General features: G+C 51.8%; 11 protein-coding genes, 2 long non-coding RNA genes, 3 other non-coding genes and 1 pseudogene across 31 annotated transcripts; 7 read left to right on the forward strand and 10 right to left on the reverse strand.

Annotated features, from left to right (window-relative positions):
* Positions 1-9,484: 9,484 nt before the first annotated feature.
* Positions 9,485-24,995, reverse strand: SYT3 (synaptotagmin 3). Of its 4 annotated transcripts, none has more exons than XM_030821155.1 (11): positions 24,916-24,995; positions 24,155-24,292; positions 22,393-22,555; positions 19,917-20,442; positions 17,390-17,777; positions 16,864-17,082; positions 13,222-13,342; positions 12,873-13,044; positions 12,642-12,774; positions 10,190-10,258; positions 9,485-9,985 (listed from the first exon to the last, which is right to left on the reverse strand). In XM_030821155.1, exons 3-10 carry the CDS (start codon positions 22,538-22,540, stop codon positions 10,193-10,195), a joined length of 1,773 nt encoding a protein of 590 aa, XP_030677015.1. In that variant the 5' UTR covers positions 22,541-22,555; positions 24,155-24,292; positions 24,916-24,995; the 3' UTR covers positions 9,485-9,985; positions 10,190-10,192. The 4 variants fall into 4 exon arrangements, with proteins under 4 accessions (XP_030677015.1, XP_030677016.1, XP_030677014.1 ...); XM_030821156.1 differs by having other exon boundaries at positions 22,393-22,923; positions 24,916-24,965; XM_030821154.1 differs by having other exon boundaries at positions 22,393-23,969; positions 24,916-24,954.
* Positions 24,996-41,911: 16,916 nt separating this feature from the next.
* Positions 41,912-46,244, forward strand: C10H19orf81 (chromosome 10 C19orf81 homolog). The gene is made up of 4 exons (XM_030821157.1): positions 41,912-42,182; positions 42,286-42,406; positions 44,009-44,148; positions 44,934-46,244. Exons 1-4 carry the CDS (start codon positions 42,061-42,063, stop codon positions 45,127-45,129), a joined length of 579 nt encoding a protein of 192 aa, XP_030677017.1. The 5' UTR covers positions 41,912-42,060; the 3' UTR covers positions 45,130-46,244.
* SHANK1 (SH3 and multiple ankyrin repeat domains 1) lies at positions 45,249-106,521 on the reverse strand. Of its 5 annotated transcripts, none has more exons than XM_030821151.1 (26): positions 106,125-106,498; positions 103,385-103,682; positions 102,995-103,198; positions 102,378-102,449; positions 100,904-101,012; positions 100,520-100,671; positions 98,669-98,836; positions 98,093-98,209; positions 90,912-90,989; positions 90,599-90,665; positions 89,984-90,314; positions 88,945-89,138; positions 84,429-84,542; positions 84,175-84,250; positions 83,682-83,708; positions 75,785-75,867; positions 75,432-75,556; positions 74,503-74,638; positions 74,162-74,242; positions 73,597-73,620; positions 73,310-73,378; positions 72,808-72,926; positions 57,990-58,086; positions 54,841-55,249; positions 52,159-54,771; positions 45,250-48,658 (listed from the first exon to the last, which is right to left on the reverse strand). In XM_030821151.1, exons 2-26 carry the CDS (start codon positions 103,637-103,639, stop codon positions 47,941-47,943), a joined length of 6,438 nt encoding a protein of 2,145 aa, XP_030677011.1. In that variant the 5' UTR covers positions 103,640-103,682; positions 106,125-106,498; the 3' UTR covers positions 45,250-47,940. The 5 variants fall into 5 exon arrangements, with proteins under 5 accessions (XP_030677009.1, XP_030677011.1, XP_030677008.1 ...); XM_030821152.1 differs by adding an exon at positions 49,070-49,146 and having other exon boundaries at positions 48,310-48,658; positions 52,159-55,249; positions 106,125-106,499; XM_030821148.1 differs by having other exon boundaries at positions 52,159-55,249.
* A 3,444-nt stretch (positions 106,522-109,965) lies between these two features.
* Positions 109,966-112,432, forward strand: CLEC11A (C-type lectin domain containing 11A). Its single transcript, XM_003269810.4, has 4 exons — positions 109,966-110,389; positions 110,622-110,808; positions 111,129-111,320; positions 111,742-112,432. The coding sequence occupies exons 1-4, from the start codon at positions 110,243-110,245 to the stop codon at positions 112,185-112,187; spliced, it is 972 nt and encodes a 323-aa protein (XP_003269858.2). The 5' UTR covers positions 109,966-110,242; the 3' UTR covers positions 112,188-112,432.
* Positions 112,433-114,851: 2,419 nt separating this feature from the next.
* Positions 114,852-149,322, forward strand: LOC115837035 (annotated as a pseudogene).
* Positions 149,323-161,865: 12,543 nt separating this feature from the next.
* On the forward strand, positions 161,866-163,069 carry LOC115837074 (probable G-protein coupled receptor 32). Its single transcript, XM_030821894.1, is given in 2 exon segments — positions 161,866-163,031; positions 163,034-163,069. Coding segments are annotated over 2 exon segments (1,071 nt in total). The 5' UTR covers positions 161,866-161,996.
* Positions 163,070-167,481: 4,412 nt separating this feature from the next.
* Positions 167,482-182,785, reverse strand: LOC115836981. The gene is made up of 4 exons (XR_004032033.1): positions 182,665-182,785; positions 182,514-182,573; positions 182,317-182,397; positions 167,482-167,820 (listed from the first exon to the last, which is right to left on the reverse strand). It is a non-coding gene; the product is annotated as an uncharacterized LOC115836981 (long non-coding RNA).
* Positions 182,786-187,143: 4,358 nt separating this feature from the next.
* ACP4 (acid phosphatase 4) lies at positions 187,144-192,040 on the forward strand. The gene is made up of 11 exons (XM_030821158.1): positions 187,144-187,254; positions 187,323-187,427; positions 187,503-187,589; positions 188,377-188,523; positions 188,789-188,887; positions 188,960-189,055; positions 190,407-190,539; positions 190,612-190,694; positions 191,188-191,312; positions 191,517-191,695; positions 191,774-192,040. Exons 1-11 carry the CDS (start codon positions 187,144-187,146, stop codon positions 191,887-191,889), a joined length of 1,281 nt encoding a protein of 426 aa, XP_030677018.1. The 3' UTR covers positions 191,890-192,040.
* A 2,046-nt stretch (positions 192,041-194,086) lies between these two features.
* Positions 194,087-201,010, reverse strand: C10H19orf48 (chromosome 10 C19orf48 homolog). Of its 2 annotated transcripts, none has more exons than XM_030821160.1 (4): positions 200,728-201,010; positions 198,324-198,364; positions 195,692-195,755; positions 194,087-195,353 (listed from the first exon to the last, which is right to left on the reverse strand). In XM_030821160.1, exon 4 carries the CDS (start codon positions 194,884-194,886, stop codon positions 194,488-194,490), a length of 399 nt encoding a protein of 132 aa, XP_030677020.1. In that variant the 5' UTR covers positions 194,887-195,353; positions 195,692-195,755; positions 198,324-198,364; positions 200,728-201,010; the 3' UTR covers positions 194,087-194,487. The 2 variants fall into 2 exon arrangements, with proteins under 2 accessions (XP_030677020.1, XP_030677021.1); XM_030821161.1 differs by lacking the exon at positions 200,728-201,010 and adding an exon at positions 199,692-199,944.
* Positions 195,428-195,518, reverse strand: LOC115837148. Its single transcript, XR_004032180.1, has one exon. It is a non-coding gene; the product is annotated as a small nucleolar RNA SNORD88 (small nucleolar RNA).
* On the reverse strand, positions 195,840-195,930 carry LOC115837147. Its single transcript, XR_004032179.1, has one exon. It is a non-coding gene; the product is annotated as a small nucleolar RNA SNORD88 (small nucleolar RNA).
* Positions 198,435-198,525, reverse strand: LOC115837146. Its single transcript, XR_004032178.1, has one exon. It is a non-coding gene; the product is annotated as a small nucleolar RNA SNORD88 (small nucleolar RNA).
* Positions 201,011-214,054: 13,044 nt separating the features above from the next.
* LOC115836982 lies at positions 214,055-216,028 on the forward strand. The gene is made up of 3 exons (XR_004032034.1): positions 214,055-214,623; positions 215,007-215,136; positions 215,326-216,028. It is a non-coding gene; the product is annotated as an uncharacterized LOC115836982 (long non-coding RNA).
* Positions 216,029-216,309: 281 nt separating this feature from the next.
* Positions 216,310-221,158, reverse strand: KLK1 (kallikrein 1). Its single transcript, XM_030821162.1, has 5 exons — positions 221,080-221,158; positions 219,098-219,257; positions 217,430-217,716; positions 217,056-217,192; positions 216,310-216,506 (listed from the first exon to the last, which is right to left on the reverse strand). The coding sequence occupies exons 1-5, from the start codon at positions 221,123-221,125 to the stop codon at positions 216,351-216,353; spliced, it is 786 nt and encodes a 261-aa protein (XP_030677022.1). The 5' UTR covers positions 221,126-221,158; the 3' UTR covers positions 216,310-216,350.
* Positions 221,159-222,653: 1,495 nt separating this feature from the next.
* Positions 222,654-228,961, reverse strand: KLK15 (kallikrein related peptidase 15). 3 transcript variants are annotated; one of them, XM_030821895.1, is made up of 5 exons: positions 228,894-228,961; positions 225,062-225,212; positions 224,284-224,567; positions 224,027-224,163; positions 222,654-223,310 (listed from the first exon to the last, which is right to left on the reverse strand). In XM_030821895.1, exons 1-5 carry the CDS (start codon positions 228,934-228,936, stop codon positions 223,158-223,160), a joined length of 768 nt encoding a protein of 255 aa, XP_030677755.1. In that variant the 5' UTR covers positions 228,937-228,961; the 3' UTR covers positions 222,654-223,157. The 3 variants fall into 3 exon arrangements, with proteins under 3 accessions (XP_030677755.1, XP_003269860.1, XP_030677756.1); XM_003269812.2 differs by having other exon boundaries at positions 225,062-225,215; XM_030821896.1 differs by lacking the exon at positions 224,027-224,163.
* Positions 228,962-244,865: 15,904 nt separating this feature from the next.
* On the forward strand, positions 244,866-250,129 carry LOC100585512 (prostate-specific antigen). 5 transcript variants are annotated; one of them, XM_012509996.2, is made up of 5 exons: positions 244,866-244,946; positions 246,183-246,342; positions 247,956-248,242; positions 248,416-248,552; positions 249,945-250,129. In XM_012509996.2, the coding sequence occupies exons 1-5, from the start codon at positions 244,901-244,903 to the stop codon at positions 250,098-250,100; spliced, it is 786 nt and encodes a 261-aa protein (XP_012365450.1). In that variant the 5' UTR covers positions 244,866-244,900; the 3' UTR covers positions 250,101-250,129. The 5 variants fall into 5 exon arrangements, with proteins under 5 accessions (XP_012365450.1, XP_012365449.1, XP_012365448.1 ...); XM_012509995.2 differs by having other exon boundaries at positions 244,901-244,946; positions 248,085-248,242; positions 249,945-250,100; XM_012509994.2 differs by lacking the exon at positions 249,945-250,129 and adding an exon at positions 249,498-249,584 and having other exon boundaries at positions 244,901-244,946.
* A 1,884-nt stretch (positions 250,130-252,013) lies between these two features.
* On the reverse strand, positions 252,014-276,376 carry KLK4 (kallikrein related peptidase 4). Of its 2 annotated transcripts, XM_030821166.1 has the most exons (7): positions 276,316-276,376; positions 274,895-275,057; positions 274,199-274,449; positions 273,979-274,115; positions 273,128-273,271; positions 257,503-257,658; positions 252,014-252,602 (listed from the first exon to the last, which is right to left on the reverse strand). In XM_030821166.1, exons 1-6 carry the CDS (start codon positions 276,374-276,376, stop codon positions 257,650-257,652), a joined length of 765 nt encoding a protein of 254 aa, XP_030677026.1. In that variant the 3' UTR covers positions 252,014-252,602; positions 257,503-257,649. The 2 variants fall into 2 exon arrangements, with proteins under 2 accessions (XP_030677026.1, XP_030677025.1); XM_030821165.1 differs by lacking the exons at positions 252,014-252,602; positions 257,503-257,658 and having other exon boundaries at positions 273,020-273,271.
* Positions 276,377-279,156: the final 2,780 nt, after the last annotated feature.

The following is a 279,156-nucleotide window of genomic DNA, read 5'->3' on the forward strand; positions in this document are numbered from 1 at the left end:
GCCTGGATACCAGCTTTTTGTCTGATAGGTGTTTTGAAAAGATTTTCTCACAATCTATAGCTTCTCTTTTTATTCTCTTAAACATCTGATTTTCCTATCACTCCTCCCCATGCAAAATGTGCATTTTTTGACTGGATCTTGCCAGGGATCTCAGAGTGAGCACAAGAGTCAGACCTGGCCAATCTGAGTGCTTCATGACCTTGGTTATCATGTGCAGTAGTTTGGATGTATGTCCCATCCAATTTTTTTTTTTTTTTTGAGACAGAGTTTTGCTTTGTCACCCAGGCTGGAGTGCAGTTGCACAATCTTGGCTCAGTGCAAACTCCACCTCCTGGGTTCAAGTGACCCTTCTGCCTCTGCCTCCTGAGTAGCTGGGATTACAGGCACATGCCACACCCGGCTAATTTTTGTATTTTTAGGAGAGATGGGGTTTCCCCGTGTTGGCCAGGCTGCCTTCTAAATTTCATTGTTGAAATTTGATCCCCAATGTTGGAGATGGGGTCCTAATGAGAGGTGTTTGGGTCACAGGGGTGGACCCCTCACAAATAGATTAATGACCCCCTGGGAGTGTGGGTGAGTGAGTTCTTCCTCCATTAGTTCCCATGAGAGCTGGTTGTTAAAGAGAGGCTGACACCTGCCTCTCTTGCGTCCTCTATTGTCACGTGATCCCTGCTTTCTTTCTCCTTCCACCAAGAGTGGAAGCAGCTTGAGGCTTTTTCTGTATGCCCAATCTTCCAGCCAGCAGAATCATAAGCCAAATACACCTTTTTCTCTTTATAAATTACCCAGACTTGTGGATCACTTTAGGTCAGGAGTTCGAGACCAGCCTGGCTAACATGGTGAAACCTGTCTCTACTAAAAATACAAAAAATTAGCCAGGTGTGGTGGCGGGCACCTGTCATACCAGCCACACTGGAGGCAGGAGAATCACTTGTACCTGGGAAGCGGACATTGTAGTGAGCCAAGATTGTGCCACTGCACTCCAGCCTGGGTGACAGAGCAAGACCCTGTCTCAAAAAAAAATAAATAAAATAAAATAAAATAAAAATTACCCAGCGTCAGGTTTTCCTTTATAGCAAGACAACATGGACTAAGACACATGCTTGCTATAGAAATGGACACGTGACCCAAGTTGGGCCAATGAGAGCTAACCTTGAGCCTTTGTATCACCATTCAGGAAGGCAGTACCCCTTTTCTGCTAGGTTGTTAAAATGATAAGCTAAGTTGTTAAAATGATAGTATGGAAGCTTCGAGCTGCTGTGGGCCCTGTTTGTCACCATGAGGGAAGAGATTCTGCCTGAGAGGGAAGTCAAGATACAGAAAAGTAAAGCCCAGATGGGAAATGAGCTGTATTGCTAAAGATTCATTTTGGTGCCTGGATCCAGTTATGCCTGAAGCTAGTTATATAGCTCGGTTCTATAAGTCAACAAATTCCCTTTGTCAAAAGCAAAAAAAGCCAGAGTACTTTCCAGAGAGCAAGGCTTATTATAATAAAAATTAAAGCAGCATACTCTTGCAAGGAAAAACAAACAGTCCAAAAGAACAAGATGGAAAAATCAGGAAAATTTCACACATATACGGTAACTTGGTTTATGACAAAAGCAACATTTCAGTGCAGTGAGAAGCAAAAGATGATCTTTTTGAATAAATAGGGCTGAGCCAGTTGATAGCCATATGACCTCTACCTCACACCATACACAAAAATTGATTCCAGATATGTTGTAGATCTAAATGTTAAAGCTTAAACAATAAAACTTCTAGAAGAAAATATCATAGAGTATCTTCAGAACCTTCAGGGTAAGAAAATATTTCTTTTATTTACTTGTTTGTGTTAATAGAGATAGGGTCTCGCTATGTTGCCCAGGCTGGTCTCGAACTCCTAGGCTCATGTGATCCTCCCTCCTCAGCCTCCCAAAGTGCTAGGATTACAGGCATGAGCCATTTTGCCTGGCCAGAAAATATTTCTTAAACCAGAAACAAAGAAGCCTTAACTATAAAGGAAAATGTTGATAAATTGGACTATATTAAAATAGAAACTGATCTTCATCAAAAAATACCATTAAGAGAATGAAAAGACAAGCCAGAGAGTGGGAGAAGAATATGTATTCTAACAAAAGACTCACGTGAAAAATAAAGAAAGAACTCCTACTAACCTGTTTTTTAAAAAAGGCAGAAAAACCAGTCAAAAAACGGACAAATGGTGCGAATTGACATTTCACAAAGTAGCATATTTATATGGCCAATAAATATTTGAAACAGTGTTAAATTTTTTTTTTCCTTTTTTTTTTTTGAGACAGGGTCTCGCTCTGTTGCCCAGGCTGGAGTGCAGTGGTGTGATCTTGGCTCACTGCAAGCTCTGCCTTCGGGTTCACGCCATTCTCCTGCCTCAGCCTCCTGAGTAGCTGGGACTACAGATGCCCGCCACCACGCCCGGCTAATTTTTTGTATTTGTAGTAGAGACGGGGTTTCACCGTGATCTCGATCTCCTGACCTCGTGATCCACCCGCCTCGGCCCCCCAAAGTGCTTGGATTACAGGCATGAGCCACCGCGCCTGGCCCAAAACGGTGTTAAATTTCTTTAGGCATTGGGCTAAAGGTAAATTAAAACCATAATAAAACACGGCTACACTCCCACCAGAATTGCTAAAATTGAAAGGACTAACAATACCAAATGTTGGCGAGTAACTGAAATTCTCACAGACTGCTGGCGGGTGTATACATGGAGAAAATTAGTTTGAAAACCTGGTCGGCAGGGTCTATTAAGGATGAACATGAAGCTGAGAATGGTGGCTCATGCCTGTAATTCCAACACTTTGGGAGGTGGCAGATCACTTGAGGTCAAGACCAGCCTGGCCACCCCCATCTCAAAAAAAAAAAAAAAAAAAAAAAAAGATGAACATGCACACACCATGCATACACCCTGGGACCCAGCAATTACACTTCTAGGTATATACCCAACAGAAATACAGAAATGCCTACATATGTTCACCAAAATTCAATGTATATAGCAGTACTATAAGTGATCATGCCAAATCAGAAGGCACCTAAATGTCAATCAACAGTGGAATGGATACATAGATTATTATGTATTCCCATAACACACTTTTTTTTTTTTTGAGACAAGATTGCCCTCTGTCACCCAGGCTGGAGTGCAGTGGTGTGATCTCAGCTCACTGCAATTTCTGCTTCCCAAGCTCAAGCCATCCTCCCACCTCAGCTTCCCAAGTGGCTGAGACGACAGGCACGCACCACCACACCCCACTAATTTTTGTGTTTTTTTTTGTAGAGACGGGGTCTTGCTATGTTGCTCAGGCTGGTCTTGAACTCCTGTGCTCAAGCTATCTGCTTGCCTCACCCTCCTAAAGTGCTAGGATTATAGGCGTGAGCCACCGTGCCTGGCTCATAACACACTCTTATACAGCAATGACAATGAACAACCTCCAACAATCAGCAGCTACATGGACAAATCTCATAGATGTATGATGAATAAAAGAATTCAGGCCAGGCGCAATGGCTCACGCCTGTAATTCCAGCACTTTGGGAGGCCAAGGCAGGCAGATCACGAGGTCAAGAAATAGAAACCAGCCTGGCCAACATGGTGAAACCCCGTCTCTACTAAAAATACAAAAAATTAGCTGGGTGTGGTAGTGCGCACCTGTAATCCCAGCTACTCAGGAGGCTGAGGCAGGAGAATCGTTTGAACCTGGGAGGCGAAGGTTGCAGTGAGCTGAGATCATGCCACTGCACTCCAGCCTGGTGACAGAGCGACTCTCCATCTCAAAAAAACAAACAAACAAAAAGAATTCCAACACACAAGTCTCTATGCTTGTAGGATTCCAAGCAGATTAAAATCAAAAACAAGGCAAACTGACTTATGGTGTCAGACATCAGGGTAGTAGTTACCTTTGAGGTGAAGAAGTGACTGACAAGGGGCCGGGCGCGGTGGCTCACGCCTGTAATCCCAGCACTTTGGGAGGCTGAGGCGGGCGGATCACGAGGTCAGGAGATTGAGACCATCCTGGCTAACATGGTGAAACCCCATCTCTACTAAAAATACAAAAAAATTAGCCAGGCATGGTGGCAGGCGCCTGTAGTCCCAGCTACTCGGGAGGCTGAGTCAGGAGAATGGCATGAACCCAGGAGGCAGAGCTTGCAGTGAGCCCAGATCGCGCCACTGCACTCCCACCTGGGTGACACAGCGAGACTCTGTCTCAAAAAAAAAAAAAAAAAAAAAAAAATTAGAAGAAGTGACTGACAAGGAGCATGAGGGGTTTGGAGAGCTGGTAGTGTTCTAGTTCCTGACCCAGGGCTGGTTGCCCATGGTTACATGGGTGTGCTCAGTCTGTCAAGTGATCCATACTTACTGGATATTTGTGAGTTTCTTTGTGAGTATGTTGTACTTCAATAATTTTTTTTTTGAAACTGGGTCTCTGTTGTCCAGACTGGACTGCAGTGGCTCAGCCATGGCTCACTGCAGCCTTGACCTCCCGGGCTCAAGCGATCCTCCCACCTTAGCCTCTTGAGTAGCTGGGGCTACAAGTGCACACCATGGCACTTGGCTATTTATATATATATATTTTTAAAGAGATGGAGTCTTGCTATGTTGCCAAGGCTGGGTCTCGACCTCCTGGGCTCTAGTGATCCTCGCATCTCAGTCTCTCAAAGTGCTGGGATTACAGGGATGGGCCACCGAGCTCGGCAATAATTTTTTAAAAGGCCAATTTTTTGTCTCTTGAAAGTGGAGGAGTCTTGGCAGGTCCAGCAAATGGCATATACTATTTTGTTTCTCTTCCCTCTCCTTTCAAGTGAGAATTGTGATTGTTTTCCTGTTTTTCCTCCACTGTTATACACAGGGGTGGATTGCTGAGGGGGCTACAATTTCATTTAACTTAATTTTTTTTTTAGATGGAGTCTCGCTCTGTCACTAGGCTGGAGTGCAGTGGCACAATCTCAGCTGACTGCAACCTCCGCCTCCCAGGTTCAGGTGATTCTTCTGCCTCAGCCTCCCGAGTAGCTGGGATTATAGGTGTGCGCCACCATGCCGGGCTAATTTTTGTACTTTTAGTAGAGACGGGGTTTCACCATGTTGGCCAGGCTGGTCTTGAACTCCTGACCTCAGGTGATCCACTTGCCTTGGCCTCCCAAGGTGCTGGGATTACAGGTGTGAGCCACCGTGCCCAGCCTTAATATTAATTTTCAGGATCAAGAGAGACTCCATGTGCCCTTGATGAAAGGAATAGCCAATATCCAGAAATCTTGGTCTGAGGATTGGATGTGGCTTTGTGATCCCTCCCTTTGCAGAAGGGGTGAATGCTTCTGCAGTTGCACTAGAGATAGTTATATTATGTTAGGTGGGAGTATTAGTTTTAGCCAACTTTATCAAGATATAATTTTTGTACAAGAAAATGTATCAATATTTCAAAAAGATATTTGCAACCCACTTTCATAGCAGCATTATTTACAATACCCAAAAGGCGAAGGAGGCAACCTAGCTGTTCATCAACAAATAAATGGATCGACAAAACGTGGTATATACACATATTGGATTTTTTTTTTTGAGATGGAGTCTCGCTCTGCCACCCAGGCTGGAGTGCAGTGGTGTGATTTTGGCTCACTGCAACCTCTGCCTCCAGGGTTTAAGTGATTCTCCTGCCTCAGCCTCCCGAGTAGCTGGGACTACAGGCGCCTGCCACCACGCCCAGCTAATTTTTTGTAGTTTAGTAGAGATGGGGTTTCACCATGTTGGCCGGGATGGTCTCGATCTCCTGACCTCGTGATCCACCTGCCTCTTCCTCCCAAAGTGCTGGGATTACAGGTGTGAGCCACCATGCCTGGCCCATAATGGAAAATTATTTAACCTTAAAAAGGAAGGAAATGCTAACACATGCTACAACATGGGTGAAGCCTGAGGACATTCATGCTAAGTGAAACAATCCCATCACAAAGAGACAGATGCTGTATGATTCCACTTACATGAGGTACCTAGAGTAGTCAAATTCATAGGGAATTTCCCAGAGAGTGGAACGTGCTTCCCAGGGGCTGGGAAGAGAAGGGAGTGGGAGTTGCTTGATGGGAACAGTTTCAATTCTACAAGAGGAAAGAGTGGAGATGAGTAGGGGTGATGATTGCACAACAATGCAACTGTACACTTAAAATTGGCTAAGTCCTGGGGAAGTGGCTCATGCCTGTAATCTCAGCTACTCTGGAAGCTGAGGCAGGAGAATCGCTTGAACCGGGGAAGCGGAGGTTGCAGTGAGCCAAGATCATGCCATTGCACTCCAGCCTGGGCGTTGCAGCGAGACTCCGTCTCAAAAAAAAAAAAAAAAAAATTGGCTAAGATGGTGAAGTTTGTGTTATGTGTATTTTGCAACAATGTACAAGAATTTAAATGAACCAATTTTAAGCGCAATGAATTTTGACAAATGTATTCAGTTGTGTGATCACTTCCATCATCCGGAAAGGTTCCCTGTGTCCACTAGTAATCAATCTCTCCATAACCACTGCCACTGCCCCCAGTAAACCACTATCCATTTTCTGCCCCTGCGTATTAGCCTTTTCTTTTCTCTTTTCTTTTCTCTTCTCTTCTCTTCTTTTACTCTCTCACCCAGGCTGGAGTTCAGTGGCGTGATCTCGGCTCACTGCAACCTCCGCCTCCTGGGTTCAAGCCATTCTCCTGCCTCAGCCTCCCAAGTAGCTGAGATTACAGGCACTCGCTACCACACCCGGTGAATTTTTGTATTTTTAGTAGAGATGGGGTTTCACAATGTTGGCCAGGTTGGTCTTGAACTTCTGACCTCGTGATCCACCTGCCTCGGCCTCCCAAAGTGCTGGGATTACAGGGTGAGCCACCGTGCCTGGCCTCCTTCTTTCTTTTCTTTCTTTCTTTCTTTCTTTCTTTCTTTCTTTCTTTCTTTCTTTCTTTCTTTCTCTTTCTTTCTTTCTCTCTCTTTCTTTTTTTTTTTTTTTTCTTCTTTCTTTCTTTCTTTCTTTCTTTCTTTTTCTTTCCTTTCCTTTCCTTTCTTTTTTTTTTTTTTGAGTTGGAGTCTCACTCTGTTGCCCAGGCCGGAGTGCAGTGGCGTGATCAGCTCACTGCAACCTCTGCCTCCCGATTCTCCTACCTCAGCCTCCCAAGTAGCTGGGATTACAGGTGCCAGGCTGGTTTTGAACTCCTGATCTCAAGTAATCCGCCCACCTCGGCCTCCCAAAGTACTAGGATTACAGGCGTGAGCCACCATGCCCGGCCCATATTAGTGTTTTCTTTCTACAATTTCACAAAACTGGAATCCTACAGTATATACCCTTGTATCTGACTTATATCACACGGCATCATGTTTTTGAGATGCAGGGCAGCGGTGCCATCACAGCTCACTGCAGCGTCAAACTCCTGGGCTCAAGTGATCCTCCTGCCTCAGCCGCCAGAGCAGCTGGGACTACAGGTGAGCACCATCATGCCTGGATAATTTTTAAATTATTATTATTATTACTATTATTTGTAGAGACAGGGTCTTGCTATGCTGCCCAGGCTGGTCTCGAACTCCTGAGCTCAAGCAATACTCCCACCTCGACCTCCAAAGTAGCTGGAACTACAAGTGAACATCACCATGCCCGGCCAATTTTTTTTTTTTTTTTTAAGAGAATCTCACTGTGTTACCTGGTCTCAAACTCCTGGGCTTGAGCGATCCTCCTGCCTCAGCCTCCCAAAGCGCTGGGATTTACAGGCATGAGCCACTGTGCCTGGTGGTTACTACCACATTGACTTCAGACTTCTGGCCTCCGGAGCTGTGAGAGAATAAATTTCTGTTGTTTTCAGCTAGGTTATTGTAACTTGTTACATCAGCCCTAGCAAACTGACACAGTGATTAGACTAATTTTTGCAGTGGCAGTTTTTGAAATGTTGTGTCCCGGAATGTAGATGTGAATTAGTGTGAAGTAGCTGAGGTTAGAATGTAGTAGACAACTACTACTTTGAGGGACTGTCCCTTGCCCATTGCCGTGTGATTCATTTGGAACTGTCAGTCAAGGGACCCCTACACACTGGCTTCCAGGAGATGAATTCATTCCTCCAGCAAAAAGGGATGAGGCCCTGAGCGGCTTTGGACCAATCCCAGGCAAGATGGGCAGGGGAGGAGGAGGAGTCAGCAAAGGCAGGAGGCGGGCCCAAGAGTCGGCTCCAAACTGGACCCAATGATTGGCCCGGGGTGTCTCCGAGGTCTGAGCTGGACCAATCAGAATCCTGTTCCTGAATGACACAGCAGCTGAGAGCCAGCTGATTCTCACATTGTTTCCTCTGAAGTTATCTGCTCTGAAGGCAATTACAACAAGTCCTGTTAATTTCTTGCAATGGCAGCAGATCCTGTTAATTTCCTACCCAACAATAGTTCCCCTCCCCGTGCTTCCTCTAGGCAAAGCCCACACCCCACCATGGGGAGTGGAAATGACAGATGTTCACTACCCAGACCGGTTTGCAACTCGGGGTAGCCACACAGCTGGGTTCTGGCAAGAGAGAAATAAGGAGAATTATTCTGGGGAGGAAAAAGGGAACACAGAAGGGGAGGCCCCGGTCTACACTGCCTGATTTAGATGCCAGTGTGAGAGAACATGATGCCGCTATAGACAGTTTGTACTCAGGAGGGGAACGAACACCAATCTCAGAGATGCCAACCAGAGCCTAATGTTGTTGAGTAGCTGAACCAACCCTGGGGCTGTCTTTGAAAAATCTGATATGCAAACATGCAAAAAAACTTTCTCTTTCAGTTGGGAAGGTTTTTGTTTGTTTGTTTGTTTATTTTTTCAGCCAAAGGTATCATAACAGATACAGCATTATACACCTGGAGCTCCAAGTGGCCATCTCACTGCCACTGCAAACACCTACCTGAGAGAGAAGTCAATAGCCAGGCGCGGTGGCTCACGCCTGTAATCCCAGCGCTTTGGGAGGCCAAGGCGGGCAGATCACAGGAGTTCGAGACCAGCCTGGCCAACATGGTGAAACCCCGTCTCTACTAAAAATACAAAAATGAGCCAGGCGTGGTGGCAAGCGGCTGTAATCCCAGCTACTCAGGAGGCTGAGGCAGGAGAATCGCTTGAAACCAGGAGGTTGCAGTGAGCTGAGATCACACCACTGCATTCCAGCCTGGGCAACAAGAGTGAAACTGCATCCAAAACAAAAAAAGAAAAAGAAAAAGAGGAAAGCAGAAGTGACAGTGAAAGTGAAAGAGTCCCTTGAACACCTGGATCTAACCATGCCTGAAGTCCCTCTGTGTTCATAGCCTTTCCATGGACAGAGGTCTTTCAATCCTGTTTATGGCTTTGGTTGAATTTCGTGTTCTGTACTCACGATGATCCTGACTAACACCATTTTTATAAACTGAGGCTCAGAGAGATCATTAAGTTGCCCAGTCATTGAAAGAAACACAAATTTGTCTGCTTGCAGAGCCAGCATGTTCCAATCCAGTTTCCCAGTCTCAGAGAGGACAGGAGGCCCAGGTGGAGTGAGACCCACGGAGTGTGTTTATTCTGGCGTTGATAGCAGCAGCGGTGGGGGGACCGGCCGGACGCGGGGTGTGGCGAACAGAAGGGGTGGACACAGGTGTGTGTGTGTCTGAAAGGACAGAGAGGATTGGCCCATTGATTCACGGCGAGAACAAGGGTCGGGACACCGAGTCTTGGACAAACAGCAAAGAGACAGAGACAGACAGAGGGTTTTGGGGGGCAGGGGTCCCCCAAACATGCATGGCCCCTCGCCTCAAGGGGGAGCCCCAGGAAAGAAAAGACAGACACAGTGGAGGCTGAATGCCCCCCACCCTGAAAGAAGGAGCTGGGCCGGCCTCCTCTCATCCTCTCGCTTCCAGGGGTAGGAAGCCTAGGGCCAGGGCTGCCCTGCACCAGCAGCTCGGACATTATGGCTTCAAGGAGATGAATTCACGGTCCGGGCAGGAAAGGATGGGGTCCTGAGGGAGCCTGGTCCGATCCCGGGCCTAGGCCAGACCTGCACGATGGAGCAGGAAAGGAGGGGTCAGCAATGGCAGAGAACTGTGTCATGACCTCCTGTAGCTCCATCACCACCCAGAGACTCAGGAGTCCCAGGCCCAGCCCCTCCTCCCTCAGACCCAGGAGTCCAGGCCCCAGCCCCTCCTCCCTCAGACCCAGGCATCTCCACCCCCAGCCCCTTCCCTGTGGCCAGGCTCCTTACCCCTCACTCGGAGTTCTCTTTCTCTGATAGTCCTTTGCTGCCTTTTGTGAAGCTGGTCAAAGTCTTTTCCTAAAGGAGAAAGTCCAGAAGGTTCAGGAGTGAGGGACAGAGAGTTGAAACAGATGCTAATCATGAACAGGAGAAGATGTCAGTCCTGTTTCATTATTTAGGATGCGCTTTCTCACTTGGCCCTGAAGTGATGGACAGATGGTATTACAATTCCATTCTACAGATGGGGAAATGGAGGCACAAAAAAGAGGAGTCTCTGCAAATGCGAGGAGAGATGAGGCTGTAGGGATGAGTGGGGCAGGTCCTGCATGGCATCAGAGGGGCTGAGACTCTGTCCTGGGGCCACTGGGGAGCCACGGGAGGGCTGTGAGCAAGGAAGGGGAGGGGAAGCTCTGGGTGTAGAAGGATCTTCTGGGGCCACAGGGAGCACGAGGGGCTGAAATTCATGGGCAGTGTCAGGACTCGGCCTAGGCTCTGTGCTGCCAGCGTTGCCCAACATGGGCAGTGGCTCACCAGAAACTCTGGGGAAGGTCTGGGATGAATTAATGAATGGATGAATGAGTGAATGACAGAAGGAGGGAGGAGCCTCCATCCTATCCACCTTAGCGGAGTCCCTGTCTTTTCCAATCTCAAATCCGAGTTCTGTGCCCAGCTGCTGGGTCCCTCATGATCACTGGAAAAAAGCCCACAGCAGGGCCAGACTAAATCTGGTGATGTGGTGAACGTTTCACCCAGTACTAAATGTAACTGTGTGCCCCAAATGCAGCAATCAAGACAAAGAATATTTAATGCAATATTGGCCAGGTGCGGTGGTTCACGCCTGTAATCCCAGCACTTTGGGAGCCCAAGGTGGGTGGATCACTTGAGGTCGGAAGTTTGAGACCAGCCTGGCCAACATAGCGAAACCCTGTCTCTACAAAAAAAAAAAAAAAAAATTAGCAGGGCGAGGTGGCACACGGCTATAGTCCCAGCTACTTGGGAGGCTGAAGCAGGAGAATCACTTGAACTCAGGGAGGGGGAGGCTGCAGTGAGCCAAGACTGCAACACTGCACTCCAGCCTGGGTGACAGAGTGCGACTCTGTCTCAATAATAACAATAATAATAATAATGCAATATTTTTAAAAAATCAAAATTAATGCAGAAAAATCAATGATGAACAAAATATCAAATTTTTTAAAAAGGCCAGTCTCATGCCACATCAGACTGCTATTTCAAAGGAAATGTATGTGCCCCCATATACTTGCTTTTTTTTTTTTTTTTTTTAAGGAGAGGGGTTCTTGCTCCATTGCCCAGGCTGGAGTGTGGTGGTGAGATCATAGCTCACTGCAGTAACAAACTCCTGGGCTCAAGGGATCCTCCTGCCTCAGCCTCCTGAGTAGCTGGGACTACAAGCACACACCACCATGCCTAGCTAATTCCTAAATTATTTTTGTAGAGACAGGCTCTCCCCATGTTGCCCAGGCTAGTCTTAAACTCCCAGGCTCAAGTGATCCACCTGCCTTGGCCTCCCAAAGCCTGTGCTGGGATTACAGGCATGAGCCACTGTGCCCTGCCCAAGTTTTTATATATTTTTTCTAAATTTATTTTTCCCAGAGTGCTAAACTAGTTGAAAAATACTGAAAAATGAAGTAAGTGTGTTGAAATTCACAACATTATTTTACATTTAAATTTTTCGTATATACCCTAGACAGAATTTGAATAATTTGACTTTCTTGGCTTTTAATGGAGGCAAATCTATCAATAACACTTTCTAAATCTACTTCTTTGCTCCTCTTGTTTTCTATTGAGAGAATGGCCATGTTCGATTACTTCTGATCAAGTGATGATCTTAAATGACTTTTTTTTTTTTTTTGAGACAGAGTCTTGCTCTGTCACCCCAGCTGGAGTGCAATGGCGCCATCTTGACTCACCGCAACCTCTGCCTCCCAGGTTCAAGCAATTCTCCTGCCTCAGCCTCCCAAGTAGCTGGGATTACAGGCATGTGCCACCACGCCCAGCTAATTTTGTATTTTTAGTAGAGACAGGGTTTCTCCATGTTGGTCAGGCTGGTCTCGAACTCCTGACCTCAGGTGATCCGCCCACCTCAGCCTCCCAAAGTGCTGGGATTACAGGCGTGAGCCACCGCGCGCGGCCCCCTCTATTTTCAACTTAGCCTCATGGGTAACAACAGCAGCGACCACTTACAGAACGTTTAACTCAGCACATCTCACCTCTATCCTAACAGAAGATGCTGTCAACAGTCCCATTTCCTAGTGGGTAAACTGAGGCACAGAGCCCTTGGGTAACTGGCTCTAAGCCGCACAGCTAAAGTTGGCACAGCAGGGATTGAAACCTAGGACGCCTGGCTCTGCGGCTCATAAACATGCAGGGCGTTCGTTGCATGGATGAAGGGGCCGAGGGTGCACAAGTGCTTGTCAGGGGTCGGTGTGGGACCCCTACTCACCTCCACTAGCTGATGCCAGTGCTCCACGGGCTTGCGGGGGTTGGCCAGCATCTCTGCCCAGTGCTCGCGGCCGTGCGGGTCGGCAGCGTCGGGGCCCACGCGGCACACGCCGATCACCTCATTGTGCCCGATGCTGGGGGTTGGGGTCGGTGAGGACCGTGGAGGGCGGTGGGAGGGCCTGTCCCCACCCCAGCCCTCCTGCCTGACCCCCGCCCGGGCCGCGCCCCTCACCAGTCGTAGTCCACCACGGCGATGCTGAGCCCCACGTTCTCCACGCTCTCGGGGGCCACATCGAACACCAGCGCCTCGTTATACGTGGGGTTCAGCGTGTTCTTCTTGATGGAGGTTTTCCGCTTCTTCAGACGCCGCCCCTCGCTGATCAGAGAGGCCTTCACGTAGGGGTCTGGGAACAGCAACGAAGTAAGGAACAGAGAGTCCCTCCCTCAGACCTAGGGGTCCAGGACCCCAGGCCCCCAGCCCCTCCTCCCTCAGACCCAGGAGTCCAGGACCCCAGCCCCTCCTCCCTCAGACCCAGGAGTCCAGATCCCCAGCCCTCCTCCCTCAGACCCAGGACCCTCACCTGAGAAGCCAGTGAGGTCCATCGCTTTGAGGTTAGAGGCTTTGATGATGGTCACGGTGAGGCGCCCGGCCGTGGGGAGGTAGCAGAGTGAGAAGTTGAGCTCCCCAAGATCTGCCTTTTCCTGCAGTTGGGGCAATGGTCAGCGATATCTTGCCTCAGCCCCTCTTCAACTCTCCCTGATTTTCTCTCCCATCTGAGCCTCCCGCTTTCCACCCTGACATCCAGGGCTCAGGCTTCCCATCCACTTAACAATCTGACTCTGAGCCAAGGCCTAGTAACTCCCTGGCCACAGCTGCCCATGACCGTCAAAGCCTATTTGTTCTGCAGGAAAGATTGGAAGAAGCATGAGTGAGGGGAGAGAGGGAGGAGGGGAGAGAGAGAGAGAAGGTGAGAGAGAGAAAACACAAAGAAAAATAGACTGAGACAGAAGCCAAAACACTGAGGGATGCAGCTGGAAAGACAGACCCACAGGCAAAGTTCTAAAGTCAGAGGGACAGAGGCCCAGAACAGACAGAGACAGAGACCCAGAGAGAGGGAGACAGAGACCCAGAGACAGAGGAGGACAGAGGCCCAGAGAGAGAGGAGACAGAGACCCAGAGAGAGAGGAGGACAGAGACCCAGAGAGAGAGGAGGACAGAGACCCAGAGAGAGAGAGGAGACAGAGACCCAGAGAGAGAGGAGGACAGAGACCCAGAAAGAGAGGAGACAGAGACCCAGAGAGAGAGGAGGACAGACCCAGAGAGAGAGGAGACAAGAGACCCAGAGAGAGAGAGAGGGACAGAGACCCAGAGACAGAGAGATAGAGACCCAGAGAGAGGGGGACAGAGACCCAGAGAGAGGGGACAGAGACCCAGAGAGAGGGAGGACAGAGGCCCAGAGAGAGAGGAGGACAGAGACGCAGAGAGAGAGGGGGACAGAGGCCCAGAGAGAGAGGGGGACAGAGGCCCAGAGAGAGAGGGGGACAGAGGCCCAGAGAGAGAGGGGGACAGAGACCCAGAGAGAGAGGGGGACAGAGTCCCAGAGAGGGGGACAGAGACCCAGAGAGGAGGACAGAGACCCAGAGAGAGAGAGATAGAGACCCAGAGAGAGACAGAAGCCCAGAGACAGGGGGTACAGAGACCCAGAGAGAGAAAGAGAGAGAGAGATATAGAGAGACTCAGAGAGAGACAGAGGCCCAGAGAGAGAGATGGCCAGAGGCAGTGGCTTGGGGGTGCATAAAGACCCAGAGAGAGTGATAGTTACCTAGAATTAGAGTGGAAGGGCAGAGACCAGAGAGTGAGAGAGAAACCTAGACTCAGACACCCTACTGCCTGCACCACGAGAGAGAGAGAGAGAGAGAGAGAGAGGCTGACTCAGATAGAGTGGGACAAAGACCAAGCAGACACACACACACAAACCAGCCTGAGAGAGGGCAGGAGATTCATCAACCTCCACCGAAGTTTCCAGGACCGCCCCAACCTTGACACACAGGCTGGAGCCACGCTGGAGCTAGCTGGGAGCTTTGACCAACCTGGCCTAGCCCTGCAGCCTCCCAACTGTGCCCACCCAGGGCCCTGGACTCCCTACTCGCTCCCCTCAGGGCATCTGGCCGGGCGCCCCCTCTGCCAGAACACTCTTCCCTCTATCTCCTCCTTGGCCTTTGAGACTCCCCTCGTTCCACAAGCTCCCAGATCCCCCACAGCCCTGCAGAGGCTCCTCCTGTGCCTCCCCATAACCCTGGCCCCTGACACAAGGCCCGACCGCCTGGACCTGGAGCTGCCGAGGGCTGCCTGGGGTCCCCAGGCCCTGCTCCTGAAAAAACAGTGGTTGAAGAAATGAATGAAGGCTGGGTGCAGTGGCTGATGCCTGTAATCCCAGCACTTTGGGAGGCTGAGGCGGGCGGATAACCTGAGCTCAGGAGTTCGAGACCAGCCTGGCCAACATGACGAAACCCCGTCTCTACTAAAAGTACAAAAATTAGCCGGGCGTGGTGCCGGGAGCCTGTAATCCAAGCTACTTGGGTGACTGAAGCACGAGAATCACAATCACTTGAACCTGGGAGGTGGAGGTTGCAGTGAGCTGAGACTGCGCCACTGTACTCCAGCCTCGGTGACAGAGAGAGACTCTGTCTCAAAAAAAAAGAAAAAAAAAAGAGAGAAAGAGAGAGAATGTACGAATCAGTGGAATGAGTGAGGAAAACCTCGAGTGATGATGATGGACAGAGAAAATGAGAAGGGTGAGCACAACAATGAGGCCAGATGGATACAGAGAGAAGGCCCTGGCATGGGGCTGCCATGGGCGATGACTGGGAGTAGGAGCTGGTGGAACACACAGGGGCCCTGGGACCTTGGAACTGGGCACTTCAATCTCAAAGGCTGGGCTTGAGGGGCCAAGCAGGCAGGCTGGGGAGAGCCCCATGAAGAAGCCTGCAGGAAGAGCTATAGGCACCCAGCTCAACTGGACATCTGTCATTGAACAGATGGGGAAACTAAGGCTCAGAGAAGGGAAGGATCTTGAGGAGGTCTAGTCCTCTCCTGATATGAAGGCCGCCCTCCCCACAACACACACACAGCTACCCCAGATTGGCAGAGAACTGGAATGTTGGATAATCCACAGATTAGATTGGAGCGGGGGCGCTGTAGAGTTGAGGATCTGAGATTTGGTGGGGCAGAAGGGCTCTGGACACACACACAACAAGTACCTAAGAATGGGGCTGGGGAGGGATTGGGGGTACAGGGAGAATGACATACCAGAGGGCAGGGGTCGTAAGGAATAAGGAAGAAGCCACTGGGCCCTATAATCTGCATGCTGGGAGACTAGAGGAGTGTCTGCGTATTGGGGATCCCAGGATTGCTGAGGCCTGGGAGATCAGGCTATCAGCATTCGGGCAGGGACTATGAAAAAACAGAGGGTCAGAATATGAAAGAGTTCCAACGTCAGGGTTTGGGAAAATTCAGAAGTTCAGAGATTAGAGAGGGATTGGGGCTTCTGGAAGTCCAGACATTGGAAAGTCAGGAAGTTGGAAGGTAAGAAGTCTGGGGTGAGAGGGGAGAAGTCATGGGGTTGAGGCAGGAAGGCATCTAATGGCAAAGGGGGTGAGAGGTTGAAAAATTGGATCCAGGCCTGATGCTAACATTTGGCGATGTTGAGGAGAGGAAAGGTGTCCATTGTATCATTATCTGTTCTTTTTTTTTTTTTTTTTTTTTTTTTGAGACGGAGTTTCGCTCTTGTTGCTTAGGCTGGAGTGCAATGGCATGATCTCTGCTCACCACAACCTCCACTTTCTGGTTCAAGTGATTCTCCTGCCTCAGCCTCCCGAGTAGCTGGGATTACAGGCATGTGCCACCACGCCCGGCTAATTTTTGTATTTTTAGTAGAGATGGGGTTTCTCCATGTTGGCCAGGCTGGTCTCAAACTCCCAACCTCAAGTGATTGCCCACCTTGGCCTCCCAAAGTGCTGGGATTATAGGCGTGAGCCACTGCACCCAGCCCATTGTCTATTCTTGCCTGTAAGTTTGCAGTCTTCCCCAGTGTGATACATTTTAACAGAAAAACGTGGGGACAAGAAGTGAGGAAGTTATGAACTCTGAGGGCAGGGGGCTTGCAACCCGGGGGCATCTCAGGGCCCTGGGAAGGGGAAGGTCAGGGGAGAGGGCCACTGACCGAGCCGCCCTCCACGATGTCCCTCCAGAGCGGGCGGTCAGGGGGCTGCTCGGCCAGCTCCAGGAGGTTGTCCAGCACCACCTGGCCGATGAGGTCGTGCCGCGAGAAGCGGTCAAAGTCATAGACGCTGAAGTGCAGTTTGCGTTGGGCCAGCTCGGCCAGGGGCACCGAGAATTGAAACGTCTCATTGAAGACAGGGTTCAGGGTCTTCCTGTGCACCTGGTGATGGTGGGCGATAGGAGACAGACACCGTGCCCATAAGCCCCTCCTCCACAGGATCCAGGAGTCCAGGCCCCCAGCCCCTCCTCCCTCAGACCCAGGAGTCCAGACCCCCAGCCCCTCCTCCCTCAGACCCAGGAGTCCAGGTCCCCAGCCCCTCCTCCCTCAGAGCCAGGAATCCAGGCCCCCAGCCCCTCCTCCATCAGACCCAGGAGTCCAGGACAAGCCCCTCCTCCCTCAGACCCAGGAGTCCAGGCCCCTAGCTCCCTCTCTGTGGGACCCCAGTGTCCAGCCCGCTGCTCCGGACCTTGGTCTGAAACTTTTTCTTGCGGTCAGGCAGCAGGTAGATCTTGACGTAGGGGTCTGAGAAGCCGTTGGAGTCCTTGGCGGGGAGGTCCAGGGCCTGCAGGATCCTCACCACCAGCTGGTCTGAGCCATAGAGGTACCTCAGGGCGAAGCTGATGCGGCCACAGGGTGCCCCTGTGCCTGCCTCTCCAGAGCCTGGGCCCCCACCGCTCCGCCGGCCACCAGGGCCAGTCCCCTGGTACAGCTCTGGCTTAATTTGCCCAATGAGTTTGGCTTTTTCCTCGCCGCCAGGCAGGGGTAAGGGCAGGGCAGGTGGCCGCTCCTCACTGCTGGGGTCCGGCTGGGAGGTCAGAGTCTGCTGGGTGAGGGGTCGGGGCAGGGCTGGGTACCTGTAGGGGGTGGGGGGAGACCAAGGTGAGGTCAGTGGCTCTGATCTTTGACTGCATGCAGAGACCTGGGAGACTCCTCCCTGCCTTTCCCTCCATCCCCCAGCCAGGTGGCCACAAATCCCCTCCTTTGCTCACTGTGTGAGCTTGAGGAAGCCACTGTGCTCTCTGAGCCTCAGTTTCCCCATTGGTATCTGGGGGCATTCCTTCCCTCCCTCCCTCCCTCCCTTCTTTCCTTCCTTCCTTCCTTCTTTCCTTCTTTTTTGAGACGGAGTTTTGCTCTTGTCGCCCAGGCTGGAGTGCAAAGGCGCGATCTCGGCCCACTGCAATGTCTGCCTCCCAGGTTCAAGCGATCATCCTGCCTCAGCCTCCCGAGTAGCTGGGATGACAGATGCGCACCACCATACCCGGCTAATTTTTATATTTTTAGCAGAGATGGGGTTTCACCATGTTGGTCAGGCTGGTCTTAAACTCCTGACCTCAGATGATCTGCCTGCCTCGGCCTCCCAAAGTGCTGGGATTACAGGCGTGAGCCACCACACCCAGCCTCATTCTCTCCATTTCAAAGCTAGCTCCAGCCCAGACCTGTGCATGCACCAGCTTCCAGTAACCTCCTTTGGACCTCAAGCTGGTGACCCAGGATGCTTCTCCATGGACCCCTGGTGCCCCACATAACACAGATCTTCTTTGAACCCTCTTCTGCCCTTCTGTTAATCTCCCTGGCCATCTCTCTATCCCCACTGTCCTGGTCACAGCTCAGGCCTTGCCCTCTCCTGGACTCTCAGCCTCCAGTGTCTCCCTCCAGCCCACCCCCATATGGCCCCAGAGGGTTCCTTCTACAATCAGAGCTGAGCCTGCCCCTCCCTTGCTCACGGCCCTCCCATGGCTCCTCAGTGCCCTCAGGACAAAGTCCCAGACCCTCAGGCGGGCACTCAAAGCCCCATGTGGTCTAGTGTCCATAGCCACATCTCTGGAGTTTTCTTTTTTCTTTTCTTTTTCTTCTTTCTTTCTCTCTCTCTCTCTTTCTTTCTTTCTTTTTTTTTTTTTTGATGGAGTCTCGCTCTGCTGCCCAGGCTGGAGTACAGTGGTGCAATCTTGGCTCCCGGGTTCAAGAGATTCTCCTGTCTCAGCCTCCTGAGTAGCTGGGATTACAGACACACACCACCATGCCCGACTATTTTTTTTTTTTTTTGTATTTTTAGTAGAGATGGGGTTTCACCATATTGGCCAGGCTGGTCTCGAACTCCTGACCTCAAGTGATCTGCCCACCTTGGCCTCCCAAAGTGCTGGGATTACAGGCATGAGCCACTGTGTCCAGCCTGAAGTTTTCTTTTTTTCAAACTTATTCTCATGCCTTGGTGACTAAGGCTTGGTGCCCTGGCTGTCCCCTTGGTGTGGGCTGTCCTCACAATGCACTAGGATCTCGTTCTCCTCTTGTCTTTGCCTGGGCCGCTCCTTTCACCTGGAATGCCCAGGTCACAGCCCTGCCTCTTTGCCTTCCTAACTCTCCCTCAGCCTGCGGGTCTCAGCTGAGACAGCTCAACCCCCAGGAAGCTCCCACCCTTCTCCCAGCTGCGGTTCCCTGAGCCGCTTTCCTGTCTCACCAACCTGGCTACACCAGGACAGCCAGTCTGGGGGCCGCCTCCCCTGTGCTGTGAGTGACAGGAGGGCAGAGTCTGGTGTTTTCCTAACACCCCTCTCAGGCCTAGTTTATATTAGTGCTCAATATACATTTACATGTATATTGAGGAATAATGAATGAAGGAACTCCAGGTCCCACTACCAATCCTGGCTTAGGGAGAAAGGGGGTGAACTGCCTTGTGCCACAGGGGACTTGGGGATCCAACCTCATTCTCCTCTACTTTCCTGTCCTAAGTCCTGCCCCCAGTCTCCTCCCTCTGGACCCAGGAATTCAGGCCCCCAGTCCCCTACTCCTTCTGGTCCAAGGGGTCTAGACCCCACAGCCCCAACCTCCCTCAGATCCAGGAGTCTAGGGCCCCAGACTCCTCTTTCCCTAAGATCCAGGAGTCAATACCCCGATTCCCCTCCAAATCCCAAACTCATAAGAGCCATAGATAGGAAACAGACACAGAGGAGGAGCAGAAGTTCAGAGTGGACCCCCAACCCAGTATCCTCTCTCACCTGGTGGTGGGTGCCAGGCTTGTGACCTGCTGATGTGACTGGGCACTGGGTAAACTCCCACCACTGGGGGGCAGCAGGAGCAACCCCGAGCCTGCTCCCCCTTCAGAGGGCAGCTCAGGGGATGTTTGGCTCGGTTTGACCCCAGCGGCCACTGCTGCTGCTGCAGCCTCTGGATATGAGTCCATGTCCAAGTAGGAGGGCTCAGGGGTGTCAGAACCCCCCAGGCTGCCTGGCTCCAGCAGCTCAGCAAAGGGTGGATGGTGGGCGGCATGGGCATGGTGGTGTGGGCCGCCCAGCAGAGGATGGCCACCCAGGCCAGCCCCCAGGTGGTGCCCGCCGCCGCCTACCAGGCCTGCCAGCCCGACACCAGGGCCTAGGTCTTTGCGCAGGGGGCCACCGCCCACTGCTGAGCCTCCCTTGTCCCGCCAGGGCACCCAGCACAACTTCCAGGACACGAAGAGAGAGACACCCAGAAGGACAATGCCACAGAATGTCACGATGACCGACAGCAGGCTCACGGAGATGTCTGGAGAGAACAAGGACAGAGGTAGGGGTCAGGATGGGGTCACAGTACATCCTCCCTCTGCTGTCCCCAAAGAGTTAACCCTTCATATTTGCCATGCAATTGTCCATGCAATTGCAAGTGCCAGGCACTTTACATGTATTACTTAATTTATGTTCTACAACTCTACAAGGTTAAGTATTGTATTTTTTTAGAGATGGAATCTCTGTTACTCAGGCTGGAGTGCAGTGGCATAATCACAGCTCACTGCACCCTCAAACTCCTGGGCTCAAGCAATCCTCTTACCTCAGCCTCCCAAGAAGCTGGAACTACAGGTATGTGCTATCACACCTGGCTAACTTTTAAATTTTTTTGTAGAGACGAGGTCTTGCGATGTTGCCCAGGCTGGTCTCAAACTCCTGGCCTCAAGCAGTCTTTCCACCTTGACCTCCCAAAGTGCTGTGATTACAGATGTGGCCACTGTGCCCAGCCCAGTAGTTCTATATAACCATTTTAAAGATGAGGAAACTGAGACACAGAGAGATTCAGTGATTTGTTTAAGGTTTTACAAGTAATAAATGACTGTTCTGAGATTTGAATGCAGCAGTCTCTCTCCAGATTTTATTCTCTTAATCACTAGACTTTGCTGCCTCTCTATAATAGAACACAACATGTGAGGTAGCACCAAGGTCCTCCAAAATGCTCAGAGATGGTCAAGGAAGCATGCACCCTGCATGAGACAGTTAGGCAGGGAAGGGTTTAAATCACGGTTGCTGTGTGGCCTTGGGAACATATCTTAACCACTCTGAACCTTACATTTCCCATTTTCCAAGTAGGAAAAATCAGTCCTTCCCTCTTATAGTAGTTTGAAGGAATACAGAAGGTAAATCACATGTGGAAGATAATAACAAACATATCTTGAGGGGTGATTACATACCAGATAGCTCAGTACTTTATAGAGATCAGGTTATTTAAGCCTGCCAGGCGAGTCAATGATTCCAGCAAATCATTGAACCTGAGGGTGGTCGTGGGCACCCCCAGACTACAGTGCTGTACTAGACTATGCAGGATTCAATTCTGCCTCTGCTACCATTGAGCCTCTGGGCAAGTGACTGCTGCTCTCTTGGCCTTATCCCTCATGACTGTCACCTGGACATCCTGCACATGAGGTGCCAGGCCCTGCCCTGGTGCTCAGCAAGTGTGACTGTGGTTGTGATCACTCAGCACATGCTTCCTCTGGTCACCGTTTCCTCATCCGGACAGTGGCACTCATAATGTTTCCTCATTCCCAGAACCCTGCTGCTTTCTAGCTGTGTGACCTTGGACAGGTCACTTCACCCTTCTCAGCCTCAGTTTCCTCTGTTGAAAATGGGGAGCATATGTTCCACAAAGGGTCACTGTGAGTAATCATTGAGATGTGCAAAGGACCTCGCATGCTGCCTGGCCACAGTTGGCGCTCAGTAAGTGAATCCCAGCATTAAATGAATGACCACTATGTGCCCAGCATTGTTCTAAGTGCTTCCCAGGTGTTACATCATTTACGTCTTTCATCTGCTCTATGAAGCATCCCTTTTATTATCCCCATTTTCCAGATGAGGAGACTGAGTCCCAGAAGAAAAGTCACTTACCTACAGCCATGCAGTTATTAATAAAGTGAGGGAGATGGGACTTGAACCCAAACAAGTCAGTCCGACTCAAGAGCCTGAGATTTACACAAGATGCACAGAGATATCTGAAGGGGGCATTTGGTGGTGGTAGTCGGAGGGAGGCCCACAGGGCAAAACTCAAAAAGTGGACCACACAGCTCCTTCTCCTTGGATCAGAGATTTGGGAGAAGGGCAGCAGCAGGCAGGATGGGGGCAAGACTCTACGAGGGACTGACCCCACAAGCAATGGAAAGCTGAGCAGTTCTGCTCTGAGTCTCCTGGCCATAGTGCAGGCAGGGGGCTGGCCAAGACAGGCAGGGGTGCTGACCTGCATCTGGACCCCGGGGATAGCCTCGGATTCGGTCATTGAACTCCTGGCACCTGTCGTTGGTGTCAGCATCTCGGACCCGCGCACAGAGGTCCGAGACCAGGATGAGTGCCCGCCGGCAGAGGTCATCCTCGTAGTCTCCTGACATGGTGGCCGTCGGGTCCTGTGCGTGGGAGGGATGGGGCAAGGGTGCAGATGGGAAACAGAATGGGAGTGCAGGGTGGGCAGGTGCGGAGATAAGGGTGGAAACAGACACCGAGCAAAGGAAGGATGGGCAAAGGGGACAGAGATTAGGGGCAGATGGATTAGGGATGGAGATTCGAGGAAGAAGGATAAGGTGACAGGTATTAGGGAGGGATGGGCAAGGAAAAGGAATTAGGAGTGGACAGACAAGAGGGCAGAAATTATGGACGGAGATAGTAACAGGGACTGGGTAAGTCAAGGGGACAGAGATGGGCATGAGTGGAGTAGAGGACAGAGAACAGGGACAAATGAACAAGGAGGAAGAGACGGAGAAGGGCAGTGAAGGGGCTAAGAATGAGGATGCACAAATAAAGGGATGGACAGATGAGGAAACAAAGATTAGGGCTGCACAGATGAAGGAACAGGAGTTAAGGATGAGCAGACAAGGTGCCAGCCATTCATCATTCATTCATTCAACAAACATCCATCCAGCACCAAGTACACCCTACGTGCTGTGCTGGTTGCTGCGAATCCAGCAGAGAACAAGGTCCTGGAGTTCCCTGACCTCCTGGTGTCACAATCCAATGAGAGGAGACACAGAGTAAACAAGCAAACAAAAACACATACACAAACCAGTCACTCTCAGACTGTCTGTGAGAAGCGCTCCACAGGACACAGCTGGAGGATGTGTCACAAAGGAACTCAGAGGGGGGCGGTGAGGGAGGGCTCTCCCAAACCTTAAGGATGACATGGAGCCAGCCACAGGCTGTGGGCAGTGGCGCCAGGGTGGGAAAAGCATTTTAAAGAAAAGCATTTGAGATGGCAGGAGCAGGATGACAGCGGCTTAGGGTAGGAAAGCAGTTGGAGGGTCCAGGGATCAAGGAGGCCAGACTGGGGTAGACGCAGGGAGGGCCAGGAGAGAAGGATGGATGCGGGTAGAGAGATAGGAGGTGGATAGGTATGGTGGGAGCTGGGGGTGGAGAGGTGGAGATGCAGAGATGGGGACCAAGTTGAGGGAGGGAGAGATACAGGGAGGGGAGACAGAGATAATGTGAAGGGCAGACTGAGGCTCAGAAGAGATGGAGAGGTGAACAGGCAGGCAGAAGGAAAGTCAAGGATTGAGACTTGGGATGGACAGTGACAAGGAATGAACCGAGGTGTTCAATGAACGGGGGCTTGAGAGACGAGAGGACGAGAGACGGTGAAGAGGGGCAGGCAGGAGTGTGGGCAGAAATATCTTTGAAAGAGAAATGGTAGAATGGGAGGATGAATGGGTGGGCAAGGACAGTAGATGATGGCTAGAGATCGCAGATAGACAAAAGGAGAGAGGAGGGCTGGGCAGACAGACATGGGTTCATAAGGGAAGGTTCAATGAGCACATAAATGAGAGGAGGCTAGGAAGGAGAGGTGGATGTGGGGAGAGGGGGAATTAGTGACACATGGCTCGGAGCCAGGCATCAAGATGGGTTGAAGGGGATGCAGGGGAATTAGGAAGAGACAGACCAGGGCTCACAGATGGACAGGTGTCGTGGGGTGCTGCAGAAGGCCAGGACTCCAAGACAGGCATGGTCACACTCACCTGCGCTTATCTCTGCCGTGTCCTGGGTGGCAGCCGAGGCGGCGGCGGGCGGCAGCCCATGGGGGTTCTAGGGCGGACAAGGGGCTGTGGACCCGTTCCCACGCGCCGGTTAATGAGAGGGGATGTCTGATCTAGGGGCTGAGGCCGGGAGAAAAAGCTCAGCTTAACAGTCACATCTTGCCCTACTCGAGCCAGCTGCCTGACCCCAGGCGACCCACTGGGAGCCCGGCCACCCCCTCCCACCTCCGGGCCCCCAGCTCCCGTTAAGGGTTTAGAGACTACAATTCCCGGCAGGTCTCGCGCTCGCGCTGCTGCGGCTTCATAGACCCGGCGCTGCAGGGTCTGCTGGGAGTTGAAGTCCTTAATGCCTCTCCGGGCTGCAGAGAGGATGGGATTTTTTTTTTAAGGTTTGGGGGGGTTAAGATGCTGGGGTCCCAAGACGCTGCAGGGGAGGGGAACAATGTCCGGGACTTCGAAAAGCCACGGAGCCTTAAGTCCTTAGGGGTCACGGAATGGGGAAACGATCCCCCCGCGCTGGGGATCGGTGGGCGAGGGGTGGGGTACACCCAGCTGTTTCGGGACCTTCTTCCAGGGCCACGTGCCCCTCCCCCGGGGTGGTCAGAGAGCGCTGCCGCGCTCCCACTCCCCGGTCCGAGATCCACGCGCTTCTGCATCTACCCCACCCCCATGCGCCGGGGCCGACCCCCAGGATTTGGCTGGGGCTGGGGCTGTGGCAGGAGGAGGGGGAGGAGCGGACTCACCCGGAGCCGCCGCTGCCGCCGCCGCCGCCGCAGCCCCGCGCGCCCGCCGCGGAGCTGGCTCGGCTCCTCCCCTCGCCACTGTCGCAGGTCCGCGGCTCCTCCCCCTGCACCCCCTCCTTCCCCCACTCCGAACCCGCGGCAAGAAAGCCGAAATCACTTGGCCTCAGCAAAGAAGCAGGGAGATTGCCCGGGACCAAGGCAGCAAAGACCCAGTGGGTTTCCACACTGGGGACCCAGAGATCTAGGATCGTGACGTGCTGCTTCTCCAGGGTCCGGGGGCCCAGTTCTCCGCCCCGCTATCTCACAGAGGTAGAAGTCCGGGGACCCCAGGCCCCACTTCCCAGGAACCCAGGACTTCAGGCCCTCCAACCTGAGCCACTCTGAAGGCCGGTGGTAGGAGCGGAAGCTGAGACTCAAAGGTACAGTGCCACAGCCAGGATAGAGGTACTAGCAGGACCTGGGTTTGAATCCCACCTGGGCCAACTCCTGCCTGTGTGCGCCTCTTGCTCTGAGGCCCCGTTTCCTCATCAGCAAAATACACACCATAAACTTATTTCCTAAGGGATCCACAGTTTGAAAAACCAGTCAGTGTAGACAAAACATTGGTACCAACTAGGTACTTAATGAATATTTCTCAAAAGCAGTGAGTAGCAGTTTCTGGTATATTAATAGCAGTTAATGGCAATTGTCACTTCCTATAAGTGGTGAAGTGCTAAGTGCTTTGAAAGCGTTTTCTCATTTAATTTTCACTTGGGTGCAATTATGACATTCCCATTTCACAGAGGAGAGAACTGAGGCCCATGGAGGTTAAATCCCTCGGGTAAGGTCTAGATCAGGGGCGTCCAATCTTTCGGCTTCCCTGGGCTGCATTGTTGTCTTGGGCTACACACAAAATACACTAACAGTAACAATAGCTGATGAGAAAAAAAAATCACAAAAAAATCTCATAATATTTTAAGAAAGTTTAAAAATTTGTGTTGTGCCGCATTCAAAGCTGTCCTGGGCTGCATGCGGGCCTCAGGCCATGGGTTGGACAAGCTTGATCTAGATCTACATAGCCTGGAGAGGTGGCTCGGAGGCCCCCTCAGTGCTCTCAATCAGTGACATCCAAATAAATACAACCTCTAAGTAAAAATCAAAGGCTGGGCTGACACCTGTAAATCCCAACACTTTGGGAGGCCGAAGTGGGAGGATCGTTTGAAGCCAGGAGTTTGAGACTACCCTGGACAACATAGTGAGACTCCATCTCTACAAAACAAAAAAAACAAAAAACCAAAACAAAACCAAACTAGTGGGTGTGGTGGCACGTGCCTGTAGTCCCACCTACGCAGGAGGTTGAGGTGGGAGGATTGCTGGAGCCCAGGATTTTTTTTTTTTTTTTTTTTTTTTTGAGACGGAGTCTTGCTCTGTCCCCCAGGCTGGAGTGCAGTGGCGCAATCTCGGCTCGCTGAAAGCTCCGCCTCCTGGGTTCACTCCATTCTCCTGCCTCAGCCTCCTGAGTAGCTGGGACTACAGGCGCCTGCCACCGTGCCCGGCTGATTTTTTTTGTATTTTTAGTAGATACGGGGTTTCGCCGTGGTCTCGATCTCCTGACCTTGTGATCCACCAGACTCGGCCTCCCAAAGTGCTGGGATTACAGACGTGAGCCACCGCGTCCGGCCTAGCCCAGGATTTTGAAGCTGCAGTGAGCTATGATTGCACCATTGCACTCCATCCAGCCTGGAGAACAAAGCAAGACCCCAACTCACGAATAAATAGCCAGGTGCAGTGGCTCATGCCTGTAATCTTAGCACTTTGGGAGGCCAAGTGGGCGGATCACGTGAGCTCAGGAGTTCAAGACCAGCTTGGGCAACATGGCAAAACCCTGTCTCTATAAAAAATACAAAAATTAGCTGGGTGTGGTGACGCATGCCTGTAGTCCTAGCTACTTGGGGGGCTGAGGCAGGAGGATCACTTGAATACGGAAGGTGAAGGTTGCAGTCAGTGAGCCAAGATTGTGCCACTGGGCTCCAGCCTGGGCGACAGAGTGAGACCCTGTCTCAAAAATAAATAGAAATATGAATAAATAAATAAATATTCAGAGCAAGAAATAAAAATGTCAAAATAAATAAGTAAATAAAAGTAAAAATTGCTTGATGCTTCTGCAAATACAACTTTGAGCAAGCATCCTGGGCCCTCCCTCTAATTAGATTACACCCTACCCCTATTGCTGCCTATGTGTACATTTTGCAGCCATTATCCTACCACAGAACCCCCAGAAATGCCTCCCAGGTTTGCCTAGAGTCTCTTCCTTGTGGCTTCTTGCATCCCCCCAGATGGATGTGCGTTTACACCCAGGGAAGCATGTGCGGGTGTAAACCTACAGACCACGAGTGCAGGTCCCGATGCCGACTCCCACAGCCCGACCCTTGAACCCTGCTGGGCCTGCCCAGGGTCCACAGGTTGCCCTGTTCCACAGGGAGAGACACGCAGTGATGCACACACTCAAGAGATGGGCACACAGATGGGCTTGCCAGGCTGCCATGACACGTTTCCAAAGAGACGCTCGGATTCTGAGGCTGCCCAGGCATTGACAGGCAGCCGTAGTGCACTGGTTTTCTGTGTGACTTTGGGGGCAGAGCACTGGGATTCAAATCCCAGCTCTGCTCCCCTCTCTATGCAACCTCAGAGGGGTTACTTATATTCTCCATGCCTCAGTTTCCCTCTCTGTAAGTGCAGATAATAATACTTTAAAAAAATCATACTCTGGCTGGGTGCAGTGGCTCATGCCTGTAATCCCAGCCCTTTGGGAGGCCGAGGCTGGCCGATCACCTGAGGTCGGGAGTTTGAGACCAGCCTGACCAACATGGAGAAACCCCGTCTCTACTAAAAATACAAAAATTAGCCGGACGTGGTGGCACATGCCTGTAATCTCAGCTACTTAGGAGGCTGAAGCAGGAGAATCACTTGAACCCAGGAGGCAGAGGTTGCAGTGAACCAAGATCATGCCATTGCACTCCAGCCTGGGCAACAAGAGTGAAACTCTGTCTCAAAAAAAAAAAAAAAAAAAAAGAAAGAAAGAAAAAATCATATTCTATCTCATTGGGTTATTTTGAGGGTTAAATTACATTCATGGAAGGTGCTTAGGAAAAATGGCTAGTGTTTAGTGTTGTCATAAATAAAAATTAAATGCATTTGCTCATTTAAACTTTAGCTGGACTTGACAAGTGAGGAAATTGAGGCTCAGCAAGGGAAATGCTCTGCCCAAGATCACACGTCTGGAAAGTGTGAGTGGAGATAAAAAACCGTATGGGTCTGGACCAGGTGCAGTGGCTCACACCTGTAATCCCAGCACTTTGGGAGGCCGAAGGCAAGAGGATCCTTTGAGCTCAGGAGTTGAGACTTGCCTGGACAACATAGTGAGACCTCATCTTTACCAAAAATACAAAATTAAGCCGGGCATGGTGGCACACACCTGTAGTCCCACCTGCTTGGGGGGAGGCTGAGGTGGGAGGATTGCTTGAGCCCCAGAAGTCGAGGCTGTGGGGAAATGGAGGCTTCCCAGAGTCCCATCCTTGTGCCTTCTTGCATCCCCCCAGATGGATGTGCATTTACATCCAGGCTGGAGTGCAGTGAGCCATGATTGTGCCACTGCACTCCAGCCTGGATGTCAGAGTGAGACCTTGTCTCAAAAAACAAAAAGAAAACACAAAAAACAGAGTGGATCTGAATCCAGAGCCCTTGCCTTTAGCCACCATGCTGTTTGCATCTAGGACCCATTTGAGGACTTGCATGCTACTGCTGCTAGGAGTATAGGACAATATGAAGGGCACCAGACAGGGAGCCAGGAGACAGAGATAGAATCTTTCATATTCATTCAACTCAATTCATGCAGTCATTTGAGAAATACTTTCTGAGCACCTAATGTGTGCCAGGCATTTTTTGTTTGTTTGTTTGTTTGTTTTTTGAGACGGAGTCTCCTCTGTCGCCCAGGCTGGAGTGCAATGGCGCGATCTCGGCTCACTGCAAGCTCCGCCTCCTGGGTTCACGCCATTCTCCTGCCTCGGCCTCTCCGAGGAGCTGGGACTACAGGCGCCCGCCACCACGCCCGGCTAATTTTTTTGTATTTTTAGTAGAGACGGGGTTTCACCGTGGTCTCGATCTCCTGACCTCGTGATCGACCCGCCTCGGCCTCCCAAAGTGCTGGGATCACAAGCGTGAGCCACTGCGCCCGGCCGCCAGGCATTTTTTTTAGGCAGCAGGGATTCATCTGGGAAGAAAATAGACTAAAATTCCAGGGTTGGAAGAGCTCATGGTCTAGTGGAAGAGACAGAAAATAATCAAATAACTACACATACTAGGATCCTCATACTAGGATCAATGCTAGGAAGGAACATCCATTGTGCTATGTGTTTGAGAGAGGTCAGGGAAGTTCCTGAGCAAGTGACTTTTCAGTTGAGCTCAGAAGGATGAGTAGGCATAAGCCAGGTGGTGAAGATGAGAGAAGAGAGGGGAAATGCTCCAGGGAGAAGGGACCGCTCACGTAAGACCTGGGGGCAGGGGGGAGTTTGGCACCTTGAGGACTGTCAAGCACACAAGCTCCGTAGGAGTGGCACTTTGTTTTGTTCATAGCTGTGTCCCAGCTGCCTGGCACAGTACCTGGCACATGGTAGGCACTCAATACATATTGGTTGGTTGAATAAATGAATGAACATGTGAATGGATAAGTGGAGGAATGTATGAATCTATGATATATTGATGGATGGGTGCATGACTGGATAGATGCTGGAAGGATAGATGAAGGGATGGACGGATAGGTGGATGAGTGAATGGGTGGATGGATAAGATGGATGTTGGAGGAATAGATGAAAGAATGGACAGATGAAAGAGTGGATGGTTGGGTGCATACATGGATGATTGGATGGATAGATGAAGAGTTAGAGTGGGGATGGATAGATGGATACTGCAGAAATAGATGAAGGGATGGATGAGTGAATGGCTGGATGGATAGAGGATAGATAGATTGGTGAATAGATGGATGGATGTTGGAGGAATAGATGAAGGGATGGATGAGTGGATGAGTGGATGGTTGGATGGGATGGATGGAAGCTGCAGAAATAGATGAAGGGATGAATGAGTAAGTGGTTGAATGGATAGAAGATGGATGGATTGGTGGATGGATGGATGGACGGATGTTGGAGAAATAGATGAAGGAATGGATAGATGAGTGGATGACAGGATGGATGGATGGATGGATGCTGCAGGAATAAATAAAGGGATGGATGAGTGGAGGGTTGGGTGGATGGATAGATGATTGGATGGGTAGATGGAGAATTAGATAAAGGATGGATGGATTTTGGAGAAATAGATGAAGGGAGGGATGAGTGGATGGCTAGGTGGAGGGATGGATGATTGAATGGATGATTGGATAGATGAAGAGTTAGAGGATGGATGGGTGGATGTTGGAGAAATAGATGAAGGGATGGATGGATGGATGACTGATTGAATGAGTTTTCACAAGTACCTACAGATTCACACACAAATGTGCCTGGAGGTAGATGCAGATACACTCAGAGGCATGCACACATGTGTGTAAACACAGACTCACTTGTTCTCCTGGTGCTCCCCCTGGAGAGCAAACACTGAGAACGGGGAGGTGGGGAGACACACCCTTTGGCCAGGGCTATGGCCATCCCTGCCACCACTGCAGCGCTGACAGTATTTCTGGAATTGGAGGAAGATGCTGATTCAGGGATGTGTGTTTTAGACTAGGCATCAGGCCAGGAAGTGGGACAGGGATGGCCCAGAGAGATGGATTGAGTGGCAGAGGGAAGTCGGTCAGGGTAAGGCAGTGAGACAGGCAAGGAGATAGAGAGGTGGAGACACAGAGAAGCAGAGAGATGGGGAAATACGCAAAGTGATGGAGGCAGAGACAGAGACATAGAGAGAAAGGGAAGGAAAGAGATGGAGACACAGAAACAGAAATGGGGAAATAGAATGATGGAGACAGAGACAGATGTACAGAGAGAAAGACAGGGAGAGAAAGATGGAGATACAGAGACATACAGAAATCTATAGAGATGCAGACAGTGAGAGACAGAGATATAGGGATACAGAAACATGTGATACAGGAATTCAAATTCAGACACACACTGTAGTCCCAGCACTTTGGGAGGCTGAGGCGGGCAGATAGCTTGAGCTCAAGGGTTCAAGATCAACCTGGACAACATGGTGAAATTTCAGCTTTACCAAAAAAATACAAAAATTAGCCAGGCATGGTGTGTGCGCCTGTAGTCCCGCCTACTTGGAAGGCTGAGGCAGGAAGATCGCTTGAGCCTGGAAGGTTGACGCTGCAGTGAGCTATGACTGTACCACTGCACTCCAGCCTGGGCCCTTGTCTCAAAAAAACCCCCCACAAAACCCAAACCCCCAGAAAAATCAAATGCAGACACACAGAGAGATGAGGTAGGGTTCCAGAGACAGGTAGAGAGAAGGGAAGAAAGATAAAGACACAGAGAGCAATGGAGGCACAGATAGATGGAGACATAGAGTCCCAAATCCCAGAGGGAAGAAGAGAGACACAGAGGAGCAGAGAGAGATGCAGAGGAGGTGAGACAAAGACATCCAGCCAAAGCTAGATGCAGAGTCAGAGGACTGGAAAGGAAATTACCTCCTTTTGGGTGCCTCCTTGGTGCCTGGCTCCAATTTGGGGGTGCTGCTGTACCTTGCCTCATTTAAGCACCAACAGCCCTTGAAGGTAGCATTGAGGAAGGCAAGAGATAAGGAAGATGAGGCTCAGAGAGGGGAAGACATTTGCCTGACATTGCACAGCCTGGGAGCAGCATTTGATGCTGGTCTGTTTGATGCCAGAGCCCATGTTCTCTTCTTCAACTTATGTTGGCTTGTGAAGACCAAGAGGGACAGGGCAGATGGGGTTAGGGGGCTACTGAGTGTGGGTCACAGAAATAGAGAGAAATAATCATGTATTCATTCAACTCACGTGTCCTGAACTTCCAGAAGCCTGGCCCCTGTGGGGTGATGCCGGAGAGCCAGAGATGAGTCAGGAAACAAATTTCTGAGCAAGACAGATGGGGCGGGGGGCAGTGTTCAGAGGTCTGGAGAAGGAGCAGATAAAAAAACAGGCAGAGGGAGGAGACAGAAAACACAACTGGTAGGATGAGTCAGAGAGGACTCCCTGGAGGAGAGGGCACTTGAGCTTCTTATTAAAAGATGAGGGCATTTGGGGATATGGGGAAAGGTCGGAAGAGCATTCCAGGCAGAAGACACGGCGTATGGAAAGAGTGGAGACAGAAATAAGGTGGGATGGTGTGGGAGTGATTATTAATTAATTAATTAATTTGTTTGTTTGTTTGTTTTTTTGTGTCGGAGTCTCGCTCTGTTGCCCAGGCTAGAGTGCAGTCGTGCAATCTCAGCTCACTGCAAGCTCCGCCTCCCGGGTTCACGCCATTCTCCTGCCTCAGCCTCCCAAGTAGCTGGGACTACAGGCGCCCGCCAACACACCTGGCTAATTTTTTGTATTTTCAGTAGAGACGGGGTTTCACCGTGTTAGCCAGAATGGTCTCGATCTCCTGACCTCATGATCCGCCCATCTTGGCCTCCCAAAGTGCTGGGATTACAGGCGTGAGCCACCGCACCTGGCTGCGGGAGGGATTATTTATATAAAATAATTAATAAAGGGTAGCTGGAGAATGTTTGAAGCGGGGAGGTTGGGAGAGGAAGGTGAGGCTAGATCATGCAGCTCTTTCAGTCCAGGTGAGGGGCTGAAAGTTTGTCCAAGGCACTGGGGAGCCCTGGGAGGGCCGTGAGCAGGGCAGGGGCAGGTCAGTTCTGGGCACAGAAGGACCCCTCTGGAGCCCCACTTGTGAGGACAGGAATGAGGGCAAGAGAATGGAGGATGGAGCGGCCAGGAGGCTGGGCCAGGCGTGGTGGCTCACACCTGTAATCCCAGCACTTTGGAAGGCTGAGGTGGGAGGATCGCTTGAGCCCCAGAGTTTGAGACCAGCTTGGGCAACACGGTGAGACTCCATCTTAAAAAAAAAAATAGCTAGGCGTAGTGGTGTGGGCCTGTGGTCCTCATTACTCGGGAGACTGAGGTGGGAGGATTGCTTGAGCCTGGGAGGTCAAGGCTGTTATCATACTGCTGCACTCCAGCCTGGGGGACACAGTGAGACCCTGTCTCAAAAACAAACAAACAAAAAAGGAGGCTGGGGCAAGGGTCCCAGCAGGAGAGGACAAGATCTGAGTGGCTGCTAGATCTATGGGAGTAGGGAGGAGAGGAAGGAGCAGAGAGAGGTGAGAGGCAAAAGGAATAGAACTTGGAGACAGATAGGCTGTGAGGGTCAGGTGTGCCTGTGGTCAAGGCAATCAAAAATGTCATCCATCCTGCTGAAATAAAATTGCCAGCTGGAAATGGAAGACAGCTTGATGGGAGAGAAACAGATGTGAAGATGCCAGGAGGGGGTCAGGGCCCCCAGAACTGAGTAAGACTATTTCAATCTGGACTGTTTTAATTGCTAATAACGGAAACGCAAATCAAATTGACCTAAGCATAAAAGGAACTTTATGGTGGATGAGGGCTTCAGGCATTGCTGGATCCAGGTGTTCCAATCATCTCCAGGAATCCAACTGTCTGTATCTTTGGGCTGTGCTTCCCTTGTGTTGTCTTTGCTCTCAGGCAAGTTATCTCCCTGCATCGTGATGTGGTAGCCCCGGGAGCTCCAACCCTGGCTCTGACCAGCCCCAAAACCACAGGGGAAAAAGCCTGTTTTCTAACAGGTCCAGCAAAAGTCCAAAGGTTGACTTTGTAGCCTAGATTGATTCTTAAGCTCGCCACTGAACAAATCACTGAGGAAATCAAGGTGCCACTACCTAGAACGGATACTTAGTAAGCAGGAACAACGGACAGTCCAGAGACCATCTGGATGTGGAGAGAGAGGAAGAGAAAGAGACACAAGTAACAGAGACAAAGACTGCAAGGACAGACAAAATAAATAAGCGAAGGTCCAGCTTCCTCTCCCACAGTTCCTGCTGAGAGCTCTGCAGACCCAGAGAAAGGGATGCTGAACAGGCACCTACATGGCTAGACCCCTTCTCTCTAGCATGAGAGGCCCCAGGAGAGCCCAGACCCAGAAGTCCAGGACCCCATCCTCTCCTCCCTCAGACCCAGGAGTCCAGACCCCAGGCCCTCCTCCATCAGACCCAGGAGTCCAGGCCCCCAGCCCCGCCTCCCTCAGACCCAGGAGCCCAGGTCCCAGATCCTCCTCCCCCAGACCCAGGTGTCCAGGCCCCCAGGCCCTTCTCCCTCAGACCCAGGAGTTCAGACCCGAGGCCCTCCTCCATCAGACCCAGGAGTCCAGGCCCCCAGCCCCCTCCTCCCTCAGACCCAGGAGTCCAGGCCCCCAGCCCCTCCTCCCTCAGACCCAGGAGTCCAGAACTCCAGCCCCTTCTCCCTCAGACCCAGGAGTCCAGGCCCCCAGCCCCTCCTCCCTCACACCCAGGTGTCCAGAACTCTAGTCCCTCCTCCCTCAGACACAGGAGTCCAGGTCCCCGGTCCCCTCCTCCCTCAGCCCCAGGTGTCCAGGCCCCAGACCCTCCACCCTCAGCCCCAGGTGTCCAGGCCCCAGGCCCTCCTCCCCCAGGCCCAGGTGTCCAGGCCCCAGACCCTCCTCCCTCAGACCCAGGTGTCCAGGTCCCAGGCCCTCCTCCCTCAGACCCAGGAGTCCAGGCCCCCGCCCCTCCCCCTCCCTCTAGAGGCACCATGGCAACCAGGCCCCCTGCCCACCATCCCCTCCCCCCTAGAGAACCCAGTTTCTGTTGGAATCTCGCCTGTTTCTAACCAGTTCCTGGCTGGGGCAGGGATGAGCAGAGGGCAAGTGGGAACAGAAAGGGGATGACAGAGGGGAGGGGGGCTCAAGGGGGCAATGGAGGCAGCTAGGAGAGGATAGAGATGGGGCAAGGAGACTGGTGAGAGGTGGGAAGATAGAGAGAGGGTGATGGGGTTAGGGAGAGGCAGAAAACAATGAAGACAAGGAGGGACGGGGGCCTGGGGAGATGCCGGGGAAACTGATGGAGACTGAAGAGATGGAGCCCAGGAGAGAAGGAGGGAGGAGGAGGGCAGAGAAATCAAGCAAAAGAGTGGTGGAGACGTGGGGACAGAGGGGAGGAGGCAGGGGGGCAGAGAGATGGGGAGAGAATGAGGAAGGGAGGTGGAGAGAGAAGGGTGGGGAAAGGGACTCTAGGAGACAGAGAGAGATAGGAGGGAAAACAGGGAAATGGGAAAGAAGGGATTGGGGCACACAGGGAGTCCCTGAGGTCAGGGGAACCCAGATCTCTGCGTGGTCTCAGCCTTCCAGCTCCTCTGTAATTCTACCCCGGGGCTTCAAAGAGGAGATAGAGGAGGCAGCGGTGGGGAGAAGGAGCTGGGGCGGGTGGCCCAGTCAGAGCCTCTCTTGCCACCTTCCTGAGACATCCCTCACCCACCTTCCCAGGATGCAGCCAGAGGTGGAGCCCGTGTGCTCCCCTGCCATGGGCAGCCCCACCATGCACAGGAAGGCAGGTACTGAGCTGTGTCTTTGGGGAAGGGGTGGACTTCCTCCATCCAGGCAGTGTGTAGTAGCCCTGGCTCACAGTGTGGCCTTAAGCGAGTCACTGGCACTCCAAAGTGAAAGCCATCCCTAACATTCCTGGATTCACCAGATTCCTGGAGAGCGGACCCCTTGGACCTCAAACTACATTTCCCACAAGCCTCTGCAGTTCCTTGGCCAATGCCCTAGACTCAGAACTACATTTCCCATGAGCCTCTGGGGCCTAAGCAACGCCTCTGAGGCCATTCTTCTCCTAGGTAACCTCACTGTCTTGTCTCCCATCCTGAGCTCAGCATCTTCCCCCAAAGCTGCTCTCCTCCTTCCTGGTTTCCATTTTCAAATGGCTCCACCGCCAACCCAGTCACTGGTGCCATCCTTCCACCTCCCACAATTCCCTCCCACAGCCCATCAGACCCCATCTTCCTGCCCTCTGGCTCTCCCTTCCCCATTCCTTCCTCTCTGTCCCCGCAGCCCTGTCCCAGGTCTCATCCTCTTCCATGTGGACCCTCTCCTCACCTCCTCCCTGGTCCCCAGTTTCTCTCCTCCTGCCTGTCCCTCCATGGCTCCAGAGAGGTCTCTCTGACTTCCAGCAGTGACCCTGGCTGTCCCTTGCTCATAACACTTCCTAGCTTCCTGTCACCTCTAGGACAGAGTCCCAAAGCTCCAGCCTGGCTTTTGAGGCCCTATGTGGTCTGACCCCTGCTGACAACTTCAGGCTCCTAGCCCAGCACTTCCTGCTAGCACTCTGCGCTGTAGCACAGCTCATGCAGTTACACTCATTCAACATTTATGGAGTAGTATCTCAATGAGGATGCATGTAACTGCAGGTAATAGAAAACCAAACTCAGGACTGGGTGTCGTGGCTCACGCCTATAATCCCAGCACTTTGGAGGCCGAGGTGAGTGGATCACCTGAGGTCAGGAGTTCAAGGCCAGTGGAGGCCGAGGTGAGTGGATCACCTGAGGTCAGGAGTTCGAGGCCAGCCTGCCTAACATGGTGAAACCCCATCTCTAAAAATACAAAAATTAGCCGGGTGTGGTGCCGGGTGCCTGTAATCCCAGCTACTAGGGAGGCTGAGGCAGGAGAATCGATTGAACCCAGGAGGCAGAGGCTGCAGCGAGCCAAGATTGCGCCACTGCACTCCAGCCTGGGTGATGGAGGGAGACTCTGTCTCAAAAAAACAAAACAAACAAACAAACAAAAACACCCAAAAACAAAACTCACTGCAGCCTTGAGCTCCTGGCTCAAGTGATCCTCCCACCTCAGCCTTCGAGGCAGAACAAATGCCCTGAAGGCAAAACAGACGTTGTTTCTCTGCCTTTAGGTCTCTTTTAGTGCTTTTGAAGACATCTTTCTTTTGGAGACCCCACGATGCACTATCTCCAGCCTAGACTGAGGCACCCACGTGACATGTAATTTATATGTAGCTCCAGAAAAGTCAAGGGGAGTTGAGTCGACCAGTTGGCTAGTTTTGTTGATCAACGTTTGTTCATTTTGATTTTGCTGTTTTCTTTGTAGCGTTGTGGAACCAATAACATTTTTTAGTTGATCAGGTTGCAAACTTCAGCATAGACCATTAGAAAGCCCCTGGGCCCCAAGCATTTTGCCTGTAGTGCCTAATGGATGAAACGGCCTGGCTTGTTCTCATGCTGGGAGAGGAGACGTGAAACACGCCATCTCACAGATCATTCATAGCCTCCAATGGCAATAAGCGCTCTTTAGTCTTGGGGCTCAAGGGAATTCTGGGAAGTTCTTGCAGGTGACTCTCTTCTCTTTTGCTCAAAAACCTTGGCCCATGCTAGGCCCTTCGTGTGAAACATCCTTCTCTCTGTCACCTCTTTATTTGGTAAATGCCTTTTTATTCTTTAGGTCTCACTGTGGACAACACCTCCTCTAGGGAGCCTTCCCTGATTGCCCCTAGACTGGGAGACTGGGCTTTCCCTCCACCTCGTAACACTCTCACTGAAACACACATTGCCCTTTATCTGCGAGTTCTGAAACGGCAGAGGCGTGTCTCATTCATCTCTTGGTCCCCAGCATCCTCCAAGGCACGCAGGGGCCTTCTGAGATGCCTGTTAAAAAAATTTAACCAGTTACTTGGGAGGCTGAGACAGGAAGATCCCTTAAGCCCAGGAGTTCCTAGCTGCAGTGAGCTATGATTGCACCATGGCCCTCCAGCCTGGGCAACAGAGCGAGACTCTGTCACCAAAGCGGGGGGGGGGAAGCTTGAAATTGTTGCATTTACTCAATTTTTCAATAAGTACTTATTTTTAAGTTTATGCTTTTGTTAATTTAATTACACATATACATTTAAATGAATATATTAAAATCACTGTTGTAACTAGAAATAGTTCTTATTTCTAATGTCATATTTCATGAGAAACTATTGTATTCACATTTTTTCACATGCATCTTTGATGCTGCTAGAGTTACTTTTTGATTCATTTAACACTTTTACAAGGCTATTTTATTAAATTAATTTATTGTTTTGAGACAGGGACTCACTTTGTAGCCTAGGCTGGCGTGAACTGACACCATCATAGCTCACTGCAGCCTCGAAATCCTGGGATCAAGCGATCCCCCTGCCTCAGCCTCCCAAAATGCTGGGATTATAGGTGTGAACCACCATGCCCAGCCTCTAATTATTGTTGAATATCATCTCATATCTAGTACATATTTAAATTTCCCTAATTATCTCAAAATTGTATTTTTTAATAGCTGGCTTGTTTAAATTAGGGCCCAAACAAAGTGCACACATTTCAGGCTTTATTCAATAAATACTAAGGACAACTATAAGCCTGGCACTTTGCTAGATGCTGGGGACAAAAAGACAAGTCCCCGCCCTCACATTGCTCAGAAGACTTAGGGAAGACAGAGTGTAATTAGGGAATCATAGAAATAAAGGTAAAATTGCAACTACTGTGAGTACAAACATACTGTGCTATGAGGAATGGCATCAGTGGACCCTCAGGGAGACTTGATTAGTCAAATGAGGGGGAAGAGAGATCCACGCAGAGTTACAGCATTAGCCAAGATCCTGCAGCAGGAGGGGTCAGAGAGAGTCCAAGTCACAGAAAAACAGCGTTTCTGGACTGCAGCAGGTGAAAAGGACGATTGTGCTTGATCAGGTTTAAGACATTAGCAGGGTCTGATCATGTGTGGTCTTATGGTCACTGGAAGGACTTTGGACTTTATTAATCCCAAAGACAATAAAAAGTCCTGGGAGGATTTTAAGGAAGGGGGCCACAGGGTCAGACCTACAATTCAAAATTCTACCTTGCTGGGGTAACTGGAGAGGGAGAGGAGTTATGAGATTAGATGAGAGTGAGGTGAGAGGAAGCCACCTGGGGAGATTGAGAACACGCTCACTGGCTCCAGATGCTTACATTTTTATCCTTAGTCTATCATTTTGTGCTGTGTGACTTTGAGCAAGTCACTTAACCTCTCTGTGCTTCTGTTTCATCATGTGTTAAACAACACTACCTCAGAAGATTGTTGTGAGGATGCAATGGAAAGTATTTTATTCTATTCTATTTTATTTTATTTTGGCACTAGATTCTTGCTTTGTCACCCAGGATGCAGTGCAGTGGCATGATCCCGGCTCACTGCAACCTCTGCCTCCTGGGTTCAAGCAATTCTCCTGCCTCGGCCTCCAGAGTAGCTGAGACTACAGGTGCGCGCTACCATGCCCGCCTACTTTTTTGTATTTTTAGTAGAGACGGGATCTCACCATGTCGGCCAGGCTGGTCTCGAACTCCTGAGCTCAGTCAATCTGCCCACTTTGGCCTCCCAAAGTGCTGGGATTACAGGCATGAGCTATCGTGCCTGGCCACAATGGAAAGTATTTTTAAAAGTGTTTGGCATATAAAAGGGACAGTAAGCACGTAGTTATATTGTTAAGTGGACAGACTTGAGGAGGGGATGGCTGCGTTTGAGGGATGGAGGGAGGCCGGTATGGCTGGAAGAAAATAATGAGGGTAGGTGTTTCTGGAAGGGGATCCTGTGAAAATGTAGATTTGAATCCAGTAGGTCTGGGGGTGGGCCCTGGAGTAAGTGTCTACTGCATGTGTGTGTGTGAGTGTGCAAGACAGCCCGTTGTGAAACATATGCCAGCATACCACTGACTATAGTTAAACTAAGTTGAATGTGTTGACTTATTGTAATGAGAGAGACAGCACACACACACACACACACACACACACACACACACACGGGTTGTCTCAGTAGAAGGCTGTTAGCAAGGACCTGTTACAAGAGCTGGGCTGTGTCAGGTGACTTTGGGGAGGGATCATGGGAGTGGGGCTTTGCTCTGGATGGGAGGCTGATGGAAAGCACAGGCAAGCCCGTGACTGGGACTCTTCATCTTATCGGGAACCAGGAGGGGTAGATGGAGCTAATGCTGGGCTTAATGAAAAAGCAGCCGTCAGCTCTGAGCCGGGAGGGGGGAATTTTGGTTAGTTTTGTGGTTTGGACAATGTTCATGTTTTGTTGTGTTGAGACATGATTCAGGAGTGGTCTTGTTTTTGCCTCAGTCCATCACAGTCACAGAGTGGCCTTCCTTGATGTTGGTGTTATGGGAAATGTTTTATGTTCGGCAGGAGAGCACCGGGGCCTGGCTGTCAGGGTCTACTTTACTCTCTTTCAGCATCTATAACAAAGACACCCCCAAACACAACATCATAAAAAAGACAGAAGTGTATTTCTTTTCTTTTCTCCCTTGCTCCCTTCCTCTCTTTCTCCTTCTTCCCTCCCTCCCTCTCTCTCTCCTTCTTCCCTCCCTCCCTCTCTCTCTTTTCTCTCTCTCTCTCTCTCTTTTCTCTTTTCGAGATGGAGTCTCGCTCTGTCGCCCAGGCTGGAGTGCAGTGGCGCAATCTCAGCTCACTGCAACCTCTGCCTCCTGGGTTCAAGTGATTCTTCTGCCTCAGCCTACTGAGTAGCTAGGACCACAGGCACACACCAACACACCCGGCTAATTTTTGTATTTTTAGTAGAGATGGGGTTTCACCATATTGGCCAGGTTGGTCTCGAACTCCCGACCTCGTGGCCTGCCAGCTTCAGCCTCCCAAAGTGCTGGGATTACAGGTGTGAGCCACCGCACCTGGCTCGCTCCCTCCCCCCCTCCCTCCCTCCCTCCCTCCCTTCCTTCCTTCCTTCCTTCCTTCCTTCCTTCCTTCTCTCTTTCTGTCTCTCTCTCTTTCTCTGTCACCCAGGCTGAAGTGCATTGGTACAATCATGGCTCACTGCAACCTCTAACTCCTGGCCTCAAGAAATCCTCCCACTGTAGCCTCCTCAGTAGCTGAGACTACAGGCACACAGCATCATGCCCAGATAATTTAAAAAAAAATTTTTTTTTTTTTTTGTGTAGAGATCGGGTGTTGCTATGTTATCTGCCTCAGCTGGTCAAGAACCAGAAGTGTATTTCTCTCTTGTGTAATGAAAGGTGGGGTTGGTGGGACATCTTGGCTTGGTGAGAAGATTTAGAGATAAGAGTTCCTCCCATATTGTTGCTTGCCATATCCGAACATGGTGGAAGCTGGGCTATTGCGAATCCACATTCCAGTCCAAGAGAAAGGGCAAAGAGTCCAAGAAAAGCAGTAATCTTTTAAGCGAATGACTCCAGAGTTACACCTCTCACTCCAGCTAACACTTCACTGGTGACAGCTTGGTCACATGGCCACACTTAGCTGCAAGGGAGTCCGGGAACTGTTGTCTCCAGCTGGGAAGCCATGTGCTGGGTAAAACTCTAGGACTGCAGGGGAAGGGGAAAATGGAATACATGGAACAACCAGCACTTGGCCATAAGAGACAGACCAGTTAGCTGATTGTGGGGTGGTCAAAAAGGATCCATATTTGAGAACTGTTATCAGTCAAGTTCCAATCAGGAGATTGATTCTGAGAGTGTTGGAAAAACTGAAAACTGGGCCGGGCACGGTGGCTCACGCCTGTAATCCCAGCATTTTGGGAGGACGAGGCGGGAGGATCACAAGGTCAGGGGATTGAGATCATCCTGGCTAACACAGTGAAACCCCGTCTCTACTAAAAATACAAAAATTAGCTGGGCGTGGTGGTGGGCGCCTATAGTCACAGCTACTCGGGAGGCTGAGGCAGGAGAATGGTGTGAACCCAGGAGGCGGAGCTTGCAGTGAGCCAAGATGGCGCCACTGCACTCCAACCTGGGTGACAGAACGAGACTCCGTCTCAAAACAAAACAAAACGAAACAAAACAAAAACTGAAAACTGGATTCAAGTGTTGTTACTGAAGTGATGCTGCCACAGTGAACAAGTAAGTCTGGCGTGACTAGAAGAGGAAGCAAAAAGGAGGAAGTTCCTCCTGCTTCCTCCTGCCTTGCAGGCTCCCACTGGCGCCCCTGTTAGGCAGAGCCTAATAGGAACCCAGCTGGTGAAGGAGAAATGGGGTTAGTAGAGTCTCAACCCAGGCATCACAGAGCCAGTGTCGTGGGGTGGAGTTTGGAGCTAACAGACAGTAACTCAATATCTGGCATACAAGCTATTCTGGGTGTGGCATGGGCAAGCAACTGGTGATGGCCATTTAAGCAGAATCATGGCTGAGGAGGGCTCAGGGCAGCTGACACTGGGTTCTGTGTCCTCAGGAGCACTCCTTATGGACCTGGAGACCCCAGAGGAGATGCAGGCTCGGAGCCTGGGCAGGCCCATCAAATCCTCGTGAGTTGTCCCTGGCCCACATGACCTCTATCCTCCGCTTCCCCAAATGTGATGGCAGCAAACCCTGAACTCAGAGGTCCCTGCCTGTTCGCTCTCTCCCTAGAAAGCAGTACCTGCGGCAGGTCATTGCAGACTACAAGGCACTGGACCGAGAACTCCCGTGCATCCGGAAGTTCCCCACACCACCAGCTGTCCAGCCCCTCTGCCTCTGCATGGAGACCTTGGTAAGTGGACCTGGGCCCTTATTTTCTGCACAGTTTTGGTGGGGTGGTGGGAAGGGCACAGGCTGAGAAGCAGTGTGGCCAGAGTTTAAATTCAGGCTCTTGGCTTACAAGCTGTGGGCTTGGCACCAGGGCAGTTTGCTGAAAACTGATTGTGAATTTGTCAAAGGGTCAGTCATGAAATCTACTGCTCATGTCAGAGGGGAGACCAACGGGCAAAGAAAGGGGAGGCTGAGGGGGGCAGGGAGGGAGGACAAAAGGAGTCCTACTAATCCACTTCTGTAAAGTTTACAAATATAACAAAAATTCAAGAAAAAGCCCATGTGTGTCGGGTGCAGTGGCTCATGCCTGTAATCCCATCACTTTGGGAGGCCGAGGTGGGTGGATCACTTGAGGTCAGGAGTTTGAGACTAGCCTGGCTAACATGATGAAACCCCATCTCTATTAAAAATACAAACATTAGGCAGGCGTGGTGGCAGGCGGCTGTAATCCCAGCTACTGGGGAGGCTGAGGCAGGAGAATCGCTTGAACCTGGGAGATGGAGGTTGCAGTGAGCCGAGATCGTACCACTGCACTCCAGCCTAGGTGACAGAGTGAGACTGTTGAAAAAAAAAGGGAAAGGAAGGGAAGAGAAGGGGAGGGGAGGGGAGGGAAGAGGGAAAGAAAGAGCTCATGTTTTTGACAGATTCAGCAAACTGGTCATCCCTGCCTTCAATCAGAAGAGGTATATATTAGGGTCCCAGGCACTCAGTAATTGAGAAGAGCTGATGTCAATGGGTGCTTACTGTGTGCCAGGCACAGGCCTCCAAGGTACACTCTCAGCTAATCCATGTGACTCTCCACCCTGCATACAGGGATTGCTGTCCTCGTTTTAGGGATCAGTCTCCGCCCCATCACTCCACTTCTTTGTGGCTTTGAGCAAGGGACTCTCCAGCCTCCCCTCTCACCCCAGTCAAGGAATGCCTTTCTGGAAGTGACATCATTTTTCATTTTCATTTTCATGACAAAATTTTCATTTCATTTTAGTTCCTCAGCTATTTTATGTGTTATGACAACTGTTATCACCCTTCACATGCTAATCACGTGCTGCAAATGCGTTTAGTGATCAGTACATTTCTGAATGTTAAATAGATTGACAAGACATCAAAACCCCTATGACCCTTATCTTTTGACTACTGAGCATTCTTAAAATGCTAATACGAACATAAAAGGAAAGGTGTGTAACTTAAATCCTGGCAGATATCTTCAAGAGCTTTCAGTCGCATCCATTGCAAATTGCTGGGAAAGTTTTTGGTAGATTCGTAAAGTTGGCTAAGTTGGTGAATCATTCAGCCAACTGTTCATTGACTTTTGGGCAAATTGGCTTGGTGAGAATTGATTTTTTTGGAGAATGACCTAGAGTGACAGATGCTTTCCCATCTGAGAGATAATCTGTCGCCTCCTTTGACAATAGCGACAGTACCCTGGGATTAAGAGCGATCCTTGCCCCCAAATGCCACCTGGAACTCTGTGGCAGGTTCTGCAGGTGGGGTCTAGGGTGGTGACTTCTGAACCCAAAATGAACCAGGAGGTCACGGGCTGAGGTTCTCTCTCCGACACCCGCAGCCCGAGGAGGATTTTACCCACCTGGAGGTGCTGCAAGCGCTGGAGGCCCAGTTACCGGGGGCCATGGAGAGCGGGCGCGTGAGCAGCATCCGCTTTGAGAACATGAACGTCATCTGTGGGACTGCTGGCCGCCGGAACCGGTGAGTAAGCGGCGGGGGCGGGGCCCGGGGCCACCGGGTAAGAGCGTGGTTGGTTTTAAAGCGCTGAGGGACGTGGCCAAGAGTGAAAGCATGAAGGGGCGGGGCCCGGAGCGACTAGATAAGAGCGTGGTTGGTGTAAGGGCGCTGAGGGGCGGGCCCCGGAGCCACTAGATAGGAGCGTGGTTGGTGTAAGGGCGTTGTGAGGCGAAGAGACAGTGGAGTGACAGCGTGGGGGGCGGGGCCAGGAGGGACTAGCTAAGAGCAAGATTGGCGCAGAGCCACTGAGGGGCGGGGCCAAGAGTGAGCGCGGTTGGAGGTAGGGTCCGGTGCGATCAGAGAGAAGGAGGGATCTGGAGTGAGCAGGGGCCCGCGTTTGAGTGACCCAGTAGTGACCGGGATAGGGGTCTGAGCCTGGAAAGGCAGCTGTGAAGGGGTGGAAGGGACTGAGCACATAGTAGGTGTGGCGCCAGGGGTGATAGGGTGGGGACAGGCCTGGAGTGCCTAGGGTAGAGCGGAGCCTGCAGTCGCCAGTGGAGGGTCAGGCCTTGGAGCGGTTTGAGATGGAGCCTCGACAGACAGGGATCAGGACGCAGAACCAGAGCGTAAGGAGCCTAGAGCGACCCAGGCGAGAGGGCAGGGCTGGAGGGGAGTTTAGGGACGGAGCGACGGTCCGCTGGACCAGGGCCTGTAAACAACTCCAGGCACCAGGCAGGGACTCTTCGACGATCAAAGGCGGGGCTGAAACGACCTGCGAGTTCTTTTTCCGTCCCCACCCCCCGTTGCAGGTGGCTCATTGCGGCCACGGACTTCCAGACGCGCTCACGCTTGCTGCGCTCCGGGCTCAGTCCCCGCGGGCTTGCGCACCAGCTAGTGCGCCACGACGACCTCCTGCTGGGCGACTACCGCCTGCACCTGCGCCGCTCCCTGGTCCGGCGGCGCATGCTCGAGGCCCTGGGGGCGGAGCCTAACGACGAGGCCTGACGCCCGGGCCGGCCCCGACAGCGCTTGCGCACCGCCCCGCGGGCTGGGACCACCCACCCGGAGCCCCGGAGGATAGGGGGCGTTGCCTTCCCAGGAAGGAGGCGGGGCCGGCTCGAGGGGGTGGATACTGTGAGTTTAATTATAAAGAATGACCTGGTACAAAAGCCATTTCCCTCTGCAAAATCTTGGGGGGGAGTCAGGGGAAGGGAGGTGATGGGGGGTAGGAATGAACCCCCATGTTATAATCCCGCCTCCCTAATCTTCCTCCAGTCCCTGTACGTGGACGCCTGGGTCCCAATCCCTTGAGGGATGAACTAAGGCCCGTGAAAGGGAAGACCTGGGCACCGGGGCTTTCAACGCGTGCCGAGCCCTGTCTCAGCGAGAATCAGACGTCCTCATCCGCCCCCCTTCTCTTCCCCTCCCACCCCCCTTGGAAGACAATTCTCGGGCTTTTATTTCAGGTTTTTTTCTGGATTTTTTTGTGTGTTCTTGGGGTTTTGTGTTTTTTTTTCTGTTTTTTATATTTTCTTCTTTTGTTATTGTTCCTCTTTTTGCTTTTTCTCTCCTCTCCACCCCGCGCTGTCCCCGCATTCGGTCCCTCCCCACTCCCCACCCCGACCTCTCCTCCCCCCCCACCCCCTACACCCTCCCCAACCCCGCGGCACCCATCCAGAATGAACAAGCCCTTGATAGACGGGCGCCGCGCAGGCCCCCTGCGGACTGGGGGCATCCGACAAGGGGGAGGGGGCGGGTAGGGGTCCAGCGCGGCCTCTGACCCTCTCCTCACCACCCCTCCCCCCTCCCACGACCCTCCCACGAGGTTCCCCGCAGATCCCTGACATGGTGAGGGGAGGGGGCTTGCAGCCCCCTCCCCTCATGGACGGAGCGCCCCCCCCTCGGGGGTAGGGGCAGCAGAGGGGGAATGGGCTTGGGGAAGGAGGGGGAGCTCCCTTCTTTGGCAGCTGAACATGGGGAGGGGACCTGAGGGCAATGCCCTCCCCCCTTTACCCACAGCAGGGGAGGGGGCTTTTCAGGGAGAGGGGTGGCTTAACATTCCCAAGCCCCGGGAATAAGGGGAGAGAGGACGCGTGCGGGAAGGAACAGCCATGCTGGAGGGAGAGGGAGCTTCTTGGAGTGGACAGGTTAGGAGAGGGGAATCTTCGTGCAAAAGGGATGGACAGATGGCCCAGGGAAGACAGAAGAGGGAGGATGTGAGGGAGGGTGAGGGCTGGAGGCAGGAAGAGGCTCGAGTGTGGAAGCATGGTGAGCAGGAAGCCGGTGTGCATAGCGTCTTCTCTCACCAGGAAGTGAAAGAGCTTAAGGAGGTAAGAGAATCTGAATGAGAATGGCCGCAAGAGCTGCTTGTCAACAGGAATAAAAAATAACGGTGTCAGGAAAAGAAATGACAGTTACAGCCCAAGAGTGCATGGAATGAGATGAGTGTGCAAAAGGAAAGAAGTGGTAGAGCTCTCATCCAGGTAGAAAAGACAAGATGCGGTGTGCAGCCACGTCATGGTGTGCAAGAACATTATTAAGGGGGAGAAACAAGGCTTCCAGAGAGCATTGAAAATGCTGTGGGGGGGGCGTGCGTGCAAAAGCAAGTGTGCAAGAGGGTTCACAAAAGAATCAAAAATGCAAAGGGGCAAAGATTTCAAACAGAAAGGGGCAATGGAGTGGGAGCCTGGCAAAGAAGAAGAGAATGAGCATTTGTGAGAGAAACACAGTTCCTGGGAGGCAAATGTGCAAAAGGTGTGACCAAAAGTGACGGTGCAAAAGGGGCAAGAGGGAAGGCAGGGGGTGGGGGGCTAGGAGTGTCACAGTGAGAGGGGAGAGGTGGGGAGTGGAAGAATCTGGGGTTTTTAAGAATAAGAAGGGAAAGTGCTTCAACATAAGAAAATGGAGGTAAGAGTGTGTCAGGAGGGGTGCATAAGATAGCAAGTGTGCAAGGGCTGAGCAAAGAGCAGGGCACTCCAGAGAATGAATGATGTGCATGGAGTCTGTGAGGGGGAAGGAAAATGTGTCCCAAGTGTGTCTGCAACAAGGGTCCAGAGCGAGCGGGGAGGAGGAGATGTGAAATGGAGTGTGTAAAGGAGGGCCCTGGTAGGGGAAAAGTGTGTAAGCAGCGAGAATCGGAGCAGGAGGCATGGAGCGTGAGAAAGGAAATGCAGCGTGTGCGAGGAGAGCAGAGTGTATTCGAGCGGGCCTCGCCAGCCAGAAGCAAAGGCAGAATGTGCAAGACAGCGAGAGGGCAAATTTGTGCAAAATTGCAGCCCGGGGAGGGGAGGGGAGAGAGGTGAGCAGGCGTGCAACGGAGCGTGCAAGAGGCTGAGGGGGGCAGCTGTGTGTGCTGGGGAGAGGGGAAGGGGGAAGAGCTGAGGGGCCTGGAGAGAGTGGGAAGGGTTGTTAGAGGGGCGGCAGGTGGTGGAATCTGAGGGCACCCCCTTCCCCTGCGGCCTGGGGGACGGTCCCCATCCAATCAGGCTCAGGGCTGACCCTCTATGGCTCTGTCTATCCCCTCCCCCCAGAATAGGCCCTTCCCTCCTTCTCAGTTCCCTTCTGTAATTTCTCCTATCCCCCCTCCGCTCCCCACTTCACACACACACACTTGTGTCAGCTGCCCCTCTTCAGTGAGGTGCAAATGTCCGGCCTGGATTGGGCCACCTGGTGACCTCTGGCCTTGGGAGACGAGGGCAGGGCGCAGTTTGAACAGAGTCCCTGGCCCGGGGAGAGAATGACAGTCAGGGGTCAGAGGTCAAGAGGCCAGCAGGCTCAAGAGTTCTGTGGACGGGGCTGGTCCGTCCAGGCCAGCCATCACCTCTCCAGGAAGAATTTGAGAGCCCGGTCGATGTTCATGCGGTGGCCCACCCTGGTCACACCTAGATCTACGTAGTCCTCCTTGGTCAAGGCGGGTAGGTGGGAGCCATCGATCTCGTGGTCCAGGAACTGGGCTCGGTGCTCCGCCAAACCCAGCCACTCCAGCCAATCAGCCACGTCGAACTTGGTCCAGAACCCCAGAGGTTTAGCGCCAAACGGCTTGTCCGGGGGCAGCGAGAGCAGGCGGGTCGGTGAGAGGGAGCGTGAGGCCCCTGACAAGGCTCCCCCGAGCCCCCCGGATATCCCCGGGTGTGGCGGCACAAAGACTGGGGCGAAGGGGTCAGCCGAGCCTCCTGCCCCTCCAGTTGGGGAGCCACGGATGTCAAAGAGGCCTGGGTAGAGCGGTCCGGAAGGCAGGATGGGCAGGGACGAGGGCCTGGGCGCAGGGCTGACCTTGTGCTCCGAGGCAGGCAGCAGCGAGGGGCTGGGGGCCCGGCGGAGCAGAGGGGGCCGCATCTCGAACTCCACGCCCTGGAGGTGGCGGGTGGACGTGGAGGAGGAGGAGGCCGAGGGTGAGGTGGCCCCTGGGGCCGCAGCGGCTGTAGGGGAAACCCCTGTTCCGGTGGGGAGCGGCGGCAGAGGTGGTTTGGGCCAGTTCTGAAACAGGCTGCTGACAGGCTTGGAGAGGAGTGAGGACTGGGAGTCGTCGGAGAGTCTGGAATGTGACAAGGGGGCAGTGGGGGAGGACAGGGATTCAGGGGCAAGGGCAGGGGTGAGAAAGAGGCAGAGGTCAAGATATAGGGAGAGAGGAGGAGAGACATAAAGGTTGGGGGAGAGATGGGGGAGAGAGACGGGAAGAAATGGAGGGAGCAAAGGGTAAGACGGCCGTCGAGGAAAGAAATGAAGGGAGAGAAAGATGAGAGGACAGGGAGAGGGCGACAGTTAAGAGAGATGAAATAAAAAGAGACATTAAGTGATAATAATAATAATCGTCACCGCTTACTGATGTTCACGTGTGCCAGGCATTGTTCTAAGTGCTTTACAGGATTGCATCTCAGTTTAATCCCCACGACAGCCCTGATGCAGGTTACTATTATTATCAGCACAGAGAGGTTAAATAACTTGCCTAAGGACACACAGGAAGTGGCAGAGCCCGGTTATATGGCACCAAAATCTGAGCTCTTCACCACTATTCTATACTGCCTTTCGGGTTATGGCCAGTTATAGCAGAGTGAAAGATAGGGAGACAGTGAGAGAGAGACAAAAAGAGGATGAGCATCCAGGGGAGAGAGATGGAAGGGACAGGGGACACAGAGATAAAGAGATGAAGAGAGGGAGATGAAAGAGGGAAGAAACAAGGGGAGAAAAAGGTTCCCCTCATCCCTTTAGTTCCCTCCCCTCCAGCACTGTCCCACCTCAGGGCCTTTGAACTGGCCACTCCCCCTGCCTGGCTCACTCTTGCCCTGGGCAGCTGCTCCCTCTCCACTTTCATTACTCTGCCCATCTTGCCTGTTACATGAGAGACCTTCTCCAACCATCCCATTGTGGTAGCTTTTATTTTTTAGGATGGTTGCAATTATTTTGTTTACTGCCCTGCCCCCAATCCTATGTCCCTAGACTATGAGCCCTATGGAGGTGCACAGTCTTTGCCTGTCCAGCAGGGGATCCCATCACCCAGAAGGGCACTCTGCACACACAGGTCATGAATCAATAATTAATGCAATTGTTGACTGAATTAAGCATCCTTCCTATTGCTGCTACAAGCAGTGGAAAAAAAAAAAAAAAAAAGAAAAAAAAATCCTCTCCTCTAACCAGAATACTTAAGAATAGTCAAGGAATTGCGTTCAGATCTTAAAGGCCTAATAAACCCACATTTGTTTGTTTGTTTGTTTGTTTGTTTGTTTGTTTTTACAGCCTAGGAGCATTGATTCAAGTTGCTCTGATAATATACACTTCCTTTTTCTTTTCTTTCTCTTTTTTTTTTTTTTTTTTGAGACAGGGTCTCACTTTGTTCCGCAGGCTGCAGTGCCTTGGTGTGATATCAGCTCACTGCAGCCTCAACCTTCCAGGCTCAAGTGATCCACCCACCTCAGCCTCCTGAGTAGCTGGGACTACAGATGCAAGCCACAGTGCCCAGCCTCCTTTTTCTTTTCTTTCTTTCTTTTTTTTTTCCAACCTGGGAGCATAGATTTAAGTTGCCCCAAATATACACTCCCTGAACCCACATTTGAAGGTCAGACACATTTGGATAGCAGACCTTCAAACAGAATTCAAGTGAACTCTGTAGATGGACAAGGATATTTAAAAACTGCTCCCAGCCCTCTGTGTATCTGAACCAGAAATGTAACTCTACTTTCTCTAGGACTAGAAGGTCTCGAATGGGCTCGAATTCTGTGGCGATGCAGCTAACTGGCTGCTCTGGGAAGCATCTGCATCATCCCGTATTTCCCCATGTAGAAGTTGCTGGGCTCTTGTTTGAGGCCCCCTCTTCCCCCATCCCATGTTACAACAACGGCCCATATTAAATCCTCTCAAAAACTCTTTGGGCTGGCACTAGGCCATTCCCCTTCTACAGAGAGGTGGATTCATTTGCCTAAGATCACCCAGGTAGAAAGTGCAGAGCTGGGACTGGAAGCCGAGAAGGCAGGCTCTAGAACCACACCTATAACTGCATCCTGCCTTGAACCACACTGGCTTCAACGGACTCACAGATTTCAGGGACTGTCAAAGAAGTGACAGCCCACCAAGGAAACAAACATAAGCAGGTCTCACTCCAGTCTCCTTTGTTAATAACTTTTTTTTTTTTTTTTTTGAGACGGAGTCTCACTCTGTCGCCCAGGCTGGAACACAGTGGTGCAATCTGAGCTCACTGCAACCTCCGCCTCCCGGGTTCAAGTTATTCTCCTGCCTCAGCCTACCGAGGAGCTAGGACTACACGTGCCCACCACCACACCTGGCTAATTTTTTGTGTTTTTTTAATAGAGATGGGGTTTCACCATGTTAGCCAGGATGGTCTTGATCTTCTGACTTCATGATCTGCTTGCCTCAGCCTCCCAAAGTGCTGGGATTACAGGCATAAGCCACGATGCCCAGCCTGTTAATAACTTTTTGTTCATCATGGGATGTAGGTTGTCATGGTGATGGGAGGAGACAACAGAAGCTACTGAAATACATGGAAATTTAAAGGCTGGACTCAGTGGCTTACACCTGTAATCACACTTTGGGAGGTCAAGGCAGGAGGATCACTTGAGCCCAGGAGTTTGAAACTAGCCTGGGCAACATAGCTTGTCTCTACAAAAAGTTAAAGAAAAACGCCAGGGCCAGGCATGCTGGCTCATGCCTGTAATCTCAGCACTTTGGGAGACCCAGGTGGGATGAATCACCTTAGGTCAGGAGTTCAAGACCAGCCTGGCCAACATGGCAAAACCCCTCATCTCTACTAAAAATACAAAAATTTGCCGGGTGTGTTGGCGGGCACCTATAATCCCAGCTACTCAGGAGGCTGAGGCTCCAGAATCGTTTGAACCTGGGAGGCGGAAGTTGCAGTGAGCCGAGATTGCACCACTGCACTCCAGCCTGGACAATAGAGCGAGACTCCATCTCAAAAAAAAAAAGAAGAAGAAAAGAAAAATTGGCATAGTGGCATGTACCTATAGTCCCAGAGGATTGCTTGAGCCCAGGAGTTTGAGGCTGCAAGTGAGCTATGATTATACCACTGCACTCCAGCCGGGTGACAGAGTGAAACCCTGTTTCTTAAAAAAAAAAAAAAAAAAAAAAAAAAGCCAGGCACGTTGGCTCATGCCTGTAATCCCAGCACTTTGGGAGGCCGAGGCAGATGGATCACCTGAGGTTGGGAGTTCGAGACCAGCCCGACCAACATGGAGAAACTCCGTCTCTACTAAAAATACAAAATTAGCTGGGTGTGGTGGCATGGGAGGCTGAGGCAGGAGAATCGCTTGAACCCAGGAGGTAGAGGTTGTGGTGAGCCAAGATCATGCCATTGCACTCCAGCCTGTGCAACAAGAGTGAAACTCCGTCTCAAAAAAAGAAAAAAAAAAAAAGAAAAAGAAAGTATCTGTGAAAGCGTGCTTCAGTGAGAGCAAACTCCTGCCAACCTAGTTTCTGTTTCCTTTCTGCCACCCTGAGACTCTAAAGGGACACAGCCACGCCATCAACACCTCTGGCCTCCCTTGTTGGCCACCAGCCCCCACTTACCTCTGCCGCTGCAGGGAGGAGGTCCTCTCCGGGATGTAGCTGGCTCCCCCGTGGTGGCTGTCTCCGCTTCCCCCACTGCCTCCTCTGGCCCAGGGCAGAGCGCCGCCAGCTGCCGAGGAGCCCCCAAACTGCTGAAGCTTGGAGCTGAGTTCACTGATGATGCTGGCTTTTACTGTGGCCAAGGCTGAGGCCTGAGGCTGGGCCAGGGGCCCGGGCAGAGGTGGTGGCGGTGGGCCCGGGCCCTCCTCCCAAGGCAGCAGCTTCCGAGGCAGAGAGGAGGCCGTCGGCAAGGGCACTGGTGGGACTTCTGGCTCTACAGCCACCGGACCTCCAGCCACGCCTGCCGTGGGGGGTCCTGAACAAGCACGCAGGGCCAGCAGCCCATCGGTTCCAGCCCCTGTCACCGAGACGGTGGGGCTGGTGGGGGTGACAGGGTCTCGGAGTCCCCCACTGGGGCCAGGCCGCAGGCCTCCGCTGGCTCCCAGCGCCCGGCCCCGGAGCTTAGAGGGAGTCATGAGCTGAGGAGGGTATGGCGGGCCGGGAGTACCGCTGCCCCCAAAGGCCTGGCCGTCCAGGTAGGCCACGTAGGTGTCCAGAAGCTCCGGCCCGCCGGCCACACCGGCCCCAGCCCCGCCCCCACCCCCTGCGCTGCCACCACCTTCGGCAGATAGGCTGCTCAGCGTGGAGGCGCTGCTAATGGTCTCCAGTGGGTGGTCACTGCTGCTCCGACTGTCCACCTCCTCGATGCCAGAATCCGTGCCAGGCGGAGGGTCCGGGCCAGGCTGTGGGGCAGCGGGAGCCGGTGCTGCTGGGGCAGGCGGGCCTGGCGGAGGGGGGTCCCCAGGAGCGGCGGAGGCCCCCTGGGTCAGGGTGGCCACCTCGCTGTCATAGGATGTCAGGCTGGATGCGGTGGAGTCCAGGGTGGGAGGGGCTGCGGCCACAGCCGGGGGTGGCACAGGGGGTAACGGGGTGGCCGGGGCAGGTGGGTCGGGCAGCGGGTGGGGAGGCCCAGGCGTGAGGGGCGACTCCGGCTTTTCGAAGCTGTTGGAGAATTCCAGAGGCGGAGGCAGCGGTTCCACGAAAAGGAATTCGCCATCTTCCACATCCACTGAGGGGGCGGGAGGCGGCAGGACCAGCAGGGGCAGCCCGTTCTCTTCGCTGGCCCTCGGGGAGGTCGGGGAGGGGGGCACGGACCGGCGTGGGCTGGGCGGCGGGACCCCCGGCCCGTCCTCCGAGGGGGGCCCCCTTCCGCTGGTCGCAGGGGCCCGGGGCTGGCAGTTCTCAAGGAACCGCACGTGCAGCGGCAGCCGCTCGGGTTCTTCGGGGGCTGCGGACCTCCAGGGCTTGCTCACTCCGGGGTGCGGGGCCGGGGGCTCCGTCCCCAGCTGCAGCAGGAGGGGCCCCACCCCGGGAGCGGTGGGCGGCAGGCGGTGTAGCAGGGAACGCCGGGCGGCGGGCGGGCTGGCGGGAAGGGACTTCTCCTGGCTGCCCAGCCCCGCCCTGTACCCCAGCTCCCGGCGCGCAGGGTCCGGCGGGGAGGCCCCCCAGAGACGCAGCACTGGCTCGTGGTGGGCGTGGGGCGAGTGGTGGAGCGGGGTGGGCGGCGGGGCCTCGTAGCGGGGCGATGGGGGCCTGGGAGGGGGCTGGGGGGCCCCGCCGCCCTCCGAGGACTCCTTCAGCGCCCGCTCGCGGGCGGCCAGGGCCAGCCCCAGCGGGGAGGCGGGATCCAGGGCCTTGCCGGTCAGCGGGTGCACCAGGGGTCGCGGGGGCAGGAAGCTGGTGAAGGCGCTGCTGCCCCCGCCACCCCCGTAGGCTCGGCTTCCCGCCCCGTAGCCGCCGTAGCCCGCGCCGCTGCCCGCAGACTCCAGTCGGAGGTAGGGCTCGGCGGAGAACATGCCCTCGTCGATGGATTTGGAGTGGCGCAGCCGCGGGCCCGGGGCCGCCCCTGTGCCCAGCCCGCCGTCCCCGCCGTCCTCGTCCCCCGCGTCGGTGGAGAGGAACAGCGTGGAGCGCCGGCGCGCCTCATTCTGCCAGCCCCCCTCCCTCCGGGCCGCCCCCACCAGGGCGGCCCCGAACTGGCTCGTGAAGTCCAGCGTGGCCGGGCCGCGGGGCGAGGCGGGGGTGGGCACGGGCGAGGGGGACGGGGGCACGGGTGACATGGCCGGGGCGGGGCTGGGCGAGGAGCCGCCGCCGCCGCCTCCCGCGGGCTCGGGCTGGGTGGGGGGCTCCGCCTCCGTGCTGCTGCCCTGGCTGCTGCGGCCGCTGCTACTGGTGGACGGGGCCTTGATGATGATGGTGGGGATGGGGATGGAGTTCTTCTCCGAGGGCGCGGCCACTGCGGACGGCGGCTGCGGGGAGGCCGGGGACGTGGGCGACGGCGCGGGCGGGAGGCCGCCGCCCTTCTGGGGCTCGCCTTCCACCTTGGTCTGCTTGACCAGCGGGCCCTTGCGGCCGCGGCCCGAGCGGGCGGGCACGTACATGGCTGCGCTGGCCGCCCGAGGGGGCAGCTGGAAATAGCGCAGAGCCGGGCCCTGGGAGGAGCCGCCGCCCCCGCCGGCGCTGCCGTGGTGCGATGGGGACGGGGCCCCCGGGGTCGGGCTGGGCCCGCCGCCCCTCCAGCCTCGCAGGCTGGGCTGGGGCCCCAGAGCCAGGCGGGGTGGAGGGTCGTCGGGAGAGCCGCCCGTCTCCATCTCCGGAGGATGAGGGGGGTGGGCGTGGTGGTGGTGGGGCTGAGGGGGCGGGGCATGGTGGTGGTGGTGGTGGGGCGGGTGGTGGTGGGCAGGGGGCAGGGGCCCACTGTGGTACAGGCTCTTCTCGCGGCTCCCCACGCGAGTGTCGGGAGGGGAGGGCCCGTCAAAGGATGCAGGGGAGGAGGCGGGGAGGGGGCCACCAGAGCCGGGGTTGAAGGGCCCTCCCCGAGGGGAGGGGGTGAGGCGCCCTGAGGAGGAGGGGGCTGGAGGTGTGCTGTAGGGAGGCTCCGGTGGGGACGTGGTGGGTGGCGGGGGAATGTCCTCCGAACCAGGCACAGACAGGCTGCGGCTGAATTTCATGGCTGGGGGTGCTAGGTAAGGTCTGTCATCTTCTGCCGCCCCTAAGGAGATACAGAGGATCAAGGAGGGGGACCCTGGCGGGGAGGGTCTCCCTGATCCACTATCCCATAGAACCGCAACAATACTAATAACAAGAGTGGCACCCCGGATATGCCAGGAACTTCACGTGGACTCGCCCAGCTCTTCCCTATTTGGGGTAAACCCAAATCTGCTTCATACAGAGGTACAGGTTGTGCACTGCACAACTGCAAACCGCAAGGGGAGGAAACTGAAATTCAGCGGAACTTCCTCCCCATGCCAGGAGGGGGCGCCATTTTCTAATTCCGTTCAAAGGCTCAGTGAACGGTTTGGGGCCAGCAAAAGTGGCTGGAGCTGGGAAGGGATAGTCCCTCGTGTTTATGCATAGATGCGTGTTACTTTTCACGTACATGCAGGAAAGAAATGCAACCAGCACATCAAAGCTGTGATTCTACAGAGAGAACCACTTATGATGAGGCTAAAGTATAAAAGGGATTGGATCTATAGAAAAAAAAAATCAGGTAAACGGTGAGAGCCAGGTGGACCCCACACTCAGTGGGAGTGCAAGACTCAAACTGGTGGACTCTGAACGCCAGGAGTTGGGGAAAGCTGAATCCAATCAGGGAAAAACAACTCCAGGAGGCGTGCAGGAGTTGTCTTTGCTTACTTCACTGCCAAGACTCAGTCTTTGACCCTCTTCTCACCTCTGACTACTCCCTCTCAACCAGTGACCAGCTTCATTCACTGCCTTTCTGCTGTCGACGCCCACGTTTATGCCTGGGGCCCCATCCTCTGCCCTGAGCTCTGGGATCCTATATTCAAATACCCACACCCAGCTGGCTGTCTCACGGGCATCTCAGACTCCAAACGCTCCAACCCAAGCTCCTGATCTCCTCCCCAACAGACTCCTCCCAGCCCACAGTCACCCCCCACCACCGCAGCCAACAGCAGCTCTGTCCTTTCAGGTGCTAAGACCGAAAACCTTGCAACAACCCTTAGTAGCTTTCTTCCTCACGTCACCCACATCCAATCCACCAGCAAATCCTGTTGTTTCAAAACATATCCGGAATCCAATCCCTTCTCACCCCTCCAGAGTCACCACCCTGGGCCAGCCACTATCATTTCCTATCTGGATAGCAATAGCTGTCACCTCCTCTTTGGTCCCCCAGCTTCCCAGCTCATCCCCTTCAATCTAGTCCCTTCACAGCAGCCAGAGGGTTTCTGTTAAAAGCAAAGTCAGCTCATGTCCTTCCTCTGCTCAGAGCCCTGCCATGCACTCACCTCACTCAGGGCAAAGGTTCAAGTCCTCACCATGACTCCCCAGACCCTGCAGGATCGGGACCTTGTCCCCCCACTGCCCTCATGTCCAGTGCTCACTCGGCTTCCTCCCTGTTCTATAAATGCACCAGACTCAGCCCGACCTCAGGACCTTTGCAGAGGTGGTTTGCTCTGCCTGGAATGCCTTAACCCCAGAGAGCCTCACGATTCCCCACTTCATCTCTAGGTGTTTTTGTTGTTGTTGTTGCTGTTTTTTGTTTTTTTTTTTTTTTTTTTTTTTTTTGAGATGGAGTCTTGCTCTGTCGCCCAAGCTGGAGTGCAATGGTGCGATCTTGGCTCACTGCAACCTCTGCCTCTTGGGTTCAAGCTATTCTCCTGCCTCAGCCTCCTGCATAGCTGGGATTACAGGCACATGCCACCACACTTGGCTAATTTTTGTATTTTTAGTAGAAATGGGGTTTCATCATGTTGGTCAGGCTGGTCTTGAACTCCTGACCTTGTGATCCACCTGCCTTGGCCTCCCAAAGTGCTGGGATTACATGTGTGAGCCACTGTGCCTGGCCCATCTCTAGGTTTTAGCTCAAACCTGTGCCCCGCCCCCCACCCAGCACTCCCTATCTCTCTTACCTTACTCTACTATTTTCTTCACACTTTTTTTTTTTTTTTTTTTTGAGACAGAGTCTCGCTCTGTCGCCCAGGCTGGAGTGCAGTGGCATGTTCTCGGCTCACTGCAAGCTCCGCCTCTCAGGTTCACGCCATTCTCCTGCCTCAGCCTCCCAAGTAGCTGGGACTACAAGTACCCGCCACCACACCCGACTAATTTTTTGTATTTTTAGTAGAGATGGGATTTCACTGTGTTAACCAGGATGGTCTCGATCTCCTGACCTTGTGATCTGCCTGCCTCGGCCTCCCAAAGTGCTGGGATTACAGGTGTGAGCCACCGCGCCCGGCCCACTCTTTTTTTTGTTTTCCATAGCATGTACAACTGCTAACATACTAGATAATTTTCTTGCTTATCATCCTTATAATCCATTATCTGTCTTCCCCTGCTATAAAGCAAGCCCCATGAGGGCAGGAACCTTTAGTCTGTTTCATTCGCTGACATATCCCCATTCTAGAACAATTCCTGGCATGTGGGGAGAGCTTGGTAAACACTTGTAAAATGAATGAATGGATCGAATCGGGTATAAGAGAAAGAACCAGAAAGCTGTAACGGGGGCTTTAGCTCACTGCATCCCCATTCTCTAGATGTAGAGCCAGAGGCCCAGAGAAGTCAAGCCACTTGCCCCAGTTCACACAGCTGGGAAGGAGGGGAGCCAGGATTCATGGCCAAGTTCACCCATCTCCAGAGCCTGAACTCTTAACCCAATTTGATGAAACTATGGTCTCTCTGGAAGCAGAGAACATTTCCAAGTCCGCTTGCTTTTCCTAAACTGTCACGTTCCTGGCCTCCCCCAGCCCCCACATCTCTTCTGGGTGGCATACCGATAGATTTTTGCCGGAGCATCAGCCCAGGTCCTGGAGGCAGGAAAGAAGGACGCTCGTAACTTGGCTGGGCACGGTGGTGGGGATCGAAGCTCGACTTTGGAGCGGCAGTCAGAGGCGGAGAGAGAGAAAAGATAGAGAGAGATCAGTCAGCACAGAAAGGCTTGTGGCTTCACTATACGGCTGCCCCCTATTCCTTCCCTAAGCCCCTGCCGTAAGGGAGAGCAGTGTGAAGATGGTGGAAGGAGGCCGGGCGATGTGGCTCACGCCTGTAATCCCAGCACTTTGGGAGGCCGAGGCAGGCGGATCACCTGAGGTCAGGAGTTCAAGACCAGCCTGGCCAACATGGCAAAACCTCGTCTCTCTACTAAAAATATAAAAATTAGCCAGGCATGGTGGCGGGCACCTGTAATCCCAGCTACTCGGGAGGCTGAGGCTTGAGAATCTCTTGAACCCGTGAGGTGGAGGCTACAGTGAGCCAAGATCACACCACTGCACTCCAGCCTGGGCGACAGAGCGAGACTCTGTCTCAAAAAAAAAAAAAAAAAAAAAGAAGGCGAAAGGGAATTCTGGGGGGAATGAAAAGCCTTGAGTCTGGGCAGGAGGGAGAAAGAAAGGAGAAGAAAGCAGATTTTCCATCGACTTGCTCTGCTTCCTTCCTCCAGCCACTGCCCATGTCTAGGTCCCCACCAGTGTTCTCCGGGACGGAGCAGCCTCTTCTCTCATCTCCCTGCTGCCATCCTTGATCGCCCACCCTGTTCCGGTCTGTTTTCCACACAAGAGTCAGAGGCATCTTTCAAAAAGCATGCTATTTTCCCTGCTCGAAATCCCATGTCAGTTAGGAGGAGATCAGAGGGGACCGAACTCCCAACTCTGGTCTATAAGACCCTCTGTGGCAGGCCCTGCTGGTGCCCCTGCAGCTGCCCTCCCCTTGGATGCAGCATCCCATCCTTCCCCCACTGCTGGGAGTGTCACCTGCCTGCGGCCCTTAAGAATTACCCTCATTCAGAGTCCTGGACTCGCCCAGTCCATTATGTGTCCCTGCTTCCCGGAGCAGCCCACAGCCCACGATGGACCGATACGGAGGTCCGAGGCAGCACTAAAGCCGGGGTGCCCAGCCTGACCCCACGGGTACCCACTCCAGCGAGAACCATGTCTGCTTGACCTTCCACAGCCCCAGCCAGTCTCCTGCACTCCCTGAAGGTTCCCCCGTAGCAAACCCTTGGTACAGGAATCCTCACCTCTGGCTCCCGTTCTAGGGAAGCCCACACGAAGACACCCTGCAGGACCCAGCCCCTGCCCCCATTTCGCACTTGCTCCCTTGGTCCGCCTCCACTCCCACCTCTTCCTTTTCCTCTGTCAGCCCCAGGTCTACCCTCATTTGAGAGCACCTGCAAGGCCTGGCTCTCTCGGCAACAGCTTTCCCTCTTATTGCCACAGTTCCTTTTCAGCGCCAAGTTCTCCGCGGCGAGACCTTCCCCGGCCCCCTGCCTGGACCGCACTTCCTCTGTCCCATTTTCTTCACAGCATCTCTCTTCCCCAGAAACCATCTTGTTTACTTGCTGTCTGTTTCCTCCACTAGCCTAGAAACTCCCTGAAGGCAGGGCCGATGTATCTCAGGCATCGTACCTACAGTGTCTAGGGCCCATGATGCTTTTAGGGGAAGTGTTTTAATTTCTTTTCGAAGTAGAAGTGAAAGAAAAAAAGAAAAGAGAAAATTGTACCCTGGATAATATTGGTCTTTGCAGCAACAAAATCATAAAATTTAAACTTTTTCTTTCTTTTTTTTTTTTTTTTTAGACAGGGCTGGAGTGCAGTGGCGTTAACATGGCTCACTGCAGCCTTGGCCTCCCGGGCCCAAGCAATCCCAACCTTAACCTTCTGAGTAGCTGGGACTATAGGCGGGCACCATCACATCTAGTTAATTTTTAAATTTTTTTGCAGAGGTGAGGTCTTGCTATGTTGCTCAGGCTCATCTCAAATTCCTGGGCTCAAGCGGTCCTCCCACTTTGGGCTCCCCAGTAGTTCTCAGATTACAGGCATGAGCCACCGTGCTGGCCTTTTTTTTTTTTTTTTTTTTAATGCAGAAGGGCAAAAGTGCCTAAGGTTCATGGAAGTCATTATGAAACCTGCTTGAGGGTAGGGTAGTGACTTTATCAGTCTCATTTCCTACTGAGTCCCCAGTCCCCACATAGGGCCTGCTGTTCTATAAGCAAGTGTTAGATGAGTAACAGGGAGAATCAGCCAAGGTCAGGCACTTCGGGGCCCTGACTCCCCAGCTTCTGCCAGGTCACCCCATGTGTCTCCCTTCTCCATCTTTGAGACCAGAAATGCAGAGAAAGAGAACCCTCTCGGAATGAAGTTCCCACCTTTGGGATGAACCCTTACTTCCTGCACTTCCCACCATACCCCCTCCTGCCTCTTTCCTCCAGCCATTCACAACCATTCCCAGTTCCCTTGATTCTCACCTCGGAGACTCTGCATGGAGCATCCTTTCCCTGGGCTCTGTGCTGTGCTTGGGAAAGCTCTGTTATCTTAGCCCTCCACCCTGGCCTGGCTACCCGCTTCCTTTAGGCCTGCAGGGCCCCTTAGAGTAGCCACTAGCCGTTCAACCGTACGTTTCAAGCCAACATGGTGGCTCATGCCTGAAATCTCCACATTAGGGAGGATCGCTTGACCCCAGGAATTTGAGACCAGTCTGGGCAGCATAGGGAGACTCTGTCTCTACAAAAATAAAAATTACAAAAATTGCTGGGCACGGTGGCTCACGCCTGTAATCTCAGCACTTCGGGAGGCCAAGGTGGGCAGATCACCTCAGGTCAGGAGTTCGAGACCAGCCTGTCCAACATGGTGAAATTCCATCTCTACTAAAAATACAAAAATTAGCTGGGAGTGGCGGTGTGTACCTGTAATCCCAGCTATACAGGAGGCTGAGGCAGGAGAATCACTTGAACCTGGGAGGCGGAGGTTGCAGTGAGCCGAGATTGTGCCACTGCACTCCAGCCTGGGTGACAGAGCAACACTCAGTCTCAAAAAAAAAAAAAAAAAAAATTAGCCAGGCGTAGTAGCACACGCCTGTCATCTTAGTTACTTGGGAGGCTGAGGTGGGAGGATCACCTGAGTGTAAGAGTTCCAGGCTTCATTGAGCTATGATTGTGCCACTGCACTCCAGCCTGGATGACAGAGTGAGACTGTATCTCTAAAGAAACGGACCAACCAAAAAGACAAGTGTAAATTTCAATTAATTAAAATTAATTTGTAAAATTCAATTTCTCTGTTGCACTGGCCACATTTGAAGTATTCAACAGTTATCAGTGGCTGGTGGCTACCAAACTGGACAGTATAGCTATGGAACATTTCATCATCACAGAAAGTTCTATTGGTTCTAGTCCAGACCTTCCTGGGGTCTGTATTATATGCCTGTCACTACACTTCCCTCCCTGAATTGGGACTGTTTCTATGTTTGTCTCATTGATTCATTCACTCTAGAAATATTTATTGAGGACTTCCTTTATGCCAGGGACTGTGACAGATACTGCAGATACAACAAATTAGACAAATGTCCCAGCCCACAGGAAGGGCAAGCAGGCCATAAACAACATAAATTCGTAAAATATAACATTGGTCAGATGGAGGTAAGGGGCAGGAGAGACGGAGAATGTAATTTAAAATACGGGCTGGTGCCGGGCGCGGTGGCTTGCGCCTTTAATCCCAACACTTTGGGAGTCCAAGGTGGGTGGATCATTTGAGGTCAGGAGTCTGAGACCAGCCTGACCAACATGGTGAAACCCCATCTCTACTAAAAATACAAAAAAATTAGCTAGGCTTGGTGGCACATGCCTATAGTCCCAGGGAGGCTGAGACAGGAGAATCACTTGAACCTGAAGGCAGAGGTTGCAGTTAGTCAAGATCGTGCCACTGCACTCCAGCCTGGGTGACAGAGCAAGACTTCGTCTAAAATAAAATAAAATAAGGGCTGGCCAGGCACAGTGGCTCCTGTCTGTAATCTCAGCACTCTGGGAGGCAGGAGGATTGCTTGATGCCAGGAGTTCGAGACTAGCCTGGGCAACATAGCAAGACCCTGTTTCCACCCCCAATTTTTTTTTTTTTTAATTAGTGGTGCACGGTGGCATGTGCCTGTTATCCCAGCTACTTGGGAGGCTGAGGTGGGAGGATCCCTTGAGCCCATGAGTTTGAGGCTGCAGTGAGCTATGATTGTGCCATTGCACTCCTGCCTGGGTAACAGAACAAGACCTTGTCTCAAAATAAATAAAATAAGGTGGTCAAGGCAGGCCCCACTGAGAAGGTATTATTTGAGCAAACTCCTGGAGGAGGTGAAGGAGGGGGCATAACGATGTGTAGAGGAAGAGTGTTCCAGGCAGGTGGAACAGCAGGTGCAAAGGCCCTGAGGTGAGGGTGAGCCAGGCAGGCTCAGGAGAAATAGGAAAGAGGCCAGGAGCTGAAGGGTGGGAGTTGAGGTTAGACAGGTGATAGAAGGGTGGGAGTGGGTAGGACCTGCAAGTTTCAGGTTTCTTTCAGATTTCGGCTCCCAGGTCTCCTCTCTGGAGAGGCTTCCTCCTGTTACTCTGTCTCATAACTCCCTTAACTTATGCCAGTTTGGAGTCATCATCATTATTTGCTTGCTTGTGTACTGTCTGTCTCCCTGTGCATGCAGCCCACCCCAATACTCTTTCTACTCTATTTCCTTGGTAAGAAAATGCCAATCTTATTTGGCACCTTTTGAGAGACTACACTTCCCAGCCTCCTTTGCAGCTAGGTGTGGCCATATGACTAAGGAAGGCCAATCGGGATGCACAAGTGGGAGTGTTGTGTGTTACATCTGGGATGTCTTGGAGGTAACTCAAGAGGCAGCAAGGTGCACTCTTTTGCCCTTCTGCCTTTCTGCCCTTCCTTGTTCCTGCTACGTGGAATGCTGGTGCAATAGCTAGAGCTCCAGCAGCCATTTTGGAGGCCAGTCTGCAGTTGGAAACATGGCTAAGATGGTGGAGCAGAAATTGAGAAGGATTCTGGGTCTTTAAGACCATGGAGGCTGCTAACTTGCCTGAGACTTCCTATCTCATACTTTTTTTTTTTTTTTTTGAGATGGGAGTCTCACTCTGTCACCCAGGCTGAAGTGCAATGGCACTATCTTGGCTCACTGCAACCTCTACCTCCTGGGTTCAAGCGATTCTCCTGCCTCAGCCTCCTGAGTAGCTGAGACTATAGGCGCCCACCACCACACCCAGCTAATTTTTGTATTTTTAGTAGAGACAGGGGTTCACCATGTTGCCCAGGCTAGTCTTGAACTCCTGACCTCAGGTGATCCACCCACCTCGGCCTCCCAAAGTGCTGGGATTACAGGTGTGAGCCACCATGGCTGGCCCCCATATTTCTTTAACAAGAGAGAGATAAAAGCATTTTTCTTGGTCAAGCCACCATTATTTGCTTTTTCCCCCGCAGGTACAGCAGAACCCAATTCTGCTAGTCTCCTCTTTCAAATGTAAATTCTCTAAAGGAAGTTACTTTGTTTGACTGATTCACTCTTATACCTTGAGAGCCCAGCAGCAGGTCCAGGATGTAGTAGGTGCTCAATAAATAGTTGTAGAAGGAAGAACTCATTGGAAGCAATAGAAGACACCCTGACAAGATGTGGCGAGCAACTCCAGGGCAGAACCCCAGCCTGTTCCTCTGAACATCCCCATCAAGCAGCACAGGGCCAGCTCCAAGCAGGCATCAGGAGGTGTCGCCTGAAGGCATCCCTGCTTTGACGGATTTCCTGCCATGCTGCTCTTCTCTAAGCGCTTCTCAGCCTGCTCAATCCTTCTCCACTTTGCTGAATGTTTTTCTGAACCCCTCCCCCATCTCCTTCAGCCACAGCCCAATACTCTGCTTGGCTTTCTGTCCCGTCCTGCAGCTGTGTGGTATCAAGAGGGCAGAACCTTGCAAAAGATGAAGGCAGTAGAGAAGTGGCAAGCGGAAGGAGACACTCTTGTGTGAGCCATTTTGCCTGCTGTTTTTTGTATGTGTCCTCACTGGATCCTCACACCTGTGAGTTAGGGTGGATTATACCCGTTTGGATGATAATGAAAGAGGCTGTGGATCAGAAAGAAAAGGGCCTTATCCTAGACCAGCCAGCGAGTAAGGAGGAGATTAAAGATGCATCGGAGAAAAGAGATCAGAGTGGCTCAAAAACCCTAAGATAAAATGGGAGGGGTGTGAAGAGTCAGGAGAAGGGGATGTGACCAGTCAGGAAGCACACGGGGACTGCTGAGGAGCAGAGCTGGAGAGGACAACAAGAACAGAGTCCAGGCAGGAGAGGACAGCTGGGAGGAGGGGAGGAAGGCAAGGGAAACACCTGCACGGGGTATGGGGGCGGGTGGTGGGGGCCAGAGGGAGAGGTGAGGGTCAGGTGACAGGTGAGAGTGAAGGTGATGAGGCAGGGGTCAGAGTGACAGTGGAGGGGTTGATGTGACAGTGGAAGGGTCAGAGTGACAGGGAAGGGACCAGGGTGATGGGGGAGAGGTCAGGATGTGACAGAGAAGGGGTCAGGTGACAGAGGAGGAGTCAAAGTGATGGGGAAGGGTGAGGGTGACAGGGTGGGGGTCAGGGTGAGAGAAGAGGTAAAAGAGAGACAGTGGAGGAGGCAAAGGGACAACGGAGGGGTCAGGGTGATGGGGAAAGGTCAGGGTGATGGGGAGGGGTCGGGTGATGGGGAGGGGGTCAGGGTGATGGGGAGGGGTCAGGATGATGGGGAGGGGTCAGGGTGATGGGGAGGGGTCAGAATAATGGGGAGGGGTCAGGGTGATGGGCAGGGGTCAGGGTGATGGGGAGGGGTCAGGGTGATGGGGAAAGGTCAGGGTGATGGGGAGGGGTCAGGGTGATGGGGAGGGGTCAGGGTGATGGGGAGGGGTCAGAATAATGGGAGGGGTCAGGGTGATGGGGAGGGGTCAGGGTGATGGGGAGGGGTCAGAATAATGGGAGGGGTCAGGGTGATGGGGAGGGGTCAGGGTGATGGGGAGGGGTCAGGATGATGGGGAAGGGTCAGAATAATGGGAGGGGTCAGGGTGATGGGGAGAGGTCAGGGTGATGCGGAGGGGTCAGAATAATGGAGAGGGGTCAGGGTGATGGGGAAAGGTCAGGGTGATGGGGAGGGGTCAGAGTGATGGGGAGGGGTCAGGATGATAGGGAGGGGTCAGAATAATGGGGAGGGGTCAGGGTGATGGGGAGGGGTCAGGGTGATGGGGAGGGGTCAGAATAATGGGGAGGAGGCCGGGCGCAGTGGCTCACGCTTGTAATCCCAGCACTTTGGGAGGCCGAGGTGGGCAGATCACGAGGTCAGGAGATCGAGACCACGGTGAAACCCCGTCTCTACTAAAAATACAAAAAATTAGCCAGGCGTGGTGGCGGGCGCCTGTAGTCCCAGCTACTTGGAGAGGCTGAGGCAGGAGAATGGCGTGAACCCGGGAGGCGGAGAGCTTGCAGTGAGCCGAGTTCGCGCCACTGCACTCCAGCCTGGGTGAAAGAGCAAGACTCTGTCTCAAAAAAAAAAAAAGAATAATGGGGAGGTGTCAGGGTGATGGGGAGGGGTCAGGGTGATGGGGAGGGGTCAGAATAATGGGGAGGGGTCAGGGTGATGGGGAGGGGTCGGGATGATGGGGAGGGGTCAGGGTGATGCAGAGGGGTCAGAATAATGGGGAGGGGTCAGGGTGATGGGGAGGGGTCGGGATGATGGGGAGGGGTCAGGGTGATGGGGAGGTGTCAGAATAATGGGGAGGGGTCAGGGTGATGGGGAGGGGTCAGGGTGATGGGGGGTGTCAGTGTGATGGGGAGGGGTCAGGGTTACAGGCAAGGGGTCAGGGTGATGGGAGAGGGCTTAGAGTGGCAGGAAACTGGTTAGAGTGAGGGGGAGGGGTGTCCCCGACAGAGGAGGGTGCAGAGTGACAGACGCCTGGTTAGATTTGCAAGCTGACAAAAGACACTTCCGCGCCATGTGGAAGAAGAAGGGACAAAAATGGGTTAGCTTGACATAAGAAGGGTCAGGGTGACAGGAGAGATGTCAGACTGATGGAGGAACCATAACAATCTGATGGGGCATCGCACTGACTCCCGAGGGAGCACCTGAACTCCACCAACCAACGGGAGCATTCGCTCCCGCGCAGAAGGGGCAGCCAATCAGAGTGCGCAGCCTTGCATGACGTCACCGGCTGCCGGGCAGACTCCCTTCAGTCAGTCGCCCAAAGGCCCAGTTCTCCATCACCTCGTGGCCTGGTGCCTCAATGGCAGCGCATGTCCTGCGGCTGACCAGTGGCTGGGGAACTCCTGCTAAGCAGGCAGCCCTGAGAGGGGATAGGGGAGAGAATGGACGGAAGACAACTGAAGAGATAGAGATGGGGGGACACAGATAGAGACAGAGAGAGGGAGACAAGGAGACACAGAGACAGACGTAGAGAGACAGAAAAAGAGAGACAGAGATAGAGAAACAGACAGAGAGACAAAGGCAAAGATGGGGAGAGACAGATGGAGAGACAGAGACAGAGACAAAGGCAGAGATAGGGAGACAGAGATAGAGAGACAGAGAGACAAAGGTAGAGATGGGGAGACAGAGATGGAGAGACAGAGAGACAATGGCAGAGATGAGGAGACAGAGATAGAGAGACAGAGAGAGAGCTAGGGAGACAAGGAGACACAGACAGAGATGGACAGACAGAGACAAAGAGACAAAGACAGATAGGGGAGAGAGGGAGGCGGGGAAACAGGGAGGGATGGGAAGAGAAAGATGGGGAGAGTGAGAGAGGGGAAGAGGGACAGACAGAGGTGGGACCTAGAAGGGGGAGAGACAAGGACTGAGAGATGAGAGGGGAAATGAGAGGGCGATGGGAAGCAGGAAGAGCCCAGAGAGGCAGGAGGGAGGGCAGCTCTGACTCAGAGAGGGCCTGCGCAGCCCCAGGAGGGAACCCCAGAAGTGGGGAGTGCCACTGAGAGGGAGCGATGACGTCTCAGACTGAGAGATGAGGGGGCACGAGGGAGCCCTCGGGCATCAGTGGTGGGTGACAAAGACAGTAGCAGAGAAAGCCAAAGCCATACCGAGGGGCGGATGGACAGCAGAGACCTAGGAGGAGACAGCCCAAGAGGTGCCCTGACCTAGGGTGGATCTGCCGGGCTCTGCGCCCCCACTGTCCCCACCTCCTCTAGGTTGTATGCAAAAGTGCATCTTTGGAGAGGGTTGAAATCTCCCAGTTTCCAAGTCCTTAGATAGTGGCATCTTTTTTTTTTTTTTCAAGACAGAATCTCACCCTGTCACCCAGGCTGGAGTGCAGTGCCGCAATCTTGGCTCACTGCAACCTCTGCCTCCCAGGTTCAAGCGATTCTCCTGTCTCATCCTCCCGAGTAGCTGGAATAACAGGCGTGCGCCACCACACCCAGCAAATTTTTGTAGTTTTAGTAGCGACGGGGTTTCGCCTTGTTGGCCAGGCTGGTCTCAAACTCCTGATCTCAGGTGATCCACCTGCCTTGGCCTCCTGAAGTGCTGGGATTACAGGCGTGAGCCATCACTCCTGGCTGATAGTGGCATCTTATACAATGCTTTGCTCTTGTTCACTTTTATGCAGACCTGACCCAAGAAGCCTCGGGGGGTACTGCACCCCCCACCCCACTGCATCTAGACCAGAGGGAAGATGCAGAGTGAAGAGGGGAGAGGAGCCGAAATGAATGGGAAATCGAGACACCGAGAACAAGACCAGACGTCGAGAGAGGCCACTGAGATGCAGAAACCTCATGAAGGGGCATCTCCATTGATTCAGAGAGCGGGAAAGATAAAAATGGCAGTTGGGAAGGAGCAGAGAAGGTGGCAGAGAGAGCCTCCAACATGAGAGCGGGGCCGGGGGAAGGCCCAGGGACAGATCCAAGAGGTGAGAGAAGAAAAGGCGAGGGGGATGTACAGGGCAAATGACTATGGGTCCTCTGGACACAGAGGGAAAGGAGGTCTCACAGAACTCAGGTGAGTGCTTGTGAGTTTCATTTCTAGGAGGCGGGGGCAGGTGGGCAGCTGGTTTTATTACTGGCTGGTGTCTGGGCTCCTCTGGGGGTGGGGGTCTTTGGAGCTCAGAGAGTGAGTTCCCTGAGGGTTAGGCTCTTGACTGTCCTGTAGCTGGGTTCATGCAGGGCAGACCTAGCACTGTGACTGCCTGGCACTTCACAGGAGCTCTGCGTATTTGTTGAATTAATGAAAACAGGACTTGCTCTAATTAGTTTATCAGAGATTTACACTCAGTCTGATATGCTATTGTGGAGTCTCTGCTGTTGCGGGGTCTCTGGAGGCATACACAGAGATCACTGGTGAGTCATGGTGGACTTTCTAGTTTATTTTATTTCAATTAATTAATTTATGTATTTATTGAGACAGGGTCTCAGTCTGTTGCCCAGGCTGGAAAGCAGTGGCGCAAGCATGGCTCACTGCAGCTTTGACCTCCCTTGCTCAAGTGATCCTCCCACCTCAGCACACACCATGACTGGCTAATTTTTAAATATTTTGTAGAGACAGGGTCTCACTATGTTGCCCAGGCTGGTCTCAAACTCCTGGCCTCAAGTGATCCTCCTGCCTTGGCCTCCCAAAGTGTTGAGATTACAGGTGTGAACCACTGTACCTGGCCTATTTTCTTTTCCTTTTTTCTATTTTTTTTTTAGATGGAGTCTCACTCTATTGCCAGGCTGGCGTGCAGTGGCATGATCTCGGCTCACTGTAACCTCCATCTCCTGGGTTCAAGTGATTCTCCTGCTTCAGCCTCCCAAGTAGCTGGGACCACAGGTGCACACCACCATGCCCAGCTAATTTTTGTATTTTTAGTAGAGACGGGATTTCACCATGTTTGCCAGGATGGTCTTGATCTCTTGACTTTGTGATCTGCCTGCCTTGGCCTCCCAAAGTGCTGGGATTATAGGTGTGAGCCACCATGTCTGGCCCAGCCTGGCCTGTTTTCTATCCTGAGGGGTTTACCTTCTGTTGGGAGTTTGCTGTGTTACAGTTAACCTCATGGAATCCTCATAAGAACTGGGCAAGGTTGGCTTTAGCCCCATTTAAAGAACAGAAAACTGAGATGCAGAGAAATTAAGTAACATGGTCCAAGGAAGTCAGGATTTGAATCCCCATTTGTCTGTTAATATAGAGTTTCTGGGGGATCAGGAACAAACAGAAACACCTGGGGTATGTTTAGAGCCCCAGAGAGGGAAATTCAGAGGGAGGAGAGTGTAAAATACAGACTGGGGGGCGGCGTTAAGAAATGGGATTAGTGGGAGTACATCCTAGACTTCCAATAAACACTGAATAATTTAATGAGTGAATATGGATGGTAGCATCCTGAATCTAAGTCCACTTAGGATAATCCTGGGGCTGAAAATCTTTTTAATCTTTTTTGTTTGTTTGCTTTTTGGAGACAGGGTGGTCTCTCTCTGTCACCCAGGCTGGAGTGCAGTGGCACAATCATGGCTTACTGCAGCCTCAATCTCAGAGGCTCAGGTGATCCTCCCTCTTCAGTTCCTGGAGTAGCTAGGACTACAGGTACGTGCCACCACATCTGCCCAACTAATTTTTGTATTTTTAGTAGAGATGGGTTTTTTTGCCACGTTGCCCATGCTGGTCTTGAACTACTGAGCTCCAGGGATCAGCCAGCCTTGGCCTTCCAAAGTGCTGGGATTATAGGTGTGAGCCGCTACACCTGGCCCTGAAAATCTTTTAACCTTAGAATGATATAGGGCAGTGGTTCTCAATTAGAGGTGGTTTTGCACCCTAGAGGACATTGGGCAGTATTTGCTGCTGGCATCCAGACGGTAGAGGCCAGGGATGCTGCTAAAATCCTACAATGCACGGGACAGGCTTCCACAACAAAGAATTACGCAGCTCCAAATACAGGCAATTGTGGGTATATGCGGTAGTTATGTTATATGGGGTTGCCACACATTTCCCTCAACCAATCAATACATAACCTTGTTTTATGCATGTTTCTGTTGAAGGATGCCTTATTTAATATACGTTGTTGATTCATTCACATCCAACTCCTGGCCACCAGCACTCTAACTCATGCCTGAATGAAGCTTCTCTAACATACGTATTTTCTCCATAAGGCACATCACGGCCTTCTCGCACTTAGGAACACCAGACTGCTCTTCAGCACCATGCTTGGGGGACCTTTTAAATGCTGATATCGCCACTAAAAGGCCCAAAGATGCAAAGCACATGGCACTAAATAGACCAAGAAAAGACACTTGTTCACAGTATAAGAGCTGAAATGAGAAGGCCCCCTCGTTCAGCCTCGTCTGGGAGCCCACACATAGGGCTACTCAAGATTTTCTCTGCTTTGTGCCTGTCCAAGAATAATCACAAAAACCCTTCGCGTATTGATTCTGGGGTTCTAATAAATTTCAGCGAGTAGGCAAATTCGCAAACACAGAATCTGGGAATCATGAGGGCCAACTGTGTCAACAGTGCAGATGTTAGAAACCATGACGGAGAGGAAGAGGACTTGGACTTTGGTTCTGTCTTGATTAGATACACACATGATGAAAGGTCTCGGGCAAGTGAATGCAAATCTCTAAGACTGTTTCATCTTCTGTAAAATGGGCACGTGCATGCTCTCTCTTTCTTTCCGTTTCAGTACTGCCCTTTCCTTCTTAAAGCTGGTTGTGAAGAAGTTTGCTGAGGAATTATGAGAAGTTTGCTGCAGGGCAAGTGAAGATAGAAGAAGATCACAGAAGGAGGAAACTGTGTCAAAAAAGGTAAGAGCCCAGGGGAGGTAGATTTGGACTCCATATAAGGAAGAAGTTTTTTGGTTTTTTTTTTGAGACAGAGTTTCGCTTTTGTCGCCCAGGCTGGAGTGCAATGGCGCGATCTCGGCTTACTGCAACCTCCGCCTCGCGGGTTCAAGCAATTCTCTCGCCTCAGCCTCCTGAGTAGCTGGGATTACAGGCACATGCTACCACATCCGGCTAATTTTTGTATTTTTAGTAGAGATGGGGTTTCTCCATGTTGGCCAGGCTGGTCTTGAGCTCCTGACCTCAGGTGATCAGCCCACTTCAGCCTCCCAAAGTGCTGGGATCACAGGCATGAGCCACCGCGCCCAGCCTCCTACTCTTGATTTTTATAAAAGTACGAGCCCCTCCAGAGCACGAGGGATTGTGGATAGACTTCAGGGGCCTGTGCACTTGTACAGGAAAAAAATCCTGTCTTCATTTTCATCATCCTCCAACAAAAACTCAACCTTTCCTCAATTAAATATGTAAGCAGCAAACCATGCTAGTTTCAGCAAGACCCATGCCTGTATCCCCAGTAGGAATCACAGATATTTCCATATCCCATCACAGTGGTGCAGATTTCCCAAAATAGTGTTTATGCTCCTCGTGATTTTGAAATTAGAGTTGTTAAAATCCACCGCCAATGTCTAACATGTTGACAAAAAAAGATGATATTATGATATCACAAATTTTGCTTTTGAAAAATATTTTGAGAACTACATTTTAGTGTAACTGGCCTCTTTTGTTATTTTATGTTATGCATTTATAAACATTATTCTGGGAAGGACTATGGCAGCCTGCCAAAGAGATCCATGACCCCCTAAAAGCCAAAGAACCCAGTTCTAGAGTAAATGGACCCCTGACCACTACGTGGTGGATGTGGCCAGAGGATGGGGACTGGGCAGAGAAGAAGGAAGCGGGAAGGGAGGAGTAAGGCAGAGCGTGGCCTCTGGAGGAGGCAGTTGGAGGGTAAGGGGTGGCACTGGCAGGCCTAGTGGGGGATGTATTGGAGGGAAGGCACACAGCCCAGTGGAGGAGGGGCAACATCCAGGAAGGGACCAGCAGGACCCTACCAGGATAGCCAGGGCTGTGGCAGGACCATGGGTTCAGAGGGCTGCCTGCCTGGGTTAAAATCCCTCCTCCTTCCTTGAGCCTCAGTTTCCCCCTCTGTAAATGGGCTAATAACCTTGTGTACCTCCCAGGATGAATCTAAGGAATGAATGAGATAATCCATAGAAAATTTGGTGTCTGGCTGGTGGCTCACGCCTGTAATCCCAGCATTTGGGAGGGCGGAGGCGGGCAGATCACTTGAGGCCAGGAGTTCGAGACCAGCCTAGCCATGATGGCAAAACCCTGTCTCTTATTAAAAATACAAAAATTAGCCAGGCATGGTGGCACACACCTGTAATCCCAGCTACTCAGGAGACTGAGGCAGGAGAATCGCTTGAACCTGGGGGGCAGAGGTTGCAGTGAGCCAAGCTTGCCCCACTGCACTCCAGCCTGGGCGACAGAGTGAGACTTAGTCTCAAAATAAATAAATAAATAAAAATAAAAAAATAAAATAAAATGCAGTGTCCCCCAAATTATCAACACCCCCTACAGGTTGGCCTCTGGTTGTGGGGAGAGGCAGACAGAGTGGCGACAGACATGACCATTCATATTTTAATACGTACTACGTGTTGGGTATCTATTATTATGCTGGGGAATCTCCATCCATGACATCATTTTGCCTTCCCTGAAACCCTTAAGATGGGACGCAGAGGGACAGAAAGAGGCGGGGCAAGAGCGCAAGTATAATAGCAGGGTGGAAAGTGGAGACAGAAAAGGACAGAGATGGGATTTGAGGGAAAGGGGATAAGGAGGAAAGGAGGTCCCCAAAGTTGGGAGAAAGGAGGAAACCCTAGGATGTATGTCACCCCTCCAGGACCAGCCTAAAGCACAGGGGCATCAGGAGGGTTTTGGAAAGAGAAAGGCTCCAGGTTGGTGTGTGAACCGCCTCCCCCCTGGCAGTTCCTCCCCACACCAGGCCGCCTACCTCAGTGGCAAAGAAACCTTTGGGTCGGTGTTTGCCCAGGGACGCGAGGCCACCGGGCCCAGGGCTCTCGCTTGCACTGATGGTCTGTTGAGCCGCGGCCAGGATTTCGTCCAGTTTGTCTAGGGGAAGATGAACAGAGGTGGGACGACAATGAAATGAAGTTTGCTTTGACCCGGGCCGCAAAGACCAGAGCTGCCGCCCGCAGTTCATCCAGCACTTGGATCAACCAGGAAAGGGCAGCTCTGCCTGGGTCCAGGTGGACGGGCAGTCCCGCTTGGAGACACAATCTCCCAGCCCGGTGGGCAGCACCCAGGGTGCGAAGGGGTGCGGGCAGGGAACGGGGCAGCCGTCGGGAGAGGGCGGGCAGAGGGAGGGGAGGTGGGATCCCGGCCTCTCTGGGGCAGGAAGGTGAGGGGCGCCGTGGGGTTCATGGTGGGATGGGGATGCAGCGGATGCCGGGCCTGGGGCCCGGCAGCCCGAGGGCCAGGCTGGGCTGTCTTACTGAGAGCCATCTGATACACGGTCCGCTTTTTCTCCATGCTGGGCACCGGCGCCGGCTGCTGCTCGTACTCTGTGGGCAAAGAACACGGATGAAGCCCAGGGAGCCCCCGGGGGCGGGGCGGAGCGGGCTCGGCCTGTAGGCGTGGCCAGCAGGTGCGGGCCAGTGGGCGTGGCCAGCGGGCGCGCGCATGCGCGAGAGGGGCAGTGAGGGGCCGGGGTCAGGGAGGGGCGAGTCCGCCGGCGGGGTCGGGAGACGGGGGCCCTCCCGCCAGTCCTGTGCCCACTCACCACTCTTCTTCTTCCAGGGGGAGACTAGCCCGGGGGAGAGGCAGTAGAGGAGCCAAGAGTTAGGACGTCAGGGGAAGGCGAGGGGCCCCCTCTCTGGAAGCCCACCTCCCTCGGAGCCCCGGGGTGGGGGCGGTCAGCTGTCCGACCAGCCCCCTGTCAGGGGAAATGGGACCCCCAGGTCCACTCGGCCTCGTCTGGAGGGAGGGGCTCGCTTTCCTCTGTTATTGGGGGTTGGGGGGGAGCTGGTGGAGGGAGAGATGTTGAATGGGGCTTGGGGGTGAGGAGGGACAGAAGGAAGGAGACAGAGAGACCCGCAGAGAGGGTACATACAGACCCTTAGAGAGACCCCAACAGAGAAACAGATACAAGAGCACAGTGGAAAGTCGTCTCTCAGACACCCCTTCCCAGAGACACACACACAGGCCAGAGTCCGACCCATGGACTGGGGACAGGATGAGGACAAGGACCCCTGGTCACTAACAACACTAACGAACTCAAGGGATGGTCCAGCCCTCCTTCCCCTCTCCCCCCTAGCCCCCTGGCCTCAGCAGCCCCGCAGGCTCACCCATCTCCTCCAGCTCTGAGGTCATAGATTTGGAACGCAGGGAGATGGTTGGGGGCGGCAGCCGCTTGGCCTGCTGGGGTGCTGAAAAGGTGATGAGGGGAGGCATCAGTATCATGGGGGAGACGCCACCACCACCCTCTACCACCACAGGGCTCCCAGGGCTCAGAGAATAGCCAGTGCCAGCGTGCTGAGCCCTCCCTGCCTCAGTTTCTCCCCACAAGGGTCATGGAGAAGCAGTGCTAGGGAAGGGAAGGCCTTGGGCAGCAGCAACCAGCCCTGGGGCTCTCGCAGGGCTGAGCCTGGTGGCAGTGGGGTGGCTGCGAGAGTGGCCGCAGGAGCACCTTTCTTGTGCACTGCCTCATCCATGTCCGGGTGCCTGGTGACCATCACCACCTTCACCATCAGCGTGTTGCCCCCTTGGCGGATCATGTTCACCACCTGTCGGTGGCCGACCTTCACCACATTCTGCCCGTTCACCTGTGGCACAGACACCCCCAGATCACACAGCGTAGACAAGGGGAGGGGTGCTTGCAGCTTCAGAGACCCCAAGGAGGATGCCTCCTGCGCTGCCCAGTCCATGGCCCTCTGGGCCACATTCCCCTCCCTCTGACCCTTCATACCACCACCTCCCTGGGCAAGCCCCCTTTCCCACCCTCCCTGGCCCCAGGGTTGGGGAAGAGGCTCAGCCTACCCTATTCACTTCCCCCTCCCTCCTTGTCCCCAGTATTTATTTATTTATTTATTTATTTACTTTTATTTTTAAAAGACAGGGTCTCTCTCTGTCACCCAGATTGGGGTGCAGTGGCACAATCATGGCTCACTGCACCCTCGACTTCCTGGGCTCAAGCAATCCTCCCACCTCAGCCTCCTGAGTAGCTGGGACCTCAGGCACACAGCACTGGCTAATTTTTTTTTTAAGAGACAGGGTCTTGCTATGTTGCCCAGGCTGGTCTCAAACTCCTGAGTTTGAGTAATCCACCTGCTTCAGCTTCCCAAAGCACTGGGATCACAGGCATGAGCCACCGTGCCTGGCCATCCCCTGGTATTGTGTATGTGTTGGGGACAGCTCTGGGTCACTCTTTTGAGATGCCTCAGAGGCCTTTGGATGGAATCACTGGGGAAAGCAGAGGCTGGCTGGAGGGTGGGCAGGGGGCTGGGAACCCTGGTGCCAAAGGAGAATAAAACTGGGCAGCCATATCCTGGTGTGGATCATGAGGGGGTCTGGGAACTTGTCACAGGGTCCCAGGGAAGAGAGGGGGCCTGGACTCACCTCGATGAGGAAGTCTCCCATTCGCAGTCCAGCTCGCCATGCCACGCCACCCTCGTCCACGGACTCCAGGTACTGCAGCGCCGGGAAGGCCGGGGTAGGGGTGAACTCCTCGATGGGGGTCTGCGCTGCAGACAGGGAGGAGCCGGCGGGGTCGGAGGGGAGGGGGTGGAGAGGCCGAGCAGGGGATGGGGCTCAGACCCAAGTCACGGAGGCCTCACCGCAGCTGAGGGACCAGCACCCCGGGGTGGGGTGGTGGGCGGGCTGGGGTCCCTTCCCCTTTCCAGCCCCCCTTTCCAGCCCTGCTTCTGGGGTCACAGAGCCCTTCTCCCATCCCCTCCCCGGCTGGCACTCACCCTTGGCCCCCCGGAGCACGAACCCAAACCCCTCACTGTCCTTCTTCTGCAGCAAGACTGTCTTCTCCTTAATGATGTAATCGCTGGCAGGGAGGCAGGATAAATGGGGGGGGGGGTGGGGGGAGTGGAGAAGAGATCATGAGACACAGAGCCTGTCCCCCACCCGGCAACCCAGAGACCCGAACCTCTGCTCCAGGGCCATTAATTGCATCTCCTAGGATCTCTGTCACCCACTCTGTGTGCGTATGCTAGCAGCAGCCCTGATGGGCTTCCCCCTCGGAGCCGGCATGCTCTCTCTCCCACTCCCTCTCTCCTCATTCATCCATCCATGCATCCATCCACCCATCCATTCAGCACCAGGCACAGTGGGGAGGATGGGGAGAAGAGCTTCCAGATTACCAGACAGCCAGGCTTGGGTCCCTGCTAGTCACTTCCTGCCTGTGACCTTGAGCCCACAACTTTAACCTTTTGTGCCTCAGTTCCCTCATCTATAATGGGGGGCTATCACAGATCCCACCTGATGGGGTTGCGGTGGGAATCCAGTGGGGGTAATACACATTTAGTATTTTGCACAGTGCCTGGCACATAGTAGGTGCTCAATACAATCTGCTCGATGTCCTTAGGTCAGGGTGTTAAGTCAAGAGGACTCATGTGCTTTGATGATACCCCTCAAAATTCCTTTATATATATGTCACCTCCCAAGGACCCCACGCAGGGTAAAATTGCTAATTCTGCACTGCCCAGTATGGTGGCCACTAGGTGCATGTGGCTGTTTTTATGAAAGCTAATCAAAATCAAATGGAAAAATTCAATTCCTCAGTCACAGTGGCCATATTTCCAAGTGTGCAGAAGCTGCACGTGGCTGGTGGCCACCACATTGGACAGTACAGATATAGAACATTTCCATTGCTGCAAAGCTCCCCGTGGACAGCACTGTCTTCTGTATTCCCTGGTGCATCTCAGATGGAGCTACTGCATGCAGTCAGCATATTCTATTATAGTAAAATGCAAAGCACCCATGAATATGGGTGGTAGTTTCCAGTAAAGCCATCAAATACCACCAGCACATTTGGGTAAGGCTCACGTACCCAGAAGATGTCAATGAAACTCAGATACAGTTCATGGATCTCAACACTCACTCAAACAGCCCCAGCCTCCTGACATGACCACTGTACACCTCAGGAATACACATCCATTCCATTTCCAGAGGATCTGACACCCCAGTCTACAGCAGGAATACTCAGACACGCTGGCTGCAACCCCACTGCCTTCAGAATGCCCAAGAACACCCAGGAGTCACTGGAACGCGCACTCTGCTGTTCCCAGCTTCCTTCAGCACTGTCTAAAGCCCGTCACAGGGCACACTTGTAGCACCTCCCACCCTCACAATCCCAGTGTATTCCAATAATACCCAGATCCCAGTAACATCCATGTGGCCCTAATACACTCCAATCATAGCCAAGCATGCTCCCCAATTACCTGCCCCCACAAATTCAGCAAAACAGCCCTCCTCGAATACTCCAGTATGTTTCGGCAACCCCCACACATCCCAGTATGTTCCGATAATAGCTCCCCTCACTCGGATCTCAGTGTATTCCCATAATACGCCCTCTGAACACATACATCCCAGCAAACGCCAATAATACTTACTGTGCTCCACTGTATTTAGGTACCACCCCCACAGGCACCCCTGTATGCTCCCAGGACCCCCATGGCTCCCCTTGTAAAAATCCATACATTTGCACCGTGGCGACAGGGTTCTGGATGTGCACGTGTCCTCCCTTCCTGCCACCACCCTCCTTGTGGTGCCTCAGTGCACCTAACACCACGCGTGTTCACATGTACATACTCCAGCAACAGTCCTTGCTCAAAGTTCATCACAGTCCAGTAAACTCATCCACACCACACCCGCCATGTCTTCCTCCCCTGGATAGAGAGGTGTTGGCAGAGAAGGAGGGAAGGGGCTGAAAGGGGTGAATAAGGGTAGGAAAAGGGAGAGGGGAAGGGAGGAAAGGGGCTGAGAAGGCTGGAACGGCGAGTGGATGGGGAAACTGGACACAGAAATTGGCTCAGAGGTCACAGCTGCCTGTTTCTAACCATGCATTCTGTAATGTCCTCATTCTCACCTTCTTACTCTTCCTCCTGTATCTCTTCCAGGTCTCCAAGGACCCCAGCAGCCAGCAGCACCCTTCCTCACTGGAGGCAACCTCACTTTCTTTCACTCATGCCACAAATCCCTCCCTTCCTCCATCTTTCTCCCTGCCCTCTGGAATCCCTCTCTTGCCCCCTTGTCAGCCTCATATCCCATACATAAGCCTTCCCCAAATGTCAGCCAATATAGTCAATAAAACTCCCATGTCAATATGCCAAGAAGGAGTACTTGCCATTGGCTGGGTAGTATCTGAAGCCCCCCTTCACAGATAGATCATTAAATTGTCTTCTCATAACCAACCTCTGGGGCAGGGATAAGTACCAATTCCACTTTATCTATGTATTTATTCATATTTTTTGAGACACAATCTCACTCTCTTGCCCAGGCTGGAGTGCAGTGGCACAATTATAGCTCACTGCAGCCTCAAACTCCTGAGCTCAAAGGATCTTCCAGCTTCAGCCTCCCAAGTACCTAGGACTATAGGTGCTTGCCACCATGGCCAGCTAATTTAAAGAAAATTTTTTTTTTGGTGGAGATGGGGTCTCACTATCTTTCCCACGCTGGTCTTGAACTCCTAGACTTAAACAGTCCTCCCACCTCAGCCTCCCAAAGTGTTGGGATTACAGGCATGAGTTGCCACACCCAGCCCTAGTTTCACTTATAGGTGAGGAAACAGAGGCACAGAAAGGTTAAGTAACTTGTCCAAGGTCACACAGTGAGTATCACTCTTCAACAATACCCAAGAGAATACTCGGGTAACTGCAGTGGTAATACCCTCCACTCCACAGCACCGAAATACCTTGAGCACGTATATCCGTCTGCTCGGAATCCACCCTGAGCTCGGCCCTGCAGCACCTGGAGTTTATCCCAGGGTGTGGCAGTAAAACCGTGACAATGAGGAACACTTATCGAATTATTACTGAATGCCAGCCACGATTCCAAGCACTTTGCATTTATATATTTCCATTTATGTATTCAGTTAGTCCTCACAACAACCCAGGGAAGGGTTGACTGTTATTCTTCCCATTTTATAAATGGGGAAACTGAGGCACAGAGAAATAACTTGCTCAAGATGACACCAGCTAGAAAAATGTCAAAGCCAAGATTTGAATTCACCAGAGGTAACCTATATATATATACCAGTGGTGATGTGAGGCAGGGAGGGGGGTCCAACCACATCCAGACCCACCCTGTTCCTGCTTCTCAACCACCCCCTGTCCTACACATGCTCCATTCCCCTCTCTGCTCCACGACTCCCTCACCCAATCCCCAGCGAGGGCGTACATGGTGTTGCCCTCATCCCACCACAGTCTCTTTGGACTTCCCAGCTGCTCTCTTGCTCCCACAGCTCCATGTACCTCTAAACTCCCTCTCCCCAACTCCTGTGTACCCCTCCTCTCTGCACCTCACTCCCTACTCCTCCATGTCATGTTGAGGTTCCACATCGCCCTAACCCACCCCCCTCATCCCTCACTCCCACAAGCCCTCCTCACATCCCATGGAGCCATCCCCCCATTTCTCATGTCCCCTGACACACCCTACTCCCCTTTCCCCCAAAACATCCTCCTCAGACCTCTGCGACCTCTCCCTCGTCCTTTGGCCTCACCCTTCCCACACCCTCTTGAACCTCCGTAAGTAATCTCACTGGCTCCCCTAAAGCACCTCTGGTCCCTTTCGTACTTCCCAGGTACCCGCTTTTGCATCCGTGGAAGCCTCTTCCTATTTCTGCCCCCTCGACTCACTTCACCACAGGCCCTCCCGCCTGCGTTTACTGGCAGCTGTGTTTCATTTACATTCCCTGCGTCCTCTTGGTATTCTCCCCCTACTGCCCAAATCCCCCACCCCCAAATCCTCCCCACATTCCCTGAATTCCCTCCCCACCCCATTTCTCTGATCCGAACCCTCCGTGCTCACCCTCTGTGCTCACCCTCTGTGCTCCAGCCTCCACCCCTCCCCCACTTCAGTATCCCCACTCTCCCCTGTTCCATTCTCAACCTTGCACTTCCTACCCAGACCCCTCTAGTCCCTCCCCCTTGCCCCCCATCTTGGCTGCCCCTGCAGCACCCCATTCAGGCTCCCTCTGGCTGACTACCTGCCCTGCAGGAGCTCATACAATGCTTTTCCCCAGGCCATCCCTCAGCGACCCTGAGCGGCCTCCGGAGCTCAGCAGCCAGCTCCTGTTCACTGGATCCCACACACAGGGGCACTGCAGCGGCCTGCACTCCCCTCCCCACCCCAACGTCCCTCTCACACACCCAGGGGCCGCCAGCCCAGAGCCTGCTGCTGTGCACAGCGCACCCGCAACCCCGCACTCAGCCCCTCCCCATGTACCCGTGTCCAAGGCCTGCCCAGAGGCCCCCATACAGGGACGCCAGCCCCCCTCCCCATGCTGAGAAGTGGCACACACAAGCGGATGCGGCTCCCCATGCAGCTCAGCCGGGGCTCAGCACACGTGCCCTACATGGGCAGAGGGCAGAGCCAGTGACTCAAGTGCCCCTGACATGCACAGACCCCCGGGAGCAAGGGGGCAGGGGGGAGGAGCACATGGGGACAGAGACACAGGATGGACCGTTGAAGTAGGGACCTGTGGGGGAGGGGCAGGCCAGGCCCCGGAGGGTGGGTGTTGGGAAGCACAGCCGCAGTCTCTGGGACAGACCCACTCCAGCACACACCACACCACACACACACACACGCACACACACACACACACACACACAGAGTCCCAGACAGCCTCGCTGTCTCTCCAAGTCATACAGAGACAGACGCTGTCACACAGGGACACACAGATGAACACAGTTGGGGGGTGGGCTGGGAGCCCACCATCTCTCCATTTCTCTCTGTCACTCACACACACACGCACGCGGCTGCAGGCAGTCACACACACGCACATCGACACAGCCACACTGACACACGCACCGTCGCACAGTGACACGCAGCGGAAAAAGAGGAGGGGAGGGGAAGCCGGGGGCGGGATGCGTGTGTGATGGAGGGGGGATGACTGTGAATGGGAGAGAGGGGTATGAATGGGGGGACTTGCCAACACCGTGAAGAGGTGTGGGGATGTGGGGATCAGAGGTACAGGGGCCTGGGATGTAGGCGGATGCGGGTAAGCCACGGTGGCTCCCCACAGGGAGGGCTCCGGGGAATGGGGGCGCTAAGGGCGGCAGAAAGGCGAGTGGGCTCCAAATCCTGGAGGGGGGTCGGTTTACCGGGCCTGCTGGGAGGAAGGTCTTGGGGGAAGAGCACAGGGGGGCCTGGAAGGGCCTGTGAGTGGGTGGAGGAAAAGATTCCCAGGGCTGACGAGTGCGTATTAGGGGGGAGGGTCGGGGAGAGGGGTCCAGGGAGGAAGATGGAGAGGAGAAGGGTTGAGACCAGGGGCCTGAAAGGGATTTCGGGCTGAGAGAAGGTTAGGGAAGAGGAGCGGAGGGGAAGGGGCGGGTTGGGGGAAGGGGAAAGGCCCTGGGGCTGGGGGTTAGCGGCGGGGGAGGGTCGCCACCACGGGCCAGGGCCTGCCGGCCGGCCCGCAAAGCAGGGGGCGGCGCGCTCCGTTACCTGTAGATGTACCAGACGCTGCGCCGCCGGGGCCCCAGGGCTGGCCAGCTGGAGGACAGCGCGGGGGGCGGCTGCGGCAGGGAGCTCCCACCGGGGCCGCCCCCGAGACCCCCGCCGCCGACCGCAGACAAAGCCATCGCCGCCGCGGCCCCAGCCCCGGCCCGGGTCCCGGTGCCGGCCGCCCCCGCCGCCGCCGCCGCCGCCGCGTCCCCGTACCCGCTCGGCCGAACCCCCGTGTCCGGGCCCCCAGGCCCCGCCTCATGCTGACCCGCGCCGGGAGGGGGGAGGGGGAGGGGGCGCGCACCCCCCCCGCGGGAGGGAGGGCAGGGCCGGGGGCTCACATGCCGGGGGGCGCGGGGGCGCGGGGCGCGGGGTCGGGCCGCGGCGGTAGCGCGAGGACCGCGGACGGCGCCGGCTTCAGCACCGCGGACAGCTCCGGAGGCGGGCGACGGGCGCGAGGCTTAACCCCTTGGCGTCCTGCGCCGGGCGGCGGAGGGGGCCGGGCAGGGGGGAGGGGGCCGGGAGGGGAACGCGGGGGCCCCCTTGGCGGGAGAAGGGGGAGGGGCGAGGCTTGGAGGGGGGAGGAGAAGGGGAGGCACTTCCGGTCTGAGCCCCCCCTTAATCCCCCTCCCCCCTCCAGAGCCCTCCCGCGCAGGTGCAGAGCGAGAGAGCGCGGGGAGAGGGAGGCACAACATCACACAAGATGCCTCGCAGCCGCGTGCACGGACGCGCGGACGGAGCCCCGCTTCCCCGGCAGGGACACCGCGGGTGAGAGAGGCCCCAGGAGGGGACACGCAGCCGACCACCACAGACCAACACGCAACGCACCTCGACACGGTCGGCAAGAAAGGCCAGGACATTCAGACTGGGCCCCAAGGCCATGAGCAACACCCCTCCCCCACCAGAGAAGCCCAGGCGGAGGGGCGAACACACCACCACAGCTCCCCGAGAGAGCGTGGACCCCGAGCCAGCGCGAGGAGGGGGCGGCACACGCCAGGAGGGGAGACATACGGAAGGACCGCCCAGCTCCGGCAGGGAAGCTGGGGTTGGGCCCTGGCTGCAGGGCGCACCACACGGCACAGGCCAGGCCAGCGCAGACAGGGTCCGGGAACAGCGGGGAGGCAGGAGGAGGGGAAGCTCAGACGCACCACACACAGAGCAGCACGTGGGAGCCAGCGAGAGGCACGGAGGAGTAGGGGAGGAAGTCCATTGACAAGACAGAGTAGAAGGAGGAAGCTGAGGGTGACGGGGACCACCCGCATTCAGCTGGTAGGGCAAGTGACCCCCACAGACGGAGGCCAGGGAGAGACCCAGAGAGACACTGGTAGACAAGAAGCAGAGGCTGACATAGAAGCTCGGGGTGTGGGGGGTGTACCCCAATACTCACCCGGTGCCCAGAGCCGGAGACGTGCCAGGCAAACACGCACAACGGTCAAGCGCCTCAGACACTCGGGGCGCAGGGTGGCACCCCAGCCCCACCCTCTCTCCCCATGTTGCCATTTATCTGTCCCCGCCATCCCCGACCCATCCCCACTGGCCAGAACACAGACACGTAGGTTTGGACACATTTAATGGAAGGATGCTACGCACAAGGGGACCCTTCCCTGGATTGGGGGGAGCAGTGGAGGAGAGTGTCATATTTTAGACACCAAATTATGACCCTCCCTCCCCCACAGCCCTGTCCTTCTGGAGGCCCAAGCCCTGGAATCCTCCCCTCCTCTGCCCTTCCCTCCCCCAGCATCCCAGGTCCTGAATCTCAGATCAATCAGACAGACGCACATGCATGCACACACGTTAATGTCCGAGTACACACGCACAGTGACATGCACAGAGAGGGACAGATGTGTGCAGAGACCCACCTGTCCACGTGTGTGAGCAGACTCACTGACATGCCCTGCAGTGCTTGCCCACACATTCAGAGAAGCACAGATGTGCAGAGCCAGCCCCACAGTAATCATAGCCACAAAGGCACCGGTATATACAGAGCAGGGCAGACCCTCCAGCCCCGGGCATAGGTACAGGTACATCCAGGCCACACATGCACACAGATGCATGTCATGCACACCTACAGAGACACACATTCACACACCGGGAAACCTCAGCTCTGGTCGTGCACACACACGTTCACACGCCCCCCAGGCACCCCATCCTTCCCCTCCTGACCCCATCCCCTCCCTGCCCCTCGCCTCTCACCTCCCTGGGCCAATCCCATCCATTAAGCTTCCGAAGCAAGTCAGCCAGCAGCCAGGGAGGGGAAAGGTGTCAGTGCACCCCTCTCCTCAGCCCAATCCCACCCAGCCCTGACTGCACCCTCCCCACACCGGTGCACGGGACACACACATTCCCACTGCACATGACTGCACAGAGATGGGGCACATGAAGGAGACAAGGGCCTCCAGCCAGCCAGACATAAGAGCGCCCTGGCCCCCTCAGGCATCCCCACCCTGCCCTGACCACCCCATTGTCTCTGGCTACCCCAGAGCCGGGCAGTCTTAGTGGCTGCCGAAGATGGTTTGGGGTTGGGCTGTGCTGTCTGAAGCTAATTCTGGCTTCTCCCACCCCTGGATCAAACTTTAGAAGGAACAGATTAGAAAGGGGGCTTAGAGGTGATGGAAATATTTAAAGGCGTACATTGTGAAGGGAACTTGGGGTGAGGGGGGTGGCCCGAGGGTGTAAGGACATTTACCTTGGGGCATCAAAGCTGTCGTAGGAGCCCACGGTATAATGCCGGAAGAGTCTCTTTGCCTTGTCACTGCGGCTTTCTGCAGGGCGACAACAGACAACCTTGGATTCTTGTTTTGGAAACCACAAGCCCAACCCTAGAGCTCCTGGCCCAAGTCTTCCCATCTAACTCCCAGTACCCCAACCCCATTAGGAAGGGAAAGGAGTAGACATGGGAATCCTAGGGTCCATTGAACACTGCTGGGGGTTCCGCATTACCTTGCTTGCTCTCCTGAGAGCGATTTGCCACTTCTTCCAGGCAGTCGGAGGGGAACCAGCCAACACGACCTTTGACCTGGCCTTCCCAGAAGCCTCCTTCGCCGATGCTAAGTACTGGATGGGGAACGGGGACATAGAGACATTGCTGTGTTTCTGTGCTGCCCCTCAACTGCCAACACACTCAACTTACAGCATTCCTACAGTTACCAGCTCCTGGCCCAAGGGCATCCTTAATAAACGTCTGAGGAAGGGTCGAGGAGCTTGGGGGAGACCCAAATCATATCGCTCTTGCATCCTAGCTTCTGGATCCAATGAGGATGACAGGCATTGGGGAAGACGACTGTGTTCCATAACATGGTCTTCCTAGGTTAGGGGCAGGTCCACAATGGGTCCTTGTCTCCCCTGGTAACTGGTCACAGCTCAGTTGTGTAATTCCCCTTCACCCTCCTAGGCTCTGTGGACTTAGATCACAGATGGGGGGACAAGCTCTACTTCACCCTCCCATCACTGTCCCTGCCACCTCCCAAAGTCTCCTTGCCACTTAATCTTTAGTCCTTTGTCCCCAGACCCCTCTCTCTGTCTCTCTTTGCCTCTCCTGGCTCTAGAAGGGAGAAGAGATTAGAATCACCTCTTTCCTTCTCTCCCTCTCCCCTAATGGAAGCTGTTCCCCGCTGCCCACCCTCCCAGGCCCCACCGCTTCCCCATTTAGCAAACATCACAGACTGCCTGTTACATGCCTGCTGCTGAAAAACAGAGATGTATAACAAGAACAGCTAATGTTTTTCCAACTCTCACCTGGGCCGGAACCCTAAGAGGGGCCACTTTCATTATCCCCCTTTTACTGATAGGAACACTGAGGCTTGGAGAGCCAAGATCATTTGCTGAAGGTTACAAGGCTAGTAACGGACAGCTCTGGATTTGAACACAGCTCAGTCTGCTTCCAGAGGGCATACTTTCTGTCACTCATGTGCTGCTACCTCTCCATGCAAGGGCTTCAGTGCATGACAAGGGCACCAGTGGCAAACACATGGTCTTCCATTTCTCCGGCATTTTTCATGACTCTGCCCCCAATCAGCCCTTCACATAGTTTCCTTCCTCGTTCAACCCTTATGCCTACCCAGGTAGGTAACAACTGTTTTTCCATTTTATAGATAAAGAAGCTAAAGCGAATGTGGAGAATACCCTTGCCTGGAGATGGCTCCAGCTATGCTAGGGGTTGAGTTGGGGCCATCAGATGTATTCCCCCTCCATAAACTGCCTCCCTTGAGAGCATCTAAGGAGACCAAATGAGGGGAAGCTGAAAGTCGTGGAAGAGAGCAGGAGATGGGTTGTCAAGGGGACTGGGTTCTTGGCTGGTACTGCCATGCCTGGCTTGGTGGTCTTGTAGTCAATCATTTGTTCACTGTAAAAATACTTAGTTAGTGCCAGTCATGAGTCAGGTACCAGGGTAGACACTGTTGAATATAATCAATGTTGTTCCTTCCTTTGAGGAGCTTCCAGAGCAGTGGCCAATAGAGGCATAACTATACAAGTGACTGTACGTTTGGAAGTTGGGGTTAGAGCTCAAGGGAAAATAAGAGGGTGTTTGGAGAGAAGCCAGATGGAAGTATATAACTTATAGATGGCCAAGGGGTCCAGGGAGGTGTCCCTGAGGTGTGACATATAGGCTGAGACCTGAAGGATCCTAGGAGCTGGGGAGGCAAAGAAAGCATGGAAGAGTTCCAGGCAGAAGGACCAGCATGTTTGAAGAGTTTGGTGTACAAGAAGGCTTGGGGCATTGGAGGAATGGAGGGGTTGGTAGATCGGAGGATTGGAGAATTGGAGGGCTCAGGGCATTGGGGGGATTGGAAGGGTTGGGACATTGGAGGAATGGAGGGGTTGGTAGATCGGAGGATTGGAGAATTGGAGGTCTCAGGGCATTGGGGGATTGGAAGGCTTGGGGCATTGGAGGAATGGAGGGGTTGGGGCACTGGGGAATTGGAAGGCTCGGGCACTGGAGGATTGGATGGCTTGGGCCACTGGGGGAATGGAGGGCTTGGGGCTTTGGGAGATTGGAGGGATTGGGGCATTAGAGGATTAGAGGGTTTGGGGCATTGGAGAATTGGAGGACTTGGGGCATTGGGGGATTGGAGGGCTCAGGGCATTGGAGGATTGGAGGGATCGGGGCGTTGGAGGATTGGAGGGCTCGGGGCATTGGAGGGTTGGAGGGCTCGGGGCATTGGGAGATTGGAGGACTCAGGGCATTGGAGGATTGGAGGGTTTGGGGCATTGGGAGATTGGAGGACTTGGGGCATTGGAGGATTAGAGGGTTTGGGGCATTGGGAGATGGGAGGACTCAGGGCATTGGAGGATTAGAGGTTTGGGGTATTGGGAGATTGGAGGCCTTGGGGCACTGGAGGATTAGAGGGTTTGGGGCATTGGGAGATGGGAGGACTCAGGGCATTGGAGGATTGGAGGGCTCAGGGCATTGGAGGACTGGAGAGAAGGATGAGGTCCCTGGAATCTTGTGGGTGAAAGGAAGAGTCGCATGAGATGAGGTTGACAAGATGGGCAGAGAGGCAGCTTTGAGGCCAGGTTAAGACTTTGGGCTTTGATTCTGAGAGTAGCAGGAGTCGGCTACCTCATCCGGTTGTGTGAAGCTCAGTGACATCGTGGATGTGGGCGTGCTTTGAGGCAATTAAATCCCTCTTAATGGAAGACGAGGATATAAAAACAGAAGGCAGTGTGTTCTCTCCCTGCATAGAAGCATTGAGCTTGTAGCTCAGCAAGATACTGCCCATGGTCCTCTGCCTGCCTGGAAGGTCTTTTACCTCTGGCCTCAGCTCACCTTTCTTTTCTCCCATCTCCCCCAACCCCATGTGCCTACGTCCTAGGCAGCTGGCCCTGAAGGAGCTGCACCTGGCCCCCACAGCAGCTCCTGAATTTGATCATTCATTCACTCATTCATTCACTCAACATATGTGCATTAAAGCCTCCTGTGTGTTGGGTCATTAAACTGAGCCCTAGAGACGCAGAGACCAATGACTTATGACCTCACCTCCAGGAACTCAGACTATGGGAAGAGAAACTATGAAACACATGCAGTTACACAGCCCACCTGATGTTCTGACCCCCGAATACCCTTCAAGGCCTCACTCAAGTTGACCTTCTATGGTAGGATCCTCCCTGCTTATCCAGGGGCCCAGGTCTCTCTCCCCTAAGTGCCTAAAGTAGGGGCCACTTAGGAAAATGATGGCTTTTTTTTTTTTTTTTTTTTGAGATGGAGTTTCACTCTTCTCAGCCAGGCTGGAGTGCAGTGGTGTGATCTTGGCTCACTGCAACCTCCACCTCCCAGGTTCAAGCAATTCTCCTGCCTCGGCCTCCCAAGTAGCTGGGATTACAAGTGTGTGCCACCACACCTGGCTAATTTTTTTTTTTTTTTTGTATTTTTAGTAGAGATGGGGATTCACCATGTTGGCCAGGTCTCGAACTCCTGATCTCAGGTGATCCACCCGCCTCGGCCTCCGAAAGTGCTGGGATTACAGGTGTGAGCCACCTTGCCCAGCCAAATGATGGCTCTTATATGGCACTTGTTATGTAGGAAACATTGGTCTAAGTGCTTTACATGATCTGACTCCTCTAATCCTCATGAGAGTACCATTTTACAGATGAAGAAACTGAGGCCCAGAGAAGTCACTTAGCTGAGGTCACCCCGCTGGGAAGTGGTGGGGTCTGGATTTGAACCCAGGCCGCCAGGCTCTCAACCTCTATACCGCTCAGCTCCTGGGCAGCCTAGAGTCTGGCAAAGAATTGTTCCAATGCCTCGTATTAACAGCCACACCTGCGGCCCGTGGTAGTCTCTAAAGCATCCTTCTATCCAAGAACACGTCAGCAGCCCTGCAAAGCCTACAAGCAGGGGAGACCGGCCCCACTTTCCAGATGAAGGCGGCAAAACCAAAGGGAGGTGAACCCTGATAACAGCAACCACCATTTTGGGAGCCCTCGCCACGGCCAAGCATCTTACATCTGCCAGCTCATTGGGGCCCTAGAAGTAGGTCCCTGCCTGTCTCTCAGTTGAGGACCCCTGGGCAAATGCAGGAGGCAAAGTTAAGGCTGCTTGGCCTCACACTCTGCACCAGGTGGCAGGAAGGACTGTGGGCTTGGACTGAGGACCTTGGGCAAGTGGCTTCACCTGTGTGAGGCTCTGTTCCTTCAACCATGCAATGGGGCCCATGACCTCCCTCCCCAGAAAGGGCCATCAGGAGTCTAATGAGACGATTTGGTGAGACGTTCCAGCCATGCCCTGCACACGGCATCAGTGTCCCACAATGGGACACGGCTCACTTCACTGCCTCCTGACAGGGTCATCTCAGCTACACTCTATGGTCCTCCAAGCCTCAAGGGGTGTCCTGGGGCTCTCTGAGGTCTCCAGAGTGCATGAGATACTCCAGGTGCCTGAGAATGGTCTGCTCTCTGCTCCACATTTTCCCTGATCGCCCCCACAGCCCAGCCCAGGCCCTGCTTCCACCCTGGGTACCTTTGATCTTCTCGCCCTTGCTCAGGGAGATCTCCCCCTCGGCTTGGGCCTGGTAGGACTTCACAGCCATGAAGGAGCGTCCGGGTACCGCTGAGTAGAGCTTCCTCCGCCTCCCGCGGCTGCCCAGGGAGCCCCCGGGGCCCCCTGAGCCCCCCGTGCCCCCGGCTGGCCCTTCCCGGGGTGTCCCGCTGGAGCTGCGTACACAGAGGGCATGAGAGGCAGGGGAAGGTGGAGGGAGGGGACACCTCTGGGAGGACAGGGGTCCTTGGGTGGGGGAAGAGGACGGAGCATCAGGGTGGGGGAGGGGGTTTTCCCAGCACTGGTGTCCTCCAGGAAAGAGGGCATTTGGGGGCTCCCTCTGCCTGCCCGCAGCTGCCCCAACCAGCCCCCTCTCCTGCCTCCTGGCTTCCGGCTCTGCCCCCTCCCACGGTCCTGTGCGCACCGCCTGATTCAGCTTCCTGAGGCTGAGCTGGGACTGTGTCATCCCTCCGCTCACGAGCCTTCCGCGACTCCCAGCTTCCTCCTGGGTCAGGTCCAACTCCTCTGCCCGCCGTTGCCAGCCTCTCCCCCACTTCCTCGGGACACGCCTGGCTGGCCTTCGCCTCCTTCTCAGCCTCCTCTAGCCAGGTGGGCTTCCTGACCCCGGAATGTCCCCCGCCCCCTCCTCATCCTCCCTCCAGAGTGACCTCTCTGTCCCCCCCAAGTCCCTGCCACCCCCCCATCCTCTTCCTGCTCAGCTTCCCTCCACCTCACCCTGTCACTCTGTCTGTCCCCAGGGGCTGGCGCCCATGTTTCTTTGGGGTACCCTCTGCCTGGGGCCCCTGTCGTGGAGCAGATGTCCAGCTAACATGTGGTGCACTGGGGGTGGAGTTGGGACAGTAGCTCCCAAGGCCTTACTTTACCCCAAGGTGACACTAGGGACTTGGATGGATGAGGGCCTACAGAGGAAGGCAGCTGGGCGGGCCTCGGGGGAAGCTGCCGATCTGGAGAGGGGATTTGACGGGGCTGGGGACTGTGGAGCCAGGGCTGCCTCCCCTACCTGGGCCGGCCTCGGGGCTGCCTCTTGGCGTCCTCAGGGTGCCTCCCTCGGGATGGAGAGCGGGCCCTGGCACCCCGGGGGCTGCTGGCACTTCGGAGGGTCCCGCTGCTGAGCTTGGTGGCGGGGGCTGAGGGCTGTGACTGGCCCTGGGAACCTGAGGTAGGGCCAGGGGCCCCAGAGGACGAGGCCCCCGGGGCGGAGAACACCATCCAGTCGGGCAGCGCCATGCTGGTGTCACTGTTGGCCCGCAGCAGCGCCGGGGGCACCGTCAGCCCTGTGCCCGGGGGCCCCCGTCGCCGGGCCGCATACTTGGGGGACTCCTGGAAGGGCACTGAGAGGGCACAGTGGCGGCGGGGGCAGGTGTTAGGGGAGAAAAGGCAAGCAGGGGGCCATGCGGGGGCAAGAGATGGTGGGAGAGAGGCATGAGGGAGAAAGAGATGAGAAAGGGCGGGGGGCCTGGAATTGCTCCCCCACCACCACCCAGACATTTTTGGTCCTCTAGGGTTTTCTCCATCCTATCCTGGCCCCCAAGTCAGGTCCCCCAACTCCCCCAACCCACCATGAAAGCCCAACCGCCCCAGGTTCTCTGTGCAACCCCAGCTCCCTGTCACTCACCCACATCCTGTTCTCGATGGTTTCGGATCAGCTCCCCCAGCTCAAAATTCCCAGCAATCACTGCCACCTGGAGGGAGGGGGTAGAGGCAGGTCGATGGGGCCCAGGCAGCAGAGAGAGGGCAGGAAACACGGTGAGGTCCCTGGCCCGACCCAAACCTTCCACTCCGACAATGCCGCCCTCCATCTTCTTCCAGCTCCCCCTCCACGGCCTGTCTCCTTGCTTTCCTCATTGTCCCCTTCCTTATCCGCTGGGTGTCACTGTCACCCTTTCCTTAGCCCTGGAAACTTCAGCACATCCCCTGCAGCCCCAGACCTGGAAGGGGGTCTGCCCGTTGTTATTCTTCACATCCTTGTCGGCACCTCGGTACAGGAGGATCCTGGCACAGGTCTCCTGCGGGTCATGGCCAATGGCACAGGACAAAGAGAGAGAGAAAAAATTAAAATCACCATGAGTGGATACAGGTACTGTGCTAAAAGCCTCAGGAATAAATACTCCACCCTAAACCTGCACCACTCAGGACAGCAGCCACCTGCCAGGTACGGACCAGCAGCACTTTAAATGTGGCTGGCCCAAACGGACATGCACCATGCATGCGAAATACACACTGGATTTCAAGGATGCCATATGAAAACAAGAAAGAATTTAAATGTCTATAGCCAAGCGTGGTGGCTCAAGCCTATAATCCTAAGACTTTGGGAGGCCAAGGCAGAAGTTCCAGACCAGCCTGGGTGACATAGTGAGACGCCCCCCGTCTCTACAAAAAAATAAACAGAAATTAGCCAGGCATGGTGGTGGGTGCCTGGAGTCCCAAATACTTGGGAGGCTGAGGTGGGAGGATCGCTTGAGCTCAGGAGTTCCAGGCTGCAGTGAGCTGAGATCAAGCCTGGGTGACAGAGCAGGAACCTGTCTCCCCCCCAGGAAAAAAAATGTCAGGTGTGGTGACACACACCTGTGATCCCAGCACTTTGGGAGGCTGAGGTGAGCGGATCACTGGAGGCCAGGTTATTTGAGCCCAGCCTGGCCAACATGGTGAAACCCCGTCTCTAACAGAAAATACAAAAATTAGCCAGGTGTGGTGGGGGGCGCCTGTAATCCCAGCTACTCAGGAGGCTGAGGTGGGAGAATCACTTGAACCCAGGAGGTGGAAGTTGCAGCGAGCCGAGATTCCGCCACTGCACTCCAGCCTGGGTGACAGAGTGAGAGTCTGTCTCAAAAAAAAAAAAAAAAAAAGTAATAATTTCTGTATTGATTCTATGTTGAAATGATAATGTTTTAGATACACTGTTATAAGTAAAATATGTTGTTAAAATAAATGTCACCTAATTATTTTCCCCTTCTCTTTAACGTGGCCACTAGGATATTTGAGGGCATTTAGGGTATGTGCTCATGCTACGTTCCACTGGATGTTGGGGCTGGATAATCCTTTGGTGACTCATTGGTTTGTGGAGGGTGTTCTGAGCCCTGTGGGATGTTGAGTAGCATCCCCAGTCTCTACCACTAGATGCCAGTAGCACTCCCCTCCCCAGTCATGACAACCAAAAACGTCTAGACATTGCCAAGTGTCCCCTGGGAGACAGAAGCTCCCCGGTTGAGAACCGCAGGTCTAGACCTTACGGAGGCTTACCATGTTACGTGCCAGGCGCTTGGCACTTTAGAGACAGAAGCTCATTGAATTGCCCAACAATTCCAGGACATGGAAATTGTCTCTATTTTACAGAGGCGGAAACTAAGGCTTTCAAAAGAGCCCAAGGTGGGCCAGGCGCGGTGGCTCACTCCTGTAATCCCATCACTTTGGGAAGCCGAGGCGGGAGGATCGCTTGAGCCCGGGAGTTTGAGACCAGCCTGGGCAACATGGCGAAACCCCGTCTCTACAAAAAATTTTTAAAAATTAGCCTGGTGTGGTGGCATACGCCTGTAGTCCCAACTACTTGTGGGGCTGAGGTGAGAGGATCACTTGAGCCCAAGAGTTCGAGGCTGCAAAGATCCTTGTTCATGCCACTGCACTCCAGTGTGGGTGACAAAGTGAGACCCTGTCTCGGCCGGGCGCGGTGGCTCACGCCTGTAATCCCAGCACTTTGGGAGGCCGAGGCGGGCAGATCACAAGGGCAGGAGATAGAGACCATCCTGACTAACACGGTGAAACCCCGTCTCTACTAAAAATACAAAAAAATTAGCCGGGTGTGGTGGCGGGCGCCTGTAGTCCCAGCTACTCGGGAAGCTGAGGCAGGAGAATGGCGTGAACCCGGGAAGCGGAGCTTGCAGTGAGCCGAGATTGTGCCACTTCAGCCTGGGGGACAGAGCCAGACTCCGTCTCAAAAAAAAAAAAAAAAGTGAGACCCTGTCTCAAAAAAAAAGGGTGTGGGGTGGGGGGGGGCTCAAGGTCACACAGCTGGTGATTATCAGCCTTGGATTTGAACCCAGATCTCCCTGACTCCAAAGCCTTCTATCTTAATCACACTTTCTGCCAGGCGCAGAAGGAAGGGGACACACCTTGTGGAGGAAAGGGTGGAGGCAGGACTGGGCCAGTGGAGACAGGGACACCTTCTACATTCAGATCAATTTCTCACCAATGTCAATCACAGGCACCCCTCATCACTCTTTGGGCTAAGCACAAAGTCCATGCCACGGCCTAGGAGGGTTAGGGTTAGCTGAGCTAACCTGAGCTGCCTGACCCTCACCAGCTTCATCTTCTACCACCTGCCCTTGCTCCCAGGCTCCAGCCACACGGGCCACCTCCTTCCTCTGACAGCACCCTCGTGCCCCAGGACCTTTGCACGGCTGCTCCCTCTGCTTGGAATCCTTTCCTGCTAGATCATAGCATAGCTTGCTTCCTCACTTCATTCAGGCTTTTGCACAAATGCCACCTCTTCAGAGAGGTCTTCTCTGGCCATCCTGTCTAAAAAAAAAAAAAAAGCCCTTGTCCTCTTCCTCGCTTTATTTTTATTTATTTATTTATTTTTAAAAATTTTTTGAGATAGAGTTTCGCTCTTGTCACCCAGGCTGGAGTGCAGTGACACGATCTCGGCTCACTGCAACCTCTGCCTCCCAGGTTCAAGTGATTCTTCTGCCTCAGCCTCCTGAGTAGCTGAGATTACAGGCACCCACCATCACATCTGGCTAATTTTTGTATTTTTAGTAGAGACAGGCTTTCCCCATGTTGGCCAGGCTGGTCTCGAACTCCCAACCTCAGGTGATCCGCCTGTCTTGGCTTCCCAAAGTTCTGGGATAACAGGAGTGAGCCACCGTGCCCAACCCTTTGCTTTATTTTTTAGTACGACACTGATGTATGTGCCAGGCACTCTAAGCCAATGTTAACTCATTTTCTTCATAACCCCGTCTCCCTGAAATTCCATTTCCTGTTATTTGTCTCATTAGCGTCTCTTCTCCTCTACATCATAAGTTGTACAGGGGCATGATTTTGCCTGTGGCACCCACCACCTGGATTAAGGCTGGACCCACAGGACCTGTTCGGTAGGACGAGTGTCCTCTCCCTTTTGTCTTGGCCTGGCCAAACCCAACTTGGCCTCCAGCTCAACTCTACCCCAGTGCCCTCTGATGCTAAATTTAACCACCATTCCCCAAGCACCTCCTTGATCTTACCCCTTCCACATGACAAATCCACCAAGGGGTTTGTATGGGCCCATGTTACAGGACAGGTTCAGAGAGGGCGGATGCTATGCCCAAGGCCACACAGCCAGTTAGTGGAGCAGTTAGGATTCCAACCTGGCCTTCTTCTTCTTCTTCTTTTTTTTTTTTTTTTTTTTTTTTGAGACAGAGTCTCGCTCTGTTGCCAGGCTGGAGTGCAGTGGCGCGATCTTGGCTCACTGCAGCCTCCACCTCTTGGGCTCAAGCGATCCTCCTGTGCACCTGGCCTTCTGATCCTGTGGTTCACCTGTCTCGTATGAATGGACGATTCTGACTGCCAAAGTCACACATCAGGCAGCAGTTAGCCCAGTGTGTGTTCTGGGTGTGTTTGTGAGTGTGTGTGTGCATATGAGTCTGTGTATGCCTGTGCTGCAGGCCAACTAGACTGTTAACTCCTGCCATGTGTCCTTTTGCGTGTTTTTCTTTTCTTTTTTCTTTCTTTCTTTTTTTGTTTTTAGGATGGAGTCTCGCTCTGTTACCCAGGCTGGAGTGCAGTGGTGCGATCTCAGCTCACTGCAACCTCCGCCTCCTGAGTTCAAGCAATTCTCTGCCTCAGCCTCCCAAGTAGCTGGGATTACAGGCACCTGCCACCACGCCTGGCTAATTTTTGTCTTTTTAGTAGAGACAGGGTTTCACCATCTTGGCCAGGCTTGTCTTGAACTGCTGACCTCGTGATCCACCCGCCTCGGCCTCCCAAAGTGCTGGGATTACAGGCGTGAGGCACCGCGCCTGGCTTTTTGCGTGTTTTCACACTCCCAACCCCCACACTGGGGGCACAGAGCCAGAGCACAGCCCCTAAGCTCACCTGCTCCTCATCCTACTCTTACAAAGCTGAGAAGGTGTGCAAGTCAGAGTTGATGGCTCCCTCCCCTGGGCACCGAGAGAAACTCGCATTTAACGGCATCCTAGCACTTATCTCATGCCGTAGCCATGATTTGCTTACACGTCTGCCTCCTCACCAGACTGTGAACTCCCACCCCCCCCAAACCCCGCCCTCGCCCTCCCCAGGCCAGATGCTGCGTCTGATTCATCTCACATCCCCAAGGCCTGGTGCTGTGCACGTAGTAGGTGCCCAAGGAACGTGCATGGAAAGGATGAGGATGGAGGATGTGGGGTTGAGTCAGTCAAAATTCATTTGTTCGAGTCATTCATTCATTCGTTGAGTCATTCAGTCTGTTGAAACAAGCAAACACCTGTTGAATGCTCAGAGCCAGGCACTGTGCACAGTCTTGGTGGAAATCCAAGAGGGCTGACCCATCATTCATTCACTCATTTTCATTCATTCATTCAGTCACTCAACAAAGATGCAGCTAGGCCTGCTGTGTGCTGGGGTCCTGGAACAGAGCAAGTAATCAGACTCAACCCCCACCCTTGAAGTGCTCACAGCCTAGACACAGATCTGACTTTCACCACCAAATGCTAGACGGGCATATCAGGAGGCCAAGGTGGCAGAGGCTGAGGAAAAACTGTCAGACTCAGCCCTGGCTCTTGGAAAGCTTAAAGCCTGGAAGACAATGGGGGGAAATAGAGAAATCAAGTTCGCATGTGTTATGCATCGATTTGTTAAGCCCATGGCAAAGGCAAGCAAAACTATTAACCCACTTGATCCTTTTGCATGGTGGATATTTATTTATTTATTTATTTTTGAGACGGAATCTCGCTCTATCGCCCAGGCTGGAGTGCAGTGGCGCGATCTCGGCTCCCTGCAAACTCCGCCTCCCGGGTTCACGCCATTCTCCTGCCTTAGCCTCCCGAGTAGCTGGGACTACAGGCACCTGCCACCATGCCCGGCTAACTTTTTTTTGTATTTTTAGTAGAGACGGGGTTTCACTGTGTTAGCCAGGATGGTCTCAATCTCCTGACCTCGTGATCCGCCCGCCTCGGCCTCCCAAAGTGCTGGGATTACAGGCATGAGCCACCACGCCTGGTCTGCATGGTGGATATTAATTATTGACCCATTTCACAGCTGAGAAAGGAGATCAGGGAGGGGAAAATGACTTGTTCATCTGTCCCACTAAGAAAACTCTGCCTGCTCTCTAATTCTTTTTTTTTTTTTTTTTTTTAAGGCAGGGTCTCACTCTGTCACCCAGGCTGGAGTGCAGTGGCATGATCATAGCTCATTGCAGCCTCCACCTCCCAGACTCAAGCAATTCTCCTGCCTCAGCCTCCTGAGTAGCTGGGACCTCAGGTGCACACCACTGTGCCCAGCTAATTTTTGTATTTTTTCATAGAGACCAGGTTTTCCCATGTTGCCCAGGCTGGTCTCGAACTCCTGGGCTCAAGCCACCCTCCCACCTAGGCCTCCCAAAGTGTTGGGATTACAGGCATGAGCCACCGTGCCTGGTCTAATTCTCTATACTAAAATTTCTCTGTTTATCTGAACAGTACAGTTTCTGTCTCTCGACTGGACCCTGACTGACACTGGTGATGGTAACAATGACAATTATTATTCTGATGGCTGCCTTCCAGGGATGAGCATGTAATATACACGATGGCTCACCCTCTTCAATAAGAGCTGGCATTATTCCCATTTCAGGAAGAAGGATGGAGCCTCAAAGAGGGGGAGGGACTTGTTTGCTCCCCATCCCCATCTGCCTGTGGGGCCGGGGCTTCTTCCCCCTCAGCTGCACGACGGCCTGGGAGTCAAGAGGATTGGTTGCGAGGCCTGTGTCGCAGAGCAGGAGACAGAAGCACGCAGGGAGAGAAGTGCCGGCACCATGTTGGTTCCGTTTGACAAACACTGACTCTTCCCTGGGCTCCAGGCATACTGCTGGCTGCCATGAGGCGGCACGTGGCCACCCGCCAAATCCCCAGCACTGCAAGTTCTGCCGAGGCAGAGGGGGCTGAGGGCTGTTTTGGAAGACTTCCTGGAGGAAGGGGGCTGACAGACCAGCTCTGTCATGCTAGCGCCTGTCTCTCTACGAACCTCCACCAGCTGCCCTTCAAGGGCAGGGAGCATCAAGAAATAGGTGGGGAGACTGAGGCTTTCCATGGGGCTGATCTGCCCAGGATCATCTGCAGCTCAGGTGGCTAAAGTACCAGAGGTCATGACATTGAAAGATCCGGCTCTTGCCAACCAGCTGCCATGAGCCCCCCTGCCTGCTCCGTACCTCCCCTCTCCTAGGGACCCCAGAAGTGGGGGTGTTCTTCCCGTCTCCCTTCAGCACTCCCTTCCTGCTCAGGGACCCAGGTTGTCAGGACCCCCAAGGTCCTGAATTGCTAAAACTCCCACTGCAGCCCCCACTGTCGCTCCCTTCAGGGGCCACGGGGGCTGCACGTTGGCCTTTCCCCCGTGCCCTGCCATGCTGCCACGTGGCACCTGCACACACCACTGGCTGAATGGAGACACAGGGGAACTGAGGATCCACAGCCCCCTTTCCTCTGGCTTTCTGCATAGGCTGTGCTCCCACCCTGGAGCACTCCTTTCTCCCCTTTTCTGCTTCTGCTCATCTTAACACTGGGGGCATCTCCTCCAGGAAGCCACTGCACCCCCAGCCACTCCATCCGAAGCCCAGTTCCAGATGTGGGCTCCCACAGGGATCTGGATTCCCTGTGACTTTGCTCTGAGCACTCTGGATTGTAGCAGCAAACTATGTTGTCTGCCCTCTGCTAGGCCATGAGGTCAACCCTTTGTCCCCAGCACCCAGCTCCAGGCCTGATACAGAGAAGGAGCTCAGTAAATATCTGTTGGATGGATGGATGGATGAATGGATGACTGGATGAAAGGATGGAAATAGTGAAGAAGTGAAGGGTGCAGAGATGCAGTCAAGAGGAGTGTCTGAGCTTGGCCCTGAGGGAGGCGGCTATGGGGGATGCCAGGGGCCTGGGGTGGCCGCTGCTAGGCAGACCTTGTTGTAGAGGGCGCAGATGTGCAGAGCCGTGTTCCCCGAGGCGTTCTGGGCTCCGGGCTCAGCCCCATAGAAGAGCAGATGCTCCAGATGCTGAGAGTGACCCCGCTGGCAGGCCTGGGCAGGACAGGGAGCGAGGGGCATGGATCAGACCCGGGCTGTTCTCCCTCTGGGCCAAGAGTCTGTCTATGACCTGTGCGCTGGCCTTCTCATCCTATCGTTCACCGCATCCACCTCCCCATCACCTTTTAGCCCCCCTTCCTGCTCTGGGACCCAGGCTGTCAGCCTCAAAATCCAAATGTTCAGTCATTCCAAGGCCCAGGCATCTGGTCTGCCTCCTTAAGAGGGTCAAGAGGCCGGCCCATCTCTCTCAGGGATCAAGGCGTCAGGTTCCCCAGCCTATGCCCCCTTAGGGTCTTCCTGTCTTCACCCCCACCATTTCCTCTTTGGGGACCATGTTTTTCTCACCCCCATGCTCTGTGAGGACCCTGGCATCTGGTTCCCAGCCCCAGCCCCTTGGATGCCTCAGGGACTGGGTCCCGCACCCCAGCCCTTCATGGCCTGAATTAGGAGCACCTGGTGGATTTCCTGCCAGCCGTTCTCATCAGCTATGCCCAGCTGGGCCCTGTTGAACAGGAGCAGCTCACAGCATCGGGGGTCACCACCCACCATAGCTGTGTGGAACAGAGGGGTCAGCCCCCGACGGTCCTTGTAGTTGGGGGAACCCCCAAGGTCCAGGAGCGCCTAGGAACGGAGAGAGAACTCGGTAGAAAAACACAGATGACAGTCACACATTTACCAGCTCATTCTGAAGGGCCAGGGGGACTGGACCGTCCTGGGTGACCTACAGTGGCCAATGACAGTCTCAGTTCTGCCACGATGCCCTTATGTGACCTTGAGCCTACCCTTTCCCTCCCTGGGCCACTCTGATCCCCTGTGAACAATGTGGGACTTGGGTAGATGCCTCCAGAGGACCCTTGCACTCTGACATCCCACCCAGCCTTTCCCCTGGGGGCGACCTTGGGTGAGCCATTGAAAGACATTAGGGGCCACAGTACCCACCCGTTCCACTTCCTACAGGTGGGTTGTTGGGGACAAATGAGAGGACACAGTCTGGATGCTGGAGGGTCTCTGGCCAAGCGGAAGGTGTTATTAGGTCCAGGATCTCAAAGAAGGGGCACAGCACGAAGCCAGGGGACAGGTAAGCTTGGGTAAGGGCAAGGATCGGGCCGGCCTCATTGGGGCTGGAGGCCACTTCCTGCCCCCACTTGAAGGACAGCTCTGGGTGTGGAAGGCTGGCAATAATGAACATTAATAGGAGAAAGTGTTGGCAGCAACCTTGTGTGAGGACAGCCTGTAGCAGTGCCATCCAACAGAACGTTTCCCCCGTCGTGGGGATGGTCTGCAACTGCACCACCCTATGCGGCAGGCACGTGTGGGCCCCTGAGCACTTGAACGTGGCTAGTGAGCCTGAGGAACTGAAATTTTAATTTTACTTCATTCTAATTAATTTAAATTTAAACAGCCCCAGGTGGCCAGTGGCTACTGGCTTGCATAGCGCAGGTCTGGAGGCTGGGAGGGGCGTGTGTGAGCAGGATGTGGGTTTGGGGGTGAGTGTGCACGGGAGATACATGAAGAGGGTCTGTTAACTCCAGGAGTATACTGCAGGTCTTTGTGGCTGGCGTCTGACTGCATTAGGGGCTCTTCAGGAAAGAATCTGAGGGAGAGAAGGGCGGGGCCATTTAGCTGGAGCATCTGTGCGTTGGGGTGCTTCTCAATGGCTGTCTTTGGGGGCAGCCCATCCTGACCTGCGTAAGAAGAGGAATCAAGTGTCCTGGCGGGGGCAGGGGGAGAAGAGTATTTTAAAATTAGACTGTGCAGCTGCCGCTGTGTATGTATTTTGTGGGTGTATGGGTTTGTCTATTTGGGAAAGTGCATTTGAGGCTGTGTACGTGGGGAAGGGGCTGTATTTGCATGTGAGAGAGTAGGGAGTGGAGCTAGTGCAGTGCTGGGTTTGGAAGGGTAGCTGGGGGGCTGTTTTCAGGGTGTGTGTGGAGGGGCTCTATTTGGGGGCAGAGCAGGGAGCTCACTTTGTATTTTAAGGAATGAGAAGGGTTTACACCTTGAGGAGACAGAGGCAGATTTGGTATTGAGGTGGGTCACAGGGGATGGAGATGTTCTGGGTGTTTAGGGGAGGAGGCTGTGCCCAGGCCTGTGTGATGTCAGCTGTAGCCCAGGTGGGTGCACCTGGGGGGCCTGACAAGGGTGACAATAGGGGCTGTGTGTCAGTCTATGGAAAGGGGCTTTGAACTGGGGACATGAGAGAGCCTATATTTAACAGAAACCAAAGAACTGAGGTTTGAGAAAGAACAAAGGGAAAAGGAGAGAGGGCCCAATGGCGGGGATGGGGGGTCCCCGCAGCCTCACCGTGAGCGCCAGGCAGTGTCGGGCACATGCGGCCTTATGCAGTGCGGTCATTCCATCCCGGGCCCGGAAGTCGATGTGGGCCCCGCCCAGGCACAGGGTTCGAATCACCTCTACAGAGCCTTCAGTCTGGGCCGCCAGTGTCAAGGGGGTCTCTGAAGGGCGGGAAAAGCTGGTCACATGAAGCCCCTTCTCCTCTCCTCCATCCCTTCCCATTTTCCAGGCTCTATAGCTGTCCACCCCACAGCCTCTGGCCCTGTGGCCTCCCGCTTGGACAGCGATGTGTTTGGGAGACACCAGTCAGGAAGGGATCTGAATGCAGATGGCACCCCTGCCCCCCAGCCCTGTCCTGGCCCTGAGGTCCTCCTGATGCCCACCCCTCCCTACCTCCCGAATCCGAGTCATGGTAATTGGGGTCCAGCCCCTTGTCCAGCAGCCGCGCCACCTTGTCAGATGTCCCGAGCTGCACATACTCCAGGAACTTCTTCAACCCCGTCTGAGCCATGGGCAAAGAGAGAGAGGACAGGACAGTCAGGAACAAGGCAGAGAAGCAGCGTCCTCAAGTAGCACTGTCCAGTGAAAATATACGTGGAGTCACATACGCCATTGAAAAGCTTCTAGCAGCCTCCTTTACAGAGAAAGTACCCAGCCCTTTGGGAGGCCGAGGCGGGAGGATCACTTGGGCCCAGGGGTTCGAGACCAGCCTGAGCAACAAAGTGAGACCCTTATCTCTACAAAAAATGCAAAAACCTAGCCAGGTGTGGTGGCACACGCCTGTAGTCCCAGCTACTCGGGAGGCTGAGCTGGAAGGATCCTTTGAACCCTGAAAGGTCGAGGCTGCAGTGAGCCATGATTGCACCACTGCAGCCCGGGTGACAGAGCAAGACCTGTCTCAAAAAAAAAAAAAAAAAAAAAAGCGGGGGGTGGGGTGAAGTGTTAATTGTGTTGAGATTCATGTTGATATATGTTCTTTAACTAATACAGCCACAATGTTACTGTTTCAACAGGTAATTGAGATGAAAATTATTTATGAGGTTATTTAACTTTTTTTTGGTACTAAGTCTTTGAAACCCAGTGTGTATTTCACACTCACAGCAAGTCTTAGTTGGGACCAAACACACTGCAAGCACTCAGGAGCCATACTTGGCCAGTGGTTCCCAAAGTGGACCGTGAAAGTCTGGAGGGATGGAACATTTAGGGGAGGAAAGAGTTCAATGCATGCTGTGGTCGGGAGAGGGTATACAAGGAGGGACTGGGAGTTTTTCCTTCTCAGGGATCAAGAGTCCTTCATTTCTGACCAAAGCAGTTCCCGATTTCCTCCCAGCTCTCACCATCAAGACACAGGAGAGACAGGGGCTGAGGATTGGCGGGCAAGGTACCGGGAGGACAGATATGGCTGGAAAGGGGGGTGTGATGGTTGGATTTTGCAGAGATTCAGGCTATGAGGTTGGGAGAAATGCAGCCTGTCTTTGAAATAGACTAGGCAGAAGGACCTTCAATGTCAGGGTCCTAGGCCAAGGTGGGGAATAAAGAGGACTTGGATGGATATGGGGGGAGGCAGGGGAAGAGAAGGGAGACTCAAAGGAGGCCAGGTGGGAGTGGGAATGATGTGGGCCCAGGCAGAGGCATGAAGTGCAAAAGAGGAAAGTAAGAAGGGGTTGTGATGGGGATAATGGGGGGTATTTGTGGTTGTCTCAAATGTGGTACAGCATCCCAAGTTAAGTGGGGGGAGTGGCCAGAGGGATCGCTGGCTTGGGAAATGCGGAGGTCTGTTGGGAAGAGGTGGGGAGAGAAAGTGGTTGGGCAGGGGGCTCCGGTGGTAGGGGGCTATAGGGGACAGATGCCAGCAGGGTTTTCTCACCTTCGTGTGCAACTTGGCCAGCTGCTTCTCATCCAGGTTGGTCTGTTTGTAAACTCGGGTCTTGTATCGGAACTAAGGTCAGGGGTAGGGTAGTGAGAGAGACACAGAGACTTGGAATCAGGGGCCTGGGGAGAAGGCTTGGGGTAGGGGGAAGGTCTGATCCCCTTCTAATTCCCCGGGGTAGCTCAGGGTAGGAGTGGAAACAGCCCTGGAACCTTGGTCTAGGCGGTAGATGGGTGGCAGTGGCTTTTCCGAGAGTGTTGGGTATTATGGTATATGTGCGCTGCAACCCCTGCCTTGAAGGAGGAGGAGTCTGGACCCCACAGGGAATGTTCTAGAGTGCTTACTGTAATTGGGAATCCTCCCCCAATTTGATGGGCGAGGAGAAGCTTGGGGCAGGAAGGTGACTTGGCCAAGGCCACTTAGCTGGTCAGAAGCAGAACAGACAGTAATTTGAACTCAGGACTCTCTGACTTCCCCGTGATGCTTAGAAGATCTGGACTAGCACACTGGGTGCCCCCTCATTAAGGTTTCGAGTGTGTTAAAAAGTGGCTGGGGGGCAGATGTGTTTCAGGGCATGCCTTCTCTTATCAGTGAAGGAGTTGGGGAAGCTTCACCTCCAGGTAGGGGACCCCCTTCTCAAAGGACTGGGGGTACTCCCGCAGCAGCCTCTCCTCCTCCAGGAAGTTGGCATCGCGGCCTGAGGTGGCCGGTTGGAACAGGCCATAGTTGAGCACATCCTGCAGGCTCTCGCTCAGGGCACAGAGCACCTGCTGCTTGGCCGTCCAGATGGTGGCATCGGGGTTGAAGCGCAGGCATTTCTGGTTGGGGAAGAGATAGGGGCTAGGGTGGGCCAAGGGTTAGAGAAGAGCCTGAGGTGGGTTGGGAAGTGAGCCAGGAGCTGGGTGTGGGGGTGATTCCTGGGAGGATACCCAGCACCAGTGGACTCCCCATGTTGGTTGGGGCCCTGTCCCTTTCCTGCCACTGGCCAGTGGGCTGGTACTCACTGTCTGGTGCAGGTCCGGGATGCCAATCCTGAAGACCATCATGCTGAAGTGGGCGTCGTCTGGGACGGACATTGAGCGGCTCTGGAGGCCTCTAACAGAGGCCAGGCTACCAGGTGCCCCACTGCCCTGGCCCCGGGTCCCCCGGGGGCCTCGACCTGGCCCGTCTGGGGAGCTGTCGGACTCTGAGCCCCCCTCGGGACACTCGCTGGCACTGTGGCGTTCCTCGTCCTCGCTTGTCGCGGGGCTGTGGGTCATCGTGGGGCCACGGGGCGACGGGGGACGGCAGCATCACAGGCGGCTGCAGGGGCCAAGGGCGGCCGTCAGACTAGGAGCCCGGGACCCCTCAGAGGCCACAGGCGCTACTCGGTGGTCAGGCGGTCAAGGGCAGCCTACCCCCACTGCCCAAGATAGGCAGGAAGGAGGCCAGGCACACCCTCGGCCTGCACAGCCTCCCCTGCCGCCTCCTCCCACGCTGGCACGCACACACCCCTGTCCCTGACATGCTTCTGGCATGTGTCTCCTTCCCTGCCCTTGGCCCTACTTGCAGCCCGCCCCCTGCGCCCCACTTTGCCGGTGACCCAGCGTGGCCGTGTCCCAGAAACCGCAGAATCACCGCGGGAGCTACTGGCCCACTTTGCCAGGCCACAGAAAATGCAGCTAAAATTAGCTAAGGACAGACAGGTGGACAACTGACAGGCATCCTGCCCTCCTGGCCCCAGCCTGGCCCCTCACCCCAGAGCTGGGGGGTGGGGTTGGGGAGCAGCTGAGGCTGACACTGAGATGTAGTAAGGGGGAGAGGGAGGCGTGGTGAGCCTGGAGCGGGTGGAGCCGGTGACTTCACTCAAGTGTGGCTGACAACGCGTGGCATGCTGAGTAGTGCTGGGGAATCTGCCGTCCCAGGGGAGCAAGGGACACTGAGATGGGGTGTCATGGGCAGAGCATTTGGCCTAGGGTGTCCCCAAGGGAACCACAAGAGGTGGCTTTTGGAGACTGGGGCATCTTGAGAGGGTGTGCGGGTGGGTGGGGAGGTCGGCCTGGGGAGTGCTGTCCAGGTGACAGTGGTGTGGTGGCCCGGGTAGATGTAGGTGGCTGCAGATGACCTGTAGCTCTTTTCTAGGACTGCAGGGTGGGGGGGCTGGCTTGCTGGGTACTAGGGGCTCCACTCTGAGGACTGGGGGTGTTAGGAGGGAGACTAAGAAGTGAGAGGAGAGTCTGGGGAACTGAGGTGGGGGATCATCTCTGGATCCTTGCTGTTCTCCCTTGAGGTGGCCTTATGAGGGTGGAGCCCCTTCCAAACGGGGTCCGCTTCCCTTCTGTTCTCCCCCAACTCCCACCCCAGCACCGGAAACCAGAATGTCTGGTCTGGTCCCTCCCCCCCACACCAGGCCCGGTTCCTGCACCGTTGCCATGGAGATGGGAAGCAGTGGAGGGTACTGCTGACTTTGGGGGAGTGGGGATGGGCTGGGGGGTTGGGAAAGGGAAGACTAAATGTGTGTGGTGGGAGGAGAGTTCCAGGAGATGTGGGCGAGCGAGCCTCTAACCCAGGGCCGGCGGACCCCTCCCCCACGCGCGGCAGCGCTGCGAAGCCCCCTCCCCCTCCAGGTACCCAGCCACACCGCCCCACCGCGTCCCTGCGGAGACCCCGGCCACCTCTTCCTCGCCCTGCCGCACAGCCCCCCTCGCGATCTGGGGCCCGCAGACACTCCCCCTCGGCTGACCCCGGCTGACCCCCAGCCTCAACCCTGCTCGGAGGAGGTGGCCGGTGGGATGAAAGAAAAGCTGGCTGGGGCCCCCCGCGCGTACGGCTGCCCCAGCCCCCCGGGCCGGCTCCGGCCCCTCCCCCTCAGGGCTCGCGGGAGGGAGCGGGCACGCTCCGCCGGGGCGGCATGAATCAAACGCTCCGCGGCTAAGAATAGCTGGCACGCAGCTGGTACCGAGACGGGCTGAGGAATCGGCGAGGGGGGTGGTGGAGGACGCGAGAGAGGGGGTGCCCTGGGAGGCTGTGGGGGGACAGGGGGCGGCTGGCGTGGCCGAGAGCCGGGCCCGGGAGAATGAATGGAGGCGGAGGGAGGCGGGGAGGGGCGGGGAGAGAGAGCCGGGGCCGAGGCTGGGAAACTGGTGGGGGAGAGCTCGGCCAGGGAGAGGGGCGGGGGGCACCGGGGAGCAGGAGTCGGGGGCGGGAGCCGAGGGGGCGCGCCGGCCGGCGGTGTAGGGACTGGAGACCTGGTGGGGACGCGGGGAGCTTGGGCAGGGGGTGGGAAGGGACTGAAGGAGCCTGGAAGGAGAAGCGGGAGCTGGAGGGGTCGAAGGGGGCGGAGGAGGCCCGGGCCTAGACCCTCGCTGGAGGGGAGTGGGGACCAGGGTGACCTGGCGGAGGGGCCCAGGTGCGCCAGGGTGGGCGAGGCGGGGGAGTGGCCGGGCTGGGCGGGGAGGCGGGTACCGGGACCGAGCCCTTGGCCCCGGAGAGCCGGGAGGCGGGTTCGGGATAGGGGCTCTGCTGGCGGGGGATGGGGGGCGCGCCCTCCCATCAAGGATGCGATCTGGGACGGGGCACCGGGGACCCGGGCGTAACCCAATTTGGTGTCGCCCAGGGCAACACTGCCCACCTCACCCGCACCCCCAGCCGCACACCCAGGCCAGGAGCCCGGCGCCGGGCCAAGGACATCCGGGGCGCCCTCGCCCCCTCCCGCGGCCCCGGCCCCGCAGCTGCCCCAAACCCCCAGGTTCTCGACCCCCTTACCTGCCTGGCGGGGCTGCTGAGTCCCGGTCGGCGGCGCCCGCGGCCCCTCCCCCCTCCCCCCACCCCCCACCCCCCCGGAGACGGGGGACCCTCAGGCCATGCCCCACCGCCCCGGAGGGCGAGCGGGCCCGGGGAGGGGGCGGGCGGGGACCGGGGGGAGGGCGGGAGGGCCGAGGACCTCACCCCCCCCGCGGGCCGGGCCTGGCCATCCGCAGAGCGCCCCCCCTTCCGCCGCGGCCGCCGCGCCCCTCCTCGCCCGCCCCCGGCTCGGTCCGGCCGGCTCCGGGCGCCGCGTCTCCGCCTGCTCTTCCTCCTCCTCTTCCTCGGGCCGCCGCCGCCGCCGCCCGCTCCGCGCCTCCTCTGCCACCCTTCTCGCTCTCTCGCTCTGGCTGTCTCTCCCTCACTCTGTCTCTCTCCCTCCCTCTCTCCCTCCCTCCCCTCCCTCCGCCCTCTCCCCTCCCTCCGGGAGCCGGCGGAGGAGACATTGCCCCTCCCCGCGCCCCCAAACCTCGCCCATCCCCCACCACCGCCGGCTCCGCCCCCTACCCTTGCCCTCCCCCACCACTCCTCGCCACCTCCGAGTCCCCAAATCCTGACTCCGCCCCTGCTTGCCCCCATACCCCGACGGAGGGGTCCTGCCCCCATAAGGGTGCCCCCCACACACACCTCAGGACCACCCCCTCCCAGAGAGCTCCCCGCCGCCCTACACACAGCGGGGCACAATAAATATTTGTTGCCAGACTCTACACCCCCAAATTTAAGTGTGAATGCTATAGATTCCCACCCTGTCCCCCCAAACACACACACACCCTTTCCATTTAAGCACTGGGTCAGGGCACACGTGGACATACCTGGGCCAGGCCACATTTCCCCAAGGCACAGGTGCATAGTCACCAGCTGCAACGGCACCTGCAGAGTCCCCACATACACACACTCTCCAGCCCATGCATGCCCAGACACAATGCACCTGGGGTACACAGCTACAAACACACCCAGCTACATGCAGTTGTCACACCCCTGTGCCCGGGCACACACGCAGCACATGAACACATCTGTCCACCACACACGCACGTGCGCGCGCACATACACGCACACAGGCGTTCACCCCGGTATGCATGCCCAGATCTCTCAACACCAAAACGGAGTTACAGCGCTGTAGAGACGTGTGCACGCCTTCCCATCACACCCACCCACCGTGCTGTCCATTGCACTGGTTCGCACTCACCCGTTTACATGCCCAACACCGTGCCATCCTTCCCCTCCAGGATAGTTACTGCTGACATTCCTGGAGCACTTTCTGTGTGCCAGGCTCAGGGACTTTCACCATCCCCATTTTCCAGAGGGGGAAACCAAGGCACAGAGAGGCTAAGTAACTTGCCCAAGGTCATCCAGCTATGAGGAGGTGATAACAAGGATCAGGAACAGGTAGGCTGGCTCCAAAGTCCTCACTTGACCGCTACTGTGCACTACTGGGCATATCCCCTCATAGTTGTCTATCCTTGTTCATCACACACAGACACACCCAACCATCTCCTCGGAGTTTGCACATGTCTGTGTAGGCACGCATATGCAGCCAGCTGCAGGCAGACAGCTCATTCATGCCTGGGATGCACCCACAGGAACAGGGCAGATCCCACAGGGCAGCAGTGAGTGGTGAGTGTTCCCTTAGCCCAGGCTTCCTCATTCTCCCAGCTCCAACGGTACCTCCAGGGCCTGCAGGGGGCAGTTCTAGGCAGCTTCTGGGTTCCCCTCCAGCTGCAGGCTCTCCGGGGTACCCGAGTATGAGCTGGAGGAGGTGCCTGCTCAGCCTGGGGAGGCCTCTATCTTGATGCACACCCACTAGCCCAGGTGGTGAACAGCTGGGCCCGGGGAAAGAACAGCTGCCCATGTTGGCTCCAGCAGCTAGAGAGGCTGTGCACCCCTGCAGTTTTCAAGGCCTTTCCCCACATATGCATTATTTCTTGAGGTCTGTAGCTCCTGGTGAGGGGCCCCAGGTTCCCGAAGGGCACCTGAGAGGCCCAAGCTGTGAGGCAGGGAGCAGTCTGCCCAAGGTCACAGTGCCCGCGATGTACCAGGATTTCTTGGAAAACAGAAGGCTGGAGGCATTGATTTCCAAGGCCCCTCCTGGGGCTCCCGGCAGCCGAGGGCAGATGCCCTGCTCTTGGAGCCAGAAACCTTGGCTAGCTGCCGCCACGCTGGTGACCTCCAGCAGGCCATGCTGTTTCAGAACCTCAGTCTCCTCCTTTGAAGAGCAGGCCCAGTGATCCTTGGCTGGTGTGCCCCGTGCTTGTTGGCACCACCAGCCAGGCCTGGACTGGAAAAGCCCTGCGTGACTCATGGGCCTGACATAGAGGGGCATGGCATGGCATCGTGCTTCCTTGCCTCCAAGCCTCTCTCCCACTGCCCTCACCACCTCCACCCACCCTGCCACCACCACCCTGGGAACTTGGGTGCCAGCAAACTAAAAAGGTGAAGCCTCCAGGCCTTTGACCCCACCAGTAATGGCTACCCTCTCGCCCACTCAACAGGTTGATTGAGCACCTACTATGTGCTAGGTAGGCCTTGTGCCAGGAGATGCAGCAGTGCATAAAAATCCCTGCTTTCATTGGCAAGGAACAGACATAAACAAACAAACAAGATCATGCCAGTCTTGATTATACCAAAAAGATGAAATGGGGCATTTTAATAAAGTAACTTGTGGAACAGATAATGTGGTTGGGGAAGGCCTCTTGGAGCTGAGACCTTGATGATGAGAAGGAGCTGGGGAAAGAACCTTCTAGAAGGAGGAAAGGGCTAGTGCAAATGCTCTGAGGTTGTAATCAGCTTAGTATTTGGGGATGAGCCAAGAGGCCAGGGAAGGTGGAGGCTGGGGGCGGGTGAGGGGAGTGGGGGTGATGAGGCTGCAGAGGTGCAAAGGGTTCTTCCTTCCCAGCCCCCAGCATGGTAGGCTGTGCTGAGGACTGAGGCCCGGGCTTGGCTTCCCTCCTGCTTATGATGGGAAGGTGGGGGAGCAGGGGAGTGGGGAGTGATGTGATCTGATTTATGGTTTGGAAGGATTGCTTTGGCTGCGGCAAGCAGCCGGGATTGGAGGGGCTCAGGAGGAAGGAGGGGGAGGGCAGCGAGACTGCAGTGGTCCAGGCTGAAATGAGGTGGCTCGCTGAAGGCTCCGAGCTCCTTGAGCACACAACCTAGCGTCTGTCGATTTCACCTCCTGGAGAAACCTTCCCTGACTGCTCCTCCAGACCCCTCACCCTCTCCCATCTCCAGCCCCCTCATCCCCGGAACTATCTGGCTGCTGGTCTGCCAGCAGCTGGAGTCCCCAGCATCACCCAGCCCAGGGCCTGGCCTGCAGGAGGCTTCTAGTAAAGTGGCCAATTAATCCCCGAGCCCTGTCTTCCAGGGTCGTGCACACAGTCACACGCGTGCTCTTCACGTGTCACTCCGCCCCCACACACACTCACTTAGATCTCCAGACAAGGGCTGGGAGGGTGGGATGGGCAATCTAGGGGGCAGGAGGGGCCCTGGAGTCTCCTCCATTGAGTGTGTGGGCGATGGTGGCCACAGGATAATAACAACCTCAGCGAGACCCTGAGGTCTGCCCCCTCCTCAGGAATGGCCAGGCAGGGAAGAAGGGAGCCGTGCTCGGTCCCAGCATCCCACCACTGCCCAGATGGTTCTGAGCGGGTTCCTGGGCTGAGGCTGGGACCTGTGTTTTCCAAGATTCCTTGGAGAGCCAGCTCCATCCTCTTCCTGATTATCTGAGCTTTGGGCTACAGCAGAAGGAAAGAGCAGGGCGGAAGCGAGCTCTGGAAAGTGGAAAGAGGAGGGTGTGCGAGGAGACCCAAGGCGGGATCCCGGCTTTGGAACGTTGGAGGTTTCCGGCCACAGAGGCAGGGCCTCCGGGGAGCCAAGAGGGGCGGGGAGAGACACACACAGAGAAGCAGAGGAGACCAACGGACCGGACAGAGACGAGGAGAGGAACAGGAAGAGAGAAGCTGGGAGAGTCGGGAACCTGGGGGCTAGTGACCTGCACACAGGGCAGGGACAGTTCCAGAGGCCATCCCTCCCACCCCAGACATCCAGACATCTGGAACTTTGGGTGCCAAGAGTCCAGCTTAATGCAGGCAGCCTGGCTTTTGGGGGCTTTGGTGGTCCCCCAGCTCTTGGGCTTTGGCCATGGGGCTCGGGGAGCCGAGAGGGAGTGGGAGGGAGGCTGGGGAGGTGCCCAGGAGGAGGAGCGGGAGAGGGAGGCCCTGATGCTGAAGGTGAGCTCTGGAGTGTCAGGGAGCTATGGGTGGTGAACTGTGGGCCTGGGAGGGGGTATTGCAAGGTTAGGGAAATGGACAATGAGGAGCGATTGGGATAGTCTCAGAGGAATGGGGGGGTGATGGGCTCAGAGACAGGACTCAGGCGGCAGAGAATGAGTTACGAGTTGGAAAGGGGCGAATGGGGCATCTTGGTGGCAGGCTGGGGCTCACCACCCCTCCCCTGCCCCAGCATCTGCAGGAAGCCCTAGGACTGCCTGCTGGGAGGGGGGATGAGAATCCTGCCGGAACTGTTGAGGGCAAAGAGGACTGGGAGATGGAGGAGGACCAGGGGGAGGAAGAGGAGGAGGAAGCAACGCCAACCCCATCCTCCGGCCCCAGCCCCTCTCCCACCCCTGAGGACATCGTCACTTACATCCGTGAGTAACCAGAAGCCCTCACCCCCAAACCCCCAGGCCGCCGCGGTCACTTTCGCAAAAATGAAGGGTCGGTTCACTGCCTGGTGGCCTTTCAATTGTCCATTGCCCAGCCCAGAGCCCCCACACCCCTAGGAGCCCCAGGTCCACGGCCATGCCTCCTAAGAGCCTGGGCCACTCGACCCTACCTTCCAGGAGTCCGGGGTGCCCCGCCCCCACCGCCAGCCCGCCCTCAGGAGCCCTAGATCCCAGTTCTCCAGGTCCTCAGGCCCCCCGCTGCATCTCCAGGCTCCCCCTCCAGCACGATCCCTGTCTGTCCGCAGTGGGTCGCCTGGCCGGCCTGGATGCAGGCCTGCACCAGCTGCACGTCCGTCTGCACGCGTTGGACACCCGCGTGGTCGAGCTGACCCAGGGGCTGCGGCAGCTGCGGAACGCGGCGAGCGACACCCGCGATGCTGTGCAAGCCCTGCAGGAGACGCAGGGTCGCGCCGAGCGAGAGCACGGCCGCTTGGAGGGTGAGTCCGCGGCGCGCGGGGTGGAAAAAAATGAGACTATCTGGGCCAGGTATGGGACTGGTTGAGAAGGTGACCCTAGGTGTCCGGGGCGGGAGAGTTCGGGAGAGCTGCTGTGTGCTAGCGGACGGGGTTGGAGAGCTGAGAGGCTGAATGCAGGGAGCAGGGTCGGCACTCCAGAACCGCGCGGACCCGACTGGGGCAGCACCACGCCCCCTACAGTCCAGCTCCCACCGCCTGGCCCCGCCCCTGGCGGACCAGACTCTCCACCTCCTGGCTCCCGCGATTCTGACCACGCCTCCTCCCAGCCCTCCCCATGAGTTCCTGGCCCCGCCTCCCTCCACCCCCGGATGCTTTGTCCCCGCCCCCTTCCAGACTCAGAATGCATGACCCCGCCTCCTTCTCTACCCGGCCCCGCCCACAGGCTGCCTGAAGGGGCTGCACCTAGGCCACAAGTGCTTCCTGCTCTCGCGCGACTTCGAAGCTCAGGCGGCGGCGCAGGCGCGGTGCACGGCGCGGGGCGGGAGCCTGGCGCAGCCGGCGGACCGCCAGCAGATGGAGGCGCTCACTGGCTACCTGCGCGCGGCGCTCGCTCCCTACAACTGGCCGGTGTGGCTGGGCGTGCACGATCGGCGCGCCGAGGGCCTCTACCTCTTCGAAAACGGCCAGCGCGTGTCCTTCTTCGCCTGGCATCGCTCACCCCGCCCCGAGCTCGGCGCCCAGCCCAGCGCCTCGCCGCACCCGCTCAGCCCGGACCAGCCCAACGGTGGCACGCTGGAGAACTGCGTGGCGCAGGCCTCTGACGACGGCTCCTGGTGGGACCACGACTGCCAGCGGCGCCTCTACTACGTCTGCGAGTTCCCCTTCTAGCGGGGCCGGTACCCCGCCTCCCTGCCCATCCCACCACCCGGCCTTTCCCTGCGCCGTGCCCACCCTACTCCGAGATCGCCCTTCCCTTCCTGTCCACGAATGGCAGCGTCCTCCCCGACCCCCAGGCTGGGCGCTTCTGGGAGGGCTCTTGCGGTGCCGGGACTCCTCCTTGTTAGTGTCTTTCCTTGAAGGGGCGGGCACCAGGTTAGGTCCGGTGCCAATAAATCCTTGTGGAATCTGACTTGGGGGGCAGCGAAGGCAATCTTGGACTTTATCTCCTGCAGGGGAAGCCGGGAAGGGCCAGACCCTGGTCTTTGGGCGCGTGTCCTGGCCTTTGGATGCCTGTTCTGCTTTTGCAGCTGTCATTTGAGCCCCAGATGGAGTGATGGAGAAACACAGGTGCATATGTACACACGGTCATCTGTTCTGTGCAGATGGCCGGAGTACACGCGTACAAACGCTGTAGACACCTTCACCTCCATCGTGCCCGCTCTCTCGGCCTTTGGGACCCAGGACCTGCCAATTGTCCCAGGCCTTGGCCTTGGCCCTGGTCAAAGAGATTTGGGAAACGTGAAGGGGCTAAAGGCTCTGACAAGCCTGCAGGAAAGAGCCCGTTTAATTTGTTTAAGTGGTGTGTCTCCAATTTGTTTCCCCAGATGATATGGTTTCATGGACTTGATGGGATGATATATTGAGACATGGACTTAAGGACTCACCCAACCCTGAAGCTTAGACTTCCTCTCAATTTTCCCTCCTCTGCTTCCTGCCAGTGAGGCCAGGAGCCAGGCCCTTCCCCTCTGTGAGCCTCGGGTTTTTCATCTGAACGTGGGCACAATCGCTCCTACTTTGTGCGGCTCTTGGGATGTTCAGGTGAGACCAGGAGAGTGTGCATTTGGTGATGGCTGAACTTGAGCCACACTCTACCTTCCGTCCTCACCTTTTTTTTTTTTTTTTTTCTTTTTTTGAGACAGGGTGTTGCTCTTTCGCCCAGGCTGGAGTGCAGTGGTACAATCATGGCTTACTGCAGCCTCAATCTTCTGGGCTCAAGCAGTCCTCCCACCTTAGCCCCCCAAGTAGCTGGGACTACAGGTGCGCCCCACCACACCTGGCTAATTTTTGTATTTTTTTTATAGAGGTTGGTTTTTGCCATGTTGCCCAGGCTGGTCTTGAACTCCTGAGCTCAAGCAATCTGCCCTCCTGGGCCTCCCAAAGTGCTGGGAATACAGGCATGAGCCACAGTGCCCGGCTCTCCCTCACCATTTTCCATACCTTTACTCCCCGGGGGCAGTGAAGACACCCAGGAGTCAGCCAGCCTGGGCCTCAGCACAGTGGACAGCTCTGTTTGGAGGAGAGGCTCTTTGGAAATCACCCTAGTACTTCCCCCAAGGTTGGCATCATGGGCGTGACCCTGACATCAGGGAGCCCAGGAATGGGGATGTGACCCTGTCTGTCCTTAGCACTCTGCCCCTTCCCTTCCTTCAGCCATGGCACCACTGCCTAAAGGGTCACCATTGGATCCACACATGGGAGGAGCTAGCCATCACTGTCAGCTTGGATAGAGGGGAGATAACCCACCCTTCTCCCTTCAGTAGTCATTTCTCAGCCCCACATCCCCAGAGGAATACAGAATAGGAGAGTGGGGGTGTGGCCTGGAGTCAGCCTTCAATCGGAAATTCTCTTGCTGAGCTTCAGTTTCCCCGGGGAGGGATAGGCAGCCCTAGATCTTATAGCCAACCAGAGGTCAGATTAGGCAGACAATGATGAGTATCTATTATTTCCCAGAGGGGTCTCTGCCCTGGCAGAGCTTCCATTCTGGAAAGTATTTGGGCATGGTACACCATGGCTACCCGCCCGGATTCTGGAGCCAGATGGCCCAGGTTCCAATCCTACCTCAGCCACTTATCTCCTGGGAAAACCTGAGTGAGACATAACCTTGCTGCTTCTCAGTGTCTCCATCTGTACTACGTAATAACAGTATTGATCTAGAATAGTACCAGACACAGAGGGGTCTTTGCAATTCCCAGATCTGCGCTTCGCCAGGGCAATTCAACCTCACCTTCACCGCTCTGTGCTCTGTCTCCTGACACTGTGCTTTTGTATATGCAAAGATCTCCATCCTCCCTCCTCTCTAGGGTAAACACCCACTTCCAAGAATTGGATAACACATCACCCCAAACAACCAGCCTTTCCCCCAGCCCCGCGCGGGGTTAGGGATCCCCTTTGGTATCCACAAACCCCTTGTTCCTCTCTTGACCCAGCCCTGATCAGACAGGCTGAGGGACAGTCCAGGTGCGTGGGGGAGGGTAGGACAAGGTATGACTATCTCTGTCCCCAGCATCGCCTGGCACACGGGAGCCCTTTGAATGAAGATGCTTGTGTGGCATCAGCAGGGGACCCTGAGATGAGTCAGATCTCTGCTGCTTTTCCTCCGTGGCCTCCCCAAGTCTGGGTGAGGCACCTCCTCTAGTTTCCCATAGGCTCCAGGGCTTTCCACATCACTTTAGGTGCCACTGTCTGGTCTGACAGACAATGTCTGTCTCCCTGGCAGGGCCTGGAGCTACCATACCAAGCACAGGGCCAGCTGTGGGCATGCAGAGAGAGAGGTCTGAAGTGGGGAGTGGCGTGCCTGCAAGGACTGTTTATACATCAGAACAGCACGCCTATATGTGGCATTCGGTGCTGATTCCTGACTCTGGTCTGCGTGGGAAACATGCTCTCTCCTCCAGGAAGCCCCACCAGACTTCCTGCGGGCCAGAGTTTGCCAATGTCCTCTCCCTGGCTCTCTGCGGAGCGCTGGTAGTGTGCAAGGCCAGAGCCATGGACCAGGGGAGGCCTCGGCAGCTGACTGGAATAGATGCATTAAGGGAAGTAGTAGAACAAGGGTAGGAGGCCTGGGATGATTCAACGGAGGAGGAAGAACCAGAGAAGGAAGAACCAGCGGCCGCACGGGCTTGCAGGGCGATAAAGCCCAGGAGGCCGAGCAGTAGGCCCATTACCGCCTTCCCAGAACCACGTTTTTCCGCAGTAACCGGGTGACTCCTATGGGTCACCTCGCAAGCCCCGCCCCCTCCTCCCATGTGAGGTTCGCCTCTATTTCCCAGCAAGCCTGAGGGCCACGCCTTGGCGGTGAGGTCGGAGCTCCGCCGTCTCCAATCAGAGCTCAGACCCCTCCTCTCCACCCAGGCCTCGCCCCGAGGTACTCTGGGAAATGTAGTCCTGTCACGCGCCCACGGGTAGGAAAACCCGAAGTCGCGAAGCCTTAATATTCAGCTCGCGTTTGGATCTCTCAGACGAGAGTTTTTCAAAACAGGTGCATTTCCTTGGGTGGAGCATAACCATTTTTTAAAAAGTGAAATAAGTTCATACGAAGTATTAGTATCATAGAAAACTGTAAGAAGCTTTTCAAAATTTAAACGTCGATGTGCTGAATTAACAATATAAAATTCAATATAAAATTTCTTTCTTTGTGGCTAAACACTGGTCCAAACCAACTTAGTTTCTTTCTTTTCTATTTATTTTCAGGTTCTGGTTTTTTGTTTTTTGGTTTTTTTTCGAGACAGAGTCTCACTCTGTCGCCCAGGCTGGAGTGCAGCAGTGGCACAATCATAGCTCACTGCAGCCTCGACCTCCTTAGCTAAAGCAATCCTCCTGCCTCAGTTTCCTGAGGAGCTGGGACTACAGGCGTGCATCTTAAAAATAAACCAAAACCAAAACCAAAAAAAAAAAACAGACAAAATTTTAATTTGGAAATAATTTTAAACTTATAGATAACCTACACAAATATAAACACTGTAGTACAAACAAATACTCTACTGTGATTTGTTTGTTAAGTTTATCCCATTGCTTTGGCTTCATGGTTCCATCTATCCATCTATCCACCCACCCACCCATCCTAACCCAATCATCAGGGACAAGCAAGACAAAGTCAGGTTTGTTGACCCACTGAAATGAGAGCGATCACCCCCCAGAGGAGAAGCTGCAATGAAGTTATAGGACTTGGAGGAAGAGAGAAATTTGGATGAAATTTAAGTGAAACAGCCGGGCGCGGTGGCTCACGCCTGTAATCCCAGCACTTTGGGAGGCCGAGGCAGGCGGATCATGAGGTCAGGAGATCGAGACCATCCTGGCTAACACGGTGAAACCCTGTCTCTACTAAAAATACAAAAAAATTAGCCGGGTGTGGTGGTGTGTGCCTGTAGTCCCAGCTACTCGGGAGGCTGAGGCAGGAGAATGGTGTGAACCCAGGAGGCAGAGCTTGCAGTGAGCCAAGATTGCGCCACTGCACTCCAGTCTGGGCGACAGAGCAAGACTCCGTCTCAAAAAAAAAAAAAAAAAAAAGAAATTTAAGTGAAACAGTGTTTAGATAGGTTTAGAACAAGGTAGGAATGTGTATAAGTGAGTCAGCATCAGGCCTGGGCCGCATACAGTAGCTCATGTCTGTATCCCAGCACTTTGGGAGGCCAAGACAAGAGGATCGCTTGAACCCAGGAGTTCAAGACCAGCCTGGGTGACATCTCTACGGAAGGAAGGGAGGGAAGGGCGGAAGGGGAGAAAAGGGGAGGGGGGAAGGGAAGGGGAGGAGAAAATTATCTGGGTGTGGTGGCACTGGCCTGTAGTCCCAGCCACTTGGGAGGTTGAGGTGGGAGGATTGCTTGAGCCCAGGAGTTTGAGGTTGCAGTGAGCTATGATTGTATTCCAGTCTGGGTAACAGAACGAGATCCTGTCTCAAAAAAAAAAAAAAAAAGGAAAAATCAGATTTGGACTGCAAAGTGAACCTAAGGTCTTGTTTCCCTGGAAACTACAATGTTAATATAAATGTGGCATGCTGTGCCCAGAAACTTTTTATTTAAAACTCTGTACCAGGGGTGCAAATGGAGGCTTCTTATCTTTGTCAAAGTGACAGATCTTCCAGGAAAGAAAGATTAGTCTGTTCCATTCTTACGGATAGACTTTCATACAGCAAAGTTTCCAACAGTCTATGATTTTAGAGAACAAAGTTTCTCAGTGAGTAAGATAGCAGTAGTCACTCATAAAGGGGGCTGTTAGAACACTTTTACTGCTGCAGCTCGCTCCTGGGTGAAATGTGTCCTGTTAACCTTGTAGTTGGCTTTATCTTGGTCTATAGATGAAGGGCAGGCCAGATTTTTACAGTATTAGCTAGCTTTAGCTCATATGTATATGTATATATATATATATATATATATATATATATATATAAAATTTTTCTTTTCTTTTCCTGCCTTTCTTTTTCTTTCTTTCTCTCTCCCATCGTTCTTTCTTTCCTTTTTCTTTTGTCTTTTTTTTTTTTTTTTGAGATGGAGTTTTGCTCTGTCATTCAGGCTGGATTACCATGGTGCAATCTCGGCTCACTGCAATCTCCACTTCCTGAGTTCAAACAATTCTCCTGCGTCAGCATCCTGAGTAGCTGGGACTACAGGTGCCCGCCACCATGCCAGGATAATTTTTGTATTTTTAGTAGAGACAAGGTTTCGCCATGTTGGCCAGGCTGGTCTTGAACTCCTGACCTCAGGTGATCCACCCGCTTCGGCCCCCCAAAGTGCTGGGATCACAGTTGTGAGCCACCATGCCCAGCCAGTTGTCATGTCTCTTTAGCCTCCTTGAATCTGGAACATTTCCATATTTATAATACTGACATTTTGGTGGCCAGGCGTGGTGGCTCACGCCTGTAATCCCAGCAGGTTGGGAGGCCGAGGCGGGCGGATCACAAGGTCAGGAGATCGAGACCGTCCTGGCTAACATGGTGAAACCCTGTCTGTACTAAAAATACAAAAAATTAGCCAGGTGTGGTTGCAGGTGCCTGTAGTCCCAGCTACTCAGGAGGCTGAGGCAGGAAAATGGCGTGAACCCGGGAGGCGGAGCTTACAGTGAGCTGAGATTACGCCACTGCACTCCAGCCTGGGCAACAGAGCAAGACTCCATCTAAAAAAAAAAAAAAAAAATTTATATATATACACATTTTGGAAGACAGCTCCTTGCCCTTTTAAAAATAGAAGTTTCACATTTTTAGTTGCTCTGATGTTTCCTCATGATGATTAGATTCACGTTATACATTCTCCACCAGAATAATGAGGTGAGGTGTGTACTTCTTTGAAGGTATCCCATCTGGACATAGTCAGTGTCCTCCTGTGCCTCATTAGTGAAGTGAGTTTTGGTCACCCAGCGAGCTGATGTCCCATTCCCCAGCTGTATAATACTCCTTTGCAGCTAATAAGCAGTCCAGGGGCAGATACTTTAAGACAGGTAGTATCTGCCTTTCATCAAAATTTCCCCCTTGATTTCACACCCATTGATGATTCAGCAGACGTGGGCTGATTATGAATAACAAAAGATGCTCCTGGCCTGGTGGGGTGGCTCACACCTGTAATCCCAGTACTTTGGGAAGCTGAGGCGGGAAGATCACTTGAATTCAGGAGTTTGAGACCAGCCTGGGCAACATAGTGGGATATTGTCTCTAAAGAAAATATAAAAATTAGCCTGGCATGGTGGCAAGAGCCTGAAGTCCCAGCTACTTGGGAGGATGAGGTGGGAGGATTGCTTGAGCCCAGGAAGTCGAGGCTGCAGTGAGCTGTGATCATGCCACTGCACTCCAACCTGGGCAACAGAGGGAGACCCTGTCTCAAGGAAAAAAAGACAAGAAAAAGAATAGGACGTTACTGTTAAACGCCTTCTCCCATCCCCCTCACCAGTACCTACCATCCTGAATTGTGTTTCGCCATTGCTTGATTTTCACTATTATTTTAGCATGTGTGTATGTTTCCCAAAACAACATCTTATTTAGTTTTGCTTGTTTTTTGGGCTTTGGAGTAATAACACATGTATACGTTGGCTCGAACTGCCCTTATAAAGTACTACAGGCTAGGGGACTGAAACAGCAGAATTGATTATCTCCCAGTTCTGGAGGCTGGAAGTCTGAGATCAAGATGTTGGCACGGTTGGTTTCTTCTGAGGCCTCCTTCCTTGGCTTGCAGATGGCCGCCTTCTTGCTGTGCCCTCATGTGATCCTCTCTGTGTGCACATCCCTGGTGACTCTCTGTGTGGCCATATATCCTCTTCCCATAAGGATGAAGTCCAATTGGATTAGGGCCCACCCTAATGGCCCTATTTAACCTTCACCACCTCTTTAGAGATTCTATTTCCAAATACAGTCATGTTCTGATGTGCTGGGGATTAGGGCTCCAAAATATGAATTTTGAGGGCTGCATTTTAGCTCACAACCATATCTTACTGTATGCAACTTGCTATTTTTTTTTTTTTTTTGAAACAGAGTCTCGCTCTGTTGCCCTGGCTGGAGTGAAGTGGTACGATCTCGGCTCACTGCAACCTCCGCCTCCTGGGTTCAAGCCATTATCCTTGCCTCAGCTTCCCAAGTAGTTGGGACTGCAGGCACACGCCACCACACCTGGCTAATTTTTGTATTTGTACAGGTGAAGTTTCACCATGTTGACCAGGCTGGTCTCGAACTTCTGACCTCAAGTGATCCACCCGCCTTGGCCTTCCAACGTGTTGGGATTACAAGCGTGATCCATCGCACCCTACCAATGCAACTTGTTTTTTAAAGACAAACTTCTATTACTAAGATGCGTTCGTGATGGAGCCTGTAGCTTTTGTTTGCACATTTTTCAGGGGTATGTTATGAAAATGATTAAAAATAATATGGGGAGAAATCGATGAAATGGATGGGGAAGAAAAGAAGATTAACAAAACTAAAACCTATTTTAATTTTTGAAAAAGCAACTAAGACAGACTTACTTTTGGCAAACCGATTAAGAACAAAGAAACAGGCTGCAAATAAAATACAAATTGTAGAGTGGTGAATAATTATAGCCAGGACAGAGATATAAAAAGTAATTAAACTATATTATGGCTATGTGCTCACATTAAAAACCTGAATGAACTGGTTAAATTACTAGCAAAATATACAATGCTAAAATGACACAAAATTAGAGACTGAATAAGCCAGTGACTATTAAAGAATTTGAAATTACATTCAGAGATCTCCCCTCTCCCCAAAAAAGCCCCAGGCACAGATGGTTTTCTAAGCAAGTGATACCAAACATTCAAAGAATGTTTAATTCCTATCTTGTACGAATTATTCCAGAAAATCGCTGGAAAATTATGTAATAACTGCCTGATTCATTTTTAGAGGCTAATGCAATGTTGAATCCAAAATCGGATAAGGACCAGATGCAAGAAAATTATAGATTCATTTCGCTTGTGAATGAAGATGTAAAAATCCCAATCAAATAATTGCCTCTTAAATCCAGCATATCATAATTCTTCATGATCAAATAAGATTTCTCCTCCTAATGCGAAGATGGTTCAAAAATTAAAAAAAAATTCTTTCAATATAATTCACCATATCAATAGACCAAGGAAGAAAATATAATGATTTCAACTGATGTGGGAAAATAATTTCATAAGGCTGTATGTCTATTTATGATTAAAAATTAAAACGCTTCACTTTGGGAGGCTAAGGCAGGAGCATCACTTGAGCCCAGGAGTTTGAGACCAGCCTGGGCAGTGCAGTGAGACCATGACATGGTGGTGTGCACTGTGGGTCCCAGCTACTTGGGAGGCAGAGGTGGGAGGATCACTTGAGCCTGGGAGGCTGCATGGTTTTGAATTGCATTTCTGTGATGATTAATGGTGTTAATATTTTCCTGGACATTTAGCCCATTTATATATCTTCTCTGGGAAATGTCTGTTCAGATCATTTGCCCCTTTTTTGTTTGGTTGTTTTATTTTATTTTTTAAGATGGAGTCTCACTCTGTTGCCCAGGCTGGAGTGCAGTGGTGGAATCCCGGCTCATTGCAACCTCCACCTCCCGGATTCCAGCGATTCTCCTGCCTCAGCCTCTCAAGTAGCTGAGATTACAGACACCCACTATCACGCCCAGAGAAGTTTTGTATTTTTTAGTAGATACGGGGTTTTGCTATGTTGGCCAGGCTGGTCTCAAACTGCTGACCTCAAGTGATCTTCCCACCTTGGCCTCCTAAAGTGTTGGGATTACCCCTGGCCTCACCCATTTTAAAATTGGGTTACTTGAGTTCTTTGCACATTTTATTTTTTGTTTTTGCTTTTTGGAGTGTTACCATATACATCTTAATTTATCAGAATCAGTTTCAGATTTATACTAGCTTTATTACAGTGAGATATAGAATGGTTATTCCTAGATAGTTCTATTCCATTTCCCCTTGCTGTGGTATCATTATAAAGTTTTTTTTTTTTTTTTTTTTTTGAGACGGAGTCTCGCTCTGTTGCTCAGGCTGGAGTGCAGTGGTGCAGTCTCGGCTCACTGCAACCTCTGCCTCCTGGGTTCAAGCTATTCTACTGCCTCAGCCTCCTGAGTAGCTGGGATTACAGGCACCTGCCACCACGCCCAGGTAATTTTTGTACTTTTAGTACAGATAGGGTTTCGCCATGTTGGCCAGGCTGGTCTCCAACTCCTGACCTCAGGTGATCTGCCTGCCTTGGCCTCCCAAAGTGCTGGGATTACGGGCGTGAGCCACTGTGCCAGACAGTAATGCTTAAGCTTTGAATACCTAAGCTCAAGAGTTGACATCAACCTTTCCCCACAGATAATTCTGGTGCTTGTGAACTAGTGGTCCCCGAAGACGTTTGCCACCAAGAAGGTCCTGGGGACGCACAGAAACAGTCCGTGGGAGATGGATATATGAGTGTGCTTCTAAGAAGCTCTTTGGCCGCCTCTGGACATGGGGCCATCTCTCTTCTGCTTGCCCTCTGCCCTCTTCTCTCCCTCCACTTTCCATAATTTCAACAAAATCAGTTAATATTTACAAAGCACTGAGAACAGCACTTGGGACTCAGTAGGTGCTAAAAAAAAAATCAACAGCTGCTTTTCTTTTTTTTTTAGACAGAGTCTTACCCTGTTGCCCAGGCTGGAGTCCAGCGGTATGATCTCAGCTCACTGCAACCTCTGCCTCCTGGGTTCAAGCAATTTTCCTGCCTTGGCCTCCCGAGTAGCTGGGATTACAGATGCCTGCCACCACATGAGCTAATTTTTGTATTTGTAGTAGAAACAGCATTTCACCATGTTGGCCAGGCTGGTCTTGATCTCCTGACCTCAGGTAATCCACATGCCTCGGCCTCCCAAAGTGCTGGGATTACAGGCATGAGCCACCATGCCTGGCCCATCGGTTGCTATTATTAGCATTATTCCTTCTGGAGAATGTTTTAGATACTGCATTTCATGGACTCTAAGAAACTCCACTTTTATGGTTGTTACAAAGAAAGAAAACTATATACTGTCTATAAGATGCAACAATGTTTCCTTACCACTTGGAATTTTTATTCCTTATTTACTGAAAGAGCTTTTATGGGTGTATTTATTGCAAACAATAAAGGAAAATACAAGTAAAATAAAGGATTCCTAAAATTGTTCCACAATTGAGATCCTTTTTTTTGTTGTTTATTATGGAAAAGTTATACAAAAATTAGCTGGACATGGTGGTGTGTACCTGTGGTCCCAGCTACTCAGGAGGCTGAGGTGAGAGAATCACTTGAGCCCGGGAGGTTGAAGCTGCAGTGAATCGTGATGGCGCCATTGCACTCCAGCCTGGATGACAGAGTGGTGGGAGGGAGACCCTGTCTCAAAAATAAAATAAAATAAAACAAAAGATTGCATGTAAGAACTAAAAATCATTACTATTGGGCTCTTGATCCAGCTTTGCAATTAGAGGAAGCAGTTTATTGCTGACTTCTGTTTTCAGAGCAAACACCAAACACAACTTATTCCCCACCAATTCCCCCTGACCCACCCAGGCCCACCCAGTTGGTTCCCAGGGGCTGCGAGCGCCCCACTCTTGTCTGCTGGATTTTCTTCTGGGCTGTGGACACCCCTTCTGCAGGTTTTCATGCCTTTCAAACAGCAGTCGTATGGTGCCGGACGTTGGAAGATGCCTCCCGGTTTCAGAGGCGTCAAGATGTGGGAAAAGTGGCTTCTTAGAATTGATCAATTACGATGTGTTTTTCAAAGGTGGCGTCTCCTTTACTGAAGCCAGTTCCTTCTCTAAGGCGGACACCGGGGAGAGCTGGTGGGATGATGGTTGTTCTCCCCAGGCTCTACTCTGCCTGGATTTGGGCACTGCTTCTTGCCAAGCTGATATCCTAACTAGTATTTTCAAGTGGGCAGCCTGGTTTTGGATACTTAATTTCTAGCAGCATTTCCCCTGCTGCCATGCCATCTTCAGTCTTTTAAAATCGTAGTACCCTGGGAAGAGTTTATGGCATTCTTACCCAATTCTTTCTTGGTGCAAATTTAAGGTTTTGTTTGTTTGTTTGTTTGTTTGTTTCCTTCCCTAAGTGTTTTGCTATTGCAATGTCAAACTAACTAAGAAACACAGAGAGGCTTCCAAAAGAAAATATGTTATCTGGGAATAGATCACTGCAGTGGGAAATGCATGTCATAGTAAACTATGTGCGTAAGAAGGGAGGTAAAGGAAGAAGGTTTTTAAAGGGAAAGAAGAGGAGGATTACATATTGTTTTGAAATAATTATCCTTGGCTGCAAAGATCGATAATAAAGGTGACACCAGTCTGAGGGTGAACAGGCAATTGTGGGGGAGTTGTCCTTGAAGTATTTTTGGTGGCAGGTTGTGATGGCTTTTGTGCCAGGTTGTGGTTTTTATAGAGTCTTTTGTAATAGGTGTTGTTGGTTTTTGCTTTTGTTTTTTTTGTTTTTGTTTTTGCTTTTTAGACGGGGTCTCACTCTGTCACCCAGAGTGGAGTGCAGTGGTGCGATCTCGGCTCACTGCAGTGCAGCCTCCAACTCATGGGCTCAAGCGATCCTCCCACCTCAGCCTCCGGAGTAGCTGGGACTACAGGCACATACCACCATGCCTGGCTAATATTTGATATTTTTTGTTGAGATAGGGATTCGCCGTGTTGCCCAGGCTGGTCTCAAACTCCTGGGTTCAAATTGAGCCTCCCTCCTCGGCTTCCCAAAATGCTGGGATTACGGGCATGAGCCGTCATACCACACATGTGATAGTTTTTGTTATCAAGCATACAAGCATGATAAGCCTCTCTTCGTCAATGTTTTAAAAATATTAGTACCTAGGGACAGGCACGGTGGCTCACGCCTGTAATCCCAGCAGTTTGGGAGGCCGAGGTGGGTGGATCACGAGGTCAGGAGATCCAGACCATCCTGGCTAACACGGTGAAACCCCGTCTCTACTAAAAATACAAAAAATTAGCCAGGCATAGTGGTGGGCGCCTGTAGTCCCAGCTACTCGGGAGGCTGAGGCAGGAGAATGGCGTGAACCCGGGAGGTGGAGCTTGCAGTGAGCCAAGATCGTGCCACTGCACTTCAGCCTGGGCAACAGAGCGAGACTCTGTCTCAAAAAAGAAAATAAATAAATAAATACTAGTACCTAGGGACGGGCACGGTGGCTCACGCCTGTAATCCCAGCACTTCGGGAGGCCGAGGTGGATGGATCACAAGGTCAGGAGTTGGAGACCAGCCTGGACAACATGGCGAAACCCCGTCTGTTTGTACTGAAAACACAAAAATTAGCTGAACGTGGTGTTGCGCACCTGTAATCCCAGCTACTTGGGAGGCTGAGGCAGGAGAATCGCTTGAACCCGGGAGGTGCAGGTTGCAATGAGCCGAGATCACACCACTGCACTCCAGCCTGTGCCACAAGAGTGAGACTCCGTCTCAAAATAAATTAAATAAATAAATAAAATAAAGACAAAAATATTAGTACCTCTATTTTGATTTTGGTGATTTTTACAATAAATAGTGCTGCAAATGACACCTTTAGGGATGAAGCTTTTGTCCGTGTTTTGGATTTTTTCTTTGGTCTCGATTCCCACAAGTGGACCCCAAGAAAGAAAAGATCTTGTCTCTGTCACCCAGAAGGTCCTGACAACCCTACAACCAAGCAGGAGAGAGGCTGCCCCGGCCTCCCGCACCGCCCCGGGGATTCCTGTGAGATTGTTTCCTGGTTGTTGATGGACGGGGTTGTATTTTGATTTCTTGTGTGCGGGAGCGTCTTCCTGCCATGATGGTTGGCCACTCCCTCTCTTTCCGATTTGCAAATGTCTCTCCTTGTCTTTTGCCCACGTGCCTACTGGAATCCAACTTTGTTCCTTTTCTGTGTGGTTTACATGATAAGATTATTGACGCTATTTCTGTCACGGGGATATAAGTTTTTTTCCAAGTCTATTTCTTGACTTATAATTTTAGTGTGAGTTTTGTTTTATACACAGAGATTTTAATTTAAAGGCTGTCAAATCTGTCTCCTTAATATGAGAAAAAAGGAAAAAAATTAGCATTTTTTAAATTAAGGCATAATTTGCATACAGCACAATTCACCCTTTTTAGGTGCAGTTCTGAGGTTTTGGCAAATGCACACATCACATGACCACCCCGCAACCAAAACACAGAACAGTTCCCTCACCGCAAATTCCCTCACACCCCGTTATGGCTCAAGTGGTTAAAACATAAGAAAGCTAAAAGAATAGACGTGAATAGGCAATTCTTTTCTCCGGGTTGCTCTATGTTTTAAAAGATTGACCCCCAGTTATTTTGTCTTTTTTGCTTGAATAAAACCGAAAATGCCAAATTTCGGGGGAAGGAATTGCAGATCAAACTAAAATGGGTAAAGAGTCCCCTGCCATCCTTGTTCTTCCCTCAGATAATGAGAATTGTTAACAAGTTCCTTCCTTTCCTTCCTTCCTCCCTCCCTCCCTCCCTCTCTCTCTCTCTCTCTTTCTTCTTTCTTTCTTTCCTTCCTTCCTTCCTTCCTTCCTTCCTTCCTTCCTTCCTTCCTTCCTTCCTTCCTTCCTTCCTTCTTTCTTTCAGTAGAGATGGGGTCTCACCATATTGCCCAGGCTGGTCTCAAACTCCTGGGCTCAAGTGATCCTCCTGCCTCGGCCTCCCAAAGTGCTGGCACTACAGGCATGAGCCACCGCGCCCAGCTAAGTCTTTCTTTTGAGGGCTTTCTCTCTGCCTTTTATTTCTCTTCACGTATTCATTCACGTACCAGGCACAGGTGGAGCCCCGCCATGCACGCCCGCATCTGTGCGTGTTCCGCAGTGTGCACCATTCCTGGGCTCCCTCATGCATTTCATCTAACAGCATCATTGTCACATTCTCCTCCACCATAGCACAGAGCTTCTAAAGGTGCCACCCTCTCCCATAACTAGAGACACATGAGTGACAGCAGCAATGAGCTGTCCCGTCTGCCAGTCGTCGACACAGAAGAGCCAGACGGAGAGAGCTGGGTGCCAATCACACCACGCAGGGACAGGCTGTCTGCCCAGAGGAGGCTGGGGGTGTCCACACCTGCCTCGCTGGGGTTGTTTCAACACAAATCTTCCAGCGGTTCTTAACTGAACGTCTGACCTACCGACTCCACTTTTGGGAGTTTATCCTTTGGTGACATTTTCTCAAAGGGCCAATAATCACAGTGGCTCACAGAAAACAGTTCTCCATGTTTGCCGGATATCCTGCTGAGAATCTGACACTTTGGTCTCATTTAAACCCTCAACAACCTTGAGGTGGGTGCTGTTGTTATCTCCATGTTACAGAGGAAGAAAAGGAACTCAGAGAGATGACTTTACTTATCTAAGGCCGCCCAGCCAGGCGGCAGGGCTGGGAACCCAAGCATGAAGTAAAATAGCCCCGCCCTGGACTGCCTGGATGGTAGCCACAGGCCACATGTGAGTAAGACGCTGAATTTAAGAAAAGAAATCACTTTATTAAGATATAATTTACATACCATACAATTCACCCACGTAAAGAGTAAAATTCAACGGTTGTTGGTATATTGCGTTATTCATTTTTAACATTATGTTAATGTGTGACAAAATTTCCATTGAACCATTTTTAAATGTATAATTCAGTGGCATTAATTACATTCATAACGTTGTGTAACCATCACCACAATCTATTTAAAAACTTTTTCATCCCCCCCAAACGGCAACTCTGTAACCGTTAAGCAGTAAATCCCCTTTCTCTCTCCCCCAATGCCTGATGAAGTAGGAGGTGGGACTAGACTCTGGAAGTGGGGCTTGCAATCAGGATCAAATTGAAGACTGGCTGAAACAGGGAAGAGGGGAAAGCGCTTCTCCATAAGACACGCCCACCAGTGCCATGTCAGTTTACCGTTGCCATGACAACACCCGGAAGTTACCACCCCTCTCCATGGCAGTGACTTGATGACCTGGAAGTTACCACCCTTTTTCTAGTCACTAGTATATAATCTGTACCTTAATTTGCATATAATTAAAAGTGAGTAAAAGTATGGCTGCTGGGCACACTGCCTATGGGGTAGCCTTTCAGGCTAGGAGCAGTACCCGTGTCGCTGCTGTACACTGCGGCTTCGATAAAAGTTGCTGTTGGCTGGGCGTGGTGGCTCACGCCTATAATCCCAACTGGGAGGCTGAGGCAGGAGGATCACTTGACATCAGGAGTTCGAGAACAGCCTGGCCAACATGGTGAAACTCTGTCTCTACTAAAAATACAAAAATTAGCCAGGCATGGTGGTGGGCACCTGTAATCCCAGCTACTCAGGAGGCTGAGGCAGAATTGTTTGAACCTGGGAGGCAGAGGTTGCAGTGAGCCAAGATTGCAGCACTGCACTCCAGCCTGGGCAACAGAGCAAGACTCTGCCTCAAAAAAAAAAAAAAAAAAGTTGCTGTCTATACTTTCTGATGACAGGTCAAAAGAAGAAGTTGCTGTCTACCACCACCAGCTCACCCTTGAATTATTTCCTGGCCAAAGCCACGAGCCCTCCCAGGCCAAGTCCCAGTTTGGGGTCTCACCTGTCTAGCATCACTGGGACAACAGTAGGAGCCGCTTGAGCTTGTGGCTTCTCCTCAGCAAATATGGGAAACAGAGAAAGATCTGGAATCAGACAGAGGTTGGTGTCACTTCTGCCTGTTGTAACCTGTCATCTAGGGCAGGTCCCTCTCTTCCTGGGGCTCTCAGTTAGGTTCTGTACAAGGTTCTCACCTTCCCCACGGAAGGAGGCTGCCAGGAGGAGCCAGCAAAGCTATTCAACTTGCAGGGGTTCCAGAATAGCCTCTCCTATGGCCTCTGTCCACTCCCTACCCCCGCACCTTCAGCAATTCCCACCGAGTGGTGACCGTAAGATGCCCAGACACAGAGCATCATTTCTGCTCTTTCGCTGCCTACCCAGCGTTAGTCCAAACTGCAGCATTTTGGAAGCCTTCTGCCATTTCGCAGGTCAAAGTGAAATATTCCATGGGGGTTCAGGCGGTGAGAAACATCCTTATCATACCCTGCCGTGCAAAGGCCTGACTGAAGGAAAAATCGCTGTCATATCCTGCTGGGCAAAGGTCCAAGGAATATCTTACCACATCCCACTGGAAAAAGGGCCAAACCGCCTGACTGCACATATTATCAATATCCTGCCAGGCAGCAAGCCATACTGCTCAGACCCCTCCCACCCATACCTTTAAGCACCCCAGCCTATAAGTGGCCGTGGGCTCTGGCCCTAAGCTGGTCCCCCGTCTCCGCAGGTTTTTGCAATATACCTGTGTTGCTGTTCAGCCCCTGTCTCTCTCTCTGTCTCTCTCTCCCTCTCTCTGTGTTTGTTTGTTTTTTTGAGACGGAGTTTTGCTCTTTCACCCAGGCTGGAGTGCAATGGCATGATCTCGGTTCACTGCAACCTCTGCCTCCCGGGTTCAAGCAATTTCCCTGCCTCAGCCTCCTGAGTAGCTGGAATTACAGGTGCCTGCCACCATGCCTGGCTGATTTTTGTATTTTTAATAGAGTTGGGGTTTCACCATGTTGGCCAGGCTGGTGTCAAACTCCTGACATCAGGTGATCCACCTATCTAGGCCTCCCAAAGTGCTGGGATTACAGGTGTGAGCCACCGTGCCCGGCCTGTGGTGTCATTCTTTAACCCTCTCCTTCCCTTCAAAACCTAACACCCCAAGGACTGGAATGCCCTGTCATCCTGCTCCACATACTCAGCCATGTGGGTGGGTCTGAGCTCTGGCCCGGGCTCCCTGTGGGGAGGCTGGTTGGGAGAGGAGACATGATGGGATTCCAGCCCTGGGACTCACTGTCTTGTCACTGGAGCAGGTTTCCTCAGCTCTCTAGGTCTCGCTTTATTCATTCTGCAGTGAACATTCCCTGAGTCCCTGCTGTGAGGCTCACACAGCTGTATCCAACCAGGAGCTCCATCCTAAAGGGATCCTAAGAGGTTCTTCCCCCAATTCCCCAGTTCTCCAACATCGACCAGGTGCCCAACCATTCAATTCAGTTCCAACACTGACTTCTCAGAGTTAGTGTCAGATGCTGCAGGTTATGGACTTGGGCCACAAAACTGCTCCCACCTCAGGCTGGACGTGGTGGCTCACACCTGTAATCCCAGCACTTTGGGAGGCCAAGGCGGGCAGATCATCAGGTCAGGAGTTTGAAACCAGCCTGGCCAATATGGTGAAACCCCGTCTCTGCTAAAAATACAAAAATTAGCTGGGTGTGGTGGCACACGCCTGTAGTCCCAGCTACTTGGGAGGCTGAGGCAGAAGAATTGCTTGAACCTGGGAGGTGGAGGCTGCAGTGAGCCGAGATCGCGCCACTGCACTCCAGCCTGGGCAACAGAGTGAGACTCCATCTCAAAAAAAAACAAAACAAAAAACACAAACAAGCAAAAAAAACTGCCCCCACCTCAGATGCCAGCTACAGGAGGGTGTCCACGCTACCTTAATTTCCGCCCAGCCCATCACCAGTTCAGGGGTTCCCAAAACGATAATTGTTTGGATGTTTGTCTCCTCCACAAATCTCACATTGAAATGCGACCTCCGGCCGGGCGCGGTGGCTCATGCCTGTAATCCCAGCACTTTGGGAGGCCGAGGCGAGTGGATCACGAGGGCAGGAGATCAAGACCATCCCAGCCAACACGGTGAAACCCCGTCTCTAGTAAAAATACAAAAAATTAGCCGGGCGTGGTGGCGGGCGCCTGTAGTCCCAGCTACTCAGGAGCCTGAAGCAGCAGAATGGCGTGAACCCGGGAGGCGGAGCTTGCAGTGAGCCGCCACTGCACTACTCTAGCCTGGGTGACAGAGCAAGACTCCGTCTCAAAAAAAAAAAAAAAAAAGAAATGCGACCTCCAATGTTGGAGGTGGGGCCTGATGGGAGGTGTTTGGGTCATGGGGGCAGATCCCTCATGAATGGCTTGGTGCTGTCCTTGCAGCAATGAGAGTTCCCAGTCTGTGAGCTCATATAAGATCTGACTGTTTAAAAGACTCTGGGTCGGCACAGTGGCTCACGCCTGTTAATCCCAGCACTTTGGGAGGCCGAGGCAGGTGGATGACCTGAGATTAGGAGCTCGAGACCAGCCTGGCCAAGAAGGTGAAACCCCATCTCTACTAAAATGCACAAATTAGTCAGGTGTGGTGGCACGTGCCTATAATCCCAGTTACTCGGGAGGCTGAGGCAGGAGAATTGCTTGAGCCCGGGAGGTGGAGGTTGCAGTGGGCTGAGATCGCGCCAATGATGTGCACTCCAGCTGGGGCAACAGAGTGAGAATCTGTCTCCCACCCCACATCAACCAAAAAGAAAAAAAAAAGAGTCTGATACCTCTTCCCTCTCTCTCTTGTTCTATCTCTCATTGTGTCATGTGCTGGCTCCCCCTTTGGCTTCCACCATGATTGGAAGCTCCCTGAAGTCCTCACTGGAAGCTGAACAGATACAGGTGCCATGCTTGTACAGCCTGCAGAACCGTGAGCCAAATACATCTCTTTTCTTTATGAATGACGCAGCCTCAGATATTCCTTTGTAGTAATGCAAATGGAATAAAACACCTACTCAAATACACCTATTCGCTACAGGTTGGGCACAGTGGCTCACACTTGTAATCTCAGCACTTTGAGAGGCCAAGGAGAGGGGATCGCTTGAGCCCAAGAGTTGGAGACCAGCTTGGGCAACATAGCATGACCCTATCTCTACCAAAAATAAAAATAAATTAGCCAAGTGTGGGGACATGCACCTGTAGTCCCAGCTACTCAGGAGGCTGAGGTAGGAGGCTCACTTGAGTCCAAGAGATTGAGATAGCAGTGAGCTCTATGATCAGGCAACTGTGCTCCAGCCTGGGTGACGGAGCGAGACCTTGTCTCAAAAAAAAAAAAAAGAAAAAGAAAAAAGAAAAAAAAATCATTAGAACAACTCACAGAATTCAGGCAAGCATTTTACTTATTATTACTGGTTTATTATGAAGGATAGAACTCAGGAATGAAAGAGATACATGGGGTGAGTTATGGGGAAGGGCATGGAGCTGCCAGGTCCTCTCCAGGCACCACCCTCACAGCACCTCAGTGTGCTCACCAGGCTTCATGGTCCAGGGGCTGTGTGTGTGTGTGTGTGTGTGTGTGTGTGTGTGTGTTTGAGATGGAGCCTCCCTCTGTCACCCATGCTGGAGTGCAGTGGCGCGATCTTGGCTCCCTGCAACCTTCACCTCTTGGGTTCAAGTGATTCTCCTGCCTCAGCCTTCCAAGTAGCGGGGATTACAGGCACATGCCACCATGCCTGGCTAATTTTTATGCATTTTGGATAGAGACGGGGTTTTGCCATGTCGGCCAGGCTGGTCTCGAACTCCTGACCTGAGGTGATCTGCCCACCTTGGCCTCCCAAAGTGCTGGGATTACAGGTGTGAGCCACTGTGCCCAGCCTCTTTGTGTTGTTTTTGTAACTTTTCTGTAACTGTGAAGTGATATCTAGGTTAAAAAAAAAATGTACCCCGCACAATCTCACTTATATGTGGAATCTAAAAGAGTGGAACTTGGCTAGGCGCAGTGGCTCATGCCTGTAATCCCAGCATGTTGGGAGGCCGAGGCAGGAGGATCACTTGAGCCCAAGAGTTTGAGACCAGCCTGGGCAACATAGCAAGATCTCATCTCTAAAAAGAAAGAAAGAAAGAAAGAAAGAAAGAAAGAAAGAGAGAGAGAGAGAGAGAGAGAGAGAGAGAGAGAGAGAGAGAGAAAGAAAGAAAGAAAGAAAGAAAGAAAGAAAGAAAGAAAGGAAAAGAAAAATATGAACTTGTTAACAATTCTCATTATCTGAGGGAAGAACGAGGATGGCAGGGGACTCTTTAACTACCCATTTTAGTTTGATCTGCAATTTCCCCCTCATTTAGCATTTTCGGTTTTATTCAAGAAAAAAAAAGACAAAAATTAGGGGTCAATATCATAAAACATAGAGCAACCCGCAGAAAAGAATTGCCTATTCACATCTATTCTTTTAGCTTTCTTACATTTTAACCACTTGAGCCATAACGGGGTGTGAGGGAATTTGCGGTGATGGAACTGTTCTGTGTTTTGGTTGCGGGGTGGTCATGTGATGTGTGCATTTGCCAAAACCTCAGAACTGCACCTAAAAAGGGTGAATTGTGCTGTATGCAAATTATGCCGTTATTTAAAAATGCTAACTAATTTTTTCTCTTTTTTCTCATATTAAGGAGACAGATCTGACAGCGTTTAAATCAAAATCTCTGTGTATAAAACAAAACTCACACTAAAATTATAAGTCAAGAAATAGACTTGGAAAAAAGCTTATATTCCCTGCGACAGAAATAGCGTCAATAATCTTATCATGTAAACCACACAGAAAAGGAACAAAGTTGGATTCCAGTAGGCACGTGGGCAAAAGACACGGAGAGACGTTTGTGAATCGGAAGAAGAGGGAGTGGCCAACCATCATGGCAGGAAGACGCTCCCGCACACAAGAAATCAAAATACAACCCCGTCCATCAACAACCAGGAAACAATCTCACAGGAATCCCCGGGGCGGTGCGGGAGGCCAGGGCAGCCTCTCCCCTGGTCGGTTGTGGGGTTGTCAGGACCTTCTGGGTGACAGAGACAAGATCTTTTCTTTCTTGGGGTCCACCTGTGGGAATCAAGACCAAAGAAATAATCCTAGGCCGGGCGCGGTGGCTCACACCTGTGATCCTAGCACTTTGGGAGGCCGAGGCGAGCGGATCACGAGGTCAGGAGATCGAGACCATCCTGGCTATCATGGTGAAACCCCGTCTCTATTAAAAATACAAAAAAATTAGCCAGGCGTGGTGGCGGGCGCCTGTAGTCCCAGCTACTCGGGAGGCTGAGGCAGGAGAATGGCGTGAACCCGGGAGGCGGAGCTTGCAGTGAGCCAAGATGCCACCACTGCTCTCCAGCCTGGGCACAGAGCGAGACTCCGTCTAAAAAAAAAATAAAAGAAAGAAAGAATCCTAAACACAGACAAAATTTTCATCCCCAAAGGTGTTATTTACAGCACTATTTATAATGTAAAACAGTTAGGGAGGAAAAAAACACTTAAATTTGCCAAGAACTGGTTGGGTAATAATGCCATAAACCATCGTGAGGTACTATGATTTAAAAAAAGGTTCAGAGCCGGCAGAGCAGCGGTGGTGAGTGGCTGGTAGGAGATGAACATAAAGCTGGGGGCCGGGCATGGTGGCTCATGCCTGTAATCCCAGCACTTTGCGAGGTGGAGATGGGGGGATCACCTCAGGTCAGGAGTTCGAGACCAGCCTGGCCAACATGGCGAAACTCCATCTCTACCATAAATACAAAATTATTTGGGTGTGATTGTGCATGCCTGTAATCCCAGCTACTTGCCAGGCTGAGGCAGGAGACTTGCTTGAACTTGGGAGGCGGAGGTTGCGGTGGGCCGAGATCATGCCATTGCACTCCAGCCTGGGCGACAAAAGAGAAACGCCGTCTCAAAAAAAAAAAGATGAAATCTTGTGCTTTGTGGTAACATGCATGCAGCTGGAGGCCATTATCCTCATGGAATTAATGCAGGAACAGAAAACCAAATACCACATGTTCTCACTTATAAGTCAGAGCTTAACACTGAGTACTCATGATGTAAATATGGAACAATGGGCACTGGGGACTGCTAGAGACGGGAAAGGGGGAGGCGGCGAGGGTTGAACAACCAACTATAGGGGACTATGCTCAGTACCTGGGTGATAGGGTCATTCGTAACCCAAACCTCAGCATCACGTAATATACCCAGGTTGGCCAGGCGTGGTGGCTCACGCCTGTAATCCCAGCACTTTGGGAGGCCGAGGGGGGAGGATCACCTGAGGTCAGAAGTTCGAGACCAGCCTGGTCTATATGGTGAAACCCCGTCTCTACTAAAAATACAAATATCAGACGGGCGAGGTGTTGTATGCCTGTGGTCCCAGCTACTCGGGAGGCTGAGGCAGGAAAATTACTTGAACCCCGGAGGTGGAGGTTGCAGTGAGCCAAGATTGCACCATTGCATTCCAGCCTGGGTGACGGAGCAACACTCTGTCCCCTGCCCCCGCCCCACAAACATATATATATAAATATATACAAATATTGTATATATAAATATATAAAAATATTGTATATATAAATATATAACTATTATATATAAATATATATAACTATTATATATAAATATATAATATCTATCTATTAAATATATATAACTATTATATATAATATATATCTATTAAATATATATAACTATTATATATAATATATATCTATAAATATATATAACTATTTTATCTCTCTCTCTTTCTCTCTCTCCAGGTCCATGTACACCCTGCATCTAAAATAAAGTTAGGAGAAAAATAATACCAGAATGGCCACCAAAACACAGCAAAAAAGGCTGAACGTTGTGGTGCAGCAGGAGAAATACATTCAGAATTTCACCATGGGGAGAGGTAATCCCCAAATCCAGGCAGAGCATAGCCTGCAGAGAACAACCGTCATCTCACCAGCTCTCCCCAGTGTTGCCCTTAGAAAAGGAACTGGTTTCACTTTTTAAATTATTATTTTTTTTGAGATGGACTCTCACTGTGTCACCCAGGCTGGAGTGCAGTGGTGCAATCTCGGCTCACTGCAACCTCTGCCTCCTGGGTTCAGGTGATTCTCCTACCTCAGCCTCTCGGGTAGCTGGGACTACAGGCACCTGCCACCACACCTGGCTAATTTTTTGTATTTTTAGTAGACATGGGGTTCACCGTGCTGGCCAGGGTAATATCTAACTCCTGACCTCACGTGATCCGCTGGCCTCAGCCTCCCAAAGCGCTGGGATTATTAGCGTGAGTCACTGCGCCCAGCCTTCACATGCACTCTTTAAAGCAACACCAGGTTGACGTCTACTTGGATTTCACAAACTATGCCCCACCGCCCAGGCCAAATCTGGCTCACTGCCTGTTTCGGGGGCAGTCTGTGAGCTAATGGTTAAGCAAAATCAAAAGAAGGATAATAATGTTCACGACACACGGAAATGATATGAAATTCAAAATTCAATGTCCATAAATATTTATTGGCACACAGCCCTGCCCACTCCTTTACCTGTTTTTCGTGAATCTTCCTTCATCCCACAGCAGTGGAGCTCTCTCCTACCTCACCCTCCCAAGTAGCTGGGATTACGGGCATCCGCCACCACACCTGGCTAATTTTTTTTTTTTTTTTTTTTTTGTATTTTTAGTACAGACAGGGTTTCACCATGTTGTCCAGGCTGGTTTTGAACTCCTCAGCTCAAATGATCTGCCTGCCTTGGCCTCCCAAGGTGTTAAAATTACAGGAATGAGCCACAATGCCTGGTAACTGTATTTCTTTTAAAGGAGTCCTTTCTTTTGGAAATTGATTCTGAAATATTTATTTATTTATTTATTTATTTATTTATTTATTTATTTATTGAGACAGAGTTACACTCTGTTGCCCAGGTGGGAGTGCAGTGGTGTGATCTCAACTCACTGCAAACCTCTGCCTCCCGGGTTCAAGCGATTCTCCTGCCTCAGCCTCCCGAGTAGCTGGGGCTACAGGTGTGCGCCACCATGCCCGGCTAATTTTTGTATTTTTAGTAAAGATGGGATTTCACCATGTTGGCAAGGCTGGTCTCGAACTCCTGACCTCAAGTGATCCGCCTGCCTCGGCCTCCAGTGGATCACCTGAGGTCAGGAGTTTGAGACAAGCCTGGCCAATATGGTGAAACCTCGTCTCTACTAAAAATACAAAAATTAGCTGAGCGAGGTGACACCCACCTGTAATCCCAGGTACTCAGGAGGCTGAGGCAGGAGAATCGTTTAAATCTGGGAGGTGGAGGTTGCAGTGAGCCGAGATCGCACCATTGCGCTCCAGCCTGGGCGACAGAGTGAGACTCAACTCAAAAAATAAAATAAAATAAAATAATAAAATAAAATAAAATAAGCATTGGATTGTATTTCTTAGGCGGTGTCTTTGTGATACCTTACCTTGCTTTAACCTGAGTGACACTCCCAGCAGAGAGAGCCGACAGACTCCATTTTGGTTTCTTCACTTGCAGCCCCCTTTATCCCCCTTAAGGGAATAACTAGTGCAAGCTGACTCCAAGCACATCCAGGAATGCACCTGCTGACAAGATATTGAGGCAGGCTGTACCAGCAGCTCCTGGGAATGTGCTCGGTGGAAGGTACCTAAAAGCCCCTGCATTTCTCTCCTAGTGATAATTTAAGCCCCGGCACCTGGAACTGTTTATTTTTTGTAACTGCTTCTTTAACCAATTAATTTTTTAACTTTTCGCCTGTTCTGCTTCTGTAAAACTGCTTCAGTTAAACTCCTCCTCCCCTATTTAGACCATAGTATAAAAGAGAATCTAGCCCCTTCTTCGGGGTGGAGAAAATTCTAAGCGCTAGCTGTCTCTCGGTCGCTGGCTAATAAAGGACTCCATAATTTGTCTCAAAGTGTGGCATTTCTCTCAAACTCGCTTGGTTACAACATCTTGTCTTTCTGGTGACACCTGTAGACATGATGTGTCTTTGAGTCAGTGAAATGTTACCGCTGAGGCCACAGCATTCTCCTGAGGGAATAAAGCCATGCGCAGTATAACGAGGTTTCTGTCAATGACAGACTGCAGGTCCGACAGCGGCCCCACCGATTATAATGGAGCTAAGACTGCAATCGCCTGGTGATGTTGTGGCTGTCATAATGGACCAGCCGATGCAACATAGTGAGACCCTGTCTCTATAAAAAAGAAAAAAGTCAGTAAACAACTATGTTACTGGTGTATGTATTTACTATATATACATAGTATACATACATATATATACATAGTATACATACATATATACATAGTATACATACATATATATACGTAGTATACATACATATATACATAGTATACATACATATATACATAGTATACATACATATATACATACATATATATACATAGTATACATACATATATACATAGTATACATACATATATACATAGTATACATACATATATATACATAGTATACATACATATATACATAGTATACATACATATATACATAGTATACATACATATATATACGTAGTATACATACATATATACATAGTATACATACATATATACATAGTATACATACATATATACATAGTATACATACATATATACATAGTATACATACATATATACGTAGTATACATACATATATACGTAGTATACATACATATATACGTAGTATACACACATATATACGTAGTATACATACATATATACATAGTATACATACATATATATACGTAGTATACATACATATATACGTAGTATACATACATATATACGTAGTATACATACATATATATATACATATATACATAGTATACATACATATATATACATAGTATACATACATATATACATAGTATACATACATATATACACGTAGTATACATACATATATACATAGTATACATACATATATACGTAGTATACATACATATATACGTAGTATACATACATATATATACGTAGTATACATACATATATACGTAGTATACATACATATATACGTAGTATACATACATATATATACGTAGTATACATACATATATACGTAGTATACATACATATATACATAGTATACATACATATATAAACATAGTATACATACATATATACATAGTATACATACATATATATACATAGTATACATACATATATACATATTATACATACATATATATACTTAGTATACATACATATATACATAGTATACATACATATATACATACATATATACATAGTATACATACATATATATACATAGTATACATACATATATACATAGTATACATACATATATATACATAGTATACATACATATATACATAGTATACATACATATATATACGTAGTATACATACATATATACATAGTATACATACATATATACATAGTATACATACATATATACATAGTATACATACATATATATACGTAGTATACATACATATATACATAGTATACATACATATATACATAGTATACATACATATATACATAGTATACATACATATATATACGTAGTATACATACATATATACATAGTATACATACATATATACATAGTATACATACATATATATACGTAGTATACATACATATATACATAGTATACATACATATATACATAGTATACATACATATATACATACATATATACATAGTATACATACATATATATACATAGTATACATATATACATAGTATACATACATATATACACGTAGTATACATACATATATACATAGTATACATACATATATACACGTAGTATACATACATATATACATAGTATACATACATATATATACGTAGTATACATACATATATACTTAGTATACATACATATATATACTTAGTATACATACATATATACGTAGTATACATACATATATACGTAGTATACATACATATATATACGTAGTATACATACATATATACGTAGTATACATACATATATACTTAGTATACATACATATATATACGTAGTATACATACATATATACGTAGTATACATACATATATATACATAGTATACATACATATATACATACATATATACATAGTATACATACATATATACATAGAATACATACATATATATACATAGTATACATACATATATACGTAGTATACATACATATATACATAGTATACATACATATATATACGTAGTATACATACATATATACACGTAGTATACATACATATATATACGTAGTATACATACATATATACGTAGTATACATACATATATACATACATATATACGTAGTATACATACATATATATACATAGTATACATACATATATATACATACATATATACATAGTATACATACATATATACATACATATATACATAGTATACATACATATATACATACATATATACATAGTATACATACATATATATACATACATATATACATAGTATACATACATATATACATACATATATACATAGTATACATACATATATATACATAGTATACATACATATATACATAGTATACATACATATATATACGTAGTATACATACATATATACATAGTATACATACATATATACATAGTATACATACATGTATACATACATATATACGTAGTATACATACATATATACGTAGTATACATACATATATACGTAGTATACATACATATATACGTAGTATACATACATATATACATACATATATACATAGTATACATACATATATATACGTAGTATACATACATATATACATAGTATACATACATATATATACGTAGTATACATACATATATACATAGTATACATACATATATACGTAGTATACATACATATATACATAGTATACATACATATATACGTAGTATACATACATATATACACGTAGTATACATACATATATATACATAGTATACATACACATATACATACATGTATACATAGTATACATACATATATACGTAGTATACATACATATATATACATAGTATACATACATATATACATAGTATACATACATATATACATAGTATACATACATATATACATATATACATAGTATACATACATATATACATAGTATACATACATATATATACATACATATATACATAGTATACATACATATATATACATAGTATACATACATATATATACATACATATATATACATAGTATACATACATATATATACATAGTATACATAGTATATATAGTTTGTTTGTTTTTTGAGATGAAGTCTCCCTCTGTCACCAGGCTGGAGTGCAGTGGTGCGATCTTTGCTCACTGCAACCTCTGCCTCCCCAGTTCAAGTGATTCTCCTGCGTCAGCCTCCTGAGCAGCTGGGATTATGGGCATGCACCACCATGCCCGAATACTTTTTGTATTTTTAGTAGAGATGGGGTTTCACCATGTTGGCCACGCTGGTCTCGAACTCCTGACCTCAAGTGATCCACCCACCTTGGCCTCCCAAAGTGCTGGGAAACAGGTGTGAGCCACCACGGCCGGCCTTTATTCACTGTACTATAGTTTTTGTGGTTATTTTAGAGTGTACTCCTTTGACTTATAAAGAAAAGTTAACTGCTTGAGTCTAGGAGTTCGAGACCAGCCTGGGCAATATAGTGAGACCTAGTCTCTCCAAAAAAGAAAAAAATTTAAAAATTAGCCCAGTGTGGTGGTGCATGCCTTAGTTCCTGCTACTCAGGAGGCTGAGGTGGGAGGATCGTTTGAGCCTGAGAGGCATAAGCTGCAGTGAGCTGAGACTGTGCCACTGCACTCCGGCCTGGGTAACAGAGTGGGACCTTGCCTCAAAAGGAAAAAAAAAAAAAAGAAAGGGAAAAAGTAACTGTCTAACAGCCTCAGGCAGCTCCTTCAGGAGGCGTCCAGAAGAAAGCATTGTTATCCTAGGAGATGACAGCTCCAAGGGCGTTATTGCCCCGGAAGACCTGCCAGTGGGATAAAACGTGGAGGTGGAAGACAGTGACGGTGATGATCCTGACCCTGCGTAGGCCTAGGCTGATGTGTGTGTTTGTGTCTTACGTTTTTTCTTTTTCTGAGATGGAGTCTTGCTCTGTCACCCAGGCAGGAGTGTAATGGTGTGATCTCGGCTCACTGCACTCTCTGCCTCCTGGGTTGAAGTGATTCTTTTGCCTTAGCCATCCCAGTAGCTGGGATTACAGCACTTTGTGAGGCCGAGGTGGATGGATCACTGGAGGTCAGGTGTTTGAGACCAGCATGGCCAACAGAGTGAAAAGCCATCTCTACTAAAAATACAAAAATTATCCAATTGTGGTGGTGCATGCCTGTAATCCCAGCTACTCGGGAGGCTGAGGCAGAAGAATCACTTGAACCTGGGAGGCAGAGGTTGCAGTGAGTTGAGATTGTGCCATTGCACATCAGTGTGGGTGACAGAGTGGGACTCCGTCTCAAAAAATACATAGATGGTCCCATTTGGGCTGTGGCCTAGACCCCTGTGCTAGATCATCTGGCACAGGTGAGTAGCAGGCTCTCCCAACTAGGTTTGTGTAAGCACGCTCTATGGTATCTGTACAATGATGAAATCACCTAAGGACGCATGTCTCAGAATTTATTCCTGATGTTAACTGAAGCAGGACTATAGCAGTATTAATAATGAGAGCTAACAATGCTTGAGAACCTACTATGTGCCAAGAAGTTTTTTTTTGTTTTGTTCTGTTTTTGTTTTTGATGAATCTCACTCTGTCACCCAGGCTGGAGTGCAGTAGCTCAATCTCGACTGGCTGCAACCTCCACCTCTGAGGTTCAAGCAATTCTCCTACCTCGGCCTCCGAAGTAGCTGGGATTACAGGCACCCACCAAGACGTCTGGCTAATTTTTGTATTTTTAGTAGAGACAGGGTTTCGCCATGTTGGCCAGGCTGGTCTTGAACTCCTTGTCTCAGGTAATCCACCCGCCTTGGCCTCCCAAAGTGCTGGGATCACAGGCGTGAGCCACCGAGCCCGGCTGCAAGAAGTTTTAAGTGTTTTGTATCTCTTAACAAATTTCATTAGCACAAGGAGGGCAGAGGAGAATTGGAATGGCCTTGTGGAAAGATCTCCCTGGCACCCACCTCCTCCTTATCCCCCAGGCCTGCAGCCCCTGGGGCCTATTAGGGCCCACATCTGGTGACATTTCCTGGACTGATAGTGATCTCTGAGGTTCTTGCTCAAGATTCTTTCCTGGACATGTATCTGCTCCAAAACTCACAGCTAGCTTCCTGTCATTAGCCCCCTACTCTTCACGTGGGCTTGAGGCTAGCGGCCACCTGGGAATGATGATGGAGACAGAAAGAGCCCCCTCACCTTGTCTCACCCTCAGACACAGCACAAGGTGACAGGGGACTGGGATTTGTTGAGGGGGGGCGGTGTCTCAGGGAGCCAGGAGGTAGGAGCTTGGGGATTAGGAGAGTTGAAGGGCACTCTCCAGGGTATACAAAAAGGAGGTAGTGAGCTGGGCACGGTGGCTCACCCCTGTAATCCCAGCACTTAGGGAGGCCGAGGCAGGTGAATCACCTGAGGTCAAGAGTTCGAGACCAGCCTGGCCAAGATGGTGAATCCCCGTCTCTATTAAAAATACAAAAACCAGCCAGGTGTGGTGGCAGCTGCCTGCAATCCCAGCTACTTAGGAGGCTGAGGCAGGAGAATTGCTTGAACTCGGGAGGCAGAGGTTGCAGTGAGCTGAGATCGTGCCATTGCACTCCAGCCTAGGCAATAGAGTGAGACTCCATCTCAAAAAAAAAAAAAAAAGGTGGCAAAAAGGAGCTGAAAGTTCTGGGCCACCTCCTCTGGGTGAGGAATGTTCTCATGCCATATGTGTGAACTGTGCCTGGTCAGAGGTATTTGACTGTCTTCATCACTGCGGTATCCCCAGCACTTAGGCTAGTTTCTGGCGTACAATTTGGACTCAATGCATAATTTTACACTAAATGAATGAATCCATCCTCAGATGACAAAGGAGAGATTGTCCTCCTTAATGATCACTCATCGATTATTTATCAAGTGCCTGCTGTGTTCCAGGGGCCAGCGAGGAAGCCACACACCAGCCTCGCCTCTAGGGAACTCGGAGATGAATAATGCAGATGGGTGATCACCAAATGATCCGACAAACACGGTCTAATGGCTGCTGCCTGTAACCAGCTCTTTTTTTTGTGGGGGCTCGGGGGGAACGGGGGGAGAACAGAGTCTTGCTCTATCACCCAGGCTGGAGTGCAGTGGCATGATCATAGTTCTCTCCAAACTCCTCCTCCCGGGTTCAAGCGATTCTCCTGGCTCAGCCTCCCTAGTAGCTGAGATTACAGGCGTGCACCACCACACCCAGCTAATTTTTGTATTTTACTAGAGATGGGGTCTCACCATGTTGGCCAGGCTGGTCTCAAACTCCCGACCTCATGCGATCCTCCCACCTTAGCCTCCCAAAGTACTGGTATTACAGGCGTGAGCCACCGTTCCCAGCCTGTAACCATCTCTTCATGGGAGAGAAGCTCCTATAGGAGGGTCTGATTGAAAAGGGCCAGGAAAAGCTTTGGGGAGAAAGTGAAATTTGTACTGAGATCACAGGAATGAGTTAAAAAAAAAAAAAAGCAGAGGAAAGAAAGGGTGTTCCAGGCAGAGGGGCAGCACATGCAAAGGCCCTGGGGTGGGAGGGAAACAAGAGAAACTTGGCAATGGAGACAAAGGTAGGGAAGCCGAGATGTGGTGCACAAAGAGGGAGGAGGTGCAAGAGAAGTCTGGAGAGGCTGGCAGGTGCCCCAGCCCTCACCAGCGGTGTTGGGGAGACTCATACTTATCCCACAAGCAATGAAGAGCCACAGTGTAATTTTCCCGTTTGAACTGTATTTTTCTGAGACAGGGTCTCACTCTGTTGCCCAGGCTGGAGTGCAGTGGCACAATCATGGTTCACTGCAGCCTCGTCCTCCTGAGCTCAAGTGATCCTCGTGCCTCAGCCTCCGGGTAGCTGGAACTACAATGCAAGCCACCCTGTTTGGCCAATTTATTTGTATTTTGTAGAGACAGGGTTTCGCCTTGCCACCTAGACTGGTCTTGAAGCTCTGGCCTCAAGTAATTCTCCTGCCTGGGTCTCCCACAGCGCTGGGGTCACACGGTTTGGGCTTTCAAAGGATCACTCTGGCTGTAGGGTGGTGAGTGGCTGGTAGGAGATGAATATAAAGCTGGGGGCCAGGCGCAGTGGCTCACGCCTGTACTCCCCACACTTTAGGAGGCCGAGGTGCATGAATCACCTGATGTCAGAAGTTCAAGACCAGCCTGGCCAACATGGTGAAACTCCGTCTCTACTAAAAATACAAAAATTAGCCAGGCATGTCCCTGAGGTGTGTCCCATCTACACTACTTAGGAGGCTGAGGCAGGACAATTGCTTGAATCCGAGAGTCAGAGGTTGCAGTGAACCAAGATTATACCACTGCACTCCAGCTCAGGCAACAGAGAGAGATCCTGTCTCAAGAAAAAAAAAAAAAAAGCTGGGGCACTGTGTGCTTGGATGATGGGGCTATGGAGACAGGACATGTTGGACAGAGGGAAGAGGCTTTTTGGAGGCAAAATCGACAGGGCTTTGTGATGAATTGGGTGTGGGTGTTGAGGGAGTAGGAGAAAGAGGTATTCAAGGATTCTACACCCCTATCTCAGATGAGCATACTGAGGCTCGGGGTAGGGATGGGGGGCAGAAAGCCCTGAGCCCAAGATTACACACTCATAATCCAGTGTCTCAACTAGAGCTTCAACCTATGCCTGTCTGCTGTGTAAGCTCAAGCTTTCCTCAACCCCAGACCTCTCTTCTCTGTCTGCACCTCACCCTTGGAGGACATTCTCAGGCTCAAAGAAATAAATAGCATCTAAATTATTTTTGTATTTTTTGGTAGAGACAAGGTCTTGTCATGGTGTCCAGGCTGATCTGGAACTCCTGGGCTCACACAATCTTCCCGCCTCTGTCTCCCAAAGTGCTGGGACTAGAAAAGTGAGCCACTGCACCCTGCTGGCATCTAAATTCTAATGACTCCCACATGCCCGTATCCAGCCAGGAACCCCTCTGTAATTTTTTTTTTTGAGACAGAGCCTCACTCTGTCACCCAGGCTGGAGTGCTGTGGTGTGATCTTGCCTCACTGCAACCTCCATCTTCTGGGTTCAAGCGATTCTCCTGCCTCAGCCTCCCGAGTAGCTAGGATTACAGGCACCCACAACCACACCCAGCTAATTTTTGTATTTTTAGTAGAGACAGGGTTTTGCCATGTTGGCCAGGCTGGTCTCGAACTCCTGACCTCAGGTGATCCACCCACCTCGGCCTTCCAAAGTGCTGGGATTACAGGCATGAGCCACCGTGCTGCGCCCCCCTCCTGTAATCTCGCTGCCAGTATCCAGCTGCCTAAGTGAAGTTTCCCCGGGATGCCTTACATGCATTTCAAAGGTGAAGTGACCAACCTCAAGCTCCTGGGCTTACCCCAAACCTGAGCTCCTGGTCTTACCCCAAACCTGCTCTCCTGCCGTCTCCCCTATCCCAGTGCACAGCAACTTCAGCTTCCATCGGTTCAAAAGTCCTGCAGTCACCCCGACACTGCTCTCCCTCTCACCTCACACATCCAGCCCAGCAGCAAATCTAGCCAGCTCCACCTTGACCCAGGAATCTGCTTCCCACCACCTCCTCTGACATCACCCTGGTCCCCATCCCCATCACTGCCCACCTGGGTTACTGCGGCAGCCTCCTCCTAGCCTCCTGCTTCCATCCCACCCCTCTCAGTCTAGTCTCAACCTTAAAGTCACAGAGATTGTTAAGACCTAAGTTAGATATTGTTCCTCCTCTGCTCAACAGTCTCTTTTTTTTTTTTTTTTTTTTTTTTTGAGACGGAGTCTCGCTCTGTCACCCAGGCTGGAGTGCAGTGGCACAATCTCGGCTCACTGCAAGCTCCGCCTCCTGGGTTCATGCCATTCTCCTGCCTCAGCCTCTCCCAGTAGCTGGGACTACAGGCGCCTGCCACCACGCCCGGCTAATTTTTTGTATTTTTAGTAGAGACGGGGTTTCACTGTGGTCTCGATCTCTTGACCTCGTGATCCGCCCGCCTCGGCCTCCCAAGTGCTGGGATTACAAGCGTGAGCCACCGCGCCTGGCTCAGTCTCTTGTAACTCCCATCTCACTCACAGGAAAGGCCAGGAGAGTCTGCACTATGACTCACAGGGTCCTGCTCCATCTGCCTGCTTCCCTCTGTGCCTTCACCTCTCACCTCTCTTCCCATTGCCCACGTGGCTCCAGCCACACCGGCCTCCCTGCTGTTCCTTGAGCATTCCAGGCACTGTCCTGCCTCAGGACCTTTGCACAAGCTGCTGGTTCTGCCTGAAGGGCTCTTCCTCCAGATACGTATGTGCCTCACTTTGTCATCTCCTCCAAATCTTTGCTCAAATGTTACATTCTTTGTTTGTTTGTTGTTTTTTTTTTGAAACAGTCTCACCCTGTCGCCCATGCTGTAGTGCAGTGGCGTGATCTTGGCTCACTGCAACCTCTGTGTCCCGTGTTAAAGTGATTCTCCTGCCCTAGCCTCCTCAGTAGCTGGGATTAGATGTGTGTGCTACCACGCCCAGCTAATTTTTTTATGTTTTTAGTAGAGACGGGGTTTCACCATGTTGGCCAGGATGGTCTTGAACTCTTGACCTCAGGTGATCCTCCCGCCTTGGCCTCCCAAAGTGTTGGGATTACAGGCATGAGCCACCGGGTCTGGCCAAATGTTATATTCTTATTGAGGTCTTCCCTGACCACCCCATTTAATGTATCAGCGGCCCCTTTCTGCTTTCTGTCTTGTCCCTCACATTCTCAATTCTCCTTAACTTGATTTTTTATTTTTTTTTGGAGATGGAGTCTCACTCTGTCGCCCAGGCTGGAATGCAGTGGCCTGATCTCAGCTCACCACAACCTCCAACGTCCCAGGTTCAAGTGATTCTCAGCCTCCCAAATATATGGATTATAGGTGTGTGCCACCATGCCCAGCTAATTTTTGTATTTTTAGTAGAGACAGGGTTTCGCCATGTTGAGCAGGCTGGTCTCGAACTGCTGACCTCAGGTGATCTGCCTGCCTTGACCTCCCAAAGTGCTGGGATTCTATGGGCGTGAGCCACTGCACCCGGCCAAAAATTTTTTTAATTATTTATTTTTTGTAGAGACTGGGTCTCACTATGTTGGCCACCTTGGACTGGAACTCCTGACTTCATCCAGTCCTTCTGCTTCAGCCTCACAAAGTGTTGTGATTACAGGCATGAGCCTCCACACCTGGCCCCCTCCACTTTATTTATTATTTTTCCATAACACTTGTAATCTTCTAAAGCAGTATATCATGAATTAATTTATTATATGTATTACACCTGACATCTCCCACGGGGATGTAAGTTCCATGAGGGCTTGTTTTGTTACATGAGTTATGTCCAGTACTTAGAACAATATTATTGTGTCCAGTGAGCTAAGATCGTGCCATTGCACTCCAGCCTGGGTAACACAGCAAGACTGTGCCTCAAAAAAAAAAAAAAAAAGAAAGAAAGAAAGAAAGAAAAAAGAACAGTATTATTGGGTCATAAAAAGCATTCAGGCTGTGCTCAATGGCTCACACTTGTAATCCCAGCACTCTGGGAGGCCAAGGTGGGAGGATCACTTGAAGCCAGGAGTTGAAGACCAGCCTGGGCAACACAGCAAGACCCTATCTCTACGGAAAAGAAAATTAAGGCCAGGCACAATGGCTCACACCTGTAATCCTAGCATTTTGGAGGCTGAGGCGGGTGGATCACGAAGTCAGGAGTTGGAGACCAGCCTGGCCAAAATCATAAAACCCCATCTCTACTAAAAACACAAAGATTAGCGAGGCGTGGTGGCATGTGCCTGTAGTTCCAGCTACTTGGGAGGCTGAGGCAGGAGAATTGCTTGAACCTGGGAGGTGGAGGTTGCAGTGAGCCGAGATCAGGCCACTGCACTCCAGCCTGGGATACAGAGCAAGACTGCATCTCAAAAAAAAAAAAAAAAAAAAAAAAAAAAAAAAAAAAAAAAATTAGCCGGGCATGGTGGTAAGTGCCTGTAGTCCCAACTACTCCAGGAAGCTGAGGTGGGAGGATCTCTTGAGCCTAGGCGGTGGAGGCTGCAGTGAGCTGTGATTGTACCATTGCACTCCAGCCTGGGTAACAGAATGTGACCCTGTCTCTAAAAGAGTAATAATAATAATCATTCCATAAAATGTGTCAAATGGAGAAATAAATCATCAGTGGGGTCTCAGAGGGGACTAAGGGCTGTGGTGACAGGCAACCTGGGGCCCTGACACATGGTCATTCCTGTTCCAGGAAGATGTGTGCTTCCGGATGCCTGTCTGAAGAGGTGGGGTCCCTCTGCCCTCTGACCATGGCTGTCCTGTCTGCGTCGTTTGTCGATGGAGTGCTGGGCAACGGGCTGGTGCTGTGGATGACTGTCTTCCGTATGGCCCGCGCAGTCTCCACCGTCTGCTTCTTCCACCTGGCCCTTGCCGATTTCATGCTCTCACTGTCTCTTCTCTGCCCATCTTCGTGTACTATATTACCCCCAGGCAGTGGCTCCTCGGAGAGTGGGCCTGCAAACTCTACACCGGTTTTGTGTTCCTCACCTTCTCCGCCAGTAACTGCCTCCTTGTCTTCATCTCTGTGGACCGTTGCATCTCTGTCCTCTACCCTGTCTGGGCCCTGAACCACCGCACTGTGCAGCGGGCGAGCTGGCTGGCCTTCGGGGTGTGGCTCCTGGCCGCCGCCTTGTGCGCTTCGCACCTGAAATTCCGGACAACCAGAAAATGGAATGGCTGTACGCACTGCTACTTGGCTTTCAACTCGGACAATGAGACTGCCCAGATTTGGAATGAAGGGGTCGTGGAGGGACACATTGTAGGGACCATTGGCCACTTCCTGCTGGGCTTCCTGGGGCCCTTAGCAATCCTAGGCACCTGCGCCCACCTCATCCGGGCCAAGCTCTTACGGAAGGGCTGGGTCCACGCCAACCGTCCCAAGAGGCTGCTGCTGGTGCTGGTGAGCGCTTTCTTTATCTTCTGGTCCCCGTTTAACGTGGTGCTGTTGGTCCATCTGTGGCGACGGGTGATGCTCAAGGAAATCTACCACCCCCGGATGCTGTTCATTCTCCAGGCTGGCTTTGCCTTGGGCTGTGTCAATAGCAGCCTCAACCCCTTCCTCTACGTCTTCGTTGGCAGAGATTTCCAAGAAAAGTTTTTCCAGTCTTTGCCTTCTGCCCTGGCCAGGGCGTTTGGAGAGGAGTTTCTCAGTCATCCCATCCCGCGGCAACGCCCCCAGGGAATGATGGAAGTCTTCAGCTGGAAGCTGGAAGCCGTCCTTCTTAGTTTGCTTGTGGCCTCTTACCTTGACTGGCTTCTAAAACCCTGCCAAATCCTGCCTCTTCTTTCAGGAAGTCTTCCAGCAACCCCTCATCTAAAGCTCTGGCGTAGAGACAGCTACTTATTCCCCAGTGTCCATTCTTCCCTTTATTTTTATCTTTTTCCTTTTTTATTTTTTGGAGACAGAGTCTCATTTTGTCACCCAGGCTGGAGTGTAGTGGCACAATCTCGGCTCACTGCAGCCTTGACCTCCAGGGCTCAAGCCATCCTCCTGCCTCAGCACCCCCGCCCCCCGCCCCCAAATAGCTGGGACTACAGGCATGTGCCACCAAGCCTGGCTAATTTGTAGAGACGGGATTTCATCATTTTGCCCAGGATGGTCTCAAACTCCTGAGTTCAAATGATCCTCCAGCCTCGGCCCCCCAAAATGCTGGGATTACAGGTGTGAGCCACAGCGCCTGGCCTCCCCTTTCCTTGTAGTAAGACTCCTGTTTGTTTCAAACGAGGCACATGCTTAACGCGAAAAGAAAAAAAAGACTACATTTCCCAGAATCCTTTGCATGTAGTACAGCCATGTGACTGCTTTGTGGCCAATAAAATGTAAGTGGCAGCAATCAATGTAACTTCCTTGAAGAGCCCTTAAATGGAAGGGGCCTGTCCTCCATTTCCCCATTTCCCCCTTTCTATTGTCCGGAATGCAGACATACCAGTTAGCTGTTGTTGCGCAACAAACACCCTCAAAGTTTAGAGGCTTAAAAACATAACCATTTTTTTGTATAGGGTCTGGTTTTGTTGCCCAGGTTGGAGTGCAGTGGTGTGATCATAGCTCACTGCCACCTCAATCTCCCAGGATCAAGTAGTCCTCTCACCTCAGCCTCCTGAGTAGCTGGGATTACAGGCATACCCCACTGTGCCTGGCTAATTTTCTTTTTCTTTTTTTTTTTCTTGAGACAGAATCTTGCTTTGTTGCCCAGGCTGGAGTGCAGTGGTGCTATCTCAGCTCACTGCAAGCTCCGCCTCCCGGGTTCACGCCATTCTCCTGCCTCAGCCTCCTGAGTAGCTGGGACTACAGGCACCCGCCACCATGCCTGGCTAATTTTTTGCTTTTTCTTTTTAGTAGAGACGGGATTTCACTGTGTTAGCCAGGATGGTCTCGATCTCATGACCTTGTGATCTGCCAGCCTCAGCCTCCCAAAGTGCTGGGATTACAGGCGTGAGCCCCTGCACCCAGCCAGCCTGGCTGATTTTTTTAAAAAAGTTTTTGTAGAGATAGAGTCTTGCTATGTTGCCCAGGCTGGTCTCAAACTCCTGCCTCAAGCAATCCTCCTGCCTCAGCCTCCCAAAGTGTTGGGATTATAGATGTGAGCCACCACACCCGGCTTCATAACCTTTTATGATTTCTGTGGATCAGCAATTTGGGCTGGGCTCAGCTGAGTAGTTTTCTCATCTTGCATATGGGTTTCTTTATGCACCTGTGGGTCACCTAAGTGATTCTGCTTCTGGGAGGGTGGCTGGCTTGGGGTGATGGGATTGGCTAATCCACATAGCTTATCATCCTGTAGGCTGGCTTTTTCATGTGATGGTTGGGGAGGGTTCCAAGAGTGAGGGAAGTATGAGGTAGAGGCTCAGAACTTTGCACTCAAGCTACCGGTCAAAAAGCAAGTCACGAGCCTGGCTTAGATTCAAGGTGTGAGGAAAGAGACTCCACCCCTTGATGGGAAAATCTGAAAAGTGACATTGCTAAGGAGCATGTATGCAGGAAGGTGTGCAGAACGGGGGCCATTTGTGTAATCTGCCACAGCAGCCCTGATGGAAAGCTACCGTGTCCCCAGGGAGTCCCTAGGCCAGCCCTGAGATGCTTACACCCTGGGCTGTGAAAGGGGAGGTTTCAAATCCTAGCTCACTGAAGCCGCTGTTATTTTGTGTCTCTGCTGCGACAGCTGAATCTACCCCTTAATTATTAATTATGTGCCAACCTCTGGAACTTGTGTAAAGTGACTTAATAAATTTCCTTATTGTTAAAGCCAGTTGGAGTCAGGTTTTCTGTTACTTAAAACCCCCCCAAAAACAAACTGGTGCATGTGAAGAATACTCCTTTCTGAGGATTGAAGTCCTAGTGGTCCCTGGTCACAACAGGCCATTGCCTTGGCTCTAGGTGGAGGCAAAAGAAAAATGTCATGCAATCCAGAAGCTGTCACACCACTTGCCCATGATTCAAAGAAGTAAATCTGCCCAGGTGCGGTGGCTCATGCCTGTAATCCCATCACTTTGGGAGGCTGAAGTAGGCGGATCACTTGAGGTCAGCAGTTCAAGACCAGCCTGGCCAACATGGTGAAACCCCGTTTCTACGAAACATACAAAAATTAGCCAGACATGGTGGCAGGCACCTGTAGTCTCGGCTACTCCAGAGACTGAGGAAGGAGAATCGCTTGAACCTGGGAGACAGACATTGCAATGAGCCAAGAACTCGTCACTGTACTGCAGGTTGGGTGACAGAGACTCTTTTTCCAAAAAAAAAAAAAAAAGGAAAAGAAAAAAAAAAAAGAAGCAGCTATGACTTGCTGTGAGAACTTCACCTCTCAGAGACTCATTTGCCCCCAAATCTATAAAATAGGAACAAATGTTTTCATCTTCTGGACGAGGAGAGGATTAAATGACATAGTGACTGAGTGCCAGGAAGCACAGAGGCACCTTAAAAAAAATTAACTCCTGGGCCGGGCAGGGTGACTCAAGCCTGTAATCCCAGCACTTTGGGAGGCCAAGGCGGGCGGATCACCTGAGGTTGGGAGTTCGAGACCAGCCTGACCAATATGGAGAAACCCCATCTCTACTAAAAATACAAAATTAGCCGGGCGTGGTGGCACATGCCTATAATCCCAGCTACTCGGGAGGCTGAGGCAGGAGAATTGCTTGAACCCAGGAGGCGGAGGTTGCAGTGAGGCGAGGTCGCACCATTGCACTCCAGCCTGGGTGACAGAGCAAGACTCCGACTCAAAAAAGAAAAATAAAAAGAAAATTTAAAAAGCATTGGATTGTATTTTTTAGGCAGTGTCTTGTCTTTCTGCTGACACCTGTTCACATGATGTGTCTTTGAGTCAGTGAAATGTTACCGCTGAGGCCACAGCATTCTCCTGAGGGAATAAAGCCATGCACAGCATAACGAGGTTTCTGTCAATGACAGACTGCACGTCCAACAGTGGCCCCACCGACTGTAATGGAGCTGAAAGACTGCAGTTGCCCAGTGATGTTGTAGCTGTCATAATGGAGTAGCTCAAGGCGTTACTCTAATGTTTGTGCTGATTCTGGTGTACACAGACCAACTTGACCACCAGTCGTATAAAAGCATAGCACATACAATTGTGTACAGTACATCATACTTGTCCACGGCAACAGGCAGGACATGGTGGCTCACAGCTATAATCCCAGCACTTTGGGAGGCTGAAGAAGGGCAATGAATCGACGCCAGAAGTTCAAGACCAGCCCATGCAACATAGTGAGACCCTGTCTCTACAAAAAAGAAAAAAAAATTAAAAAATAACTGTTACTGGTGTATGTGTTTACTATACTATAGGGTTTTTTTTTGTTTCTTTGTTTGTCTCTTTGTTTGTTTTTTGAGGTCGAGTCTCCCTCTGTCACCCAGGCTGGAGTGCAGTGGTGCGATCTTTGCTCACTGCAACCTCTGCCTCCCTAGTTCAAGTGATTCTCCCGCCTCAGCCTCCTGAGTAGCTGGGATTACAGGTGCATGCAACCACCCCCAAATAATTTTTCTATTTTTAGTAGAGATGGGGTTTCACCATGTTGGCCACGCTGGTCTCGAACTCCTGACCCCAGGTGATCCACCCACCTTGGCCTCACAAAGTGCTGGGAAACAGGTGTGAGCCACCACGGCCGGCCATTATTTATTATACTATAGGTTTTTTTGTTATTTTAGAGTGTACTCCTTTGACTTATAAAGAAAAGTTAACTGCTTGAGTCTAGGAGTTCGAGACCAGCCTGGGCAATATAGTGAGACCTAGTCTCTCCAAAAAAGAAAAAAATTTAAAAATTAGCCCAGTGTGGTGGTGCGTGCCTTAGTTCCTGCTACTCAGGAGGCTGAGGTGGGAGGATCGTTTGAGCCTGAGAGGCATAAGCTGCAGTGAGCTGAGACTGTGCCACTGCACTCCGGCCTGGGTAACAGAGTGGGACCTTGCCTCAAAAGGAAAAAAAAAAAAAAAGAAAGGGAAAAAGTAACTGTCTAACAGCCTCAGGCAGCTCCTTCATGAGGCGTCCAGAAGAAAGCATTGTTATCCTAGGAGATGACAGCTCCAAGGGCGTTATTGCCCCGGAAGACCTGCCAGTGGGATAAAACGTGGAGGTGGAAGACAGTGACGGTGATAATCCTGACCCTGCGTAGGCCTAGGCTGATGTGTGTGTTTGTGTCTTACGTTTTTTCTTTTTCTGAGATGGAGTCTTGCTCTGTCACCCAGGCAGGAGTGTAATGGTGTGATCTCGGCTCACTGCACTCTCTGCCTCCTGGGTTGAAGTGATTCTTTTGCCTTAGCCTTCCCAGTAGGTGGAATTACAGCACTTTGTGAGGCCGAGGTGGACGGATCACTGGAGGTCAGGTGTTTGAGACCAGCATGGCCAACAGAGTGAAAAGCCATTTCTACTAAAAACACAAAAATTATCCAATTGTGGTGGTGCATGCCTGTAATCCCAGCTACTCAGGAGGCTGAGGCAGGAAAAGCACTTGAACCTGGGAGGTGGAGGTTGCAGTGAGCTGAGATTGTGCCATTGCACATCAGCGTGGGTGACAGAGCAAGACTCCATCTCAAAAAATAAACAGATGGTCCCGTTTGGGCTATGGCCTAGAACCCTGGGCTAGATAATCCAGCACAGGTGTGTAGCAGGCTCTCCCACCTAGGTTTGTGTAAGCACACTCCTTGATGTTTGCACAATGATGAAATTGCCTAAGGACATGTCTCTCAGAATTTATTCCTGGTGTTAATTGAAGCAGGACTTTAGCAGTATTAATAATGAGAGCAGTGGCTGGGCATGGTGGCTCACACCTGTAATCCCAGCACTTTGGGAGGCCGAGGAGGGTGGATCATGAGGTCAGGAGATCGAGACCATCCTGGCTAACACGGTAAAATTAGCCGGGCGTGGTGGCGGGCGCCTGTAGTCCCAGCTACTCTGGAGGCTGAGGCAGGAAAATAGCATGATCCCGGGAGGCGGAGCTTGCAGTGAGCCAAGATGGCGCCACTGCACTCCAGCCTGGGTGACAGAGCGAGACTCCGTCTCAAAAAAGAAGTAATAATAATAATAATAATAATAATAATGAGAGCAGTATTAACAATAGAGAGCTACCAATGCTTGAGCGCCTACTATCTGCCAAGAAGTTTTTTTTGTTTTGTTCTGTTTTTGTTTTGTTTTTGTTTTTTATTATTCTCACTGTCGCCCAGGCTGGAGTGCGGTAGCTCAATCTCGACTCTCTGCAACCTCCGCTTCTCAGGTTTAAGCGATTCTCCTGCCTCAGCCTCCCAAGTAGCTGGGATTATAGGTACCCACCCTGACATCTGGCTAATTTTTGTATTTTTAGTAGAGACAGGGTTTCGCCATGTTGGCCAGGCTGGTCTTGAACTCCTGACCTCAGGTAATCCACCCGCCTTGGCCTCCCAAAGTTCTGGGATCACAGGTGTGAGCCACCGAGCCCGGCCGCAAGAAGTTTTAAGTGTTTTGTATCTCTTAACAAATTTCATTAACACAAAGAGGGCAGAAGAGAATTGGAATGGCCTTGTGGAAAGATCTCCCTGGCACCCGCCTCCTCCTTATCCTCCAAGCCTGCAGCCCCTGGAGCCTATTATTAGGGCCCACATCTGGTGACATTTCCCGGACTGATAGTGATCTCTGAAGCTCTTGCTCAAGATTCTTTCCTGGACATGTATCTGCTCCAAAACTCACAGCTAGCTTCCTGCCATTAGCCACCTACCTTTAACGTGGGCTCAAGGCTGGCGGCTGCCTGGGACTGAAGACAGAGCAGAGAAAGCCCCCTCACCTTGTCTCACCCTCGGACACAGCACAAGGTGACAGGGGACTTGGATTTGTTGGGAGGGTCTCAGGGAGCCAGGAGGTAGGAGCTTGAGGACCAGGAGAGTTGAAGGGCAATTTCCAGGGTATACGAAAAGGAGTTGGCGGGCTGGGTGTGGTGGCTCATCCCTGAAATCCCAGCAGTTTGGGAGGCCGAGGCAGGTGGATCACCTGAGGTCAAGAGTTGGAGCCCAGCCTGGCCAACATGGTGAACCCCATCTCTACTAAAAATACAAAAACTAGCCGGGTGTGGTGGCAGGTGCCTGTAATCTCAATTACTCAGGAGGCTGAGGCAAGAGAATCACTTGAACCTGGGAGGCGGAGGTTGCAGTGAGCTGAGATCGTGCCACTGCACTCCAGCCTAGGCAATAGAGCGAGACTCTGTCTAAAAAAAAAAAGAGGTGGCAAAAAGGGGCTGAAAGTTCTGGGCCACCGCCTCTGGGTGAGGAATGTTCTCATGCCATATGTGTGAACTGTGCCTGGTCAGAGGTATTTGACTGTCTTCATCACTGCGGTATCCCCAGCACTTAGGCTAGTGTCTGGTGTACAATTTGGACTCAATGCATAATTGTACACTAAATGAATGAATCCATCCTCAGATGACAAAGGAGAGGTTGTCCTCCTTAATGATCACTCATCGATTATTTATCAAGTGCCTGCTGTGTTCCAGGAGCCAGCGAGGAAGCCACACACCAGCCTCGCCTCTAGGGAACTCGGAGATGAATAATGCAGATGGGTGATCACCAAATGATCCGACAAACTCGGTCTAATTGCTGCTGCCTGTAACCAGATCTTTTTTTTTTTTTTTCTTTTTGGTTGAGGGGAGATCAGAGTCTTGCTCTGTCACCCAGGCTGGAGTGCAGTGGCGCGATCATGGCTCATTCCAACCTCTGCCTCCCAGGTTCAAGCAATATCTCCTGCCTCAGCCTCCCAAGTAGCTGGGATTACAGGTGTGTGCCACCATACCCTGCTAATTTTTGTATTTTTAGTAGAGACGGGATTTCACCATGTTGGCCAGGCTGGTCTTGAACTCCTGACCTCAGGCAATCCTCCCACCACGACCTCCCAAAGTCCTGGGATTACAGGCGTGACCCACCACGCCCAGCCTGTAACCATGTCTTCATAGGAGAGAAGCTCCTATAGGAGGGCCTGATTCATCAAGGTGGCTGGGAAAAGCTTTCAGTAGAAAGTGAAATTTGCACTGAAATCTCAGGAAGGAGTTAAAAAAAAAAAAACCAGAGGAAAGAAAGGGTGTTCCAGGCAGAGGGGCAGCACATGCAAAGGCCCTGGGGTGGGAGGGAGATGAGAATCTTGGCAATGAAGACAAAGGTAGGGAAGCCGGGATGTGGTGCACAAAGAGGGGGTAGGTGCAAGAGAAGTCCGGTGAGGCTGGCAGGTGCCCCAGCCCTCACCAGCGGTGTTGGGGAGACTCATATTTATCCCACAAGCAATGAAGAGCCACAGTGTAATTTTCCAGTTTGAACTGTATTTTTCTGAGACAGGGTCTCACTCTGTTGCCCAGGCTGGAGTGCAGTGGCACAATCATGGTTCACTGCAGCCTCGTCCTCCTGAGCTCAAGTGATCCTCGTGCCTCAGCCTCCGGGTAGCTGGAACTACAATGCAAGCCACCCTGTTTGGCCAATTTATTTGTATTTTGTAGAGACAGGGTTTCGCCTTGCCGCCTAGACTGGTCTTGAAGCTCTGGCCTCAAGTAATTCTCCTGCCTGGGTCTCCCACAGCGCTGGGGTCACAGGGTTTGGGGTTTTAAAGGATCACTCTGGCTGTAGGGTGGTGAGTGGCTGGTAGGAGATGAATATAAAGCTGGGGGCCAGGCACGGTGGCTCACGCCTGTACTCCCCGCACTTTGGGAGGCCGAGGTGCGTGAATCACCTGATGTCAGAAGTTCAAGACCAGCCTGGCCAACATGGTGAAACCCCATCTCTACTAAAAATACAAAAATTAGCCAGGCATGTCCCTGAGGTGTGTCCCAACTACTCTACTTAGGAGGCTGAGGCAGGACAATTGCTTGAATCCGAGAGGCAGAGGTTGCAGTGAACCAAGATTATACCACTGCACTCCAGCTCAGGCAACAGAGAGAGATCCTGTCTCAAGAAAAAAAAAAAAGCTGGGGCACTGTGTGCTTGGATGATGGGGCTATGGAGACAGGACATGTTGGACAGAGGCAAGAGGCTTTTTGGAGACAAAATCGACAGGGCTTTGTGATGAATTGGGTGTGCGTGTTGAGGGAGTAGGAGAGAGAGGTATTCAAGGATTCTACACCCCTATCTCAGATGAGCATACTGAGGCTCGGGGTAGGGATGAGGGTCAGAAAGCCCTGAGCCCAAGATTACACAGTCATAATCCAGTGTCTCAACTAGAGCTTCGACCTATGCCTGTCTGCTGTGTAAGCTCAAGCTTTCCTCAACCCCAGACCTCTCTTCTCTGTCTGCACCTCACCCTTGGAGGACATTCTCAGGCTCAAAGACGTAAATAGCATCTAAATTTTTTTTTTTTTTTTTTTGTAGAGACAAGGTCTTGTCGTGTTGCCCAGGCTGGTATTGAACTCCTGGGCTCACACAATCTTCCCACCTCTGCCTCCCAAAGTGCTGGGACTACAGAGGTGAGCCACTGCACCCTGCTGGTGTCTAAATTCTAATGACTCTGACATGCCTTTATCCAGCCAGGAACCCCTCCTGTAATCTTTTTCTTTTTTTTTTGAATCTTACTCCGTGACCTAGCCTGGAGTGCTGTGGTGTGATCTTGCCTCACTGCAACCTCCATCTCCTAGGTTCAACGAATTCTCCTGCCTCAGCCTCCCGAGTAGCTGGGATTACAGGCACCCACAACCACACCCAGCTAATTTTTGTATTTTTAGTAGAGACGGGGTTTTGCCATGTTGGCCAGGCTGGTCTCGAACTCCTGACCTCAGGTGATCCACCTGCCTCAGCCTTCCAAAGTGCTGGGATTACAGACGTGAGCCACCGTGCTGCGCCCCCCTCCTGTAATCTCGCTGCCAGTATCCAGCTGCCTAAGTGAAGTTTCCCCGGGATGCCTTACATGCATTTCAAAGGTGAAGTGACCAACCTCAAGCTCCTGGGCTTACCCCAAACCTGAGCTCCTGGTCTTACCCCAAACCTGCTCTCCTGCCGTCTCCCCTATCCCAGTGCACAGCAACTTCAGCTTCCATCGGTTCAAAAGTCCTGCAGTCACCCCGACACTGCTCTCCCTCTCACCTCACACATCCAGCCCAGCAGCAAATCTAGCCAGCTCCACCTTGACCCAGGAATCTGCTTCCCACCACCTCCTCTGACATCACCCTGGTCCCCATCCCCATCACTGCCCACCTGGGTTACTGCGGCAGCCTCCTCCTAGCCTCCTGCTTCCATCCCACCCCTCTCAGTCTAGTCTCAACCTTAAAGTCACAGAGATTGTTAAGACCTAAGTTAGATATTGTTCCTCCTCTGCTCAACAGTCTCTTGTAACTCCCATCTCACTCACAGGAAAGGCCAGGAGAGTCTGCACTATGACTCACAGGATCCTGCTCCATCTGCCCGCTTCCCTCTCTGCCTTCACCTCTCACCTCTCTTCCCATTGCCCACGTGGCTCCAGCCACACCGGCCTCCCTGCTGTTCCTTGAGCATTCCAGGCACTGTCCTGCCTCAGGACTTTTGCACAAGCTGCTGGTTCTGCCTGAAGGGCTCTTCCTCCAGATACGTATGTGCCTCATTACTTTGTTATCTCCTCCAAATCTTTGCTCAAATGCTATATTCTTTTTTTTTTTTTTGACATGGAGTCTCACCCTGTCGCCCAGGCTGGAGTGCAATGGCATGATCTCGGCTCACTGCAACCTCCGCCTCCCAGGTTCAAGTGATTCTCCTGCCCCAGCCCTCTGAGTAGCTGGGATTACAGGTGGGCGCCTCCACGCCCAGCTAATTCTTTGTCTCTTTTGTGGAGATGGGGTTTCACCACGTTGGCCAGGCTGGTCTCGAACTCCTGACTTCGTGATCCGCACCCCTCAGCCTCCCAAAGTGCTGGAATTACAGGTGTGAGCCACCAAGCCTGGAGAAATGTTACATTCTTATTGGGGTCTTCCCTGACCACCCTGTTTAATGTACCAGTGGCCCCTTTCTGCTCATCCCTCACATTCCCAGTTGTCCTTATCTTGATTTTTTTTTTTTTTTTTTTTTTTTTGGTGACAGAGACTCACTCTGTCACCCAGGCTGGAGTGCAGTGGCCTGATCTCGGCTCACCACTACCTCCAACTTCCCAGATTCAAGCAATTCTCCTGCCTCAGCCTCCCGAATGCCTGGGATCACAGGTGTGTGCCACCGCGTCCGGCTAATTTGTTTTATTTTTATTAGTGACGGGGTTTTGCCATGTTGGCCAGGCTGGTCTCCTGACTTCAAGTGATCTGCTCACCTCGGCCTCCCAGTGTGCTGGGATTACAGATGTGAACCACTGCGCTTGGCCTTAACCTTGATCTTTTTCTAAAGAAAACATTTTGTGATCTTCATTTCTTCCCGTCGATATGTGTCACCATTTGATATTAACTCCTTTCAGCCTAGAGGACTTACTTCCTTAAGCAGTTCCTGTGGTCTGTAGGCCATATATTGTCTCAGATCTGGTTTATCTGAAAATACCCTTATTTCACTTTCATTTTTGAAAGATATTTTCACAGAATATAAAATTCTGGATTGACAGACTTTTCTGCTGCCAATTTTTTCAAATAGTGGAGTAATTTTTAATATTTTGTCCAGATTTTAATTTTTTTTTTTTGTCTGTGGGACTATTTGTCTGACAAAGTTACTCTGACATTACCCAAAGTTAAAAGAACCTCCATCTCATTATTTTTAGTTTATCTTTATTGAGACAGGGTCTCGCTTTGTCACCCAGGCTGAAGTGAAATGGCATGACCATGGCTCATTGCAGCCTCGAATTCCAGGGCTCAAGTGACCCTCATGTCTCAGTCTCCCAATTTGCTGGGACTACAGGCACGCGCCACCATGCCTGACTCATTTTTATTTTTATTTTTTTTGAGACAGAGTCTTGCTCTGTTGCCCGGGCTGGAGTGCAGTGGCACGATCTCGGCTCACTGCACCCTCTGCCTCCTGGGTTCAAGGGACTCTTCTCCCTCAGCCTTTAGAGTAGCTGGGATTACAGGCATGCACCACCAAGCCTGGCTAATTTTTGTATTTTTAGTAGAGACAGGCTTTTGCCATGTTGGCCAAGCTGGTCTTGAGCTCCTGAACTTAAGTGATCCACCCGCCTCAGCCCCCACAAGTGCTGGGATTACAGGAATGAGCCACCACGCCCATCTCACGGCTAATTTTTAAATTCTGTTTTATTTATTTATTTATTTTTTGAGACAGAGTTTCGCTCTCGTTGCCCAGGCTGGAGTGTAGTGGCGCGATCTTGGCTCACTGCAAGCTCCGCCTCCCAAGTTTAAGTGATTCTTCAGCCTCAGGAGTAGCTGGGATTACAGGTGGCTGCCACCATGCCCAGCTAATGGTTTTTGTATTTTTAATAGAGACGGGGTTTCGCCATGCTGGGCAGGCTGATCTCGAACTCCTGACCTCAGGTGATCCGCCTACTTCAGCCTCCCAAAGTGCTGGGATTACAAGCTTGAGCCACCACACCTGGCCCCTCCGTTTCATTTATTATTTTTCCATAACACTTGTAGTCTTCTAAAGCAGTATATCACAAGCTAATTTATTATATGTATTACACCTGACATCTCCCACGGGGATGTAAGTTCCATGAGGGCTTGTTTTGTTACATGAGTTATGTCCAGTACTTAGAATAATATCATTGTGTCCAGTGAGCCAAGATCGTGCCATTGCACTCCAGCCTGGGTGACATAAGGAGACTCCGTCTCAAAAAAAAAAAAAAAAAAAAAAAAAGAACAATGTTATTGTGTCATAAAAAGCATTCAGGCTGGGCTCAATGGCTCACACTTGTAATCCCAGCACTTCGGGAGGCTGAGGTGGGAGGATCACTTGAAGCCAGGAGTTCAAGACCAGCCTGGGCAACACAGCAAAACCCCATCTCTACAGAAAAGAATTTAAGGCCTGGCAGAGTGGCTCACACCTATAATCCCAGCACTTTGGGAGGCTGGTGGACGGGTCACGAGGTCAGGAGTTCGAGACCAGCCTGGCCAACATGGTAAAACCCCGTCTCTACTAAAAACACAAAAATTAGCCAGGCGTGGTTGCGTGTGCCTGTAGTTCCAGCTACTTGGGAGGCTGAGGCAGGAGAATTGCTTGAACCTGGGAGGTGGAGGTTGCAGTGAGCCGAGATCATACCATTGCACTACAGCCTGGGTGACAGAGAGAGGAAGACTCTGTGTCAAAAAAAAAAAAAAAGGTAAAAAAATTAGCTGGGCATGGTGGTAAGTGCCTGTAGTCCCAGCTACTCTAGGAGGCTGAGGGGGGAGGTTCTCTTGAGCCTAGGAGGTGGAGGCTGCAGTGAGTTGTGATTGTACCTTTGTACTCCAGCCTGGGTGACAGAGCATGACGCTGTCTCTAAAAGAATAATAATAATAAGCATTCCATAAAAATTATGGAATGGAGAAATCATGAATGGGGTCTTGGAGGGGACCAGGGGCCGCAGTGACAGACAACCTGGGGCCCTGACACGTGATTACTCTTCTTCCAGGAAGATGAACTCTTCCGGATGCCTGTCTGAGGAGGTGGGATCCCTCCGTCCGCTGACTGTGGCTGTCCTGTCTGCGTCCTTTGTCGTCGGAGTGCTGGGCAACGGGCTGGTGCTGTGGATGACTGTCTTCCGTATGGCCCGCACGGTCTCCACCGTCTGCTTCTTCCACCTGGCCCTTGCCGATTTCATGCTCTCACTGTCTCTGCCCATTGCCATGTGCTATATTGTCTCCAGGCAGTGGCTCCTCGGAGAGTGGGCCTGCAAACTCTACATCACCTTTGTGTTCCTCAGCTACTTTGCCAGTAACTGCCTCCTTGTCTTCATCTCTGTGGACCGTTGCATCTCTGTCCTCTACCCTGTCTGGGCCCTGAACCACCGCACTGTGCAGCGGGCGAGCTGGCTGGCCTTCGGGGTGTGGCTCCTGGCCGCCGCCTTGTGCGCTTCGCACCTGAAATTCCGGACAACCAGAAAATGGAATGGCTGTACGCACTGCTACTTGGCGTTCAATTCGGACAATGAGACTGCCCAGATTTGGAATGAAGGGGTCGTGGAGGGACACATTGTAGGGACCATTGGCCACTTCCTGCTGGGCTTCCTGGGGCCCTTAGCAATCTTAGGCACCTGCGCCCACCTCATCCGGGCCAAGCTCTTGCGGAAGGGCTGGGTCCACGCCAACCGGCCCAAGAGGCTGCTGCTGGTGCTGGTGAGCGCTTTCTTTATCTTCTGGTCCCCGTTTAACGTGGTGCTGTTGGTCCATCTGTGGCGACGGGTGATGCTCAAGGAAATCTACCACCCCCGGATGCTGTTCATCCTCCAGGCTAGCTTTGCCTTGGGCTGTGTCAATAGCAGCCTCAACCCCTTCCTCTACGTCTTCGTTGGCAGAGATTTCCAAGAAAAGTTTTTCCAGTCTTTGACTTCTGCCCTGGCCAGGGCGTTTGGAGAGGAGGAGTTTCTCCGTCAGCCTGTCCCCGTGGCAACGCCCCCAGGGAATGATGGAAGCCTTCAGCTGGAAGCTGGAAGCCATCCTTCTTAGTTTGCTTGTGGCCTCTTACCTTGACTGGCTTCTAAAACCCTGCCAAATCCTGCAGGAAGTCTTCCAGCAACCCCAGATCTAAAGCTCTGTGGTAGAGACACTACTTATTCCCCAGTGTCCATTCTTCCCATTTTTTTTTTTTTTTTTTTTGAGATAGAGTCTTGCTCTGTCGCCAGGGTGGAGTGCAGTGGCGCGATCTCGGCTCACTGCAACCTCCGACTTTCTGGTTCAAGCAATTCTGCCTCAGCCTCCCGAGTAGCTGGGATTACAGGCACGTGCCACCACGCCCAGATAATTTTTGTATATTTTTTAGTAGAGACAGGGTTTAACCATGTTGGCCAGGATGGTCTCAATCTCCTGACCTTGTGATCCGCCTGCCTTGGCCTCCCAAAGGGCTAGGATTACAGGTGTGAGCCACTGCACCTGGCCCATTCTCCCCTTTCTTTTTCTTTTTCTTTTTTTTTTTTTTTTTCCTTTTTTAAAGACAGGGTCTGATTTTGTCACCCAGGCTGGAGCCCAGTGGCAAAATCTCGGTTCACTGCAGCCTTGACCTTCAGGGCTCAAGCCATTCTCCTGCCTCAGCACTTCCCACGCCCCATCCCCCACCTCCCCTCACCCCGCCTAGTACCTAGGACTATAGGCATGTGTTACCTGGGTAATTTGTAGACACAGGGTTTCATCATGTTGCCCAGGGTGGTCTTAAACTCCTGAGTTCAAGTGATCCTCCAGCCTCGGCTCCCCAAACTACTGGGATTACAGGTGTGAGCCACAGCACCTGGCCTCCCCTTTTTTGGTAGTAAAACTCCTGTGTTCTAATGAGGCGCGTGGTTAACTAGAAAAAAAGGAAAGACTACATTTCCCAGTACCCTTTGCATGTAGGTACAACCATGTGACTGCTTTCTGACCAATAGGATGTAAGAGGCAGCAATCAATGTAACTTCCTCGAAGTGCCCTTAAATGGAAGGGGCCTGCCCTCCATTTCCCCATTTCCCCCTTTCTATTGTCCGGAATGCAGATGTATCAGTAAGCTCTTGCTGTGTAACAAAAACTCTCCACGTTTAGAAGCTTAAAAATTTAACTTTTTTTTTTTTTTTCTGATAGGGTCTTGCTCTGTTGCTCAGGCTTGAGTGCAGTGGTGTGATCACAGCTCACTGCCACCTCAATCTCCCAGGCTCAAGTGGTCCTCTCACCTCAGCCTCCTGTGTAGCTGGTGTGTGCCACCATGCCAGGCTAATTTTGCATTTTTAGTAGAGATGGGGTTTCTCCATGTTGGCCAGGCTGGTCTCAAAATCCTGACCTTGCATGATCTGCCCGCTTCAGCCTCCCAAAGTGCTGGAATTACAGGCATGGGCCAGCACACCTGGGCAGAACTACTTCTTTGAATCATGAGCAAGTGGTGTGACAGCTTCTGGATTGCATGACATTTTTCTTTTGGCTCCACCTAGAGCCAAGGCAATGGCCTGTTGTGACCAGGGACCACTAGGACTTCAATCCCCAGAAAGGAGTATTCTTCACATGCATCAGTTTGGTTTTGGGGTGTTTTAAGTAACAGAAAACCTGACTCCAACTGGCTTCAACAATAAGGAAATTTATTAAGTCTCTTCACACAAGTTCCAGAGGTTGGCACATAATTAATAGTTAAGGGGTAGATTCAGCTGTTGCAGCAGAGACACAAAATAACAGCGGCTTCAGTGAGCTAGGATTTGAAACCTCCCCTTTCACAGCCCAGGGTGTAAGCATCTCAGGGCTGGCTAAGGACTCCCTGGGGACACGGTAGCTTTCCATCAGGGCTGCTGTGGCAGATTACACAAATGGCCCCCATTCTGCACACCTTCCTGCATACGTGCTCCTTAGCAATGTCACTTTTCAGATTTTCCCATCAAGGGGTGGAGTCTCTTTCCTCACACCTTGAATCTAAGGCAGGCTCGTGACTTGCTTTTTGACCGGTAGCTTGAGTGCTAGTCACCTTGTGCAAAGTTCTGAGCCTCTACCTCCTACTTCCCTCACTCTTGGAACCCTCCCCAACCATCACATGAAAAAGCCAGCCTGCAGGATGATAAGAGCTATGTCTCTAGTAAACATACAAAAGTTAGCCGGGCGTGGTGGCAGACACCTGTAATCCCAGCTACTCGGGAGACTGAGACAGGAGAATCGCTTGAACCTGGGAGACAGAGGTTGCAGTGAGGCAAGATCTCATCACTGCACTCCAGGCTGTGTGACTGAGACTCTGTCTCAAAAAAAAAAAAAAGCAGCAGCTCTGACTTGCCCTGAGAACTCCACCTCTCAGAGCCTCGGTTGCCCCAAGTCTATAAAATAGAAGCAAGTGTTTCCATCTTCTGGATGAGAAGATTAAATGACACAGTGACTGAGTGCCAGGAAACACAGACACACCTTAAAAAAAATTAACTCCTTTGGGAGGCTGAGCGGAGAGGATTGCTTGAGCCCAGCATTCGAGACCAGCCTGGACAACATGGTGATACCCCGTCTCTACAAGAGATTGGCATGGTGACACATGCCTGTAGTACTGGCTACTTGGGAGGCTGAGATAGGAGGATCACTTAAGCTTGGGCTGTGGAGGTTGCAATGAGGTGAGATCGTGCCACTGCACTGCAGCCTGGGTGACATAGTGAGTCTCTCTCTCTCTATCTCTCTCTCTCTATCTCTCTCTCTCTCTCTCACACACACACACACACAGAGAGAGAGAGAGAGAGAGAGAGACCTACCTATTATGTTGATTAGTGGACCTGATTAAAAATAAACAAACTGGGAAAAGTAGTATTTAAAAAAAAAAAACTTGAAAGTGATGAGAAATAGTTCTTCCTTTCATTCCAAATCCTCCATTGTTACTTTTTCCTCACGAGAAAACTGTTATCAGTTTTTTGTGTGTCCTCCCAGATATCCAACCCATGCGTAAGCACTTTCTTTCTTTCTTTTTTTTTGAGACAGAGTCTTGCTCTGTTGCCTAGGCTGGAGTGCAGCAGTGAGATTTCGGCTCACTGCAGCCTCCGCCTCCCGGGGTTCAAGTGATTCTCCTGCCTCAGCCTCCTGAGTAGCTGGGATTACAGACACCAGTCATCATGTCTGGCTAATTTTTGTATTTTTGTAGAGACAGGGTTTCACCATGTTGACCAGGCTGGTCTTGAACTCCTGACCTCAGGTGATCCGCCCTCCTTGGCTTCCCAAAGTGCCTGGGATTATAGGCGTGAGCCACCGCGCCCAGCGCATAAGAACTTTCAACACAAATAGAACATGCCATAGCTATGATTCTACAACGTGAGTATTTTCCAAAGAGTATACCTTTGGGATGGAAATACATAAGATGTCTAGCACATGACTTTTCAATGGTGGTGGCTAAGTATTCCCTTATATGTATATACTGTGCACAAAAGTAGTTCCTTAATCCCCACTGATGAGTTGCTTTGAATTTGATGCAATGATATTTTTGAAACTTTGAAAATTATTCAATAAAACATTCTGAACAATACAAAAAGAAAATAGAACTGGGGTAATTCGTTTGATTTATCACCAAGTGAACAATCAGGCAACCCAGCCATAAAACAACGTGGCCACCTCAGGGCTCCCCTCCCACCTCCTTGCCCTCTCAGTCAGTCCTCCAGCTCCTTTAAGGATAACTTTTGTTTTGCTTTGTTTTGTTTTGTTTTTTGAGATGGAGTATCCCTCTGTCATTCAGGCAGGAGTGTAGTGGTGCCATCTCAGCTCACTGCAACCTCTGCCTCCCAGGTTCAAGTGATTCTCCTGCCTCAGCCTCCCGAGTAGCTGGGATTACAGGCATGTGCCACCTCATCTGGCTAATTTTTTTTTTTTTTTGTATTTTTAGTAGAGATGGGGTTTCTCTATGCTGGCCAGGCTGGTCTTGAACTCCTGGCCTCAGGTGATCCACCCGCCTCGGCCTCCCAAAGTGCTGGGATTACAGGCACGAGCCTCCCCACCCTGGCCAATATATTTCAATTAAATATATCAGTGCTAATATTTGTCCATCCTCACATTTGGTTGGTCTCTCTCTCCATCTGTCCATGCACCGTAGTACATCCAGTATAATGAGCAGACCAAGACGGGGACATGAGGTCTGGGAAACCCAGGGAGGGAGCCCTCGGCATATCCACTGTGCTGCAAGGGGCACAATGCTCAGAGGTACCTCCCAAAAATGTTGAACTGTGTTAAAGTTGGCGCGGGTAGGACGTCACGATATTTTACCTATTAATTCTTTGGCCTGTATCTTCTAAAAACAAGGGCATTTTCCCTGTAAAATTATAATATTATTATCTCCCTCGAGAGCTTTACCATTGGTGTTATCTAATAAACAGGCCATATTCAAATTTCCTAACTGTTCCAATAATAAACTGTGGAGCAATTTTTTTTTTGAGTCAGGGTCTTGCTTTGTTGGCCAGGCGGGAGTAGAGTGGCATGGTCATAGCTCCCTGCAGCCTTGAATTCCTGGGCTCCAGCAATCCTCCTGCCTTGGCCTCCCAAGTAGCTGGGACGACAGGCATGTGCTATCATGCCCTCGTTAAATTTTTTTTTGTAGAGACAGAATCTTGCTATGTTGCCCAGACTGGTCTTGAATTCCTGGCCTCAAGCAATCCTCCTGCTTCAGCCTCCCAAAGTGTTGAGATTACACATGTGAACCACTGCCCTTGGCATGGAGCATTTTTTAAAAAGCAGGATCCTGCAATGTTATTCTCTGCCTCTCCTTGCCAAAAAAAAAAAGAAGAAGACTATGCATTAGGTCACAAAAAAAACATAGGTTGATTTCCCAAAGCAGAAGTAATACAGGCCTTGGACATTACAAAACACCCTTCTAAATAACATCTTGGTTCAACTGATAATTAAAACTGAAGTTCTACTTCATTTAAAGGACACTACATGTAAAAACTTATGGCCAGGCATGATGGCTCATACCTGTAATCCCAGCACTTTGGGAGGCCGAGGCAGGCAGATCACCTCTGGTCAGGAGTTTGAGACCAGCCTGGCCAACATGATGAAACCCCATCTCTACTAAAAATACAAAAATTAGCCGGGCGTGGTGGTGCACGCCTGTAGTCCCAGCTACTCGGGAGGCTGAGGGAGGAGAATCGCTTGAATCCTGGAGGCAGAAGTTACAGTGAGCTGAGATCGTGCCACTGCACTCCAGCCTGGGTGACAGAGCAAGACTCTGTCTCAAAAATAAATAAATAAATAAATAAATAAATAAATAAATAAATATTTTTTAAAAATCTTATGAGATGGGGACAAAGCTGTGCTCAGAAGAAAATCTATAGCTTATTTATTTGTTTTGTTGTTGTTCATTTGAGACAGGGTCTCACTCTGTCACCCAGACTGGAGTATGGTGGCACCATCGCTCACTGTAGCCTCAACCTCCCAGGCTTAAGTGATCCTCCCACCTCAGCCTTCCCAGTGTCTCCACCATGCCCAGCGATTTGTTTTATTTATTTATTTAATTTATTGGTAGAGATGGGGTCTTGCTATGTTACCAAGGCTGATCTCAAACACCTGAGCTCAAGCCATCCTCCCACCTTGGCCTCCCAAAGTGTTGAAATTACAGGTGTGAGCCACTGCACCCAGCCTTTAATTTAATTGTAATTAGAAGAGAGAGAGAGAAAGTCCGAGAAGAAATTAGCAACGCAAACAATTCAGGAAGAGAAAAAACAACTATAAAATAGTGCACTAAAAGTTGAAAGGAAGCATTCATAGAGATTAGAGGGAATTAATTTAAAGTAAAAAATTGTGGACAATAGTAAGAAGCTGGTTCTTTGGAAGGAAAAATACTCTTTTCCATGTTCTGTCTCTCTCTCTCTCTCTCATGTGTGCACACAGGTACACACACACAAAACCAACAATAATATTCTTTTACATTTTTGTTTGTGTACTTTTGTGAATGCTTCAGGAAGGCAGAAGAGCACAATGGGACACAAGTTGCTTCCACTCTCCGTGCCTCAGTTTCCACCAATGTAAAATGGGGATAACGGCAGTAGCTCCCTGAGAGGGTCGCTGTGAGGATGACTTGCGTTGCCGTGGGTGGGGCGCTTGGCTCCGTGCCTGGCACCGAGGAGGTGCGATGTGTTTGCTGTGATCAGTATCATCCTCTGTTGCATAAATTCCTCCTGGGGAACTGCCGGATTAGAGGGCGTGTTCGATGTCGCAGACGCCGCCGCGAGCGCTCTGCAAGCCTGTTTCCCACGGCTTCGCCAACGCAGCAACCGCCAAGTCAGCCTCTTTGATCTTTGCCTTCTCAGAGGAGAAAAGTGGGATCCCGCGGAGGTTTTTAATTTGCATTGATTTTCTAATGAATGCGGTTCAGCATTCTTCCGAGGAGGCTCTGCGGTTTTTAGAGCCGGCTGCAGGATCCTCCCTGGGGAGACGTGGTCTTTGCTGGGGCAGAGCCAGGCGCGGTGGTGGAGGTGGGTTTGAGTCTCGGGGAGCGCGCGGGAGCTGGGCACGGCCCCGTACTTGAAAGGATCTGGCATTTTCCTGGGCAGCCTCGGCGAGAGAGAGTCGTGGAAGGTGAGTTAAGCCTCCGGATTATACTCTGCCAAACAGGGACTAAAAATCCGTATCCAATAGAATTGCTAAAACAGCTGAAGACTGCGATTCACGCCTTCATCCCTTAAATAATGACAGCTCACAGGTATTGATCGTAACCTAAGTACCAGGCCCTGTCCAGAGCTTTCTAAACGTGTGAACTCCCAAAGTCAGCATCACAACCCTGAGGGCGGTGCTGCGATTATTCCCGTTGTACAGAGGAGGAAACTCGAGGCTCAGAGAGGTAAAGTCATTTACCGAAGGTCACACAGCTGGCTGGGTACAGTGGCTCACGCCTGTAATCCCAGCACTTTGGAAGGCTGAGGCGGGCGGATCACCTGAGGTCAGGAGTTCGAGACCAGCCTGGCCAACATGATGAAACCCCCGTCTCTGCTAAAAATACAAGCATCAGCCGGGTGTAGTGGTGCATGCCTGTAATGCCAGCTACTCTGGAGGCTGAGGCACGAGAATTGCTTGAACCCGGGAGGCTGAGGCTGCAGTGAGTCGAGATCGTGCCACTGCACTCCAGCCTGGGCGACACAGTGAGACTCCGTCTTAAAAAAAAAAAAAAAAAAAGAAGGTCACAAAGCAAGTTAAGTGTAGGATGGGAACTTGACCGGTCTGACTCCATCAACCCATCCAGTTATGTTTACCGAGCGCCTGTCTGGTGAAGGTCACTGTTTTTGGAGTGGGAGAAAGTCAGAGAAGACAAAGATACCTACCTTTGAAGGACTAGCATTCTAGGGGGTAGCACTGACGTGCCAGGGGGAGGGGCTAACATTTAAGGGAGAGGGGCTAGCATTTAGGGGGAGTGGATAACTTTAGGAGGCGGGGCTAAAATTCCAAAGGGAGAAACTGATCTTCTAGGGAAAGAAATTGACATTCAGAGGGGAGGGACTAACATCCCAGGGGGAAGAGCTAATATTTCAGGGAGGAGGAGCTAACATTTCAGGAGGAGGGGCTAATATTTTTAGTACAATTACACACTGTTAATCACTACCTCTGTTTCTAACATATTAGGGTAATTGCATGCTCTTAATCACTACCTCTGTTTCTCTCAGGCAATAAAGGAGGGGCCAACCTTTATGAGGGAGGGGGTAACATGCCAAGGGGAGGAACTGACAATCTCTAGGGAGAAATGGACCTTCTAGGGGGAGGAGCTAACAATGAGGAGGGGCTAACATCACAGGAGAGAAACTGACATTTCAGAGGGGAGTAGCTAACATCGCGGGAAAGAAATTGACATTTAAGAGGGGAGGAGCTAACATCGCAGGAGAGAAATGGACATTTCAGGGGCAGGACCTAACATTGCAGGGGAGAAATTGACATTCAGGAGGAGGGGCTAACATTCAAATAAGGGTGCTAACATTCAGCGGGAGAGGCTAACATTGCAGGGGAGAAACTGACACTTCAGAGCAGGGCTGTCTATCCCTCAGAGCCTACAGCCTCTGCCTCCTTGCTATACCCTGTCCCTACAAGTGTTGGCTGAGCTCATAGTAGGTGCAAATCTCTGTCACCCTGGGGATTTAAACGTGCCTGAAAAGAATGGAGTCTCTGCCCTCATAGAGCTCGCAGCCTGGGGGCAGACAGTTCTGAACGGAATGATTCCACAGAAAGACATTCACCTCCCTGGCAGGAGAGGTAATTACGCGCTCTTAATCACTACCTCTGTTTCTCTCAGGCAATACGGGAGGGGAGGCGGCGCCCCCATCGTGGCCTGGTTTGAGATGTTCCCAGCCGTAGGAGACAGACAGACTGTCATCAAGTGTCGGAAAATAGCTGTCATGGGAATCCTCACCTCCTGACACCTTCCCAGCCCTGTGCTCCCGAAACCCTCCCGCGTGGCTGCAGAGTTGTAGGTTCTGCTCCTGTTGACGGGCAATCCCGTAATCTCCAATGCTCACGGCAGCTCTGCTGGGGCACAGCAGCTCCTGGGGACCAAGGTCCCAGCCAGGACATGGATGTCAGGGCCGAGATTGGAATGTAGAACCGTGGGAGTCCAGAGCCCAGGTCCTTCCCCACACACCACCAGAAGTGGTGTGGGTTTCCTGGTTTCCGTTCTTGTTCACGTGGAATAAAAGGAAAAGGCGGGGGAGTGACAGCCGCACCTAATGTCTCCCCACCATGGTGGGGGATTTTTGTCTGTTCCCTTTGCTGCTGTGTCCACCGTGCCTGGGATGTGCCCAGTGCTGAACGATGCCCCTTTGCACATATACAGTCTCGCGCTGATTGATCTGGGTTTATTAAGTGTCAGTGATTCACTCCTTTGAAAATGGGGGCCCCTGTGTGACTCCCATTGGTTGTAGGTTCTGGGGACCCCCAGAGGAGTAGGCCCAGACCCTGATCTCAAAAATGCCTCAGAGGCTAGGTGCGGTGGCTCACGCCTGTAATCCCAGCACTTTGGGAGGCCGAGGTGGATGGATCACCTAGGGTCAGGAGTTCAAGACCAGCCTGGCCAACATGGTGAAACCCCATCTCTACTAAAAATACAAAAATTAGCCAGGTGTGGTGGCACACACCTGTAATCCCAGCTACTCGGGAGGCTGAGGCAGGAGAATTGCTTGATCCCGGGAGACAGATGTTGCAGGGAGCCATGATCATGCCACTGCACTCCTGCCTGGATGATGGAGACTCTGTGTCAAAAAAATAAATACATAAAATAAGAACAGGGATTTTCCATCCAGTTTGTACCTGAAACAGTTTCCAGTTGCGAGTCAGTGCTCAATAAACATCGTTGACTGAATGGATGGGTGGGAGTGAGGGAGGGTCCCCATGCCCTTTGTGGTAGGTGGATTAATGGCCCCAAAATGTCCACATCCTAATCCCCAGAACCTGTGACTGTGTCATACCACATGGCAAAGGGAAATTAAAGTTACCAATGGAATTAAGGTTGCTTTCTTAACATAGGGAGATTAGCCTGGGTTATCTAAGCGGGCCTAACATAATCACAGGGCTTAAGTCAGGGGTGTCCAATCTTTTGACTTCGCTGTGCCACATTGGAAGAAGAAATGTCTTGGGCCACACATAAAATACATTAACACAATAGCTGATGAGCTAAAAAAAATTACAAAAAAATCTCATAATGTTTTAAGAAGCTTTACTAATTTTTCCTGGGCCACCTGCAGCCTGTGGGCCACAGATCGGACAAAGTTGCTTTAAGTAGAAGAGGGAGGCACACAGGTGAGAGTGAGGGAAAGATCTGAAGATCCTATCTAGATGGCTTTGAAGATGCAGGAAGGGGCTGGGCGCAGTGGCTAATGCCTGTAATCCCAGCACTTTGGGAGGCTGAGGTGGGCGGATCACCTGAGGTCAGGAGTTCGAGACCAGCTTGGCCAACATGGTGAAACCCTGTCTCCACTAAAAATACAAAAATTAGCTGGGCGTGGTGGTGCACACCTGTAATCCCACCTACTTGGGAGGCTGAGGCAGGAGAATCACTTGAACCCAGGAAGTGGAGGTTGCAGTGAGCCGAGATCATGCCACTGCACTCCAGCCTGGGCAACAGAGTGAGACTCCATCTCAAAAAAGAAAAAAAGAAGATACTGGAAGGGACCTCGAGCCTTGAAAATGTGGGCAGGGCCTTGAGCCAGGAAATGTGAGTGTCCTCTAGAACCTAGGAAAAGAAAGGAAACAGATTCTCCTTTAGAGCCAGAAAGACCTATTTAGGACTTCTGACCACTACTAAATTTAAGGTAATTTGTTACAGCAGCAAGAGGAAACTAATTACACCTATTTTATTTATTTATTTATTTATTTATTTATTTATTTTTATTATTATTTTTTGAGATGGAGTCTCTCTCTGTCACCCAGGCTGGAGTGCAGTGGCATAATCTTGGCTGACTACAACCTCCATCTCCTGGGTTCAAGTGATTCTCCTGCCTCAGGCCCCCGAGTAGCTGGGATTACAGGTGTGCACCACCATGCCTTGCTAATTTTTGTATTTTTCATAGAGATGGGGTTTCACCATATTGGCCAGGCTGGTCTCGAACTCCTGACCTCAGGTGATCCACCTGTCTCCCAAAGTGCTGGGATTACAGGCGTGTGCCCCCCCGCCTGGCCTGCTCTCACAAAGTCGCTATGTTAAAGCATCGGGATGAGGCAGGGATGCAGACAACACTATACAGAAATTTCAAACAATGCAGGATCAGAAGTGCTCTGAAGGGGAGAAAAGGAGGGGTAAGGGGTGAGCAGGTGCTGAGGAGCTGCCACTTTACACAGGGTGGTCATGGAAGTCTTCTCAGAAAAGGCCTTTGGCCAAGTGCAGTGGCTCACGCCCGTAATCCCAATACTTTGGGAGGCCGAGGCGGGTGGATCACCTGAGGCCAGGAATTTAAGACCAGCCTGGCCAACATGGTGAAACCCCATCTCTACTAAAAATACACACACAGAAAAAAAATTAGCTGGGCCTGGTGGTGCACGCCTGCAATCCCAGCTACTCAGGAGGCTGAGACAGGAGAATCGCTTGAACCCAGGAGGTGGAGGCTGCAGTGAGCCAAGATTGCGCCATTGCACTCCAGCCTGGGTGACAGAGCGAGACTCTGTCTCAAAAAAAAAAAAAAAAAAAAAAAGCTGCCTTTGAGCAGAGACCTGAATGACGTGAGGCAGCCAGGGGGTTCCATAAGGAAGGGTACTCCAGGTAGGTGCAAAGGCTGAGAGGTGGGAGAGTGCTGGGTGCACTGAGGAACAGGGAGGAAGCCTGAGGGAGGATCCAGTATGGCGACGTCTGCAGCGTGCTGTGCCGTGTTACTCACTCCCGAATTGCTGAAGGAGCCTTGGCCTCCACCTGAGAAAACTGGGCTCAGAAAGCTGTGTGAGGAATTAGGTGGCACAGGGGGCTGAAGTAAGGTGAAGGCCAGAGGGTGGGCCATCTGTGGACTCCTAGTATAGTGCTCTCTCAGCAGTCCTGGCTGTCTCTACTCTGGAGAACCAGCCTGAGGTTCTGCGTCTCTTATCTTTGGGCTTTAGCCTCTTCTTCCTCCTGGTCTGTCTCCAGATCATCAGCTCCCTATGCATATATGTCTGGAAGCTCCCTGCAGGCCTCCCCCTGAGCTGGGTGATACTGGGGACTCAGATATGAATCAGCCCTTGGGGGGCTCCCAGGCTGTTCATGACATACATAGGGCACATTCATTTCCAGCCTAGGGGGATCAAGGGGGTCAGGGGAGGGAAAGAGGTTGTAGGAGGATTCTACTCGGAAAGTCAAAGAGGGCTTCCTGGAGGAGGGGACATTTGAATTGGGAATTGATGTATGAGTAGGAGTTTGCCAGATGGAAATGGAAATACATTCATTCACTCATTCATTTACAGACATGTCCTGGGGCCTTGTGGGGGTTTGATTGTGCAAGGATCATTCATTCATTCATTCATTCACTCAATATGTGTCTGGGCAGGATAATGCAACACTTAAGACTTCAGATCCTGGAGTCGGTCCACCTGGATCTCTTTCTCAGTTGTGGCCCGGTTACTTGACCCTGTTCTGTGCCTCCGTTTTCCCCTTGACAAAATGAGGACAGCAATAGTATCTTCCTCACAGTGTTCTTGGAATTAATGAAAATGGTGCATGTAAACGAGATAACACACTGCTCTGTACATAGTAGATACTTAGTTCCCACCCTTGGTGCAGGCTGAACTAACTCTTTCTCAGAGACCCTTTATACAAGGAAGGTGATACCAGACCCAGCCCGATGGGGTAATTGGTGGTTAGAGAAGGGGTTCCAGGGAAGGTGGCACCCAGTAGGGTTTTGAAGGATGAGTAGGAGTTTGCTGTCTGCAGAGATGGGATAAAGCAAGCTACTCTAGGATGAAGAAACAGCAAGGACAAAGGCTGCATGTGTGCACAAGTGTGTGAAACTGTGTGGCTTGTTCTAGGAACCGCAGAGCAGAAAGAAGGGAAGTGGTAAGCTAAGAGGCTGGTGAAGGGGGCGGGGCCACAACCAGCAGGGCTGCAAATGCCAGGCAGAGGGGCTAGGACCTTATCCTGGGAGCAATGGGAAGACAGCCCTTGGGGGAATAAATGAGTCCTTCCGCTTTCAGAGGAGAAAACTGAGGTCCATGTTCAGACCCTGCTTGGCAGCCTCTCCGATCTCCAGCCAGGACTCAGCTCCCACTTCCTCTTCTCTCCACTGGGGAGCTGCCCACACAGTCCCTCTTTGGGTCTTCTGGGGAAGACCAGGCCACCAGCTCCTGCTCAGAAGCCCTTGAAGACACCTGCTCCCCATCTGCCAGTGAATTCTGGACACAAGGGACCGGAGGCATACGCCGAGGCCCACAGACAGAGTGAGGGAGCGGAGGCATACGCTGAGGCCCACAGACAGAGTGAGGGAGCGGAGGCATACGCTGAGGCCCACAGACAGGGCAGGATCTGGGTGTGAATCCCCTGAGCTGACGTCGAGCCTCTGAAGTCTCACGGATGTGAGTTTGAGTCCAGGCTTGGTCTCTGCTTTGTAGTGGGACGTGGAGCAAGTGAATCCCTCTCTCTGAACCTGAGGGGCACAACTGTGCAGGGTAGCCACCTTGTGGGGCTTTGAGGCTGAAGAATGCAGGTTTCCTGGAGGATGAAGGAGGGCAGCAGAGTTTAAGGGAGTGAGGCAGGAGACAAAGGCTAGCTGTTTGGTGGAGGGGGACTTTGTCCAGGGGCACTGGGGAACCATGGGAAGGTTATGAGCCGAGGAGAGGCAGGTCAGCTCTGAAGCCATGTGAGGGTGGACTGGAGCAGGGAGACTGGAGGCAGGGAGGCCAGGAGGAGGAGGAGGCCCAATCTGGGCCATCGTAACAGGGATAGAGGGGAGGCGACGGGGCAGAGTCAGTTGGAAGAGAAAGAATGGGGAAAGGATGGTGCCAGGGTCTGGGCGGCTGATGGGGCCATCCCTGAGGCGAGGGACCTGGCCAGGTTGTGGGAATGGCAGTGGGACGGGCTAACCTGGAGGCCTGTGGGTCCCAATAGCATCGTCCAGCCATGGAGGACCCTCTGGAGACACGGCGGGTAGCACTCCTTGCAGCCCTGTGCCTGCCTTCCTCCTCCTCTCCTCCCTGGCTGCTATCACCTCGTACCTCCTGGACATGGCCAGCCACAGCCTGGTGATCTGGGCCGCAGGGCCCCTCCCGCCTCCCCCGCTGTCCGCCATCTGGTTCGGCCACCAGGCCACAGCCAACGCCATCTTCACCGCCCTCCTGCCCTGACCCTCACCTGGACGCGCTCTGGCTGGCCCCTGGGTGGCGCCTTCTGCCACCCAGACCCCAGCCTGGCCTCCCTGACCTTCAATGCCAGCGGCTGCCTGCTGACCCAGGCCGCCGCCACCTGCCACATTTCTGGGCTGTGGCCCTCCTGAGATTTGGGACAGCCAGTGCTGAAGCCAAATAGTTGTGTGCAAACAGAGCTTGCTGGTCCTCGCACGTGGGACAGAATGAGGGACAGGAGCAGGCCACCGGCTTTTCTGGTTCCTGAAGGAGTCTGTTGTGAAATATGCAAGTGCCTTCTGACCATGCGCACCAGGCCCTCTGCCCTGGGGAACGATGCGCTTCGCCTTCCTTCATTTTCAAGCTCCTGAATGTATCCAAACTGAAAGGTAAATTTGGCCCCATGTTTTGAGGCTTCGATGTATCCACGGAGCTCCCTCTGAAATGCACTCAGCTCCAAGAAGAGGAAAATCGACCTCTCCGTCTTCTGGGAACGCATTACAATGAGGGCTCGACCCTGGCTGCACAGCAGAATCTCTAGGGAGAGCTTTTAAAATAAAATCGATGCCCGGGCCCCATCCCCAGACCTTGCGGTTTAAGTGGTCCAGGGTGGAGCTCGGCTCTGGGAATTTCAAAACCTCCCCAGGGATTTCTGCGGGCAGCTGGGCTGAGACCCGTCTATCTGTGGTTGTGAAAATAGAACCTTGGGGCCGGGCGTGGTGGCTCACGCCTGTAATCCCAGCACTTTGGGAGGCCGAGGCAGGCGGATCACGAGGTCAGGAGATCGAGACCATCCTGGCTAACACGGTGAAACCCCGTCTCTAGTAAAAATATTAAAAAAAAAAATAGCCAGGCGCGGTGGCGGGCGCTTGTGGCCCCAGCTACTCGGGAGGCTGAGGCAGGAGAATGGCGTGAACCCGGAAGCTGGAGGTTGCAGTGAGTGGAGATTGTGCCACTGCACTCTAGCCTGGGCAACAGAGCGAGACTCTGTCTCAAAATAAAAAAAAAAAAAAGAAAATACAACCTTGGGCCGGGCATGGTTGCTCACGCCTATAATCCCAGCACTTTGGGAGGCCGAGGCAGGCGGATCACTTGAGGTCAGGAGTTTGAGACCAGCCTGGCCAACATGGTGAAACCCCGTCTCTACTAGAAATACAAAAGAAAAAAAAAAAAAAAAACGCGAGCATGGTGGCTCAAGCCTGTTAATCCCAGCACTTTGGGAGGCCAAAGCAGGTGGATCATCTGAGTTAAGGAGATCGAGACCAGCCTGGCCAACATGGCGAAACCCTGTCTCTACTAAAAATATGAAAATTAACCAAGTGTGGTGGTGTGCACCTGTAATCCCAGCTACTTGGGAGGCTGAGGCAGGAGAATCGCTTGAACTCGGGAGGTGGAGGTTGCAGTGATCCAAGATCTCGTCACTGCACTCCAGCCTGGGTGACAAAGCAAGACTCCATTTCAAAAAAAAAAAAAAAAAAGAAAAAGAAAAGAAAAGAAAAAAAGAAATACCAAAATACCAAAAAAAATTACCCAGGTGTGATGGCACCTGTAATCCCAGCTACTCAGGAGGCTGAGACAGAAGAATCACTTGAACCAGGAGGTGGAGGTTGCAGTGAGCTGAGATCGCGCCACTGCACTCCAGCCTGGGAGACAGAGATTCCGTCTTAAAAAAAAAGTAAGAAAAGAAAATACAACCTTGATAGCTCCCAGAGGACTGAGAAAGTCAGCACTGAGCAGTTCAAACCCGGGGGTGTGGATGAAAATTGGGGTGAAACTGCAAAGACCAGCTTTGTTGTCAATATTCGTTAGTGGTGATGGGGGTGCTGTGGCTCATGCCTGTAATCCCAACACTTTGGGAGACCATGGTGGGGGGATTGTTTGAGACCAGGAGTTCAAGACCAGCCTGGGCAACATAGAAAGACCTCATCTCTACTAAAAATAAAAATAAAAAAAAAATTAGCCAAGCATAGTGGCGTGCACCTGTGGTCCCGGCTGCTAGCGAGGCTGAGGTGGGAGGATCCCTTGAACCCAGGAGGTAGAGGCTGCTGTGAGCCATGATCCGCGCCACTGCACTCCAGCCTGTGTGACAGAGTGAGACCCTGTCTCAAAAAAAGAAAAAAAGAAAGAAAAAGAAAACTGTGAACTGTTGCACAAATGTAAGGCTTGATGTTATGTTCTTACACGTACTGTCAACTCCTTCAGGGTGGGAATGGTGTCTTTTTTATTGTTGTTGTTCCCTCCATGGCACTCCCCACCCCCATCCTGCTCTCAAAACAGGACTGGGTGTAGAGGTGACCTCGTAAAACTCACTGCACAGTAACTTGCATGGTGGCTTAGCAAACAAGAGCTGCTTAATAAATGGTAGCTAACAACAATGAAAAAAAGTCTTTCCCAAACATTGACAGCCAAGCCCCAGCTGGGGGCTCACCAGGGGTCAGATGCTGCTCAGAGAGACCCCACCCTGAAGCTCCCTGTCACAGCCAGGAAGGAGGAGAGGCAAAGTCGGGGCAGCAGACAGGAGAGACCAATTTTGCTTAGCATTCAAGGTAGGGAAATGACACAAAACAGACATGGGAGGCCGGGTGCAGTGGCTACTGCCTATCATCCCAGCACTTTGGGAGGCCAAGGCGGGCAGATCACCTGAGGTCAGGAGTTCAAGACCAGCCTGGCCGACATGGTGAAACCCCGTCTCTACTAAAAATACAAAAATCAAGCTGGGTGTGGTGACAGGCACCTGTAATCCCAGCTACTCGGGAGGTTGAGGCAGGAGAATCGTTGGAACCTGGGAGGCGGAGGTTGCAGTGAGCCAAGATCATGCCACTGCACTCCAGCCTGGGTGAAAGAGCGAAACTCCATCTCAAACAAACAAAGACATGGGAGAGGGCATTCCAGGCTGGGACCCAGCAGTGCAAATGCGTGGTGCTGCATTTGGGACTATTTTCGAGTTTGCTGTGGCCAAGATTACACCAGGGCGGGCATGGGAGGTGGGTGATATATATATATACATAAAGCCTGGAGGGGTCAGGTTACATGCAGCCTCCAATGCTCAGTGGAGGGCCTGGGATTCTTATCTTGGGTGGGGGCGTAGGGCCACTGGAGGGCTGTGAGGAGAAAGGGACAGGGTCAGCTCTGGGTCCAGGAGGACCCCTCTGAAGACTGGAGGAGAGAGACAGAAGGCTGGGGTGAGGGTCCAGTGGGGGAGGAAGCCCAGGCAGAGAGGAGGGAGGAAGCAGCCAGGACCCCCCACCCAGGTCTCAAAAAATTGTGGTTTTGAGCGAGACTCTGTCTCAAAAACAAACAAACAAACAAACAAACAAACAAACAAACAAATTGTGGTTTTGCCCAAACGACCGTTTATTTCTTGCACTCAACCCTTAAGGCAACCAATTTCTGGCTGAGAAAATAGTGCAACACCGCCACTATGTGGTTATTTGGAGTTTTGCAGCCAACAACTCGAAAGTAAAGCCAGCCTCCAAATCGGGAAGCTTTTGAGAACTTCAGGAGGGCGCTATTGCCATTGACGCTAAAACGTTAGCCTAAAATGTTGGTGATCCACAAAAATTCTATTAATTTGAGATAAAATTACAGTGTGACTATGAATGTTTATTACTGAAATTTGTGGCCAAGCGCGGTGGCTCACCCCTGTAATACCAGCACTTTGAGAGACTGAGGCGGGCAGATCACTAAGTCAGGAGTTCAAGACCAGCCTGGCCAACATAGTGAAATCCTGTCTCTACTAAAAATACAAAACTTAGCCAGGCGTGGTGGCGGGTGCCTGTAGTCCCAGCTACTTGGGAGGCTGAGGCACGATAACTGCTTGAACCTGGGAGGTGGAAGTTGCAGTGGGCCGAGATCGCACTATTGCACTCCAGCCTGAGTTTAACAGAGCGAGACTCCATCTAAAATAAAATAAAATAAAATAAAATAAAATAAAATAAAATAAAATAAAAAGAAATCTGTGAGGCCGGGCACAGTGGCTCATGCCTGTAATGCCAGTACTTTGGGAGGCCGAGACGGGTGGATCACCTGAGGCTGGGAGTTCGAGACCAGCCTGACCAACATGGAGAAACCCCATCTCTACTAAAAATACAAAATTAGCTGGGTGTGGTGGCGCATGCCTGTAATCTCAGCTACTCGGGAGGCTGAGGCAGAAGAACTGCTTGAACCTGGGAAGCAGAGGTTGCAGTGAGCCGAGATTGCACCATTGCACTCCAGCCTGGGCAACAAGAGCAAAACTCCGGGAAGGAAGGAAGGAAAGAAAGGATGGAAGGGAAGGAGGGGAGGGGAGGGGAGGGGAAAGGGGAAGGGAGGGGAGGGGGCAGGGGAGGGATGGAAGGAAATTTGTTGGGCTTTTTCAAGAAAATCTAGCATGTACAGTCAACCCTACTCCAGAGCTGCCTTTTCCGACATTGAGCTGAAATGAAATTGCTTTTGACTAGATGAGAAAGTAGGTGAAATGCAACTGAAGGTGGAAGTGTCCCCTAGGGCATTGATCTGAGGATGCTGGAGATAGAGGCAGGGGGTGGGGGAAGGGCACTAAGCAAGGGGGCTGCTAGTGAACTGCCTATGGGGGCGGGTCTGCACACTTTTATAGGAAGGGACATTGCTGGTGGGTGTTGAAGGTTAAATAGGAGTTTGTTAAGAAGAGAAAAGAGGTTGAGTACAGTGGCTCACACCTGTAATTCCGACACTTTGGGAGGGTGAGGTAGATGGATTGCTTGAGGCCATGAGTTAGAGACCAGCTTGGGCAACATAGTGAGACCTTGTCTCTAAAAAAATTAAAAAGTTAGCTGGGCATGGTGGTGAACACCTACAGTCCCAGCTACTCAGGAGGCCGAGGCAGGAGGATTGCTTGAGCCTGGGAGTTCAGGGTTGCAGTGAGCTCTGATCATACCACTGCACTCTAGCCTGGGCAACAGAGTGAGATCTCATCTCAAAAAGAAAAAAATAAAAAATAAAAATAAAGAGGAAGATGTGTTGATACAGCATGACAGTGATGAAGATGACGATGATAACTACAGACGCACTGCAGCTGACAAAGTGCATTCACATTTTGGATCTCAGGCTGCCCTGGCTGTGGTTTTCTGGGGCCCACTGGACACAAATTTTCGCCTTTGTCTGATGGAGAAGAAATCAGGGGATCAAGGGAAGTAACAAATCCGAAGTACACAGCAGCCTGTGTTGGTGCTGGGTGCTCAATCTGCCCTGCTTCTTCTTCCCCCTGTGTCCTTACACCAGGTTGAAATGTTCTTCCTCTTCTTGGAATGGCCCCACACAGACTCCTACTCATCCCTCAAAACCCAGCTCAGATTCTCAGCTCCTAGTCTCAAATCTGAGAGTGTGGGCCCTCACCACTCTCCTACCTCAAATCCTGGAGTCCGGACCCCCACCCCACTCCCTCCTGAAACATGGAGCCCCCAGGTGTGGTGTAGGCCCGAGGCCAGGCGCAGGGGCAGTGGGTCGGGGGAGCAGGATGTGCGGATTCAGTTACATTTATTTGGCCTCAGAGCGATGGTAGCCGGAGAGGCAGGGCCATTGGGTGGGGAGTTACTGCGTCTTCTCACTGCTGAGCCTGAGAGAGGAAAACAGGGAGATATACAGAGACATGGGAGAGAAAGAGACCAAGATGACAAAACTGGGCCAGGGAGACAGAGACTCAGCCCCCACCTCTGCCCTCCTCCCGCTCACCTTGTTGAAGAAATAGATGAAGGTCAGGATGGTGAACACGGCCATGGCCAGGGTCACATTCTTGGGGGGAGGAGATCAGAGGTCAGGACCCTTCCCCTCCCTGCCCTCTGCCCCGCCCCAGGCCTCCCTTCCCTGCCAGACCCCTCCTCACTTCCTGAAAGTTCATGGCCTTGGGACTTCAGCCACCCCTTGCTTGGTCTTCTCTCTCTTTCCTGGGCCTCTGAGCCAGAGAGGGGAGAAGCCACTGGAACCCCGAGAGGGGGTTGTCGGAGAGACCAGAATGGTGGCCATGGCAACGGGGAAAGGGCATTCTGATAGAGGGGACAGGCAGGGGCATAGGGCAGAGACAGACCCTGGTGTGGCCCGCCACGTGTGGTGCCTGAATGTGACATCGGGACATGTGAGATTGGAGAGTCTCAACCTCAAACACCACACTGAGGCGTTTGGGTTTTGCCCCAGAGGGTGCTGGGGAGCCATGGGAGGGTTGAGAGCAGGGGAGGGGCCAGGTCAGTTCTGGGTATAGAAATATCTCAAAACAGGAGCCTGCAGGCCAGGTGAACAGTTGAGAAGGCCCAGGCAAAATTTCCTCCTCCAGATGGGAGGATCACTTGAGCCCAGGGGGTGGAGGTTGCCATGAGCCAAGATCACGGCACTGCACTCCAGCCTGGGCAACAGAGTGAGATCCTGTCTCCACAACTACAACTAAAAAAATTAAAATAAAATACATGTGATACATGTGTGAGATACCTATTTACCTATTTACCTATCTATCACTACCACAAAAAAGGAGACCATAAATCTGCTATTCAGGCAGCTATTTGCATTATTTGTGGCGGATATAGTCTTGCTATTTTTGGTAGTTATGTTGTACAACTGTGAACACCTATTGGGGACACACACACACACACACATTTCCCCAATAGGTGTTCACAGTTGTATACACACACACACACACACACATATTTCCCCAATAGGTGTTCACAGTTGTATATATACACACACACACACACACACACACACACACACACACACACACACATATATAGGGTTGGGTGCAGTGGCTCATGCTTATAATCCCAACACTTTGGGAAAGTGAGACAGTAGAATCGCTTGAGCCCAGGAATTTAAGACCAGCCTCGGCAACATAGTAAGACCCCATCTCTTTAAATATATATAAATATAGGCCAGGCACGGTGGCTCACACCTGTAATCCCAGCACTTTGGGAGGCCGGGGCGGGAGGATCACCTGAGGTCAGGAGTTTGAGACTAGCCTGGCCAACATGGCGAAACCCCATCTCTACTAAAAAAAAACAAAAAAATTAGCCAGGCATGGTGGTGCACGCCTGTAGTCCCAGATACTTGGGAGGCTGAAGCACGAGCAACACCTGAGCCCCGGGCAGAGGTGGTTACATTGAGCTGAGATTGTTCCACTGCACTCCAGCCTGGGCAACAGAGCGAGACTCCATCTCAAAATAATAATGATAATAATAATAAAAATAAATAAATAAATAGAAAAATATATACTTTTATTAATGAAGCAATGGGTCCTTATTTGTTGATTCAGTGGTCACAGTTATACAACATCGCTACTATGAATAACAAGAATTGGTTGTAAAAACAATACCTCACGGCACTACCCAGAACATTCCAGAAGGCAACACATTCTGCAGAGCAAGCGGTACCATCTCTCCAACAAATCCATGCCACAGTGTAAAACAAAAGCAAGTGGCCTTGCTATATTTGAAAAAATCCGTTAAGAGACACAAGACCAGCTTTGATGGGTGATCCTGGACCAGGTTTTGGTTTGGACAAAACAAGTTATAAAGGCTTTTTGGGTGGGAGGCCGAGGCAGGAGGATCGCCTGAAGCCAGAAATTTGAGACCAGCCTCGGCAGCGTGGCGAAACCCTGTCTCTACTAAAAATACAAAAATTAGCCCGGTGCGGTGGTGTGCACCTATAGTCCCAGCTACTCAGGAGGCTCAGGCATGAGAATCATCAGAACCCAGGAGGCAGAGGTTGCAGTGAGCCGAGATCGTACCACTGCACGCCAGCCTGTGTGACAGAGTGAGATCCTGTCTCAAAAAACAAAACAAAACAAAGTCTCTTTGGGGAGAAATGGAGGGACATTTGAATAGGGAGTGGGTATCAGACAAGATGAAAGCACTACTGTCACGGAGAAGAGGAGGTTACCTGAAAGACGCAGGTTACAAAATTGCAGGCTCCGTATGATCTCATTTTGGTAAGAAGTACATATATGAAAAACTGCATTTAAACATGAGGTTTCACTCTGTCGTCCAGGATGGGGTGGAGTGACAGAATCAGGGCTCACTGCAGCCTCGACTTCGGGCTCAGCCGACAAGTGGCTGGGACTACAGGCATGCGCCACTACACCTGGCTAGTTTTTTGGTATTTTTAGTAGAGACGGGGTTTCACCATGTTGCCCAAGCTGGTCTCAAACTCCTGGATTCAAGTGATCTGCCCACCTTGGCCTCCCGAAGTGACAGGATTACAGGTATCAGCCACCATGCCTGGTCCAGTTATACTGATTTTAGACTTCCAACCTCCAGAACTGTAAGGGGATAAATGTGTGTCGTTTTAAGCCACTGAGTGGTAACTTGTCACAGCAGCCAATACATCAGTAGATATTAAAGTGCTGACATCTCCAGGGGCTAGAATGTGCTTTCTAGTTTCTTAATTTTGCTTCAGGGTTTTTTTCTCTTTTCTATTTTTTTTTAGAGACAGGATCTTGCTCTGTTGTCCAGGCTGTAGTGCAAAGGCACGATTATAGCTCACTGAAGCCTCAAATTCCTGGACTCACGTGATCCTCCCATCTCAGTCTCTTGAGTAGCTGGGACTACAGGCACACGCCACCATACCATGCCTGGCTAATTTTTGTTTATTTTTTATAGAGATGGAGTGGGGTGGGGTGGCGGGGGTCTCACCACATTGGCCAGGCTGGTCTTGAACTCCTGGCCTCAAGCAATCCTCCCACCTTGGCCTCCCAAAGTGCTGGGATTACAGGTGTGAGCTGCCAGCTCCTGGTCTGGCTTAAGCCTCCAGCTCTTCTACTTCTTTATTCCAGGGGCCTCTACCCTATTTCAAGTACGAGGAGAGAGCAAGATTCACAAAACTTTTGTATCTGGTGCAGGGGCTCACGCCTGTAATCCCAGCACTTTGGGAGGCCAAGGTGGGAGGATTGCTTGAGCCCAGGAGTTTAAGACCAGTCTGGGAAACACAGCGAAACCCTGTCTGAAGCAACAACAACAACAACAACAACAACAACAACCACCACCACCATCACCCAGGACAGGACTGGAGGCTGACTGTGCACAGTGAGGCGGGAGAGCCAGCCAGCCCCAGGTGGTACTTCGAAGTGTAAATTTTATTAGCATTGTGGGATGGTGAGGCCGCCTGAGCAGCAGATGATTGCCATTGAAAGATGACTTGTTGGCTGGGCGTGGTGGCTCACGCCTATAATCCCAGCACTTTGGGAAGCCAAGGCGAGTGGATCACCTGAGGTCAGGAGTTCAAGACCAGCCTGGCCAACAGGGCGAAACCCCGTCTCCACTAAAAAAAAAAAAAATATATATATATATATATACAAAAATTAGCTGGGCATGGTGGCGCGTGCCTGTAATCCCAGCTACTAGGGGGGCTGAGGCAGGAGGATTGCTTGAACCTGGGAGGTGGAGGTTGCAGCAAGCTGAGATCGTGTCACTGCACTCCAGCCTGGGCAACAGAGTAAGACTACATCTCAAAACAAAAAAAAAAAGGAAAAGAAAAAAGAAAGAAAGATGACTTGTTATACACACAGCTTCCCCAGAGGAGGGGGCATGCCACATAGGCCACATGGGGACGCACCAGGGGTGCCCAGGAGGTAGACCACGAGCAAGCAGCTTCCTTGTGTTTTCTGTGGGATAAGGTGGGGTAAAGAGTGGCTGGTTGAGCCATGTCAGCAGGCTCTGGGGCACAGGGGCTGTCCTGAGTTGTCCAGTACCCTGCCCCGGGTGACCAGGGCAGGTGGATGGTGGCCTGGGTGGTTGGGGTGTGGGCTCTGGGTTGGCTGGTTTGTACAGGAGAGGCATGCGCTTGGGCCAGTCCCTGTTTCCAGGAACTGGTAACTCTGGGAGGGGCGGTCCTTCTATGATCAGCAAGGCCCCTGGTGTCAAAGCATCAGAGTACAGAAAATCAAGCACATGGTTACTACTGTCAGCCTCTGCAACTCAGGGGGTCAAGGCTGTTGTTGAGACAAACAATGTGGGTTGGGGGTCTCTGTCCAAGTCTGCATCCAGGTTAAAGGCACCTGGGCACCTGGGTTCAAATCGCAGCTTTGTCTGAGAAATCTCAGTGTTTTCTCAGGCAAGTTAGGGAACCCTTCTGTGCCTCAGTTTCCCCATCGGCACAATGGGGATGGTGATAAGCACATCAGTGTCTCCTGGGGCAGCGGTGAAGATGAAATGAAGATGAAACGGGTTAATCCAAGGCTGGTGGAGGCACTTGGGAATGGGATCTGCGTCCCCTGGGGGAGCGTGCCAGGGCCTGCTATAATGGGGGTGCTGAGTGCAGGGCTGGGACAGGTGTGGCTGCGGCCCAGACAGTGGGCTGAGCTCAGCGTCTGGGCCAGGTGGAAATGGCCGGCCTGGAGTTTTGGGGCCACCCTGCTGGACCTCTCTTGCTGCTGCTGCTGGTGGAGCTGCCACCCCGGGCCCTGCCAGAAGGACCCCTGGTGTTCGTGGCTCTGGTGAGGCGCCCCCACCCCGGCCTGCCCTCAGCTCCCCCAGGGCTAGCCCTGACCAGTCCTGTCCACAGGTATTCCGCCATGGCGACCGGGCCCCACTGGCCTCCTACCCCATGGACCCACACAAGGAGGTGGCCTCCACCCTGTGGCCACGAGGCCTGGGCCAGCTGACCAGGGTGAGAAGTGGGTAGGCAGTGAGGGCAAGGGTGGGAGGAGTGGGGAGGGGTAGGCTGAGGCTGTTCTGTCCCCAGGAGGGGGTCCGTCAGCAGCTGGAGCTGGGCCGCTTCCTGAGGAGCCGCTATGAGGCCTTCCTGAGTCCGGAGTACCGGCGGGAGGAGGTACTGCCATAGTGACCCCACCTGGCCCCCTGACCTCCCACCTTTGACCTCCACTGACTACAATGCTCTCTTTGGGCCTCCACTCTGGCCTTTGACCTCCATCAACCTGACTTGCCCTCTATCTCTAATCTCTGATCCCCGATACACTGACTAACCCACACGGACTTCTGACCCCATCTCAACCTGTCACATCTCGACCTCTGACCTCCATCAACTGACTTTATTTTCTGGCCGCCATCTCTGTTTTCTGAGTCCCACTGACTCCAATCAGACCTCTGGCCTCTGACATTTCACCCCAAACTTGATTTCGATCTTTGACCCTTGTTGACGTAACTTGCCCTCCTGACCTCTAACCTTTAACCTCTACACTTTATCAATTCTGACTTACATTTTCTGTCTCTTCCTGTCTTCTGACATCCCCCAGTTACACAGTCCTCCTGACTTCTGAAGAACATGTATTGAACTCTGACTCCAAGTCCTCCAAGCTGCCCTCCTAAATTTGACCTCTAACCTCCAGCCTCCACCGATTCTGATCTTCCTTTTTGACCCTCATTGACTCAACCGACCCCCTAAATCCAACATGGCTGTCCAGCTTGGGACGTCCAGCCCAGCTGCTCCTGACATTAGCCTCTGGACCCTTGATCCCAACTTCCAACTTCGAAGGCCACATGATTCTCAATGTCTGACCCCTACTCCAAACTGAACCTGAAGCTTCTGATTTGCCACGACAGCTGACCTCTGTCCCCAACCACGACCCCCCGCGTGCCCTCTCTCCACCCCGCTCCAGGTGTACATCCGCAGCACGGACTTTGACCGCACGCTGGAGAGCGCCCAGGCCAACCTTGCCGGGCTGTTTCCCGAGGCTGCTCCCGGGAGCCCCGAGGGCCACTGGAGGCCGATCCCGGTGCACACGGTGCCCGTGGCTGAGGACAAGGTCAGGGGGCTGGACCCAGGTGTGGCGAGGGAGGGAGCGGGTGGAGAGAGAGGCAGCTCTGGGTCTGGCCGCCTCAGCTGGCTCCGAGAAGCAAGGCTGTCCTTGAGCCCGTCTGTCCAGACCAGGGTGAGCCCCGGGGCCCACGCTGCTCTTCTGGATCTGGGAGAAACTGCGACAGACGCAGGGGCCGAGATCCCGGGTTCCCCCGACCCGCTGTGAGACCCAAGGCACAGGGCTGTCCTCTCTGAGCCTCAGTTTTCCCCAGCTGCTGAGGTTCCCCATGCGCAGCTGTCCCCGATACCATGAGCTGCTGCGGGAGGCCACCGAGGCCGCTGAGTACCGGGAGGCCCTGGAGGGCTGGACGGTGAGCAGGGCGGCGGTGGGGGGCGGGGTGCAGGGGATGGGCCTGGGCTCACCCAGACCCACGCGCATCCAGGGCTTCCTGACTCGCCTGGAGAACTTCACGGGACTGTCGCTGGTTGGAGAGCCACTGCGCAGGGCATGGAAGGTTCTGGACACCCTCATGTGCCAGGTGAGCCCTGCCCCTTCCCAGCCAAGGGTTTAAGGACACCTATTTCCAATCCCAGCTTGCTACTCGCTAGCCGTGTTCCCTCATGCATTTGGTTAACCCTCTGTGCCTCACTTTTCCCATCTGCACAGTGGGGATGGCAACACTGGTATCAACACCTCCCGAGGACGCTGTGAGGATTCAAATGGGTTAATCCATGCACTGCGCTTACAATAGTGCCTGGTGTACAGTGAGGGTCTCGCCAGGGTTTGAGGCTACACATTTGGCAATTCCTCCCCACAGTCCTGTAATCAGAAAACCCAAAACCAGGGCAGCGGGAGCTGACCTGAAATGATGTGATGCCTTTTTTTTTTTTTTTTTTTGAGACAAGGTCTTACTCTGTCACCCAGGCTGGAGTGCAGTGGCATTATCATAGCTCACTGCAGCCTCCATCTCCCTGGCTACAGGAATTCTCCTGCTTCAGCCTCTCAAGTAGCTGATGCAGGCAGGTGCACATCACCATGCCTGGCTAATTAAAAAAATTTTTTTTTTTTTTTTTTTTGCAGAGATGGGGTCTCACTATGTTGCCCAGGAACTCCTGGGCTCAAACAATCCTTTCGCCTCCCCAAGCACTGGGATTACAGGCGGGAGCCACCATACCCAGCTAGTACTCTTGCTAGTCTTTGCTCACTCCAGCTCATGGGAATGTTCCAAATCGCAGGGTGGGAGCAGCGATGTGTGTGACTAAGGGGGCTGCCCCAGCCCTTACTGTGTGTGTTCCATGCTGTGTGGTGTCAGTACCATCAGACCTTTCTAAAGTCCAGAATGCCTGAGCTGTGCAACACCTCTGGCCCCAGGGGTTTCAGATAAAGCCTTCTGGGCTGTGTAATGACGACGTCTATTATTAACTAATAATCGCTGTTGGCTGGGCGTGGTGGCTCACACCTGTAATCCCACCACTTTGGGAGGCCGAGGTGGGCGGATCACCTGTGGTCAGGAATTCGAGGCCAGTCTGACCAACATGGTAAAACCCCGTCTCTACTAAAAATAAAAAAAATTAGCCGGGCACCGTGGCACGCACTTGTAATCACAGCTACTTGGGAGGCTGAGGCAGGAGAATCACCTGAACCCGGGAGGCAAGGGATGCAGTGAGCCAAGACTGTGCTACTGCACTCCAGCCTGGGTGATGGAGCAAGGCTCCATCTGAAAAAAAAAAAAAAAAAAAAAAAAATCACTGTTGTCCACATCATGATTTCCCAGCCAGATCCAGATCCAGCCCATGGGGGACTCAGAAGAGCAGGGGGCAGCACAGGCCTGCGGGGCCAGAGGCAAACTCGAGGGCTCACGATGGTCCGTCTGTCCTGTCTCCCCACAGCAAGCCCACGGTCTTCCACTACCAGCCTGGGCCTCCCCAGATGTCCTGCGGACTCTTGCCCAGATCTCGGCTTTGGATATTGGAGCCCACGTGGGCCCACCCCGGGCAGCAGAGAAGGCCCAGCTGACAGGGGGTGAGGTGTGGGGCCGGGAGACTGGGGTGCCTTCCTCTGGGAGATTCTAAGCTCTTTTTACCCCATCCTCAGGGATCCTGCTGAATGCTATCCTTGCCAACTTCTCCCGGGTCCAGCGCCTGGGGCTGCCCCTCAAGATGGTCATGTACTCAGCTGTGAGTCCTTGGGAAGCAGTGCCACGTGGCACTGAAGCACAGGGATGAGGGTGACAGCGATTTAGGTGAGGACGAGCCTGTGGTCCCAATGGACCCCAGCCCACTGCCTGGGGTAACCTGTATCTCCAAACCCTACTCTTGGGCTGTATCATTAGTCTGGAAAGAGGTAGGTGATGGTGTTATGGGAGGAAGAATTTACGAATTAAATATAATTCCTTACTTGTTTTCATTAAGAAAATATGATTGGACTAAGCAGTCTGTCCTTCCAGAGGAGACAGGCTGCTTAGTCCAATCATATTTTGCACCTATCGAGCAATCTTTATTAAGTGGCCGCCTGTAACTGTTGGTACTGCCTTCAGGGTGAGAGGAAGGAGCAGGTCTGGGGGGTTGGTTCTAAGAAGCCTGGGGGACATCTGGATGCACAAGTCTAGTGTTCAGGAGAAAGGAGGCCTCCAGAGAGAAGTGCCGTCTCAGCCCTCGGGTCCACCTGCAGCATGACAGCACCCTGCTGGCCCTCCAGGGGGCCCTGGGCCTCTATGATGGACACACCCCACCATATGCTGCCTGCCTCGGCTTTGAGTTCCGGAGGCACCTGGGGGATCCCAACGAAGATGGAGGGTGAGAATGGTTTGGTGCCCAGGGAGATGGGCGGGAAAGAACTCTCAAAGCAAGGGGTGATGTGCCAGGCAGAGGGCATGGCCAGGCGGGGAGCTGCATGGGATGGTGCTGGGAGGATGACAGGTGTGAGTCAGAAACCCATTTCTCCAGGCTTTAAGATCAATGACGGGAGGGAGGAGGTGCCACCATGTCCTCTCTCTCCAGGAATGTCACCATCTCCCTCTTCTACCGCAATGACTCCGCCCACCTGCCCCTGCCTCTCAGCCTCCCCGGGTGCCCGGCCCCCTGTCCACTAGGCCGCTTCTACCGGCTGACCGCCCCGGCCCGGCCTCCGGCCCATGGGGTCCCCTGCCATGGCCCCTATGAGGCTGCCATCCCCCCAGGTGACAGTCCTCTGTGTCGGGGTGGGAGTGGAGGGTCGCCAAGTCCTGGCACTCACACCCCACATGTTCTCCCTGCAGCTCCAGTGGTGCCCCTGCTGGCCGGAGCTGTAGCTGTGCTGGTGGCACTCAGCTTGGGGCTGGGCCTGCTGGCCTGGAGACCAGGGTGCCTGAGGGCCTTGGGGGGCCCCGTGTGAACCAGAAACCAGGGCTTCCCTACCCCCAGCTGACACTGGACCCCAACATGTGTGCTCACTAGCTGCTCTGGCTTCTGTGACTTACTGTGCGCCTGGGTGCATGGGGAACGAGGGCTGGGTGGAGTCTGGCCTGGAAACCGGTGTGTGCATGTGCACGTCTGTGTGACGGTGGCATGAGTGTGCATGCATGCGTGTCACGTGTGAACAGTTTCTGCACTTAGACGCGTGCACAGGTGGTCTGTACGTCCATGCTGGTAAAAACATGTCTGTGACATACATTCAAGCACAAATGTGCCCATGTCTGAACAAGCAGGCATGCCTGCATGGCACTATTTTGGTAGAGACAAGGCCTTTGGGGCCCAGGCTGGAGTAGTGGCATGAGCATAGCTCACTGCAGCTTTGAACTGTCTCAAGTGACCCTCCTGTTTCAGCTCCTACAGGTGTGTGCAATGCCTGGTTAATTTTGTTTTCTTGGTATGTTGGCCAGGCCGGTCTCAAATTCCTGGCCTCAAGCAATCCTCCTGCCCTGGCCTCCCAAAGCACTGGGATTAAAGGTGTGAGCCACCACACCCAGGTGGCATGTTTATGCACCTTTTCATATAAGCATTGGAAGCATGTGGGCTGGCTGAGGACATGGTGGACCCTGTAGGTACCTCCACTTGCAGCTTGTGTGACAAGACCTTGCTCAGTGAGCCTCGATGTGGACCATGTGCCCTGTGGAGACCAGGCTCACAGGAGTTGGACCCTCAAGTCTGGTTATTTGGTGACCCCCCCCCCCCACTAGCTCTCAATGCAACCATGAACTCCGGTAGAGTCAGGGGCATCTGGCAGCAGACCTGAGAAAGGTGCACGATTCAAAGCCTGGTTTCCGAGGCTGTGCGCCTTTGGGCAAGTGACAGGCCCTGATAAGTCTCACTTGGCAGAACCACGACTCTAACCCAGTGGACTCCACAACTCCCAAAATTAACTTCCTGGGGACAGGCAGAGAGCAGGGAAAACCGATGACACTCTTGGCTGTGCACTGTAACTGCTGCGAGTGATGTGGAGGCGCTGGCCAATACAGTAGCCATGACCATGTGTGGCTATTTAAGTTTAGGTTAAATAAAATGTTCAGGTGCCATCACACGGGCCACACATCCACCACTATAATCATTTATCAGATGCTGATGACAGCTACTCCCCCACACTCATGCAGCAGCCACAAGGGCCACCTGCATACTGCCCTAGCCCATTTCTTCCCAGGGTCCTGAGGGCAGCCTCTCATGCAGACTGATCCCTGGGGAGTCCCCAGACCCGCCTCACTGCCCTTCCCGGCATTCCCTAGAGGAGCTGGGTGGTCACGGGCCACCCCAGATGGATGCCAGGAGCCATGCCCCTCACACTTCCTGGCCCTGGTAGGGAGCCTGGCTGCTTCCCTGCAGGCTCATGGAGACCCCAAGTGCCAGGTGGGGTTACCTGTGGCTGTGACCGACTTCCACCTGGGGGCAAGAGCCCACCCTTTCCCAGCAGCCTGCTGGAAGGGCCCGTTCAGAGCTGGGGGCCTGCTAGTGGGCAGAGGCCTTGGTGGATCCCCCTGGACCCAGCTCAGCAGCTGAGCCCAGAGGATTAAGCACCACAGTTTGGAGTGATAAGTCCGCTGTTTAACAGGGGCCCCTGTGCCCAAAACCTCAGCTGTGAAGCCAGAACTGCCAGGGCTCAGTGAGTCCTCAGAGCTGTCACCTGTGATTCTGACCCCAACACACCCTAAACCCAGACCCAGAACTCAGACCATACAGAAGCCACACACAGCAAAACCAGACCCATCAGAAGGGACTGCCTGCCCACAGCACACAGCCAATGCATGCTTTCAGAGAGAAGGCATAGCGAGAGACCTTAAGAGAAAACCCACGACAGGCCAGGCATGGTGGCTCACACCTGTAATCCCAGCACTTTGGGAGGCCAAGGCGGGTGGATCACTTGAGGTCAGAAGTTCGAGACCAGCATGGCCAACATGGTGAAATCTCATCTCTACTGAAAATACAAAACTAGCCAGGCGTGGTGGCAGGTGCCTGTAATCCCAGCTACTCGGGAGGCTGAGGCAGGAGAATCACCTGGACCCAGGAGCGGGAGGTTGCAGTGAGCTGAGATTGTGCCACTGCACTCCAGCCTGGGCATCAAAAGCAAAACAGTCTCAAAAACAGAACAAACCAATCCTTACAAAAACAGAGTAAACGCTTCAACATGCTTTTATGTCAAGGGCGTGGGGTCACCCTGCTTGGCCTGCAGTGCTTTGGGGCCCCATGTGGTGGAGGGGTGGGCACACATGGTACCCACCTACCCTGCTGTCTGGGCAGAAATGTAACATGGCACATGATGCCTGGGGGATCACACCCCCCACGGACTCATGGTAAGTGTCCACTCACGAGGCCTGCTCCCCTCATGATGTCTGGCCAGTGACACCCACAGGGGAGGTTGGGGGCAGATACTCTTCTCTTCCGGGGTCCTTGAACATGGTGTCAGGGTGTGGCTAGCTCGAGGAACGCCGAACGGCTCCATGGGGAGGGTAGTGCCCAAGGCTTTTTGCCTCCCCTACCATGTCCCGCGCTTCCTGACTGCAGCTCAAACCAGGAGCAGCTCCCCCAGGATTCTGGCCTGCTTCACCCCTGGAGCACCAGGCCAGGTGGCGTCTGTCCTTGAGAGCCAGGCCCAGGTCTCACGGTGGCATATGGACAGCTCTTCCCCACAGGCCTGGTCACAATAGGGAAGCGGGGGTGGCTCCTCCCCTAGCCTGCAGGAAGCCCTTGGTAGCCCACTTATCCACCTTCTCCTGGCTGTGTGGCTCAGCAGCCAAGTCCTTGTGCACTGGGTTGGGTCCCGGCATGAGCCTGGTGGCCTGGCGGGCCCTGGCACCATGGAGAGCAGCCTGCTGTCAGTGATGGCCTGGATCTCCAGGACAGCCTCCAGCACTGTCATGCCCTTGACCAGCTGGCGCTGGTACAGGACCTGGGTAACAGGCATGTCCTTGGGCGTCACTGGCTCAGGGGCAGAGGACAAGGTTGAGGAGGAAGCTGGATACCCTGTCCATGGTGGGCCGGGGCTGGAAGGGCAGCTCAGTGGCCTCGAAGTGCCGGGAGGACTCCCAGCTGGCACCAGGCCATCAGCAGCCGGGTGGGCAGTGCCGTGCTGCTGTTGCCCTCAGGGCCTTGCAGTGGTAGCTGAAGATGACACCTTGTCAGGTTGGATCAGGTCACCCCACAGCAGCAGCTCTCGAGAGCTGAGGCACGAGGCAGGGGCCTGGCTGTACACCTGCAGGACCCAGGAGAGCCTGTTGCGGTTCTTGCCCGAAGCGCCGAGATAGCCAGGAGCTCAGTGTCCCTGTAGCAGGAGCAGAACCAGCTCCGGCCCAGGTGGGTGGGTGCCAGCACTTTCCTAGCCATGGCTGCAGCCACACCTAGGCAGGAAACAGCAGAGCGTCTGGAGGGATGCTGTCAGGGGAAGGACACAGAGAAGGCACTGAATGGGGGAAACGGCCACACCCCCACCATCACCTCCTGGAGTGGGGCCCCTCAGATCCCCGGGTGTCAAAGGTCCCGGGGTGCACCATGTCCTCAGGGGCAGTCGGAGCCCAGTGCTGGACATCATGGGGTCGCCAAGTGCAGCCCTTTCAAGAACCCTCACACTGGACATCTCACTGCAACCCAGCCCCAGTCCCCATCCCACCTCCGCCCCCCAAGACAGTTACTAAGAAGGTTAATGAGCCCAGTGCTTAGGGCAGCGCCTGGCTCGGCACTTGCTGGGCACTTGTCTACATCCGCCTTCTCACCATCGCCACGAGTAACAGGCAGCCTCCTCTGTTCTTACTGAGTGATGGTCAGGCCCTTCAGCACCTGGAGGCAGGAGGGCACAGGGGAGGGGAGAAGGTCAGTGGGGTGCAGGGCAGCCAAGATACCCACCAGCCCTCCCCAGAGCCGGGGCCCCTCAGACCCCCGGGTGTCAAAGGTCCCGGGGGGCACCGTGTCCTCAGTGGCAGTCAGAGCCCAGTGCTGGACATCATGGAGGCCCCAGTGCCCGCACCCCCTCCTGATGTGGGTCCCAGGACCACCTGCTGTCCTGAGGGGGACATCACAGAAGAGTGCTGAGAGATCAGGCAACAAACTGAATGACACTTGGTCCCCGGGGGTGCCAGGCTGCCCCCCCGCTTCCAGCTCAGCCTGGGTGTGGCTCCTTGTATGATCTAGGCGCACTGACCTCACCCCTCCCCGCCCCCCAGCAGCAGTGTTTCTCTGGAAAACGGGACTAGAGATGCCTGCAGACAGGCACATCTGTGGGGTTCAGTGAGAGGACGGGGCCAAACCCTTCTGCTCGGGCCTCCTGTGCCCTAACGGGATACCCCTCAATCGCCTCTGCTGCCCCCAGCCCAGCTCTTCTAAGCTGCTCTGACTTCACCAGAACCTTCTGTGACATAGGGAAGGGGCAGCTGCCTCTCACTGGGACCCTGGCAGGATAAGTTCAGTTTATTCTTCACAAAAGCACTAACACTGCGGGTGCTCGCTCAGTGCGAGCTGCCGTTTAACAACCACAGAAACACTGAAAGTTCCATTTTGCATAGAAATATGCTTTGTATGAAGACGGGGCCCTTATTTAAGCTAATCAAGAAAAATTAAAAACCCAGCCCCCAGCCACAAACTAGCCACATTCCAGGTGTCCAAGAGCCACCTGTGGCCAGTGGCTGCCAGATTGCACAAGGCGAGGAACTTTCTATCTGGACAGTCGTAAGGAAGGCGCTGGCCCAGAATCCACAGATGCTACATGTCCCTTCTGTCTTCCCTATCCCGCACCAGCTGTCTTCTCACCTCTCGCACATCCCTACCCAACTGGCACCGACCCCACTCCTTATGTCCCCAGGAATCCCCTCTAAGCCAGCCATGACAAATGCTCAGCTCCATTCACTACCCTACAGAGGATCTTGGATTAAGAGCACAGGACCCGGCCAGGCACGGTGGCTCATGCTTGTAATACCAGCACTTTGGGAGGCTAAGGCGGGTGGACCACGAGGTCAGGAGATCAAGACCATCCTGGCTAACACAGTGAAACCCCATTTCTACTAAATATACAAAAAAAAAAAAAAAAAAATTAGCCGGGCGTGGTGGCAGGCGCCTGTAGTCCCAGCTACTCGGGAGGCTGAGGCAGGAGAATGGCGTGAACCCGGGAGATGGAGCTTGCAGTGAGCCAAGATTGCACCACTGCACTCCAGACCAGGCGACATGGCAAGACTTCGTCTCAAAAAAAAAAAAAAAAAAAAAGAAAGCACAGGACTCTCAGAAAGATACTCAGGGGAACTGCAATCCCAGCCAACCCTGCCCAAAAGCCAGTTTCCTTGCCAGAAACAGCTGAAACCTCCAAGAACCCAGAGAACACACTTTCAGTTCTATTTCACTGCAGCCACAGTTCCAGCTCCTGACATCTAAGGAACAAATGAAAATCCTCCCAGAGCTGAGAACACCTGTCTCTTTTCTGATAACACACACTCACGCTTGTCTGATTTTGCTCTTTGAAACAATTCTCCTGATAAAGCCTGTTATTTTTGTTGTAAAAATAGGAGTTCCTTGAATTGTATCAGTTTATATATAAATGGTTCACTGCAGGCTAAGTTGTGCTTAAAGACACATTGCATTCAGCCTACAAAACCCATGATGTAATGTGACAGGACCACCTGGGAGTCACTGTTTCTTTTCCACTGCTGAGTTATGACATGTCTGATTAGTTCTTTCCCCTGAAACACAAAAGCTTGTTTCCTCCAGTCCACGCATTCCTCTTCTCATTCAAGCCCCACCTTTGGAAGGCAGGAAGCGCTACTGTCCTGGGCCATCTGCTCGGTGCCTGCTCCACAGACATAGCAGTGAGGCGCAGAAGAGTGATGGTCTGGTGAATGTCTCCAAGCCTGTAAACAGCAGAGCTGGGATTTGGACCCAGTCCTGTCTGCCTAGTTTTCCACAGCTGTGAGATGGGTGTTTTTTTTTTTTTTTTTTTTGGAGAGGGAGTTTCACTCTTGTTGTCCAGGCTGGAGTGCAATGGCACAATCTTGGCTCACCACAACCTCTGCTTCCCGGGTTCAAGTGATTCTCCTGCCTCAGCTTCCTGAATAGCTGGGATTACAGGCATGTGCCACCACGCCTGGCTAATTTTTTGCATTTTTAGTAGAGACAGGGTTTCACCATGTTGGCTGGGCTGGTCTCGAACACCTGACCTCAGGTAATCCACCTACCTCGGCCTCCCAAAATGCTGGAATTACAGGCGTAAACCACTGCGCCCGGCCTGAGATGGTTTTTGTATGTAAGCACTGAGTACAATCATTGGCACATAAATTAGTTCCCAGAGATACAGTATGAAGTCAACCTAGACAGTGAGATATTTTAAACCCAGGTGAGTCAAGGAGCAGGAGCAAGGGTTCTTACCTGGATGGGCATGGTGGGTGGTCCTAAGCTGGACGCTGCTCCTGTAATACAGAAAGACACAATGAGGGTGGGGGAGGAAGTAGTCTGCAAGTCCACGAGCCATTAAAACTGGGGCCCCTCAGACCCCCAGGTGTCAAAGGTCCTGGGGTGCACTGTGTCCTCAGGGGTGATCGGAGCCCAGTGCTGGACATCATGGGAGCCCCAGCCCCTCTGCAATCAGGTCCTGAGGCCAGTTACCTTCAGGGACAGAGGCCAAGCTAACAGAGCTTAAAGAATAGGAAACACGACTGGGCATGGTGGCTCACAAATGTAACTTCAGCACCTTGGGAAGTCGAGGTGGGCAGATCACAAAGTCAGGAGTTTGAGACCAGCCTGGCCAATATGGTGAAACCCCGTCTCTACTAAAAATACAAAATTAGCCAGGCGTGGTGGCGCATGCCTGTAATCTCAGCTACTCGGAAGGCTGAGGCAGGAGAATTGCTTGAACCCAGGAGGCGGAGGCTGCAGTGAGCCAAGTCGTGCCACTGCACTCCAACCTGGGCAACAGAGCAAGACTTGTCTCAAAAAAAAAAAAAGAGTAGGAAACGCAAAACCCACCCAGAAGGTAGGAATTTTGCTCATGGAGACACCAAGATGCCCCAACCTCCCCAATGTCACAGGTCCTCGGGGGACTGTCCTCATGGGATGGGTAGGACCCCAAATGCACTACATGAAGATGTCCCCGGTGTTCATCCCCCACTGTTTGCAGGTTTCTTTAGCACTGGCTACACCTGCACATAACCCATAAACAGAGAAAGCTGCCAAGACACAAATCCCCTGGAAGAACTTATTGAGAGAAAGGAGAAGGAAGGGGGCTATTCTAGGAAGAAACAAAGCCAACTTGTAAATAATAAATAATGAGCAGAGACCCTCGACTGAGTCAGGTTTGAACATATCAGCTGTAAAAGACATCTCGAAGATGACTGAGGAAAAACAGGCAGAAAACAGATTGTTAAATTGCAGTATTAAGGAATTAATGTCATTAAGGGTGACAATGCTAATAACATTAAGTAGAAAAATGTTACTGTAGGTACACATATTTGAGTAAAATATGAACCTTTCTTTCCTAAGAGTCTGCTCTGTTGCCCAGGCTGGAGTGCAGTGGCGCGATCTTGGCTAACGGCATCCTCCCACTTCCTTCATAAGTAGCTGGGACTACAGGCCCGCACCACCACGCTTGGCTCACTTCACTATTTTTTGTAAAGATGGGGTTTTGCCATGTTGCTCAGGCTGGTCTTGAACTCCTAGGGTCAAGCGACCCACCCACCTCGGCCTCCCAAAGTGCCGGGATAACAGGCATGAGCCACCGCATCCGGCCATGAAACTTACTTTCAAAACACTAAGCACAAGGTTTTTGAATATGGCAAAATGGTGCAAATGTTCAACTTTCCCATTTATTGGTAGATTTTAATATTGCCAAAGGAGGACGTGCCAATGATGAATGCATGAGAAAAATACTTTCACTTGTGACATGAGCAAACTCAACGCTTTTCTAGGTGGTTGCATGAAGGAGGAAAGTCAAGTAGAGCTCCTTGCTGTGTCGTGGTGGGAGATAGGAAATCGGCTAGCTGCTTCCATGCTGAGCCTCCTCGGCAGGGGCATGGGCCCCGCTTAAGTCAGGAAACCGATGTTCAAGACCTTAACGGACTTAAGCGAATAACTAACGTTAACAAAACCCTCTCACGTGGCATGAACGGTCAGAATGACTCCCGCAGATAAGCAAAGGACTCGTTTGCTTCCTTCTATATCCATTCCTACATGGTTCTCAAACCAGGCAACTCACCTAGAAACCTCACTCTCACTTCTTTGGTAACTCGATATCCTATCCGTGTCCCTATGGAACCCCCCAAAACCCTCTCCTCTCCCGTCCCCTAGTCTTTGTTCAAGGTTGCACAAAAATGCCAGCCGTCCAGAATTTTAAAAGCAAGAGCGAATTTCTAAGGAAGCATCTGTAAGTAGCACGAGGATGGAAACACTTGCAAGGAACTCAATGTCGCCTCCCAGCCCGCCCACCTCTCTCCCCTAACCAAACGGACAAGATGGCGGAGGCCTGCGGCGTGCGGGCAACACAAGGGGCGAGCTCCGCAGAGGGGCAGACGGAGGGGGGTCCGCCCCAGCATCCCTGTTCACGCCAACTGTAGGAGTCGCCACCTCCCAAGCGCCCCAAACAGCTACCACCATCCCCGCAGAAAACTCCCAGACTCGTCCCGGAGCGCGCTCTCTGGGTCCCTGCAAACGCCCTGACCCTTTCCACGCGACTACACGACCGGTCTCATTGCAGCCTCGAGACCTTCAGGACACGTGCGTCCTTCACCCCAAAAGCCCCGCCACAGAGCCGGGAAAAAGCCACAACCTGGAACCTTACCCCAGCATTTCTCTCTCCAAAGCGGGAGCGGGTTGCAGCAAGCGCCCCCTTTATAGCGCGCGCCGCTCGCAAGGCCGGTCCTCGGCGCCAGCCCGCGCTCCGCCCGAGGCGTCCAATACACACGCCTGTTTGGGAAACCCAATTGCATGCTTAAGGAAAGGAATACCGCCTGCTTCCGCTAGAATCTTCCTGAACAAGCGAGGAGGCGCTGTCTCTGGGACGGATGAAAAGGGGCCAGGATATGATGGAAACGATTGTCTTGTCACCTGCGTCCGGCAATTCTGAAGACAGCACCAAAGATGCGCCGTGAAGAGAAAGGACCCCGAGGGCGGCCCGACCCGAGAGAGAATCCGCTGGGACTATTTGCGCGGCAGGGGCTTCAGCTGAGGCTGCAGAGGCGGGGCCCAAGCCGAAGGGCCGGAGCCAAATTAAGTCCCCGCCATGGGGCTGGAGGCGGGGCCAGTGCGGAGATTGACAGGGAACCGTCCTGGGAAAGCGCTCACGTGGCACAGAATTAGAGGCGGAGCCTACACGGTGAGAGGCCGGGCTAGAACAGTGACGCAAGGGCCGGAAGGCGGGACCCTGGGTCTGGAGAAGCCGGGGACGGCGGCCAAGACTCCTGGGTCTGAGGGAGGAGGGGCTGGGCGTCTGGACTCCTGGGTCTGAGGGAGGAGGGCGGGGCCTGGACTCCTGGGTCTGAGGGAGGAGGGGTTGGGCGTCTGGACTCCTGGGGCTGAGGGAGGAGGGCGGGGCCTGCACTCCTGGGTCTGAGGGAGGAGGGGCTGGGGGCCTGGACTCCTGGGTCTGAGGGAGGAGGGGCTGGGGGCCTGGACTCCTGGGGCTGAGGGAGGAGGGCGGGGCCTGCACTCCTGGGTCGAGGGAGGAGGGCGGGGCCTGGACTCCTGGGTCTGAGGGAGGAGGGGCTGGGGGCCTGGACTCCTGGGTCTGAGGGAGGAGGGGCTGGGGGCCTGGACTCCTGGGTCTGAGGGAGGAGGGGCTGGGCGTCTGGACTCCTGGGGCTGAGGGAGGAGGGCGGGGCCTGCACTCCTGGGTCTGAGGGAGGAGGGGCTGGGGGCTTGGACTCCTGGGTCTGAGGGAGGAGGGGCTGGGCGTCTGGACTCCTGGGTCTGAGGGAGGAGGGGCTGGGGGCCTGGACTCCTGGCCCTGTGGGAGGAGGGGCTGGGGTCGTGATTCCCGTGTTTGGGAGAAGAGGAGGTTGGGAGCTGGGACTCCTGGGGCTGAGGGAGGCCTTTGGGGCTCACACCCAGTTGTGATGGTCTAAGGTCTGGGGGCCTGCATTCTTGGTAGGGTTGGAGATCTGAGGAGTGTGTTTCTGCTGATACGATTATACAGTCTTTCCACTTATATGATTATTTTGAAAATAAAAAAAAATGAAACTTCTCTACTCCAAACTCACTTTCTAGGAGTTTCACTGTCAACAATTTGGTGTGGACTTTATTTATGTTTTATTTTTTCAGATGGAGTCTTGCTCTGTTGCCCAGGCTGGAGTGCAGTGGTGTGATCTCAGCTCACTTCACCCTCTGCCTCCCGAGTTCAAGCAGTTCTCGTGCCTCAGCCTCCCGAGTAGCTGGGATTACAGGTGCCCATCACCACGCCCAGCTAATTTTTTTGTATGTTTAGTAGAGACAAGGTTTCACCATGTTGGCCAGGCTGGTGTTGAACTCCTGACCTCAAGTGATCCGCCTGCCTCAAACCTCCCAAAGCTCTGGGATTACAGGTGTGAGCCACCACGCCTGGCCTGGTGTGGACTACACACACACACACACACACACACACACACACACACACACACACACACAATGGATAAAGATACTTCTTTCCACTCTAATTTGTCCCATAAGTTTTTTCCCCACATGGGTACATACGGAATTATCTCATTCACTAAACAATGGCAAAGGGCTCCTTTGTGTGAATTAAACACACTTTGTTTAGCAGGTCCCTGGTCATTTGGGTTGTTTTCTTCTTTCTAGGGAGGAGACTCCTTTCATGAACCTTGTGGTCTGAAGTAAAAGGAAGAGACCTACATTCCTCTCTTAAGGAAATGAGAGACATTTATGTCACTGGCTGCTGCCTCACTTTAGCATAAAAGCAAAGTCCTCACTGTGACCCACGCAGCCCTTAGTGATCTGGCCCCTGTCCCCGCTCAGCCTGCATCTCTTTCCTCTCCTTTGGCCTCCCTGGTGCTCCTGGAACCTGCCAAGGACGTTTCTACTTCAGGGACTTTGCATGTACTGTCCTCTCTGCCTGGAACTCTTTTCCCCCATCTACATGGCTTTCTGCCTCCCTTGGTCCTGTCTCTGCTCAGATGTCATCCTGGAATGGAGTCTCCTGACCTCCTTGTCTCCACTTTATGTGACTGTGAGGCTCTCTTGTTCCCAATCCCATCTCACCTACCCTCCTATATTTTTCGTCGTAACATTCACCTCTAACTATTGTCTGCTTTATTTTATTTTATTTTTTGAGACAGCGTCTCACTCTGTCACCCAGGCTGGAATGCAGTGGCATCATCATGGCTCACTGCAGCCTCGACTTCTCAGGCTCAATCAGTCCACCCGCCTCAGCCTTCATGTAGCTAAGACTATAAGAGGACACCACCACGCCCAGATAATTTTTGTGTTTTTTGTAGAGACAGGGTTTCGCCTTGTTACCTAGGCTGGTCTTGAACTCCTGGGCTCAAGCCATCTACCCACCTCAGCCTCACAAAGTGCTGGGATTACAGGTGTGAGCCACCATGCCCAGCCCTAACTACTTGTTTATGGCCATATTTTGCTGCCTTGCTGAATGTCAGTTCCATAAGGATAAGGATTCGTGTCTAGTTTGATCAGTGCTATGCATCCAGTGTCTGGCATATAGTTGCAGCTCCGTCTGTGTTTAAAGACGAAATTTGCGGCAAGGAGTGGTGGTTTAATCCTATAATCCCAGCACTTTGGGAGGCCGAGGCAGGAGAATGACTTGAGCCCAGAAGTTTGAGACCAGACTGAGCAACATAGACCCCATCTCTAGAAAAAAATTTTAAAATTAGCCAGGCATGGTGTCACATGCCTGTGGAGCCAGCTACTCAGGAGGCTGAGTTGGGAGGATTGCTTGAGCCCAGGAGGTTGAGGCTGCAATGAGCTGTTGCAGCACTGTACTCCAGCCTGCGTGACAGAGAGAGACCCTATCTCAAAATTAAGTTAAGTAAATGAATAAATTTGGGAGCCTTTTGCAGGAGACAAGGGGGAGGATTATTGCAATAGTACAGAAAGAGCACACACTATGGGCCAGGCATTGTGCTAAATCCTACCTAGATTAAAGTACTATTATTATCCTCATTTTACACATGGGTTCCACACGTTGTCTCTGGTCACAGAGCTACTAAGTGACAGAGCCTAGACTCAAAACCAGGCAGCTTAGCCACTGTATGAGAGGGAGATAGGTGGCAGCCCCAGGCCAAGGCCCTGTAGGACAATGATACGGCTTTGTACTTGGCTTTCAACTCTGCCCTGTCCAGGAAATGGCTCTCTGTTAGCCCCAAACCATCTTCAAAGGGCCATTACACAGCCTTGTGCTGGGGGACTCTGGGGAAAAGAAAGATGGGGTGGTGGTAGGAGCTACTGGTAAGGGCAGGAGGTGAAGTGTGGGTGCAGGGGGAATTTGCTTCCGGAAGGGTAAATTATTAAGGACTGCAAAAATAAAGGATGAAGCTAAAAGGGCTTGGGGAGAATGAGATATTCGGCAAACACTGATTAAGCACTATCTGTATGCCAGGGACCATTGGCTCGGCCTCTTTGTTGACCTTGTGCCTTGAGTCCCTTACTTAGGAGTCCATTCCCTTCCCTATCCCTCTACCCCAGAGGGCCCAAAGATGGCCCCAGAGAGGGGTTTCAGTTCCACCAATGCTTCCAAGGCTCGGAGCTAAATTAAAGAATATTCTGGGCAGAAAATACAGATTATTTTAAAAGATAGATTATTAATCTGGATTGAGGTGGGTCAGAAGGGACTGAAAAAAGATGAGTCTTCATGGGATTAGGGGCCAGAGAGCAGGGTAGTCAGACACTTGGCAGAGAGCTGTGGGAGCAGGCCAGTGGTGGGATCATTCGCATGTCTTAGGTCCGGATGGGCTGCAGCGCCAGGATAGACCAGAAGTACATGTAATTCAGATAGGACAAGAAGCCTTGTGGAGAGGAAGAGGGCACAGGACATGAGACACAGAGTTCATCTGCCCAATCACAATCACAGTCCTGTCCGCAGGCCCAATTGCACGCCCTGCTCTGCATCAAACCCCATCCCCAAACCTATTCTTAAACCCATCACCAATTCCATCCCATCCCCTAACCTATTCCCAAACCCATTCCTAAACCGAAACTCACCTTCATCCCCTACACTGTCCCTAACCCATACCCAAACTCCAACCCGGTCCCATCCCCATTATCCAGCCCCGTGTGCATCCCCAATCCCGCCTCCCACTTCAGTCACTTCCTATCTAGCCCTGTCCACAACCCCAGCCCTGTCCCAAATGCTATCCCACAAGATTCCTGTCTGCATCCCTGAACCCATGCCCAAACCCAACCTCATCCTCTCCCATACCAGTAATCAGGAAGAGGAAGACACTGGCCCAGGTCAGGTAGAAGCTGAGTGCCAGCTGGTAGGTCATGCCTTCCTGCAGGTGCTTGTGGGCCTGCAGCAGGTAGAACAGGATACCCAGCATGATGCTGGTTCCTGCATGAGCACAGGTGTTAGGAGGCTGAGAAGCAGGTATGTGAGGACTACTTCCCATAGTCATGTGGCTGCCTGGCTCTGGCTCATTATTTCCCCACTTTCTTTAACCTCCCAGACCCTGTACCTTTGCTCCTAAGCAGGAAGATGGGCTTCTGACCATGTCCTGCTAGAGGACACTGAAAGTGCAAGCCTTGGGCTTTAACCAGGCAATGGTAAGTCTGTAACCACGGGTTTTGAGGCCAACAGCAGGGATCTTCCCTGCCTCCACCTTTGGACTTAGGGCAGCCATGCCATATCTCTGAGCCTCAGTTTCCTCATCTGTAGAGTGGGCACAATCATAGGACCCATCTCCTTGGGCCGTCATGAGGAGTTACTGAGGTTGGCACATTTCCAAGTACACAGCAAGCCCTTAGGGATTGGGATTGATTATTTTCATTCTATTGGGTCTTTAATTTAGGGCTTCGGAAGAAATAGACAAGGAATTTAGTCATTCTGGATATATTGGAATGACATGAATTAAAGATAATTTGTGAATAGGAAAAGACTTTTTCCCCTGGACAGTGGAGTACTGGGTAGTTTTGTCTGATGTTATTGAAAAATAATATAGAAGGTATTTTCTGTTTAATTAAAAAGAGGAATAGACAGAAATGGTTTTCTTACAGAAAAATGTTCTGTTATAGATGGTTTAAAACGAAGGTGCTTTCTATACTTTTTTAAAAACTCATAGTTTTTTTGCGCAATATTCTATACCTTGTATTTTATATTTAAACAATTAGGAAGAGCTACTAGATAAACTGGATAAATGCTTTTTTTTTTTTTTTTTTTTTTTTTTTTTTTTTTTTTTGAGACAGAGTCTCAGTCTGTTGCCCAGGCTGGAGTGCAGTGGCGTGATCTTGGCTCACCACAACCTCTGCCTCCCAGGTTCAAGTGATTCTCCTGCCTCAACCTCCCGAGTAGCTGGGACTACAAGCGTGTGCCACCACGCCTGGCTAATTTTTGTATTTTTAGTAGAGACCGGGTTTTACTATGTTGGCCAGGCTGGTCTCGAACTCCTGACTTCGTGACCCACCCACCTTGGCCTCCCAAAGTGCTGGGATTACAGGCGTGAGCCACCACGCCTGGCCAAATGCTTTTTACTAACAAGGAAATAGAAAGTTGAATGTTCTCTATTCTCGACCTTATTATCACTCTGCAAGAATGTTTTCCTGAAGCAACTAAAAGTTGTGATCAATTACTACAAGGGACAGGAACACAATATCCCTAATCTCCAAATTAACCCCCCCGCTTAAAGTATGATTGGGCATATGCATGGAAACTAAGCTATTGTAATTTGAGTATTAATTTTAAGTTATTTGGCTGGGGATGGGAGGATTATCATGATAAGAACTTGTGCACAGTTAAATAGCTACCATCAAGTACTGACATTTTCTTTTTCTTTTTTTTTTTTTTTTGAGACAGGGTCTCACTCTGTTGCCCAGGCTGGAGTTCAGTGGCACAATGTTGGCTCACTGCAACCTCTGCCTTCTGGGTTCAAGGGATTCTCCCACCTCAGCCACCTCAGTAGCTGGGACTACAGGCACAGTCCACCACGCCCGGCTAATGTTTGCATTTTTTGGTAGAGACGGAGTTTCACCATGTTGGCCAAGCTGGTCTTGAACTCCTGACCTCAGCCTCCTCCGCCTCCCATAGTGCTGGTGTGAGCCACTGCACTCGGCCAAGTACTGACATTTCTAATTCAATCCTCAGTACATTTCCATGTGGTAGCAAATTTTGTCCTGATCCTACAGGTGAGAAAACTGTGGCTTGGAGAGATGAAGTAGCTTGAACAAAATCACAGAGCTGCTGGTGATGGTGGGACAGGATTTGGGATGAGGTTAGAATGGGAGATAGGATTGGGTATTGGGTAGAGGTTGAAGTTTGAGTGATAGAGGACGAGGTTGAGAGTGGTGTCAGGAATGGGTTGTAGTTGGGATGGGTTGTGGTTGAAGGTGGGTCGTAGTTGGGGTGGGTTGTGGTTGGGGGTGGGTTATGGTTGGGGTGAGGATGGGTTGAAATGGGGTGGTTTGTGGTTGGGGATGGGTTGGAACAGGGATGGTCTGGTTGGGGGTGGGTTGGGGTGGGGATGGGTGTGGTTGGGGATGAGGATGGAGATGGGTTATGGTTGGAAGTGGATTGTTGTGGGGACAGGTTATGGTTGGGGGTGGGTTGTGGATGGGATGGGTTGTGGTTTGGGTTGGTTGTGGTTGGAGTGAATTGTGGTGGGGAAGGGTGGTGGTTGGGGGTAGGTTGTGATGGGAGTGGGTTGTGGATGAGGATAGGTTATGGTTGGGGATAAGAATGGATTGGATATGGGTAAGAGGATGGAATTGGGAATGGATTAGATTGAGTTTGGCATTGAAGTTCACAGGTGATAGAATTGGGTTGCATTTGAAACATACGTTGAGGATGGTTGGACATGATGCTAAGTTGGTTGTTGAGATGTTTGAAGAGGTTGGGGATGGTAATGAGAATGGTTTGGTGATTGGAAAGAATGTAGAATTGGGATGGAGTAGAGATATGAGGGAAAGGGATGTGAATGAGTTTGAGATTTGTTGGTGATGGAGATGGGAGTTGAAGTGGAGGCTGGTGCTGGGGCTGGAGATAGGGTTGGGCTGGTAGGTGACGTTTTTCACTGGAATGGGTTAAAGATTTGGAAGGATATGGGGTTGGGATTGCGGATGGTGAGGATGGCAATGGATTGGAGTGTGGTGGGGATGGGATTGGGTTTCATGATTGGCACTGGAGGAGGTACTCCTCGCCTTGGTTCCTGAGGGAAGTGCCATGCCTGTCAGGATGCTGGTGATGAAGGTGAAGAAATCCAGCATGGATGGGTTGGAGCCGGTAAAGAGGATGGTGCTTATTAGGGCCCTGCAAAGGCAGAAGCTGGTGATGCTGGAGAAGAGGAGGAAGGCCTAGGAAAGGTCCAGCAAGTCTGGGAAGGAAGATAATCAGGAGCACTAATATTGGCCCAGGCTTTGGGCACGGGGACAAGGGTCACCAGTTGGTGTGGGAGTATTCTCAAAGCTCCTCCCTTGCAAATTACTTATTCTCATTTTAGGAAAATTTAAATTGGGCTCCAGAGAAGAGACATTGAGACTGATACTTCCAGCACTGAGGATCTACCTCTAGGTTGGTGAGGGCAGCTTCTTGGGCAGTGAGAAGTGGGGTGGGCAGTGAGGAACATTCCCAGAAGTGAGGACCACTCTAGGGCTGGGAGGACAATCCTAGGGCAGTGAGAACCCTCTGAGGCAGTGAGGACCATCCCAGGCAGTGAGGACCATCCCAGGCAGTGAGGACCATCCCACGGAGTAAGGATCATCCCAGGCAGTGAGGACCATCCCAGGCAGTGAGGACCATCCCACGGAGTAAGGATCATCCCAGGCAGTGAGGACCGTCCCAGGCAGTGAGGACCGTCCCAGGCAGGGAGGACCGTCCCAGGCAGTGAGGACCGTCCCAGGCAGGGAGGACCGTCCCAGGCAGGGAGGACCTCCCAGGCAGGGAGGACCCTCCCAGGCAGGGAGGACCGTCTCAGGCAGTGAGGACCGTCCCAGGCAGTGAGGACCGTCCCAGGCAGGGAGGACCATCCCAGGCAGGGAGGACCATCCCAGGCAGGGAGGACCACCTCAGACAGGGAGGACCGTCCCAGGCAGTGAGGACCGTCCCAGGCAGTGAGGACCGTCCCAGGCAGTGAGGACCGTCCCACGCAGGGAGGACCGTCCCAGGCAGGGAGGACCGTCCCAGGCAGTGAGGACCATCCCAGGCAGGGAGGACCATCCCAGGCAGGGAGGACCATCCCAGGGAGTGAGGATCACCCCAGGGAAGTAAGGGCCATCTTGGGCAATGAGGCCCACCCCAGGGTGGTGAGGATAATCCTGGGGCAGTGAGGATTATTCCAGGGCAGTGAGGACCATCCTGGACCAGTGAGTACTATCCCAGGGCAGTGAGAATCATTCTAGAGCAGTGAGGAGTATCCCAGGCAGTGAGGATTATCCTGGGGCAGTGGGGACTATCCTATGACAATGAGTACCATCCCAGTGCTGTGAGGAGCATCATGGGGCAGTGAGGATTACTCTGGGGCAGTGAGGACCATCTCAGTCAGTGAGGATCATCCTATGGCAAGGAGGACCATCCCGTGGCTGGGAGGACCACCCTGTGGTGGTGAGAATCATAAAGTACCTGTGAAGATCATTGCAGGGAAGGAAGAAACCATTCTGTGACAGGTGGAGGGGTCCCTGGGATAAAGTGGAGAGATGGGTCCCATGAGTGGTGAGGGCAGGGCAGGCCTTCCAAGCATCCTGGTTGTACTCATTCAGGCAGGAGAGGTCAGAGCACTGCTTCTCCTCCCCCAGAAGTCTAGCTTAGAACTTGGCCTCCAGCCTGGGCCCTGTCTCATACCTGCCAGAATTGACCTCAATGGAGCTGCACAATGAGAGGTTTTGCATCTTGTCTAGAGGACTTTGGTTGAGTTCAGAGCTGAGCACACTTGCCTTCAGACTCTCCTGGGACTCCCAGGTAACTGATTCAATGTTTTTGATAGTGGGCTCGGGGCTGTAGGTAAGTGATGGGGGCACATTGACAATGGCCCGGGCTTGGAACTTGGGGGTTGGAACACTTAAATGGGCAGTCTTGGTTGTTGACAGGTAGTTTTGGCCATGATCTTTGTTGCTGGGGATAATCGATGATTAGTCAGGAGGTGAGAGCCTTGGATACTGAAGCAGTGAGCTTGGAAAATTGGTGAAGCACCTCGCATACTGAAATTGTGGCTGTAGGTAATGGCTGGTGTTTCTGGGATACTGATCTGTTGACTGCTGATAGCTGGTGTAGGTTCTTGGATACTGACCTGGCGATTGTGAATAATTGGCAAGGGGTCTTGGACACTCACCGGGCGATTGCTGCTGGCTGGTGGAGGCTCTTGGATACTGACCCCGTGACTGTTCCTGGCTGGTGGAGGGTCTTGGATACTGACCCGGGAATTGTAGGTTATTGGCGCCACCATGCCTGGCTAATTTTTTTGTATTTTTAGTAGAGATGGGGTTTCACCATGTTGGTCAGGCTGGTCTTGAACTCCTAACCTCAGGTGATCCACCCGCCTCGGCCTCCCAAAGTTCTGAGATTACAGGCATAAGCCATCGCTCCTGGCCCTTATTATTATTTTTTAAGGTACAGAAATCTAGAATTGTTTTATTTTCTGAGACAAAGTCTGGCTCTATCACCCAGGCTGGAGTGCAGTGGCATGAGATCTCGGCTCACTGCAACCTCCGCCTCCCAGGTTCAAGCCATCCTGTCACCTCTGCCTCCCAAGTAGTTGGGACTACAGGGGAGTGCTACTATTCCCAGCTATATTTTTGTATTTTTTGGTAGAGGTGGAGTTTTTCCGTGTTGCCCAGGCTGGTCTTGAACTTGTGAGCTCAAGCGACCTGCCCACCCCAGCCTCCCAAAGAGCTGGGATTACAAGCATGAGCCACTGTGCCCAGCCTTAGAATTTTTAGGTAGTTTAATTTCTTCACCTTTGTCTCTGTGACTTTATTAATTGCTTCTTGGCTTCAGGAGGTTCTCCCTCCAGATTTTTGATGAACATTCAGTTCTGTTTTTTTAAATTCTCATTGCTTATTTTTGGGTTTTGATTGTCATTTTGGAGTTCGTATGCAGGGAACATTGAATTCTGTGCTCCCTGCTGTCCTAAGGAAGGGACTTGAATTAGTCAGGAGTCTTTGGGTCACAAGTGACACAAACTCTTTTTTTTTTTTAATTTTTTACTTTTTTAAATTTGAGATGGAGTTTCACTCTTTCACCCAGGCTGGAGTGCAGTGGCGTGATCTCGGTTCACTGCAACCTTCACCCCCCGGGTTCAAGCAATTCTCCTGCCTCAGCCTCCCGAGTAGCTGGGATTACAGGCGCCCACCATCATGCCCGGCTAACTTTTGTATTTTTAGTAGAGACAGGGTTTCACCATGTTGGCCAGGCTGGTCTCAAACTCCTGACCTCAGACGATCCACCTGCCTCGGCCTCCCAAAGTGCTGGGATTACAGGTGCGAGCCATCGTGCCCGGTCACAAGTGACACAAACTCTAACTTGAACTAGCTTGAGTAAACTAGTTGTATTAGCTTGAGTGAACTAACTTGAACTAGCTAGGGGATCCTTTATGGGATCACCTGAGTGAAAAATGGTAATGGTAGGAATGCCTTCAGGCATGGCTGGATCCAGGGGCCCAAGTGATAGTATCAGATATTAATGGTTTTTGGCTACTTGGATTGGCTTCATTCTCAAGGCTCTGTGTAGTGGCAAGTCAGAATCCAGTTAGGAAAATAAATCATTCCAGATTCTGGAAGTAAATACAGGGAATTGGTTCGTGAGTAACAGAGGAGCTGAGAAGCCAATAGGAAATAGGCGAACCAGGGGTTAGGAACTACAGGATGCTGCTACTCGGCCAGAAGGACAAAGGCAGGAGGTGGTATTACTACAGTCCAGAAACTGGAGCCCTCTGGAAGGCATAGGCTGATGGTTGGATTGCTCAGAAGTGGCTAGAATCAGAGAATAGATACAACTACTACTGAAGACCCACCACATGCAGAGATAGAGAGGCTGATAAATACCCTGGCCTGCCCTCTCCTCCCAGAACCAGTCTTCTGCCAGTGCCTCCCATTAGCCAAACACAGTGATAAGATGGTTAGCAAAGGAGGCTGGGAAATGTGGTCCTTGCAGTGCATAACAGGGCAGGGCAGGGAATGGATCTGAGAGCAGACAGACAAAAAACTGGCAGAGCTGTTAGCAACTTGGCAGAGTTGGTAATAACTGCCGAGTCCAGTAGAAAAAAGTTATCAACAGTTCTTGCAAGAGTCCTGTGTGGCTTGGGGCACATGAGCACCCCAAGCCAATTATATGGCCAGTGGAGTACAGTTGGCTGATTGGCTTATAACTGGGGCTGAGAATGGGGAATGGGCAGGAGGTGAAATGCATGGTGGGGAGGTAAGCTGCAAATGTCCACTCATTCTGACCAAATCACAGAGTGGGCTGCTCTCTGGGATGACGAGAGCCAGGGACTTGAGTGTCAGCTCAATGCTCTTTCTCTTGTCTGTTTTCCTTCTTAGTTTTACTCTCCCCATGAGGCTAGGTCCAAGGCTTAGGCAGTTTCAGGCTTGTAATCCTTGGGGAGAGACTGCTTTTCCCTGACAGCTTCCTAATGAAAAGTCTTGGGGCAGAGCTTGATTGGTTGGCTTTGGTCATGTGTCCATCTTTGGGCCAATTGCAGGGTCTGCGGCTGAGGTACTGTGATTGGCTCAGCCGGAATCACATGATTACTTCTGTGGCCCGGAGGGCAGCATATGTCAGGAGAATCCCTCAACCACGGTTATGTGAGTTGGGTGGAGGGTGTCCGCAAGAGATGTCAGGCTGCTATTCTGGGCAGACCAAATTCACCATTCAAGGTCTTGGTTTCTGGCTTGGTGCCTTCTCCCTGACCTCTGCTTCTTGACTCTTCAATGAGCAGAAAGAACTAAGGGAACTGGCTGGGCATGGTGGCTCACACGTGTAATCCCAGCACTTTGAGAGGCCAAGGAGGGAGGATTGCTTGAGCTCAGTAATCTGAAACTAGCCTGGGTAACAGTGAGACCCCATCTCTATGAACAAAACAAAACAAAAACAAAAAACCAAGGGATCTGATATTTCCGTCAATTCCCAGAGTGCTGTTGCTGTTCTGTATATATGATGATCCTCTCTCTTTCTTGTTGGGTGTTAGAGATGTGCAGTTTGCCAGAAACAAAGCAGATGAGGTCTTGGCCTATTTGGCTAAAACAATTTTGCACTGTTGAAAAGTCGACAAAGTAGAAAAAGGGCTAAAAGGAGGAGATGTAGCATCTCAGAAACAGGTGAAACTCTCTTCTGCTGGAAGTCTAAGTTGGATAAATGTCCACTGTAAACTGGAACTAAGCTTTTGGGCACATTGGTTTTAGAGTATTCGACTTGAAAGTTTTTCTTGTGTGCAAATCTGTGTGTGTTTTGTGGGGGCTCTCAAGTGTGAACAAGAGATGACATTAGGATGTCTGAGGAGGTTCTCGGCATGTGAATGGGGCCACTAGGGGACCTTGGGGGGTGACTAGCAGAGACTAGAGCAGAAGTAGGGTGACTTTGGAGATGACTGGGGTGACTGAGGTGTCTTGGATAACTTTGAAGGTGCTGTTGAGGGTGTCTGGGAGTGACAATAAGGATACTAACATGACTTGTTATGAGACACATTTTAGGAGTTCAAGTAGGGTGACCAGGGGTGTCTGTGGGGGTGATTCTAAAAATGATTGAGGCTGGGCTCAGTGGCTCACGCCTGTAATCCCAGCACTTTGGGAAGCCGATCACCTGAGGTCAGGAGTTTGAGACCAGCCTGGCCAACATGGTGAAACCATGTCTCTACTAAAAATACAAAAATTAGCCGGGCATGGCAGCAGGTGCCTGTAGTATCAGCTAATCGGGAGGCTGAGGCAGGAGAATTGCTTGAGCCCGAAGGCAGAGGTTGGAGTGAGCTGAGATCACACCACTGCACTCCAGCCTGGGCAACAGAGTGAGACTCCATCGCAAAAAAAAGAAAAAGAAAAAGAAAGAAAGAAATGATTGAGGTGATTCTGTGGGGTAACCTTGAGGATGTGAGTGGGGTGACCTTTGGGGGGGTCCTCTGTGGGGTGACCTTGGGGGTTTGTGGGATGGATTATGAGAGTGTCTGAGAATGGGGTTTGAGGTTAAGTAGGGGTGATTTGGGACAACTCTAAGGGTGTGACTGGGGGATGACTTTAGGGGTCCCTGGGGGTGACCTTGTGAGTGAGAGTGGAGTTACTTTGGGGTTTCTAGGAGGTGACTTTGGGGAGGTGAGTAGGGGTGATTTTGAGGATGTGCCAGACTTTGGGGGTGTCTTTTGGGCTGCTTGTTGGTATCAGCAGAGATGACTTTGGAGGGTGACCAAGAGGGGTATCTGGGGGTGACTCTGGGGCCCCTCTCCCCCTCTCCCCAGTTCTCATCCATATGAGCATAGGGCTTCATGTTACTGGCCGTGGCCCTGTGCCGAGTCCTCCTCCCGCCCACGGCCCTCTCCTCCCGGCCAGTGGTCCTCCGCCTGAACATGGCCGACTTTGTCTTGTTTCCTCTGCATCGGCATTGGTAAGTGTTGGCTCGGGGGCGGGGGCCCTCCCTAACCCCAGCCCTGCTCTCTGGCTTTCTGGAGGTGTATCTAGACTTCCGTGCTGCTCCCCTCGGGGCCTCTGTCTTAGCATGTCTCTGGGGAGCTCTGACTCAGTTCTACTCTATCTGTGGGATGTCTCTCTCTCCCCCACTCCCTGTTTCCCTTTCTTTTTTGTCCCCTCTCTCCAGGTATCTTTCTATCTGTTGTGAGGGCGTGTGTGTGTGTGTGTGTGTGTGTTTGTGTGTGTGTGTGTGTCTGCTTGTCACGGAGGGTGGGAGAGGATGCCTCAGTCCCTCTTTTCTTACTGGGGGTCACAGGGCTCACTGTCCAGCCTTCTGTCTCTGGCCCCACCCCATTGCAGGGCTCCTGACTTCTCTTCAGCCTGACGCTCTTTTCAGTTAACTGCAAGGCGGTGCACCCGAGTCCGGTGGTGTCCTAACTGGTGACCTCCTACCTGTGCTGGGACGCCAGCGACTTGATGCTGCACACCAGTGAGGGCGGGGCCTCGGGAAGCGGGTGGGGCCTCGGGAAGCGGGTAGGGCCTAGGGTGGGACTCGGAGTAGAGCGGCCCACCTAGCCATGTCCCAGGAGCTGTGTCCTACCTAAGCCCAGTGGGCATGTGAAGCAGAGGGCAGCGCTTGAATGCGCGGCGGCTGAGCTATCGCGGGTGGGCCTTGTAGCAGGGCACAGTGAGGCGGACATCCAAACAGCAGAACTCAGACACAGACTCTGAGCACACCCTGGGCCTTCCCATTTCATACACCCTCGAGGATGAGACCCAAGCACCTCCAAGGAATAGCACCCGAGCTCTTCAGGACACTGACCGGTAGCCATGGCCAGATGCCAGGCCAACCCCTTCAGTGTGGCCATGCCCCAGATATTTGACCTCCCCTGAGGCCCCACCCCCTGATATCAGGCCACGCCCTCCGAGGGGACCAGTGGCAAACTCCAACCCTCGCTCTAGGGCCCGCCCTTTGCGGCTTTGTCCCTGCCCACTGGGTCCTCACAGTACCCCCACCCCATAAGTCCAGCATCCCCGCCCGTTCTGCAGACACTTGTCCAGTGTCCCACTAAGCTCGGCAGTGTGGCTAGTTTGTGTGGCCCTGCCCCTGGTGCCCAGCCTTCGCAGGCCACACCCTGAAGCCACTCTCCACCCCCTCAGCCAGGGTGGTCTGCATGGAACTTGCTTCCGGGAGTTCCAGCCTCAGCTCCGATGTCCACTGTTGTCCCCAGGTGGACACAGCACTGCCCAGCATTTGGTGCAACTCCACCCTTCTGCGGAACGGGCCCCTCCCTGGGAAGGCATGACTTGCAATAACATCCCTCTCTACCTTTTCTGGCTTCCCCGCCACAATAAAACACGGGCACTTGCTAACCTCTCAGCCTCAGACCCTCCATTGTCCGCCACCTCCCCACCAGGGCAGGGTCCGTCCTAGCGTGAGTGAACTGTTCTGGCGTCCCTGACTTGCCCTTTGGGATCTGAGCCTTTCCTTGCCTGTTTGTCTGCACCTGTCACAGCCCCTTCCTTTCCCCACCTGCTGGTGACCTCGGACTTCCAGGCATGAGATTGACACAGCTGGGATGGCCCCAGCCTCAGCCGAGTGGGTCCAGGTGCACCACATCTGGAAAGATAGGTGATGGCAGAACGTGACACACATTGGATGCACATTTGGTTTTACTGGGGGTAGGGGACAGGGCTTGGCATTCAGGAGTTCTTGGCTATGGTGTCCTCGATCCACTTCACATAAGACAGCACTCTGACGGCGACAGAAGGCTTATTGGGGGTGCCACAAGGGACGTAGCCCCATGATGTGACACCTTGAAGCACACCATCACACATCAGCGGGCCCCCTGAATCACCCTGGGAGCACAAGGTGGGAGGGGAGAGTGAGAAAGGTCTACGGGGCCCAAATTCTGCCTGGGGAGCCCCAGCTCTCAGACAGGGCCTCCAGTGCCCACTGCCAGAGGAAGGTGGGCAGGGGTTCCCACAGAGGGGACAGGGGCTCCAGTCCTGGCCAAGGGGGAAGGGACTTCAGGGTCCAGCTCCTGCACATGGGGCAGGGTCCAGGAGGACAGTGCCTGCAGACAGGTCAGGGGGAGGAGGGGCAGGATCATCTGCAGGACGCTGCCCTTGCGGGTGCATCGCAGAGGCCACCTCTCCAGGACTACTCTCTGACTCGACAGTAACTACGCATTACCACGAGGAACAGTGAACTCTGGTGTGGGGGGTGAGATGCAGTTGTCCCTGGACGGGTGGGGGAAGGAGGGGGAGCTGGGGCACTGACAGGGCGAGTGGCTACAGCTAGCTGGGAAGCAGTGAAGCAGACGCCTGGTTAGCTCTCAGAAGCCCGTTCAGAGGCTGAGTCCCCTCCCCCAGCCCTTCCAGACCCTGGGGGCAGGGCTGCCTCACCACACAGGTGTCTTTGCCACCTTCCAGATGTCCGACACACAGCATGAACTCTGTCACCTTCTGGGAGTGGGCTTTTTCGCACTTATCATTAGACAGGATTTTGAGGTCCACACACTGGAGATCATCTGGAAATGAGACTATGAACCCGGGAGAAAAAGGATTACGGCCCCTGTAGACCTTTCTCTCTCTCCCCTCCCACCTTGTGCTCCCAGGGTGATTCAGGGGGCCTGCTGATGTGTGATGGTGTGCTCCAAGGTGTCACATCATGGGGCTACACCTGCTTCCTGCAGTCCTTTCTGCTTCCCTGGCCCTTTCTCCCTTGGACGCAGGAGTCTCCATCCCCGCCTTGGGCTGCACAGTCTGCCCCCACATACAATTCTCTGGTTCGATGCTGCCCCAGCCGGAGGCCAAACAGGTGCTCCCCACTTCAGGTTCCTGGGTGGGCAACACCGCAACCTTCACAGCGTCTGTGATATTGGCAGGCTCCGTCAGGCGGAGCAGCATGAGGTCGTGGCTGTAGTCCTCATCTGCTTGGCTGGTGTGGTTCTCCAGGAGGCTCATGTTGAAGCCAGGGTGTGGGAAGCTCTCACTGACATGAACAAACTGGGCTGTATTTTCATCGTCAAACAAGTTGTGGCGACCCAGCCAGAGCTGGTAATTGCTGGGGAAGGATGGGAATGGAGGGATGAGAAGACGGGAAGCGGAAAAGGGGATGGGGCAGGGGAGCATGGGGGAGGGTCCCCAAAGAGGGAATGGGAAAGAGAAAAACGTGGGTGGGCGGAGACAGAGGAAGAAAGATACAGTTATGGAGAAATACAGACAGCGAATGGAAAGATGAAAGAGTTTGAGAGTGCAAAAGGCAAATGAAGAGACAGAGAGCGCAAAAGAGCTCAAAAGGACAGAGGGGTGAGAAGGGCGGAGGTGAGGGCAGTGAGAAACAGGGTGAGCAAAAAAGAGGCTGGTGAGAAGGATAAAAGACAGGGACAGCAAGAAACAGGCCCAGGGAAGAGGGAGGAGGAGGGAACAGAACCCGGAAGGGAGTGTGAAGCAGACAAATGAAAAAGGACGCGGGAAGTCAGAGCGAGAACTAGAAACAGGCAGAGAGGAAGGAGGAGTGTGGGAGAGAAAAGGGAGGGAGGCCCTGTGGGAGGGTGGGGACAGGTGGGGAGGGTGAGGGCAGGTGGGGAGGGTGGGGGCAGGTGGGGAGGCTGGGGGCAGGTGGGGAGGGTGGGGGCAGGTGGGGAGGGTGGGGACAGGTGGGGAGGGTGAGGGCAGGTGGGGAGGGTGAGGGCAGGTGGGGAGGGTGGGGGCAGGTGGGGAGGAGGGGAGGCCTGAGAGCGGCTCAGCTGCAGCAGCTGGGGCTGTGGTGCGGCTCCCCAGGGGCAGGTGGCCTGGCCCGAAGTCCAAGGTCGAGGCCCCCTTCCCTCCCCAGCACCCTCCCCCACGTTTCTCGCCCCGCCTCCTCCTTCCTCCTCCCTCAGTTGCCCTACCCAGCTCCCGCTGAAACCAGCCCTTCCCTGTGTCTCTCCAGAGTGGAGGCATATCCTGTGGGGGGGCTGGACAGAGGGAGAGGCGCCCCCTCCCAGGCACACAAGTTGGGGATAAAGCCCTTCCTTTACTCTGGGGCCTCCCTTAGGCCCATCTGGGTGTGTGTTTAGTAGGGATGAGGAAGTGGTGAGGTAGAGACCCAGAGAGAGAGAGATGGGTAGAGAGATGGAGGGTGAGACAGTGACAGAGATGCCACAGAGAGACTCAGAGACAGAGACAGGGGAGATGCAGAGACAAGGAGACAGAGGACAGGAAGATAGAGACCAAAACACAGTCACACAGAGACACAAGCAGAACCAGATCCCAAGAGACCCGGGCAGCCTTGGGGAGGGGTGTCCAGCCCAGCTCTGCCCTGCCATGCGACCTGCGCCAGAGCCTTCCTCTCTGCCTCAGTCCCCCAGTCTTGCCTGAGGTTATCCAAGGGGAATGCCACTGGCCTGTCAATCCTGTGGCAGCATAGATGCCCTCCTCCCAGACCCCAGGCCCCTACTCACTCGCTGATGCAATGGGCAGCTGTGAGCACCCACTGGCAGTGCACCAGGATGCCTCCACACTGGAAGGTGCTGAAATGGTACAGAGCCGCCTGCCAGGGCTGGGAATGCTGCTCACACTCCCAGCCTCCCACAATCCGGGTTTGAATCGGGGGCGCAGCACCTGCAGAGGCGGTGCTGGGTCAGGAAGGGCAGGGTTGGCAGGAGAGGCCAGGGACAAGGCTAGGAGAGGGAGCTGGGCTGTGGGTCTGAAGGGACATTGCGGGTAGAGGACCAGGGCTGGAGGTTGGGGACATGGGCAAGGGGTGTTGGGAAGGGCTGGGACTCTGGACTGTTCCAGGGCTTTTGGAGTGGTGGCTGGACCTGGTGGGGAGATTTCGTGCTCTGACAGTAGAGCAGCCTCCAGGGATCAGGGTAGGAGACATGAGACAGTCTGGAGCAGACACTGCATCTGGGCGTCAGGTCAGTTGGGGTCTGGGGCTGGGGGATGGGAGGTGGTGGGTTAGGAGAGTGGAAAGGGATTCTGGAAACCAGGGATCAAGGCGCAAAGGGAGACAGGATCAGAGGCTCACTGAGGAAGAATCTGGAGGGCTAAGGGGCTCCCAGGCTAGGGAAACAGGACCTGGGTTGGGCTTTGGGGGTTCAGGAAAGGATGCAGCTTTAGGGAATCGGGTCTGAGAGGTCAAGAAGAGCATCTGGACTGAAGAGTTTGGGGGTGACTTGGGGTCCCTACATTAGGGTTGGAAGGGGCCAGCTAGGCTGGGACAGTTAGATTTGAGGGCTTCCTGGTTAAAGGGTAAAAGAAAGGGCTATGGTTAAGGCTAGGGGTGGGCTTCTGGGAGGTTTTGGGGTCCTCCCTATGAACTAGGAATGGCAATCCGAGGGGAGGTTGGGGCCCTGAGAACACAGTTGGGGTCAGGACTGGGACGGGGCTCAGGAGAAGGGAGGTGTGAGTGGCAGTCCTTCTCGGACAGGGTGAGGGATGGGATCTTCGTTTCTCATGGGGATGGGGTTCATGGTCTGAGGGTACTGGAGGGATGTGGGGTCCTCTTGGAGGCAATCCCAGGAAGAGGATTGGAGAAGTGGTGAAAACAGGCACCAAGCAGCTGTGGGAATGCAATGCAGGACCCACTTGATGTGAGGTTGTAGAATCACATACTGGTGGACTTCGGGGAGGCCAGGGCAGAAGGGCTGGCTGAGAAGGCATTCAGAATCCTTGGGGTGGGATTCCAGAAAACCAGAGGTATGCAGGAACAATTCAGGTGGAGAAGGGCTGGGGCCTGGGGTGGGATGGAACTTCCCCAAAGAAAGGAGCATGTGGTGGGAGGGTGTGGGTGTTTTTCCTGGGAGAGCTGGGGGTGCTGGGTGGGAAGGGACATTTGCAGACCCCCCATACCAGATGGGGGATCCCACATGCCAGTTTGGGAAGCAGGATTGTCTGGTGAAATTTGGGGGACCCTGGAAGGATTGGGGAGACCAGATATCAGGGTCTGGAGGACACAGTTGAGAGCAGACAGCTGGATGGAAAAAGTCACTGGAGTGTGGTGGGATTTGTAGACTCAGGAGCCAAATAGGTGGCCGCAGGGAACTAGGGGGCAGGAGGGGATGATCAGAGTCCTGTGGGGTGGGGGAAGCCCATGGGAGGGTTGGGGTCCTCCAGAGAGAGACAGATGGCCCAGAATCTGCCCCTTTGGTAAAGCGGTGGGACAGGGCGTTGGCTAGGGAAGAGGAGAAAGTACCGAGGCTTCTTGGGAGGAGCAGGAATCTGGTGTGGGAGTGAGGACTGCGACAACATGGGGGAGCTGGGGTGGAAGTTTCGGGGGGGGCCGCGCAAGATAGATAAGAGCTGGGGCATCCCGGACCAGGATAGACTGTGGGCTGGAGGGACGAGGGTGGGGTGTTGGAGGGGAAGGTCTTATCAGGGGGTTGAGGGCAGCAAGAGAATCAGGGCCCGTTCCCCCTCCCACATCCCCCCACTGTCTCACCAGTCCCCCCCAGGGACAGGGCGAGGCACAGAACCAGGAACCACATGGTGACAGAGGTGTCCAGGGGCCAGCAGGTGGAGGAGCTGGGGAACCTCCCTGGGGAGCCTTTTAAAAGCCCTTACCCCTCAGAGCCCCACCCCTGCCCTGCTGGCACCCAGATGTTGGCCAAGGCCCTTCCCCTGTTGCCTGGGGGCTGGACAATCGCCCCCCCTCCGATCCCCAGAGCTGTGGATGGGGAGGGAGAGCGAGCACCTGTTCTGCAGGCCCTGGATCACACTGGACGCATTCCTGGGGTTGAAGCCAGGTGGGGCAGGGCCTGTGGCTCTGGGGCTTTGCTCTGGGGAACAGCCAGTGAGGCAAGGGGGGAACTGAGGGGAAGCAGAAACAGGAGGGCGGAAGAATAAGTGACCCCCGGTACAAAGCCCCATATACCTAAGTCTCAATTAAGGCCCTGCACCCCAAGACCTGGTGCCCTCAAATAGCAGCAGTTAGGGCTCTGATTCCCTGCACCACTCGTAGCCAAGACACTAGCATCTCAGCTGCCAGTTCCCCCTGAAATATAAGCCTTGGCCTTCAGAATGCCCTGGTTCTTGCACTCCCAGACCCAGGACCTAGGTCCCCAAAGCTACTGTTCCTTTCATAATAAAATTTTGGAGTACACATCACCACATTCCTAGTGCCTCCAGATCCAGGAATGTGACGTTTCAGGGCTCTCCCAGGGTAAGTTCTTTAGCATTACAAAATCCAATGTCCCTTCCAAACAATGTTGGGGTCCCAATGAGCCTCCCACTTCTTACTGCCAGTTATGGGTGCTCAACGTCCTGTCCTCCAAAGTCCCAGAGATCTGGACAACCTTCCCTCCCAGGTCAAGATCAGGCTGACCACAGATTCCAATGACCCTCCCCCCCATTCTACCAGCACAATATTTAGGTCTCACGAGCCAGGTTCATGTACTTCAACATTCAGCGACCTTGAACATCACATTTTGTGGTCTCTGAAGATAATTAGGAACTAGATTCCTGCAGCCTCAATGGTAAACCCATAGGCTTCCAACACATTATCTTGGCTTTTTGGTAAGATCAAAGCAGCTCAGAGTTCCAGCCTCTGCTGTATATCAGGGACCTGGCTAAGAAAAGGACAGTATTTGCCTTTTTGCCATGACTACCAGGAAGCCCAGAACTAAATCTTTTTTTTTTTTTTTCTGAGATGGAGTCTTGCTCTGTCACCAGGCTGGAGTGCAGTGGCGCAGTCTCGGCTCCCTGCAACTCCTGCCTCCTAAGTTCAAGCGATCCTCCCACATCACCCTCCCAAATAGCTAGGTGGTCGTGTGCCACCATGCCCAGCTACAATTTTTTTTGTATTTTTAGTAGAGATGGGGTTTCACCATGTTGGCCAGGCCGGTCTTGAACTCCTGACCTCAAGTGAGCCGCCCGCCTTGGCCTCCCAAAGTGCTGGGATTACAGGTGTGAGCCACCATGCCCGGCCCAGAACTAAATCTTAAAGAAAAAGCCATTCTTGGTAATCTAGTGTCTGTTAGGTCCTTTGACTGGGATCCAGAGATCAAGGGTATTTACTCAGTGACAGACTATTTTAATCAGTTCAGACAAATCATCTCATTTAATCCTCACAACAGCCCTTTGAAATCAGCAATAAGATGGTCTCATTTTACAGATGAGGAAACCAAGGCCAAGTGAGATTGGGCCTCTTGTTCAAGATCACACGGGTGGTCATGTGTGTTGAATGAATGGAGCCCTGCTTCAAGCCGCTTCTCCTCACCTAGGGATCGGGGTGGTGGGTGAAAAGGAACAGTGTACAGTGTCTCTGGGTTTCCCTTTGACCCTAGAAAAAAGTCACAGAAATTCCTACGGAGAATCTTGGATCAGTGCTTTGTTATCTTGGCGTTAAACAGGTGACCTTGAGTGCCAACTTTGTCCTCAGGTGGGAAAGTCCTTGGCGAACATCTGGGCCTTGGACAGGGTCTTGGGTGATGGCTCCGTTCTGTTCCATGTCAGGCGGGGCTGCTGGCCAGCGGTGAGGGCTTCTGCTCAGTCAGGGGCACAGGAGATAGGCCAGAATAGTCAGTTCCTCTTCATGGTTTCCCTGATCCACTCCAAGTAGTGGCAGACTTTGGTATAGACACCAGGCTTGGTGGTGTTGTCACAAGGGACGTCACCCCAGGACACAATGCCCTGCAGGATGCCCCCACAGACCAGGGGTCCCCCAGAGTCACCCTGTGGGGAAAAGAGGAGGTCTCAGGTTGAGTGAAAGCTCCTGGATTCATCCTCATCCTAATCACCATTTGCAATCTCACCCCAAACCCAATCCATCCCCATCCCAGGGAACCCCAACCCAACTCAACTCAATATAGCCCAGTTTCTCCCACACAGAGCCAACCAACCCCAACCCCAATTCAACACAGCTCAATACGACTCACCCAACCTATGTCCAATCTCACCCCCATGCGACTCCAGTGCAACTGAACTAAGTTAAATCCAACTCAGCCCACATCCTCACCATTCAAAATCAAACCAAACCCATACCCATCTCAAAATCCAATCTCAATCTTCATGTCTTCTGCATTCCAAACAAAATCTACCTCATCCCAATTCAACCCTGACATATTTCCCACCCAAAATCAAACCAGAAATTCCTACAGAGAAACTTGGATCAGCGCTTTGTTATCTTGGCGTTAAACAGGTGACGCATTCTCAACCCCAACCCATGCCATCTCAAACCAACTATCACATTATCCACCTCAAACAACGCAATCCCCACCTATAACCCCAACTCCAACCTCACCCGTATTCTAACTTCTCTTCCTACTCCATCTCCAAGCCTAACCCTAGCATCTTCTCTGGCCCAAAGCAAAGAAAATCCAACCCCATCCGGACTCCCACACCTATCCCCATCCCTCTTCTTCCGCCTGATGGCCCCTCTGGGCTCTGACCTCACAGGATTCTGCGCCTCTGCCCTCCGCGCCTGCACACACCATGGTGTTCGTCAGGCGCCCTGGGTAGCTCTTGTCACAAGATGTGTCCGAGATAATGCTGATGTTGGCACAATGCAACGTATCTGGGAGACTCACTGGGGAAGACAGTGGACTTGGAGCAGATCCATAAATTCTGGCCCTTGTCCCCTCCGCCCAAGAGCCCCGGAGCATAGGATTCCTTGAGGCGTCGCATCCAGCTCCATCCTTTCACGCACCTTGTGACTGGGGGCTCCCGGTGGTCCCAGGCTCGTTGTGGGACACCAGGCCCCAGCCAGACACCACACAGGCCTCCCCCTGGTGGGGGCAACGCGTGGGTAGCACCGCGGGGCGCACCTGGGGGGTCAGGCGTGCGGGCTGGACTAGACGCAGCAACATGATGTCGTGGCGGTGGCTGCGCGCTTCGTAGCGCGGGTGTGGGATGACCCGAGACGCGGTCCGTAGTTGCTCTGGGCCATCGCGCTTGCGCAGGTTGTGCTCTCCCAGGCGCACTCTCATGAAGCTGTGCGGGTGAGTGGTTTTCCCGCCAGTGGAGTGCGGGCCAGTGGTTACCCGCAAGTGGAGGACAGAAGGGTCAAAGAGTGGGCAGCCCGAGGTTCCCGGACCCTTTAGAAATCTCAACATCCCTTTACCTTTTCCCAAGACCCCGAAGCCAATGGTTCCAGCCCCTGCTCGTCAAGGACAAACGAGTCTGAAGTCAGGCACGCTCCTAGAACTCCATCCCCTCCAACTACTCCCAGCCCCCTCCTGGTCTGTGCCCGAATCCAGGATGCTCACATCCCTAGAACTGAGGCTCAAAAGCTGGAACTAGTCTCCTTCCTCCTGCAGAGATGGAAGGCTTTGAAACACACACTCCCTGCTCACTCAGGGGCTTGACATCCAGCTTCCTTGTCTTTCAGAACCCAGGAGTTCTGGCGTCTGCCTCCGTCTTCCCCCAAACCTAGAAGCTCTTCCCCCCACCAGGCTCCCTCAGGACCCTGAGCCCTGCCTTCATACCGGCTTTGGCAGTGGGCCGCAGACAGCACCCAGTGTGGGGAGATGAGGGAAGCGCCACAGTTAAAGCGTCCACGCTCGTAGAGGGCCACTTGCCATGGCTGGGAGTGAGGTGCACACTCGTCACCTTCCAGCAACTTGTCACCATCCTGGGCTGCTAGGAGAAGGGGTAGAGGATGCCTGAGGACCGGGACGTTTGCATTGCCTCCTACACCTTCCTTGCACCCTGCCCTATCTACTATATGCTTATGCCTTTCCCTTCACTTCTCAAGACACCCTGACCTGTTGTTTTTTTTGTTTTTTTTGTTGTTGTTGTTTGTTTTGTTTTGTTTTGTTTTTTTGAGACGGAGTCTCACTCTTTTGCCCAGGCTGGAGTGCAGTGGCATGATCTCGGCTCACTGCAACTTCCGACTCCTGGGTTCAAGTGATCCTCCTGCCTCAGCCTCCCGAGTAGCTGAAGTGCCCGCCACCACACCTGGCTCATTTTTGTATTTTTAGTAGAGACGAGGTCTCACCATGTTAGCCAGGGTGGTCTCAAACTTCTGACCTCCAATGCTCTGCCCGCCTCAGCCTCCCAAAGTGCTGGGATTACAGGTGTGAGCCACCAGGCTCTGTCTGCCTTGTTGTTTATTTACAACCGCTGCCTGTTTTCTCCAGAACTCTAGCCCCCACCCCATTTGCTGTAAGACTCTGGGAGAGAGAGGAAGGGGAACAGACCAGAGGGCAAGAAGTCCTCTGTGGTTGGGGGTGGAGACAGGGGCACTGGATGCAGGTTCAGACAGGCGGTCACTTCAAACCAGTCATTCACGGTCACCAAATTGTCACAGATATCAAACGGATGTGGCCACTCTGTATGTGTGACACAGCCTTGGCCCCAGAGTCTGGACATGTCAGCCAAATTCAGTGTGCAGTATGAGTCCCAGATGTGGCCATACAATGTCATGGACGTGCATACATGCACATCCAGCTTCCAAACTTAGGTACAGCTATGGACAGGACTGGAAGCTGAAATTCGCTTGCATGCACATGGGTTGCAGCTTCAAGAATCACAGCACAATCCGGGCACGGTGGCTCATGCCTGTAATCCCAGCACTTTAGGAGGCCAAGGTGGGTGGATCACCTGAGGTCAGGAGTTCGAGACCAGCCTGGCCAATATGGTGAAATCCTGTCTCTAACAAAAATACAAAAAATTAGCTGGGCATGGTGGTGGGCATCTGTAATCCCAGCTACTCTGGAGGCTGAGGCAGGAAAATCACTTGAACCTGGGAGGTGAAGGTTGCAGTGAGCCGAGGTTGCTCCATTGCACTCCAGCTTGGGTGACAAGAGTGAAACTCCATCTCAAAAAAAAAAAAAAAAAAAGAAGCACAGCACAGATGTTTATATGTGTATATGAATATGGATGGTTAAGACATGAACACACACACACACACACACAGAATTGGATATTGTTTAGACCTAAATTCAACATCTCTAGTGTGAGTCTTGGCATCCAGTGTCACAGACACTTGCATACAGGGTCTGGACAAAGAAGGGTCCTTAAGCCTGGGTTTGAATGTACTAGCTGTGAAACTTTGAGTAAGTTATTTGACCTCTCTGTGCCTCTGTTTCCTCATCTGTAAAACGAGGATTGTTGTAAGGATGAGGTAGGAATGTGTGTGTGTGTGTGTGTGTGCATGTGTGTATGTATGGTGAGTGATACACAGCCCTTGTAGCTACTTAATAAATATTAGTTGTTTTTTACAAATGACACCTGCATTTAGTCATAGGGACATACATGTGAAAGTTCAGGTCCATCCTGAAGATAGCGAAAGTAAGTCAGACATCTGCACAGACCTACATATAATAAATAGTCAAGGTTGGCCAGGTGCGGTGGGTTACGCCTGCAATCCCAGCACTTTGGGAGGCCAAGGCCGAGGTGGGAGGATCACCTGAGGTCAGGAGTTTGAGACCAGCCTGGCCAACATCTTGAGATCCCGTCTCTACTAAAAAAAAAAAAATATATATATATATGTATATATATATATATATATACACACAAAAATTAGCTGGGCGTGGTGATGCATGCCTGTAATTCCAGCTACTCGGGAGGCAGAGACAGAATTGCTTGAATCTGGGAGGCGGAGGTTGCAGTGAGCCGAGATTGCACCACTAAACTCCAGCTTGGGCGACAGAGCGAGACTCCATCCCAAAAAAAAAAAAAAAAAAAAAAAAAAAGGTCAAGGTTAAAACCGCGATTCACCCACAAGACATTTTGTAGAGTTAGAGCTGCAGACACTAATCCAGAAGGCCAACACTGGGATGTGGACTTGCTGTCTGGGGCAGCACCCAGACACGGGGCTGGGCCTTCAAGGTCAAAGACATGCAGTTGCAGCCAGAGGCAGCCAGGACAGGACGTGTTTATCCATCTCTAGATCAGCCCCCAAGCCAGATCTGCGGAGTCACTGATTGGGTTTCACATATGGGGATCTGGTTCATGCATGTGGAGAGGATGTGAACATACAGAGCCTTGTATACCCACTGCACATGCGCATGTACACACACACACACACACACACACACACACACACACAGAATGGCATTATGCTTAAGAACATGATTAGAGACATTCAAGGTCACAGGACCAGGACCCTCTCCACTGGGCAATGTGGATGCATCCCCTCAAGGTTGAAGCCATGTACACCCCCACCCACACAGGGGCAGGATTTGCACAGCCAGACCAAATGCCCACACTCTGCCCATCACAGGAACTGGGCCAAAGGTCCCTGTGAGACCAGGGGAATGCGGATGTGGTGGACAAGGGGCTTAACAAACGAAGGGTGAGGTCGTCCTCCGAAGGACGGAGGGTACAGGCTGAACAGCTGGGCACCGAGGCTGCACCTGGCCAGTCCAAGCCAGAGGAAGGTGGAGGCCCCAGCCGGGCACAGCCAGCAGGCGGGAGGCAGGTAGGTGAGTGCACAGAGAAAGCCGGAGGGGAGGCTGGAGGCGTGGGGGTCTGAGGGGCCCCCAGGAGTGAGAGTCATTTGTGGCAGAACGTTAATGAAAGTCTACCCCCCCCAATTTCTCCAGAAGAGAGGCATCAGGTTACAATTAATTTCTTGGTGTGTGGCAGCTGAGTTCAGTCTGGAGTTTGCCTGCCACCCAGGGTGACCTTGATGTTGTGGCCGTCCCTCTGAGCCACAGCCCCTTCCCTTGTCAAATGAGGTCGGTGGTGCCCAGCACACATAGACATTGTATGTAAGCTCTAAGCACCGTGCATGGCTTGCACACCTGAATGGGCGCTACCTGGACCAGGCTTATGCTTCTGCCTCACACACAACCATATTTAATCCCCTCAAAGACCCTGTAAGAGACAGGGAATGGCAGGTGTGGGACTCAAGCTGGAGTCTGTCTGTGCTCTTGGCCTTTCAGCACTTGTCTAATGCTTGCTATGTATATTACCTCTGTTATGCTATTGAGACCTCACTGTTATTGTCTCAAGCGGGTACTGTCTTATAGAGAAGGCATTCGAAGCCCAGAGAGGTGAAGCAGTTCCCTCAAGGACACACAGCAAGGAAGCGGTTGCCCCAGGACTCAGCTCAGGTTTGCGTAACCCCAGGACCGTGTTCCTTGTCATGGAAAGCGAGAGGCCCCAGGCAGCATAGCGACTCCAGAGCAGCAGCACCAGGCCCTGATGGTAAGGGCTTAGGGACATTGGCGCAGATGGAGGTGGAGGGTGATGGAAGGATCTTTAGTGGTCTCTGGGTGAGGTAGGGGCTGGCAGATCACTGGGCCCAGGCATGCTTGGGAAGGGGGCACCTGCTCCCACAGACCTGGCCCCCTCCTGGGGCCACCTCACCTGTGGATGCCAACAGGAAGGAGAGAGTGAGGAGAAGCCACATTGTGGAGGAGGGACCAGGGTTCGGCTGCAGTCTGGGGAGGGAGTGAGAGAGTCCAGGTGAGGCAGGACCCTTCTGCCTCCACCAGGATCCCTCCAGAGGCAGACTTATCCCACCCACTGTGAATAAATTTCTTCTGACCACCGGCATCCCCTTCCTCCAACCCCACTCTACTCTTCCACCTGGGTCCCCCATCTCTGGAAGGTTTACTTTTCCTCTAGGCACTGGGACAGACCCCGCCCCCCTCCTCCACCTGTCAGCCTCCAGCACCATGCTACCAGCCCCTGGATCTCTCCCCATTACCAAGGACCCCTATCCCAACCTCGTTTTTTTTTTTTTTTTTTTGAGAGGGAGTCTCACTCTGTCGCCCAGGCTGGAGTGCAGTGGCACGATGTCGGCTCACTGCAAGCTCCGCCTCCTGGGTTCACGCCATTCTCCCACCTCAGCCTCCCGAGTAGCTGGGACTATAGGTGCCCGCCACCACGCCCAGCTAATTTTTTGTATTTTTTTTTTTTTAGTAGAGACAGGGTTTCACCGTGTTAGCCAGGATGGTCTCAATCTCCTGACCTTGTGATCCACCCGCCTCAGCCTCCCAAAGTGCTGGGATTATAGGCATGAGCCACCATGCCTGGCCTATCTCAACCTCTTATCTGACCTTTTGGGTCCCCCTCCAGTCCAGTCCCCTCCACCAGCCTGCCCTCCACCTATGACCCCAAAGAGTCTTTCTACATCTGGAGCTGACTGTGCCCCTCCCCTGCTCACCACCCTCCATGGATCCTCAGCACCACCAGGATAAAGTCCAGCTCTTCAGCCTCACTTTCTTTTTTTTTCTTTCTTTCTTTTCTTTTTTTTTTTTGAGATGGAGTCTGGCTCTGTAGCCTGAGTTGAAGTGGAGTGGTGTGTGATCTCCACTCACTGCAACCTCTGCCTCCTGGGTTCAAGTGATTCTCCTGCCTCAGCTTCCCAAGTAGTTAGGATTACAGGTGTGTGCCACCACGCCCAGCTAATTTTTGTAATTTTAGTAGAGATGGAGTTTCACCATGTTGACTAGGCTGGTCTTGAACTCCTGGCCTCAAGTGATACACCCGCGTTGGCCTCCCAAAGTGCTGGGATTACAGGCATGAGTTGCCCCAGCCTCACTTTCAAGGACAAAAGTGGCTTCTTCCCTTCCAGCCCCTCTCCCTGGGTCTCCCATGACCTTGTCCTAGACGCAGCCAGTGCTGCCATTTTCCCTCCTGCCATTTCATGCTCAGGCTGTTCCTCCCACCACATATCCAACGCCATTCCCTTCCAGCCCCGCTTCCTCTTTGAGGCCTTCTCTGACCTCCCCTGACCCTCAGTGGTGTCTGCCTCCCCTGCTAGACTGGCAGCTTCCCGAGGAGCTGGTCTGACTCCACTCTGGGTCTCCAGTAGTACTGCAGGGCCTGGCCCACGGGAGGCCTCAGGAAGCTTTGGGAGTGAGTAAAAATCCTTCTTCCCCATATCTTCCAAATTCGTCTTTGTCCTCTGAGACTCTGCCCCCACCTTTTCTGGGAGGCCCCAACACCTAACAGGTGTCTCCCCTGAATCCCATTCTGTCTCCATTACAGTGCAGGTGCCCCATACTTGCTGAGGTCTGGCCTGTTCTTTTCTCCATCTGGGGGCCTTGAAGATGGGGCTCAGGGCAGGTTCTTTCTGTGTCCTCAGCACTGCCCCGCCTGGGGCCTGGTACACAGGAGGCCTCTGGGAGGTTGTGCTGAACTGACTTGAACCCGTGATCACTCCTGACCACGTTCTTGGCTCTGGTACAAGTGCTTCAGGGACGTCCTCCTGATCCACTCCATCCCCCTCCCTCCCCACCACTGCAGCTCCTTCTGGCCATTCCAGGACATTTTCTTGGTTCAGGTTCAATTTGGGGCATTGGTAAAGGACACATGGATCTACCCATGCCCTTGACACTCAGTTCTCCAAGCGTGGTGGACGTTTCCCCTTGAAACCAGGGCGCAGTGAATCTCCCCTTTGCCCCTCCCTCCAGTCTTGTCTCAAAGCTCTCACCTCCTCCAGATCCTCCAGCAGCATCTAGGGCAGCTTGGGTGCCAGAAGGGAGCAGGCACCAGGATGCCTGAATTTATAAGCTCCCAGTCCCAGCTGGGTCTGGGGGTGTGGTGGTGTAGGGTGGGGTGGGAGGTGGCTGAGAGTCAGGTTTACGGGCAGAGACGCCTTGGTGGCTGGTGGGGTGGGAGACTTGGCCTAATGAGCATTTATTAGGTTGAAGCTGTTGTCTGAGTCCACAAGGAGGAATTCCCCACCAGGAGCAGTTCCTCAAGGGGGAGGGGACAGGAGGACAAAAACAGAAATTAGGAGGAGATCAAAAGACAGAGTCTGGAATTTGGGGTCTGGAGTGTGGAAACTGGATCCTAAAGTCACCGTTCTTGGGCTTGGGGCAGAGTTCTGGATCCCGGGTTCTGGATCCGGATCTGGTTCTGGATCTGGGTCTTGGGTTCCAGATTTGAGGATCTTGAGTTGGAGATTAATGACCTGCAGTCTGGAATATGGATTTCAAAGTCTGAATTCTTGGGCCTGGGGTCTGGAATCTGGATCCTGGAGTCGGGCCTTTGAGTGACAGATCTTGAACCTGGGTTCTGGATCTTGGGGCATTCGAATCTAGAGACCAAAATAGGAGCCTGGAATCTGGTGTCTGGAATCTGGCACTCAAGGCTGGAAACCTTTGCACCTGCTATGAGAAGCCTGGGGCCTAGACTACAAATGGTAGACTTCGGATTTTGGATTGTGGGGTCTGGATTCTTTTGTTTTTTTTTTTTCTTTTTTTGAGATGAAGTTTCGCTCTTGTCACCCAGGCTGGAGTGCAATAGCGCGATCTCAGATCACTGCAACCTCCACTTCCTGGGCTCAATTGATTCTCCTGCCTCAGCCTCCTGAGTAGCTGGGATTACAGGCTCCTGCCACCATGCCCAGCTAATTTTTATATTTTTAGTAGAGATAGGGTTTCACCATGTTGGCCAGGCTGGTGTTGAACTCCTCATCTCAAGTGATACACCCTCCTCGGCCTCCCAAAATGCTGGGATTACAGGCGTGAGCCACCATGCCAGGCTTGGGGTCTGGATTCTACAGGGTGGATCTAGGCTCTGAGCTTTCAGGGGTAGACTTTGGAACATAAAGTCTGGAGTTTCAAATCTATGTTTTGCATTTAAAAGCTGGACTGTGGCTGGGCCCAGTGACTCATGCCTTTGGGAGGCCGAGGTAGGAGGATTGCTGGAACTGAAGGGTTTAAGACCAGCCTAGGCAACATAGCAATACCTCATCTCTACAAAAAATCTAAATAAATAAATAAGTAAATAAATTTTTAAAAGGCTGAATTGAGAGACAGGGACCTGGCTTTCACGATTCTGAGATTGCTAGAATCGTGACTCTAGAGTCTGAATTTAGAGTCTGGGAACCGAGGGTCTCTATTCTGGTCCCGTAGTCTTATTTCTGGGTTCTAGAGCTTGAAATCTGGATTCTGCATTCCAGAGGCTGGAGATTGTCACTGAGATGACCCAAGGCTTTGGGTATTTGAGGCTGGCTTCCAATGTCTCAGAACCCCAGAGGGCCCCAAGCAATTGTCTAGAGTCTATTTTGGCTTAATTAATGAGGAGGTCCCGAGACAGGAGGGACTGACCTCACTCAGGTCACCCAGTGAAGGATGGGACGTGTTGTAAGCGTGGTCTCTCCCCACGTGTGTGTGGAAAGTCATCATCTTTATGGGAAGGAGTCGCATGGGATTCAGCCATTCTAGAACTATAGGCCCCTGGAATTTTTAGAATCTCAGACTTTCAGATTCTAAAAGCACAGGCCCTAAGACATTCTGGCAGTGGAGGACACTCTGGAATGTAAGATTTTAGAATAGCCTAGAACCGCAGAGCTCCAAACACTCTAGAACCTTAGAACATTGGGCACTCTGGAGTCCGCAGAAACCTCATGAATTCTAGAACGTTGGGTCTCCAGACATTCTACAAGCCCAGACCGGCAGACATAATAGATCCCCAGGTTGGAAGCTATTCTCGAACTCCCATGTCGCTTTGCCTCCCTCCCCACAAATTGATGCTCAAAGTCTGTGGGCCTCACCCTGGGCCACCGCTTCAGCTGAGCAGCCCTGTTTATGGAATGCGGCTGCAGGCCACTCCCCCGTGCCAAGTGCTCTCTTCGTAGGATGTCACTCAGGCTCCGGGCAGCCCTGTGAGGTGTTGATATTAATAACCTCATGGCTTCCTGCCGAATACGGAGGAAACTGAGGCCCAGACAGGAGGCAGCACAAGCAAGGTTCCTGCAGAAGCGAGAAGCCACACGGGAGAGGAATCAGTGTTCCGACTCCGGAACGCCCGGTGGGCCCGTTCGCCGCCACCCCTGCAGCCGCCTCCCTCTGTTGGGGCGCGGTGGTGACGAGGGGAAGGAGCCGAGCCCCTGGGACTTCCTCGGTGCCAGGTCTGTGCTAAGCGCTTTCCGTCACGATCGCACGTGCTCCTCCTCCTAACCAGCCTAGGCAGGTACTGATGAAGTACCCCTGATACAGACGGGGACACTGAGGGCGCTCCCGCCGCGCGGAACCCAGGCGCGCACCCAGTCTGCGCACTGCTCCCTGGAGGGCGCGCAGCCAGCGGCTCCCTCAGCCCCGCCCCACCTTGTGACGTCAGCGTCCCGCCCCCGCCCACTGTGGCTGGCTCAGGCCCGCGCGATCGATGTCCTCCTGGACGTGTCCGCGGACGTCCTTCACCTCCACCGCGGCCTGGGTCCCGCCCACCGCGGCCTGTGTCCCACTTTTGCCCCGCTCCTCCTCCTGATAACATTCCCTGGGAGTTTTTCATCAGCTCCCGTGGTTCATCCACCAATCACGCAGGTCTCCTCCATCTGACCCTGAACTCCGGCTTGGGCAGCCACCTGCTCCTGGGCGCCCCCTGCACAAATGTCCCTAGGCCCCTTTCACTTACCGAGTCCCAACTCATTGCTCTATTTCCCCAAACCCTCCTTCCCTGTTCTTCCACGTTCTCCATCTCAGGGGCAGCGTCACCGACCACCCAGTTATTCGGCCAGACGCCCTTGGCACTGACCTTGCCCCATCTCTCCCCTTATTCCCTACAGCCCATCGGTCCCCAGCCTTGTCCCTTCGGCCCCTGCCTCTCTCTGCCCCGTCCCCTCCTCTCTGTCCCCTTGGCCTGGCTCCAGCTCAAACATCCTCCTCTCTCTCTGGACCCTCGCCCCTCCCGTCCGAGAGCACAGCCTCCTGTCGGTCACCACGTGGCCCCAGAGGGTCTCTCTGCACTTGGAGCTCACCCCGCCCCTCCCCTGCTCACAGCCTTCCCTTGCAGCTCTCCGTCACCCCTGGGCAAGGTCCCGGCTTCTCAGCCTGCAGTTCGAAGCCCTTTGAGATTCCCCCGCTGGAACAAGCCTCCCCTCAAACCCCCTTCTCAGGGGGACTGCAGACTGCCCACCTCAGGAGCGGGACTAGACTCGTGGTGCCGAAGGGCCTCCCCATGAGGTGCTGGCCCTCTTCTAACTTAGTCTCACCACGGCCTCCGTTCTTTCTGGAACCAGACAAGCTGCTGTTTCAGGGCGCTGGGTCTGGATCCAGACAGCATAGGTGCAGATCTCTGTTCCACTACTTACTATTTTGGGAGACCCTGGTAAGTGTCTTTTCTTCTCCGTGTCTGTTTCTTATCCTGAAAATGAGAGGATCCCCTCATAGAGTTTTTCGAGGAGTAGCGACTTAGTTTGTGTTAGGAGCTCAGAGCATATAGTAAATTATGACGATTCATTTTACACATGAACAGACGGCAGTGCGGGGGCCATTGGTGAAGGTCACCCAGGCTGCAGAAGCAGAATCAAGAGAATGGTTCTCGGGGTCCTGGTGCCCCTTGTGAGAAGCGTCAGCTCTCTGGGTGTCAGGTGCTCATCTGTGAAGGGGTCTTCGGTTAGGGTGAGGTGGAAATGGGAGGGACCTCGCAGAAGTTGGATGAGGTCATACCCATGGAGCAGGTGTGCTAATCATAAAGTCAGGCTGACGCTTGCAAGACCGGTTAACACAGCACGTGATTCGGGTGTGGCCGCTGGAGCCAGGTGGCCCGGGTTTGAGTTCTGCCTCTATCCCATAATACTGTGCACCCTCAGGCATGTCACTTAGCCTCTCTGTGCCTCAGCTGCCTCATCTATAAAGTGGGGGTAATAATTGCTCCTCCCTCTTCTGTAGGAGTGTTTTGAGGTGTTCATGCTTGAAATCTGTGCCTGGCACTGAGTGAGTGCTGGGCCATTATCAGTCTGTCCTATTGCTCTTGGGAACTGAACGCTGGGGAGGGGTGGTTATGTGGGGTCTTTCTCGGATGACACAGTTGGGCAGCAGCAGGTTTGGCACTGGAAGAAGCCACTGTGCTTTTTGTTTTGTTTTGTTTTCTGTTTTTTTGTTTTTTTGTTTTTTGTTTTTTTTTTTTGAGACGGAGTCTCCCTCTTGTTGTCCAGGCTGGAGTGCAATGGCATGATCTTGGCTCACTGCAACCTCCGCCTCCTGGGTTCAAGCAATTCTCCTGCCTCAGCCTCCTGAGTAGCTGGGATTACAGGCATCCACCACCACAGCTGGCTAATTTTTGTATTTTTAGTAGAGATGGGGTTTCACAGTGTTGGTCAGGCTGGTCTTGAACTCCTGACCTCAAGTGATTCACCCACCTTGGCCTCCCAAAGTGTTAGAATTACAGGCATGAGCCACCACGCGCAGCCAGAAGCCACTGTTTTGATCTCCCAGATGTGGTATCTTTTTCTGAATCCCTGTGACCCGTTTATCAAGACCCCTGTTTTACAGATGGGGGAACTGAGGCCCAGGGAGAGGAAATGGATGTGTGAGACCCTGGTATGAGAGTTTGACGTCAAGCAAAGAGAATGTCACACGCAGACGAGTTCTCATCTGAGACTTTATTTCCTGGGCTGTGCTGGGGGAAGCTGGAGGGGAGGAGGCAGAAAAACCCACATCTTCTCTTCTTTTGTCCTGGGAGGGCCTTACCGATAGGTGGCATCAATTGTGCGTTTGTTCATAGGAGGTTTGCTCCTGGGTCTGAGGGAGGAGGGGCTGGGGGCCTGGACTCCCGGGTCTGAGGAGGGAGAGGCTGGTTCCTGGACTCCTGGGTCTGAGAGAGGAGAGGCTGGGGTCCTGGACTCCTGGGACTGAGGGAGGAGTGGCTGGGGTCCAGGACTCCTGGGTCTCAAGGAAGAAGGGCTGGGGGGTCTGAGGGAGGAGGGGGCTGGGGACTGGGACTCCTGGGTCCAAGGGAGGAGGGGCTGGGGTCTGGACTCCTGGGTCTGAGGGAGGAGGGGCTGGGGTCTGGACTCCTGGGTCTGAGGGAGGAGGGGCTGGGGAGTCTGAGGGAGGAGGGAGGTGGAGGCCCAGACTCCTGGGTCTGAGGGAGGAGAAGCTGGTGCCTGGACTCCTGGGTCTGAGAGAGGAGAGGCTGGGATCTGGGGCTCCTGGGTCTGAGGGAGGAGGGGCTGGGGTCCTGGACTCCTGGGTCTGAAGGAGGAGGGGCTGGGGGGTCTGAAGGAGGAGGGAGCTGGGGGGAGACGTGTGTTTTCTCCCTCACGTGACTCCTGCTCACTTTCCCCATGTCTGTGTTTCTGCTCCCCTCTCCCCGTGATCCTGTCAGCTTCTTTTAGTTGTTATTTTTTAGAGTTGGGGTCTTGCTCTGTTGCCCAGGCTGGAGTGCAATGGTGCAATCACAGCTCACTGCTACCTCAAACTCCTGGGTTTAAGCGATCCTCTGGTATCAGCCTCCCGAGTAGCTGGGACTACAAGTGTGTGCCACCATGCCTGGCTAATTTTTAAGGTTTTTTTTTTGTGGAGATGGGGTCTTGATATGTTGCCCAGGCTGAGATTGTTTGTAAAAAGTCATCGTGGAACACCTCACCTCCCAGTGCAGGAAAGCCGGCTGTGGTATTGCCAAGAATGATGTTTATTGCAGCACTATTCCCAATAGCTAAGATTTGGAAACAACCTAAGTGTCCATCAGCAGATGAATGGATACAGAAAATGTGGTACATATACACAGTGGAACAGTATTCAGCCATCAAAAAGAATGAGAGCCTGTCATTTGCAACATGGATGGAACTGGAGGTTATGATGTTAAGTGCAACAAGTCAGGCACAGAAGATAAACTTCACAGGTTCTCATTTATTTGTGGGAGCTAAAAATTAAAACAATTAGCCGGGCACTCACACCTGTAATCCCAGCACTTTGGGAGGCTGAAGTGGGTGGATCACCTGAGGTCGGGGGTTCAAGACCAGCCTGGCCAACATGGTGAAACCCCGTCTCCGCTAAAAATACAAGAATTAGCCAGGCGCGGTGGCGCATGCCTATAATCCCAGCTACTTGGAAGACTGAGACACAGAAGTGCTTGAACCTGGGAGGAGGAGGTTGTGGTGAGCCAAGACCTCTCCAGTGCACTCCAGCGACCTGGGAGGCAGAGCGAGACTCCATCTCCATCACCATGTTGGCCAGGCTGGTCTCAAACTCCTGACCTCAGGTGATCCACCCGCCTCGGCCTCATAAAGTGCTGGGATTACAGGTGTGAACCACCATGGCTGGCACCTTTCTCACTCTTATTCTCTCACAAGCACAAGGTGGAATTTTCCAGAGCCTACATGATGTGATATTGTAGCAAATTAAACCCTGAAGCAGATATGGGAGTCCAGCTGTCTTCTATTAAGCCAGACATTTAAGAGACTTGCAAAAGTGTATAACATTTTTTCTCACTAGTTTTTTGTCTTAAAATCTAGCTATTTTTCATTAAAATATGTTATGCTAACACATATTTATTATTGTTATTTAAAACTAAATTAATAACTGAATATTTTAAAGATTTCTCAGTTTTAGTATCTACTGTGGTATCAATAGATATAGTTAATATAAACAAAAACCCATGGAAGGCCCTCAGTAATTCTTTTTTGTTTTTTCCATTGAGTTTTGCTCTTGTTACCCAGGCTGGAGTGCAGTGGCACAATGTTGGCTCACTGCAACCTTTGCCTTCCGGGTTAAGGTGATTCTCCTACCTCAGCCTCCTGAGTAGCTGGGATTACAGGTGCCTGCCGCCACGCCTGGCTAATTTTGTATTTTTAGTAGAGATGGGGCTTCACCGTGTTGGCCAGGCTGGTCTCAAACTCCTGACCTCAGGTGATCCACCTGCTTTGGCCTCCCAAAGTGCTGGGATTGCAGGTGTGAGCCACCGTGCCTGGCCCATTAATTCTTTTTTTCTTTTTTTGAGATGGAGTCTTGCTCTGTCACCAGGCAGGAGTGCAGTGGCATGATCTCAGCTCACTGCAATCTCCGCCTCCCAGGTTCAAGTGATTATCCTGCCTCATCCTCCCGAGTAGCTGGGATTACTGGCGTGTGCCACACACTCAGCTAATTTTTTTGTATTTTTAGCAGAGACAGGATTTCACCATGTTGGCCAGGATGGTCTCGATCTCCTGACCTCGTGATCTGCCTGCCTCGGCCTCCCAAAGTACTGGTATTACAGGTGTGAGCCACAGCACCTGACCCCACCCCAATAATTCTTAAGAGCGTAAATGTGTCCTGAGATAGAAAATGTTTGAGAACCACCATTCTAGACATTTTCCTGAATTCTGGAGTGTGGGAGTACAGAACCTGGAGCTTGGCTTCTGGAGCCTAGATTCTGGAATTTGGAGCTGAAATCTGAGGCCTGGCTGCAGCAGTGTGGGACTGGCTTCCAGAGCACAGATCTGACATGCTCATCTGCTGCGTGGGATTTGCTATCTGCTTTGAATCATAAAGTCTGCTCTTGAGGGGTTTGGAATCTGGAATCTATTATCTTTAGTTGAACACCTCCAGTCTGCATTCTGCTTTGCAGAGCTAGATTCTTAACCAGTGATCTGTTCTGGCATTTCAGCTTCACATAGAGTAGGCCACTTCATGGTACTGTTTTCAACCAATCAACCAAATGAATCATTAGAGCCCATTCTAATTCCCCTAGCTGCAATGTTAAAACCCAATATTTCTGTTTAGTGGGTCCATATTAATAAATTCAGCCTGATCTAACCTTATATTCCTTTCACCATTATTCCATACCCACCCTTAATATGCGTTCCCACATGTATTTCCTGGATTTCTGTCTATGTAATGGGTAATCCTGGCTTTGCCAGTTTCTAGTGACCTAACATCTCTGTGACTCATGTTATTCTACTTTAAAGTGGAAATAATAACAGTTCCTGTACAGAGTTTAGGGCTTCCCAAGATGACCCTCCATTGTGACATGAGTTGAGATTCCAAGAGAGTCCGAAAGATCATCCTTAAGGTTCAGTCATTTTCTAGGATGCTCACGGTTGTGGTTTATTACAGCAAAAGGATACAGATGAATATCTGGCAAGGGGAGAGGTCAATGAGGCAAAGGCATGGAGAACTCAAAGTGCAAAGCTTCCAGTTTTCTTTTCCCAATGACATCGTGGAGAGCACTAACATCTCTGAGATGTGACAGTATTCACAGTGTATTACCTCCAGGGAACTCAACTGAGCCTCGATGTCCAGAGATTTTTTGGGGGGCTCCATCACACAGACATGTTGACCATCTTCATGGTTGACTTTTAGTATCCAGCCCCTCTAGAAATCTAGCTGATATGGTGTGGCTCAAAACCTTCAGTACAAATCACACCGTTAGACTACCTGGTGTGGCCCAAACCTTCAGGTGAACAAAGGCACTCTAATCTGGCAGGATATTCCAAAGCATTATAGATGACCTCTTGCAAAGAAAAAGAAATGGAAAAGAAAAAAAAGAAAGAAAGAAAGAAAGAAAGAAAGAAAGAAAGAAAGAAAGAAAGGAAAAAAGAGATGACCTCTCAGGCCCTGAGGGCAAAGGCCTGAGGTCTTTGGGCAAGGTCAGTCCTCTGTTGCACAGTCTCCCTCACAGGGCCATTGTGAGGATCAAACGTGGTGGCACGTATGAGGCACCAGCACATGCCTGGCTCTGGGGAGTGCCATGTAAGTGTGTGCTTGCACTGCTGAATGGCTGGGATGTGTCAGGGATTATCTTCAGCACTTACAGATGCTCATCTAATCTCACAGCATCACTATGGGGTGGGTATTACTGGCCTCATTTGACAGAGAAAGTGGCTGTGGCTCAGAAAGTGGGGACCACTAGACCAGGGACACTCTGGATGCTGGGGACTCTGGAGACCATGACCACTCACCAACTGCAGAGAAATTAATTGTGACCTGATGTCCCTGTCCTGGAGAGGGTGGAGGTGGACCTTCACTAACCTCCTACCTCGACCCTCTCTTTTAGGGCTCTTTCTGACCTCCACCATGATACTAGGACCCCACTGTATTCTGTACCCTCTTGCCTCTATGATTCCCACTGCCCACTGCATCCAGCTGGGTCCCCTCCTATCTGCATTCCCAGCTGGCCAGTGCAGTCTCAGTGCCCAACTGTTTGTCAGTAACTCTGAAGGGGCTGACATTTTACTGACCTGCAAACAAGCTAACTTGCCAGAGTTTCGTGAATGCTGGCAGAGTCCATGAGACTCCTGAGTGAGAGGCAAAGGGTTTTACTGCTCACAGCTCAGCAGACAGCATGAGGTTCGTGTTCACATTAGTACACCTTGCCCCCCCCCGCCCAAATCTTGTAGGGTGACCAGAGCAGTCCAGGTGGATGCTGTGCACACAGGGTTTGTGCCACTGGTGAGAAACCTGAGATTAGGAATCCTCAATCTTAAACTGGGACAACTTGCAAACCTGCTCAGCCTTTGTCTCTGATGAAGATATTATCTTTATGATCTTGGATTGAAAACAGACCTACTCTGGAGGGACATATTGTATTTATTGTCCTTGACAGTAAACAAATCTGTCGTAAGAGACATTATCTTTATTATCTGGGACAGTAAGCAATCCTGGATCTGAGAGAGATATCATCTTGCAAGGATGCCTGCTTTACAAACATCCTTGAAACGACAATCCAGGAAAAAAAAAGGTGTTGCTGTCTTTGCTCAGAAGACACACAGATACGTGACAGAACCATGGCGAATTGCCTTCCAACACTGTTCAGCCACAGCCTTCCAACTTTGTCCGCAGGACAATCTCAACGTTCCACCATTAAATACTTTTTCTATCACATCCCGCTTCTTTATGCCTAACCGAGGTTCTAGGTCCCGATCCTGACTGTGTCTGGCAGCACTCCACTGCCAAACCCAGAATAAGGCAGTGCTCAGCATCCTGAAGGGGCATGGCTGGGGATCAGAACTTCTGGGTTTGAGTGAGGAGTGGGTCCAGCCTCTTGAATTTCAAAGGAGGAAGAGGCTGGATGTGAAGGTGCTGAGGGAGGGAAAGTGTCAGTTCTGAACTCTTAGGTCAATGACGGAGGAGACTGGTAAGGTCCCAGCTCCCGAGGTACTGATGTGGGAATGGCCTAAGAATCTCATATCCTCAGGAAGAAGGTGCTGGAATCCTGAGGGGTAGAGTTCTGGGTATATTTGTGGCTTGAGGCTCTCTTTGGCCCCTGAAGAGCAGAGGCTGGAACCATTGGGTCCAGGGTTTGGGGTGATAGTAATGTGATCTCGATTCCCCAGGAGTCCGAGGATCGTGGGTTGCTCATTCTTCCATCTTGCCACCTAATCCTTACTCCACTTGAGGGTATCACCAGCCCTTCTAGCTCCATGAAGGTGCCCCTGGGCGAGCACAATCTGAGCATGAACCATGTTCCAGAGCCCTTGGGTGTCATCCACGCGTCATCCAGCGTCCACACTGTGAGGGTGTGGCCAGCGCCATGACGTCATGTTGCTGCGACTATCCCTGCACCTGCCAACCGTAGAGCTGCGCCTCTCCAGCCACCTGCCAACCGTAGAGCTGCCGACATCCTCCTGTGGTGGGAGTGGCCTGCATGGTGCCAAGCTGGGACCTAGTGTCAGACAGGGAGCCTAGAATCATAGGGATCCAGGACTTGATCCAGGACTCAAAAGTGCTAGAGAATGGCCGTATGTCGCCATCCGTGAAATCTCAAGGGCTTCTGGGTGGAGGGCACAGGGACCTGAACTTATGGGTTTTCCACAAGTCCACTGCTCTCCCAAGTGAGTCTCCCAGATATGAGGCACTGTGCCAGCATCAGCCTCATCTCCATCACATCTTGTAAAAGGGACTACCCAGGGCCCTGATGAACACCATGGTGTGTGCAGGAGTAGGGGGTGGAGGCACGGATTCGTGTGAGGTCACAGCCAGGGAGCATTATTTTGGGTGGGGAGGAGGCTATGGACAGGCTTGAGAACTAGGATGTGGTTGTATTTGGTTTTCTTTGGTTAGATAAAGTGCTGGATATAGGATTGAGAGTGGAGTATGAAGACCAGTTAGAATGGAGGGTCAGTTTGGAATTGGGTTAGAGATGGGGTAAAATTGTGCTTTGGATGAGTTTGGGATTGACACTGGGGAGGTGGTTTGGGATGGCATGGCTTTGGGATGGAAATAGATTTGTTCTGATGTTGGCTCAGAAATCCGTGGGGATTGAACTGGGGATGAGGCTGGGTTTCACTTTGGAAATAGAAGACATGGAAGTAGCTATCAGATTTGACAGTGGCCATGAGTTTTGTTTGATGGGGAATCAAACAATGAGGGAAGACATCATAAGGGTTGGCTTGTTAGGTTAAGTTGCGTTGGGTTGATGGGGTCGGGGCTGTGAATAATGCAGTTGGATTGGTTTGTATTAAATTGGGTTGGGTCAGGTTTTGGTTGAGGATGAATTGAGGATATACTTGGGGACACTGGATCCATGAGGTTCTCACTGGAGTGGAGACAAACTTCCTTTCCAGGATGAATCTGGGGAAGCCTTAATTCACGTGTGGGGGAGGTCAGGCCACTGGCTAAGTATATCCTTCCACTCCAGCTCTAAGATGGTCTTAAATTGTGATTATCTGTATCCACTTCTGTCTCCCTCACTGTGCTTGGAGTTTATCTGATCACTCAACTAGAAACAGGGGAAGACTTTATCAAATTCTTTTTTTTTTTTTTTTTTTGAGACAGAGTCTCACTCCATTGATTGCCCAGGCTGGAGTGCAATGGTGGCTGATCTTGACTCACTGCAACCTCTGCCTCCTGGGTTCAAGCGAGTCTCCTGCCTCAGCCTCCCGAGTAGCTGGGATTACAGGCGTGCACCACCACGCCTGGCTAATTTTTGTATTTTTAGTAGAGATGGGGTTTCACCAGTGTTTGCCAGGCTGGTCTCGAACTCCTGACCTCATGATCCACCCGCCTCGGCCTCCCAAAGTGCTGGGATTACAGGCATCAGCCACTGTGCCCAGCCACTTTTGTCAAATTATTGAGACACAGCTCGGGCTGGATCAAGTGATCTACTCTGGTTTTATTGAACAGCTGAAATAACCAACTTTTTGGAAATTGATGAAATCTTATGGAGTTAACAGTGGAGGTACCAGGGCTCTTAAGAGTTCCCGATTCTCTTCTGAGACTACAAATTGTGATGTTGCATGCCACCTTAATCCTTTTTTTTTTTTTTTTTAAATCAAGGTTTCGGTCTCATTCTGTTTCCCAGGCTGGAGTTCAATGGCGTGATCACAGCTCACTGTAGCCTTGAACTCCTGGCCTTAAGAGATTCTCCTGCTTCAGTCTCCCAGTAGCTAAGACTATAGTGGTCCACCACCATATCTAGGTAATTTTTAAATTTTGGGGGGGGCCGGGTGCAGTGGCTCACGCCTGTAATCCCAACACCATGGGAGGCCGAGTTGGGTGGATCATGAGGTCAGGAGTTCGAGACCAGCCTGACCAACAAGGTGAAACTCTGTCTCTACTAAAAAAAAAACTACAAAAATTAGCTGGGTGTGGTGGTGCCAGCACCTGTAATCCCAGCTACTCAGGAGGCTGAGGCAGGAGAATCACTTGAACCCAGGAGGCAGAGGTTGCAGTGAGCCAAGATTGCGCCACTGCACTCCAGCCTGGGTGACAGAGTGAGACTCTGTCTCAATAAAAAAAAAAAATTTTTTTTTTTTTTGTAGGGATGGATCTTGCTTTGTTCCTCTGGTTGGTCTTGAACTCCTGGCTTCAAGTGATCCTCCTACCTTGGCCTTGGAAAGTGTTGGGATTACAGGCGTGAGCCACCATGCCTGACCTGTCGTTTAATCTTGAGGTACATAAACCTGGCTCCTAATGGCTAAATATTTTGCTGGAGAAGGGGCACTGGATTTTGCATGAGGATGATTCTGACCTGGGAGGGCAGGTCAGCAGGCATCTCTGTTGCACAGATAGAATGCACAGGTCTGGAGAACAAGGAGTGGAAAGTTACTGGAATTCCACATTGTTTGATGGACATTGGATTTTGAAATGCTGGGGGACTTCGGGAGACTCATATTTCTGGGCTAGAGGATCTGTGGACCACAAGATCTTTTTATGACAGTAGCAATGTATCTGTGGAACTGGATTCTGGGTTGGGAGTGCAAGGAAAAGAGTACTGAATGCCAAGACATCTATTTGAGGAGCATGAGAAATAAAAGTTCTAGTTTCTGGGCTCAGAGTGGTACAGGGATCAAGGAGTCTCACAATCCCCCGGGTGCTGGTGTTTTAGAGCACTCTGGGTCTTGGAGTGCAAAGGATCTAGGCACGTGAGGCTTTGTATGAAGAATCAGGGATTATACCCACCCCGTTTCTGTTTCATCCTGGGCCTGTCTCCTCTGCCTTTGTCCTGTAGATCAAGTCTCCATGAGCTACAGGGCCTGGTGCATCCAGGGTGATCTAGTAATTGCAGAAGAGCAAGTGCTGGCTCTCCCTCCCCTTCCACAGCTCTGGGTGTAGGAGGGGGTTGTCCAGCCTCCAGCAGCGTGGGGAGGGCCTTGGTCAGCCTCTGGGTGCCAGCAGGGCAGGGGCGGAGTCCTGGGGAATGAAGGTTTTATAGGGCTCTTTGGGGAGGCCCCCCAGCCCCACGCTCACCACCTGCACCCAGAGAGCGGTGTCACCATGTGGGTCCTGGTTGTCTTCCTCACCCTGTCTGGGACGTGGATTGGTGAGAGGGGCCAGGGTTGGGGGGCTGCAGGAGGGGGAGCCAGCCCTGACTCTCAAGCTGAGGCTCTTTCCCTCCCACCCAGCACCCCAGCCCAGACAGGGTGCCAGGCTCTTTTCTGTCTCTCCCAGCCCCACTCCAAACCCATACCCCCAACCCCTCCATATTGCAACAGCCCTCACTCCCACACCAGGTCCCCGCTCCCTCCCACTTACCCCAGAACTTTCTCCCCATTGCCCAGCCAACTCCCTGCTCCCAGCTGCTTTACTAAAGGGGAAGTTCCTGGGCATCTCTGTGTTTCTCTTTGTGGGGCTCAAAACCTCCAAGGACCTCTCTCAATGCCATTGGTTCCTTGGACCCTATCACTGGTCCGTCTCCTGAGCCCCTCAATCCTATCACAGTCTACTGAATTTTCCCATTCAGCTGTGAGTGTCCAACCCTATCCCAGAGACCTTGATGCTTGGCCTCCCAATCTTGCCCTAGGATACCCAGATGCCAACCAGACACCTCCTTCTTCCTAGCCAGGCTATCTGGCCTGAGACAACAAATGGGTCCCTCAGTCTGGCAATGGGACTCTGAGAACTCCTCATTCCCTGCCTCTTAGCCCCAGATTCTTCATTTAGTGGCCCACCTTTTCCTTAGGAAAAACATGAGCAGCCCCAGCCACAACTGCCCACTCTCTGATTCCCTAAATCTCATCCTTTTTAAAACCTAAAAACAAAAACAAAAACAAAAAAAACAAAACCAACTCAGGCCAGAACTGTTTTCTCAACCTGGGACCTCCTAAACTTTCCAAAACCTTCCTCTTCCAGCAACTGAACCTCGCCATAAGGCACTTCTCCCTGGTTCCTAGCAACCCTTATCCCCTCAGAATCCACACCTTCTACCAAGTTTCCCTTCTCCCAGTCCAAGACCCCAAATCACCACAAAGGACCCGATCCCCAGACTCAAGATATGGTCTGGGTGCTGTCTTGTGTCTCCTACCCTGATCCCTGGGGTCAACTCTGCTCCCAGATTATGAAGCCTCTCCACCAGCACCAGCCACCAACCTGCGAACCCAAGGAAGAGTAACAGAATTCCCAGCCTTTCCCAGCTCCCCCTGCCCAGGTCCCAGGACTCCCAGCCCTGGTTCTCTGCCCCCATGTCTTTTGAAACCCACATCCTAAATCCGTCTCCTATCCGAGTCCCCCAGTTCCTCCTGTCAACCCTGATTCCCCTGATCTAGCACCCCCTCTGCAGGCGCTGCACCCCTCATCCTGTCTCGGATTGTGGGAGGCTGGGAGTGCGAGAAGCATTCCCAACCCTGGCAGGTGCTTGTGGCCTCTCATGGCAGGGCAGTCTGCGGGGGTGTTCTGGTGCACCCCCAATGGGTCCTCACAGCTGCCCACTGCATCAGGAAGTGAGTAGGGGCCTGGGGTCTGGGGAGGGGGTGCCTGTGTCCTAGAGGAATAACAGCTGGGCATTTTCCCCAGGATAACCTCTAAGGCGAGCCTTGGGACTGGGGGAGAGAGGGAAGGTTCTGGTTCAGGTCACATGGGGAGGCAGGGTTGGGGCTGGACCACCCTCCCCATGGCTGCCTGGGTCTCTGTCTGTGTCCCTCTATGTCTCTCTGTGTTGCTTTCATTACGTCTCTTGGTATCTGGCTTGGGTTGTGTCTCTCCGTGTGACTATTTTGTTCTCTCTCTCCCTCTCTTCTCTGTCTTCAGTCTCCATATCTCCCCTTCTCTCTGTCCTTCTCTGGTCCCTCTCTAGCCAGTGTGTCTCACCCTCTATCTCTCTGCCAGGCTCTCTCTCTGGGTCTCTGTCTCACCTATGCCTTCTCCCTCTGAACACACACACGGGATGGGCCTGGGGGGACCCTGAGAAAAGGAGGGCTTTGGCTGGGTGCAGTGGCTCACACCTGTAATCCCAGCACTTTGGGAGGCCAAGGTGGGTAGATCGCCTGAGATCAGGAGTTCGAGACCAGCCTGGCCAACTGGTGAAACCCCATCTCTACTAAAAATACAAAAAAAGTAGCCAGGCGTGGTGGCACGTGCCTGTAGTCCCAGCTACTCAGGAGGCTGAGGGAGGAGAATTGCTTGAACCTGGGAGGTTGCAGTGAGCCGAGACCACGCCACTGCACTCCAGCCTGGGTGACAGAGTGAGACTCCATCTCAAAAAAAAAAAAAAAAAAAAAGAAAGAAAAGAAAAGGAAGGGTTTTATCCCTTATGTGTGTGGGTATGAGGGTATGAGGGAGCCCCTCTCACTCCATTCCTTCTCCAGGACATCCCTCCACTCTTGGGAGACACAGAGAAGGGCTGGTTCCAGCTGGAGCTGGGAGGGGCAATTGAGGGAGGAGGAAGGAGAAGGGGGACGGAAAACAGGGTATGGGGGAAAGGACCCTGGGGAGGGAAGTGGCGGATACAACCTTGGGCCTGCAGGCCAGGCTACCTACCCACTGGGAAACTCACGCCAAAGCCACATCTACAGCCGAGCCACTCTGAGGCCTCCCCTCCCTGGTGGTCCCTACTCAGCTCCAAAGTCTCTCTCCCTTTTCTCTCCCACACTCCATCACCCCCTGGATTCCTCTCTACTTGGTTCTCGTTCTTCCTTTGACTTCCTTCTTCCCTTTCTCATTCATCTGTTTCTCACTTTCTGCCTGGTTTTGTTCTTCTCTCTCTCTTTCTCTGGACCATGTCTGTTTCTCTCTGTTTCTGTCTTTTCTTTCTCATCCTGTGTATTTTTGGCTTACCTTGTTTCTCACTGTTCTCCCCTCTGCCCTTTCATTCTCTCTGTCCTTTTACACTCTTTCTTTTTCCCTTGGTTTCTCTCAGTTTCTGTATCTGCCTTTCACTGTATCATACTGCTGTTTCCCAAGTCATTGCCTGTATTTTTGGCCCTAACTGTGTCTTCCCCAACCCTGTGTTTTTCTCGCTGTTTCCTTCTCTCTTTTGGAGCCTCCTCCTTGCTCCTCTGTCCCTTCTCTCTTTGCTTATCATCCTCGCTCCTCATTCCTGCATCTTCCTCCCAAGGAAAAGCGTGATCTTGCTGGGTCGGCACAGCCTGTTTCATCCTGAAGACACAGGCCAGGTATTTCAGATCAGCCACAGCTTCCCACATCCGCTCTACAATATGAGCCTCCTGAAGAATCAATTCCTCAGGCCGGGTGATGACTCCAGCCACGACCTCATGCTGCTCCGCCTGTCAGAGCCTGCTGAGATCACGGATGCTGTGAAGGTCATGGACCTGCCCACCCAGGAGCCAGCACTGGGGAGCACTTGCTACGCCTCAGGCTGGGGCAGCATCGAACCACAGGAGTGTACGCCTGGGCCAGACGGTGCAGCTGGGAGCCCAGATGCCTGGGTCTGAGGGAGGAGGGGACGGGACTCCCGGGTCTGAGGGAGGAGGGACGGGACTCCTGGGTCTGAGGGAGGAGGGGCCAAGGAACCAGGTGGGGTCCAGCCCACAACAATGTTTTTCCCTGGCCCGTAGTCTTGACCCCAAAGAAACTTCAGTGTGTGGACCTCCATATTATTTCCAATGATGTGTGTGCTCAAGTTCACTCTCAGAAGGTGACCAAGTTCATGCTGTGTGCTGGACGCTGGACAGGCGGCAAAAGCACCTGCTCGGTGAGTCATCCCTACTCTCAAGATCTTGAGGGGAAAGGTGAGTGGGGACCTTAATTCTGGGCTGGGGTCTAGAAGCCAACCAGGCATCTGCCTTCCCTGCTCCCCAGCTGTAGCCACGCCCCCTCCCTGTGCTCATCTTCTTCCCTCCTTCCCTCTTCTTTGACTCCCTCAAGGCAATAGGTGATTCTTACAGCACAGTCCATCTGTTCCTGCATTCAGCACACGGTTACTAGGCACCTGCTATGCGTCCAGCACTGCCCTAGAGCCTAGAACACAGCAGTGAACAGACAAAGGACAGCCCCTCCCTTCTGCAGCCCCCATGCCAGTGAGGGGCACAGGCAGGAACAGGGAACACAACACAGAAATGCTGGAGGGTGTCAGGAGGTGATCAGGCTCTGGGGAAGGGAGGAGGGGTGGGGAGTGTGACTGGGAGGGGACGTCCTGCAGAAGGTGGGATTGAGCAAACACTTGCTGCAGGGGAGGGGAGAGCCCTGCGGCACCTGGGGGAGCAGGGGGAGCAGCACCTGCCCAGGCCTGGGAGGAGGGGCCTGGAGGGCGTGAGGAGCAGTGAGGGGGCTGCCTGGCTGGAGTGAGGGATCGGGGCAGGGTGTGAGATGGCCTCGCACAGGGAATAAAGGACCCCTCCTGCAGGGCCTCACCTGGGCCACAGGAGGACGTTGCTTTTCCTCTGAGGAGTCAGGAGCTGTGGATGGTGCCGGACAGAAGCGGGACAGGGCCTGGCTCAGGTGTCCAGAAGCTGCCACTGGCCTCCCTATGGGATCAGATTGCAGGGAGGGAGGGCGGCAGGGGTGTGGGGGGAGTGATGATGGGGTTGACCTGGGGGTGGCTCCAGGCCTTGTCCCCACCTGGGCCCTCACCCAGCCTCCCGCACAGTCTCCTGTCCCTTAGTCTCTCCCCTCCACTCCATTCTCCACCTGGCCTCAGTGGGTCATTCTGATCACCAAACTGACCATGCCAGCCCTGCCCACGGCCCTCCATGGCTCCCCGATGCCCTGGAGAGGGGACATCTAGTCAGAGAGTAGTCCTGGAGAGGTGGCCTCTGCGATGCGCCTGTGGGGGCAGCATCCTGCAGATGGTCCTGCCCCTTCTCCCACTGACCTGTCTGCAGGGACTGTTCTCCTGGACCTTGTCCCCCGTGCAGGAGCTGGACCCTGAAGTCCCTTCCGCATAGGCCAGGACTGGAGCCTTGTTCCCTCTGTTGGACTCCCTGCCCATATTCTTGTGGGAGTGGGTTCTGGAGACATTTCTTTCTGTTCCTGAGAGCTGGGAATTGCTCTCAGTCATCTGCCTGCGCGGTTCTGAGAGATGCAGTTGCCTAGGCAGATATTGGGGCCAATCTTTCTCACTGGCTCTCTCCCCCTTTACCCTTAGGGTGATTCTGGGGGTCCACTTGTCTGTAATGGTGTGCTTCAAGGTATCACGTCATGGGGCCCTGAGCCATGTGCCCTGCCTGAAAAGCCTGCTGTATACACCAAGGTGGTGCATTACCGGAAGTGGATCAAGGACACCATCGCGGCCAACCCCTGAATGCCCCTGTCCCACCCCTACCTCTAGTAGGAGGACACTGCACACCATGCAGGATGACATGGGGGATGAGCTCAGGATTGGCGTGAAGAAGCAAGGACTGTTAGAGGCAGGCTTTATAGTAACAAGACGGTGGGGTGAACTCTGATTTCCATGGGGGAATGTCATGGTCTTGCTTTACTAAGTTTTGAGACTGGCAGTTAGTGAAACTCATTAGGCTGAGAACCTTGTGGAATGCAGCTGGCCCAGCTGATAGAGGAAGTAGCCAGGTGGGAGCCTTTCCCAGTGGGTGTGGGACGTATCTGGCAATATTTTGTGGCACTCCTGGTTACAGATACTGGGGCAGCAAATAAAATTGAATCTTGTTTTCTGACCTTATACTGTGTAATTGTAAGTGGATATTTAGTAACGTATAGGGGGTCAGGGAAAGACGGGAGATGGTGAATGCACCTGTGGGACTGGTTTGGTTTTGTGATTGAGTAGCCCATGGAGTTATCTCTGCAATGATGAATTGTTTGAAAGAAACCTGACTGATTTTATGTTGAATTAGAAGTTAACTTAATAAGCATGCTGAAAGATACGAGAAGATATTAGGAATATTGAGCAAGACTAACATACATAAAATACGAGAAAAAGTAGGTAGGAAATATTAGGTAGGAAAAATATGATAATTGAAAAAAGTAAAAAAATGGATTAATAGAATTGAATAGAGGTGAAGAACGCAATAGTGACATTTTAGACCACATTGAAGAAAAATGTCAAAGAAATAATTATGTGAGTGCTGGACATGCAGATACTGACACTAAAGACTCAGGAAGAGAGAAAAATAGGAGAGGAGGAAACACATGACTAAACACTGAAGGCAGGTTTTTTTGTTTTGTTTTGTTTTGTTTTTCCCACGGAGTTTCACTCTTATCGCCCAGGCTGGAGTGCAATGGCTCAATCTCGGCTCACTGCAACCCCTGCCTCCCGGTTCAAGTGATCCTCCTGCTTCAGCCTCCCCAGTAGCTGGGATTACAGGTGCGCACCACCACACCTGGCCAATTTTGCATTTTTAGTAGAGACGGGGCTTCTCCATGTTGGTCAGGCTAGTCGCGAACTCCCGAACTCAGGTGATCTGCCTGCCTTGGCCTCCCAAAGTGCTGGGATTGATTACAGGCATGAGCCACCGCGCCCAGCCTGAAGGTAAGTTTTATGGAATTTAAAATATCTGAACAACCTCAGATCAATAGAATCCATAGAGTGTGATTGAGTCGAAAGAAGGAAAGGCTATGAAACAAAAAAGAAAACTAGAATTGTCATTGACAAAAAATGTCATTGACAAAGCCCTGGAGAGAAAGGATGGCAGAAATATTGAAGGAAAAGAATGTAGAACTAGAATATAAATTCATTCCAACAGTTTGGCAGTGTGTATCAATAGCCTTTTCTAGACAATGCAACATTCTCATACATTGCTTAAGGGAGTATAAATTGGTATCCTCATTTTAGAAAATGATTTAGCAGTATGTGTTGCAGCTGAACATATGCATGACCTATCAGTATCAATCTTAGAAATATACCCCCTAGAAACCCTAGAAATACTTCATATTTTCATAAAAATCCTCATAGCAGAAAGTTCATAACATCCTCAAATCAGAAACCACCCAAAATGTTTATCTATAGGAGAATGGAGAAATAAATGGCATATTCATACCAATGAATAGTGTGTGTAATGAACAAGGATTATGTTTCATCCAAGACAGAGATGGGGCTTTAAAGAGACTGCCACAGGAACATAAAGAGAAAACCAGAGACGGAGAGACAGCAGGGGAAATAGAATCTGAGATAGACAGTGACAAAATTGGGAAGAGAACAAAAAGGTAGCCGGAGACACACAGAGAGACACAGACAAACAGGAAGACAGCATCCCCTCGTGGTTAACATCACAGCTTCTGTTTATTAAGCACCTAATGTGTTACAACTGCACAGATCCCGTTGAACCATGGGCCCTCTCCCTCACTTCCCCAAGGAGGCAGCATGCAGGAGCTCAACCAGGCAGAGAACCCAGGAGTCCTGAGGTGATTGCATGAATGGACAGCATACACTAGATGAAGAAATGCTAGACCTGCCCTTGTGTACTGAGCACGAGGGATTTAAAGGCTTTGGGTAATGGGAACACGATCATGCATTCATCATTATGACCTGCACACCCACCCTGGGAGGCTCCAGAGGGCGCACCTTTCACTACAACAGGAGAAATGAATTTGTGAGGGGAGTACCAGCAACCTTGAAGAGCTCTGTGATCCCTCTTCTCTGTAGGTCAGAAATTATGTGGAAATGGCTGACACTGAAGTAGGAAATCTCAATTCGGTGAGGATAATTGGATACCAAGATGGTTGGGGCCAAGTGATGCTAATTTCACCAAAACATGGGCATGGTTAGTACAATAGACAGCATAGTCAACCCAGTAATCATGATAGTCTGACTTCATAGATCTATGGTGCTGGCTAGTTGATCACAGTGTTCCTGGAAGAGAAATAGATTGGAAAAGACTAAATTATTTCTATGTAATCAGAAGAATTCCTGGGTCCAGTGAACAGAAGTATAATTTGAATCATAAAAGCAAAGAATCCTGGCCTATCGTTCAATTCATAAACTTGAGTCAGTTATCAGATGTTTTGGAGATTATTGGACACTGGTTCTTAACCGACACTAATTACAAGAGACCCAAAACACCACTGTAGTCCAACAATCAGTGTAGTGCCTGGTGGAGGTCAGGAGTTGTGGCTGAAGCCCATCTCACAGTGGGTCCCGTGGGTCTCTGAACCTACCCTTTGGGTATTTCACCAATTGCAGAATAATGCATAACTGGGACAGGCATACTGAGAAAGTGACAGAATTTCCACATGGGCTTCCAGACTTGTGGATGAGGGATGTTACACCAGACAAGTCCAGGTGGAAGTCACTAGGACTTAGCCCCACCTAGGGAAATCACAAACTAAAAGCAAGACTGCATTCCTGCAGGGATTACGGAGGTTGGTGACACTGTCAATGACTGAAGGACGCAGCGGTGGTGGTTCCCATTACATCCACATCCAGTTCACCTATTGGCCCATGCTGAAAACAGACAGATCTTCAGGGATGATAGTGGGTTATCCTAAGTATAACCAGGCAGTGAATTTCATTACAGCTCTTCATGTGGCTTCATTGTTTGAGTAAATAACACATCTCCTGGTACCTCATATGCAGCTATTGACCTGGTTAGTGTTTTGTTTCCACCTCAATATCTGTTAATAAAGGCAACGAGCAGCAGTTCGTTTTCAACTGGCAAGGCTTTATTATCAATCAATATCCTCTTAGTTCCTCAGTGACGATGCATCCACTATCGTTTCTGATCTTACTAACATGTATCTTCTGGTTTTTTGGTCTTTGTTATCCTGGCTAGAGAATTATCAATTTTATTGATCTTTTAAAATAAACAGTTGTTTTAGTTGATTTTCTCTATAGGTTACTTGCTTTTAATTTCACCAATTTCTGCCATAATTTTTATTATTTATTTTCTTAGGTTTGCTTTAGGCTTAAATTGCTCTCTGAGTCCATGGGAGGTTGGACTGGAAGCTGGGATTCAGAGTGGGAGGCTGGGAGTGGGTCCAGATAGAGGGTGTGGCTGGAGGCGAGTTCTTTGGGGCTGGAGAAGATCTAGGGGCTAGGGGATGTGGCTAGCGTCTGATGGGCTGTGGGGCACCCAGGGGTCTGACCTGGTGTCTGAGGGAACAATAGATCATCTGGAGATGTGAGATATGAAAATAAAGAGGAAGAATATGTTGGGCAGGAGAAAACACAAGGGTGGTAAAAGGAAGTTTTTTTACATAGCTGTTGGGATGAATTTGTGTCTGGAGAGATTCAGGTGGGGCCAGGAAGGTTCAGCTTCGTCCTGGTTTACACTCCCCACAAAGGAGGGATCAGGGGTTACACCAAGCCCCGGTCCTTCCTTTATCATGTGGCTGCACCCAGCTGAATCCCGTCCTATCTCCATCTCCAGCTGTCCAGGTGCAACTTCAGTGCCCACGTGTTTGTCAAGAACTCTAAGGGGCTGACATTTTATCAACTTAGAAACAAAAAAGTTGGCCTGCCACACCTTCATGGGTATTGGCAGAACACACCAGAACTTGGTCAGAGACAAAGGACTTGATTACTTGGCACAGCAGGCAGCGTGAGGTTCATGTTCATATGGGTCCACCTTGCCCAAGTCCTATAGGATGACCAGAGCAGTCCAGGTGGATTTTGCGCTCAAAGTGGTTTATGCCACTGCAGGGGATACTGAGTTTCAGAATCCTCAGTCTTATAAGGGGGCACTAGCAAACCTGCCCAGTATTTGCCTTTTGCTTTTTGAAGAGACAATGTCTCACTCTCTTGCCCAGGTTGGAAGGGAGTGGTGGGATCATAGTCCACTGCAGCCTCAAACTCCTAGACTCAAGCAGTTCTCCCACCTCAGCCTTATGCGTAGCTGGGACTACAGGCTTGCACCATCACACCTGGCTAATGTATGTATGTATGCATGTACGTACTTATTTTGTAGAGAGGGAGTCTTGCATTGATGCCTAAGCTGGTCTTGAACTCCTGACTTCCAGCGATCCTCCCGCCTCAGCCTTGAATCTTTGTCTTTGGTGGAGACATTATCTTTATTACCCTGAACCACAAACAGAATTGCTGCACAGGGGCATATTATATTTATTGTCCTGGGCAGTAAACTAGTCCATTCTGGGAAGACATTATTTTTATTATCCTGGACAGTCAACAAACCTGCTCTGATGGAGATACCATCTTGAAAGACTGCTCGTTAGCCAGACACCCTTGATAGATATTATCGAGTAAAATGGTGTTAGTACCTTTGCTCAAAAGACGTATAGAAATGTAAGAAACTTGTGGAAATTTGTCACTCACTACTCAGCTCCTGGCCTCCACCCTTCTCTGCTGGAGAGCCCCCCGCTTTCTTCCCTTCCACCTCTCATTCACTGCATGTTCCCCCAGTTCTCCCAGTGTTCTGGGCCCCGTTTATGCCCATGGTAGATATAACAACGGTAATTCAATCTGGATGAGCAAACCCTGCCCTACTCTTCGGTGCATATGTGTGTGTGACTTTGACTTTGAAGGTCCTTTGACTTTGAAATGTCTCTGTTTGGTATCTGTGCATAGTGCAGCTCCGTGTGTGTGTGTACATGGGTGGCGGGAGTGTGGGACTCTGCCTGTCCATTACCTGCCCATATGTGTGCATTTGTCCCCAAATGCAAAACCCGATGAGTCACCTTCAACACCAAGTATCTCTGATGTGGGCACTGATCCAGAGGTAGATTATTTCTTGTCCTGGCTACCTGTGTCTCTAGCTACGCCTTTGAGTTTGAACGGCCAACCCTGTGTCTGGGTGCTGCCCTGGCATCTGCTCTAGTGGGTCCATATCCGAATGCTTGGCCTCTGGGTCTGTGCCTGCAACTTTGAATCACCGCTCACTGGCTTCTGCATGAATCGCAGTGTTGACCTTGACTCTCATATCCGGTCCTGTGATTATGTCTGAATTACTTTGACCATATTTGGTTCTCAAATCTGAATATCCACAGATGCTACGTATCTCCCACCCATCTAACCTTTACAGCAACCTCCAATTTACAGATGAAATGGAGGCACAGTGAGATCAAAGAATTTTCTCAAAGTCTCAAAGCTGATATTTTTAATGCAGGTGGTCAGACTCTAGATATAATCACCACACTCATGCTTGTGAGTCAGTGTCTGGGACTCTGAGTGCATATCCCTGTCTCCTCCCTTTGTAATCTTATTAAGGACCCAAACTTGTACGTCCAGACCCTGTGTGCAAGTGTGTACCCATGTGACCTCGCACACCCAGAGCCACACTGGAGGTTATGAATTTAGGTTTGAGTTCTTATGTCCAAATCTGTGTCTATGAATGTATGTGTGTGTGTGTGTGTGTGTGTGTGCTTACACCCATGCCTGTCCATATTTATATGCACATGTGATCACTTGGGCTGTTATTACATAAGCCACATGTACATGCATATGAATTTCTGCTTAAAGCACACTGTCTACCTATGTATCCAAGCCTGGAAACCACCTTGTGTCTGTATGTATGTCCATGAGCTTGTGTGGTCACATATGTGTCCTTCCCTGGCATGCTGAGTTTGGCTTAGATCTCCAGATTCTGAGGCCAAGAATTCTACCATACAAATTGAATGGACATGTCTGTTTGAGGTCTCTGACATATCAAAGCAACCATCTGTCTAAGCCTGTATCCAGTGAACCTGTCTCCATCTCCAATCACAAGGGGATTTTGCTCTCTGGTCCTTCATTTCCCTTCTGTCTGTCTCTCTCTGTCTCTTGGGAAACTATTGCCTGTGGGGTAGGAGATGAAGGGAGAAGTTCTGGAAAAACAGGCTGCAGCTGTAAAACCTAAAGAGAAGAGAGTGCTTTAAAAATAAGAGAGGCTGGGCACAATGGCTCACTCCTGTAATCCCGTGATTTTGGGAGGCCGAGGCAGGCAGATCACGAGGTCAGGAGATCGAGACCATCCTGGCTAACGTGGTGAAACCCGGTCTGTACTAAAAAAAAAAAAAAATACAAAACATTAGCTGGGTGTGGTGGCATGCACCTGTAGTCCCAGCTACTCGGGAGGCTGAGGCAGGAGAATCGCTTGAACCTGGGAGGCAGAGGTTGTAGTGAGCCAAGATCGCGCCACTGCACTCCAGCCTGGGTGACAGAGCAAGACTCCATCTCAAAAACAAAACAAAACAAAACAAAAAAGCAAAGAAAAATAACCCCCAAAAACCCAGAGACTTCTGGAGAAATTGTGGGGAAAGCATATGTGAATGGTTTTCACATATGTAGGTACTGTAGGGCACTGGGAAGGGTGGCCATATAGGAAAAAGTCTCTGTTCTCAGGGATCCTCTATTCCCTCCCGCAGATGCTCAGGATGGCCATGGGGAGGTGTGGGGAGGGGTGAGACAGAGACTCAAAAGACACACACACAGAGAGAGAGAGAGAGAGAGAGAGAGGCAGAGAGATGGGGACTGAGACACACAGTGACAGAGATGGCCAAGAGAGATGCAGAGAAAAACAGAGACAGGGAGACACAGAGACAAGGCGACAGAGGAGACAGCGGGAGATCAAGACCAAAACACAGCCACACAGAGATGCAGCAGAGCCATATACCAAGAGACACAGAGAGACCAGATGGACAGAGATATGGTGAGAGACCGAGGCAGCCCCGAGGAAGATGGTCCCCACTGCGTGTTCATGCAACCTGAACCAGAACCTTCCCTGTCTCCCTCTGTCCCTAGCCTCATCTGAGGGGAAATGCCCAGCTGTTATTCCTGTGGGGCACAGACACCCCTCCCCAGACCCCAGGTCCCCACTCACCCAGTGATGCAGTGAGCAGTAGTGAGCACCCAGTGAGGGTGCACCAGGACGTCCCTGCATTGGAAGTTGCTGAAATGGTACAACCCTGCTAGGGTTGGGAATGCTTCTCACACCCCCAGCCTCCCACATTCTGGGACTGGATGGCAATCACAGCATCTGCAGAGGGAGTGCTGGGTGAGGGAGGGCAGGCTTGGCAGGAGAGGCCAGGGACTGGGCTAAGAGAGGGAGCTGGGCTGTGGGTTTGAAGGGACATGGGGGCAGAGGACTGGGGCTGGGGATCCAGGGACACAGAAGGGCCTGAGATTCTGGACCATTCCTTGGGGTCATGGGTTGGTGGCTGTTTGGCTGTTCCTGGTGGGGAGACTTTGCTCTGAGAGCAGGGCAAACCCCAGGGATTAGGGTAGGAGACATGAGACATTGTCTGGAGCAGGCATTGGGTTGGGAGCAAAGTATGTGGGGTGACTTGGGGTATTGTCTAGGAGGCTGTGGTGGGGAGGTAAAGGATAGAGCGCTTGTAGGTTTATGAGCTTCTTGAGTCTGGGATGTCCTGCCCCTATGGACAGGGGACATTTTCCCAAGTTAGCAGTTTTTTCAGCCAAACTACCTAATCTGATGCTATACCCAGATCAGGGTGGCAGGAGAGGAGTCAGGAATGGGAACCTAGGGACAGATACCTGATCCAGTCCCTGAGGCTTCTCCCCTTCTTGGTCAGCACTCTCTGAAGACAGTGGGTCTCTTCTCTACTGGTTTCATGTCTCTGCCATTAGCTCAGATTCCATCATCTTGTCCTCGTCTTTCTGTCTCCATCTCCGTCTGTCTCTTTGCATGTGTATATTTGTGTGTGTGCATCTTATTTTTTTTCTGTTTCTCTAAAAAAAATCCTGTCTGAGACAAACTTTACTAGTTCTTCTAGAGGAAGGAAGTCTTAAGGATGAGCTTTCTGAATTAGTTCTGGCATTTCTAGTTTTTGGAATTGGTTCTGTAAAGCGAATAGATTTAAAGGCACCAATAACTCTATTTTCAGTAATACAAAGAGAAATAAAAGTCCATGGTGTGATGTGGCAATAGAGATATGCAAAATATCACCACTGGATATTCCTAATCAAATAAAGGAGCAATGGCCAGGGTGATCATGTATATGATACTTCAGAATATTTTTTAAAGTAACAAGCATAATGAAATTGGATGATTGCTTCTAGTTGTGTTGGCAAAAGTGGAAAAAGAAAAGAATGAGCACAGGACTTTAAATTTCCAGATCTCAGACTGAAGAAATAATCTAAAGTTGCTATGTCTATGACTATGTTGAAAGAAACCTTTATCTCCTGTAGCCACAGAGCTGAGATTTCTGAAAACTAAACCTAGAATCTTATTGTGTGAGTGGCTAAATTACAGTGCTAATTAAATCCTCAGCATACATGCTGTCTGCCATTAAAGTGAAGGCATAATTGAAAGGGTAGGGATCCCAAAAGTTGGAATGAAGACACACGGGAAGACTGATTATGGTCAGGAGGCTGGGGAAAGGGTCTAGTTAGAGGATGTGGCCTGAGGCTTAAAAATGAAGATCCAGGGGGCAGACAGAATGTGGCCAGTGTCTGGCAGGATGTGGGGCACTTGGCATCTATCCTGGTGCCTGAGGAAGCAGTGAACTCTCCCAAGAGGGAGAACCCAAGAGGAAGAGCATGTTGGGGAGGAGGAGAGACAAATGGCAGAAGGAAATTTATTATGCCAAAGGTGGGATGAATTTGTGTCTGGAAGGATCCAGGTAGAGCCAAGAAGGTTCAGCTTCAGCTTGGCTTACACTGCCCCCAGAAAAGTTCAACTCAGCCTTGTTCCCTCTTCTGTCATTTGGCTGTGCCCAGCTGGGGCCGCCTCCTAACTCCAAGGGCCAAGAAGGTTCAACTTCAGCTTGGCTTACACTGCCCTCAGAAAAGTTCACCCTAGCCTTGGTCCCTCTTCTGTCGTGCGGCTGTGCCCAGTTGGGGCCCCTCCTACCTCCCACCCTTCCACCTCCAGCTGGACAGGTGCAGCCTTAGTGCCCCAACTGTTTGTCAAAAATTCTGAAGGGGCTGATATTTTGCCAACTGGCAAACAAATAAGTTAGCCTGCCACAGTTTTATGGATACTGGCAGAACACACTGGATTCTGGATCAAAGGCAAAGGACTTTATTACTCACAGCACAGAAGGTAGCATGAGCTTTGTGTTCACATCAGTTCACCTTGACCCTAAGTCCCACAGGAATGATCAGAGAAGTTTAGGAGGATCCTGTGCACATGGTGCTTTGACCCACAGCTGAGAAACCTGAGCTTAGAAATCCTGAATCTTATGAGGGGACTATTAATATTTGTCCGAGAGGGAGACACATTCTTTGTTATCCCGACCACAAACAGACCTGCTTTGGAGGAACATACTATATTTATTGTACCGAGCACTAAACAAATCTGCATTAAGGGACACATTATTTTATTTTATTTTATTTTATTTTATTTTGAGATGGAGTCTTGCTCTGTCACCCAGCCTGGAGTGCAGTGGCGCGATCTCGGCTCACTGCAAGCTCCGCCTCCCGGGTTCACACCATTCTCCTGCCTCAGCCTCCCGAGTAGCTGGGACTACAGGCGCCCACCACCACGCCCGGCTAAATTTTTTTTGTATCTTTAGTAGAGACGGGGTTTCACCATGTTAGCCAGGATGGTCTTGATCTCCTGACCTCGTGATCCACCCACCTTGGCCTCTCAAAGTGCTGGGATTACAGGTGTGAGCCACCGTGCCCAGCCTGGGACACATTATTACACTGGTCGGTAAGCAAAGCTGTTTTGTTGAAAATACCATTTGCAAGATGGCTTGCTAGCCAAACATCCTTGATAGTCCAAAGCAATTTTTTTTTTTTTTTTTGCTTTGAAGACATGTAGAAACATGAGAGGTCCATGGAGAATTCTCTCTCAAAATCATAATTTAAATTCTCTAACCTTCCCTGCAAAACAAACTTATACTTTCTTCCTTATACCCCTTGTCTGCCACATCTGTTACCCCAGCCTCACCAGTGTTCCAGGCCCAGTGCCCAATGATGGCAGGAAAAATATGGCGATCTGATCTGGATGTGCCCTATTGTTGCTGTTTGTTTATGTGTGGATTTGACTTTGGGGGGATGTATCCACATTTCCCAGTGTAGAGGTTCATGGTCTTCTGACTGTGAAAAGTCCTTGTTTGGTACTTGTGTGTAGTGCAGTTCTGTGTGCGTGTGTGTGTGTGTATGTGTGTGTGTGTATGTGCATGCACATGTGTATGTGGTAGGTGTGCAAGGCCCTATTGTCCACTACCTGCCCACACATGTGAGCCATGTCCCCATATGGGAAAACTGATGAGTAACCTTCAACACCAATTGTCTGACTTGGGGGATGATCTAGAGATGGATAAATCTTTCTTGTCCCAGCTGCCTGTGTCTCCAGAATATGTCTTTCCCCATAAATGCCCAACTCTGTGTCTGGGAGTTGCCAGGAATCTAACCTATAAGCCTGTATATGAATGTCTGGCCCTTGGGGTTGGTGTCTGCAACTTTGGATCACCACTAAGTGGCTTTATGGATGAGTCACAGTATTAGCCTTGACTAACTTTATTTGGGTCTGCACATATGTCTGATTTTGGCCATATTTGTTTTCACATGTATGTACCATACATACATGTATGTACATACATCCACATGTATGTACCATAACTAAGTCATGTGTCCTTGATCAAAATAACTGATATTTATTACTATGCATTACAGCTACTGTGTGCCAGGCATTATCATGCACACCCACACACACGCATATACACAAAGACACATTTTTCTATTTAAGTCTTAGGAAAACCCCCAGGAACAAATGAGGAAATGGAAAGACACTGAGGTCAAACAATTTTCTCAAAGATTCAGAACTAATATGTTTGATCCCAGATGGTCATACTTTTGGATACAACCACCATACTATAGACCCATGTCTGTGAATTGCTTTTGGGGGGGCTACTCAGGATATGTCCCCTCAAAGTCAAACCCAACACTGCATATCAGTGCCTCTCTCCTGTGTACCTTTACTAAGGCCCCCACCTTGTACGTTCCGACCTTGTGTGCAAGTGTGTGCATCCTGGAACATGGGATATCCAGACCTACAGTGGAGTGTAGATTTTGGTCCAAGCTTCTATGTCCAAAGCTGTGTGTGTGTGTGTGTGTGTGTGTATGTGTGTGTGTGTGTGTGTGTGTATGCATACATACACCTATGTGTTTTTTTTTTTTTTTTGAGACAGAGTTTCGCTCTTGTTGCCCAGGCTGAAGTGCAATAGCATGATCTTGGCTCAAGTCAACCTCTGCCTCCCAGGTTCAAGCTATTCTCCTGCGTCAGCCTCCTGAGTAGCTGGGATTACAGGCATGTGCCACCATGCCAGGCTAATTTCGTATTTTTAGTAGAGACAGGGTTTCTCCATGTTTGTCAGGCTGGTCTTGAACTCCCAACCTCAGGTGATCTGCCCAGCTTTGGCCTCCCAAAGTACTGGGATTACAGGCGTGAGCCACTGTGCCCAGCCACACCCATGTCTTAACTGTCCACACTTACATATAAACATCGATGTCCATACATTGATCCTCGAAGCTGAGACCTATGTATATGTTACGTGAAGGTAAGCTGTAAGTGCTGTACCTACCAATGCCTAAGTTTGAAAGTCTGTTTGTGCATATATGTAGGTCCACAATCTAGTATGGCCACATCTGTGCCCTTGTTGCCCTTGTATGACCCTGAGTTTGGCCGAGATGCCCAAACTCTGGGACCAAATTTGTGTGTCATACATACTGAGTGTCACATCCATTTAATATCTGTGACAGATGAATGACCCTGAATGACTGGCTCCAAGTGACACCTGTCCGAACGCACTGTATCCAGTGACCTTATCTTCATTCCCAACCACAGAGAACTTCTTGCCCTCTGGTCTTTTCCCCTTTCTCTCCCTTTTGGGAACCTATAACACATGAAATGGGTGGTGGGAACAAAAGAGGATACAGTTCCAGGGAAAAGAGGCAAAAGTTTTTTTAAAGCTAGAGAGCAAACAGTATTTTAAAAACACATCAGAGACTCCTGGAGAAATTGAGGGGAAGGCATAAGTGAAGGATATGTAGGTAGATAAAGGCACAGTCAGGGAACAGGAGGCGAGAAGGACCCTGTCCTCATGGATCCTCTACTCCCATCCCAGAGGGCTCGGACGGTGACTAGGTCCCGGGAACTGAGGAGTGTGTGCTCTGCTCCCAATCTTGGCAAGTGATTCTCTTTGAATGTGGACATTTTAACTGTGGTCCTTCCTGCACTGTCCCCCGCTGTGAGGTGTCTGAGGCCCACTACCAATCCTAGTAAGAAGGCAGGGGTCAGGGTCCTGAAAAATGTGGCTGGGAGTAGGAACCCATGGGTTCTGTACCTGGAGTTGGAGAAGGCAGAAAGCCAGGAATCCAAGGTCTTGGAGAAGGAAAATGTTGGGACTATGGACCCCTGTATTTTAATGGGTGGGGGAGAGAGTCCTTGACACCTCTGAGGATAAAACTACTGGAGCTTGGGGACTACAGCCCAATGGAAGGTGTGGGTTGCATTGAGGGGTGTGATGGTTAATATCAAGCATCAACTTGAGGGGAATGAAGGATGGAAGTACTGTTCCCCGGGGGGGTCTGTGAGGGTGCTGCCCGAGGAGATTAACATTTTACTCAGGGGACTGGGAAAGGCAGACCCTCCCTCAATCTGGGTGGGCACCATCTAATCAGCTGCCAGTGTGGCCAGAATAAAAGCAGACAGAAGAACGTGGAAAGACTAGACTGGTTTAGCCTCCCAGCTTACATCTTTTTCCCGTGCTGGATGCCTCCTGACCTCAACATTGGCCTTCAAGTTCTTCAGCTTTGGGACTTGGACTGGCATCCTTGCTCCTCAGCCTGCCAACAGCCTATTGTGAGACCTCACCTTGTGATCATGTGAGTCACTTCTCCTTAATAAACTCCCCTTTATATATACATCGATCCTATGAGTTCCGCCCCTCTAGAGAACCCTAATACAGAGGGGAAAACATGGGCAGGGTATCCAGGTCTGCTTTTTGGGCTGGGGCATGATGAGGCTAAAGGACATGTCAGTTCTTTTTTTTTTGAGAGGAGTCTTGCTCTGTCGCCCAGGCTGGAGTGCAGTGGCGCGATCTCGGCTCACTGCAAGCTCCGCCTCCTGGGTTCACGCCATTCTCCTGCCTCAGCCTCCCAAGTAGCTGGGACTACAGGTGCCTGCCACCATGCCCGGCTAATTTTTTGTATTTTTAGTAGAGACGGGGTTTCACTGTGTTAGCCAGGATGGTCTCGATCTCCTGACCTTGTGATCTGCCCGCCTTGGCCTCCTAAAGTGCTGGGATTGCAGGCTTGAGCCACCGTGCCCAGCCAGGACATGTCAGTTCTAAACCCCAGGCCCCTGGTCTGTCCCTCTGACACCTCCTCCTACACCATCCGCAGACACACAATTTCTTTTCTTTTCTTGTTTTTTTGTTGTTGTTGTTGTTGTTTTTTTTTTTTTTTTGAGATGGAGTCTCGCTCTGTCACCCAGGCTGGAGTGCAGTGGTGCAATCCTGGCTCACTGCACTTCCACCTCCTGGGTTCAAGCGATTCTCCTGCCTCAGCCTCCTGAGTAGCTGGGACTACAGGTGTGTGCCACCATGCCCAGCTAATTTTTTGTATTTTTAGTAGAGACAGGGTTTCACTGTGTTAGCCAGGATTGTCTTGCTCTCCTGACCTCATGATCTACCCACCTTGGCCTCCCAAAGTGCTGGGATTACAGGGTCTCCCAGCTAATAAATGACAGGGCAGGGCTTTGAACCCAGGCAGGGCAGCTCCACAGCCTATTTCCTTAACCACTGTCCCATAGGGCCTCCCAAGGCCGCAGTGGGCAGGGCATGACTAAACATGCAGCTACACGTCAGAACCCTGGAGTCAGGCTCAGGGACACAGGACCAGGTGACAGGCACAGGGCACAACCTCCCATGTGACATCACACTCGGCTACACACACTCTTGCAAAGCTGCAGGGTGACTCATACAATGTGGTCACACCATGACACACACAGCACATGACACTGAACCAGATAGGTACAACCACAAAGATTCCATCACATGGTAAATTATAGTGATATCATAATCCAGAAACAGCCTTGGATGAATGGAAATGCCTGTTCACCCTAATACACAAAAATCACACAAGTACAGCCACAGAAGCACCCCCATACACACGTCATACGGGCATGCAAACTTAGTAGCAACCCTGTCTGCTTGAAGATGGTGACACTTTGGGACATACACATCACACACGCAGAGCCATGGACCAAATTGTGTCCCTCCCTCTCCAGACTTTTATGTTAAAGTGCTAAGCCCCAAGATAGTAGCATTTGGAGCTGGGACCCTTGGGAGGTGAGGAGAGTTAGCTGAGGCTGTGAGGACGGGGCCTTCATGGTGAAATTAAGTGCCCTAATGTGAAGAGGAAAAGCGGGAGAGAGAATTGATACCTGCTAAACCTCAGACTTGGACTTCCCAGCCTCCAGAACGGTGAGAAATAAATTTCCATTGTGGAAGCCACCTGTCTGTGGTATGTTGTTATAGGAGCCAGAGCAGACTAAGACACACACACTTACACCCCTCTCCCACCACACACACACAACACACACCTGTGACATTGTGCACGACGTATCCCAGGTGCCTGGTGCAGGCGGTTTCTGCTGTGATCATCGGGTTGGCACCTGGTGGGGAGGGGATTCTGGGATTCTTTAGCCGTCTCCCTTCCCCACCCTCCCACGGAATCTCTGGGCAGCAGTAGCAGCCATAAGGGATCCTCTCCACCTTAGGCGGTGAGACCCTGAAACCATAACCTAGGGCAGAGTTTCTCAACCTGGCCGCTACTGACACTTCGGATTGAATCATTCTTTGCTGTGGGCACTGCCCTGTGTGCTGTAGGATATTACACAGCATCCCTGCCCTCTGCCCACTAGATGCCAGTAGCACCCTCCTTGCCAAATCATAGCAACCAAAAATGTCCCACTGTCCTGTGGTCTCTGGGAGAAGTCAGTGTTAGCAACATCTGGAATGAGAAGGAGTGATGGGGAGCTGGAGAGATGGGAACTCAGAGTGCGAGAAAGGCAAAGAAAGTCAGTGACAGAGACAGAGGAAGTTAGATAGGGATAGAGACACAGGGACACTGATACAGAGACACCAAGACGGAGGCTGGGGGAGACAGAGTCAGAAAGCTAGGATGGGGAAGATGGAAACACAGGCACAAAGAGTTCTCAGGGTAAGTGAGTCCGAAAGGTACGGAGACGGAAATACCGGTGTTGACAGCAGACACAGCGTACAGCCTCTGTGCCCAGGCGTTGTTCTAAGCACTTGACATGCAGTAATTCACTTTCATAGGAACCTTACCTGGAAGATTGGATTATTAGCCCCATTTCACAGAGTTAAGAAACAGAGAGGTTAAGTAACTTGCTGAAGGTCACACAGCCATTGGCGGTTTAGTCCATTTTTACTGCTGAATAGGATTCCATTGTATGGATGCACCACAGTTTATTTGTCCACTCACCAGTTTATGGAATATCTGTCACTGCTTGAACACTGCAAACTTCCCTCTCCTCAATCTTCCTTATTATTTAACTTATTGTGTATGATTTGTATGAATTTAAAATATTATACTGACACATATAAATATATATCTAATTCATTATTTATTTTACTGGATTTATTTTCTATTGTTTGTATCTCTCAGCTACAACAAGGACAAGAATCTTTGCCAGTTTTGTTCACTGGTCTATCCAAAGCCCCTAAAACAGTGCCTAGTGCATAGTAGGTACCTGATAAGTCCTTACTGAATAAATGAGAATGAATGGATGGCCACAAACTCTTTCTATCACTATATTTCTCAGTTGAACTTCTCGGTCAGGGTACTGCCTGTCTGGCTGTTTCTGTCTGTCTTTGAGACAGACAACTAACACACACATATTCTCTCTCTCTGTTTATATCTGTCTCTCTGTGGCTGACACTCTCTCCATCACTCTTTCCTGTCTCTTTCAGTAGATCTCTCACTGGAGAGATCTCTGAGTCTCTGGAGGGTGGTTGAGGTCTTGTCAGGGGTCTGGGGTTGGGAATCTAGAGCAGAGGAATGGAGTTTGGAGCCTGGGTCTGAAGTCTGGAGTGAACCTTCAAAATCTCCAGTTTGTGCTGTGGAATCTAGAGCTTGGAATCTGAATTCTGAGATTTTGGGGTTTGGAGTGAAGCATCTGGAATCTAGATGAGACATCAGCAAACTATTTCTGTAAAAGTCCAGGAAGTAATTATGTTAGGCTTTGTGGGCCAGACGGTCTGTGCTGTAATTGCTCATTTCTGCTGTCCCAGCATAAGAGCAGTCATAGACAACACATGAAGGAATTAATGTATGTTCCAACAAAATGTTATTTACAAAAACACACAGCAGCTGGATTTGGCCTGCAGGCATAATTTGTTTACTTCTGATTAAACTGGAACCTGGAAAATGGAATCCAGAAATGGAAGTCTTGGTTCTAGAGTCCAAAGACTGGTCTGATATCTAGAGCTTGGACCACCAGTCTGGTCTCCAGGAAGATGAAGCTCAAAGTCTAGAGTCTGAATTTGGTGACTGAGGTCTTCATTTTGGAGTTAAGATTTTTGTATGTAGATCACAAGAGACTGTCACTTCATTGCAGGACAGTTTAGCCCTGAAATTGGGGTTTAGCCCGGGAGGGTTCTTGGCTTCACCCAGGAAAGGATTCAAGGGTGCTGGTGGTGTGAGACAGCAGTCTTCGTTGAATGGTAGCTGAGACTATGGTAGCTGAGTAGCTGAGGCTATAGGTGCACACCACCACACCCAGCTAATTAAAAAAAAATTGTAGAGATGAAGCCTTGCTATATTGCCCAGGCTGGTCTCAAACTCCTGGCTTCAAGCAATCCTCTTGCCTCAGCCTCCAAAGTGCTGCAATACCTGGTGCCCGTGAATTTTTTTTTTTTTTTTTTTTGAGACGAAGTCTTACTCTGTTGCCCAGGCTGGAGTGCAGTGGTGCCATCTTGGCTCACTGCAACCTCCACTTCCTGGGTTCAAGTATTCTCCTGCCTCAGCCTCTCTAGTAGCTGGGATTACAGGCACATGCCACCAGGCCTGGCTAATTTTTGTTTTTTTTTTAATAGAGACAGGATTTTGCCGTGTTAGCCAGACTGGTCTCGAACTCCTGACCTCAGGTGATCTGCCCACCTCGGCCTCCCAAAATGGGCTAGGTTTAGATTTCTATATGTAGAAATTGTACAAATAGGTTAATAGTGTTATGAAAATTTATATCCTCATTCTTTTTTGTTGTGGTAAAGTACACAAAATATAAAATTTACAATTAGTGGCATTACCAGTATTAATCCAGAACATTTTTATTACCCCAAAAGGAAGCCTTGTACACATTAGCAATCACTGCCCACCCCCCCGGCCCCCAGCTCCTGGCAATTACTAATCTGCTTTCTGTCTCTATGGATTTGCCTATTCTATATTTCATATACATGGAAGCATAATTCAGCCACAAAAGATTGAATGGAATAATTCAGCCTTTTGTGGCTGAATTATTTCACTTAGCATCATGTTTTCAAAGTTCATCCATGTTTAGTATTTCATTCCTTTTTGTGACTGAATATTCATTGTATGACTATGCCACAAATTACTTATCCAATTTACTAGTTTTACCTGTTGGATTAATTGTTTCCAGTTACATGCTGTTATAAAAAAAAAATTTCCATGAACATATATACAGGCGCACATATATACAGTCTAAATCATTATATATATATATTATATATATTGCAGATATGCATAAGTTTCTTTAGTGCGTATACTCGGGAGTGAAATTTCTGGGCATTAGATATGCACATTTTGGCCAGGTGCGGTGTCTCATGCCTATAATCCTAGCACTTTGGGTGGCCGAGGCGAGCAAATCACCTGAGATCAGGAGTTCAAGGCCAGCCTGGCCAACATGGTGAAACCCTGTCTCTATTAAAAATACAAAAAATTAGCCGGGCGTGGTGGCAGATGCCTGTAACCCCAGCTACTCAGGAGGCTGAGGCACGAGAATCACTTGAACCAGGGAGGCAGAGGCTGCAGTGAGCCGAGACAGTGCAACTGCACTCCAGCCTGGGCAACAAGAGCAAAATTCCATCTCAAAAAAAAAAAAAGATATGCATCTTTACCGTTTCTACTTGAGGTCATGGAAATATCCTCCTAAATTATGTCCTAAAAGTTACATTGTTTTGCCTTAATCAGGTCTAATCTGCATGGAAATGATTTCCGTGTGTGGTGTAAGGTAGGAGTTCAATGCCATTTTTTTTCCATACGGATACCCGATTTTCCCAGCAATACTTACTGAAAAGGCATTTTCTCCACTGCTTTGCAGTGTCATTTCTGTTTCATATAAAGTGCCTATAAATGCATAGGTCTGCTTCCGGCTCTGGGTTCTATTCTATTGGTACGTTTGTCTATGCCTGTGCTAATATCACACTTCTTATAATAAGTTACAAGTAGAAAAGGCTACCCGCCTTGCTTTTCTTTGGAAGTGTGCTGGCTGACCTTTATCCTTGCCCTTTGTTCTTTTTCATAAATTTTAGAAACAGTCTGTCAGGCTCAAGAAAAATCCTGCTGTGGTTTGGAATACATTGAATTTTAAAATAAATTTGGAGATAATTCTCCTCTTCACAACATTTTCTCCTGCATGCACATGGAACAACATATCTCTCCATTTATTTTGGTCTTTCTCTTCTTTCTCCTCTCCCCTCCCCTCCCCTCCCCTCCCCTCCCCTCCCCTCCCCTTCCCTTCTCTTCTTTCGAGCTGGAGTCTTGCTCTGTTGCCCAGGCTGGAGTGCAGTGGCGCGATCTCAGCTCACTACAACTGTCGCCTCCCGGGTTCAAGGGATTCTCCTTTCTCAGCCTCCCGAGTAGCTGGGATAACAGGCGTGAGGCCGCACCCGGCCTTTGGTCTTCTTTAATATCTCTCTATGGTATTGGATATCTTTGAAGCCTTATTTTTAGGGTCTTCATGGATTTTACATTTTTTGATTTTTAAAAATTTCGTGGCAGTTACATAGGAATGCAGTTTATTTTTTATTGATTTGCTTCCAACAATCTTGCTAAATTATATGATTATTTCTATAATTATTTATTGATTATTTGGGGCTTTCTGCATTCACAATCATGTCAACTAAAATATATATATATATTTTTTTGAGACAGTCTTGCTCTGTTGCCCAGGCTGGAGTGCAATGGTGTGATCTTGGCTCACTGCAACCTCTGCCTCCCAGGTTCATGTGATTCTCCTGCCTCAGCCTCTAGAGTAGCTGGGATTACAGGCATGCACCACCACGCCCAGCTAATTTTTGTATTTTTAGTAGAAATGGGGTTTCACCATGTTGGTCAAGCTGGTCTCAAACTCCTGATCTCATGATCTGCCCACCTCGGCCTCCCAAATGGCTGGGATTACAGGTGTGAGCCACTGCGCCCGGCCAGCTCTTTTTCTTTTATAATTATGTGTTTATGGCTACATGTTTCTCTCCGGGCACTGTAGTAGGCACATACAATACATGTGTATACATCTTGTTTTTTCCTTAGCATTTAATTCCAAATATTTTCTGATTTCCATTATATTTCTTGTTTGAACTGTGTGTTCTTTAGGGGGGTGTTCCTTTAAAATCGAAACACAGAGTCCTAGATGAGATAATTCTGAACTAGCCAGTCAAATACCACATGTTCTGTCTTATAAATGGGAGCTAAACAGTGGGTACAGACAGGCATAGAGTGAAATAATAGACACTGGAGACTCCAAAAGGTGGAAGCATGAGAGGGGTTGAGGCAAAGGAGGAAAAATGACCTGTTGGGCACAGTGCACACTACTTGGGTGATGGGTACAGTAAAAAGCCCAGAGTTCACCACCACACAACATATCCCTGTAAGAAACCTGCACTTGCGGGCCGGGCGCGGTGGCTCACGCCTGTAATCCCAGCACTTTGGGAGGCAGAGGCAGGCAGATCACGAGGTCAGGAGATCGAGACTATCCTGGCTAACATGGTGAAACCCCGTCTCTACTAAAAATACAAAAAATTAGCCGGGCGAGGTGGCAGGAGCCTGTAGTCCCAGCTACTTGGGAGGCTGAGGCAGAAGAATGGCGTGAACCTGGGAGGCAGAGCCTGCAGTGAGCCGAGATCGCGCCACTGCACTCCAGCCTGGGTGACAGAGTGAGACTCCGCCTCAAAATAAATAAATAAATAAAAATAAATAAATAAATAAATAAATAAAACTGCACTTGCACTCCCTAAGACCATTTGAAAACACATGAGGGTTTTCTGGTTATCATGATTTCTAGCTTAATTTCATTGTGGTCAGACAACATACTCTATATATTCCAACTTGGAAATTTGTTGAGACTTGCTTCGTACCTCAGTAACAGGTTCACTTTTGTAAATGCTATGTGTGGTTTTTAAATTGAGGTAAAGGTTTTACTGAGGTATGCACAGTGTGGCATTACAGTTCAATGAGTTTTGGCAAATGCATACACTCACGTAATCCTCACTCCTGTAAAGTTATGGAAAATTCCCATCACCTGAGAACGTTCTTTTATGCTTCTCCCCAGTCTGTTTTTTTTTACTTTTGTTTTTGAGATGGAGTCTCACTCTTTCGCCCAGACTGCTGTGCAGTGGTGTGATCTCGCTCACTGCAACCTCTGCCTCCTGGGTTCAAGCAAGTCTCCTACCTCAGCCTCCAGAGTAGCTGGAATTACAGGTGCCCACCAACACACCCATCTAATTTTTTTTTTTTTTTTTTTTTGAGATAGAGTCTTGCTCTGCCACCCTGGCTGGAGTGCAGTGGCGCGATCTTGGCTCACTGCAACCTCCACCTCCTGAGTTCAAGAGATTCTCCTGCCTCAGCCTCCTGAGTAGCTGGGATTACAGGCACCTGTGACCATGCCTGGCTAATTTTTGTATTTTTAGTAGAGACAGGGTTTCACCATGTTGGCCAGGCTGGTCTTGAACTCCTGACCTCAAGCGATCTGCCCACCTTGTCCTCCCAAAGTGTTGGGATTACAGGTGAGCCACTGCACCTGACCCCAATCTGTTTCTATACATATTCCTCTCTCCCATCCCAGCAACCAGGCAACATTGAATAATTTTGCCTGTTCTAGAATTTCATGTAAATGTGATCATATAGTGTATCATATTTTGTGTCTGGCTTCTTTCACTCAGCATAATGATTTTGAGATGCATGTATGTTGTTGCTTATATCAATAGTTTATTTCTTTCTGGTGCAGAGTAGCAATCCATTGTATGGATATATCACAGTTTGCTTATCCACTCACTTACTGATAGACATTTGCTTCATTTCCAATTTCATTATTATGCATAAAGCTACTATAAACATTCTTAGGGAAGTCTTTTCTATGGCTGTTACATAAACACCTATGAGTAGAATTGCTAGCCATCATGTGGATGTATGCCTGTCTTTCTAAGAATCTGCCAAGCTGTTTTCCAAAATGGTTGTACCATTTTACCCCCTACCCCCAGCAATGTAGGAGAATTACAGCTGCTGTAGATATAACCGAGACTTGATGCTGTTATTCTTTTCAGTTTTAGCCATTCTGGTAGCTGTATGTCTTTTGAAATGATTCTATATTTTTCAGGTACTGGGTGCAACATTCCATATATGACCATTAAATAGAGTATGTTACTCGTATTGTTCAAATTATCTATATACTTATTCAATCTCCCATCTCCTTGCCCCTCAGTTGCCCCATTCTGCCCCTCAAACTTCCCTCTTTCTACTCCTTGGCCTCTGTAGCTGTCACTCATAGTAGCCCTCTCCACAGTTCTCCCCACCAGACTCCAGCTGCAGCAGCCAAGTCCTGAGACAGATGCAAATTAAAAATTCTTGAAATGCAGTTAAGAAGACAAAAATGAATATAGATCAACTAAAGCTGAATAGTTAAACTAAGCAAGAAAATATCTAGTTACCATTTGCTGACTTGACTTTTCAGAAACTGGACAACATCCATGGCACTGGTTTCTCTTAACCACCCAGGGAACGGCCCCTCCCTCTGAAACCCTGTGGCCCTCCGGGTCAAAGCTCCCATTTCCCAGATAGGGAAACTGAGACCCATGGAGGGAAAGCCATTTGCTGGACTCTCTTGAATGGAAGGGGAAGCAAGGAGGACACTACAAACAGAACCTGTGCTTCTCTTAGACTTTATTTCTGGATCTAGGGGAAAGGGACAAAAAATGAAAAACCAACTTTAACACTGGTAAGGTTGGGTCAACGTGCTACAAGGGGGCGCTGTGTACAGGGAGAGTCTAGGTGGCATTGGACCACTTGGTCTGAGGGAGGAGGGGCTGGCGACCTGGACTCCTGGGTCTGAGGGAGGAGGGGCTGGGGGCCTGGACCCTGGGTCTGAGGGAGGAGGGGCTGGGGGCCTGGACTTCTGAGCCTGACGGAGGAGGGGCTGGGCACAGAGATTCCTGAATTCCTTCCGCAGGATGTATTTGGGGGTCAATTTCATGGGTTCCCAGTCCCCATAGTTAACTAGCCTGGACAGTTTTCTCTATCCACTCAGTGAATTTGCAGAGGTTGGTGTAGACACCTGGCACGCCAACTTGGCCACACGGGGCTTTTCCGAAAGACACAAGGCCCTGCAAGTACCCGTTGCAGATCAGTGGTCCCCCAGAGTCACCCTGTCGTGAAGAGAGGGAGAGTCAGAATCCGAAACACAGAGAGGTGGAAACGGATGTGGGATCAGAAAGGAACTAAATGAGACTGAGAAACAAAGACAGAACCATCATCAATAACAACATAACCCAGCAGCATGTCTGTTGGAAGGTCCCATTCCAGATCCCTGACCTCATCTAATCCTGCTTCCCGATGTCCTATGTCCTGAATGCTGGCTGCTTCTCTTGGGCTTATTGTCTGTCTGTTTCTGTTTGTCTGTCTCTCCTTCTTTGTAGCTTAGAAATATCAAAAAATTCCAACAAAGGTATATCATGAATGCATAAAACATATGCATAAATCGACTATTTACGTTATTGGTAAGGCTCCCCATCAACCGTAGCCTATTTCTAGTTTTTGGGGAGTCAAAAATTATATGAGGATTTTCTGTTGGATGGAGGTCACCGCCCCCAGGCCCCGTGCCCTTGGAAGGTCAAGCACATTTCTCTGTGGGCGTGTTTCTGCCTCCCCACGTCTCTATTTCTGTTTCTCTCTTCCTTTGCTTCTCTTCATTCCTATGTTTATTTCTCTGTGTCTCTCAGTTTCTCTCTCTAGTTGTCACTGTCTCCCTGTGTGTCTCTCCATCTCTGCATCTCGCCATGCGGCCTTGTGTGTCTCTGTCTCCCCCTTCTCCACCCTTCCCTGAGTCGCCTGCCCTCCCCTTCCCGTTTCTCACGTTGCAGGAGTCCTTCTGGTCTTGCCCTCCGCCGGCGCAGAACATGCTGGGGTGGTACAGCGGGTCATAGAGCTCACTGCAGAGCTCCTCAGACACCACCGACACGTTCACGCACTGCAGCACGGTGGGCATTCTGCCTGGGACGCAGAGCTCTGGGTCAGCCCCCGCGACTGAGCAGAGGACCCCCTTGAAGAGGGAAGACGCACACCCGTGAGCTCACCGTTTGCCAGCAGACCCCAGCCAGAAACCAGGCAAGAGTTCCCCGCGGTAGGGCACTGCGAAGCAATGCTGATGTTCCGGATGGTGTCAGACTCGGACACGGATTCGTCCAACTTGATGAGCATGAGGTCGTTGGCGAGCAAGGGTCTGTTGTACTCAGGGTGCTGTACGGAGTGGCTGGCCTCCACCATCTGGCTCCCTGGCTCTCGGTCGGCCTCAAGACTGTGCAGGCCCAGCCCGATGGTGTAGGAGCTGAGGGCCACGGAGGGCAGGTCGGTTTTGTGGCAACATCCTATCTGCATTCTCATCTTCAACCCCATTCCCATCCCCATCGCCTAACCCCAACCCCGCCCTCTTCGCTAAACACCCTAAGAACTGCTTAACCATGGTTTCAAATCCTCATTCACAAAAATTCAGGGACAGGAACTTGCCTTAGTTCACTAGAGACACAGCACTGGCCTGAGTTTTCAACTCAGGGCTCTCACTCTTTCCGAAGCAAGGATCCCCCCGCCCGGCCCTTCCCTCTGGGCTCCCCGGATCCAGGCTCATTCCGTCCTCCTCCCAGAGCCTTCACCGCTGTTTCCCCCTGAGCACCCCAGGATGAGCCTGATATTAGGCCCCTGCCTTCAGCCACGGTAACGTCCAGGCCCCGCCCCCGGACCCAGGCCCTGCCCACTCCCCCTACCTCTGCACTCACTTCTGGAAACAGTGTGCGGCTGACAGCACCCACTGCGGATGCACCAGGACGCCCGAGCAGAACAATTCGTCTTCCATGACCAGTGCCACCTGCCAGGGCTGCGAGTGCGGGCTGCAGTCCTCACCGTTTATGATTTGGCTGCCGCTACCAGAGACTAGGGATCCTGAGGGCGGAGTCAGGGCTGGGATCCGGACCAGGAGGCGGGCCCAGGGTTCCTGGGGGTGGGCTTACCGAGCAGGGGCGTGGTCAGAGGTTCAGGAGCAGTCAGGGCTCCTCGGGGCGGAGTCAGGGCTGGGAACGGGCTCAGGAGGCGGGCCCGGGGCTCTTGCGGGAGGGGTTACCGAGCAGGGGCGTGGTCAGGGCTTCAGGAGCAGTCAGCACCCTTGGGGGCCGAGTCAGGGCTGGGGGCTGGCCCAGGGGGCGGACCCAGGGCTCCTGGGGGTGGGGTTATGGTGCAGGGGGCATGATCAGAGCTTCAGGGGCTGGTCCAGGATACAGGCCTAGGGGTCCCAGGGGCGGTGATCACGGTGCAGGAGCCTGGTCAGGGATTCAGGGTAGTCGGGACTCCTGGGAGGAGAGTTAGGGCATGGGGGTGGGCTGAGAAGGCGGGATCAGTGCTCCTAGGGTTGGGGTTACAGCGCAGGGGCTCCATCAAGGCTTCAAGAGCTGGGTTATGGCTAGGGGCAGTCTCAGAAGGTGGGACCAGGGCTCCTGGGGCGGAGTCAGGGCTCTGGGATGGGCTCTGGAGGTGAGACTGGTGCTATCTCAGTGCAAAGCCACGGTCAGGAGGGGTTCAACAGAGGAGTCTAAGCTCATAGCGGTAGGATCGGGTCCTCTGGGGTGAATTAAAGCTCAGGGGGTGGAGTTGTTGCTGGGCGCATTGTTCGGGTCACTTGTCTGCGCAGACTGATGCTCAAAGAGTCGGTCCTGCGCCGAGTCACTCCTATCCTCTCCCATCCTTGCCCACAGTCACACCCAGCCACAAGCCCATTCACACCAAAACACCATTTTATAGTCCTGTGAGGTGAGTTCCTTGGGGATGGGAGAGGGGGATCTCAGGACTGACCCAGGAAGCAGGCACAGATTCCCAGCAATGGATCACTCCCCAGGAAGCACAATCTCCTGCACCCTCGGCTTCCCCTGTCCCCACATCATCATTACACTGTTGTCACTCCACCAGATATTCAGAGGCACAAATTGTCAGAGTCTCACAGGTACAACCACACACCCAGGCACACTGCCACACACAAATTACCGGGATACGAGGAGTTGCAGGGGGACAGCCATGGGGGACAGATAACATGGTACCGTCTCACATTCAGCTTTGCAGTCACAAGCAAGAGGACACTGAGTCATGCCTGAACATTAACAAACACTGTGCCCCCAAGCACAGACAGACATACACACGCATACTCAGATACCTGTGACACCAAGGATGAGGTACCCCAGGAACCGGCCCCAGGGGTTTCCTGCTGTGGCCATCACGTCAGCAGCTGGGGATGAGGAGTGAGACTTAGCTGTGTCTGGGGATCTTCAGCCCAAGTCTCTCCATCCCTCTCTTTGTCCCTTTCTTCCCTCTGGGGTGTTATTAGGTAGAAAAGAGTCTAGACCATCTACCCCCACTCCCATCCATGGACCCAGAACCTAGAGAGACAGATTGAGAGACTGAGAGAGAAAGAGAGAGAGAGAGGGATGGGAAAAGAGAGAAAACTAGGTAGAAAGGAAAGTTTAGAGAAAGCATCCAGCCATCTATGAGTGGGGAGAGATGGTGTCTAGCCACCCATGAACAAGCACGGAGGGAAGACACACAGAGAATCAGAGCCGGAGAGACAGAGTGTTTGAGAGATACCCTCAGAGACAGTCTGAGAGCTAGACATGGAGATATAGATACAGAGAGACAGAGAGGCTAAGGGAGACCGAGAGAGAGAGACAGAGAGGGAGAGGAGGGGGAGAGAGAGAGAGAGAGACTCCTAACTAGAGACAGTGAGACATCTGTCTAGAGAGATGTGGAGATAGAAGGCACAGAGGCTGAGAATCCAGCGACATGGAGCTGTAGGGAGAGTCGGATCACGAAGACTGCAGGCTTTTAGTGGGGGAATACCGGGCCTCTTACCCGGCCACCTCTGGGCTCCTGGATTCCGCTGCTGGGCTGAGCTCCAGCCTGCTGCCTCCCGCAGGGGCCTCCTTGGGGCTTATAAGCGTCCTCAGCCTGGGCTGGCCTGCCCCCAGGGGATGCGTTCCAGGGGTCAGGTGCTGCAAGTTTCCAGCTCAACTCTCTCAGGCTGCCTCAACTCTGACCAGGCAGTGGTTGGGGGCCCAGATGGGGCCGGCAGCAGGGTCCAGGGACCCAGGGGGGAGACCCCTGCCCAGATCCTAGACTCCACTCTCCCTTTTCTTTCTCTCTCTCTCATTCTATCTCTTTTCATGTTCTTATTCTCTCTCGTGAGATACCTCTCTTGCGCCTGTATCTCTCATTTTCTCTTTCTATTCTTTCTTTCTCTCATTCTTTCTCTCGTGTTTTCTTTCATTTCCTCTCATTCTCTCCTGTTCTCTCTCATGTTCTTTCTCTTTTTAAATTAAATCTCTCTCTCTCTCTCTCCCCTCCTCCTTCATCTCTCTCTTTCTGTGCATCTCCAGCAAATTTCCCCGGGTTCTAATCCAGCCTACATCACGCGCTATTTTTGGAACCTTGGGCAAGTGACTGCACCCCTGTGAGCCTGTTTTTCCAACTGTAAAATTGGAGTGACCATTATGCCCCATTTCCCAAGTGGATTCAAAGACGTAATTTAGGGAAAGGCACACGGTGCCAGGCACATCATAGGCTCCCGGTGAGCGGGAGAACTAAAAAGTCTTCTCTCAGTGAAAAGCAGCTGAGCGCCTACCACACTCCGAGCTCTGCGGCAGGTGCTGGGGCCACAGGAGGAACTAGCAAAGTCCTCGTCACCGGGGATCGCGTCCTACCGGGGGGCACAGACCATAAAGGAAAACTGGAGGGACCAGCATATAAGGTGGTGGTTGGGGAGACTCAGAGAAGGGGAATATTTAAGCTGAGAGCCCAGGGAAGAGGAGGAGGAGGGTCTCCGCAGCAGGGGAGGTTGCAGGGTGCAGGGGAGAACTTGGATCCAGCCAGAGGAGGGCAGGGCGGGCAGGAGGGCAGACCGGGAACCGGGCAGGCCTGCAGGAGTTTACGTACCAGGATTAAGGAGCTTGGGTTTTACTTAAGTGCAATGGATTTTAAGCACGAGGATGGAGTGACATAATCTTATTTACTTTTTAAAAACTTCAAGTGTGGAGAGTGATGGTGGGGGCGGGGCGGTGGGCGGTGACAACAGCCCAGGTGGGAGGTGACCGGGTCAAGGGAGACGAGAGGTGAATGGACAGGGGGTCCCCTCTGCATGTGGAGCCAAGCTACTGCCCGATGGATGGAAAGTGGGGTGCCAGGAGCAGAGGGGCCAAGGATGGCGTGGAGGCTTGGTCCGTTGGCTTGCACTCTGCGGATCTTGTGGAGACGCATAGGTGCGGGAAGCGGGGTGTGGGGTGGGAGGGTGCGGTAGACCGCGGAGGGTGCACGGAGGGGCAGGCCGAGGTCAGGACTGCCGAGAGAGAAACAGTGGGGACTCATCAGGGGAGAGGTGGTGTTTACAGCCACGAGGCCGGGTGAGATCACCCAAGGAGTGGGTGGGTGTAGAGCGCGGAGCCGGCGCGGGTGAGGGGCGGTGCCCGCAGATGACCGCGACGAGGCAGGAATGTCTCTGTGTCTCTCTGTCTCTCCTGGGTCTCTAACATTCTTTCTTTCTCCTTCCTTACTTCTTGCCCCCACACCCCACCCCTTGTGTCTGTCTCTCTTTCTCTCTGGCTCTCTGTTCCTCTGCCTCTCTGCTCCCATCTCTGTCTCTCTCTCTCCCCCTTGTCTCTGTTTCTCTCACCTGCCAGAGTGGAAGCATCCCAAGTGAGACCCTCCCCCAACTCTGTCCTGGGCCCGTGCGCCCCCAGATAACTCTGAGCAGGACAGGACATAGGCTGGGACCACAGAACAGGAAGCCCTGGCAGGTCTCTGTCTCTCTTTTCCCCATCCCTGTCCCTTTCCCTCTCTCTGACCCCGTCTCTCTCGCTCTCCCTCTGACCTCTGTTTGTGACCCTCTGATCTCTGTCCGTCTCTCTCTGCCCCTGTGTGTCTCTCTTTCCTCCTGTCTCTGTCTCACTTTGCCTTCTCTCTCTGTCTGTGGCTCTGCACCTGTGTCTCTGTCCATCTTTCTCTGTCT

The sequence above is a fragment of the Nomascus leucogenys genome, chromosome 10 (assembly GCF_006542625.1).
Source record: "Nomascus leucogenys isolate Asia chromosome 10, Asia_NLE_v1, whole genome shotgun sequence".
Lineage (NCBI taxonomy): Eukaryota > Metazoa > Chordata > Mammalia > Primates > Hylobatidae > Nomascus > Nomascus leucogenys.

What these genes read in the sequence shown, in the direction of transcription:
- LOC100585512 (XM_012509990.2), top strand. Translation starts at nt 247,618, where the DNA reads ATGTCTGTTTCTCTCTGTTTCTGTCTTTTCTTTCTCATCCTGTGTATT. An exon ending in CAGCATCGAACCACAGGAGT is followed by an intron (nt 248,243 to 248,415) that starts GTACGCCTGGGC and finishes CCTGGCCCGTAG; the next exon opens with TCTTGACCCCAAAGAAACTT. An exon ending in GCGGCAAAAGCACCTGCTCG is followed by an intron (nt 248,553 to 249,944) that starts GTGAGTCATCCC and finishes CTTTACCCTTAG; the next exon opens with GGTGATTCTGGGGGTCCACT.
- SYT3 (XM_030821154.1), bottom strand. Translation starts at nt 23,044, where the DNA reads ATGAATGATGAATGGCTGGCACCTTGTCTGCTCATCCTTAACTCCTGT. An exon ending in ACATCGTGGAGGGCGGCTCG is followed by an intron (nt 13,343 to 16,863) that starts GTCAGTGGCCCT and finishes CCCCAACTGCAG; the next exon opens with GAAAAGGCAGATCTTGGGGA. An exon ending in GGACCTCACTGGCTTCTCAG is followed by an intron (nt 13,045 to 13,221) that starts GTGAGGGTCCTG and finishes TGCTGTTCCCAG; the next exon opens with ACCCCTACGTGAAGGCCTCT.
- KLK15 (XM_003269812.2), bottom strand. Translation starts at nt 228,936, where the DNA reads ATGTGGCTTCTCCTCACTCTCTCCTTCCTGTTGGCATCCACAG. An exon ending in CTTCCTGTTGGCATCCACAG is followed by an intron (nt 225,216 to 228,893) that starts GTGAGGTGGCCC and finishes CCCTTCTCCTAG; the next exon opens with CAGCCCAGGATGGTGACAAG. An exon ending in CGGGAGCCCCCAGTCACAAG is followed by an intron (nt 224,164 to 224,283) that starts GTGCGTGAAAGG and finishes TGTCTTCCCCAG; the next exon opens with TGAGTCTCCCAGATACGTTG.
- ACP4 (XM_030821158.1), top strand. Translation starts at nt 187,144, where the DNA reads ATGGCCGGCCTGGAGTTTTGGGGCCACCCTGCTGGACCTCTCTTGCTG. An exon ending in TGCCCGTGGCTGAGGACAAG is followed by an intron (nt 188,524 to 188,788) that starts GTCAGGGGGCTG and finishes AGTTTTCCCCAG; the next exon opens with CTGCTGAGGTTCCCCATGCG. An exon ending in TGAGGCTGCCATCCCCCCAG is followed by an intron (nt 191,696 to 191,773) that starts GTGACAGTCCTC and finishes TTCTCCCTGCAG; the next exon opens with CTCCAGTGGTGCCCCTGCTG.
- SHANK1 (XM_030821148.1), bottom strand. Translation starts at nt 103,639, where the DNA reads ATGACCCACAGCCCCGCGACAAGCGAGGACGAGGAACGCCACAGTGCC. An exon ending in GACACTGCCTGGCGCTCACG is followed by an intron (nt 98,837 to 100,519) that starts GTGAGGCTGCGG and finishes CTCCGTTCCTAG; the next exon opens with GCGCTCCTGGACCTTGGGGG. An exon ending in TCTGCGCCCTCTACAACAAG is followed by an intron (nt 90,990 to 98,092) that starts GTCTGCCTAGCA and finishes CATGACCCGCAG; the next exon opens with GAGACCTGTGCCAGGATCCT.
- KLK4 (XM_030821166.1), bottom strand. Translation starts at nt 276,376, where the DNA reads ATGGCCACAGCAGGAAACCCCTGGGGCCGGTTCCTGGGGTACCTCATC. An exon ending in CCTCATCCTTGGTGTCACAG is followed by an intron (nt 275,058 to 276,315) that starts GTATCTGAGTAT and finishes CTCCGCCCTCAG; the next exon opens with GATCCCTAGTCTCTGGTAGC. An exon ending in GCCGCACACTGTTTCCAGAA is followed by an intron (nt 274,450 to 274,894) that starts GTGAGTGCAGAG and finishes CGTGGCCCTCAG; the next exon opens with CTCCTACACCATCGGGCTGG.
- C10H19orf48 (XM_030821160.1), bottom strand. Translation starts at nt 194,886, where the DNA reads ATGCCTGTTACCCAGGTCCTGTACCAGCGCCAGCTGGTCAAGGGCATG.
- KLK1 (XM_030821162.1), bottom strand. Translation starts at nt 221,125, where the DNA reads ATGTGGTTCCTGGTTCTGTGCCTCGCCCTGTCCCTGGGGGGGACTG. An exon ending in CAGCATCGAACCAGAGAATT is followed by an intron (nt 217,193 to 217,429) that starts GTATGTGGGGGC and finishes CCGGGTTCATAG; the next exon opens with TCTCATTTCCAGATGATCTC. An exon ending in GTGGCAAAGACACCTGTGTG is followed by an intron (nt 216,507 to 217,055) that starts GTGAGGCAGCCC and finishes TTGTGCTCCCAG; the next exon opens with GGTGATTCAGGGGGCCCGCT.
- C10H19orf81 (XM_030821157.1), top strand. Translation starts at nt 42,061, where the DNA reads ATGGCTGAGGAGGGCTCAGGGCAGCTGACACTGGGTTCTGTGTCCTCA. An exon ending in GGCAGGCCCATCAAATCCTC is followed by an intron (nt 42,183 to 42,285) that starts GTGAGTTGTCCC and finishes CTCTCTCCCTAG; the next exon opens with AAAGCAGTACCTGCGGCAGG. An exon ending in ACTGCTGGCCGCCGGAACCG is followed by an intron (nt 44,149 to 44,933) that starts GTGAGTAAGCGG and finishes CCCCCGTTGCAG; the next exon opens with GTGGCTCATTGCGGCCACGG.
- CLEC11A (XM_003269810.4), top strand. Translation starts at nt 110,243, where the DNA reads ATGCAGGCAGCCTGGCTTTTGGGGGCTTTGGTGGTCCCCCAGCTCTTG. An exon ending in GGGAGGCCCTGATGCTGAAG is followed by an intron (nt 110,390 to 110,621) that starts GTGAGCTCTGGA and finishes CCCCTGCCCCAG; the next exon opens with CATCTGCAGGAAGCCCTAGG. An exon ending in AGAGCACGGCCGCTTGGAGG is followed by an intron (nt 111,321 to 111,741) that starts GTGAGTCCGCGG and finishes CCCCGCCCACAG; the next exon opens with GCTGCCTGAAGGGGCTGCAC.